Source organism: Salarias fasciatus, chromosome 6 (assembly GCF_902148845.1).
Source record: "Salarias fasciatus chromosome 6, fSalaFa1.1, whole genome shotgun sequence".
Classification (NCBI taxonomy): domain Eukaryota; kingdom Metazoa; phylum Chordata; class Actinopteri; order Blenniiformes; family Blenniidae; genus Salarias; species Salarias fasciatus.
Window position 1 is genome coordinate 20,304,514 of NC_043750.1, and position 288,358 is coordinate 20,592,871.

Below are 288,358 nucleotides of genomic sequence, written 5' to 3' on the forward strand. Positions count from 1 at the left end.
TTACTGGATTTAACCCAGCCAAAGGAGAGAAGTGGGAGGATGCAAGTGATGGTCGGCGTCTCTGCGAGTGCATGGGCATTTGATAGCGATAGGATGTGGGGTGCAATGTCCTTTTGAAGCGCATAATGCGCTTTTCTATATGAATGTGCAGATGCATAGGTGGTGACAGAAGTTGACCTGGGTGTCAGCGGTGCATTATGTCCGGTTCATTTGCTGGGCAGGACCCAGTTGGCTGTCAGCTTTACTGCCTGGCTGTGTCAGCTGACCGGTGTTCACTCTGATGGAGTGTTTTTTTTTGCCTCTGAAGCCATCCTGAGCAGAAATGCAGGCTATATAACACCCCTCAGTGACAGGTTTTCAAAAACAGGCAGGCCATGAATATGCAAGCTCCTCCACAAATAGGCAAGGAAAAAAAAAAACTGCTTGATGTGGCTGAATCTGAAAATAAGCAAATTTGCCATATTCAAGCTGCAACATTGACACTTTCAGCACATTTCTGAGAGTCTCACAGTCTCTTCAATTTTATTTCTCCAGCATGAGTTTGACCAGAGAGTTTCTTGCCTGTTTCATCACTAAATATTAAGTAATGTTTCACTTTACTGTCACAGCGTAATGAAAAGAGGAGAGGCATGTGCTCAGGGATAAAAAGAACTCATAATTGGATATTTTTGAGAAGTTATGATATTTATGCATTTTTTAATTATGTGATTTTGCACTACTAACATGTCTTGATTGATTGGGATAAGGACCTCCTCTTAGCCCCAAATGTGCTTCCACCCTCCCTTGTTTAATGCAAATTAAGCGAACATGTGCCTTTGATATTGAAATGATCTTACTGCTTTCCTACAAACACTTGAGCAGGAGAACTGGAACTGTGTTTGCATTTTCTTACTGCACGCTACATTTCCATCACAACGTCCTCATCAGAGCTCGGTACAGATGTTTAGTTTCTTTAAAAATATATGTTTTTGCATATAGTGTTGCCAATATAAAATATCTAATGGCATACAGTGTTATGGTGAAATGCAAAAAACATGTCATAATGTTCCCTCTCACATGAAACTCCTCAAATTTTTGCTTATCCGGAAAGAAGCAAAAAATGACTTTCTTTCGTTCAAAAGATATGGAGCTGAGAGAATTTGGTGGGAATAACTTTTTCTGAAAATATTTTAGCACACACGCACAATGTAACCAGCAAGATGGCACTGATAGTCTCACCCTCTTTGTGGGTGCAGGTAAGGCACTTTTTGACAATGTTCTTAATGGTTTTGTGAAGAAAACAAAAGGCAACGTGATAATTTGAATGAAAATTTGAACGAAGTTCTAAAATGTGCCACTCATGCAAAACTGTCGAGCTCAATCTTCACGATGGATCCTGAAATATAAAATGACTCTGAAATTGAGATGTGCAGAAATAATACTTTACCACAGAAAATCTTTGAATGGTAGTGCAATCACAATTTAGGCTAAATAAAGAAAAAGCAGCGGAAATTAAACTAAAAAAATAAAAAATAAAATTTGCAGCAGTAAAAAAGAAAAGCATACAAACTGTTAGTGTGTTGGAAAAATGCAAAGAAGGCCAATCATGTGCTTAAAACACCATGGCTGGAGTTGGGTGGCAGTGTGGACTGGTTATGAAGCAAAACGCTGCTGGTTCAGGTTTGTTGACAGGGCATGAAAAAATGAATACAGTGCAACTACAATTTCAACTCACACATTCAACCATTCACGCACACACACACACACTTCCAATACAACGTGCTTGACCTCCATTGGCAGAAACTTTGACTTGCGGAAGGACGCATGGACAGGGCGAGTTGCTAGATCAAACCACCAATGTTTGGACCACTAGTTTAACTGTACACCTTTATTTCATGTTCTTAAACTATCACATCAAAAAAAAAAAAAAAAAAAAAAATAGCCTTGCTTTTGCCACTGTGCACAAATTCAGTACCAGCTATTGATGATCTTACAAATGGATCACCAGACACTCAATCAGTCCGACAAATCAAATAAAAATGATCTGCCATCAAATCAAACACAGTTTTTAAGGTTGATATCCTACAGAAAAAGACCTATCATACGTTACAGTGTACATGGAGAGAAGCCACTGTGTGAATCCCTGGAGTTAAAGCCATTTTGTTTTCACACTTGGTGTCTTTTCGGGACAGTGTGCAGAGTGACCCTTGGGTTTGCTGTAAAAGGTGATAACAAGACTGTGTACCTGTGTGTGTGTGTGTGTGTGTGTGTGTGTGTGTGTGTGTGTGTGTGTGCGGCTGAATGTGGATCATAGTGTCTTTGTATTACAAGCAGCCCGCATTGGAAATGCACACAGGTCCAGTGAGAGTTCCAGCGCAACAGACAGCCCAGCTCTCCCCAAGAAATAACACACCAATTCACTAATTATGTGCTGTTGTCAAGATAAACAGTAGTATAGCTACGGCTTGTTCTCTCCACTCTTCTGTTTTCTGCTGCTTTGTGCACATATCTTGTAGATAACAGGCAAGCCGTTTGCAAACAGATTGACAGGGATATTTTCGTGCCTCCATGCCAGGTGTTTTGTAGACAGCATCTTTAGGGGGGGAAATCTCAGGAAATGAGACGTTCTATTGTGGGATGGTACTGCGAAAAAGGAGCAGGGCAGGGATCAGATTAGCCTGCAGTTGAAGTTTTTCTGGTCTCGCCGCTGCGCTCATTGAGGGGAAAGGGTGGTGATGCTATTAACTGTACAACTGTACTCCTTTCCTGTTTAGAGGAAGGGGCTGCACATTCCAGGACTGACACACACACGCACACACACACACACACACACACACACACACACACACACACACACGCTTGCACATGTATGAGCACTTATGAAAACAGTGTTCTACATGAACACAGATCCTTTAATGTGCACCACCTAAACAAACTTTATACTTAGCATACATTTTACTGCATGCACTCATACACACCCTTGATTGCACTTCACATCTAAATGCATGCACACACCTTCTTCCTTTGACACTCAATGACTCGGTCTCTCTCTCTCTCTCTCTCTCTCTCTCTCTCTCTCTCTCTCTCTCTCTCTCTCTCTCTCTCTCTCTCTCTCTCTCTCTCTCTCTCTCTCTCTCTCTCTCTCTCTCTAACTCCTTTTACTGGAAGGCCACTTTGATAGGCCCCCTCATATGGAGAGACACACCATCCCAGCTGATTCCAGGGGGAGTCCTTCAGAGGCAGCACTTCCAGTGGCTTCAGTGCATTAAAGCTTTTACCTTTTGCTTCTAAAGGCATTGGGACAAAAACAGGCCTCGCTCTTTCTCTCCACCAGGGAGTGAGAGAATGCATTGTCTTGTGAGGACACTGATTACTTAGGAATCAGTCATCAATTATTCAAACGACAGCATACCGTATTGCCTCCACCTTTTGTGACAAGACGGCCTTTCAAGGCTGGGAAGTGGAGAGACACACCCTGCCCGGTCCGCAAGAATCAATACAGGCCGAGGGAGTTTGCTTCCTCGCTTTCATTTTGGTCCGTCTCCCTCCTCATACCAGGGTGAATTTGGGGCCCTGGCATTAAACATTTGGGAAACCTTGAAGTGCCAGCTGCTGAGCAGGCCACAAGCAGGCCACCATGGAGGCCTGTGGGGTTTGGAAATGTGCCATTGGCATGTCCCTCAGTACTCCCTGCCGCCGTTTTTGTCAAATTCTGCCCATTCCCTTTGGTGTCTCGGATGTCTGTTGTCTTAACTGAGCTGATTAGCTGTAAGTGAGCCTGATGAATGTCCGCCGTTCATCCACAACACCTGGTTCTCAGGAGAGTGGAGGTTGAAGCTGCCCCAAGGATGGAAGCAGACGAAAAGGGGACTTTCTCTAAAGATGGGACCACCCAGGATTTTCATACTTGAGGTTTTCACTTTGCTTTTCTTCCTTGCCTCCACTCAACGGTGTTGCCACGTTTTCTCTGGACCAGACTCCTGGCACACCCCGCACTCCCGCTCCTTAGTCACTGTCACTAGAACACAAAGAACCCGACTCACAGACCTGCGTCCTTTTCCAGATGGTCAGCCCTCCCCTTCTGGAAGCCTTCAAAATCTTTCAATATTTTGCCATATTTTCTCCTAACTCTTGACTTCAATAATTAATTTTGAACACATATTGAAAAAACAGTAATACAACTGAAGTTGATGTTTGTTTTTTTGGTCATATATTTCTAATATGTTGGTCATCTAGAGTGAATTCTCCGGTGGTTTTGGCTGTGTCAAGGTCAAGCTGCACGCCACTGGCTGTTTACTTGTGGGCCGTTAGGTTTTTAAAGAATATGCCTGCGTGCAGCTTGTGACATGAAAGAAAACTGTGAAAGGGGGAGGAAAAGTCTTCACGGTGAGAAAAAGTATGGGAGGAGTTTGAGGGAGGGTGGTGGTGGTGGTGGTGGGGGGTTTCTGGAGGAGTTAGATAACAATGGCTGGAGTCCAAGGCTGGCTAATAGTATCTGACACACTGCAATTTTGAGGCTTATATCAACATTGTTTTTACAGCTGTAATTAAGCCACCTAATCAGAAGCACATTGGTTGGGACAGTCTGGGGCTCTGAGGGGGCAGACACACAGTGAGCTGTGTTCAACCCTGCGGCAAGGCAGCAGCCCTGCGCTGGGCTTGGGCTAGGTGGAGGCCAGCCAAGGGAACTGTGGGTGGGAGAGCATCCTGAGTGCGACGCACACACACAAACTCACAGATGCACACAAGGGCTTTGCATTGTGACTCAGGGCTGGTCTAAAGTAGCATATGTATGGATAGGGACTATATCTTTCTGCAGGTATGTACAGAATTGTTTGTGTGTGTGTGTGTTGTGGTAATATATCCATGTAGCATGTAGCAATAGTCTCTTGGTGGCATATCTGCATATCTGTGTTTATCAAGTGTGCAATTTTGCCCAAAATCTTTCTTGTGCATGCATGTGTGCTCAAGTGCATTTCCATGTTTGTTCAGTGGATGTTTTATGATGTGTGCGTGTGTGCATAAAAGGCACAGCTTGCAAATGTGAATTTGGACGAATGGGAACATGTGCCTGTGTGCGGTCACCCCAGTCCCGCCGACGTTCACCCCACCCTTGTCAGGGCCCAGTGCCTAGTCACCCAAGTCTCAAATGGCAAACAGTGCACACAAACACACACACACACACACACACACACACACACACACACACACACACACACACACACACACACACACACACAGACGAAGCAGGACGCACAACTCAGCTGGGGCCAAAGTCAACAGATGAGCTGGTCTGAACTGGCTCGCTGTGTGTTCTGATTGTAAATTGCGCTGGTGATGATTACAGAACTCCAGCACAGGATGTCGACTCTTAAAACTGTCCAGAGAAAATAATTTTCTACTATGTTCAGGAAACTTTTTTTCTTTCTCTCCTTCACACTGCCCCCCCCCCCTTTAATTTAAACATCATGGGGCTGTATGTGAGGAGGTGGAAGGAGTTGGTGTGTAAATTGGTTTAAGGCCTCCGGAGTAAAAAAAAAATAAAAAGGGAAGAGCCAGACAATGAAGCCTGTTTAGAATCACACTTTACTTTTGCACATGCAAACTCGTGCATGCCTTATAAATACCTTTTTAATTCACTGCTCTTGATGAGTCTGTGTGTGAGGACGAGACACTGAACGTTGCTTCAAAGTATCTGTGGATTAACACTATTTTCTGGTTGCTTATTCCAGTGCGGCTGTTTGAAAGTGGAGGAAAGATCAATGAAGGTTTGTGTAACGGTGCCAGAGGTTGATGGGGATAAATGATTATTGTTCTGCTCTTTACCTCCTACTCACTGTGTCATGATGTCGTCATTTTTTAAGGATACACAATAAGCGGGCCAGCCCGGCCTGCTGTTGCTGTTGTTGTTTTCTCTTTCCCCACAAAAACCACAGCTTTCTGACTCATCGCTCTCTGGCTCTGCTGTTGGACGGTCTGCACAGAGAAACAAACACGGATGGATGGATGGATGGATGGATGGATGGATGGATCTCTCTTGATGCTCCTTATCGACGGTCATTGTCGGTGCTGCTGTGGGAGCCTTTCGATATCCGAGGCTCCTCTCGGGATGTTCAAGCAGAGTTTGCTGAAAGATGCAGCCTGAAGCCAGCTGGCGGGTTTCGTCCTGCATTCTTGTACCCCTGCTGCGTCGCCCAGCTTGGTGACCATGAATGTGTTAGCAACTACTGAGTCCTCTCACCACGTCCTTGAGCCTAATTTAGATTTATGTCGTTTTTAAAGATATAACCATTCCCCTCCATTACAGATGACATTTCTGCTTCCCTGACTCATATAGTATGTACACGGGTTCATTTTTCAAACACGGAATGCTTTGAAGGGATGGGGGGGGGGGGGGGGGGGGGGGGGGGGGGGGGGGGGCGTGGCGGCAAAGCCAGAGAGAGACAGAAAGCTGGGAAGACAAGTTCGTGTGACTTGTCTGGAGTGTGCATTGCTGCTTGCCTCAAGTTTGGCAGTAGTTATACTCTCCCTCCCCTGATACTCTCCCTCTTTCTCTCCCACCTCCACAGAAATGTCTAGCTTGATTTAATCAGGAAGACAGAAGGGGAAATCAAACTGGGCGTGGAACCAAATGCCTCCACATGGGGACAGGCTCGGTCCTGTGACCTCGTTGACCTCGGGGGCAGGCAACAGGGATGGTCAGTGACTTTTTGAAAGAGTCTGTCCAATTTTTCTGCAACTTTGCCTCGTGAGTGTGACTAGAAAAAAGGGAATTGGAGTGGTTTGGATCAGAGAGGATTTGTAATGTGTCCCTCAGGTGGCAGCAACAGCACAGTCACACACAGGCTTGTTTGACTTGAAGAAGGTGTGGAGCGTATTTCCCGCCCCACCTTCCCTCCTCCTCCCTTTCCTGCTGTGTAGTTCAGATGTTAGACCCTGCATTAAATTCTTGTCGACAAGCGTCAGGTGGGAAATGAGACACGTTTGGCTTTGCTGTGCCCCCGAGCCTTTGGAAGAGAGTCACAGTCTCGCTTAAACAGGCTACACCTCGATCTTCCTTTTGTTCATCCAGTATTTTTTTTTTGTCTTCCTCTCCTCCCTTTCTGCTCTTTCTTCCCACCCTTCTTTGGCATTTCACGGCTGTTTACGTGAAATGATGGCCTCCCCTCAGCTTGCCGGCTTGTGGTTCACCGAAACAAATAAATAAATTCATGAAGAAGCTCGCGTTCATTCACAAACAGGCTGCGCACACCACACGAGCACATGACAAAATGAGAGATGGAGGGAAAATGTAAGCTGTGGGAAGGGAAAGTAAATTAAAAACAAATCATGGCTTGACTATGGAAAACAACCGGCGAACGACAGAGACGACTAACTAAACAACAGCGATTGGAGTTTTTTTTTTATTATTATTCATTTGTGTTGAACAATTATCAGAAACAATCCAAGTTTTGCAAGATCCCAACCAAAAACAGTGAAGTGACCTGATCCTTAGAGTTTCACAGCCGTAAAAAATGGCACAAGATTATTAATTTAACTTAGCAGCATGGTAAAAGGTCCGACACCTTGTCTTGCTGAGAGCTTGTTATTATAGTCTCAGTGTAACCCTGCCAGGACTGGCTCCAGCAGCGGCCCGCAGTGTGCAGTATGTATTCAAACGGCAGTCATGGGTCCTGGGGGACTTAGTGTGAACTTGTGTGTCTGCGTGTGCGTTTATGTGTGTGAATTCAGTTTTCAGGAGAGGGACTTGGATGTGAAAAGACCCAGATTTATACGTTTTGCTCTTGGAATATCCCAGAGATCTGCTCAAGGCAGCAGGGGGATTTTATAAAAGTCCTCTCCGGTTTCTCTGGTTCAGCATTTTGTCGTAGTGAGGACATTACGTGGTGACAACAGGCATTAAAATACTGCCCCCCTCCTCTTTTTTTCCCATTCACACCCGTCTGTCTCTCTTCCTCAGTCTGTCTCTTGCTTAAGTCTTTTCCAGACTGCTATTTCTTCTTTGCAGAAAAGCAGCTAGGGCCAAGTCAGAGTTAAGCTTTATGCTCATATTTATCTTCTGTTGAAAATAAAATAATTCACCTGGACCGAAATAACACTTGATGCAAACTTTCAACTGAACAATCTGGTTCACATTTCAAGATTGGACATACACACGGCTCTTTATGTAACGATTGCCATGAAATTGTTCTTCACCGGTAAAATGCTCCAACAAATAAAGACACTTTCCCTCTCAGATACTTGTACATTTTGCTACTTCTACTATTATAGCGAGGGCTTCATTTCAAAGGCTTTTTCCTTGGAGCTAAATACTTATCTTATTCTAATGGTACTCCTGAGAACAGACCGCTTATCCTGATATGAATTGAAAATTCACTAAAGGAAGCAGCCATGGCATGAAATTTGAAGCATAAAACATAAAAAGGGGTGTAATACTTGAGGGGGTGATGCAGAAATATTTACTCTTAGTTCCAAGTTTTATTAATAATATACAAATACAAGCAAGGCTTACTCATATTAGATCTTTGAGTCTGAGGAAAATGTCGTCAAAACACCAAAGCAGGCTTTCTCCTGGGCACATTTTATTATGTGACTACTGTGTGTGGTATTGCATGTGTACTCTGAGTCTGTGTGTGTGTGTGTGTGTGTGTGTGTGTGTGTGTGTGTGTGTGTGTGTGTGTGTGTGTGTGTGTGTGTGAGTCCGAGTGCTCACTGAAGACAGCTCTGACATTCAGCCAGATCAAGGCCAAATTCATGACTCCGGTTGCTGTTTCCACTGCACCATAAAGAAATCATTTAGGTCAGAGGAAATGATTAAGTGTTATTAATATTGTGCCAGGGCCCTTTTTGCGGACATGGATGTTAAAGTGAACTGGAAGACCAAAATGGCCTGTTTGGGTGGTTGACTAGATGTGAAACCGCATGAGTGTCCTTGGGACTTGCTGGTTTGTGTGTCTGCGCTCATGTGCGTGTGTGATGTGTGTGTGAATGTGTGTGTCTCCACCAGTTCTGGCAGGAACTTGGGAAACCACTGGGAGCTGTTCCAATAGTACCTAGTGTGGACTCATTTGTTGACTCAGTGATGGCTAGAGGGGCAAGTGTTGCCATCTTAACACCAGCACAGCCGAGCGAGACGCACACACACACACACACACACACACACATACTGAGAAAACAACATCAAGCAGGGCTTTTAAGAGGCTGCAGTGTGTAGCTGGAGTGCAGTTTGCCTTCTCCTCATGGTAATCCACAGTAGTTTCATACAATTTGAATGACAAACTACACTGGCAGCCAAAGGGCCAAGGGGGTGCATTTGGTTGAGAGGAGAAACTGCGACCGGCACTAAGGCTACAGCTCAGGTGTGCTGCGGAATGAAACCACATGCCTACTCTCCAGTTGCACTCCTGGACTGTGGGCCTTGAGAAAGGACTTTATTTTCCCTTACCTAAAATGGTCTGGGGTGCAAAAGAAGCTCTGATTCACACATAGCTGGCTATGTTATTTTTAATTTATTGGACAAAGCCTCAGCTGTGGAAGTCATCAGAGGGATTCTGGTGGTTCAAGCATACTCTAATGCAGCCCGGACTGTGTATTAATAGTTAAAACTCAACAGCACAATCAGAACACCAACCCAAACAACACTTAGGCCTCAGTAACAGCCAGCTCTCCGAGTCTCATGCTTTCAGTGTGTCTCTACAGTGAACAGGATGCCTAGAGGCACAGCACAGAAGATGTAAAGTTTCAGGTGTAATAAGTATTACAAAATCCAAACAAATCGAGGTGCTGCAATCACGTGGAATAGTTATCTTCATTTAACACATCGCTAATTTCCATTTGGGTATTGCAGACAGTACAAATTTATGCATGTCTAATAGTTACTAATGTTTATTTTCACCTCTTATATTTGTTTTTCCTTATTATTCATTAATGTGGACCACTGGGGAGCCTGTTTAATAGGAAGGGTGGTTATAATTTCAGCACACTGTACTAAAACACAGCGAGTTGCATCTGGTGAATGGTCAATATCCTCGATCGATGCTTCAAAATTTGGGATGCCATAGGGCTTGACAGCAATGAATTGTTTTATTTTGGGCAGGGTGAAGAATGGATGAACTGGAATTGTTATGTTGTGGGAGTTTAATCCCAATATTTATTTTCTGTACATACAAAATTTGGAGTTTGGGATACAAGGCTTTTGTTTTCTGTGAAATCACCACAGGCACGTTAAACTTTTGCTCCTAGATCCTGCAACCATTTCACATACAATTTAGAAATATACAATGTCAGCTGCATGCATAAGGGCCCTTTTTATCCTTCTGTCATTATAGTTTCTCGCAGAGTTAAGTCTATTTTTTGAGAGGGGATTGTGTATAAATAACAGTGAGCTGCTCCATATTTCCTGCATCTTTTGAGAGGACGTCGTCTCCTCAGGAAGGTAAATAGGACTGAAGTGTCCCAATGAGCCGGAAATTGAAAAAGAAGACAATTAAGCCGGCTTGTGGCTGTCAGTCAACCCACTGTTGCAAGGTGTTCTATGAAGTGAAATCAAGCAGGCGAACTAGGGGAGAGGTGGTGTAGTGAGATGGAGAGGCCAGGCAGCCAAGGGGGCTACACTAGAGTAGGCGAGTGCTAGGGATGGAAACACCATTGTACTGTTCGTTTGGAGACATTCTGTCAAAGCCGGCCCAGGCTGACACCTTGGATCACCGTTTGATAGACGGAAGAGTAGCTCTCGCTGACTAGGTCCTATTAAGGTGGATGTTTTCAAAGTTTTTGCCTGGCACTAGGGAAAAAATAGGAAGGACACAGAGGGGAAGTGGAGCCTGAGTGGAGCTGACATGCTTCAAGACCCTCTTCCCCATACGCTCAGTCGGGGGTCAAATCGCTTTCCTTCTCTTCGCCCAGTCTGGCTTGGTGTCCAACTTACTGAATGTCTAATAGAGGAAGAGAGAGAGAGAGAGCTGGAGAAGTCCACTCAGTGCTCCCCAACAACACAAACACAGTCACATATTTCAAAAAAGAAATAAAAAAAATCCTTTGGCGTCTCATACATGCACGAGCGCTCCAAATTGGAAAGTTTGCATGGATGCATGTTCATAAAGGCTCTCAATATTTCATGCGCAGACATGCATTTATAATTTTATATTGTACTGGGAGACGAGTGAGTCTTCTCCGGTAGGATTAGTGTACGTAGGTTTCCATGCAGGACCGTTTGTACCCCACTGCATTCCCCTCTCCTGGATCAATGCTCTCCTGCTGTCACAGCGCAATGAACAGGCAGAGGCAGCCAAGAGAGGCCTGCTGGACCTACAGAGGCACAAAAGCATTGAGTAGTGAAGGGGGTAGTGGGGGTGGTGGGGGTGGTGGCGGCGGCAGTGCGTGTGTGTGTGTGTGAGGCGGTGCGGCAACGCTCGAATGTGTGTGTATGCGCGCCGCTAGTCGTCGGAGGAAGGCGAAAGCAGACACACTGCACCTTGACCACCTATTATGAAGCTCTTTGCTGCGATGTCAAGTGAAAGCAAGTTAATTGGGTGAAGCTGTAGAGCATGTTAGGGCAGTGGTTGAGGGCTTGCCGGCTTGACAGTTGAGTGTCAGCGGGACCCAGTCAAGTGTGGCTGAGAGACAGAGCCCTGTCACCAGGCCCAAAGCAGGGCCGCTGGGGCTGTTAGGAAGAGAGACCAGCCCCTACACACACACACACACACACACGCACACACACACACACACACACAGCACTGACACATGCACCCAATTACATTCGCTCATCCCCTCTGGTGCACACCACCCACACTCTGTCACAAATTAAGATTATATGTGAGAATGTAAAACGACCGCTTTAACTTATAACAGTTTATTTTAGATAAGTCATACAGCATACACATACATGGATAATATTAACTGGATTTTGACCTGTGACAAAAGTCTCAAGTTAATGTTTCAGTAAAATTTCTAATAATGATAATGACAATAATAAAAAGAAAAATTTCATTTTATAGCTCGAGTTTTGGATCATCAACTTGTGCTAATTGTTCTCTTAATTTCAGATTTTTTTTTGTCAGTTAAGTTAATTATTCAAATTGTCCATTAGTTTTTAGCAAAAAAAAAAGTTGTTTTTGATTGACCAGAATGTAATTATATTATATTATATTATATTATATTATATTATATTATATTATATTATATTATATTATTCAAAGCAGTGATTTAGTAGCGGTAGATAGCAGCTCACATTTTTGCTGTATTTCCAAATCCTATTTGAATACTAACAGCCTTGTCTGTATTGAACATTATTCCCATTTTCTGTGGTTTGATTGCCTTTTTCCCTTTCAATGTATTCGCTAATTTAATGGCAATAAGGAGGGGGCTTGACAACTTATTGACTAACCTAAGCAGAACTTAACGAAAAATGCTCCAAATACTCAGCTTTAAGTCATTCCCCGGGGAGGGTTATAGAACAGCTTTGCAGATAGTGTCGAGGGTTGTGGGATGCCCATTTATCTTCCTAAAGCTCACATTCAATCTCCATCACACTGTCAGATGGAAATGAGACCCTCTCTTTTGTACCATTCTCACCCCAGAAGTGCGATGCTGTGCCCCTCTCTCAGTATGACAAAAAGATCCTAATTAGAGAGGATTGGAGGATGTGAGAGAGGAGGACGGCCGTGGCCCCAAGATCATTCTGTTTTACACCCTGTTATGTCTCTGGCTATAATATTTGTGCTCAGCAGTGTGGGAATCAAGCATGGCAGTAGATCCCCTGCTATGGGTGTCTCAACATACTCAACGATCCATAATGTAGGCCTTATGAAACTGATGGGCCAGAACACAGTCTCTATTCTGAAAGGCACAAAGCATTTGACAAGGTTGTTAGGACTTTGTCCGGCCACAGTCGCCGATTAGGCTAATTCTCTGCTTTTGTGTTTGCATTAAGTATGGAATAGATGTCCAGGACTCCGCATACAAGTTCAAGTCAACTTGCTGTCTGTTAACATGTCCCTGAATGTTTAATTCAAATGGAAAAAAAAAAATCTTTATTTTTTATTTTTTGTGTTTTTTAGCTCCACGGTTGAATTTGGTTTAAGGATGTTTGAGATATAACTGATCAAATCCAACCCTGCAGCTAGACACAAGCCCTTTGACACTCAATGAGCCATACGCCTCAGGCAGCTTTAAAATAATTATGGTAATTTAATTATCCTGCTAAGACTGTAATATTTATAAACTAATACGTTTCTCTGAGCCACACTGCTCAATTGTAAAGGTAAAAGTGATTCTAAAAAATTTTTTTCCGTGAAATCAAATAGTTGGATCAGCTTATTTTGGGAAGTCATCTAATTGGTCTTCAGCACTTACTGAGCGTTTCATATAAATGGTGATCTTTGCATTCTTAGCCTCATGAGTATCACCTAAAACCTCAGCATCCGTCTAATGCAATCACATTCACTTTTAAATCTAATTCCTCAAACATTTCTAACATTGTCCAAATGATCGCCCCCAGATTTTTTTCCGTTCACGTCTCCTTGATCCTCTACTAACAGCTTTGTAAACTGCTTAAAGGACCATTACTTCTCCTTACTTCCTCCGTAATAATGGGTTAAATGTACTGTAAGCAGTCAACTCAGGCAGTTAAGTTAAAAGGCTATAAGCAGTCAAGTATCAAATATGTTTTCATTTCTACGTCTATGTCCTATTCAACTTTTATAATCCAGCTATGAGTAGAAACACCTATAAATCAGTGCTGTCAAACATGAATTAATGTTGCTATGCAGAATGTTCAAGTACAGCTGTGGAATATGTTGATCAATACATAATATTATTTTATGGGAATGAAGCAAAGCTGTATTTAAGTGAATTGGAGCAGTATGAATATGAACATTGCTTTATTACTATGTAAAGTTAAAAACGAAAGAAAATAAATCAAATTATGAGATGAGGAAATTGACATATTGGAATCAAACTGTGACATGATGAAAACACATGCTCTTTAAATTTATGACAGAGTTGTGAGGAGAATAAAGTTTGTGTTGGCAATGGAAGTAAGAGGCAGTGAGTGGCATGAAAAATAGATGAAAAAATTAAATTATAATGTTAAAGAAATTAATGATTTTTTCTACCTTAGTACATCATGATTAATGACATTATACTGTGGTTATTCAACCCCTTTTCCATAGCAAGTTCGCTTTGTATACTAATTATTTAACGTTGCCTTAATTGCTTAAAAATTCATGCTAACACAAGAAAATAATTATACAGAAGTTGTAATATAGTAAGTGAGTATTTTTCATGTTTTTCCTCAATTTTTCATGATTTAAAAAATAAAAGCTAAGTTTTGGGTCTAATTTTTAAAAGTTCCTAACAAAGAAAAAAAAAAAAGGGGCGAAAAAATCAATAAGCCATTTTAGTCTCTATCTATCAAAGCGGATTCCTTCTTGTCTGTTTTAAAGTGGGGATGTGGCACTTTAATAGGATAGCGTGAGGCTGTTTGAAATGTATGCCAATGATTCCTGTCATTTCATGGCAGCCCGGCCATGGTTCACTGAGCGCCCACTTCTCCCCTGTCAGCTCGACTGAAGACAAGCATTTAGTTGCAAACTTTGAGCAGGTTGCGCAAACCAGAAATGATGTGACTGCTACTTCCAATCCCCATCCTTCTCTTTCATGCTGCACTGCCACTGGCGGTCAAAGAAAGGGGAGAGGAATGTGCTCTACCTCATTTAACTGAAGAACATGCTGATTTAGTAAAAAACCTTAAAGGCGGACAGACAAGATTGGAGGGGGGCGAGATGACAAGAGCGGGAGGGATGGGGAGGAGGAGGGGTGGAAGCATGAATGGTGAGTGGCCGAAGGAGTTTAGTGCGGGGGGGAAGTCAAAGGTTATCAGCTGACCTTTTGTGTTATATTTCTTGCTCCCAGGATACCTGCTTTGTTAAGTTTTTCGTCGTCTCATTAATAAAGCCTCATTATGTTTGTATATATTGTCTAGAAATCCAAGAGGACTGCTTTCATTTTGTTATGCTCTCCCACCAACACCATTTTCCACATATTTACAAAATATCCAAGCCACACATTTTATTAAAGAGTTTCTGTGTGGTAACATCGGACTGGTATGCCGGTATCAAGTCACCCTGCTAGCTAGCTGACAGTTTGGGTGTGTCAAGGCCACGGCCCTATATTTTCTGCCTTGTAGCACACCAAAGTAAAATCGCTTGTCAGGCCGAGGTGTCTGTGAGCTGACAAGATGCCCCAGTGACATTTCAGCTCGAAAGAGCAAGTGTCTTGCAACCGAGTGGTCAAATATCAGAGAATAGGTCAAGCAGGGCGGAGCTGAGTGCTATCCGGAAGGCCAGTCTCTACCAAACGCCAAACGCCCCCTTGACTTTGACAAGTGGGACTGCTGGGGGGTCAGTGAGGGTAGCGAAGGGGCGGCTGTGCGACGGAACAAAGTGATGTTCTGTTGGGCATGGCCAGACAGTGTGCACCTTATTGGCTTCAAAAGGGAAAAGACATTGACATTGATTAATCTTCTTAACCCTCTTGAACATGAAGAGAGGGGTGGGGAGCCTACAATGGAGGGGATTTGGCAGCCCCATAAGATGGGCCACTCCAGTGGTTTGTACGGAGCATGGCCCCCTGAAATGTAGTCTGACATTCATTAGAATATCTTTGACACCTATCATGGGGAAGCCAGCAAGGCTGGAGAAGGGAGAGCATCGCCTCCAGTGATCTCAGCCACCCCCCGAAATGTTTTCGGATCGGGTCATGTAAGTCAAATCATTCACGGCTAAACAATGGAAGTTTATCAACACCGGGCACAACGCTACGTGTCGGCTTTGCAAACACAGTTGGATCATTGTAGTCCGTGGAGCAAGTAAACAGGGGGTGGCGTCTTGTGAATTCTTTAGTTTCATTGGCCGTTTTTATTTAGCATTTGTGACAGTCTTTCTAAAGACGTCTGACACCAGTGCCCACTGGTTGCAGCTGAATAAAACAAAGATCTGAAAACGGTTCACGTCTGTACCTGTTACAGTATTACAGAGAGGCAACAGCCAGTCGCTTCTATTAAAAACATACAAAATCTCATGTTTTAACTTATGTCTTTGTATTTTTCTGTTTTTCTATTTTTGATGAATTTTAATAGTAACAGAAACAGAGAGGAGGAGAGAGAGAAAGAGAGAGAGAAAGAGGGAGAGAGATAGAGAGAAAGCATGTGTCAAAGTCTTGACAGCCATCAAGGCAATACGCTGGTGCTGACATAAATATTTAACACTGAGGGGCAACCTACAGCATGTCATGTCACGGCCGTGATTAGGGTGAACGGTGACCCCCTCTCATATAACATGGTTTCATGTCGGGTAGTTGCGGGGGGGTCGCGGGATGTCATGTGTCAGGGCTTCGTAGGCTCCGTATCAGAGGGTGGACGATGCTCCCTTTAACCCTCATTTCCATAAAGCCATTCCTTTGGAACAGTGTTCCCTACAGGTCTCGGCTCCCCACCTGCTTATTCTCCAGGTGGTGCAGAATCCTTGCAGAACGAGCTGTCTGAGAGCCCGCAACATCAGGCCCGTCAGAGGAGTGTGTAGGTGTGTGTGTGTGTGTGTGTGTGTGTGTCCCACTCTTCTTGACATTAGACCTCTTAAGAGCCTGATGGTCTGGCTTCAGGAGAGGAGCTGTTTATCATTCAGCCAACATCATTTGGTTGTTTCTCATCGATTGGTTCAAAAATGTTTTTCCAATGTTATGTCATTGTTTGCAGACCGTCAAGGGTGAGCCCCCTGTGAATAATTCCACCCTTAATTGGAAAGAAATCCATACATAGAACTTAACTTGCACGCAGGATCAAAGTACCTTGAAGAAACAATTACAAAGCATAGAGAGGTAATCAATGGCTGAGCCTCACCATGAAATGTCACTAGATGAAACTGATATGACGCTGCAGGATTACCATTTATTAATGGATTTTTCCCTCAGTATGAAGGATCTTAAGAGCCATTAAAGACACAAAAGTACTGAAGTGTGACACATTGTGTAAACTATCGGGAATTAGATATTAATATTCTTAACCTTTAATCACTCATTCATTGTTTCTAAATGCTCTTCATAGTTTGACAGCAGTGTGATCGAGTAAGTGCTATGAAAGCAAGTGGGAGTAAGGACCATGGTTCTTTCTGATTCCTTTCCATGCAACAGGCTACAGATGTATGTAGAATTTACTCAAGGTTTTTACTGGTGTCAGGTGTCCTTATTGTAAGAAAAACATATGCATGGTGCTGATATAATTACGTCTACCGCTGAATTTTCCAGAAGAAGATCCAGAGCCGTAGAAATCTTATGAAATAAATTTAAAAAAAAAAGAAACAGTTTCAGAGTTGACCTTAAGTGTAGACTGAGAGGTGTTGCTCCTCAGAAACTGTGTTTTGTAATTGAGCAAAAAACTATAAACAAGAAAAAGGTGTTGTGGTGTTCAAACACACACACAAAAAATGTTTTTGCCTCAAAAAGTAGGACAGAAGCACTTGACACTATATAATTTACCTTTAGCACTCGGGAGTTTACTCCTGTTCCAGTAGGCTGAGCTGATAGCTCTTCCGGTAGATGACATATTACACCAGTCCTGTGGTCGTGCCCAGGCTCCATCTCTCCAGTTCTTTGTTCAGTCACAAATCATTCTGTGGGCTCCCTTAAGTGCATCTGTGTTTGTTAAGTGCCCAGACCATAGACTGTGGTGTTAATCCAATTTGCCCTTAACATTTTTTTGAGCAGTTGCCATGTGGTTGGGTGGTTAAAGGAGGATAGTGACACACCTGGGAGAAAATGAAATAATTCTCCCAAGGTGCAGGAATGGAATGAACTTGAAGCAAACAACACTAGAGGGGATGAAGATGGTCCGTGAGTGCCGTTACCTGTCCCTGTAGTCGTTTACACTCACGCAAACACATAAGCAAGCACACTCACACACACATCGTCGCATATAGTGAGAGACAAAAGTCTCTGATTAAATTTTAATGCAAAGCCTTTTTAGGCCAGCCCTATTGTCTTTCCCATTAAAGTCTCGGGGATACTGGTATCTCTCCAGTGAACGGTGACAATAGCCCGGCCCTCATATACTTTCCTCCCCATCTCTCTTGCAGGGAGACGGAAGTGGGATGTTATTATTATTTCATGCCTCAGAAGAGTCCAGTGCTCACTTTAGGGCTTGGTCACAGCAGTGGAGCATCCTGCTCAGGGAATGCTCTGAGAGGTGCTCTGAGTGCACATACATTGTTCACTTCAGGTTGTGTGCCATTTTCTTACATGCCCCAGAGCGGAAGAGAGCATTGTTATTTCAGCCTTGTTTGGCATGGTAAGACAAGAAAAGCATTTAGTGCTCCTGAGGAGGTCAAAGGTGGCGGGCAGAGAAATGGACAACTGAACTATAAAGCCTGATCCGTGGCGCCACCACATAAAATACATTGACGTTAGGGTTCAAATTACAGCAGTGGTTTTTGCAAGTCAGTATTGCATGGGACATTACACAATAAATTAGGTTGTCATCTAAAGGAAACTTTTTTCCATTTATCCATGCATCTTCTTTTTCCATTTTGTCAAACATGATATTGTTTATTAACTTGAGCTGATCTCAGATGACAGTGGACAAAATGCCGGGGACTCCGTGAACAAGCTGCCGCTCCTTCCCAATGCTCACAGAGGGGCGACCAATCACATCCACAAATATTTACAGCAAGTTTCAGATGGTCTTTTAGTGTACCCAAATAATGAATGCAATGCTTTGCAGTTAGTACAGTTCATGTCCACGTTCACTTTTTCCACTATGGTGAAAATGCCTCAACTGGTGGAGCGGCATGTGTTAACACATTGTGTCTACTCCACTATGTTTGCTCAAGTTTTGGTGTGAATTGTATTTGTGTCAGTAGTTTTAATGCAATATAGTTTTCACTTTTAGTTGATAAAATACTGAAGGAAACACTGGACGTTCCCTCTGTTACACGGAGCCGATCTAATGAAGCTCGACAATCACAATACAGTTCACACGCTGTTTGCAGCAGCAGGTTTCGTCTTTTGATGTACAAAGGAAATGCAACTCGATATAAACAACAATTACTGAGTGATACATTTCTGGGAAAGTGTAAGATAAGATTTCTGCATTGGCCACTCAGCATTCAGTTCATGTATTTCACTGATTCAGATTCCGCGTTACAAGTTGAGTTTCGGTGCCCAAAGTTTAATTTCCAATAAAGAGGATTTTAGATATTGACAACTTTTTCACCACGATTGATCACATGAAATAGTCTCTCAGAACAACCCAAAATGAATACCATACTGGACTAGAGTGGCATGTTTAGCACAAACACGTCAAGTCTTTTTCACTTTTAAAATCCCACTCAACCTACCATGGGTGTCGTTCAGTTGTGAGGAGCAAATGGAGTACTTTGAGAAAAGCTCATGTACTTACAGGAAGAAAATGTTCCCTTTACGAAGAAAGGATTTCAGCTTTCAATCAAACCTGATTACTGATATTGCCAGTGGCTAAATATTATCAATAAGTATTCAGTCCTTCAAGACACTATGTAGCAAATAAAGGTCAATTTGTTCTGATTATTTCTGCGACCACCATATTGAAAAATACACATCTAAGAGTTCGCAGATTGGGGAAATAGGGTGCACTGGAAGTCAAAACCTGTCAAACGAATGGAAAGATGCAGAGTATTAATTTCAATGCTTGACATAGTTATATCCTTTTACATCTTCAAAGAACCCCTGGATTGTAAATGTTGCACTCGACATAGTTTTTGTTTTCTTAGCAGGAAACTCCAGTAGGAGTGCAGTGACAGCCACACTCAGTCGTTGCACTTCAGAAGCAAGAGATGATCACGCTGAGTGTTAATTTGATTTATGGTTGGTAATTGTCTATATCTTTAGTGCCTTAAATGTTGCTGTATTTCTCAGAGGAATAACAGCTGCTCTGGCTGGATGCTTTAACCTTCTCTAGAGTGGGTGTTTTCAAAGGCATTTATCTTCTGGATGATAACAGCACCAAAGCAGCTGATAAAAATTAGATTCAGCCTAAATGTGGCAAGTTTGCATTTCACTCTGTCCTTAAGACCTCTCTGACTGAAAGGATGCAGGTGATAAGGTCTAATTTCATTGGAGCTTTTGTTTTGTTTCACTCACATCTTGTCACTGCGCATACTGCTGATATAGTTTCCAAGTATTTCAAGCCTGCTTTTATACACACATGTTCAGTGGAAGCATTTGAAGTCACTTTGCAGTGAATAGAATTTCCTAAGTTTTTGTCAGAAACTGTTTCAGTGCGCTGATGAACAGGGGTAAGGAAAGCTCTTGTAAACACCGGCAGTACTACACTTTCTTGGACTATGATTATTAAATACCTAAATTGGAGAAGGGCTTTTATACAATGCCCATGCTCGAGAGCATCCGATAAAAGTTTAATGATGTTTACATCAGATTACTTGTGAGGCTGAGGAAGGCATTGAGATCGGTGGACGATCTCCCGCCCCCTTGTGATCGCTTTCCTGGAAAATGTGGATGCTATGAGGAAAAAGGCACTGTGATGTGTAAGTGATGGTGTAAAAAGGTTCTAATGTTATTTCTGTGATAGATGACAGGGCAAACAAATGAGTCCTGATTTCAATTCAGTTAATAAATGGATGCTGTTATCCTCGCTGTTACTACTGTGGTTAGTAGAGATCTTGACTTCAATTTCTTCAAAAGTGCAGACATAAGAATGTCCAATAGCATATATTTTATATTTTTGGGTTTGCAGTGTTACATACGCTTCCCCAAATATTCCAGTACCGGACTAAACAGGCATACTGGCCTCCCTCTGTAGAGACATTTTAAAGCACAGGTTGGATTTGTGTGATTCACCTCACAAACTGCTCTGATGTTTAAACTGTAAGACACACATGAAATGTATTTAAATGTGTGTACACTCATATAATAGTTGAAACATAAACATGAACTGTTCTGATGCAGAACAACTCTTCCAGATTTGTCCTGTCAGGGTATCTTATCAGGCTTCTTTTTTGTGTTTGTGTAATGTGTGTAAATGTAAACAAAGAAAAATAAATATAAACGCCACTCCTATTTCTTTTCTCCCTGGTATGGACCAAATGAATCAAACTGCTGGTTGGAAAACATCCTATAAATCATTGGCAGGAAAATGCGGGCTTCAAGTGTAAATGCAGAATTATAAATTTATGTATGTATTCCTCTGTTACAACCTTTCAGCAGCCATTGTTTCGGGAGTCGGGCTGTTAGGGTGCCTGTGCATTCTGGAGACATCTGAGGGTATAATTAATGAAAAATAGACTAGCTGTGACCTTTGAGCCAAGTGATTGACACAGATAGACAGTTACAATCTTTTAACCTTCAGAAATGTCAAGAAAAACCTAAACTCTGTGGCTTGGTCCACTGACACCTGTCCTCTCCCCGCTTTCCCGGCCTGCTCGCCGCAGTATGAGCCTCCTTATGTTTACTATCACCATATTGATTTGTTTGTGAAGAGGCTGTGGTGCCTATTAAATATTCACCGCTTGTTTTTTTTCCCTTTCACCATCACTTTATTCTAAAAAGCAATTTGTCTCCTTGACTCTTTATAAGTCATAGCAAGTTGTAGAAACATGAAGGCAAATCCTTTACAACATTAATTTTTAAATCTCTATTCTTTTGAATCTCTAAATCCCTTCAGCTCCTTTGGCAGTTAGCTCATTTTGTCTGGAGCGGCGTTTCAAATAGTAATGCGAGGAGCCCCCGCACACTTACAGTTCTGATAACTATCACTGTCTGCGCCGCCGCTCTGCACTCGGAGGCTGTTCATAGGAGGGACCATCCCGTCCACCCTTGTAAATTGATTCATGGGATCGCGGTGTGATTTCTGCACAGTGAAAAAAATATCAAAGACTGAAGATATCACAGCCAGAGTCAACTTCATCCACATTTCTGTCAAAGTTTCTCCACAGTGATTTCAGAGGGCGGCAAAACTTTTCTCTTTTTTTTTTTTTTTTTTGTTGTTGTTTTTTTTTTTTTTGTTTTGTTTCACTAGCGCAGTGTTAAAACAGTGGAAAAGTAGCTGAGGCAGATTAAAGCTCTCTCTTTTTTCATAAAAGTTTTTTTCTCCTCATTCTTAATTCCGATGTTCCCAGTAGAGTGGAGACTGACATCTTTGCTGCCGTCTCGGTGATTAGGTGTGGCTGCCGAGGCCAGCTTCCTACCCCCGTGCCTTCAGCGGGTCCTAATTTCATGTGAGTAGCTGAAAGGATGTGTTTGCGTTTATTTGCGCCTTTTATGTCGGAAAACTTCAAAGGCGCCCCTCTCCTCTTCACCTATCATCAGTGACAGATAGCTCACCCTGGGAGAAAGAGTGAATCAGTATCTTTCTTTATTTATTTGCTCTCCATGCGAAGATGAAATGCATCGCCCGCCACACTGGCTCCCCCCCCAAAAAAAATAAAGGCGCGGGGAACTGATATTAAGAGGGCTGCAGGTGAGGGGAGTCCGTTAATATGTTAATGTAATCCTCCTGTTAGGTGTCTCCAATCCCCTGAAGATAGGCAGTAATCAGTTTGTTCCTGTCTGCTGCCTTTCTGGGAGGGAAAGGCGGCACTAATCAGAAGTGGCGTAGCTCTCGCAGATGCCAGGCGGAGGGGAGGGGAGCGAGATGACACCTCATGGATTTATTACCTCCCAGTCTCCGTCTCCAGCAGGACGAATCTGCTATAAAATGGGCAAAATAAATAAAGCTAACCACCGTGTTAACCAAATACGGCAAGTCTGATTCAAGACGCGTTCACCCTGCTGGAGTACTTTTTGCCTCTGTGCCGTTTGTGTTTGTGTGCTTTGCGTCTTATTGTCGTCTCTGCTCCATTAGTTACATATTCTGCTCTTTGCATCCCAGACTAATTTTTTTTTGGAGGTAAATATACAGTAAAGCAGACATGGGCAACTGGTGGTCTTTAAATCACATTTTCCAGACATCATTATTTTATCAAGTAATGTAGGAAGATGTGACATTTTGAAGACACTTGAACCTTGCTTGGCTTATTCGAGGCTATAAAAATATCAAATATGCGCCTATAGATGGATGTTAAACTAACAGTAGTTATATTTATTGAATTGCTTTTGATCATTCTCATAAATCTTTATAATAAATGTATTCAATAAAAATATTTCTGCTTCAGTCAATTTTTGTGACCTTCACAATATTCAGTGTTGACCAACACGGCAGTGAAAGATGCAAAAGAGTTTCTATTACTGATACAAGTACCTTCAACACTCTGATAATGTTTTCTAATTATTTATGGACACTTTGTGTTCTGAGTTGATAATATTGTTACATTTAGTGTTAACTGCAAGATTATTTGGGAAACAGTTTTGTCAAATGTCCCAAAATGACAAATATTTATAATAGCTTACTAATTTGCAAAAAAAAAAAAAAAATCATTTTGTTTGTAACTGAATGTTGAATTAAAAGTAAATTCTTTGGCTTTTGTGTATACCATAATATAGAAATTACACAACAAATGGGGGGACTGCAAAACATTTGCTGCACTAAAAGTTCAGATTGGATTTGTGGAATTCCTTGGCTCGATGTAACCTCATGCTCCGTATTCAGGTTGTTAGGCCATGCCCTTAATAAGTTTTGCAATTGAGCCCCACATTAGGTCTTTGACCTTTCAGTGTAACTAAACTGGCCTTTTCACCCACAGACACTCACCTTTGACCTGTGTCACTTTCAATGCAGCGAGTGCATGTTATGAATTTAGTATTGATCACATGTTGTCTTAAAGATGTTTGGATATTGAGCTGTTTTCAGCTCGCGGTGGACGGAACGGGAGGTTAAATATCCACTCGAGTGTCTGAGGAGAGAACTTCTCTGATGCAGAATATGTTTGATATTTCATGAAAATATGTGTCTGTGGCTCATATGTGTGATCTTGTAGTTGTGTGATGTGAAATTTTATCAATAACTTCACATATTTGTCTCATTTTTAAGAAAATTAGAGTCATAGAGGATATATAGGTAGATAGGTGTAACTTTGCTTTTGAACTCATGATGTTTTTTCTTTATTGTTCTATTAAAAAAAATGATGATTCCCTTTTAGGATTTTGTGAGGTCTCGTCGTGCTTTATTTTAATTCATCTTTAAGTTTATCACGCTGTCTGCTTTATTTTTTTAATTTTTTTGTAATTCAGCAGTGAGCCACAAAGCAAGAAGGCTTTTGAACAGTATGTGTTTATACTTGTGCTTGTGCACACACACACACACACACACACACACACACACACACACACACACATACACACACACACACACACAGACAGCGTGGCGTGACAGTGCGGTAAAGGTCAGTGCGATGAGTTCAGGAATGACAGGAAACAATGAACCTTCCCGGGTCCAGTAAATTAACCCATGTCACGGGCTGCTCATTCCTACTGATCAATACTGAACACTTTGCTTTCAGAAAATGAGGGTCATCCTCCTCGGGCCCCAGCCTCCCGCGGGACGAGCAGGAACGCTGATAAAACAATCACCATAAAGAGGTTCCAGGCTCACAGCTAAGGAGTGAGTGCTGAAGGCTCCTTCAGTGTCGGCGTGTGCGCTGAGAGCCACTCGCTCCGCTTCCAGCTGCCCCCACCACCACTGCTAGCTTTTCCCTGACAGGGCCACGGTCGATAAAGTGGATTTGAGATATAAATGTTTCCCAAAGCCCTCTCCATCACTATCAAGACACCTGCAGGCTGCGGCACAGTGACACAAAGGGAGGCTCTGTTCTGCTATCTCTGTCACCCCCTCCAGAGCAGGCTTTTTAGAAAGTTAGTCCCGTAATGGTTCACACTACAACTACAGCGCGCAATCTCTGGCTTGCTTTTGGTACTTAGTTTTATCTCTCGCCAAATTTCCCAAAGTAATTTAAGAAGTAAAAAAGAAATATCCTTTGGAGCCAGAGGAGACAGATAAACTGTCTCAAAAAAAAGCTAAAAACATGTACACAACTTTCTGAGAGGCATCAGCACTTCTGTCCAGCAATACTTTCTGTTTTCCAAACAAGTGTCATGGCCTTATGAATAGACAAGTAGGCTGGACGCTTGGTCCATCCGTACATGCTCCTGTCCAAGTTGGACTCGTAGCTAAAACAAAAAGAAAAGCAGTAAACACTTAAGAAAGGACTATCCAAGGTACACACAAACTGATTTCAGATTCCCCAGTGTAACAAATAGGCATGCCTTTGGATGAGTGTGTTCAGAGTGAATGGAGAAACCCCTAAAGCTGAGAGCATGCAAAGTTGTCAGTAGTAGATCATGTGTTTGATTATTTGTTATGCCGTCATATCATGATTTTAGCACTTAATGGTGTTTAAGACCTGTGTCTTAAGACGTGTGGATAAATCTGAACTTTAGCACAAAAGAGTTGAACCTGACTCTGTCCTAGCAGTCATATTTATATGTTTAATTCATCCCACACTTGTTTTTTTTTTTTATCCCGGTGTGTATTGAAGGCTCAGTGGGACGTTAGCATAACTCTTCTTTGACTCTGTTCTTTTTCGATTCATCCACACTGTTGCTGCTCCTTTTCCATTCCTGTTCTTTTGTCTTCAACATATAAAAAGTATACCTTTATCTTTTCGTTCAGCGTAGTAGCCTGGTATATGTAGCATTTTCCCTGTGCATCCTCAGAAGTCCTACCGAAGCGCGTGGAGACTAGACAGACGCATGCACTCAGTCACTGATGCCTCCTGACCTCAGCTTGCGGTCGCCGCTGGCTGCCCAGAGCATATTAAAGGCTTAGATAAAGGGAGTTGGAAACTGGTTGGGGCTGGCCCATCGGCCCGGAGAAAGTGCTTGGAGCAGCAGATGCAGCGGCGGCTCGGGGAGCCCTTTTTCCATTAGGAGTCATTTTCAGGTCCACCCTCAGCCGGTGACAAAGTGGTCTCCGCGTCTTCATTTTCTGCTGATCCCGTGTGAGCCGGAGGGAGGGAGGGACTGTCATCAGTTACTTCTGCCGCCACCCCCTAATTGCAGCCAACTGTCGATGCGTGCATTTGGACCTTTTTCAGACCTACATTATTTATTGGGAGAAAAATATTGTATTGATTTTGGATGGCATGGTGAGGTATAAGTGATGTTGCTAAAGAGCTGACAAGACACTCTATAAACTTTTATACCAGTGTCATAGCTATACTGGACTCACATAAAATTAACACATTTGAATCCATGTAGAAGAGAGAACGACTGCATTGCAGCAAGTCACACATGCGGATCCTCTGTACTGATGCCAGGTTTCCACTTCAGTCTTTCTTGTCTCCACTGCTGGTGGCTACATCCTCTGTTCTTGACCTCTTGTTGAGGCAAAAAACAAAAATAGCTTTAACAGAAAAGAAAAAAAAAACACAATAGTAAAGGTTTGTGTGTTTACTTAGTCTCTGGTCGTTCTTCTTTTTTTTTTTTTTTTTTTTTATCCATAGCAACAAAACAGAGACATCCAAAACATTATCTGGAGAATCTTGAGATTTAGTTTTCAAGAAAAATGTTGATGAGTGTGTGATGCATTTATCAAAGCAAATGTCATTTCATTGCATTCTTTTTTTGTTAAGAATAAAAAAAACAAACACCAATTTATCTGGAATTTCGGTTATAGCAGGTGTTTTTTTTTTTTTTTAGGAGAACATTATGTTTTACAAGTTGTTTTACAACTTATCCTCTTGTTTTCTGTACCATGTTATTGTCAATCGTCAGCTAAGTGAGGGTGAAGGCAGTCTTTACAGGTCACCTGTCTGAAAGATACATTATCTATCATTTAGAAGAAATAAGCTGTCATCTGTTTTGTACATCTCTTTTGGCTTTTTGAATATTTATAGGCAGAATATGTAAAGCATGAAGGTGAATTGTTGACAGTGTTCTGTATGAGACTTGAAAAAAAGCTGTAAATTTGACCTTGTTTAAGTTTTCCATGACTCACAATTCACTGCAGGTACATATTGTGTCCAAATGACATCTACCACGTTGAGCTTGAACTTCAGCTGGGGAAAACTTTGAGGTACATGTCTCCGACACAGTTGGATTTGCTGAATTGTGTTTTTTGCATTTACTCAATTTGTAAACTTTACATGGTTTGTTAGATTCACCCACCCATGCATGCATACACTCACATACCAGAGCTGACTGCCACTGGGGGGAAATTCATGATTCCATGACTTACCTAGAGATGCTTCAATAATCAAGACAGCACATTTGACACATTCTTCTGAAAGATGAATTTAGTTTGTACCAGGAAAGTTCCCAATGAAAACATGCTGGTTTAAGATATTAACCACTCAAATTATATGTAGTTGACTGGTTTAATATCCTCCCCAAAAAACGGTAGTTTGCACTTTGTTAACCAAAAAATTGTGTATTAACGCCTCTCTGAAACCATTGGTCTCAACATGTATGTCAGCTGCTGAATGCAGCTCAAGTAAGAGGAGGTTTTTGTCCTGCAGTGCTCTTGATGTTATTTTCTATGAGTGAGCTGCAGCAGTTATTGTTACACACATGCTGATAGTCCAGTGCTTGAATTGAACGTGGTTGGGCAATGCTCCAGTAGAGTGATTATATGTCATTTGTTTCAAGCGCTGCCTTCTTGTTTCATTGTTTTCCATATCTAGATAAAAAATGCAGCCATATAGCAGTGGATTTTCCCTCTGCGCTGTTTTAAAACTCCAGTCGAGTTGAGCGCTGGGGCAGATGGGTGCTGCTGTCTGATGGCTTTGACCAGCAGCAGGTGGTTTCCTGACAATTGAGTAGTTTGTACATTGTACAGCAGCGATTAGCTTAAAGAAGCTGCGAGAGAGAAAACAAAACCGTTTATTTCTGAATTAATAGAAAACACATCCTCACTGAGTTTTTGTTTAATCTTTTTTCAAAGGGTAGATTTCACAACCACTTGTTTGAGTCAGATTGCTCTGTTTTACACATTGTGCGGTTCAGCAGCCGGCGTTCATGCTCACTGTGCTGATCTCACCACCTCATCACAGAGGTGGCTGCCATTTTTATATCCCGCGAACTTTGCACCTCACGCCGTAGATGAGCGCGAGCTTTTCTTGTTTTGCTGCGCGCTGACTCGCCGTGCCATCTAATTCCCTCCAGTTGGGTCACATTATAGAAATGTGTTGGCGATCCCTTTCCAGCGGGGTGACCTCATTACCTGTAAAGACTCCTGGTAGGTGTGTGAGCGCATTAGAGCTGTTTAGCGGCGGAGGGGCAGCGCTGCGTTTTTGGCACCGGCTGTGGGCACTCCAGGAGTCCCGGGAACAGCGCAGAGAGCCGGCGCGCTGCTCTGCATATTGAAGATCGGTCCAAGGTTCGTAATGAAACACATACATACGGGGAGTGACATGTATAATCCCGCTCTAATCTTTTCAGACATTTTAACAAGGCTGACAAGTCACATAAAATCAAAGCAACCTCACCATAAAAACACAGCATATAATAGTTAGCACAGCTTTATGAAAAAAAAAAAAAAAAGGGCAGAAATCACATTGTTACTGAAAACACAACTGTTTGCCAAACTACCACTTTCTTTTTGTTTTACAATACTTCTCAAATAAAACAAGGCTGGCTTTCACAGGCGAGGGAGCGAGAGGACTTTGTAAACCACTTTCTCCCTCCTTTTCCCTCTTTCAATAAAGACCCTGTGCCTAGCATACCTGCGATGTTTGATTCCATGTAATTGAAACAAGGCGAGAGGGGTTCCTTGCCAGCACATGGCCTCGCCATTTAAGGCAATGTTTGCGCTGCTAAAGCGGCTAATGAATCCAAGTCTTGGGAGCTGGCACACCGACTCCGCTCACCAGGGCCCGAAAGCGCCTCGGGATGCTGTCCCCTTCCCTTCCACGCAGCTGTGAAAAGTTTAAAAAGCACCGACCCCATAACATGAAACGGTGAGGGTGAATACAACTACAATTAAAAGGGGGGAAAAAAATATTACTTTGGCATCCTGAGGTCATTATCCACAGTTTATTGCCATTTGTACAGTGCTTTTATTTTGTTTTATATGAGGAGGATTGGCCTTTAATTGCCGCATTTGCTTGTTTTTCCTGCAGTGTTTTTAATTTCTGAACGCTTGTATGCGTCAGGGGGAAAAAAGCCTGTGTACCTTCAGTGACCCGGCGAGTTCCCTCAGCAGGCCGACGTGTCCCACCTCCAAACCTTTCTATGATGGACTGAGCGCAGTGTTGACGAGGAGGGCAGAGATAGAGTCCTCGCCTCCTCAGTATATTGTAATCATAATTGGTGTTAATTTCATTGGGAAGGAGCTGATTAGTCTGAAATTGTTTATTAAAGAAGACAGATACTCATATTGATAAATTCTTCTTTAGGAATTACAGAAATGGTGTGCCGAGCGCAGCAGACGTTTGAAAGTGTGAGCTGACGCGATAGAGACCGTTGGCTCAGAAATGCCAACAGTTCAGGTGCAAGAGTCAGAGCAGAATATTTTAAGTTTTATAGTTTATTTTATGTGGTTTGTAACAAATAAATTGAATTCCACACGTCGCTCTAATGTGATTATGTGCATGAGCAGCGGCGCTACAGCTTGAATAGAACTCATTCCTCCCAGCTTTTTCTGTGTTGAAACGTAATACAAGACAGGTTCCCTCCACTCAGGACCAGACCACACTCGCCCGACAGTACAACAATTACATCTGTCCCAGGAATTAAGAACACATTTGAGACCACAAGCCACAAATATGTTTCAGAGGAAATACAACTTTTCGGTGAGGCTACCTTTTTTGTGCGGCTCGCGCGATTGAGCCTTTGGAGAGAGGGTCTTAATCCACTAACCAGACCGGAGAGCACCCTAACTGGCCTAATCCAGAGGCTCTTTGGGGCTCTCTCTCAGGTACCGACTGACTGATTGTTGGAGATGGATGTTATCTGGTGTTGTGCCGTTCCGCTGGGCATTTAAACAACATTAACGCCGCCGGATGGGCAAAGAGAGAGGGAGCGCATTATGAACTATGAGTGATGGTCTCATGACAAATCAGCATGTGTCATGACAAATGTGCATTTTTAGACACTCTCCAGTTGCTTCTGTCAGCGCGGATGACAAATATAACGACAGTGTTTGTGTGCAGGGAGGATGATGCATGAATGCTAAGTGACATGCATTGACTTTCTTGTAATTTAGCATTTTCTAAAAACAATGAAATGGTTTTGCCAGATTTTACCTGACAGTTTACCTAATGGTCTTTGTTTCCAGTCATTAAAAAAAAACAACAAAAAAAACCCCCTTCCCATATGACATAGATTGTCAGTGTTGATTTATCAGCATGAAAAATGTTTAATTTGATACATTTGTTAGTAGTTTTGCCCTTCACCTAATCCTTTTCATCAGAAATTTAAAAGAGTTTAATTATACTAGTAAAAAAAAAAAATCCCCCAGGCTTCCTTTCTTCCTTCGGGGAGGCCTGCCCCACACTTTGAAGACGTAAAGCCTGTAAAAATGCTGCATCAATTACAAAAAAATACATTGATGAAGAATACTTTTGGCAGCAGAATGTCATGTTAAGATTAGCTTTCATTATTTCTGAAAACAAGATAACTTTTTCTTTTATTATTCACAACTTCTCGTTGGTAAAACATTGAATCTGGAGAAGGCCGAGTCTTTCCCGCTGATAGGACACAAAGGCACTCAGAGTTTGAACAACTCTAAGCTTTAAGGGATTATATCCAGGAAATTTCTTCCTCCAAGGTTTCAGCTCCCTGTAAAATATGTCTATATCCTGCGCTCTGAACTCATTAGGAGAGCGTGTACCCGCCGGAGTGTGCGTGCGCTCGCCGGGCTCCAGACTGGAAGCTCCACTGATGTAATTAGAAATTGGTTCACATAGCACATTATGGTGGTCGTTCCTTGGTGAACAAAGCAGCAAATACAACTTCATCTGACATTAGAATCTTAGTGATCCTACTCATATTTTTATAAAACGTTGCAGCGTTTGACTGAATTGAAACAACAATTCAGATAATAAAAAGGAACATAAATTGCTGGAGCTTAATTGAGCAAAGCAATATTGGAGCCTAATTAAATTATACCCCTCCCTTTTCATAGCTAAATGATAATCATCACAAAGATTCACATGCCCATTTGCTAATAGATACGTTGAAGTTATTAAAGTAATCTGCAGCAAAGGAAATCCATTCAGAATTGATTGTGGAATATGCTGATTGAGGCATGGTATTATTTGGAGGTTGAGTCCAGTGTGGGAGTGATCATTAAGAGATCCTCCAAATGAATGGGAATTATCCTTATTCTGGAGAGGGGGCTTACAGGAATGAGGGCTTTTCACTGAAAGAGACCTTAATTAAGAGCTCCGATGTTATTATCACAAGCGAAGGGTCTATGCAGCAGGATGATTCCTTCCTGAGTGAAGTTACCTTGATACCGTAATAGATAAGTATAGTATTTCAGCTGGTAAGAAAGTAGCCGTAACACGATTATGATGATCAACAAAGGAACTATTTCATTTTCCAACTTCAAACCTCAACCTCAATCTCTCCTTCACATTCCCTGCATGCGCTGCTTTCTGTGGCTAAAATGCCTTTCAATTTATTTGCATGCAGCATTTTGTACTGCCCTGATCTGGGTTAAAAAAAAAAAAAAAAAAATCAATGTAGATTAGCCCGGTAATATGATTATGTGCATCTGAAATTGATGTTTACTCTTAAACCAGTCAATGCCAGTTACGTATGAAGCCATGCATTCTTTCACACTAAATCACATTAATATCCAATCATGCAGAATGAGGGAGAAACTCAATTGATGACAGACTCATTTAAAATTATTTGAGCCTTTTTTCAGGTTTATTTCAGAGCTAAATAACATGCTAATGTGATTCAGGTGTTATATTTTAGGAACCTAAATTTTAACGGTTTGGACGCTTGTACTAATTGCTTCTTTTTGTGAGGAGGCATTCTAATGAAAGCGATCAAATTAGAACCAACTTGAACAGCCTTGTTCAAGTAAAGATTTAGTTTTTTATTCTCAGTTTTTTTTTTTTGTATAAATTCGGCAATGCTTAAAGATGTGCAAAATATGCTTTTCCACAGATTTTGTTTCGTAACAGGTAAAGCAATACAATCTGAAATAATCCCTTAAAAACACATTTAATAAAAAAATACATGCATATTTGAACTATGCAGTCTGATGGGCAATAACATTTTTTTTTCCTCTCAAACACTGAATACAAAAGAGCCCTTGTTATGTCTGCGTGTTGTTGGGCCGTCGTGCTGTGTGATCCAAATATCGAGAGCCGACAGAAAGTGGACGCTACTCTCTCAGACTTGTTCTGCTTTGCATTAGAGTACCAGCGCACACAGATGCCGCTTTACATTTTTTAACATCGACGCAAAATGCTCAGCAAGAAAGAAAGAAAGAGAGAAAAAAAAAAGGAGCGTGAGTGTGGGCATACGGTCAAGTCTAATAAGATCTGGTATTCTGGCCCATTTTATATCCACCTAATCACATGCTCAAACAGATTCTGTGAAACCCCATCTCCCTTTGAAGACACTCCCACCACTCATGTGATCTGATTAGTATTTTACATGAAATACCAGCCCAGGCCAATTATGAAGAGCTGACCAGAGTGTTCCAGTCATTTGATGGGGTGGAGATTCACTGAGGTGGAATCATAATTTAGGGCAGTTAAAGACATACCCCTGGATCAGTTGCTCCCCTAATGCACCATAAAAAAAAAAAGACACGGTGGCCCAATTAGTGCCTACCCGGGAGCGGTTTTCAGTCTGACCGGGGTTTGCCAGCTCCGGCAAACTGATTAGTCACCAAATCCTATATGGGAGTTTTTAAATAGTTTAATCTTGTATAATCCACCACTTTATAACTCCATCTTTCTATATTTGAGATATTATCCCTATAATGTGAAGTTCTGATGATTTACATTGAACAATATCAATTTTTTTAGTAGGTCGAGAAGTTAAAAAATCACGTTGCTCATTAAAAAAGTACATTTACTTGTTTTTCATTAGTCTAAATATTAGTACACACTCCCCTGTGAAATGACTTATCGTTGACGGCTTTCCTTTTTTAAGTGAAGGTAAGGCAGCGGAAGCCACCGCGCCCCATCAGTGTGTTCTAATTCTGCTGTGCTCTCTGTGGACGGAGATAGCGGGCCCAGAAGAGGGTGCCATAGATCAGAATCCAGGCGCGCTCTGCCTCTGCGTTCGCCTGCTTTTCCATCAGCCGAGGTGCTGTCGGCCAACACACACAGACACTCGCACGCAGATCCGATCAGCCGGGGTAGCACGTTCCTAGGTAGCTGCCTGTTCTTCTGCTGAGTTCATAGCCAGCCGTCAGCTCCTAATTCAGCGGAGGAGCGCAGTGTTAATTATCATCCAGTAAGGCTGGAGAAAAGGAAGCGAGGGGCCACAAACGGAAGAGCTACTGAGAAAATGGGAAAACTGTATTTTAGCTCTGAGGGAAGTAATTATGCTTTTATCCTCAACAATGTATTTTTTTTTTTCCTATTTTCCTCATTGTATCCTATCCGTCTCTCTATTTCTCCTCCAAACCATTGTGTGTACTCTCCCGCAGGACCTAGGTGAGGAGTTATTTCTGCATCTGGCTTGAGGTTCCACTGAGCTTTTACATAATCAAATCAATATTGCTATGATTCACCCTCTGGCAACGACTGCCTCGTGCAAGTTTCACTGGTGATGTTTGGCAGCTTATGAGATAAAAAAAAAAAAAAAAAAAGAGAAAAAAAAAAGACAGAGAGTGAGAGGAAAAAAAAACCCTTAGTTAAAAATCTCTCGGCTATTGATTTCTTGCCTTGTTGGTCCTCTACCTACCACCCGGCTTCTCATTGCCCTGTTTTTCCTCCCTCCCTCCCTTTGTTGTGTCCTCCATGTTCCGGGCGTAATTTTTTTTGTCAGGTAAATAAAGAAGTGGTCCGACAGCGAGATGGGGTTCCAGGCCAAGGAGGGGCCCAAGGTGCGGCAAGGTTTCTGCGAGGAAGCGATGCAACCTGCTGTGTGATCTGTCTTGATAAGATGACGGGCGATAGACAGGAGCAGCACTCCAAACGAAATCCTCAATAAAAGCAAATATGACAGCCAAATGTTGAAGAGGGGAGGAGGAGGGGGGGGGGACTGGGAGAAACACACCAAGCGATGTCTAAGAGACAAAGCCCTTGAAAATAGTACAGTGAGAGGAAGATCTCAGCGCGAGTGTTTCACTCGTTATTGAACTGGGTGGTTGAGAAGAGGAGCAGAATGTGAGATATGGCTGCACAGCCCCGGAATGACATGATGAAAAGAAATACAACCTGCTGTGTTCCCTATAATCAGCAGCAAACATCAGACACGGGCAAACCGATTCAGTAGAAACATGCACGAGAAGTGTGATTAAGTTTCCAACTCCAGCAGCAAACACAGGGCTTATCAAAGCCGACCTTTGAGGGGCTGAACGCAGATTCACTTTCACAGTGTAGCCGGGTGGAGCGAGCACATTCAGATATCCTCCAAGATGATAGTCGCAGTTAAAAAAAAAAAAAAAAAAAAAAAGACTATATCCTCATAAATCGTGCTCAAATATGACTTATTTAAAGGCTGGTCCCGAGCTTGAAGCTCCTCCAGCCGTTTTATCTTAATACACTCGAGCTGTCTGGACAAGTTCAGCGCAGTCCTGTTATTTGCCGCACCAGAGCATAAATCTCCCCTCTTTGTCACTTTGATCAGCCTCCCTTCCTTTCCGCAAGTGTCCACGAGGAATGCGAGAGGGCGGGGGACAGCCGGTGCAGCGGGAGCAGGGGGCGAGGTGACAGGAGGCGAGAGGAGGAGGGATAGGAGACGGTCTGCGTGAGCGAGGGAGGAGGGCATGAGGGGGGTGAGATGGGGGCGGGGTGGGGTGAGGCGGGGGGGGTGCATATAGCACATATCGCATCGCATTGATTCGGTCCATTTGGTGGACTGAACATGAACCCAATAATCAGATCTTGCTTAAGCACGCGCTTCCTCAGTAATTGACTCTCGCGTATTGATTAAGATGTTGATGTGTCCCAGTCCTGCTCCTGTGCTAATGCAACTGAGAATGAGTCTGACCCCCCCTCGGCACACTGACACCGCTACCACCAACACTGACGCACACACACACAGACGTGTATGCATGAACACACACACACACACACACACTCACACACACACACTGCCGGAACAAGGCTGTCATTGGGCTCGGTCTAATAGATAAAGCTGTCATGCCGATGCTGCAGCATCTCATCGGGCTCGCAGACCAAATTAGCCGGTCAATAATTTATGTAGAATAAGCAAAGAGAAAGACACACTGTCAGAAAAAGTGAGCACCTTTTTGGGAAATGGCAGCGACATACAAATTAATGGCGTATTTGATCGCTGCTGTTTGAAAGGTCAGGCTGTTTCTGGTCGCTGTTACTTTCATTATTTATCTCCACACGTCGGGTGACTGCGGGAAACGCTTCGGTCCGAGCAGGAGAGAAGCACCTTCTGTTTGTGCATTTTGTTTATTTATGAGACACACTGATTTGTTTGGCGTTGTGCGTTGTGACTGTGGATGCACATGTGCCGGAAAATCGATGTAATCAAACTGGTGAAAAAGAAACAGGATTACCTTGAGATTTGTTTATGAGTTCAGTCTTTCGGTGGTGTTAATGTAAAACATAGGGACGTATTTTTATGCCGGCTAGTTTAGGTTGATCTTTAGCTAAAGAATGTTTCACCGATTAAAAAAAAAAAAAAAAATACAGAGAAAAAAAAAAAAAACCTAATTTGAAACTTTCTGTTTCATTCAGTTTTTTTTTAGATTTTGAAGCTGTAACTGCATTCACATTATAAGTCACATTATCATCTCATATTTGAATGTATGTTTAACACCCTTGAAAACTTCATCCTTTTTTTGATTTTTTTAAAATTGTTTTTATTTAAGTAAAGTACCACTCTGACCCAGTTTTTGCAGTAATTTACTTATCACTTGTCAAGAACAGTCAGTGGATGATTGAATTAAAAGCATCTAGAGGCTTTTATGAGTCAAGATGCTAAAATAATTTTCCAATTTTGTTTATTTTTTAAGCCAAAAAGTCCCACTGAGTCTCTTTTTAAAGGTAGAGAGGCACACTGGTACAACTATGAAACACTTTAGAAATATTTCCTGATTTATACATCATTGGCTCAAATCTTTTTAAAATAATACCTTTTAACTTTGAATTTGTCACAAACCCTTTTTTTTCTTAGTAGTTATAAGTTATATGTGTCCTGAGAAAGTGCTTCACATTTTCCAATCATATGAAATATCAACACGTTGCTTTGCATGCATAAAAAACTTCAGATATTATTAGCTGTATTTAGATGCATATTTCAAAAAAAGCATGTGTCAGATTTCAAATTGTCTTTTGATTCTAAAACCATGATGTAATATTTTTGACTTTCAGAAGAAGTGTGTATCCTCTGTGAAGGTCTGAAATCAGTCGATATTAAAAATAACCTCTGCGTCTTCTTCAGTGTCTTGTGCTTCAAAATGTGACGGAAGCAGCTCTTCTGTGACAAATCTACTCTGCTTGACAATAAGAACTGTTTTAGTGTGAAAGTTAATCTCAACACTTTTCCTTTTTTTTTGGTTTATTGTCTATTTTTCAAGTTTTTATAACTTAAAACTACTTTCATTAGAATATTGATGAATATTTTTTTAATTTCTCTCTTGGTAGATATCGTCAGACCCGAGTGGGCTTGTGCAGACTCTTGGTGATAATGGTTAAGGGTATTAAAGTAATAAAAATTAAAATGAATTCAACCTGTGTTTATTGCACAGTGCTTATACATAATGTAGTTGGCAATCATTTCTACTAAGTTGGTCTGAGATATTGTTACTTGTTTCTGGCTGCCTGTGTTCGAGCACCATCTGAGGTCACGTAGTGTTGATAGACGAATGTTTAAAACTGTCTATTCCAGATCATCCTAAATTAGCGAAAGTTCGACTGAAATGCAATCACTGACTCCAAACTATCTTGTATAAATTTGAAATGACTGTGAAGCTGTTTGACTTCCTGCACATAAAGCTTGTTTCTCGCTAAATACTGAATATATTACCCTGACTCTGACAGAGTTTATACAGAATATTCCATTTTGATGCCTGTTTGGATTTTTACATGCCTCCCGTATGACCAGTCTGAAGAGTTGCTGAATGACAGTAGTATCTGTTTCTACTCTGTATTGTTTTGTAAGGCAGCTTAAACGATTCGTGATTTCTCTCACCTTTGGTAAACAGCACGCACACACACACACATACACACACATGCACACCCTACTCAGACTTAACTATTCAACAATGCAGGGTTACAGTGGCAAACCATATGAGCACTCTTGTTTGATATTAACCCTTATCTTGTTGGGACTGCAAGTCCCATGACAAGAAAAATGTTGCCAAGGAGCTGGTAGAAGGATCTGTGTGTTTGCGTCTTTTGAAGAGCAAAATTCAAGTGTGTGTGTGTGTGTGTGTGTGAGTGTGTGTGTGTATGTGTGTGTGTGTGGCCTTCAGGCCTCTCCTAGCCTGCTCCTGCCCCAATGGGAGGGCTGCCTGTAGCGAGGTGAACCATCACTCTGAACCACCCACCCCCTCCCTCCCCTCTCCCTCACTCCTCCATCTCTCCCAGGAGTGGACCGACACCTCTCCGCTGGCCAGAGGGAAGACCAGCGCCTCTCCTGGGCCTCTTTCTATGTCTCCAATCAGCCTGCGCTACCATTGCCCTAGGGCTGCTGCAATGTGATAATCTCTGCCTTTTGCGTTATGCATTGCCCTGATGAATTCATCTTGTGACCACCTGGCACTCGCTGTTAGGAATTCAAGTGTTGTTTTTGCAGTCGAGGCTGGGGCGAATGCTGTGAGGGACTGTTTTCTGACTGTCAGATAGACCCTCTTCTTCTGCCTCCCCCTTCTCTTCATCTCTCCTCCTCCAACATCGGCAGAATGTTTTAACCTCTTGGAAGACCTTGGCGTATCTGCTGTTGTGGTGGCAGGAGTGGGATTCTTCACCTCAGCAGGACCTGTGTGGGAAAAAGCCCTGCTTGGTATTTAAAAACGGAAGGGCTTTTTGCTGTAAGACAAATTGAAACGCAGGAGGCTAGAGAGGAATGTGGCTGTCAGAGTCAACAGCTGCTAGTTTTTTGCTGTGAATAATCACCGAGATTGACCCATGGAAGCTGAGGATTGTGTAACACACATTTCGCAAAATTAAAGGTCAATGCAAACATATGGCGAAGCTTGTGCCCCATAACTTTTGACTTCCTTCAAAGCTGCTTTTGTGACCTCAATTAAATTATGGAAATAGAAACTTGAGGCAGACAGAATCACTGTTGTGTTTCAGTGTCGGGTTTTATAATACAGGTTCAATCGAAATAATGAATTAATAGATGCATTTTTCATAAACCTTCAGCGAAAATGTGCTCCCTGATGCTAAAGAGTCCAAATTTGAATATGGTCTCACATGTACACTATGTAGTCACACTGCACTTGAAATAGCTTGTGGCTCAAAACATTAGAATTTCATATTCTCTTCTTGGTTGCTTCAGTGTGTGCATGGGAAAGAGAGAGAGAGAGAGGGGGAAACAAAGAGAGTGTGTATAAGCAAGAGAGCAATGGAGTGTCCTTGGCATCACACCAAATCTATAATTTACACTTTTACATAATTGGATGTTGCCTTTGCCTGCCTATTGATTGTGCACCCTTCTCATTGTCTCCGTGTGACAGAACAGTGCGGGTAAATATTTTAATAAATCATTTTGGTGAGAAATGCCACGGACTTGTTTCACGTTTCGGAACAAGAGACACAATTGGAGACCACCAGGTGATGGCGGAGCCCACATTTCTGTCAGTATTTCTGATTTTACATTTAATTGTATTACATTTCAGCTGAGCCACAACGCTAAACAGAGACGCACGGCTCAGCCTCAGTCCCAGAGCAGGATGGGTTCTCAAGCTCTCAAAAATGAGCTTTTTTTTTTTTGTCCACACTGGAAATAATCAAATAAGGCTTTTCTTTCTTTTTAATGCCTCGTTATGTTGTGCTATAAGTGGTTATGATAAATTGTGCTATACGTGCCAGGCACGCTTGTCTGGAAAATCTGATAAGAGAAATATTTACCTCCAGAGTTCTTCCCGTAAACCAGCAGTGATGGATGAGCAAAAGTCAGAGTGCAGCATTAATTAGCCAGACGCTGCAATTTTAAGCGCAGGAACACACAATGAAATTTCCCCTTTTTTTTTTTTTTTTTCTTTTTTTTTGGTCAAATTTTCACACAACGCTGAATGTCTGTCACCACTCAAAAGTCGGCGGCTCATGTTCTCTCTTTACAATGTAATTTATTGCTTGGTTAACAAAAGCAGCTCTTTTGTTGCTGAAAAACATTTGACATGCTGGCAGGAAAGGGAAAAAAAAAAGTTTGCGGGAGGGATTTTAAATAGGGTTGAAGTCTCTGGTTTTGTAGTCTCAGCACTAAGTCATCTAAGACTCAGACAAGTTTGATACATCTTAGGGCCAAAGTTCCCAGATGAAATATTAATCAGAGAGAGGTAGCTTGCCAGGCCGCTGTCACTCTCCTATCATCCACAGGACTCTGGACTTGTTAGCCAGGTAGCTACAGGCGAGGCCCCATGGCTGAAACTGCACAAGGAGTTGCTGAGTGGGCAGGTGTCTTTGTGTCAAACCCCTCACTTGTTTTCCTGGTCTAACTGTTTGTATTGCTCTGCCTCTGATCATGAAGGGTAACCTTAATCGTGCAGTGTGAAGCCAATCTTTGAGAGCTGTCATTAAAACGGCCCCCACGGGCATGGTAGTGCGCTAGTAATTTTGCACTCAGGGCTATTGAAGTCGCCATCTAAAGAATCACTCACTCTTTTTTTTTTTCTCTCTCTCCCCCCAACAAGCTGGCTTCAAATCTCTCCCATCCTAATCCTCCAAACAGTGTTTGATTGAACATGACAGCTCTGTAACTAAACTTGAAAGGGGGCCTCGTGATACATGCTGTTGTGGCTTTCCTTGGAAGTATCATCAGCTACTTTTCAGGAAGTTTGAACGACCAAAATCTGCTGAAAACCTTGTCGGTGGAAAAACGGTTCTCTTACTCTTGCAGAACCTGATAATCACAACAGCAAAGGGACACATTTTGTTTGCGTGTTTTTTGACTTCATTTTAAATCATTTCCACAGTTCCACTTTCTTTTCTTCCTACGTTGCTCTCTACTGCAGCAGGACTGTACGAATTCTACAAACAAGGTGAAGAAAACAAAAGTAAGGGCTTCACACCAAACCGTGATGGACTTGGGGCAATTATACATAATTGGATCTGACTGGTTCCCTTAAAGCTTGTCCACTCTCCTCCCAGTTGAGAGTGACTTGGCCGAGAGTCAGGACTGGAGTGATGCCATTGCTCCTGGCATCCAGTGAACTTTAGCTGAACACTTTTTACTCGCATGGTTTCTTCTTAACCAACCCATAGACTCGCTGTGACTCCTGCCTTAATGCCTCTGAGTTCACAGTCACAGCTGCACACCTTTGGAAATGACGGAAGAAGCATGACTTACAGAAAAAGTAGGACGTTTTCACACTATCACTGGGTTCTTTAACTCTGAGGATCAGATCACAAATTATGACAGTGATTTGGTTTATATTTACATGTGTACTGTGATCATAAATGTGTACGTGTTATCAGAAATGAACACTCTCAGTGTGCTGCTGACATCTAGTAATCACTCAGTGTTTTGTGTGTTCTCATCTCGGGTCTTCCTCCTGCTCCTCAAGGCTGCGGCGGACTAATAAGCTCGTCCTGTAATCACGTTAGCCGCCCTGTCGGCCCCAGCCAGGGGACCTAATTGGGACAGAGCCTTGGACAAAGTGAAAATTAATAACTTTTGTCAAGCTCCTGGTGCATTGTCTTATGAAGCAGTGCAGCTCAATTAGAAAGCGTGATACGATAAGGTCCGAGCAGGAGAGGAGAACTGACTCAATTAGGACGGGGACTGGACTGGTGAGCCCAGAGTCAGATGGGGAGACAGAAAGAGATTTCATCCCTAAACGCCAGGTTAATGCAGTCCAGAAATGCACCGTTAGATGCATTTAAATGACTTTCATAAGCTAAGGGAACATGGCATCATACAGATTCACTGGAGACTCCCGAGAAACGTTTTTCCATTGCCATGCCAAACAAGACGTGATGGCTTTGACTCGCTGCGATCACCCGTGTGTCTGCATGTGCATGTGTGTGGGTGTGTGCGTGTTTGGAGAGCGCTTGTGGAGCTGTCACTTAGATGGACTGTTCCCATACAAGCAGTACAAGCCCCCGAAGCATGTATCAGTGATGCGCATGAAAAGAATTGTGTGGAAGCTGTTATAGTTATAATGGATGGGCAGATGCCAAACTGGAAGACTCTTGATGTTTTCCCTTCCCGTTTTTATTTTCCCCTCCTGAAAGTGATGCACAGGCTCACATCCAGAAAATATTTCAATGAATCAGTGGCCGTGTTTGTTGGAATCGCAGGGATTTTTTTTTTTTAATTCATTTTTTTATTCACAGACATTCATCTGTATTCGTCATTAAACTTCGAAACAAATTGCACAGCTGAATCCCAATCAAACCCCATCTCGATCTCAGCATGCACGCCGCCTCACACAACTTCCCCATTTCACCCTGCACATGTGCTAATGATTCAGGCTATCTGAGGACCGACACAACACATGTAATTTAATTATCAGCTTAACTTTGTGTCAATAGTGGCTGCAAAACACAACCAGCTCAGCGGCAGCCAAGAAGCTGCAGATAGTTTTCTCTGGAGAGGAAGAACACACTTATCTTTGATTCAACATATTGTCCCTGTGTTTCCTCTCCTCCTATTACCTGCCTCCCTTGTTGCTTCCCTTTGTTCAGATACTGATCTCACCCTGTCCCAACATAGTCACACTTTACTGCCATATTACAGGGCCTGTGGGGGAAAAAACATCAAAGTGTCACAACTTAATGGCAGGTCTACATAAATTAAATGTAGCTAAAAGTAAAGGGAAGTCCTCATTTGGTCACAGCTGAACCAGATCTAAATATGTAGAAACACAACAGTGGAACTTTAGATTAATACCAGCATCCCATGGAAAAGTTTCACAGGGTAAAACGTCAAAGGGTTGAATTTCGTGACCTGAAGCAGTGGTGTCAAACATAAGGCCTGTGGGCCATAACCGGTGGGCAAGAGGCTCCAATCCACCCACCAAACCGCCAAGCAAATTTAAACCTTTTTTAAGAATACTGATTTTTGAGCACATTTATTGAAAAGACATATCTTTTTAGAAAGACGTGATTTTCAATATCCTGACAAGCACTGGTGCTGTTTAGATGAATCTGCCCATGTACATGTGTGTGTAACGGTGTGGTTGGGCCAGGCGCAACGGCAGTGCAGTACAACCTTCAGGCAAATGAACGGTAATTGTTATATCATCAACTGAATTGAATTGTGGATTGTTTCCATGTTTTTTGCGATGGTGCAAATGGCAGTGTAATAGAAAGCTGGCTGACAAAGTTATGATACTCCGCTCATTGGGGGTCGAAACAATTAGATTGTTTCCAATGGGGATATTTCTACAACATAGTTGAAGCTTCAGATATTACATCTAGAATGTTACTCCATTTCCACTAGTGTTTTCTTAGAGATCATCGAGTAATTGCAGATTCAGACAACAGCAGGATCACAGTGCACATTAATGCATATCATTTTTTTAAATGTAAGGTTTAGTCAGGCTGTAACAGTTTATGTTGTATATTTTTCTTCATTTGAGAAAGTATCACACAGAAACAGTTTATTAGTTGTGATGCACTCACTCCGGTCTTGAGCTCCATCACTGCTGCTATTTCATCTGGGTGAGTAGATAATTGCCCTTCTGCAGAAAAACAGACATTTTTCTACTGTTTTTCAAGCCCTTACACCTGACGGAAGGAACAAGTGATGGCCCTCTACGCACGAGTAAAGAAGACGGTAAATTCAACACATCCAACTTGAGCTAACTAGTATTTATACCTTGTACTCTGTGATTTGTGGCTTGAATAGAACCAGTTGGAGTTTTGCTATGTGTTGTAGATCATGCATTGAATAAACCCAAAGATTTTGTTTAATACACAAAAGAGTGTTATTTGTGCAAACAACAAAAAAAAAAAAAACTTTTTCTAAACTGTACAGAATTAAACAGCAGTTGAAATGATCCATCAGATTCTACATGGGGGGATTTGGAGATGGCGTCATTAAAGATGTTTGGTGAACGCGCGTAAACTCAGCACGTAAACTCTCCAATACCCAATCCCGGATCTTCAAACTGATCAAATAGCCAGAACACGGTCCCATAATGTGATACTGTGCACATCTCACCGTAACATGAGGTAGAAGTCTCAATCTGTACTTTCCGAGTATGGCAATTGTTGGCAATTCAATATCGGGCTACATCTGCGTGTAACCTTGTAAGCAGTCCCTCCTGCCACCACATTATTGTTTTCTCCCATCCCTGTTCCTTCTCCTGGAAGTTTCAGCTCCTTTTCACACAGGTAATGCAGACAAATGGGGCTTTAATGCTATTCACAGTCCCATCCTGCATTCCCCCGCTTTGTCATCAGTTTGCCTCTCCTTTAAATGCATTTCTCGTCCTTAAGCAGCACTTTATTGTGGCGTGTTATTTTGTTGAATTGGATTAAATGGACAGTAACTAGGAATCCATTTGAACCTGATCCTTGCTCAGGCTTCTTCGGCCAACTCCATTAACTGTCATACTTGTCCAGAAACCCTCCAGTGCAATGGCCAGGAGTGTAAGTTGATGCATCATCAATAACCATGCAGCGAGAACGGCAAAGTCTTTAAAAAGTAAAACCTTATATTTTACTTCTTTCCACTGAGGCAGCAGATCAAATCAGCAACAGTGCAGGCCCCACTCTAATATGTTTAAATACTGATAAGACGCAACTCTAGACTCCCCTGAATGGGACCACGGCACTCTCATTCTCAGTGTCTTGCAGTAAAGTGGTCTCATCTATGAAGTTATGAGTGTAGACACAGACACCAGCGCTGGCTTATCCACATTAAAGACTCCTTATTGGGGGCTTTTGAGACCCGTGCCCCCTCCCACTGCTTCATCATGAATTGCCTTCCATTCTATAAAGCGGTTTCTCTCACAGAGCTTTGAGAGGAGTGAGGCAAAAAGCTTGGGAGTGCGATTCCCTGTGGTGAACGCTCCTCTTTCGGCTTTTTCTACGGATCTCCCCCTGCTGTCTGCTGGGAGTCTCTCTTGATGTTGTCGAGTAGGAGGACACCAGTGCCCTGAGCAGCCTCACAGATTTATTGAAACTTCATGTCCTGTCCCGATAGCTCATTTGTCAGGAGACCTAATTTACACTGGCCCTTAAGACTAATTGCAAATTTGCGAAAAAATGCTGATGTCGTTGGAACTGAGGAAAGCTTCTTTGCCCCTCCCTTAGTGTCCCTTGCCATGCATTCGCTAATGTGTTTCATCTGTAGAGCATAAAATAGACTGTGTGTCTTTCCTGTGTGTGTGCGCGTGTGTGAGAAAGGGAGAGAGAAGAGTGGGTGTGTGTGTGTGAGAGAAATAACGCTCCCAGATAAACCCCTACAAGGACGACTGGCAAACAGGAAATCATGACAAAAATACAAGCAGTATTTACTCTTCATTTCAACTTCTGGGAGACCAAAGCCCTCCCGTTCTCACTATCTAGTGATCAAGGCCAGAAACAAACCCCAGGACGCCGGGCCACATGGCACCGTCGACTCCTGGCAGCCGTTAGACGCCACATGACAATTAGTCGTACAATTATCTCAGCCACTGCGTCTCTTTTTGCAGATGTGAGTTCGTCCTCTTGGGAAAGCTGAGATCAAGTAAATGATATTCATATAAAACTTGCAGGAATCTCAAGCATTGTTGTTGTATACAATTATTGCATAGCTTTTTTTATTTCTTTTTACGGATTTTCCTTGTGACTAAATTCATGTTTGACGAAACAATAATTTCAGGAGTTGACTCATCTTTAAAATAAGGAAAAACTGTCAAAATTGTGTCTGTTTTACAAAATTGGGTGTAGTAAGAGCCCCTTGAAGCCTTTATTCACAGTCCTCAACAACTATGATTTTAAATGGTGCAAGGCATTTCGGTCATGTTTTGCATCTCAAGTCTTCAGTTTCAACATCTCCCATTGAAGTTAAATTAAAGTATATCTTTCAATGTCATTGCTGAGATGAAGTGCATCATCTTTTCCAACCGGACCAGCTTATAGTGTCTCCACTGTCTTGCAGCTACTTGGAAATTACACAGAAGAAACATATTGAACTGGATTGACTGATGGTTAGCACCCTGAGCAGCAGCACCAACTGTTATTCTGCTCTGGGTTTTATCAGAATACTTGAGTCAAATTGATGCCGTGGAGTGTTTTTCTGACAGAGTCCTGTTGTCATTTTCGAAGTGAAGTTACTCTAAATTCCACTCGCTTTGCGAGAGGACTTCTGTAATTTCCCACTATGTTTAAAGGAGGTGGGACTGCTGTCTGACACCGCTATAACTCTGAACTACTGCTGGGTGATGCTGTGCATTTTCGGTATATAAAACATTTCTAGCGGTTGACCAGTCAAGCACATCCCACCGTTTACATTCCTAGCTCGTCCACAGAGATACAGACATGCCTACATGTAGACTTGAGGTACAATCATCTGCAGCACAGAAGGCCAAAGTTCTCAAATTTCTCCAACTATTGTCAGTTAATGTAAAAGTGTTTCAGACAGTAAAAATTCTGAACAGAAAAACAGCAATTAGTTCAAGAGAACTCCTGGTTTTACCATGACCATTAGATTACATTTATATAGGGTCTCCAACAATAATGTTTATGTCCTTAAGAGGGTGTGAACCATTGGGGCCAAATGGCAAATGTGTGGTTTGTTGTTAGACATGAGTGTTCTGGGCAGATGTGTGCACTGAACGTATTCCTTTTGATTTGAGGGATAATATTCAGCCACATGACTCAATCAGGACTTCTCCTCCCCTCATCAGTGCTTTGACACACTCAGCATACTTTGTGGCGTTTCTCACATGCAAGTATTTAGAAACTGGCAGATTCTTGTCTTAGAGAATGTGTTTCAGGAAATCTCCTCTGCATGTGCACACACTTTTTTTCCAAAGTGGGGCTTTGTAAAAATTTGATTTGCGGGTTTCCAGTATTTTCTCTCCATCTCTCATCTAGTCCTCACTAAGTCTTCATACTGTTCTAAAATATGTTGTGCCTGAATACAGCACATTTATGCACACACACATCAGGGGAACAACAGTCGTCTTTCCTTTGCAATTGCATGCTTTAATGAAGTAGTTCTGGCACATCATAGCAGAAACACACAAAAGCGCAGAGAGGAAAAAAACAGTTTAGGGGGATTTTGAAGGGTTGAACAATTATCTGATTACAAAAAAACATTATATGTCAAAAAGAACAACAACATGTAATTGGCTTGGTGTGTTCGAGCAGCAGAGGGCCAGATGTAGAAATGTGTGCATGCCTGTCAATGTAATGGCTCACAGCTTGACCACATAGGCCATCAGGCCTGCACCGCCAGAGCTCCAGCAGCAATAAAATCCAACGCTAGCATTTGTTAGTGCTAGACACTCCAATTTGATTGGTAAAATTCACACTGTAATGGGCTTATAAAGGATTTCTTGGGCCTAGAACAATGAGCTGGAGGGTTTGAGCGGTGCCAGGTCATGGACACCCAGTGATTCACAACATCCCCCCCTTCTGGGCATGCTTAGTTTCCTCTATATCCACCAGTTACCCTCTGCAGCTCTGTTTAAAAGCCAGTCGGGATGTTCCAAAGGTATTTAATAGTATTGGTGCTGGAGGTGGAGGGGGGGTGGGCTTCTGGACCTCCCACATTCAGGTTCAACCACAGAGCCACGGCTTTTCTGTTATGCCCCACCTCATCTCTCCCTCTCGCTCTTTTTTTTTTCTCGTCCACCATATGTGTACGTGTTAAAAAAAAAAAAAAAAAAAAAGCTCTTTAACCAGAGGCACCTTTCTCTTGCACCTTGCTTTGTGCTGAAGACAACAAAGAGGGCTAGAGATCCCACACATAGGGAACACATTTAGCCAGGCAGAAGGCCAGTGCATTGCATTCCCATGGACCTGCTCAGGGGAAAGAACTGCAGAACACATTTTACACGTAAATATTCAGAATTGGATGTGGCACATTCCTCCCTTCTTTTTCTTTGTCCTCTTCTTTCTGCTTCTCACATGTCTCATCCCCTTCACTCAAATCAGTCTTCCCTGTTTTGACTGACCACGTTGGCCACGGTGGCCAAGACAGGAGTAAAACCAAACCAGAGAGGGAGTTTGGTATTCATTTGATTTTGATCTGTATTGCATAAGAAATTCGGACTTGCGTTTTCATGCCTGTTGTTCACAAAGGACCGCCAGCTTGACGTCATTCCTCAGATATTTGTGTGTAACCAGGAGGAGAACATGTTCAGTGCTGCTTTTTGTGAAAGCACCATGTGTTTTGCATGGATTTGTTTTTGTATATTTGTGCGTATGTCTATCGAACTGTCACTTATGACATAAACCCTAAGGGCTTGTTTCATTTACTGCATGCAAATGGGCAGAGGCCTTTTGCCTCTCGAGACCATTACATCACATGTCCACTTCCTCTCTGTGATACTGATCTCTATTTGAATTTTTTTTACATCTCTAATTGGCACTATGAACGGCTCTGCCCTGTGTATACACATGTGGCACTAATAGTCTTATGCTCTGTGCCCTAAAACTTTCCTTCAACACCTGAAATTGGTGGCAAAACCTCATTTATTTTCTTGTTGGCTGTCAGTAACCAAGTAGCATTCTAGCCCGACAAAGTTGAAGCTTGAACTTCAGTGTGTACTCTGTGACTGTGTCTGTTTGTACTAGCAATTTGGTGAAGGGTTTATGTGATCTCAATCTCAGCGTTTCTTTTCTTTTTCTCCCCAGTGGCAGTGATGGTGGCATTGGTGGGATTATTGAGTGGGTGTTTGCTCCCTTAAACACTTTCTACACATGGACTCCTGCCTCTTTTGTCTTTTTATAGCCTCCTTCTGGGAGACGCCGCACTCTCCCCGAATGCAACACAAGCCAACACACCTCTCAGTTCCTCCGCCAGAGACTGTTATCCAGGGAATACTGCTATTCCTCCCCTACTTTTCTACACACACACACACACACACACACACACACACACACACACACACACACACACACGCATGCACACACACACACCTTCTCTCATCTCTCAGCACCCCTCCACCTCACCCCCACCACCAATCCTTCTTTCCTCAGCCTGAACTGGACACAGATTTTTTTTTTTTTGTTTTTGGAGCATGAGGGCGATACGTGACTCCCAGCGTGAAACCGAAGCCTTCCTTGAGTTGCAGATATGACAAGTACTTCACATCTTCCTGAATTATTACAGTCACTTTTCAGTCCATTCCATCACAGTCATTTAACTGTGGAAAAAATGCATATTGTTCTTCTCACTCTAAAATCAGTAAGACTACTTTTCTGACTTAATGTGAAAGTATGCTGACTGGTATGTGTGTAATTGCTCTAATAAATAGAATTGAACAATATGAGCTCTCCTAAAAAAAAAAAAAAAAAAAAAAAAAAAAGCAGTAAACAGTGTAAGAAACTTTAGAAGGCAAAATATTTAAATTGTTGCCGCTTTTATGATACAGATCAAACCAAATCAAATTTCACAAAAAATAAATATCTCTGTCAATTTGATACCTTTGGATAAATCTTTGATTTGATGCTATATGTGTTTGTTCTCTCACTAAATCACAGTGTGGAATTGGGAATTCATAGCGAATTTATGTATTTATGTCACAAAATAAAAGCTTGCCACACTGTGTCTCGCACAGCAAGAATATATGTGGCTTAATTCTGAATTTCTGGACATTTGGATTACTTGGCAGAGTTTGTTTTATCTGTGTGCTTTCTGGGCACTCCAGTGTACTTCCCCAAGGTGTGTCTCTGGTCACACCTGGCATTAACATGCGTTTCGGGTGATCATATCACAAGTGACGAGCTCTAAAGTCAAGTACAAACAGACATGAAAGTGCTTTCACTCAGATGTTCTGGGAATCATCTGATGACACAGGCTCTGACGTAGGAACAGTTATGTGTCTCAAATGTGTGAAAGTGGCATGGCGGGAAAATACATACATAAATGTCATCTGTGCGCACTGTGTTTTCAGATTAAAGGAATGGTATTATGTGTTTTTTAACCCTTTAGTATCAATCTACAGCACACTCAAGCAACAGCTTTGCCCAAAGTTGGATGGTGAAAGCTGCATGTGCCAAAACAACTTAAATCAAGTGTTTCTCTGCTTCAGACTGCCTCAAACGACTGGAAATGGGTCCCTGTCTCTTTAAGAATCTCCTCAGCTTAGTGACACGCCCCCCCCTCAGAGCGTCCATCTCGGTGATTTGCGGTGTATTTCCCTCGCCCCTGAGAGGGTTGGGGGAGCGCGAGCTGTGCAGGAGGAGCTGTGCAGACTACATCATAGCTGGGGCGGAGCTGTGCATTACAGGCGGAGCAGTGCAGAACCCAGCATTTCAGCCCCAGCATGGCTGCCAGAGGGAGATTCAGGAATCGCTCAAATATGTGTGAATGGTTCAGGAAACAACTCCATGTGTCTTTTTAATGAGGAAATGACACTATAGCATTATACAAAGCTCAAAAAAGTGGATTTTGCATAATACCCCTCCATTAAAGAATGTGCTTGTCTGAGTGATACAGTCTTCAGTTTGCAAAGAAACTGTGGAAAAGAACATTAAAATGCATGTCTTGGTGTCTGCAGAGACACGTTGCCTTATAGTGGCCTGGGAAGATGATTCCACCCAGCACAAGTTAGATTGACCTCAGGTGTGTGTGTGTGTGTGTGTGTGTGTGTGTGTGTGTGTGTGTGTGTGTGTGTGTGTGTGTGAAAGAGAGACAGACAGTCTCTCTCTTTGTCCTGAGATGGACTGAATAAAGTGTTTATAAAAAATGTTTAGATAATTGCAAAATTGCAGACTCATGAAGCATCGATCAACATGCAGTAATGAAAATATATAGCAATCAAAAGAACACCCCTTCCAAGCCTTTCCTCACAATGATCTTACTTGCGACATTAACCGTAGGGCCGATTAATGTCTACTGTTTAGACAACTTACTGCTGCTCATTGTCAGGTTTGCACAACCAGCCTATTCACACCCGGCTCAGGTATGCCTCCCGTCTCCGTCCTCACCACACCCACACGGCACCCCCTGCGTGGCGTCAGATATACAGGCGAGCCACTGCACTGACACGGTCGTTTGTCTTCTGACTGCCACGGCATATGGAGAGGGCTGGCACTGCACAGATGTCCACTAAGTGCTGATGAAGGGAGAGAGGAATGGGATGGGATGGGCCTAAGAGGATCTTTGTCGGTGCTGCTGGAGCCTGGTACTACCCTGCCCTGCTGGTGTTATTAACTTTACTGTACTGAGAGGGGGGGGGGGCAGTGAGGCTGTTCAATAAAGTATGTGTTTCCAAATATCCTGGAAAGCCAGTAAGCATCTGTTTACATCTGTTCTCTCTCTATCTCTCTATATCAATATGTGCATGCGTTCAGTCCAATGGGTGCTGTGTGCTTGAGTCTGTCTGCAGGAGCTCTGGTGCACTGAAGAAAAGGAGGCTGTGGATTAAAGCTGTAGGTAGAGAGAGCCTGAAAAGAATAATTTGCAGTTTAAGGCCAATAGCTTCAAAGTCATGAATCCTCATGGGTGAGCCAGCCAAGCTCTGAACCTGTCAATGGTAACTTACTCCTTGGATAGCACGCCAAAGACTTCAATAATGACATCACCCAGGCACGGGGGTAGGGGGTCGGGTAAGGGACCGGCCAGTTTTCAGGGGTGCGAGCGCGGCCCTGCAGAGCACTTTGAAGTCCCGCTTGACGAGGGCTTTGCAGCTGCCTGATACCGGCCATGTTGTTCTCTGCGCGGATTGGACATAGAAGCCACCAGGGCGGCTTATCAGATTTATTGAGGCTTAGCTGTTGACGTTCAGAGTGTGTATGTGTGATGAAGAGCGTGTGTCTGTGTGTGGAGGAGGAACTGGGTGAATAGGGAAAGGGTCATCCCTGTAACAATCCGCTCGTCCCAGTTAATTTAGACAGCACCCTGGGGTCTGACAGTGAAGAGGCAAGCCTTCACACCGCTCCTCACTGCAGTCGGACTTACTTGAGCCGAGGGAAGCACTTGTGCTGCTCCTTGTCCACCATTTTCTCTCGTCATTAATTCTGTTTTGCTTATAGTTGTGAGGTGAAATCATTTTTGACAGAGCAGTATTTATTTCCCTACATAAACCTGCTGCATTCTAAACTTTGGGGAACATGATCAAATCCTGCAGTTTAATACCACCGTCTGTCTGCATCCAATTGGTGAGTTTACCACGAACTAATAGGATGTGGATATTTTACCTTGAATCGCGGTGTTCTTGGAGAAGAAAGTGCACACCGCAGTCTTGTCTTGGTGAGATTTCCCAAGCTGAGGTTTCAGACGCACTCTTCAAAGTCCTTCTAATGAGTGGAAAAACATTTCCCCTGCACGACATTAAAGGGTGCCATTTTTTGTGCGTGTGATACCGCTGCAGTATATTTCACAAACGTTCCCTTCCAAATGTTCGCAACTCATTTTCACCTCCAGCACAAACAAACAGTGAAGTATCGCTTGTTGCAGCCAGTATCAAAGGCAGCATTTGTTAACAATAAAATTCTGGTTTGAAATGGCTCCAGCACAGATTTTTGTGCACAAACTCTGGCCAACATTTTTTATGCCACAGAAATCGAAAAAAGGAGAAAATGGTCCGGACAAAAGAAGGCCACATTTAATGAATGCAAGAGAGCTTCCAGACAAACTACATGCAGTTAAATTTTTTTAATTGCTCAGTTGCAAATTCTTTGTTCCCACCTCTTACGTCTTCTGAGTCATTTCTCAATTTTGATCACTGTTGTGTTGTTTGGAGGTCTTGGCTTGTATTAAAAGCATATCAAATTTGGGACAGGCTTCCAAGCCTCCGTAACAGATATGGAGAATCGATAAGAGCTTTAAAAGACTGTGACAGAGTGGCCTCCGCCTCTGCTCCTCACATGTCTAAAAGAGTGGCTTTGTGACAATGTGCTTGGCTCATGCTCATCAGATCCTTTCTGGGACTGATCATGTTATCCGGCGGGTCGTGTGAAAACTGGTTAACCCTTTGGTGACAATGAGAGCTCTGCAGCATTGAATGTTGGGAACATTTCACTAAATCTGAATGAATCCAGCCAGAAAGTGTTCTGAATACACAGGCGTGTTCTGTTTCTATCACAAACTATTTTGACAGCATGTTTCTGGCCTCATCAGTATCAGTTTCTCCACGGTTTCAGTCGCTTGAGCTGCTTTTCGCTCCCTTAGCATCAGTACCAATTCCATTTAGGGGTAAAAATCAAAACTCTTCCTCCAGTCAGTCCCAGGTGGTGTTTGTGCGAGAAGGAAAGAGAGGCATAGTTTGGAGACATACAGAGAGTCAGAGAGGATAAAAAATGAGCAGTGGGGTTTGTTCAGGTTCAAGATGCATTGTGTCTGTTGGCAGCTTGTTGCGCCAACATTGTTTGACGTTCTACCCCTAGTGCGTTTGTGAGCCTTTGAGGGCTTTATGGCTTGGTGTGACTCTGCTGCCAATAGGTTCCAGATGCCTCCGGTGTGGGAACTTGGGAGTAGAGTGAGAAGGGAGACAGGGAAGAAGCATAACCAGGTGTGACCCATTGCAATCTGGGATGTTCTCCATGGATATTCAGACTAACATGAGTATGCATGCATGTGCATGTGTGCTGGGTGAATGTGAGTAGGTGAATGTGTTCTCAGCGTGAAACTGGACAGACAAATACATACAGGTAGACACAATTAGGCACACAAAACGTATCCTTGTGCATTCCCCCCACCCCTCTTGTTTAACAGCGTCTTTCTCCACTCATGCAAGTAGCCCATGCACACGCACCCTCTGCCAAGGCACGGAGTCCATGCTTTGAGTCGCATTGTTCAGCACATTTGCTGCTGGCACCTCTGAGGTCCAACATATGGCAGCACTCTGAGCCTTCAGGCCTGGTGTTGGGCCTCTGAACAGAACCTGCCAGCTCCACAGTGGCCGACTAGAAGGGAAAATTGTCAGCAGAACCATTTAGGGTCCCAAACCACAAGCACTGATAAATGTCTGCACGTCTCTTTGTAATTACCTTTAATCCAGTGTCCCTTTTCCAAGAGGCCAGGCAGGAAAAGAAAGAGGACAGAAACAGCAGAAAAAAAGTAAAGGAGAGAAATAAAAACCCAAAACAAAAGATTATTTAATGTAAAGGAAGAGGTGGGTGGAGACATACATGTGTTTAGAGAATGTCCTTTATAAAAAGCATGGCTATCATGACATTGATTATATATCCATTGGAAAACAAAGTGAAAACATAATGTAGTCAGTTTATGTCTGTGATCCTGCCTCCCGGACCAAACATCACCAGAACAGTGGCTCCTTACATACATCCATTGAGCACATTTGCAGCTTAAAAAAAGTGTAAAACAATACATTAGTTCTCTGTTTGACATCTTTTAGCAATAATACTCACTAGAGATATCAAACAACACTAATGTAGAACATGTGTTAGTTTTCCAAGTAAAAGTCATTTGTTGTAGTTGATTTTTTTTTTTTAAAGAAACTAGCATTGAGTGTTTACTTATGGGCGATGGGAGTCGTTCACTATGCAATGCTCATTTTTACCTGTAAATAAAGAAATCTTCATTTAATAGATAAAACAGTAAGCAAACAAATTTTTAAATTGTTATTTCGAGCCATCGGTTGAAGTTTAAAATGTCGACAGTTTTCTTTCTAAGGAAATGTTTTCCTGTTTAAGGCTTTTTGCAGAGAAATGGTACCGACTACCGACATGGCTACCGCTGCTGCCGATAATCCCCTCTTCCTCCATCAATCATCTGCAAAATAAACACAGGCCACCCCCCACCTGTGTCTGACTTAGAGGGGCGAGGACCCGTTAACCTGCTCTCACAGGCCACCGGCTCAGGCTGCCGATTTCCCGCCTCTCTGTTTAGATTATTTTCCATGGAGGCGGGTGACTCTCCTGTGTCACTGATAAGAGCGCAGTAGGGTGGTGGCAAGAGGGTCAAGCCACAAGGGGAATAAAAACTCAGGAAAAATAGCAGAAAAAAAATACCTCCATCCCCTGGAAAAAGTAGTTTTCCCCCTTAAACTTCTTCACCATGGCACAAGGCTATTACACTGATAGAAATTCTGCTCCCTCCTCGACAGTCTGGCCCTGAGCACACGAGGGGCCAGAGTCTTAGCCACATCTCAAGCTAATTTACAAAGATCCTGAATTATTCTCTTATCTTGGGCTTTAAAGGTTGTAAGGTTGATTAACAAGGTCCTGTCCTGTTTATCAGTTTGGGGCTGGGTGTGGAAAATAGCCTGCGATAAGTGCACAGACCATTAAACATTCTATTTCCCCTAATATTTGTCGGCAACCATCTGCTTAACTGATCTCCCTTCACTTTAATTAAAAGGGATTCCCGTCTTGTTGGGGTCATTATGTGCTGGCGGACGCCAGGAGAGGGGTTTGTGATGAGTTCAGCGTTCCCTCTGTCCCTGGGTTGCCAGAGGGCTTTTTTCATCCTCCCTTCCACCCTCTTCCCAGTTAACCCCTTCCTCTCCTGCTCTTCTTTGACCGCCTTGTTATTTAGCAGCACACTAAAAAGAGCTGGTCCGTCCGGCAGTTCTCAAACACATCCAGCCGCTTGCCGTTGCAAACTTTTCTCTTCGCTATAGTGTATAGATATTCACACCATCTCCCTCAACTCAGGGGCAAGAGAATCTGGCTGTAATGGTTTGATTTGCCCAACACTAGTTGGATCGATGCGGCTGTTTACAGTTTCTCCCTCTCTCATCCCTTTTGTCTTTTTTCTAATTTAGTGTTCCCAAACCATGGACAGGGGTCTGAGTATGTCTGCTGCGCTTGCATCTTCGCCCTCCTCCCCACTCTCCATCACTGTCCATTGATGTTTTTCCCTTCTCTTTCTTTTCTCCTCGTCCTCTCTCCTTCCTTGGTTGGTCTTGGAAAAAGAGCTGCATGCCTCCACACTTCTGGAGAAGACTGATGGCTCGTCAATAGCATTAGCCAGCACTGCAGGCCTCACTGGTGTAGAACCAAATCAATAAGGCCCAGTAAAAAGTCTTATACGTGTATGCAGTCCATTTCAGCCGGTGCTCATGTTACCACAGATGAGTTTTTCTAAGAACTGAGGAGTCACCATCTATTTTATTGCCTTTAATTCCACATTTCCTCTTCAATTCACTAAAAATTATAAGTGTTCCTGCTCACAGTCATCCAATGGCTTTTAGTGTAATTACAGATCATACTCTTCGAAAAAAAGGTGAAAGAAATGTTTCTGTCCATTGTTACACTAAGTATGGATATTTAAATTTTGCAGCTCTGAGGTGACATATAAAGTCTTTTCTGCTCGTCCCTTTCAAATTCTGGTAATTTACATTCTAATTATTGTGTGCAATTACAATCAATTAGTGCTTAATAGAAATTGATTTGTGCTTTGAGAGTTGTGACTGAATGATGTGTGTATGAATACATTTTTTGGGAAGTTTGAATTAATTCCTTAAAAGCAATTAAAGCCTAGTGCCGTGCTCAGACAGTGTTGTTCTGCTTATATGTTTAAAACCATTTTTATGGGAGTTTTTCTTGTTCCAGGTTTTACTTACAGGAAAACTCTAGTAACACAGCATGTCATTGTTCGTACAGCTTGTAAAACTCCCTTTGGCCCGATGTGTGTTTTTTGTTGTGTTTTATGTAAATTGAAAAAATATAGTTTGCTCATTTTGACGTTTTCTTGTCTTCTTTACAAAAATATTCGTGTCTGGGCTTTAAATAGACCCTGGTGGTAGTTGTGTCCTTTAAAGAGCAGAGGAGGGAATCCAACTCTGACGAGCTTGTATTTCAGAGACAGTTTGTTTCCTCAGCTACAAAGCTTGCCTTTAAAATAACTGTCAGCCACGCCTTCGGGCCGTTTTGGAGCCACGATTTAAAACTCAGTGCATGCTGGTTACTGTGGAAGGAAACTGAAGCACCCGATCAAAACCCACACATGCTCAATGAGAACATGCAAACTCAATACAAAAAGGCCCCCAGCCTGGACTTGCACCGGCAACCCTCACTGTGAGGGGAAAGAGATAGCCACTACTTAACATCAGCTCTGTCTGTCCTCATTTGAGAATCCTGGGCTGAGTTACATGCTTGGAGAGAGTGGCAGCATTAAATCAGTTTTGAGTGATAAAAAGGATTTTTATTAGCTGTAACAAAAATGATTATTTGGGGGCAATGGTGCATCAGGATCAGCATCAAAGTAGAAGCTGCAGGTCCTGCATGCAGATAACGGCAGACACACAGTTAGCTTTTTTTCAGACGATTGTTACTGGCTGTAATGAAACAAAAGATGTGTCCTAAGAATTTACTATCCATCTTTTTTACTTATTTGCAAATGTAATGGTTGACATTATGTACTTCTTTTTGTCCCCCCTAGTTTGCATTGGTTTATGAATAATGCTTGAAAGGTCTAAAACACTGTTTAAATGTTTGCTTGGGTGTTTTGGAAATAGTTTTTTTTTTTAAATGCAGCATTTAAACTTTATTCTAAAAACAAAGCCAAAAAGAAATCGACTGGGACACTTTCTGCAAGCGGCTGATGGCAAATGAATTACCAGCTCTGAAAATCTGTGAGGTCAGTCGGACCTCTGACGGTCTGATGGACACCCCGCCTCGTCCGCTGCTCCACCCTTTGCTCTTCAGACACGGCGAACTTCCCCCCTGGCTTCTCACTTATTCGTTTGTCCGCATGTACTTTCCTATAGTGAAGCGCTTTGCCTCGCAAAGGTCAGCGGAGGGCCCGTGTGTTTTTCAGACCAATCAATGGTCCACTGCTGCCAGAAATACATTCCGCTATAGAGCTGGGGTCAGCATGATGGCGGATCTCGCCCACTGTCTCCCTTGTGGGAGATTGTCACCAAGGAAGTGAATGCGCGTGTTGTGTGTTTAAGATGAGTGGCCATCCTTCAGAAGTGGGGGATGTATCTGTTACTGACCCTGCATAGAATCAATACCTTCCAGAGCTATTATTCTCAGAAGAGGCGTGCATGTGTGTGTGTGTCAGTTTGGGGGCGCGCTATACTTGTAAGGTCTTCAATGCAGAGCAACGCACAGTTTTACACGTGGTTTCACGGCTGAGCTTGCAATTCGGGTCAAGATTGGGGTCACTGGTTGATTTGGACACCTTAGTTTTTAAAGTTTTACTTTTTATGTATTAAGTTAGGAAATGTACTGTGTCAATGCAAAGGCCCCATACACACAGCACGGTGTGTGTGTGTGGTGTGTGTGTTAACAATGACGGGATCAAAGAACTGGTGTGTGACAAAGAGGATTGGTGTCTAATTCAAGGTCAATAAGGCCCGTGTCACTGCTTGATTTTCACGGACGGGAGGGAGGAGGCATCATGTTCCTGCTGGTTACCAGAGCAAACATGACAACCCGGCCGTGGCTCATATCCATCTGTAATCTGACCCCAAGCTACGAGGAACGATGTCGGCACAGGTTGCTTTTGTCACGGCTTTCTGCCCGCTGTGTGCCGTTGGTGTTGCAGCTTTCACAGACAGATTAGGGTTTTTTTTAATTTATATCAAAAATTAAATAATGTGATTAAACTTCTAGCTTGTTTTAAATACATAATACACATATGTCTATTTTTCATTATTTTTGTCCTCCTCAGTTCCTTTTCAATATAATTCCGCCGCATGATCAGACAAAGGTACTTGATGTCTTTTATTTCTCTCCTTCAGTGACCATCTTACTAATATGCTAACACCAGCAGCCCCTTCTTCTCATGCCAGTACATCTTTTAATAAGTCTATTAATCTAATCGTCCACTAATTGGTCAAGATAGCCTTTTCCCTAATGATTTTTATCACAGGGTAATTAGGGCCCAGTAAAACCTGCTGAAATCACAGAGTCCCTGTAAAAAGGCGTGATTGACACTTCATCTCTACTCTTATATTTGTGCATCACACACAATGGTTCTTTTAAGCTACTTCCCTTGAAGATTTTTTTTGTTCAGTACACTGTAAGCTGGTCATTCAAAAAGCAATCCTGAATAAACTACAATGACAAAATGCCAGTGACTGATAAATCTTTAATATAAAAATTGTACAAGAATTCTGATACAAATTACAAGAGGTATTTGGACAAAATATGAATAAAATTCCATTTACATCCCAAAACCCTTATGCATTTTATGCAAAAACCATAGACAGTTATGATACAGAAACAAATACAAGAAAGGTTAAAAAGAAAGAGAAAGAAACAAACAAGAGTTGTTTTTTTTTCTTTTTTTCTTTTAAAGGATCAATTTTTTTCCTTCTGTCTGCAAATGGGGAACACCTCTTCAGGTAACGTACAGTATTCATGAGGCTTCCAAATCACCATTTTTGACACCAAAGTGACGCAAGCTCCTTTGCTGTGTTTGTTCTTTGCAGTGCGACTATGTAGCCATGCAATGCTGTCGAGCGCCAGTGCTGTGACACGGGCTTTTCATAAGACACGGACGCAAATGCATCGGATACACAATTAAAAAAAAAAAAAAGACACACAAGTGAAAATAAAAAAATCTAAATTCACCAGCTCTTCAAGCTATTTATACTTTAAGACTGTAAAATATATTTGAAAATACAATGAAAAACACTTTTTTTTTTTTGAATTTACAGCAATTTTTCTTCTCTCAGAATCATTAACATTTCACAGGTTCCAGTTCAAATGAATGAGGAGGGCTTTTTTTTTTTCTTTTTTATTAAAAGAAATTAAGACATGAGACTGAAGCATCTATAGAAACCCACTCATGCGCTTTTCTCTTCTATCTGTATATTTGTGATGTTGTCCCAACAAACATTTCACTTTTGTTCCATGGGCTACATTAACTGGACAGTTTGCATGCAGTGGCCCCCTCTAGTACTCACTCGCTCACTCACTCGCTCACTCACTCACTCACTCACTCACTCACTCACTCACTCACTCGCTCACTCACTGTGACATGAACAAAATGGACAGTGATTAACAGGTCAGGCGTCCCGGGCGTTTGCCGGTCCTTTCTCCCTCAGTGTGCTGCGTGGAGTCACAGAATAATTGATGCCTGACGCGGCTCTAATCAAATATTTAAGATCCACTCCAGTGGTCTGAGGCGCTCTGAGCGACACGGTTTCTGCCGTCCAGAAACGCGGTCACCAGACGGCAGAATGCACCTGAACCCATGTGGTTGGAGAATTAGGAGACGCAAAGATCAGACTGCGGGCTTTCTCTAGAGGAAACCGGTGGTTGTTTCTCGCAGGGGAGAGGAAAAAAAAAAAAAAAAAGGGACGGCTCGTTCACTCTGAAACAGGCAGTGAAGGAGAGGCTTGTGATGAGCTGTTGGGGTCCTCGCTCCCCTCTTCCGTGGCTCTCCCGCAACCCATTTTCAAGGCATTGTTATTTGCAACTGACGGGCACCAACCAGACCCCCCCCCCCCCCCCCCCTCCTGTAAGTAAAGCGCATGTACATGAGACAGAACGTGCTTTGCAGATGCTATTTTAGAAAAAAGCAAAGAACATAAGGAGGATGTGTGAAGATCACTTGTGATGTTTTGAGTATGCGCTGCTCTATTAATTCCAGAGTTCAAATCAATCTGTGAAGTTAATGACCTTTTAAAAAAAAAGATTTTCTTCATTTGATCACTGGCCTCTTCAGGTAAAATGTCACAAATAAAGGAATACTAGTAAAAGCTCCGAATTTCGCTTGTCTGCCTCAATTCTCGTTGGCATCATTCATTGTAGTGGAATGTTAGTAAACCTTTGTAGTGGGTGCAGCTGTAATAGTAATGCAGAGGGAGAGTTTCATTTCCTGCGGTGAGAATATTTTTCTCTGCCTCTGTCTCCTCCATCACTAGAGGTTAACAAGTCATCTAGGTCTCGTCATCCTTCTGAGTGTGTGCCACTCTCGTCTGGACGCGCCGCCGCTTTGTGCGGTTGTGTGTTGGAGAGACAGCTGACAGCAGGGTTCCCGGAGTAGCACTTTTTTATTTCTGCCAGAGCGAGGGCCTGGGGGACCGAATGAGTGAATGAGGCAGCGAGCGCCTCAGTGAAACCCACTCCTGGGAGAAGGCAGGGGTTCCTGTACTCAATTTTCCCTTCACTTGGGATAAACAGGCAATTACCCATCCCTTTTTCCTATGCCATGGCCGTCCGGTGAACTTAAGCATACACTATTAGTGTGTGTCCCTATAGGATTTGCGCTGTGGCGTGTGGAGGTGGTAAGTGAGTGGCGGGTTGAAGAAATGGGTAAGGCGGCTGTTAAATGACTACGCTCTGACAGACAAAGGGAAAAACAGAGCGAAGGGAAGAAATTCAATTGAACCGAATTGCCGGCGACCCTGAATAAGTAAAAGCTTGCGTAGAAAATGAATAGATGAATTGAGTCCAACTTAATTGAATGAGTCAAATTAAATTGTTCGGAGCACACACTCGCTTTCCCTCCTTTTTCTCCCGTCAGTGTCACAGTCCTGTCAGTAAGCTTGGCGTCTGGCAGTGTAACGAAGTGACAAGTGAGTTATTAGACAGAAGAGGCCGGGATGGCGGGACGCCTCCAGGTAACAGAGAAGCAGCACATTTTTAATGATCGTTGCTGTCATCCTTTCCTCCCTAGTCAGCCTTCCACCTCCGCAACCTTTCCATCAGAATCAGCTCCCTGTCTCGCCCTCTTTATCTTTGAGAAGAGAGGGCTAAAAAACTGCGCGTGTCACATAGAAGGACTCCTAAAAGAAGACATGAAATATTTCAGTCCGATAGGTCACGTCTGTATTGCAAAAATGGCTTTTAAGTGTGAAACTCAACACTGTTATGGATGTAAGGTGTTGTGAATACTGTACAGCACACCACATAACACTGCATATTTTCCCACTGTGAGTGTAGCACCAGTCAAGTAAGAGGAGGAATCTCCTTAGAACGTAACACATGGCATTGCGAACACGTTGACAAAACAAGTCACACTGAGGAACAATCTCAATTTTTTTGCATTTTTTTTTTACAAAAAATATTCTTATACCGGACAAAAAAAAAAAAAAGAAAAAAAGAAAAAATAACATCTCCATGAAGATACATCACCCACTAATAAATACCCCGTCCCTTGGCTACCTTGCCCAATTACTGGAAATAGTTGTACCGTATGACAGTTGTGGACATGTTTTAATAATGGCTGCAACCATTCGCTAAGAAATAGTGACTTTTTTTTTTAATAGTATAGGAACCGACACGAAACGATGGAAACCAATAGAGAAATATCACAGCAATTCTTTTTAAGACTCAAGTGCATCATGTTAATCAAATGGGGTGTGATTTTTAAGTACAATGTCACACTGAAAGAGCTTTTTTTTTTTCTTTTTTCTTTTTTTTTTTTTTAGAAGAAAACAAATTTTGGTCACAGTTGAAAGACTATTTTCATCTTTTTTTTCTCTCCTTTTCGAAACCTGTGGGACACTGATATTTCATTAGTATGCCTTTCGAGAGGACAAACACCAGCTCCTGCACCACTGACTTTGTTTGACAAAATAATTGCATGCTTTAGACAGATAAACCTCAGACTTCAATTTAGTGATTTTGACAAACATTCACAGAACTCCTTAGGCCGAGAAGGAGGAGCGAATTTATCCTTATTGACTCTTCTGTGTTTATGAATCAGCAGTTCATACTCAACATGACCTGGATTTGTTTTGAAACAAGACACTTTGGACACAGTTTCCTAATGTGTTTTTTTTTTTTTTTCTTTTAGCAATGGGAAAAGATGTCAGGTTTTGTTCAGGAAGGCCAGGTGTTTTCTCTCGTGAAACTTTCTTTGAAACTGAGCATGTGCAAAAAGAAACTGGCACAAGTATGTTGAAGGTTACTGTCACTTCTTTCGGCACCGTAGCCATCAATGACCCCAAACAACACCTAAAGTCACCATTGCAAAAAATCCTCATCATAATAATATTACACATCCCCTTGTATAGATGCAAAGTGCAAAAACTGAATTGGTATACTAAAGCTCATAAACATAATAGACAAAAAAAAAAAAAAAAAAAAAAAAATCAATAGAAATACAGAGAATGATATCAGTGTAGGAGCCCAAAAAAGCATGCCGGCAACCTCTGAATATCTAACAGGTAGATAAAACAAGTCACATGATATTCTTTTTTTCCCTAGGACTCAGTTTTAAAATGTGTCTTTGAAGCTAACATAAATGAGTCAAGCTAGTAAAGATGCTACCTCTTTCTTGCCTATAGCTGGAAGTATTGTACGGGACTGTAACATAAAACCATAAAGAGAGAGAAAAGAAGCAAACAACCATCAACACAAATCTTGTACACCAAAAGCCTCTTGGGACATTATCTACAAATGAAGCGTTCATGCTTTTGTAAGGGGTTCATTTAAAAGCTATCATTACACAAATACATACACAAAGATTTTCTTTTTCTCAATACTATCATTTCTGCAGGCAAAGTCACAAATAAGAGTTTGAATGGGTTCTTTGGAGATGGACGTCAACACAAAGTGGGGAGAATTAGAAAGGAAAAGATGAGGGGTGAGGGGGAAGTATGATAAAAAATACCGGCTGCAGTTTTGTTATAAAGCAAACTCTTCACTCGAGAGTGTCATTCTGTTCTTCCAAAGAAGGAAAAGTCAAAGGACACAATTATAAACTGCACTTAGAGTCAATTAATTTTATAAGATGGAGATAGAAATGTCCTGCGATGACTTACAGAGGACGGGAAGAGGCATACAGGCTTGTATTTGATGGTCTTTTGATGGGGAATTAGGATGAGGAATGAGGGGAGGAGCGGGCACACTGACAGGAGTCTTTCTTTAGTCTATTATTGTCGAGAAGGGCATGTTTTTATGGAGGTTGGGGTTCTGAGAATGTCGATTGCGGCTGCGCACGGAGCTGAACACCATATTGCAACCAGGGATTTTGCACTTGTGCATCTCGCGCAAGTGCACAGTCTTGTAGTGCACACGCAGGGTCCCTTTGTTGCTGTACATTTTGTGGCAGATGTTACAAAGGATCCCGCCGCTGCTGCTGTTGCTGCCCCCCGCGGATGAAAGGAGGAACGGTGAGGAGGGGTCCAACCCCTCGTCTCGTCCTTCCTTGAGTTCTCCAGTCTCGACCGGGTGCCCCCTTTCGGCCCGCTGGGAGAAGTCCTCTCCCTCGCTGTTCCCCTCTTCCTCATCCTCGTCTCCCTCCTCCTCCAGGTCGTCCAGTAGGATTCCTTCGTCGCTGCCCTCATCAGACTCGTGTGAGGAATGGACGCTGCTGCTGGATTGAACACTGGACGTAGTGCTCAGGTCCAACACCATGTAGTCGTCGGACTGGCCCCGGGAGAAGCCGTTGGTGTGGTTGTTTTTCAGGTTGAGAGAATGGTGGGGAAACTCATTGCTCATGGGGGAATGAGCAATGTAGTTCAGGCCAGCGGGCCCAAGGCCGGCGCCTCCGAAGCCAATCCCAGAAATAGGGTCCAGGCCCATGTGGTGGCCAGCGTAGATCTTGGCCAGTAACTCGGCTCGCAGGTCCTTGGGCAGTGGCAAGTGTTGGGGGTCCAGGACAATGTCGTCCAGCTCTTTGGTCAGCAGTTTGCGGTGCAGGTTGATGTTGGAGCTGTGCCTAATGTGGGAAAAGAAACATTGTTATTGATCATATTGATACAGGTGGATACAAATGTGCATCAGTTTTTTAATTACCAAAAGCAATGTCTGTGATTTTCTTTTTTCATTCATACGATGAATTTTTTTTTACATATTGTCAAGTCACCTTACTTTCATGAAGTGATACTGAGCTTAAACGGTCTTTCTCTCTCTCTCTCTCTCTCTCGCTCACGCACACACACACACACACACACACACACTCTCTCACACACAGAAATCCATCCTGTAGCTCTCTGCAGACAAAGTGCTCTAACACAGCAATGGGAGAGAGCAAGAGAGCATCCTGCTAGTGTTTACCACTGTCAGCATGTCTGCACTGCTCAGCCCTCAAATCCAATACAGTCTGACTCAATTAAATACTCCACCATATTGAATGGGAGTTTATCAATTGATTCGAGCTGTGGTAATGTGATAATCGAGGGGAACTGGATAGCATATTAGCACTAGGCCCTGACAGCATTATTGCATTCGTTCCCTATTGGAGGTGGCTTAATCGAGCACCTCAATGAACATGTCTTTATGTAGCTCTGGATTTAATTAAGATGGGCATTTTTCCCAAACACAAGGCAAACTGTATCACACAATGTGCTACAGCTGATGATAGAAACTCGGTAACAAGTGCCATGCTTAAGCCAGGATACAATTAGAGAGGATTTCAGCGAGCACACAAAGCCATGCTAAAGGATGCAAAGTGAAATGGGCTTGAAAATGTAATTCAGTGCCCTTTTGCTCCAATTTCACAGCTGCCGAGGAAGACTGAGGGGGGAAAAAAAAGGGACCCACGGCACACATGTCACAATAAAAACTGCATAACACAGAAAGGAAACGTAAGCAACCAATGACCAGCGTCAGCTTTGACATACACACGGCCTGCTCCTCACAGATCAGCTGAGCACGCAAATCAAATGAAACAAATCAAAGAAATGCAAACACTCAGTGCCTTTAATGTGAAGGGTTTCCATGCAGGGAGGGCACATGTGCGTAAAACAAAATGAAATTTTGAAAAAAAAAAAGGGAAAAGGAAAAAAAGGTCATCCTGAGCAGGACGGGCAAAAATGGAGTCACAATGGATAGTAGAGCTTACCAGCAGTGGCAGGGTTGATGCAGTCAAAAAGGGTCCCTTTCCTTTAATTATTTACTTCCCTATCCGACATTGTCCTGCAAGAGGTGAAAATACATTCATTTGAGGGACCCTTTTCTGTGAACCAAGCAACCAGGAGCCTGTCCACTCGAGCATCGTCAGCATTGTGGAAAGAGAGCATGGCAAATCGATTGGCCGTGGCTGTCACTGCATGTGTGTCTTTGCACGTGCTCATGTGTGTTTGTGTGTGTGAAAACAGAAAATATACTACTCCCATATAGTGAGACTTTGATCAAAAAGACTATATAAATCCTTTGTTCTTTTTTATCCTTTGATAGTGCAGTTGCACCCATATGGCGTTTACTTATGGATAAAATATGGGAGTCATGATTCAATGTCTGCAGCGCTGTATCTCTGTCAAATGCATGTGTGGACTCTTGGCAGAGAGACACCAGAGCACTTCCACATACTGAAGTATGCCATGAGCAGTGATCATCATTTCATAGGAGAATGGGCATAGTTTCATTGGGCACGGCGAGCGATAGGCTTGAGGTGCGATCAAGGATGAAGCCACAGATCTGCTCAGTTAAGCCTGAAGTTCAGGATGCTGTTGATGATGCTCAGGTAGGCAGGTCCTTTGCAACATGTCTCCATCTCTAACACAACACCTTCTCACTGCTAATAAGCTCTAAGTTAACCATGGCTATCTAGTAAAGTCAAACATGCTAAGTACCATGCTGTAAGTAGTCTGCAGAACGGCTACAGTTGATAGAATGCACACCACATTGTCAGAAAATGTACGCATTTAAATGACAAAACATTCACGGTTACCACTACAGCTTTTCTATTATACAGAAATGAACTGAGAATCAGGTGTAGCCACTAAAATAATAAAAAAATGAATAGCTTATGTTAAACATTGTTTTTATTGATGCTCAATACATCAGTTGAATCTGGACAGAATGCCTTATCCATTCTTTTATCAGACTTTGGGCTTTCTGCCTTACTTCCCACGACACTCCCTCTACCCTCCACCTCTATTACTCCTTTTTAGTTTGCTAACTCTTCTCCTTCCTTCCTTCCTTCCTTCCTTCCTTCCTCTCTCTACCTCCCTGCTGGCCAGTAATGTGGCTGGCAAACCAATTTGACAGTCTCATCTTCGCCCAAAAGATGGGGGAGGCCTCCGGAGAGGGGCTGTGCAGAGGAGGCGCAGTGAGTCTGCGCTTGTCCCAATCGGCGTTAATCATCTTTAGGTTCATCTGATGGCCCTTGGCCTTGTTTTGGTGCAAATATGGGCGAATACAAGTGTGTACGTCGTCTAAATGACTCATAATGCGTAAATGAGATGGAAGGCTGAGTGGTATTAAACTGACATCGCTGGTTCTTTGTCTTTCCTGCCATTCGGGGTGTGTTATGAGGTTTTGGGTATAAGTGGGAGGAAAACAGTTTTTGTAACATTTATCACTCTCTGTCACTGTTACGTCCCCTTTGCATTGTTTTAGCTTCTTCAAGATTAAAAAAATAAATGGCAAAAACCTAAACAGTTATTTAGGTTCTATGATCAAATGGATTGTTTTATAGTAAATATACATTTTTTATAAATCACAATAAATAAAACTTTTTATTTGCAAGTTATTTTTTTTAAGCTACTAATAGCTTTATAACTCAGTCGGTGGTTAAAAATGAGCGTCTATATGTTATTCATATAACAATGAAAAAAAATCCTTTTTTACTCCACAAAATGAATCATAATTAAGCTGTCAGTGATAAACCAAAGGGGTGTACTATTTCATGTCTCCAGCTTTTATTCAGCGGATATTTATAAGAGTTGAGGTTTCTTTTTTTTGGACTGAGATATTTCCTCTATGAGCAGTATGCCCTTTGTTTATAAGAGACAAACGGAGAGCTGATTGTGGAGTGGAGGAGCCGGGCCCACATGCCGTGAGGGGACTGAGGGAAAAGGATGGAGGAAGGAGGGAAGGAAAGAGACTCTCCAACATAATTAACCTTCACTCTCTCCGCTCGCAGTGGCCCATGCGGGGAACACGGGCTGCATCATGGGAATGTGGGAGAGAGAGGACACCTGCCTGCCGCTACGACACAGAAGGAGCAGGTTAAGATGTTGGGGTGAAGGTTAGAAATAAAAGTTGGATGGGCTGATAAATAGAAAATAAGTGAGGCAAGTCTTGCCACCGGTTTAAGAAAGATGATGATTAACGGGGATAATAATGGTGATGATTACTTTCCACCAGTTAATCTTCAGCACTTGTGCCAGTGCTGCTTACTCCCAACAATAAATAGGCAATCATTTACTTCCAAGGCTGGCGGGAAAAACATCTCACTGAGAAACAATGCACACATACTTTTAGCTCTGTTTTACACTCAGAAACACACATATGGCATGCATGCTCATTGGTGCAGTAAATTATGCTTTTCTCCCTGTGCACAATAACGTGCGCAGTATCCACTGTTTAATGTCTTATATTCAATCTACTGAACTAACAAGCAAAATTCAAAATCTCTAATAAGAGTGATTTTTTTTTTTTCACCTTTGCAGTACATTTACGGTGTGTCCTATTCTGTTCTGCTCTGAGTTGTTTTTCTCTTCAGATCAAATGACCTCTTCTCCGTTTTCTTCTTTACTTTGATACACGAGCTTTTGATGCTGTTGTCTGAAGTTGTGTTTACGTGTCTTTGGCTTTTCGCTCGGTCAGTGGGCTCTTGTGATATGCAGAGGACTTTCCTGTTGCTTGCTGTTGAAGTTTATAGCGGTTTAGCAGAGGAGGAAACCTGGCAGGTCTGAGTGTTTTTATGCTGCCTCACTATATAATAATCAGCTGAAAATCAGCTGCAGATAAGCACTGATTTATCTTTGTCTTATTAGAATTCAAAATGATTTTATTTCAATGCTCCCCTGATTTTTCAGCGATTATTTCTGTGAAGTTAAGTACTATTAAGTCATATGTTTTATCTATTGTGCCATAGAAAAGAGCTGGCTATTAATTTGAACTGCCAACGCTGTTGGCAAAAATAGAAGAATCAAATTAGGAGAAAGAATGCAATTTGACTTATCAGATTTACTTGTAATCAGCATTATTTGTTCAGATAAATTTGTACATGCAGTTTCTTAATCTTGTAATAGCAAATGCCCTGATGAAAACAACTAAATTATGTGCCAATTTTATTGCTACCATTACACTCAAACATACATTACACCATTAGAGGATTACCCAGGGACAGATTTGATGAGAGCGCACGGCTTGTGTATTGACTCTTCCTGAAGCCCAGGCTTTCTCTTGCTAGGCCCCGTTGTTCTCTCTTTGTTTTGTTCCCTCTTTGAACCTGCAGCTGAGTAATATGTCCCATATGCTATCAGGGAAAGTATGGAAACAATAGTGTGTTTCAGTCTCATCCACGCAAAGCAACTCTGAACACGCATGGCTTAAAAATGCATAATTCTCCTAGCAGATTGTCCTTCCTTGGAGCAAAGTTATCTCTGTCTCCCACATGCTCTGCCACTTTAATGTGTTTGAATGGCATTCATACTGCTGATGTTTCTCATCATGTGGAGTCAAACTGTCACACACACGTACACTTCCATGGAGATACGGTCTGAACTCTAAACTGCCTGTTGCCCCCCCTCCCCCCGTCTCACCGCTGGCTTTTGTAAAGACATATAGCCATATATTTGTGAAAACCAAAAGGCTTAACTGAATTAGCATCATAGCATTGATGTGGATCACTAATCCACCAATCAGACTTTAATGCTGTGTGTGCATATTTCAAAATATTTCATCCACAGAAGTAGTGTGTATTGAACTTCTCTTTCAGCTGAGTGTATTCAGCTCAGTGATTAAAGACAGCAGAAAACACTTAAGGATTTGTTTTCTGATTCAAAATCCTTGTGTCATGAGTGAAACTCACTCCTTCAATCTTACGATCACACGTCATATGTAACCTCATGCTAAGCAGCAAATTATGTTTGTCAGATTTCTAAAGGAGCCTCATATGAAAATAGTTTTTGGTTGTGTGATCCAAAGGCATTTTAAAGCATTATCAAAAGTCAGCTAGTTACATGCTCTTACTTTGAAAATACAAGGCAGTGAGGTTAGACCTTCTACACTGGCTGGAATTCTATTATCTGCTACATTCATGGTTCTCTCTCTCTTAATCATTTTGATTCATCTTCATCGCATTTATTATAATTCAGCTGAGTATAGTTTGGATAAATTTAAATCCAGAGTAAAGAACAACACCACACCTCCACCCACCTATACAGAAGACGTCTCTCCATTTGTTTAATCTTCTTAAATCACACCCTGTGTGTACAAACACCTTTCTTTGGGATCTATTCTTACTAGTGTAAAAGACTGTGTACAAATTTGGAAGCCTGTGTGTGTGTCTACATGTTGTACATTGGCCTGATCTTGCCCTGGGCTTCAGCTTCTCCTTACGCTTCGACGGAAGCAGGGCGCTAACAATGCGCCTCGGTGGCAGTACACCACACTGAGGCCTGCCGACACAGCTGTGTCGGGTGAGTAGCAGGCTTGCACTTTCACTAACTTGTCTCCTGCTCTGCTCCCCTGTTCCCCCATTACAGCCACTTCCAATACAGCCCCAGAATCACCTGCTCTATTTACAAACTGCTAATGAACAAACAGTGCGAGGAACAGATGTCACTGAAGCAAATGTAATAAAAGGCTGCGAGTAGAAAAGGAAAAGTGAGTTTTGGAAGAGGGAGGTATCAGTGGTGAAGCTGACATGATGGGAGAGGAGATTAAAACACTGAAGAATAATGCAACATTGCTACTGGGAAGAATTTGTCATGGCGGGATATGTTGCCATTTTTTTAGAAACATGAATTCACAACCAACTATTCCTGATGATATAGAAAGAACACTTTCATTCTGAATAGTGGTATAATGGTACTCAAAATGAACTCAAAAACTTCAAAAACTTTTAGTAGTCACTTGCTAGATACAATATACAGTTAAAGAGAGGTTTTTGCCAATTTGGGGCACAGGTGATATTATGTACCTCCAGCATGTGTTGTGGCATCAACCAGCTGCCACTGCTGCTCAGGCACATATATTCTGGAGGGTGAATGTGTGGAACTGATATGTGTTAACAAGCTCAGGTGAATATGGCTAGCCTCACCTCTTAATGCGCTAATAAATGCAGCGGTTTGACAAACCGCTGTCTATGTTAATGTATGCGCCTTCATCTCCCTATGACAAGGTGAAGGACTGAGGGCAGGTAAACAACACACTGCAGCTGGAGGGTTAACGGGTACGGCTTAGTGCTCTTTTAAATGTCTGCGCATGTTCCTCTTCGTGGCATCATACTTTTTGAGCTTTAACCTGACAAAGAGCAGATGCTCTTAATGTTTAATTCAATTAGCTGACAGATGTTGAGTGATAGGCTGTGACAGACTGAAAATGCTTTGGTTAAACTTCAATCCATCGAAATAAAAATAAGAACGGAAAGCATTCCGAGATACAAAACTATGTTTCAGCATGGCTTTTTGATTAGTATTCCCTGTTGTCTTCAATAATGACATTACATGAATTAGAACAGCTCCAAAAACAGAGTTAAACCTACCTGTGACTGTTACAGCTATACTAAAAAAGATTATTATACTCTATCACTAACCTGTCTCGGCTTCTCCGGGAAGGGAAAGCAGCGTTGCAGCCAGCCACAGTGCACACATGCATCTCTTTGAGGTGCACATTTTTGTAGTGCAGTTTCATGCTATAGGAGCTCTTGAAGCTCTTCTTACACACATAGCAGATCTTGGGGTCGGGACTTGAACATGGGTCTCCCTCTGGCGATTGAGAAGAAGGGAATTTGGGTGGACTTGCGCCGTATCCCATCGACGAGATGAAGCTCTCATGCAGAGCAGCCATGCTCGCAGCAGCGGCAGCAGCTGCTGCCATGCCTCCGTTATAGAGGCCATACTGGCCCATGCAGAACATGTCATAAGTAGGATCATTCAGTTCTTCCTTGATCTTGATAGCAGGCTGATGAGGGGAGGGCGAGGAATGGCCCTTTCCGTCCATTTCCTTTCTCAAATGAACCTCCTCACTCCCCTCATCATCGTGGTCCTTGTCCATTCTTCCACCCCTGTTATGCTTTTGATGTTCCTCGACGTCCATCAGTTCATCTCGATAGAACATCTTGGAGTCAGATGTTTCAGACTCATTCTCAAAGTCTCTCTCGTGATCCTGATCCTCAGAGGTGAAGCTGTCCATACAGCGCAGCTCAGCAGCTCCCCCTCGGCTATCACTACCGGTTCCTTCCCGACATTCATCTTCACTTGTCCTCATCATTCCCCGTAGCGCTAATCCGGGGCTCATCTCATCCTGGGAGGGAGACTGCTGCCCGCTGCCACCACTGTGGTTCCCAGTACCGCTGCCACCGTTGTTGCTGCTGTTACAGTTTCCATTCATTTTGACGTTGTTGTGAAGCAGGGACGACTGGTGATGGTGGTGATTATGGTGCATGTCATCATCATCCTCATCTTTGTCCTCGTACTCATCCGCTACATCAATTACTTCCTTCTCAATTTTAACTGGCATGCTCGATTTACGAGGCTTCTTTTTGGGCGTCGGGTCACTGTTGCCAGTGGTGAAGTCCTGATTGGCACTAGGTGTCGGTAAGCGGTGGGACATGGGTCCTCCCTCAGACATATGAATATTATTGTGTGAAGACACAGCTGCTGCAGCTAAGATCTGCTGTTGCTGATCCATCAGGGTGGTACTGTTTGTGGTAGTGGGCATGATGGGACTGGTGGGCAGTGACACTGGAGGGCTGACAAGGTCTGCGGGGGACAGTAGTGTTCGGTAGAATGGTGGCACTGGCTGGACTGGCTGCACTGATTTTAGGGAAGGGAACACCAGCGGACTTTGCAGGGGTGACTGAAGCATTGGGTCTACCGGCGGGGTGGTGAAGCCCAGTGGGGGCCGTCCGGGGCTGGTGAGTGTGAAGCCACCATTTTTGGTGCTTGAGATTACGGGCGTACCACTGGTTGAATTGGCACGAATTAGGTCCTTGTCACGATTGTTGCGCAGCATGGGCATGTGCAACCGTGGGTTTGGATTGGCACTGTGGCGGTTGCGGCTGCGTAGTGAGCTGAAGACCATATTGCAGCCCTCAATGGTACAGCGATGCTTAATCTTCAAGTGTACAGCATTATAGTGTATTTTAAGTGTACCTTTATCGTAAAAGGTTTTCCCACAAGAGTTGCAGCACACACGTCCCTTGCGGGAGGTGGCGCCCATGCGGCGCATGCGATGCATCTTGGAAGAAAAGGAAGGATGGCTGATAGCTTTAGAGTGCTCTTCCTTTACGAAGTGGTGGTGGACCTGGTGGTCATTCAAACTGTTGGATTGCTGATTTTGGCTTTGGGACTGAGATTGGCCCTGCTGCTGCTGCTGTTGTTGCTGCTGAAGCTGTGTCTGCTGTTGCTGCTGCTGAGCCTGCTGGGTGGAAGGGGTTGGAGAGATAGGAGATGCCCGATTATTGGCTTCTGTCTTGGGTTCAGTGTTGTTGTTCATGGTTCCCAGCGCTCCACGACTTGGGCTCTGACCTGTGCGGAAGGGCGATAGGGACACTTCCGATTCACTGGTGTCCACCTGCTCTCCTTGACTTGGCAGGCTGGGCTCCCTGAGTCGGAGAGCAGATTGCTCCATAGGCAGGCCGTTGGGGGGTAAGCCAAGCATGGGAGCGGAGACCGGGTTGATGTACTGGAAAGGCAGGAGGAAGGCTAAGCTGTTGGGGATATTCTCAAAGTGATGAATGCTGGATGGGCTGCTGTTTTCCAGATGTGTCAAGAGCCCCGGGCTGCGGGTCCTGTTGTTGCTTTCAATGAATGTCCTAATCCCGGAGTCTGTCTTGGAAGAGGGAACTGTAACTGCCTGACCTTCCTTCTCCTGTATGGCCATCAGCTCCACAATAGACTTGGTCTCTCCAAAGCGCAGGAACTGCTGCAGGGTGATGATCTCTTCTTCTCGGGACATGATGGTCCATCGGTCCAGGACCTTGCCTGCAGCATCCTAGATGCCCCAGAAGAGACAAGAGAGAAGACAAAAATATAAACCTTTATTGATTGTGCATAATCAGTGTGGTCAAAGGAGAAATGGAGCAAGGGTTAGTTTGTACGGGTGAATTTTTCTGCTCATGAAATTCAGAGACCCCTGGAGCGACATGTAACTAAAAGAGCCTTATCGAAAATCTCCCTCCTCCACTGTCCCTGCTTTTCACCAGCTCTTCAGTCATTCATGGTTTTTTTTTGTCTCAGAAAACAAGTCTTGTAAATGCAACCAATAATTACACCATGAGCAGACTTGGCAAGTCTTTCAGTTTTTAGAAAACAAATCCAGACAACAGACAAAAGACGATTAGCATGTCTCTGTGACACTGAAGATTCTAACAATGCTGATGTTGAGACTGACTTCTTAAAAATGTGAACCCTGACTTGACTCCTACTGTACAGAACAAATATCAGTAGATTTTTACAAAAACTGTGGGACTTTCTGTGATTTTTTTTTTTTCAAAGGTTGATGCTCATCGAAATGCTTGAGGAAGGTCAAAAGCTTATATAGTAAGTATAGACAAAATAAGTTTGGAAAATCAAAGAAAAAAGCAAAAAAAAAAACAAAAACAAAAAAAAAACAACAACTTATTTGTTGACGGTCCAATTTGAATTATTCTTTTCAAGAATATTAATTATTTTGTTGAGGGAATAGTGTCATAAGAGTGTAATAATGTTGTTAATTTATATATAAATACTATATAGCTTATGAGCTTTCAAAAGTCCAATACTTTTTCGCTCTAAAGAAGAGTGGTCAAATGTAATGAATAGCCATGTGAACAACAAACTGACTGTGGCATTCCAAGGAAAAAAAGAAGAAATAAATGGGCCATTTCCACATCACAAAATATATTGTTGGCACAAGCATTTCATGTTCTGTAAGATATGAGAACTCCATTGCTGAGACTTGCTCATTATTGCAAATACAAAGGTTTAGTTGTCCAGTGTCTTCTGAAGCTTTGATGTCATTAAAAAAAAAACAAAAAAAAAAACTTCACATCTATGCAAATTCTGAGAAATAACTGGACTCACTGAGATTAAGGCAATGAAGGTTTAACCAGGAACTCTCGTCTGCAACCTTCATAGCACTGAAAATAGTACAGTGCTCTTAGCAGGATCGTCACCCAACACTATTTGTTATCACTCTAGGCATCGTAGTAAACATGTTTTTGTGAACAAGGCCAGACAGCAGTCTGACAGGGTGTAAATTCTACAGTTCACATAGAATCTGTTGGGACTGTGCAAAAGTGACATCAAGGGAGTAACGCAGGCGACGACAATTAGTCACACTGAAATGGTAACATTTCTGATGTGCTCCAAGCTACTGGCATCTATAAAAGATAAATGGGAACTCTGGTGAGTAAAAAGCTGTAAAAACCAACATCACAAAGCACAAAGGGCCTGTAAGGAGAAAACAGAAGATAAATGTTTAAAGAGAGTCAGCAAAAGAAAAAGAGAGCGAGGGAGAGAGTATGGGAGAGACACAGAGGAAGAGGAGAGAAACAGAGAAAATAAAAGTGTGAGTGGTTTCATATCATGCCCTCAGAAATACTGGAGGAATAGATTCTTCTGAGAAGAAACATCAATAGTCACTGGGGTATTTGTTGTTAAATATACATTAAAAAACATTTTACACTTTCATTCTGTGTGCGCTCTGGAGTTTTAGCCTGGAGGTATGACTTTAAATTCTAGCCTGGACACTATTATTTCATACTGCACGGCCATCTGGGTATTAGTACTTCCATCTGATTTAATTGAAACAAAAAAATGAAAGCAGATTAAAAAGTGAATCTCTAAATAGTTCCACAACCAGAATATTTCTTAAGAAATTGTAGTTCTGAGAAGTGCAGCTTCTTTTATTTTTTCTAGTAACAAAAAAGATCAAATTGTGTTACGCATTAAGTTGGTCTGCAAACACAACTGTGAGAAAAAGTATGAAAGACTAAATACAATTTAGTTTCTTTGTTGCAATGAATATAGCTTTATTTTTCACAAGCAGTTCAGAGAAAATGACTGCTCTTCTTTTAAGGATTATTATCATTATTATTATTGCTGTGTTTTTTTTTTTTCACTTAAAATGTCTTTACATTAGTTTTCCATCTGTCTCACACCTTTGTCCAGTCTATGATTAAAATTAAAATAAGATTCATCCACCCATTTTTAACTGCTTGATCCAGGAGAAAACACCCTTAAAAAGAGGCGGTCTTTGGAAGTGAAGTCACCAATGGTCTGGATTTCTCTTTGGAGTTTGAGACAGCCACATAATGGCAGAAAGATGCAGTTACCCAACCCCGTCTCAATTGCTGAGTAATACAGAGGTTGGAAGCCTTTATATGCTCTTCCAGTCCAGACCTGTGTCTTCACCTCAACACTCACGAAGTCAAACAAAAGCCAAAACACAATGACACAAGCCCAACTGCAACCCATTAGTGTTAGCAAAGGCCAGTCAGCTGTCAGGGTAGGTCAGCAGTTCTGCCGTGCAACGGGCCCTGTCTGAGAGGGGCTATCGCAGCGCTCGGCCGTGACTGGTCAATTTGACTTTTGAAGGCCAATAATCAAGAAGATTGGGTTGGGGTGGTGCTTGGAGCAAAGAGTCCAAACAAAATCAAGCAGGAAACGAATCAGTTTTGAAAATGATATGAAAGATTGAAGCTGGCAGATGTTTGTGCTTTTTTTTTCTTCTCTCAAATCCAGGCAGCATGTAAAGCAGCGTTTTGTGACTAGAACACCGTTCATATCAGCAATATTCTCACAATGGTCTTCTTTTTGTCAGTTGATGCGGTTTCAAATCACAACATTTGTTTTGTACCAACAGCACCCAACAAAATTAATAAACTATCAACAATAAGAAAAATATGTTGTGGTTTAAAATGAGTGTCTGAGGGGTGTTGAAACACATTTGCAGCCCCAGTAGTCCTTACTACAGTAAGTCTAACAACTCCACTCTCCTGCATTAGCCTTGTGATGCTGTGAGAGAAACAAATATGCCATTAGAAGCACTTTTACAAGTAGGCACTCATCTTCCAATTAGCTTAATGTGGCCCTCTTCCCCCTATATTTTCCAGGCGTGCCCCACCTCTTCTTGTACACTCCCTCCAGTAAAATCTCATTAATCCATCCCTCCCCCATCTCCCCTAGTGCTATGACATATTAGTCTGTCATTATGCATCCCAGAGTCCTTTAAACAATGCAACTAAACCTCTGTTTGCCAGGTTAATGACTATTAGCCAATAATTACAGCAGAGAGACGATGGGGTACCCACTTTATCTGGTGGACAGCTTCTGCTGTTAGTTTATTTTATCTGCCTGCCTTCATGTCTCTCAGAATTAATCTAGCAATGGCTGTATTTATTCATCGCTTTGCTGGTGCAACGCATTCTTAATTCATTGCTGTCTGATACGGCGGTGCTCGATGCTGTGCAGTGAGTGTGTAGCTGGGTATCCTCCTTGCAGATTGCTGACGAGGAGGATGAGCAAATGATGGCCTTGTCATGGGCCTTGGTACCACTGTCAGTTAAAACAAATCAGGCAATTACGCAATTAGCAGGTTATGTGCTGGGCTGTATTAAAAGCCAGGGAGTGCAGCGTTGTTAGACCGCACCGTGTGCATTAGGGATTAGCAGCTTAACATGTATATGCTTTCCACTAATCATCACCTATCATGCTCAATGGCTGAGCCTGCTTGGCATGCAAAAGTGAGAGATGCCAGGCAAAACACAGAGAGAAGAATGCACAAATATGCAGTATTGACTTTCGCTGGTTTACAGTAACTCAGATGGGAGATCTCTCACTCTTTGACCCAGCATTGTGTTGTCTGTGCCTGATGATGGTCACCTGGATCTTTATGAGCGCACTGGCAAGTCCGCTGATCACACGACAGTTCACATGTAATGAGGTGGATCTGTTCTCACAATGGCAAGGCGAACCATGGGAACCACATTGATTCACCAATCACCTTGCGGTGAATGCGATCTCCACTAAGCCTCGAGGGAATCCCCATTGATCTCCAGTCCTGCTTTCAGATCTAGTTCCTTAAAAAAAAAAAAAACTGCTCTATTCTTGTGTTCGCCACTTCAAGGGAGGTTAAGCAGAAGTTCCCTGTGATCTGAGAAGGTCCTGAACCTTGATGCTTCCTTTTCCATATTCTGTTTCTCTCCACACCCTACATTGGGCTTTATGAATAATGCAGAAGATCTAGTGGCGAGTGGTGCCATGGGGGATGGGTTCACGCAAAGCCCACTGCCTGGAGCCATCACATCAGAGGCCAAGAGCTCCCAAGACACAGGCTGCTCTCCCATTGGCTCCCTAGTGGCAGGTCAGAGGTCATGTGTGAACAACCAGCTCTACTTCCTCTTGTGATGGGCCACAGGGAAATCAGTAGCTACGTACATATGTGGGTGGAGGACATATGTAAGAATAGCCGTTGAAATTTGCACTCTGTGATCTTGGTAAACTGTTCTTTTATGCTCTGTACATCAGAACAATTTCTTTTCGATGTGTGTGCCTGAGTGTGTTTACTGGAAACTGTGATATATAGTGATAAGTGATAAATCCTTAGGAAGCAGCCTTCAAACCAGAAAATTAAAATATGCAAAAAACAAAGAAACAAACAAACAAAAAAAAAAGAAACAGACATTATATATACCTGAGATGATGGGGGAAAAAGTCTCACTGAATACCATCAAGGTACACAGACATAAAATCCTGTTTCCCATATCACGTCATGGCCTTTAAACTGATGTGGAAATACAGCTGATTCAATAAAGTCCACACAGCACCCTCTGCACAACTCATATTCCTGATTACAACTTGGAACAAATCCATTTAAGCTTGATTCCAGCTTTATCATTTAATTAACGGCCATGCAAAAGGGCATTGGCTTGGTCAATATTATGCTCATCACTGCGAGGGAGGACTGTTTGCCGGGCTCTGGTGTGAGTAAATGTGAGCGGGCCACAGGGCTTTTTTTCACTGTACCAGACACACACTGACCAACCAACAGGCCACAAGACACCCTGTCTTCACCTCTCAACCTGATTTAACTCATGGCTTTGGTTAAAAATTCATGACTGTGTGTTAGTTGTTGCTAAGGGCACACTAATCGACTGGAGTGAGATTTATAGCGCAGTTGCAGACGGCAGGGATGGGGAAGGAGGTCAGAGGGGCTACTAGTGGAGATTTTACCACAGACTGGTGAGTCACAACCTGGCACATACCAATTTCCAGGTGGCCGTTAATAAACAGTTTCCATTTCTTTCCCTCCTGACTTGTCATGTTTCATTATCTATTTTTGAAAACAAATCCGTCGTCAGAAGTCTCAGGGCTCTGATTTGGTCTCAACTTTACTGACGTCCGCCACAATCTACACCGCTTTGTCTGAAAGTCGTTCCTTCAGCGTCTTTAAAAAGTGGAAAGGACAGTCCTTTGGCCATAGCCCAGCGGAGGTGCAGATGGGGCAGCACATGGAAGCCATTTCAGGCCCCGGTGCGCCGCAGAGCAGAGTCGGCTGTTCCCAGAGTTCAGAACCTCTTGAAGAACCGCCTCAAAGCACTTACATGTAAGCAGCACTTGGGCCAGGCCTGATGTATTGATTCCCTGTCTCTTTGCACCGAGCGCACAATAACACAAGAACGTCGGCTTGCCTCACCCAACTGTGCTAAGGAACCGTGGCAGTGGTCAATGTGTAAAACTCAGCAGACCCAGCACTAAGCTGGAGGGGATGCCTCGGAGAAGAGGGGTGCAGCAATAGGAGCGGCGAGGGAATGCCTGATGGTTCACATTAATTGAGGATGATTCGTGTGATCTCCTGGGTCTGGATACGGCAGCCAGGTCTGTCGTGGGCCTGGGAGACAGATGTGGGGGCCTCTGTGCTCCCTCCAGGGCCAATGGAGAGCAGTGAGGCGGCTGAGAAATGGTCTGTCTGTCCTGTGTGTGTGTGTGTGAGTGTGTGTGTGAGTGTGTGTGTGTGTGTGTGTGTGTGTGCGTAGGTAGAGATGCTTTTCTCTCCCTTCTATATCACATCTCCTTTGTCTTGATTATGATTTTGGCATGAGGCCGGAGCAGAAAGGGTGCATTAACATATGCTCACAATTTGCTCTTTGGCTACATGGTTATAAGGTTTTACTGTGTCTATATGTCTCAGTCCTTTCTGTGCCTTTTCAGTGTAATACCAGTGATCACCTTATAACACAAAGCTTGCCATGGGTGGCAAAGTGCAATCCCAAGGGACTAACTGTGGTTACAATAAAATTAATGAAACATAGAAGAGCCTCAGGTCATAAAATGTCTCATTCCTGAATATAAGGTCTTTATAGATCGTGATGGTTACATCGCAAAGCACACAAATGTTCTTCCCACATTTTTCCTGTGTACTAAGTCAAAACACAGCACTCCATTTTTTTCCCCCCAAGGCTTGAAGACTTTTTAAGGCTTAAAAAAAGAAAACATAGCATTGCTCTCTACACAGCCAAAATGATCCCCACATTACTTTCATGTCACTGTGTAAAAGGAAATAGATGTGAATGGATAATGGATTGCAGGGTAGGTAAACCTCCTAAGTCATTTTGTGTTGGTGGAGCTGGGAACAGATAGAGGTGTCTGTAACATGCAGACACACTGCATTAGAAGAGCTTTTCAGCTTTCTCTCTCTGCCTTTGCTGTGGAGCACGCAGGAGGAAAGAGAATAAGCTAATGGACTCTTTATTTAATGTGATCAGAGTCATTATTGACATGCTGCCAGGAAGATGCAAGACCATTAACTCGAGCCTCTCTCTCTCTGGTACCTTCCCTCCGCCCCGCTCCTTTCCCCGGCAGTATTTCACTGCCAGACTGAAACGGATTCGAAGGAAGGGCCACTAGGGGGTCTGGGTGCCCCAGAGGGATCTGTGTCTGTCATGTTAACTGGGAATCTATGACACACACTGTTTAGGATTGGCCAAAAAAACTATTGCCCAGGCCTCTGCAATTACAATTCGCTCAGTATGACAATGGATTTCAGAGAGTGGTGAACAAATGCTTGAAATGTTTACAGAGAGGCTTTTGGGGATTTAGTCAGTGTGTGCACAACCAGGTTTTTGTGGTTTAAATGATCCATTATTTATCTTTTTACATGCTTTCACTTGCTGTTTTTTCACAAACACTTTGTAAAGTGTTATGAAAAATAAAGTGTACAATTTATCTTCAGCAGGACTCTTAATAAATAATATTGTGGCGCTCCTGGGGGACACTTATCTTAAATTTGTGTCTGCTTTTTGGGGCAACAATTTGCAACTCTAAACACATTTGTCTGTTACAAGACTCAGACTAATAGTTTTTAATGAAGATCTTTTTAAATTTAAGTGGGATGGTTTTTTTTTTTTTTCTCAGCAGGTTGGATCAAAATATTGAAAGTTTTCCAGTGAGCAACACAAGAAGCGTGGATACGACTGAAGCCCAATGCCGGGGCTTGTTATGAAAGACACGCAAACTCTTGTGCTCGGAAAATCGCGGTTATCAGAGTGAAATAGTGTACCGAGTAGCTAAAATGGTCCCCACTTGCAAAGGGTGCAGTCTCCGTCTTTTAAAACTCCCTCGCTGGAATTGGTGCCTGGCACGTAAGTTGGCTCATTCATCTTGGATGCGGATGGTGCCTGTGTGGCTGCAGCGTAATTTACACTCTCCCAACCTATGTGCCAGAACACATCTATCCCTGTGGCCCAGAGGCTCACAACGCCAGTGGCCCAGAGGATGTTTCTTGTGTGTGTGGTGTGTGTGTGTGTCTGTGTGTGTGTATGTCTGTACATCTGCGTACTAGTGTGTATCTGCGCTGATGTGGGTACAACAGGAAGTGGTGCTCAGGTCTCTCGGGGCATGGTTCCAGGTCCCTGGGCCTGTCTACTGTCATAAGTTCCAGAGTGGTGATTACTTACTGCAAAAATAAACACCATTACCATCTGGTGCTGCCTTTTTTGTGCTGTAACTTATACACTGAGAAAAGCTGTAGACCATCAAAACACACAGAACGAAGAACAATAACCTAGAAAAAAAACATCACACAGATACACTGTAAAATATCAATACACCTTTTTGTATTCCTGTACATGTTTGGGACTCATGCGATGCAACTCTCCAATAGATATCGCTCATTTTTCAGGCTCAGGATGAATTGAAACGGCTTAGACATCACGTCTGTGGCGGATAGTAAAGAACAAAAGGTTTATGGGGATGCGTGGTGGGAAAGGCGAGATGATAGGGGTCATTCAAGACTGTTGAGGCCTTGCAGAACCGGCAGATGTTTGATCCATTCACGGCACATCTGGTCCATAACACACTCAATCCATTTCACTTGACTTCTTTTTAGACTTTCACTGTTCCTCATGGTCCACTAAACTCTGCCTTTTCCCTCGCAGCACACAAGTACTCACTCTCCATCATTCCTACTGGCTGCTTTCACTTCTGTTTCTTTACATGTGATTTGTACCATCACAATTACAACCTGTATCCTCGATCATAGGTGTAGCTGTGAGGATAAAAGTCCCTTCTTCCTGATGGATTATGAGCTGCGATTCCCAGTGAAAAGCTTCAAACTTGTAGTAGAAGTGAAGGAAATGAAAGCTGTCGTTCTTATTGTAGTGGACCCTTGGGGGGTCATACAGAGCTTAACAGCTTCATTGTTTTTTTATTGTTTGAAGCGGAGGTGGGCGTGTGCGGCCTGTGGCCGTGAGTTGTGGAGTGCAACGTGACGAGAGGACTGTCAACTCCCTGTAACTCTCCATGCAACTTCCTTTAATAAATGTCAACTCTGTGACCCAGGCAGCAAATCCCTGGCAGGCTGGGTGGCCGTGTCAGCGGGCCGGCCCGCCACACAATGTCTGGGCTTGGCCCTCATGACACGGGGAAGTGAAGCGAGCTGCCAGTCTGTTTGTTCAGAGAGGGGTACGCAGGGCCACCTGGAGGCTCAGGTCCAGGATCACCAGACAGAAGAAAACCCCCCTCTGTTTGTGTGTGTGTGTGTGTGTAGATCAATCAGATGTGGGGACAGGTTGCACACGTGCTCGCACAAAGTGAGAATCTGTCACGAAAGAGGATATGACGACGCCTCAGAAAGTGAAATCTGTGTCTGAACGCAGGTGCAAATTGAATGTGTGTAGCTCTACACTGTTACTACTGTGGACTTCTTCTAATTTGAGTCTGAGTGTAATGCAATCTTCCCGTGTTTGGGTCTGCCCGGGTCTCGCAGTGCTGTGCAGCGCAAAGCTATTGATCCCTTTAGCCTTGTGGTCTGCAGGGTTCCTGTCAGTAAACGCAATGAGCCGGAGTACCTTCCATTCCCCCCTCCCCCTCTGCCTCGTGCAGCACTACAAGCTAAACAGCCATCACAGAAACTCAATATGGGCAGACTGTGCCCCGGTCGTGCGCTAGCAGCGGTGTCCTACAACGTCCCGTGGGGCTTAATCTAAGTCGATTTAGTGTCAGTGTAGCATCTCACCTCGCAGAACTGTGCCAGTCTAATATGTCGCGCTAATATGTCTCTCCATAAGAATTACAAGGCTGTGAGAGAAACCCAGATGCAATAAGTATGGATTAGCTAATGTCCATGTTCTGTCTGCATCTTGCTGGGATGAGCCAACAGTGGTAATAGCCTCTAACTGGGTGTCTGACTGGAGCTCGGAGGTGAGACGGGGCCATACAGGCCTCTGCGGTTTCTGAGGAGCTCTGGGAAATAAACTTTCTTTCTACTGCAGAATAAAGAGAAAAGGGGTGAGAGAGGTAACATTGAGAAAATGATTAGTGAAGAATGAGAGAAATGGAAAGGGCACGTTGGGCTGTTAATGCTTTTTTTTTTTTTTTTTCTGACTATTGATCAACCTGGAGGGCTTTAGGTGTTTGGGTTAGAGGTCTTTGAGCCCTTACCTTGCGCGCCGTGTCTGTGTGTGTGTGTGTTAATGTGCATAGCCATTGATTCATATGCTACTTGTATAGTTGCCCTGTGTGTAGGCCAAAGCGCCTGACAGGGGAAGAGTGGGATGGGAGCACAACTTGGAAAGAGAAGCAAACAAAAAGGTGGTAGAAAAGGTGAGAGCATGGTCAAACGGGGGCGTAATTAGGAGCCACGTTACCACTAAACTCTATATATTGATCAGGGGTAATTCACGCACACCATATCTTCCCCTCAGCCAGTGTGCCTAGGTGCTTTAATTATTGATGTTGTATAAAACTCTACAACGTTACTACCATATATCCACTTATATGTTGCTGCTTGGCTGATTCCAAAACACTATTAAGGATTTTTTTGAGTAAAGTCATATTGAAAACATATGGTTGATTGATAGTTAATGACCGAGAATAGAGGGAAGTCTCCCATCCAATTTATTGCAATGGATGTGCTGGTATTTGATATATATAAAAAAAAATGTTTTGACAAAGTAAGAAAATGAAGTGGATGAGAGCCCAAGAAAGTGATAAAAAAAACTTGTTTTGGAATCTATAACTTATATCAATATATTAAAAATTTACACTACAAACTGGAATTTTACAGCTGAAATGACTAAAATGTGGACCACCGATCTCAGGAGGAAACCTGAGCTGTGTGGATAAGCTTGGCAGCCCTCCCTCCATGAAAAGTGGAGTACGGTAATATGACACAATTATTTTGCCGACAAATAAATACACAATGCACATTTACTGCATGTACATGTTTCATAGGATGTCTCCTTTAAAATTGGTACCAACATTAAAACAGAGGTTTTCTGCAAAGATATATGTCATTCAGTGTTTTTAATCAAAAGAATCTCCGAAATGATATCAATAACTTTTATTTATTTCCAATATAAATTGCTTGAGAAAATTATTTTAAAAAAAAGTCTGAAATTTCAATGCACTATACTAAGCTTTTTTTTTTTTTGTCTTTGACAAAGATTTGACTAAAATGCAGAACTTTTTTTGTCTAGACCAAACAAAAATGGGAAGAAACTAACAAAATGTATTAAAAAAAACGAACGAGACCAATTTGAAGCAGGACTAAGACTGAGAGTACAGCACAATAAAGCTAACGAGATTAACACTAGTTTTTATTTTTTTGAAAAACCTACACACACACACACACACACACACACACACACACACACACACAAACACACACACACACACATACACACACACACAAAAGCCATATTTGCCATTGGCTATCCCTGCAGGCAGATGTGGAGTGTGTGCCAACTGCCTGCTGAGTGAGTAGGCAAGTGTGCCCCAAACGCAGTGCTGGACACTACGCTGAGGTGCTTTGATGTGTGTGCGAGTGTGTGTGTGTGTGTGTGTGTGTGTGTGTGTGTGTGTGTGTGTGTGTGTGTGTGTGTGTGTGTAGGGGGAGGTCAGTGAAACAGCAGAGGGACTGTGTAATCCTCTGACATGCCTGTGGAAAAATACAAGGATCCCTCTGACACTCTGAACTACAAGCTCAGAGGACCAGTTAGTGTGTCCACAGGTTCATGTGTGTAGGATTCACTGCAGGCTGTGCGGAGACGCAGACACACAAAAAAAAAAACCACGCACAGCGGACACACTTGTCTCATACTGAACCGCATTTACACGCAATAGAGAAATAGACAAAGACGCGTCGCGGTGTTTCGGAGTCGGTCTCACTCGTGAGGCTCCTGGCTTGGTGACACTAATACTTTGAAGGCAATGTCACGGTCGAGCCATGTAAGGGGCACTCCTCAAATAAAATGGTAAGCTGTATTGCTCCAGGCCATGCTCATGCAGACACACGCTTGCATGCACACACACACACACACACACACACACACACACACACACACACACACACACACACACACACGCACGCACGCACACACACACACACACACACGCACGCGCACGCACAGAAAGCAGTGCATTAACACAACCAGTCCGGTTTTGCCCCCTGGAATGCAGGAGGACAGTTGCAGAGTTTTGGCTCTGTATTGTCTATACTTTACATAATTACGTCTTACATTTCCTTTACTCAGATGGAATGTCGAAGCCCAAAGAGTAACCGGGTCTGGAAACCAGGTCTGTTGGTCATTAGAGTTTGGCTAAGAGACCTGCTGCCACTTGTGATTGAGGGAGCAATACGTGTAATGTGTGTGGGTAAATGCCCTCATTTCTGCAGCATGAGTCCACAAGACAAAGAAGAACAGGGCAAATAAAGGGACATTAAGCCTCTGAATTAGCCACAGGTTTAATGTGGGCTCTGTGAAACAATAAGCAACAAAACAATAGGAGACATTTCATCTTCTTATTGTCTAATCGCCCATCTGACTGCCAGTGCATTTCCCCTCTTAACCCTTGAGATACTCGCTAATGGCCTTCACAATGGAATTATTTACTACCCATGGCAGGGGGGCAAATGGGTCAAATTGTGTGTGTGTGTGTGTGTGTGTGTGTGTGTGTGTGTGTGTGTGTGTGTGTGTGTGTGTGTGTGTGTGTGCGTGCGCCCCTGGTAGTCAAGAGTGAATGAAAAGGAATGATGGAATCATTGAAGCAGGCAGTGACTGAGAGGAGAAGGAAAAGGGCGACTTACGGAGGAGCCCTGAGTGCTGCTTGCTAAAGTGAAAAATCATGCCACGGTGCAGAGGGGCCCGGTTGTGTCCACTGGGAGAAGTGACTACATCTATGCTGGCACTCAAGTGCTCTTAAATACTCTCCCTTTTGCTCTCGATCCACCTCACTCCATATCCTTCTATCTATACCCCCACCGCCTCGCTCTCTCTCCCCTCAGATGTCCCTCGGTCCAGTCCAGGTACAAATGGCTATTTGCTGTACAACTCCCGTCACATGTTTGTGTCGGCCCGCGCTTGTCCTTGACAACATGTAAAACAAAAGAAGAAAAAGCTCCGTTCCTTTGTTCACAAATGGCTTTGAAGAACACAAAAGCCTCCTGAATGTAGATGTCAAAGTGCTATTAGAGATGTAGGCTGTGAAAGAGGCCACACTGCCTCTCTGTCAATAGGATTTAATTTACCGAGGAGAGGGGAACAGTGTGTGTGTGTGTGTGTGTGTGTGTGTGTGTGTCTGTGTGTCTGTGATTCAGTTTAATATCTATCGTCCACTGTTAAAAAGTCAATAAAGTCTGACTAACCCTCATAACAGACCGGACTTTATTAAGAAATTGTTTTATTTATATATTATTTTCAAGTTTGGTTTTGAACACCTCATCAAGGATTATTATTGAACTACATATATTAGAGCAATAGCGATTGTATTAAGTGACTGACAAGGGGAAAATTATCGGTTCACAGTTTCATATACTGCTCATCCCTAATTATGTCATGTTGAGACAAAATGCTCGCTCCTTGATTTAGACGCGCTAAATCAAGGAGCGAGCGCTGCGGAGATGAAGGCTGTCTGTGCAAAAGGAGTCAACGGCGCTGCTAACCATCACCTGCTGGGGTTAACCCTGCAGTTGCCAACACTTTCAGAAACGGAGATGAAACACAATAGCAGACGAGCCTTTCAATCTTACACCTACAGTTACAGCAGCCTTTCTGTCAGCTGTGCAAATTTGTGTGTGTGTGTGTGTGTGTGTGTGTGTACAGGAGTGTATGCACCGTAGACATATTTCCCCCTCTAATTAGCACAAGGGAGGCCTGGGGGCAATCAGACTTGAGGTTAATGAGAGGGGGGGAGAGGGAACGGAAGAGACGAGGCTGGGGTGGCAAGTAATGCGCAGCGCGCTGTCCTGGCGCTCCAGTGTTATTCACCCTTCTTATCATGCTGTCACCCCGAAGGGGCATCATCCCCTCATGGCACCCACATTGATGTTCGAGCCCGTGACATTTCATGCGTGTGCGCACGAGAGCGGCTGTGAGAGGGCTCATGTCTTGGCACCCCGGTGATCCTTCCACCCGCTCTTGTCTCACATTATCTCTTCCTCCGCGTCTCCCTCTGTCTGGAAGGCCCAGATGTGACAGCATGTTTCCCATAGCAAAACAGGGCTGCCACAGTGGTCTTGGCATCTGTCTGTTCTCAATTGGTGTGCAGCAGCGCTAGTGGGAGAAAAAATAAAACACAATCTACCAGATGTCACTGGTGAACACTGCCCGAGCTCCGGCTCACTTGGGGAGGCGGGGTCGCTACCACGACAAGACGGATTCACTTCCAAGGGTGATGAGTTCTGAAGTTAAGAAATGTAAATAATATCAAGTTATTAAAAGCATCCACTCCATTTCTTTGTCAATTTGTGGCATTGTTGGCCGACTACATATCTGTGGTTCAGCATGAACTCCCAACATATGTTTCCCACATGAACTTCCAATAATGGCGTATTGTTTGCTGTCACAGCACAGCTCAATTTGTATTCTTCTGGGTGGTTGCATATTTTATGCAGTGCTGTTCTCTGCATTTGTGTACTGTTACTTAATTGAAACTATGTCTTCATAAAATAATCAGCTTGAATGTTAATTTAATATTTTTGAAGTGTATATTTTGTCAGAGCAAGTGATATAGCCTATGATTCAATTGAGTGCCATAACCTCAGGATCAACTTTACACTCAAAACAATTTATTTTCTTTTTCCGTTTTTTTTTTTTTTTTTTTAATTGTAAAAAGATTTCTTGTTAAAGCATTTTATGAATGGCTACACAATAATTTTAGTTAGTGTTACCGGGTCATTGTCATCTTTGTGTCTATCTCTTTCAGCATCACACAATCCTGTGTGTGTGTGTGTGTGTGTGTGTGTGTGTGTGTGTGTGTGTGTGTGTGTGTGTGTGTGTGTGTGTGTGTGTGTGTCTCATGTCGCTGTCACTCTAAAACGATGTGATGTGGAGGAGAGACACAGAAACCAGGATGCTGCATTATTAATTACAAGTCCCGCCATTAGAGACATTTATACAGTAGAGTGACTCGATCAAACTGCAGGACAGGATACATGCTCTGGAGCTGCACTCAGGTTTACAGATTGAAGACACACACACACACACACACATACACACTCACAGAGATAAACTCTACAAACTCCATATCATTTCTCATGACCCAGACATTTTTAGTTTCACTCATGATCCGTCATATATTACATATCATCATTTCGCTCTCCTATCATTACTAAAACAAAGAGTCACTTTCGGCCAGGCAAAATACTGCTTTAGTTGAGGAATAGAAGAACTGGCTTCGGATTCACATTTTTTTCTGTCTGTCACTCTGTCATGTCATGCAGGGAATACAAGTAATTTTCTTCCATGTCTGTGCACAGAGCTACCTCTCCCCCTCTTTTGTCTCCAGCCTTGTTTTTGTATCCCTCACCCGTTAGCGAAAGTGCTCGGGGCACGCACAGATGTAAAAAGTAACAGCTCCGCGAAGAGAAGAAAAGACGAGCGGAAAAAGATAGAAGATGAGAGAAAGGGAAACAGACGGGTAACGCTGCTCACAAGCATCACTTGTCAATTTACAGCCGCTGCTCCCTGAACCGCACTATATAAATTTCCAGTGTGACATCCGTTTCTACTGCTTCCAAGCCGACTCGGGCTTCGTCCCACCAGATCTCCTCCCCAGACACATACTTGGAAACCTTAAGTACAGACATTGTGCCAGATGTAGCCTGCCTTTACTTTTATTTATTATTTTTTTCAGGTTTTGAAATGTTGACTTTTTTTCTGTATTGGAATCACTATGGGGGAATGAGAATTGATGGGGCAATGTCTCAGAGGAGCGCTTCTTCAGTGTATTTGATGTGGCTGCTACCATGCACACATATCACATATATGCACGCACATTTGCTCACATCTATGCACACAGACAAGATTTTATGACAGTAAATCATGGGTGTGATATGTGTGTGCGTGTGTGTGTGTGTGTGTGTGTGTGTGTGTGTGTGTGGGTTGTGCATGAAGAGAGGGGCCAAAGAGCACCAAGGGATGGTGTGTTTCCAACAGATCGAGAGATGGAGAAAGGTAGGACAGAGAGAAAGAGAGAGAGAGAGAGAGAGAGAGAGGAACTTGGCACTGCTCATCTTTGAGTGATGGCAGTTCTTCAGGGTTGAGAGATGGACTCGCTTTAATCTCTCTATTCTTCGACATGAAGATGGTAGAGAAAGGCGGAGAGAAGAGTGGCTAAGGGGACCAAAGCAGAAACCTGTGCTGGGTCTTGTGCCACATTGATTTTTACTTTATATCGCTTTTATTTTAAGGCAGACAATAACACTCGCCTACCTACTGACACACGATGCATAAAAGAAAAAAAAAATGGATATGACTGTAGTCTTGACAAGTTTCAACTGATCACATAAAAACTTTATTCCTCTGTGGAACACTGACATGACATGTGACGGGTGTGTTTCACCATTTGCAATTTTATCTTCAAATGTTGCCCTCATCAAAATAGCTTTGTTTCCCTTTTTTTAAAGTCTGTCAGTCACATGAAACAAGGTGTACTCCTTGTAGCCAAGAAAGGAATTCGTTAAAAAACAGTCTTGGAGAAGAGGTGCCTGCGCTAATACAAGCTCACGTTCTTGGTGTAACACCTGTTTCGACTTAAAAATGTACAGGCCAGTAGCGAGATTAGCAAAACATGCCCATAAAGGGAGAAGGTGGCTCGGCTGACGCTCTGATAACAACAGGAAAAAAGTGACCCTGAGCTGTATTTATTTCAAAGAGCTGAAGCAACTGATGTGGTCATAATGCCGAGGAATTCACTCCGCAGCTACATGAGTGCAAACGTCTGTCGCTTAGCCAGAGAAAAGTGCCTGAAACTGTCTATTTTTAACATTTTAAACCATGCTTTGTTACAAAGAAATGCTGACTTTGTGTCAAAAGCAGGCCTGTAAAATGCCTGTGATTCAATCATCAAAAGCCAAGTTGAGTCATAGAAGCCGTTTCTGGCAAACTTTTACAGGAGTGTATCCAGTAAATAGTTGATGAGATTTCACCTCATTCCACAGACAAATTGCATGTAAGTCCTGGAACATTAAAGATCAGACTATGGGAGTTTTAGCGACATGTTCAGTGTTGAAACCTGGCAGTCTGTGAGAACAGTGGAATCGGGAGCGATGCCTCTCCTGAGGGACACTATAGGTTCACAGCTCACACTACTAAGGAGACTTGATCTAGAACTGATCCCGGGAAGTCTACTGCAGTAATTAGGTTTTGTTAGCTTGGCAAAAAGTAGGAAAACGCTTTGTACTGTGTCACCTCAACAGGCTGGATTTCTGTCAGGGATCAGGAGGGAGGCAGCACACCCCATACCTAAGTACCCTCGCTGCTTGACAAAGGTGTGATTCGGGGCTTAATGTGCAGCACTTGCTGTTGACAAACCCATTGTCAAATTGTCAAGGCCTTTTTGCACATTGTTCAGGGACTTGCTGTGATTACATTGTCAGATCACATAGTCTGTATCGCTGTGACGGCTGGTGGCGAAGATCTTGACAGGAAGCCAGAGAGGAGTCCGACACCTCATGCTGCTGGCGTCTCCCTCTGTCAGGAGCGCAGCAGCTAGAGCTGAAGGCTGGGAAGCGCTGGTGGCGGCGGCACGCAGAACAAAACTGCCTCTCAAGGAGACTTGCAACTGGCACCACATAAACACAACCAAGACAGCAAACACAGGCACGCGACTGTGGTCTCTCACTAATGGCTGTGTACCTCTTGGGGCCTTGCTCTCTTATCTTTGTTTATGTGGAGGGCAGATCATCATGTACGACTGTGTGTGAGTTCCTGTGCACGCACGCAGCAAGGTTCCCTTAACCGTGCCCGTGGAAGTAAAAATGATAGTGTGTGCTTGTGTGTACCAGGGAGGCGATAAGGCTGTGCCTGGCACCAAAGCGCTAGTTGGCGCTGAGCCTCAGATCTGGAAGATTATGAGAGTAATACTTAAAGTTGTTGTGTGTGAGATTTCAGGCACACACACACACACACACACACACACAGTGAAAACCAGAGGTTAGATGAAGACAGAACAGAGAGGCGCATGCAGCGCAAGCTAACCAATGCATGTGTCTGCCTACGCCTGTGTGTGTGTGTGTGTGTGTGTGTGTGTGTGTGTGTGTGTGTGTGTGTGTGCGTGCGTGCGTGCGTGCGTGTGTGTGTCTTTTTGTTTGTGTACTAACTGAGGTCAGTCACCTGTAGCAGTCTATTGATCCTCGCTCTTCAGAAGGCTCTGCTGTCTTTGTTGATTATCACCTTTGCTTTCAAACACACACACACACACACACACATACCGCCAAGTAAGAGTTGTGGGAGGCAATAACTTGGATCAGCATCTTTTCTAACCAAATCTTGGACGAGAGCGGTCTCAGAAATGTCACTGGCAGGCTGAGCAGCGAGTGCTGGGAACTGATGTCTCATCCATCCAGTGTGAAAGCATAATTTCTGGTGTCCCTCTAAGATTTCCTGTCTGTGCCCGGGGTACTTAGCTGAGAGGGAGCGGCGTGCCAGTGACAGCACAGCTCACTCGGTGGTCCCAGCACTCAGCCACTTACCCATTTAATAAGACAGTCTTGAAGAGGACGGAGCCAAGCATACGCATGGTGCTGGTGGAGATTTTTTATTTTTTTCCTCACTTTTACAAGTGCTGTTTTGTAGGCGGCCCAAGGGCTGGCATTCACTGTGTGTGTGTGTGTGTGTGTGTGTGTGTGTGTGTGCGCGTGTCCCTCTGTTAGGTATCCATTTATTATCCATTTATTACTACTATTAGTCCCCCTTTCTCTCCCTCACTCTCCTTCACCTCAGTGAAATTCTAATAAACAATCAGGGTAGCGCCATGCTGAGATGCTTTGTAATGGGCTCCTAATTAGCCACTCCAAACACAGAGAGCGGCTGCTTCACGCCTCGTTTTCTGCACTCATCTGCGCAAAACTGGATGAATTGATTCCATTTGCTTGCCACTTAATGCACTGATTGTTTATTGGCATGGCTGGGAATAAAAACAAACAAACAAGAGCTGCCTTTAAGGTTGCAATGCATGCTAATGCTAATCAGCATTAAAAACAGACTGACTTATGAAAGAACTTGACTTTGAAGTTTCTTGGGTTCTTCACAGTGAAGTGAGCAGCCCTGCTCTCACCCTGCCGTCCCCCCCCCCCCCCCCCCCCCCCCCCCCCCCTCCTCATCCACAGCTCCTCAACCCCTCTGTCCACCGCTCCGCTCCTGTCTGAGGTGAAGTGAAGCCAGACCAATTGGTAGGGGAAGAGGCAGTGTCTTTCTTTAGACCAGAAGTGGGTGGGTGGTTGGGGGGGAGGAGGCGGGGGACGACAATGAGGATGTGTGGAGGGAGGTGGGCAGTCATCACCTCCTCCTCACACCTGCATGACAGGTCATCCTGCTTAATAAAGGCACTGAAGCACAACACGTCAGAGAGAGAGAGAGAGAGAGAGAGAGAGAGAGAGAGGGAGAGAAACACTAGAGGCAAAAGGGATGATGCTCTATGAGAAGCTACTGAACTGGTGAGGTGCTGACCTACCTAAAAACTGCCAAACATTTTCTTTTTAAAACAAGAAACAGCTTAACTTTAAGAAGTTTTTAAATACGTTCCAGTGCATTATTTACTATTCTGTGGGACACATCTACAGGTGTCCTGTCCTGGATCATGATCAACTGCTCCTTCACTTGGTGGAGGTGCAGTTCAGGCTGAGTCCGGTGACACCGAAGAGTCCCGTCGAAAGACAGGAAGTCAAACTCATGAAAAGCGAGATGGTGACGGACACGGTGCAAAGCACAGCCACAGTAGGCACCAGTGTGTGTAGCTGCCCAACGCGTGTGTGTGTTTGTGCGTGCGTTTGTATGCGTGAGGGGGTATGTGTGTGAGGTCCTTCTGTGTGTGTGTGTGTGTGTGTGTGTGTGTGTGTGTGTGTGTGTGTGTGTGTCACACTCCTCTCCCTCTGCACAGACTGCCTAGCTCATTTCCTCCACAGGCTGCCTCCCTGCTACTTTATGAGTGAGAGCTTCTACAGCTCTCACCTCAGGACACACTTCGGCGTCTAAATGTTTCCATTTGTGGGGGAAGTGACACACATTCACTCACACTGCAGGGAATCTACCCATAACTAACCTTCTTGCATACAAGCAGCAGTGAAATTAAGTTGATTGGCTTAAAATCTTGCTCTTTTATGTGTGGAGGAGTCTGTGCAACACTGTGCAGGTACTTGCAAACATTTTGGATTCTCAATTAGTTCTCAGCCTGTATAATAGCGGTTATTATATTTGGTTAATAATTATTATTAAAATCATCAGTATGAAGCGGAGTAGCGGTTAAGAAGACTGTACATAGTATCTCCTCATGTTTATGGTCTTCATTATATTTCTGCTTATTACATGATATCTTTCCCGGTTTGAACTCTGCACATATTTTCTTGGCACAGACGGCACTGACCTCAGAGTGTGTTTCCAGTCCCCCGTCGCTGCTTATACTACACTGGTAATTTCCACAGCGCTGCTACACAATTCAGTGTGACAATCAATGCAGGACTAGAATCTCTCGTACGGATCGATATGGTGGAATGCTGCAAGACAAACCAGTGCTACATGAGATCAACACCTTCCCACACCGTCATTAGTGTCGCTGACCTTGAAGTAAAATTCAATTTCCCTCTGCAACAACAACCCACCCCCGGCCCCCTGAAAAGCTACTTCAGAATTCAGAAGCCATTTCCTCCTTCCAGCACAGGCGAGACAGGATATTATAACTTATGAAAAGGATATATGGAGCGAGGGATGCTGACAGAAAGAGAGGGATTCTGTTTGAGGAGGTAATTATAACATGGGTTGCTTTGAAAAGTAAAGAGGACAGAGCCTGACTGAGGTAAATAAAATTCCTGATAGCAGGCTGGCAGATCCCCAGTTTCAATTAGGGTATAGGGATGACTATGGAAGCCTCGCCTGGGGAGATCCAGCTGCACCAGGGCGGCAGCAAGGACCTGCTGTGGGAAGTTTCTGGAGGCGCCGTCACTTTCTCCTTTTCTAAAAAGAGAAAGGCAAATGCGCAGTGAGAGAACCAGAGATCCCATTACACTGATCAGTGTATCACAGCATGTGCGGATGGGGGAGAAACGGGATGTTCACAGGGGATGAGCACAAAGATGGCTCCCCATTAATACAGGCAGAATATTCCTTTTAATTCTAATCATGACATGTCAGTGGAACTTAGAGGGGAGAAGAAAAGCACTGGTGGCCCTTTTCCTCTTCTTACATTTGAATACATAGCAGGGTGGACCAAGGAAGCTACTCAACTCTCAGACAGGATAGGAACAGAGGGGAGAGTGTGTGTTGGGGCCTTGTGGGTGTCAGGGGAAGCGATGCAGCTAGGGAATCAAACCAGCATCTCAGATAAAGCTGTAGGATTGGCTACGAGGCTTTGAAGTCAGTCCCATCATGGGGATTTGAGAGGGAAATGGGTAATAAGGTGGCTGTGTGTGTGTGTGTGTGTGTGTGTGTGTGTGTGTGTGTGTGTGTGTGTGTGTGTGTTCTTGTATTTCTATCCTTGTCGGGGCCAAATGTCCCCACAAGGATAGCAAAACGTGGAACGACGTGCCTTGTGGGGACCTTTTTCTGGTCCTAAGTAGGAGAAACAGTGTTTTCTTGACCATGTTGTTGTTACTGAAAAAAGTAAAAGTGCAAAAACATTTCTTTAGGGTTAGGCTTTGTTGTGGTGTGGGTTAGGGTTAGGGTAAGGGTCAGGGTTAGGGGCTAGACATGAATGGGAGTCAATGGACGGTCCCCACAAGGATAGAAATACAAGACTGAGCGTGTGTGTGTGTGTGTGTGTGTGTGTGTGTGTGTGTGTAGTTTAATAAAAGCCGTTCCTGACCTCCCAAGGGCGCCCCAGGACCTGACCATGTATGTTAAACATATAATTTTCACTTCCAATGTTTGCCCTGCACAGCATGTTAACTCCCCAATCAGATTTTATAAAAAATGATCCCCCCAACACACACACACACACACACACACACACACACACACACACACACACACACACACACACACACACACACACACACACACACACACCTGTCCCTCCCATATGCTTAAGCATGGAATATTCATGACTGTTTCAAATTTGACCGTACACTGGGTCACCCCTCTTCAGTTTAAATAATGTTCTAAAATATACATGTGGCCACCAAGCATGTAATTGATGCATTTAAGGGATTTCAAAATGTGGTGTAATTACTTAAATATCTCTTGAGAAGAAGCTGCTGTGTGTATGAGATCTTTATCATATCCTGCGAGACAGTATCCGTGATTTTAGACCTCGCCATGTGATCATGCTCCTGCAGCTCTGCTCTGCATGTAATAATCACCAAGTCAAAAATCTGGTTAAATCCACAAGACCGTGCATTTTATGGCAGAGGGCCGAATGTTGCACTTTTCTGCTATTATAAAATTGTGTGTGTGTGTGTGTGTGTGTGTGTGTGTGTGTGTGTGTGTGTGTGTGTGTGTGTGTGTGTGTGTGAGAGAGAGAGAGAGAGAGAGAGAGAGAGAGAGAGAGAGTGAGAGAGCGAGACAGATTATTAAAAAAAAAGATCATGCCAAATTAATTCATAATAATTTGTCACTAACATAATCAGAAATATGTTTAATTCACACCCTCCTTATGTTATCAGCATCGTTTCTATTAAGACGGTCGGCTGGAAAAAGATCACCAGATTTTATGCCTACTGCTTTTGTCTCTTCTGCCATTAAATAGTTATTGTATAATATTAGATTAGCTTTATTAATATATTTTTAAAAAATTAAAAAATACCATCCACTCCATCTAAAAAGTAAATGGGGAAAAAAAACAACAAATTTCTTCATGCTGCCTGACACAAAAAATAATTGATATTTCTTTTCTTTTCATCTTCACCCTTCACTTGATATCACACAACTCTGATCTCAGTCAAGCAAAGACGAGAAAAATAGCTTCACAGTAATATTCATCACTGTTATCTTTTTTTTTTATTTTCTCAGTTCTGAACTTGCGCTGCAGCTTGTGAGGCCTTGTTGAATCTATGGTAAAATTCGGACTGCCTTCCAAATCCAATATAAGAGGAATTATTTCACAAATTCCTGCATACAATGTAACCTGCTCATAACCTTGCTTCTCCAGCTTGAATTCATTTGAGGCTCGGGTTCAGGATTGGAGAGCGAGGGACGGAGGATTTGGCATGGCCAGGACTAGTGTGAGGAGCTGACTGCGAGCTCTGCAAGCTGTGAGAAAAGGGACAGCGAGGAGGGGGCAGACATTACGTGGTCAAAAAACATGATTTTTTTTTTTGGATGATAGTGATAGATAGATCGCACTAGATTTAATATTTGCTGTGAGCAAGTTGGCGTTTTCATATATATATAAAAATGTTTGTGTTATCAAATGCTGGGGTTTTAATGCCTCGCTGATCATACTCAGTGATAATGCTCCTGTGCCTTTCTCTGACTGATCCTCTTATCTGAAATCACATCCTTTTATCTCCAGCTTACCAAGCTGAGCGATTGAGAATAAGAAAGGAAAAGACACCCTTAAGAGCGCTAGGGCGGACGAGTGTGAGCATGAGTGTGCGCATTTGTGCGCGTTCATGCGAGGGGGGTGGGGGTGGGGGTGGGGTGGGGGGGGGGGGGGGGGGGGGGGGGGGGGGGTTAAAAATCACCTTGATTCAGTGCTCCGGCCGTCTTTGATGTGTTTGGAGACCAGCACGGACAGCGCAGAGCCAATCGTAAGCCTTCCAGCAAAAAAAAAATCGAGCCTGACCTCCCCACCAAATCATAACCATATGAACATAAGAATTTCAACCTTAGGAGAATGCTTTCTCTCCCGTCCATCTCCCAGGGTGAGGCATTAAGTAGTGATAACAGAAAACAGGTTCAGAGAGAAGGAGAGGCACAGGGGAGGTGATGGAGGGTGGAGAGGAGGACAGGAGGACAGGAGGAAAATAGGGGTTACAAGTGTGCCGTATGGAGGAGATTGGAGAAGGGGATTGTGTCCAAAAAATGTTGTTGCGCGGAGCCTGATTTCCTAAAATGGAAGTTTCTCAGGCGCGGATCAAGAGATATGGTGACCTTCACAGTTGACAGAGTGAGAGACAGAAAACGGAGAAGGGGGAGTGCAGCCGGGAAAAAAGGTAGGGGGGGAAAAAATACTAAGACAGAAATTTTGAAATGTGACTCTAACTCAATAAATACCTTTCTAAAACCACGATGGATAAGCCGAGTGGTGCCTTCTCTACGGCCTCGGGACCCACCTGCAACTGGAAATGGTTTCCTGTCTTACACAAACACTGTTGCGCCCTAATCCGTGTAATTACATCCTATATTCCACATGTGTAAGTACACATGTACAACATTACAGTCACAAGTTTTTACCAGGAAAATAACAGCACGGCCCCCCTGCAGCCCTCAAACACTCTCTGTTCAACTCCGCCCACATCCCATGTTCATGCTCACGGGGGAAACAATACATTTACAGGTACGTACGTAAATAACAAAAAAAAAAAAAAAAAAACTCAGCAGAATGTTTTACTGTATTATTAACTTTAAACACATCCTCATGCAAAGCCATCTGCCACTGAAACAAAGCCTCATGTTGCAGGGCCTTCGGGCTAGATGAGTGTGATTTTTGTGGCTGTGTGTGAGTCTGATAGTTTGAATAAGCATTCCTCCGAGTGTGTGTGCAATTAGGGTTAGAGCTGTTTGTGTGTGTGTGTACAGTATGTGTGTGTATGTGTGTGTGTGTGTGCGTGTGTGTGGTTGCGTGGCGGTGGTGGGGGTTGTTAGCGGTTCCATCTGGGTCTCCTGGAAGCCGTGTGGAGTCAGGAAAACCACATCTCATAAAAGCGGAGGCAGCCCAATGTTCTACAAGGACAGAACATTACTGAGAATGTCGCTCAGGAAAACCCTGGGCTTCAGCCCACATGTTGGCTGCAAAGCCCGTCTCTCTCTCTCTCCCTCTCTCTCTCTCACTCTCTCTTTCCACTCATTCTGTCTCTCTTTCTCCACTTACTTTTTACTTGGTAAGGGATAAGAGAGAGGAAGGCAAAATAGACAGAGAGGAGTGTGGGAGACAGAGGCTGAGGCAGAGAGAAGCCAGCACTGATAGCAATTCCATCTGTCGGTATCGAACAGAGGAGCGAGCAGTGACAGGCTCCGGGATGGGCCGAGGGGGGCATCTGGTGCACATTGGCCGTGGCTCTGTCTGGAAGAAAACCATGGGAGAGAGGGAGAGGGAGAGGGGGAGGAAAGGATGGGCTGAAGAGGGGGAGACGGTGAAAGTACTGCCAAAATGAAGGGCAAGGAATTCTGGCGATGAATAAACGTGTCTGTGTTGTGCACATATTGTCTTGGATTGAACTTGAAGTCAGGGGAATATGGGAGAAAGAGCAGAGAAACAAAGCAGCGTGAAGGCTAACAGCAAGACATTACACACACACGCGCGCACACACACACACGTAAATTCAAGTCATCACCATCGGGTGAAAACCTCTAACTTTTAATTTTTATGATTCCTGAGACATTTTAAAAAGCGGACACTCCTGGTTGTCAACAGAAAGATGTCAGTTTTTGCTACTTGCTGTATTGTTTTATCTCTATGTGTTCATGGTTATTGACGTCATATAACATCTCTGTCCTTTAGAAATCAATTTCAAGGCAGGGAACTTTATCGTGTTAATTTATTTAGTTTAAAATGTGAGAAAGTTTTTAATCACTTATGTGTCACACGTTTTTGATCACATAAGTTTCTTTAGTGAATTTTAAAAATAAGGTAAGTGAAAGCCTATTTTTTAATATAACGTCATTTTGATTGAGAAATGTGTTCACAGTACAATAAAGGTTTGTATGCTCTTTTGCCCTCATACGATTGTAAGCAGGAAAACGCTGAGGCAGCGCTGATATTTCTGATATGAATGAAGCATACGCAAGTGATCCCGACTATTCTTGTACATCAATGTATAGTTGGCTGTATGGAAGATATGTAGGTGTTTGGCTGGCTCACTGTGCCCACTGATCACACCGGATGAATCTCTGTGAAACTGTAATCGTACAGGTCTCCACCTGAGAGTAGAAAGCACAACATCCACACACAGACACAAACACACACACACACACACACTCTCCCTCACATGGCTGAGAGACGACAGCCGGCTTGTGAGCTGTGTAATTTACACTTGAGTCACATAAATGGCGATGAAGAGAAGGCACAGCAGTCATGACTTCAACTTGAGCCACAGAGTGACATAAAAGTGTCACAGACTGAAAGAAAGTGTATCAATCAAAACTACTAAACACCTCATGTGAGTCTATAATTGTTTTCCTGTCTTTTCTTTTTCGGTGCTGCATTGAGGTATCAGAGAATCTGACCGGCACACTCACACACAGGATTAAAGTATTGCCTCTGAATAAATCTCTACTGGGCTGCATTGTCATATACAGAAACAAAAAAAGAGAACAGCTAAGGAGGAAAACAAAGAACTCCAGATGTGTGTAAATACGCACTGCTGGATAATTATCCCGATTTATAATGTATCTCATTAAAATAGAAATTAACATCATTACTCCTGTGGCCTCAACGTTTTTGTTCAAAACCTAAGTCAGTACAAGCAGGCATTTGAAAGCCTGACTGCTAGGATTATGATAAAGTAATTTATCATCAAATAATGTCCCCTGACATCAGTATAGAAAAGACAACTTATTATCTATCATCTGCAATACTGTTCTCCTCACTTTATCTCTCATTTAGCGCGGCGTAGCGGTGGGGAACGCACCGCTGACATAAAGTGTTGCCCGGAGGCTCGGGTAAGATGATTGAATTTCATAGCTACTTACAGGCTAATAGGGCCGTACAATGACTACTTACTGTCCTTAAGTGACTGGCTGCCTCTCTGTGGCCGCGGCCCCTTTGAAGCCCTTCTGAGGAGATCTAGAGGATTTAGCCAGTAGCGTGACATGAGGCTGAGCAGTTGAGAAACGGTGCTCCCACCAGCTGACGATTAGAACCAGCTGATAAAAACACAGCGGAGGCTACGGCGATGGGAACCGCCGGCCTCAGGTGGCTACTCAACGCAAGGTTTTCTCACAATGCAATTCAGGAACTTCGTTCAGTTTGGTCAGGAAAAAGCTTGAAAGTAAATAGTAGTTTCATTTATTTTCTTTTTTTCTTTTTTTTTATGGAAGGCAGATAATTTTAGTATTTACCAAACAAGAAGGATTTGTGGTTTCTTCTTTTCAACAAGGATGTTTTCCTTTTTCTCTCTGTTTCATATTATTTAAAATGAAAAAAACAAAACAACAAATCCTAATTTTTATGAGCAATGTGCAGAAGTGAAAATTATTTTAATAAAAAAACAATGTTTCCTATTGCGTGTTTACTTTTTATCACATTATATTATATTAGAATATTATATTATAAATGAGTATTAACAAATTTCTCTTGTTGATAAATTAGTTTAAATAAATGAGCATTCACACTGAGTGAACTTATTATAGCAGTCACGTCGTTTGTATTTTGTCAGTGAGCTTGTGTGTGCTCTTTTCTTTTGCAGAAAGTAACAAAGCTTTACTCACAGAAGCCATTTCCACGTACAGAACGCCCTCCCCTCACCATGCTGTTCCACTTAAACTCTTGGATGAAGAAACCATACATGCATACAGATAAATGCACACACGCGTGCGCACACACACACACGCTGTATGTATATGTATAAACTACATATATAGCAAACCACATGCACATGTTCTCTTGCTCTTAACTAATTCATTCAGGAACACTTTGGTTTGGGTTTCAACACCAAAACCTCGGTACCTTTGATTGAGAAATGTGTCTGACTGCAATTATCTGGGAGGAGGGAGGGGAGGAGGGACAGACGGATGGATGGATAGAGAGGAAATGTGCTGCAGTGGTTTTTATAGTTTGCTGGCATGACATTTTTCTCCTATTTTTTAATTCCTTTCCTTTTTCCAGCAGGGGCATAGTGTTGACAGGGCAGGAAAAGGGGCCATGCTGAAGTAGAAGTAGCAGCAGGGAAAATGTGAAGAAAATGGATGCGCGATGGGACTGAATTGGCCTAAATTGTCGCTGCTGTGCTTTTGATCGATACCTCTCAAAATAACTGCCATGTCAGAGAAATTTGTGGATTCACTCGGTGAGAAAGTGATGGTAGTGATCACTATGGATGTAACCCTCACTTTCCAAAATCACCGAAACCCCCGGAGAAATTACAGAAAGGATGTGTTTTGGAGCAGGTCTGTACGTCTGAAGTGTAAAGTAAAGGCAGCGTGCACGCCCGTCACTGACCTGCAGTATGTAGCCCCTGACGTAGTCTCGGAGGGTCCAGCCCAGACCGTGCAGGATGTGCAGCACCTCCTCCTGCTTGAGCACGGAGAAGAGGCGGTCCAGGAGGATCTTGAGCCGGACGGGGACGGCCTGGGTGCCGTAGAGCATGAGGCTGCTGATGTCAAACACCACGTTGGACTGGACGATCTCCACCTGCGTCGGGTGGTAGAGGTGCTGGGTGCTGAGCTTGTCCAGGGCTGCGCGGGCGGCCGGGTGGCATTTGGAGAGAGAGGAGAAAATAATGCGCACACGCACAGAAACACAGATGGGCGGACGGTTAATGACTGTCGAGTTTCTCTCTCGTCTCTGTTCTCTCCTAGCCGGCTGCTGCACAGTCAGCACGAGGTGAAGATAACACATCTATCAGATCAAAGCAGTGGCATTAATACCGTCATCCTCCATTCTTCCTATTTAATCTAATCTCTTGCTCTTTCACATTTAGACTCCCTTTGCTTATTAATTTTTATTTCCCTGCTCAGTCTTTGCTTTAATCCTAATCTGCATTTCACCGGTCCGTCTGGAGACTGGACTGTCTTATTCCACATGTTCTGAGCTTTTTTTTTTTTCTTTTCTTGTCTGGAAACATGCGACGTTACTGCCAAAAATCGGAGGATTCCAGAAAAAAATGTAATTACTCTCTGCAGCTCCAGAAACTGAATTTGTGAGGAACGGCTGGTTTGTTATTATTCCCACTGTTCGAACCCCGGTCACCTCTGCCTCCCCTCTGGCGGTCTGGGTGACACCTGGTCAGCTCTCTCTCTCTCTCTCTCTCTCTCTCTCTCTGTGTTCCAGTCTCTCTATCCTCCCTCACCTCACCCCCCCTCCCTCGTATTTCCCCGCCTGTCTGGGTGACACCTGGTTGGGTCTCTCTCTGATCCTGGGACGGCTTTTTCCTGCTGACGGGGCCTTTGCCTGACAACACAGTGCAGCCAGACACGAACATAATAAAAAATGAAGAACTACTTGTCAGAGTCGCTGCCAATGCCGACATGAAATGAAAAGTGGGGGAGAGGAGAGATGGGTGCCTGACAGTTCAGAGGGAGAGATTAAAAAATAGTCAATGGGGTCCTGTGCGAGCCGCTGAAGGGCCCGTGGCTCGCTCTTGTGCGGACGCTAGCCAAACAGGTGTTTTCTTTTATCTTTTTTTTCCCCCCTCATCGTTCTCTTTGTACTTTTTTTTGTGCCTCCTCTCCCTTTTGCTTATACCCACGTGAAAAACTCACAAGGTGTGGCCCTTCGCTTCTGTAGCTCTCTTGTATGGTGTTTCTCCCCCCCCCCCCCCCCCCCCCCCACACTTCTTTTTTTTATTTTTGATCTAGGGTGCAAGAACACACCTTTGAAAGTAACAAAAAACACAGAAGCAAACAAGCACAGAAAAGTTACTTCTGTGCAGAATTAGTGGAAACATTTTAGTACATTCACAACCACAGGGGTGGTCAGTTTTCCTGCATTAATAATAAAAAAAAAAAAATATTATCAAAAATTTGTAGAGCACTGAGATATAAAGATTCATGCTACTGGCATCTATGATAATTTTTGATACAGAAAGGACAGAAATGTAGGTCAGGACCTCCTTTTAATCCACAGCAGGAGCTGGCAGTTTAGGACGGTTAGAAACTATGTTTTATATTTATTTATGCCATACCTAGAGACACTATATCTACATACAGCAGAACTTCTCCAAAAAATAAACTATTAAGTTTCTTACCGTGAGCTACCCAGCCATGTTTGCACTGGTCACATGTTCGTAGGTGAATCTTCCCTGGCTGGAAACACTCACATGTGCAGTTCACCAGTGTGCAGCGAATGGCCTATCGGAAGACAAGAAGGAAGAAGAAATTCACATTAAGTCCCTGAAAATCATTAAAATTTATAGCAAATGTTTGCAAAACTGTTTTTTTCTGGCTCGAAGGTGAATACAGTACAAAACTAATCAACAGCTGATTCAAAAGTTATGTGCACTATTTTCCCTAACATCTGTTTGATTGTCATAACTAAATCTGCTCATCCCTGTAATAAAACATTGCTGGCTTTGTGCGAGCTAGAAAAGGACTATCCTTCCTGAAAACGCTGAAATCTAACTTGTTTTGACTGAGGCTCCATTACTCAACACTGGAGCTGCACTTAGTCTGACCCCGGAAAGCTTTTAGTAGTGAGAGGTTAAGTGTCCAGACTTGACGAGGGCAACTCAGTACAACACAATGCGTCGTCCTTCATAAGGAGCTATTCAAAAAAAAAACCAAAACCAAAAAAAAAAAATCCTCACAAATGTTCGGTTACAATTTACAAGATTCATTTTATTACTTGAGACTTTTCTTGTTCTTGGGACTATAAAAAGGCTGTCCTGTATAGAGAAAGTGTGGTTTACACAGAAATCTGCCCAAATGAATACAGCTTCATCATCCAAATGAGTGCAGCAGCTGCAAGCTGTAAATTTCACACTGACATCGAGAAACAGAAGACAGTGCGAAAGGAATGAAAAGAGGAGTAAAAAGACAAAAAAGAAAATTGAAACATGAATCTTAATCAGCGGTGGCAGCGCTCTGTTTATCGGACAATTGCTACATCATCAAGATGAATCGATGAGTAAAGATAGTAACGCTTCTGCAACCTGAAATGCCTGCTGGGAATCTGCAGCTGTAGGATGACTAATGCAAACCTTTCATATGGAAAAAAGGGAACAGTTTTACTCCTAAGACCTACACATTACAATTTAATGAAATATGTATTTTCTGAACATGAACATGAAATCTGAGAATGTCATCTGTCATGTACAAGGTAATAAACAGCAATTGCACACGAAGAGAAGAATGTCTAATACATTTTGTACATATGGGTGCCACAAAAAATTTACAGGATGTTGTAATTCTTCAACTTGTACAGAAAAAAAAAAAAATCTGCAATCAATAAAATTACAAGAAAAACTATTTCAAGAATGCCGAAGGCAGGAAACGGGGCGTAGTGTGCAAGAGTGCTGCGAGGAGCAGCCTATTTATTTTGACAGGAAAATCCGAATGATCGAGTTGTGAGGAAACTTTCAGATCAGAACATGAAGGCACTGTGAGTTGGGATCCATATGGATGTTTATCAGAGACAAGAGAGGAAGACGATGACAAAGTAGCCGCTTGTTCTCACTCCAAAGCACTACTTATCTGCCACTTTATGAATTTATAGTCTTTACCACATGTGCTATCTTCCACTGTCTCAGAGTTTTTCTTATACGGCGGCGTTGTGACAATGATGTGACACAGACGTGCCCATGAAGGGTCGTAGGTTGGAGTCCATGTCTGTGCCAACAGCCGGGTATTTCACAATATCTGAGACAATCGGCGCTTGGAGATAGAGCAAGATGAGCAGCACAGATTGGCCTTTGCATCACACACAGAGTGGTGGGTAATGCACGAGCTGTAATAACCAAATATCCCTGTGCACAAACTGAACCCAAACACACACTGATTTTTAAAAGGAGAAAATAGCTTGCACCTAGTCTGTGGATTACACCAATATCCTGCAACTCAAGATATAAAACTTACCTCAGTCATAATCTACTGAGGGGCCATAAAATCTATCGGAATCCCCCCTTGCTCACCCTTCAGTGTCGTAAACCAGATTAGTTACTGGAAGTGTCAAAGTGAACACGGGCTAATCCAAGATTAAACACAAAATTACACCACTTCTAACCATGTCACCTCGCAGTTTGACACCGAACGAGACAGGAGACAGAGATTATTTGACTTTACACCATTTTTAAGCTCTTCAGGTGCGGGCACGGCAATCCTCGCTGTGTGTGAGGATTACATGCCATGTGTCAGCTGGAGCGCGTATAAGGCATGCACTGAGCTGACGCTCTAATCCAGAGCAACGTGAAATAAATGAGTTCAGCGCTGACGCTTGGCTTGAGGACACACAACAAAGCAGATGTGGTTGTCCCTAAACGTGCAGGGGTGACAACCAGTTTCAGATCTCTGAGCTTTTAGACTCTGGAATTTAGTGACAATTTGAAATGAAGCGAATCGGGAGGAATCCTTCAATGAGAAAATATCATTCAGACAAACTGTTTTTTTTAAATTATTGTTTTTCAAATGTTCCGAAAATCTTACTTTGAATTTAGCATGAACATGATATGTATTTAGTTAATAACACAGCATTTTAAAAGATCTTAGATGAAAAAGAAAATCTTAAAAATGCAATTACGAAAGAGCCTTATGCCAGTTAATTTAACAAATGAATTTATTTAAGTGAACATGACACCTGACTGAAACATTGTCCTTGACTCTAAAACATAAAATAACTTTCTTAGAATTACAATCATTTGAACATATAAGAGAAAAAAACAGAAATAGATAGAAACAGTAGCAGTTTTGATAATTAAAATATTCAAATAATATTCTAAAATAAATGTTGATTGTAGTTAAAAAAAATCTGAAAAGATCCTGTTCAGACAATTGTGCAATATTCTGCAATTGTAACAGTTAAATTTTGGATAAAACATTATATTTTTAGTCCCGTAACAGCAGAAATATGAGAGAAGTAATACATTGTTGTTGCTACTGTCATCCTGTTTTGTCCGTTTCCTGATCTTTCGTGTCATCATTATTCAGAGCAATTTCTCAGTTCATTGCCGATCTGATTTATGTGCCACATAAAACTTTTGAAATAAATCTGTAACTCTTCTTGCATCGAGATTTCACCGAGTCTAATTTAGAGTAGCTGAATCTAGCACGGGGATGTCACACAACGCAGGGCTTTCCTAATTACCTCGCTATGCGGCAGCGCTAACAGCAGAAGATGGAAATAAACAAATGGAAATATCAAATGCACCTCTGCTGTTTACGAGCTGGGGTCTGACAGCTGACAAGATAGTTAAGGGGCGTCTAATATGGCAATTAGAGCGTGCCACTGTCTGCAGGGCTGCTGCTGTGACAAGGCGCCCTCTAATCACTGACTTATTACGCTGGCTAGCAGCACCTCTCATATCTGGCCCATTAAGCAGACAACAGCATTAAGAAGCATTAAAGCAGCAAAGCCCCCACAACTGAGGAGGCCCTGACAGGAGAAAAGGATAAGGGAGGGGACGAACTGTGCCTGTTATTTCTCGGCGTTAATTCGTGCATTGTTTCACGTTCGAGGAGGAACGGGTTGGACAAGAGCAGCTTAGGAAATCTTAGTGATGTCAAAGTTGATCATACAGGAGATGAAAGATTAGTCTGAAAAGAGGAAAATGGATGCGCCAGAGACGGCCATCAAACTCGGGAAGATCACAGATTGGAGTTTGTCGGTTTGTGTGGTGTGTCATCGGAAACAAGAAAGACAGAATCATCAAGCCTTCTCATGATTCCCACATACTCAGAACTTCGTGGCCAGCATGGATCTGGCTTGCATTTGGCCGTGGTTTTAAACTGCGTCTGGCCTGGGCTGGGTCAGGGACAAGCTTGGGCCCTGATCCCACTGCTACACTCGCACATATTTGTCACAGCAGGCCGGGGGAGGAGGCTGTGTTATCTGAGGCCCGGCCAGATACACAACATTAGTCACTGCGCTAACGTCTCGCCAGGGTTTCCTCTTTGGCTCAAATCTAAAGAGGACGATGGTGAGCAAAAGGACAGAAGAGCGTGCGTGCGCGTGTGTGTGTGTGTGGTGTGTGTGCGCATGGCCAAGTGTGTGTGTGTGTGTGAGAGACCCGGTAAATCACTGGAAAACTGAGCAGCTCGGAAGCGAAGTGGAGAAAATCCCACAATGCCGTGGCAATTAGACCCAGACAACGGCTGACCCGCTCTCACAGCTGCCGTGCTCGCTACTATGGTCAACAACTTAACCTAGCTGCGTTCAGAAAGCATCGCTTTCTGCCCTTATCTAGCTCAAGTGTGTGTGTCTCACTGCTGGGCTTTGTTTAGCTGGAGGCTTGATGTTTCATGGATGTTTTCCTTGGCTCGCAGTCCCTGTCCCAGCCCAATTGTATAAACACTGACAGTCAGCAATGGCCAGCATCAGACTGGGGAGGACTCTCAATTAAAAGACTGTTAGCGGGACAGATGGACCGAGGAACTGCAGGAAAGAGGAGCCGTGCAACAAGATGGCTTCATTTTGGACCTCTGCACTCAGGTCCAAGATCATTTTAAGCAGTCTGCAAAAGGCATAGCCGAAAGATCAGATACGTGTAAGCCAGTCCAGCTCCAAGCCAAGCAGCTCATGCAGAGGTCAACAGGGACACTGTTTTGGCCTTTACAGGACCTGTGAAACTATAGAACCAATTGGGATACTAAACTAATATCCTGTACTACTGTATTACTACCCTGTCATTATTTTAAGGTTGACATTGTAACTGTATGCCACCAACAACACCGCTTGCCTCTGGTTCAGCCTCTCCGTATCCTCACCAGACGACGTACAATAGAGCCAGCCCAGACAGCTGCTGGATGCTTAGTGGGTATTGTTCCTTCTACTTTAATTGAAACCTTTACCATGTTGAACACACAGCCACAGACCACATCTCTTGTTTTGGTGAATTAAGCAAAGCCGAGATTTAAATGAAAACCCCGTGCGTACGTCCGCATCTGTGTGCATGTGTATGAGTCTCTGCAGCAGCAGCAGCTTCGGATTTAAATTTGTCTCTGCTTAGGGTCACTGTAAAACACTGGGAGCATCTTGTCCTCTCTTCCACCCACAAGATATTATCTCATCCATGAGTTAGCTGCTGAAATGCTGTCAATTTCCTGCCAGAAATGTGCAGCCAACGTGTGCAGGAAAAAAAGACACAGCAGCTTTGCGTGTCATAAAAAAGGCCAGGACTCCGTCAGATAGATCAGGACTTCACAGTGTCCATATTGGAAACAGGTGACAAATAAAACACGCACAATAAAGAAAGTCTTTGTAGTCGAACGCAGCATGCCGCAAAATACAGGCGAGCAAATGCCTCATGCCAAGGCTAATCTTTGCTTGTTTGATTTTATACATTGGATCTGACTTGAAACGGGCTGCACTGGCCCAACAAAGTGGTACAAAATAAACAACAATTAATCACTTGCGCACCGACTTGGGTTTCAAGCACTGTACTGGGGAGAACTGTAATCCACAGAGCAGAGGCTGTTTTCCTTCTGAAATCCCCACGGCGTGAAGCCCATCCTCCACGTCAGTTTTGGTTTGGAGCTGCGGCGGCTCGCAGTCACAGAGGCAGAGGTCCCTGTCCTTTGTGCAGCTGTGCGTCTGGGCTTTGACACGGGGCAGAGCGACCAGAGCTATGCTAATGGGAACCAAATGGGGCGTGAGTCCCTGGTGGATTACAGAAGGAGAAGAGAAGCATGTGTTTTCATGTATTCATGTGGAGACGTTGGACCCCACTCTTCTCTTCCTCTCTATTTATTTTTTTTTAAACTTCTTTTCTTTAAGTCAAACAAATGGAAGTGGCCAGGTCTGTTGTTCGCACGCACTCTCAATTATTGTATTTGTGACTTACATAGTTAAAGATCTATTGTCAAACAAATTGGCATATCTCAATCCAAAATAATGTACAGGTAATACAGATAAGATCTTAGAGTGTGTTAAACTACTTAATTTGAAGTAAAAAAAAAAAGTAAAATACAATGTGGAAGTAATAAAGATAAACATTTAACAAAGACTGGTGAACAATGACTCACATCTGAACTTCATTGTTCTATGAGCATACTGTGTGTGTGTGTGTGTGTGTGTGTGTGTGTGTGTGTGTCTGTTTGTGTGAAAATGCGAGCCATAACTTTCAGATGTTTGGCAGTGCCTCTGAGCACTGCTGCACTTTGCTTTCACCTGTTCTTACTGCGGCAGAATCCGTCTTGCTGTAGCAGCTTTAGAGCTGCAAGCCCAAAATTTGAAAGGATCACAATGTGGTTAGGCTTTCAAACATCCAACGGGATAGACGTGATAGATGTAGTGGAGGAAATAACAGAGTTTGAAAGTATTAAGATGTATTAAGGTTGTGAGATAAAGTGACAAATTGGCGTGGATCACGGTGTTTACGGTTTCCAGTTGCTTGCATCATCTGTCAAATCAAACCCTGTCCTCATTGTTTTGCGAATACATTTTTTAAATGTGGTACTGCTGTGTGCTCGTGTTGAAATTACAACCATGCTGTCATTGAGAAGAATCATTAGGCAGGAATTTAAAAGTTTATAACTGAAACAGCCTAAACAAGTTGTGAGTGACGACATCTGCCATCCAGTGTTGTTCCAGATGATTCTACATTCCTTCACATATATAACATCCATGTGAATTCTCCATTACCAGGCACGCACCGCGTCGGAAACATGTCTTTTTCCAGTCTTCCTACTTATGCTGTCTGAATTGACAAAGGAACAGAAAAATAAATCTCCTCATGATGAGCACCGCCCCAAACTTCTCAAATCCGATCAGCGACGAAACGTGGCCTGACTCGCTCGCATGACAAATAGCCGTGCATGCACTTCTGGTTCAGTCATGCTTGTTTATGAAGTGGACAGATAAAGGACCCAGCTGGCTTTGATATTGTGAAACAGAGAGGAAGAGGGAGCATAATGTATCAATACTGCGCCAGAAACACAATCCTGTGATCTTACTATCATATGCCATGCTCTCAGTCAGAGCTACCCATATGGATGGAAAGATGTACCACGCCGTTAACACTGGACTATACTGTCAGTTCAAATACCGAGGCATCAAGGGAGCAGCAGTTTCTCCCTTTTTTGTGTGTGCAGACAGCGGTCCATGCAGAGGCCCCCCAGTCCAGGCCCCTGGCCCCTCTCAGCTCTCCTCAAAGCATTTCCCCAGCCAGAGATCAAACCATCTGCCCAGTGACAGACCTCTGGGTCCACAGACACAAGGCCAGGTTCAAAGAGGGGTGCAAGGGGAGGCAGGGAGCGATAGAGGGAGAATGAGAGAGAGGGAGAGGAAACGAATAGGAAAGTTGGCAAAAAGGTAGAGATGTGGGATGGCAAGGGAGAGGGGGTGGAGGGGGGGGTTTGTAGGGGGTCAGACAAGCTGGTGTATCGGAAAGGTGGGGAAGAGTTGTTGCAGGAGACAGAGTAGGCAGTGGAAAGCTAATAAGATAAGTTGAAATAATGCTTTATAAAGATGCAGTTTATTTCCAAAAAGGACAGTGTTTTTAGTTTTAATGCACATATTATGATGCCTGGTAAGGCTGTTTTGAAGCCGCTGATTCAGCGAAAATGTTGAAACAAAAAGGACATTTTATGGAAAAAAAAAAAAAAGGTTTACTATTTCAGGATAAAAATGAAAGCTGAAAAGCCACATCCCAATCTAATAGGACTCCTGTTGTTCTGTCCCCCACTTCCCTATCACCGGCCATTGTGTGGGCAGGAACGGAAAGAAAATAAAGATGCCTTTGTCATCAATATATACTAGATCTGCTCTGACCTTCACCCTATCAGAGTGAGCAACCTGCCGCAGATAAGGACAACTCCCGCTCAGATCTGACACCTGCACCCGCTGATTGCCCTCACCAAAATCCAAATATCCCGGGGACAGCCCGCACGGCTGCATCTCACTTCATTTCTGAAGACTTGTGAGAGCGACGCGACCACACAAGTTTGATGAGAGAGGGATTAAAAAAAAAAAAGAGGAAATGAAGAGCAGGGTTAAAAACAAGGGAAAAAACCATGAGGAATGGTAGAGGAGGTCTGGTTGGATGAAGGGGAGAGGCAGTGACGAGCATCGTCTGCTCTTTACATCCCCCCATCGACACCCCAACACAAACAGAAAGTATTAGTCAGAACCCAGACATATTGCTGACCCCTCTCTGCGAGGGGACTTCTCCATGGTGATCGTTGATTGGTGTGGGCGACTGAACACACACACACACACACACACACACACACACACACACAGAGCGGGCTTGACAGCAGCATGACGACAGGATGCCACAGTCTTGCAGAGAATCCCCCCAAATTGACACTGAGTCATCACACTCGTCTAATGAGTGAGATTCCTCTAACTTTTGAACACACTCACACACGAGCGCCCACACACTCTCCCCCGCTTTTTGTCTCATGCAAGCATTTATAATCTCACACACGCGCACAAACACACAAGCGCATGCAGTGAAATCCCCTTCTCACACTCGCTCCCAGCCAGAGAAAACTTGGAAGAGCTCCTAGATTGAATCGTGCCAATAACCCTTTATTTTCTTTGACCATCTTATAACATAAAAAAAGTACAAGCCGATTGTGAGTAAGTAATCGGGAGATTATGCATATGATTTTTTTTATACACCCAAACTTAATGCTAACATGAACAGACTGGCTAGATTTCAAGACACACGACTCTGCAATACCATTTGTTTCTTTTCTCAGAGTTTGTCAGCAACTGTGGGTTACTTGTAAACACCTGGTTCTGCACACTCAGCTGCTGCAGAACTACCAAAATACACACACAAACATATACAGCCAGAAATGATGCCTATTTATTTGTCACATTATCACCAAAAGTGGGAGAAAATGAGTGTTAAAAAAGATAAAAGTTGCTTCTTTTTACCTCAGCCAGCATAGCGGGAAGACTATTCCTGATTCAGTTTCGTAGTTCCCGCTTTCATTAAAACACTCCGAGAAAAAACGGACCCTTCCATGGGTATTAGCAGTCTCAAATGACACAGAGGAACGGGACACAGGACAGAGATACAGAGAGAGCGGGGGGAAGGAAGGGAGGATTGAACCAATAGCTCTATTACTGCAGTGACAAGTGTGTCACTCCCAAAGCCACACAGCCAGGGAGGGAAGTGAGGAGTGTCTGTACAAGTGTGTGTGAGAGAGTGTGTGCGCTCGGTGGGACAGGGAGTATGGGAGGGAGACGACGGCAGACCAAAGGAAAGTCCATCTGTGTGCTTTATCAGTCTGACAAAGTTCAGAGATAGAGGGGCTGAAGTGGAGGCGAGACGCTGTTCCTGCGTCACGGGTCACACAGACGACAGCGAGCCGCTCAAACAGGTGGAAGCAGGGAAGAAGAAAAAAGAAAAGGGGAAAGGAAAAAACTCATAATTGAACCGGGAGAGCGCGGTGCCAAGCCTTGGTGATTGCCATTCAACGATCGACCTGACCAAATTGCAAATTCCCTCTCAGGACCCTCTCAGTCCGCTTCATTCGGCTAAAGCCGGGATCCTTATTCCCGCAATTATAAAGCGATCGACTAATTCGACATATGTTAGCGTGTCTTCCAGCCCTTGAGTGCTGGTGTGCCATTGAGTCATTAACTTTGACAAATTGTGACAGACTTTTTTATTGCCACCCAATCATGAGAAACAAGACTGTGGCAGAGCAGTTAATGAGTGGCATGTTCCTCCTCTTCCTCCCTCCCCTCCACCAGCAGCATCAACTCTCCCTCCCTCAGATTCCAGCAACCCCCCCCCCATTCCTCCATATTTATAATTTTACCACATCCTAACAATAACACGGCCGGTACGCTGCACAAAACACGCGGGTCCCGGCCTAATGAATCTCATGCCTTTACCGCGCTGAAATGGCCAGTAAGTATTACCAGCTGCGACACTCTCCCCCTCCGTCTCGCTGTCTCTCGCTCTCTCTCTCTCTCTCTCTCTCTCTCCACTTGGCAGTGGCACTGAGCTTGGGAGTGCAGGGGTGATGAGGGAGAGGGGGCGCGCAGACACATCTGAGTGCAGCTGGACCAGGGAGAGGTGTGGGGGGCGAGGAAGAGGAGGAGGAGGAGGAGGAGGAGACGTGTGGAGGGGTAGATAGACCGCAAGTCTCCGTGTTTCCAGCTGCCTTTCTCAGGGGCTCAGTTTTCTCTCCCTCCTCTTGGTTTTTTCGCAAGGCCCTTCTGGTCCCAGCTTACTAGAAAAATCACAAACACACAGACACCCAGACACACACATGCATACCCTTATCCACCCTCCTCTTCATCCCTCACATTCGGCCATCTTTGTTTGGACAGGGCTCAGGAGTTCCAGAAAAGCTCTCTCAGATGTGCTGAAGTAAGGGAAAAACAAAACAAACTCTCTCTCTTGCTCTCTCTCTCTCTCTCTCTCTCTCTCTCTCACACACACACACACACACACACACACACTCAAAATTTATGTGAATGCACAAACACAAACAAGCACTTTACACCCGCACATGATACTGTGCCACGGGAGACTCACACCCCCTCGCTCACATACATGAACAATTTCACATGTGAGAGGAGCTGAAATGCCCGCTTCAACCGGAGAACAAATTTGCAGAGAGAGAGAGTAAAAAAAAAAAAAAAAAAAAAGGGATACATTTTTCTTGGTGGAGGTAGGCAGTCGACCATTGAAGGCACGCATTCTTTTACGCTCTGTGTGTGTGCGTGTGTCTCCGCGAGTGATCCAGGATCACAGCACCGGGGCAGGGCTGGAGCATACCTCGACATGTGTTACCTCTTTGTAATATTGACTTTGTTATAGCAATACGAGTGGGAGAATGGAGCCAAGAGCCGGGGCCTTGCAGAAGTGGGGCCCTCCCAAGTCCGCTAGAAAACAAATATGTGAACGAGTGTGAAAATAAAAAACACAGCACCCACAATCGCGATCTATATTGAAATGGATTCAAATAAACTATAAAATGTCCCTGGGTCCCACTTTTGACCTTCGTATTTTCGCTCTCTAAATTAAGAATATTATTTGCCTAATTCGTTTTATGCAGCCTACAAAGTCGTGGGATTTGGCAGCTGAAAGAGAGTCTTGGCCTGTGTTTCTGTCTGGAATAACTGCAAAACCTTATTGTCTATAGTTTTGACTTACTGTGTAATTCAATTAAAACATGAGACTCCATTCTTTGCTCATTTGAACAGCCTGCCAAGAATTAAAAAAATGAGTCTTTTATTATTTGCTAACTGAATAATTAATAATCTATGCAACAATTTGTGCAAGGGAAAATATTTGATTAAAAGATAAATTTGGAAATGAGAGAAAAAAAGGCACGAATCCTCAAATTTTAGATCAGATTACTAAGAAAAACAAGATACTGGATAAACATGTATGTTTTATTTGATTGCTTTGCAGGAATAAAAGATTGATTATCATTTTCTTGTTCCTACAAGTGTGAATCCCATCTTGTCTCTTTCCCCAGTGATGACTTTGCTTATACATTTGAATAATGAAGGCAAGTCATTTGAATATTCCCTCTGTATTAAAAAAAAAAAAAAAAAAAAAAAATGGATGTTTTTACACGATGCAGCAATATTAGCCATGTTAATTGGGCTCTTTGGACTTTCCCAATAGAAAGGCTAAATTAATTACTTATGTCGACAAAATGTCAAACACGCCGATCTAATAACTACAACTGTTTCCAACACTGTTGTTTTTACTGTGTCTCTCTCTCTCTCTTTTTTTTTTTTTTTTTTTTTTTTTGGTCTTTGTGTGATTGAGAATGAAATTAGGAAAACACTTGGTGTGTCCAGCAGCCTGAGTGAGGGCTAATGAACGAGATGGGAACAAAATGCTTTGACATCCTCTCCATGTTTCACGGGTGGCTCTTGAGAGTCCTTCTCCAATATTCATCCCCTCTTCTCATACTAATCAGCCACCGCGGTATTTGACTGTTTGTGCTTGCAAAGTGACTCGAGTGAGTGAGTGCGTGTGTGTATGTGTGTGTGTGTGTACTGTATCAACACACACACATAGACATTTTTTTTTTTTTCACAAACACGCCGGTCTGCGATCCTCTTTGTAATGAAACTTGCAGGAGAAAGGCAACTTATTTGCAGGACATTGTGAGCGTGTTTGTGAAACATGTGATATGTTCATTAATGTGTACCCAGTACCGAGGGGGGCTTTGAAGTTCAAGGTTTTTCTTTTTTTTTTCTTTTTTTTTTTTTTTTTAGCTTTTGGCTGTTTTTCAGTCCCGAAGAAAAACGTTATCAGCGCATTTTGCACAAGTACGAATAAACATTAGACTTTGGAGGGAAAAAAAAGGCGATAGGGAGAAATTAATAGTCGCAGAGAGCGTCAGATGATCTGATGGGGTGTATATGTGTGCATGCCCGTATATTAACACACACGCGCACGCACACACACACACGTGCAAGAGTGCAGCGAGCAAGTGCAAGAGCTAACAGGGAGGCCTGCTGATGCCATGTTTCAGACGACCCCTTGAAGTGGAAATGAGCTTCCTCAGTCTTATAACGAGTCCGATCTCACAAAGTCAGCAAACTCTGCCGCCCCTCCGAAGAAATGCAGACGCCCTCCCCGCCCAGCCCTGTGGTCAGCACGCAGGATGAATTCACCATCAGACCTCAGAATATGGAAACTCCTCCATCTCACTTCCCCAGACTGTTTGCAATGCACAGAGAGCGGGATGGAAGCTTCTTCAGGTGGCTTTTGTCCAGACTCACGCAGCTCCCTGGGTCTACTCGGTACCGCCAGGAAGGACAGCAAATCCACTGCATTGTTCACACAATTCAGGTCAGAAATATGCTGACTTTTTTTGGGGGTTTTCAGTATATTTTTTAAAAACACATCAAGCACAATCATATCTGCTTATTCTACACAGTTACATTTTCTTCATCTGCAACGTATTGAAAAACTGTTTCTTAGACTAAAATTTGGCTTCTTGCAGTCTCAAGGAAACTCCATTAATTTAATGATTTCCTTCCATTTACATTTCAGAAGCAAACAGTAGTAAACGTTTGTGAGTGATTATTCAGTTAAACACATGCAGACAAAGATGAATTTTGTGTTGATTGCCTAATTAATTAATCAGCTGTCTGTGAACAGTCCTGCAGTCAGTCCCTCAGCCTCAGTCATTTATTGTTTGAAGGAGCTGAATCTGGTGAGTTCAGGTTTAAGACATTTGTTTCTCATTTCAATTTAGCGCAATGCGATTGTTTATATTTCATTTTCTATCATGATAAATTACCCTTTAGTTTAATTTTTGCACACATCTGCATGGGCACATTTTGTAATTTTCATTTGCCACTATGATGCTGTGCGTACGCATGCACCCGGTGTAGTATGCATGCATGCATGCTGCTGTTTGAACCTGTGCGGGCACCTGAGGGTGCATCCCCAGTGGTCCTCGGAGCAGGGAGCGACAGCTGTACAGTGATGCTGTAGCGATAGGCATCATCGGCTTGCTAGAGACTAATTGGTCCACAGCGCTCCTCTGAGTGGCCTCGCTAATTAATTAGAAAGGCAGTGGAGCTGAAATTTTTAATCAGGACACCAGGCTCTCCAGCAAGCAGGAAAAAAGACACATCACCCCATCATTCCATGAAATCCACCTGACAGTGATCTCCCATGTTGTCATATGAAGTGTGTTGTGTGTTAAGGTATTCGCATGATCTGACCAGGGAATATAAAATACATTTATTACGGGGCTTGTTAAAAATCATTTTAATTCTAGGAGTTTCTGAAATGATATCGTCCTCATACAGTATGCATGACATGTGTTTGTTTGGGACCCAGGAGAATGGTGTGGAGGTGGTCTTTTCCTCTGTGTGTTTGTGAAACATGTGTACATATGATTTCTGCTGTTAATTCATATGAACTGTGTGTTTTATTTATGAGGAGCAAGATGTAGATGATATTCTGGCATGCTGTGACAAGGAAAGCTGCTGCTGCTGATCAAACAAAAAAAATAACTGCATGTGTTTGGATGTGCTTTAGCATATGTCGTAATCTTTATAGTTTCCACAAACATAAGGATCACGTTTAAAAAAAGGTCCTTCCAAATCCTTAAAAAAAAGATAGTCTTGATTCCAATCTGTCTTTATATAATTGAATGCAATCATTCAAATCAGAAAAAAAAATCTCAAGCTTATTAATAGAAATATACTCATATTGTATTGCACCTTGAAATTGAAAAAGGTGAATAAAGTTCATTTTAGAAAGTTGTTTTACACCTCTCAAATTGTGCTATTTTGTCCCAAGACTGCATGAAACACACCAACGTGGATCGCAGTGAAAGGCTAAAGTCCTGGAGGAATCAATCAGAGACCAAAACACTTTGAGCATGAAAGAAAGTTATGCCAACAGCCACTTTATGCAATAAATGAGGTTAAATGCATGTTTATGAATGGATATCACTGACTGAGTCACAGTCAGAGAGAAATCACTGTCTGTGGACAGTGAACGGGAAATTATCGAAAACCAGAAATTACTGTAGTTGAGATAATGGGCCAGTACTTCAAAAAAGCCTTCAGATTTAAACAATAGTTTCTGAAATGCTCGCGCACTTACCGTCCCATCATGTGGCGACATTAGCTTCTAATCTTTGCGACCGCCTTGAATGTGCTCAGCATTATTCAACCAGCCTGTCTTATCAGCCTCTCGCTTTGGCCAAAATAAACACACACCGCCTTTTTATTGCTTTGTTTTCACAGGTCATTAGGGGAAGGAGAGAAGACGCATTGATTAGTTTTCCAGACCACTGGATTATTGTTGTGTTATGACTATCATCATTAAGTTTCATTAAGGCTGTGGTTGTTCTTGTTTCTAGAAAATGAAGACGTTGCAGGAAAGCTGAGGAGGTTGGGAGAGCAGACGGCACGCTGTGTTAATCCAGAAGTTAAGGCAAGTCACACCAACAAACAACGCAAAACCCACTGCACTTCTTCCTCAGATAAGACTAAACTCTGACCCACTTTTCACTTGTGAATTTGTCCTGAAAAGAATCACTCGATTTCTGTCCGTCATATTTTTCGAGCCACTCTAAAACACTGAACTGCTCTGCTACATTCCACGTTTATTCGACGCACATAAAAGAAAACTTAATGAAGCATCGGTCCCTGGCCACGTTCCTGCAGCCAGCTTTGCTCTTGAGTTACACATATGCTCCCAAAGCGAGGGGGAAACTGCCTCTGTCGCTAGGCTAATTAGCATGTGTTAGATAGTTAGTAGAGGGCGGCCCTGTGTGATGTGTACTGAAGTGAAGTAAAACGGCAGGGCAAGGACTGTACTAATGGCCCACTTCCTCCCCACAGGGACCCTCCCTGCCGCTCTGCACGTGCTGACATCAGTGCAGCCACGGGGCACTCGCAAGGCCTCCGCTGCGCCGGGGGCAGGGCCGGGCGCACAGGAAGACGCCTGTCTTGGCTGGCATCGTTTTCACGCAGCACTGAGCTCCCTCGGCGTGACGCTTCGCGCCGTAACAGCAGGTGACAGTGACACTCGCCGGCGCACGCGCGCACATATATAGCGGGGGGAAAGCGGCGAAGGGAGATCCGCGCGCAGACTAACAGATTTATCAGGCAGTGAAACAGCCCAGACAGCTGAGGCTGCGGCTGGAGCTAGAGCTGCCTGGCATCGCAGGATGCATTATTTACAGGAGGGGAAGGGGCATTAGCGAGCTCTTTGGCACTTAGTTAGCAGGCGTAAGTGGTGAGCGCCATCAGCAAGCGAGCGTATCTCTGTCAGTGTGAGTAAACAAACAGTGGGGACACGGTGTGGCGGAGCAAACGGCGTGCCACCAGACACAAACATGCACAGACACATGCAAGCTCGTCAGGGAGCCAAGGGAGGGTGGCATCCATATTTATAGGGCCTTTCCAGCATTTGTCCCCAGGCCAAATGCTGTGACTACACTCAGCTAATGTCAGAACAGCACTTAGCCAGGCATTTCCAGTATATCACGGGCAAGCAGGGAATACGTGGGATAAATACAAGACAAGGGCACCAAAAAAAGAAAAAGAAAAAAAATCTCAAAGAAACAGAGAAACACAAGAATAGAACAAAAAAGACATGAGATGATATGTGATTCACTTCTGTGCCGAAATGATTATATCCTGAAATCATGCAACAAACTGCCATACTATTTTTTTCTATTATTCACTGTTTTGCTTGAGTTGATCTAGAATAAAATCTGGAGCCTATTTTTATGAATGTGAAAATTGTTCTGGACTGATCTTAAAATATTTCTGCCTGGATAATTAGTTGTAACATCAGTTGGATTTTAGGTTTTGCAGAAATGCTCAGTTGCACTGTTAGTGGCAGAAGTGCAAGACTACAGAGAGAACACACAAATGAAAAAGTGCCAGATTTGAAAAGAGTTCATGGAGCTCCACAAAGTGAAGAAAACACATCATGCCGTCAAAATGTAAAACCCTAATACTCCTCTATCTCGTCATACACATGAGACGCCAGTAAGTATTGACCGGGTTTTCCCTGTTGGATCTATGCGGACTGAAATGCTCTGGTTGTTTGTCGTCCAGCTATTCAGGAATACAGAGTCTCGTCTGCCTCACTTCGGTCGCCTGTCCCCAAGTTCATTAGGTGTCGGGGAGAGCATTTCACATATAATTTGAAGATCTATTAAGTTTGTGTGTGTGTTTGTGTGTGTGTGTGTGTGTGTGTGTGTTTATTCTTCAAAAGCATAGAGTTGTACTTCTCAGAAATTGTGTTCCTGGGGCACAGGGAGGTGAATATCGACGGAGAGAGACAGAGAAAGTGAAGAGGACAGATGAAACAGATTCATTAAGTTCATGCATGCATGTGAGTGTGTGTGTATGTGTGAGCGTGCGTGCGTGTGTGTATGTGTGTGTGTGTGTGTGTGTGTGTGTGTCTTGGCACTTTGAAGGAAAGTATATGTTGTTAATTTTGATCAAAGACTCTTTATTTCTTTGAATGAGTAAAGATAATACCACTAAAGCCCTCGGATTTGACTCAGTGAGATAATGAAAGTGTGTGTAATTAGCAATTAGATTTGACCAAATTAAGGCTGACTAACAGAGGGAGAAATCAGCATCAAGGCTACTAAACAGCATACAGCCAAAGGTGTGCTTAATCTGTTTTTGCTGCAAGACATTTTGAAATAAGAGGATTGAGAGCACAAGGATAGAGACTGTGGCATGTTCTTATCTTCAAACGGAACAATAACTAGTAATTCAGCTTTTTTTTTTTAGTCCAATGACACTCATCTAATTATTTTTTCACCGTATTCATTTTACTTTTTATATATCTGACTGATGTCCACCGCTAACAGAGCCGTGGTCACAGGCTGAGTGGACGAGCGTTCGTTCCCAGGCTTGGCAGTTGAGGTGAGAGAGGGAGAGCCACTTAAACCCCACCGCGCACACATTATTAGCATTACCATATCTGGGCCTAACTGCAGCTAAGGGGAATAATGTGTGTCATGAGAGTGTAAAATTAGAACCAAAACCAACACTGCTCCTTAAATCCACTTCCCAAGTCCCCACTTCCTTACTTATAGCCAAGCTTACAATGTCAAACACTAATAAGCCAGCTAATTCAATTAGGACTCCACTTCTCTCAGATTCGCTAAAAAGGAGACTCTGTGAACAGATTCCCTTGCAACTCTACGCCCAACTCTTCATCATGAAGAAGTGGCCTTTATTCATAAGCCTCAGTGTACAAGAGAGGAAACTTGCCTCTGAGCTTGTTAGCAAAATGCCCTGATCTGAGGAGAGAGATGTGTGACTAAAGCCGGGTCTCTTAAGTGTCTGTCACCCTGATCTAACCCAGAGAGAGCTCTTTGTAGGCTGACTTCTCTCCGTCTGTCTGTGCACGCCGCGCTCCGCAGTGGCTGGGGATGAGCCCCGCTGTGTAGCTGCAGGTGACAGGGAGCCCTTTTTGTTGTCAAATCCTGACGGAGCTTCCACATGAAAAACATTTCACCCGAGCAGCTGCCTTATTTCTCTTCCTTCCTCTCCGTCTCTCTCTGTAGATCTCAAAGTGCAGCAGCGATACTGAGACAAGAAGGAGTCAATCTTTTTTTCTTCTTTCCTCCTGCGCTTTTTTTTTTTCTCTCTTTGCGACTCTTCCCTTCTGCCTGGCTCTCTTCCTATCGCTGCACCGCTTCGTTCTTTTTTGACCAGCTTTTTCTTGTCTCTGGTCTTCTAACCCACCATCAGCTCCCGTCCTCCTTCCCTCCCTCCCTTCCCCCGGTTTATAGATCTGAGTTGAGTCTCTGGAGGAAAATACAAGTCAAGCCATTGTCATTTCAAACTGCGTGATAACCAGACACCAGGCTGCCCACTGACAACTCAGGGGAACCGGCCGTGGCTTTGACTGTTAGCGCTCTCTCTCTCTCTCTTATCCCTCCTATTCCTACTTTTATTCTCTCTTTCCTGCCTTTCTTTTTTCTTCCTCTCAAGCTCACCTCCTCTCCCTCTCTCTTTCCTCTCCTCTCCTCCTTCCTCCTCCACCCCCGCGCCCCCCCGCAGGAGATTCGGTAGCGCGTTGTTGTTTGTTGCTTGATGCTGCTGTGTCTTGCATCTGCTCCTCTCTTCTCTCCTCTCGGTGCCGTGGGGGGCCGGGGGGAATAGTTGTCTTAGTGTGTGTACCAAGGTCAGTGCTCTCCACATGACAGTTCTCTGCCTCTTGACAAGGCGGGAAATCAATACTTTCGGACTTGTGGCGCTGCCCTCGGTGTAACAACAACGCTGGCCAGCACAGCGCGCAGCTCCGGCACCTGACACATCCCCAGCCACCCCCCCAGGCCCCCGCCAGGGAGCCCCTTTCACTCCTACTCTGACCCCTTCAAATTTCACCAAGCCTCTCAGTTTCACTTTGGTACACCTTTCCCCTCTACACTTTTTCTCTTCATCGCCCACAACCTACTGAATATCCGATTCCCTGCTCGTCTTTTTTTTTTTTTTCGTTTTGTTTTTTACATTATGCAATGTGTGTTTCTGTAATATGTCAGGATGCACTGAGTCTCTCATATCTGCTGCTACAAGTGTCTCAGAGAGAAAAGCATTTGTCTGTGTCGAGAGTGCGATCCATGCGGAGATCAGACAGTTATCAGAGACGACCACAAACAACTCAGTAAATGAGAGACACGCTAATTACAGAGGAGCAGAGGATACATACACATACAAAGCGGAGCCATGGGCGACATTTTTAATACGGCACTAAAGCCTAACATGCCTCCTTATGCTTTTTCTCTGTCAGATAGACGCTCGGAGATTTAGCGAAAGCACTGGCAGTGCGCCCCACACCGATTGTTAAGCTTGCCTCTTGGCCTGCCTCTAATGATGAGGGAGAGAGTGTGCAAGGCCAATTACAGCTCCCGTCTTTCAGCACTCAAACAGAGTAAAACTCCTGCTCTCAGCCCCTGTTGAGAGGAGTCACAATCAGCTGGAGCCCCCTTCAAGTCCCTCTGAAGGGCACGTGGAGAGACGCACACTTGGGGCACTGTCTTTTGTGCAACTTGGACATCCATCAACGGGACCGTCTCCCTCCATCCCCGGGGCCTGCTTCCCGGGTTTAGCTGGAGTAAGGAAAAAACGCATCAAATAAAACAGCCACTTTAATGAATTAGATATTGAGCTGTTCATTAAAAAATTAGTTCCCCTGGAGTCAGCAGGGGATCCGCAGTACCACGGTGGAATCTGTGCACGAAGGCACCTGCTTTAGAAAAGTCTTAAAACAAAAGGATATCAAGACTTTTCTCAATTCAGTAATAAGGTGACTTTTTGTACCAGTCTAACAAATTACTGGTAGAGGTTTTTTTTTCTGCTTGTAACATTTGGGAGAAATTTATGATGGGATTCTTTGCAGATAAAAACAAAAAAGGCTTGATGGCTGCTCAGCTTCGTCTGAAACTGAAAAAATCTCTGGCAGGAGAGAAATTACACATCTGTGCAGGCAGATACCTGTTTTTATTGGCTGAGAGTTCAGGTAGTGCTTAAAACCTTCGCAGCAGCCTCTCCCTGCGCTGCTGACTACAAGTGTTTCTTTCTGGACTTAAAAGACAAGAAGCACACTCTCGCTCTCAAAGCCCAAGTTCATTGCTTCAAGATAAAGAAAAATAAAGAGCCAGTCACATTCAAATATTCAGTAATCAGCTTAACAAATGGCACTGATAAAGGTGAAATCAACAGCTCAATGTTTTCCTTTAGTGGTTTTATCTCCACCAGGCCGCCATCGGCCCTGCCCTCGTTTGATGGAGAGATTTAAAGGATGCTGTCCTCTCCCTCTCCGCCCTCCTCCTCCTCCTCCACCTCCTCTTCTGCTTCTCCCCAGATGAATGTGATCCAAACAGCCACATCTCCCTACTGTTTTTTCAAAGTGACAGCCTTTCTCATGAATTAAAAGAGGAACCCATTGATTTTCCCATTGCTTAAATTTGCAACTTAATCCCCCAGATATGTCTAGAATGTACTGCTCTGTCAATAAACGGCACCGCCACCGACTAAAGGCAGCCCGCATACTCACAAGAGAGAGGAGGAAGAAAAGGACGACAAAACAAAGGAGAGGAAGAGCAAGCAACGTTAGTGGTGAGCACAGCGGTTTCTGGCTCGGGGTTCAATTTTGACATTGTGCCTCCAGAAAGTGTATGCCGACTATTAACACTGACTCAGATGTATTACCACAAACATAACACATCATCTAACGGAGCCACCAGGAGAATAAGAATGAGGAATAACGCTGCCATCTTGCAGCTACTTGAGTCCATTTTTGCCAAAAAGGCTAACGCAGCACATCGTTAGGTTTAAAAGGCTAGTAAACCAATCAACATTGCACATCTGTATAGTGTAACCAGCCGTCCAGCATGGCCACGGGGTGATCAAATATCATTATATAACTAAAAAGCCAACATAGTGGAAAGAACTTGAACACGACCGAGATGGAAAAAGCACACTTGTCCCCTCTGAGCGAGGCGGCTTGAGGAAGTAAGGGGATATCGCAACCTCTCCTCAGGAGCAAACAAGGCCGAGAGCTCATGTCCTAATTCACAATAAGCACCATAATGTTCTCATACGACTCCTAATGTAGTCTATAAATCTGTGGTACTCTGCTCTACATCAGTGTAATGCTTGGTATTAATAGCCTGATTTGTCCGGCGAGCGCAGCGCGGCCTATAGGACGAGCGCTGCTTTTCATCTCCGCGCAAACAAGATGAAAAAACTTGAGTCATTATTGAGAAATGTGAGAAACATGGAATTCTAGGAAGGCATTGACAATTTTCTGAGGAATAACTGGACACTATATACAGTGTAACACAGGGTGACCCTTACAGATTTCGCCCTCCTACACTCCGTCTCTGGTTGTAAACCCTATCCCATAAGCCTCTGGGGTGGTATGGCTGCGTGCCAGTTTGCTCTGCTGTTGTTGGCAATGGATTTCCTTTGTGGCCTCTGTACTCGTGTAGGCCATAACATGATACACACAAAGACCAACAAGCATGCACACTACTGCACACACGTGCGCTGCATATGCTGGCCACAATGCATGCACATCAACACACATAATTATGCACAAAATCACTATTCTCACCGCTCATCCAGGGAGACCTGTACCTCATAGGAAACAAGGAAGGGGAAAAAAAGAGTATCCTTGACGGGGTTCATCTGTTTCCAGTTTGGTGCAGATGCTCAGGTTTTATTGCAGCAGTCTAGTATTTCATGGCAGATTTAGCCAGTGGTTTGGTTCTACCCTCTCTGCAGCCCTAATGATGGCACATCTCTTGTAAATTGTGGCACACCAATAATCAACAAGACTTGGGTGCCTGATCCCACAAACTTTATGTTCAGCTCAGGCACTTAACAATAGAAGTGTATTGTTTTTGAAACATTTCATGCAATGTATTCACTGTTATAACGCACATACAGTGGGGAACATGAAGTTAATGTACAGGTAGTGCCCGGACTAGATAATTGACCTGTTTTCTGCTCCGGCTGTTTTAGTGAGCTTGCTGCTAAAGCTGGAACATTTATTTTTCTTCTCATATAGTGCGAGCTTCTAATGCTTTTCATCCCTCATGTCAACATATCGGGTCTCCATTTAAGTAGGATACGCAGTTTTCAGCAGCATGCGTCATCGCGTCCAGAGAGCTCTGAATGTAAACTTCAATCACTGTTGAGTTCTTGTTATTTTAAGAAATTGTGCACACCGAAATGTGTCGTTCATATTTAAAGTTAGACTTTGTCTGCTTTTGCTTAGTTATTGTGAATGTAAAACTTGTGACTTTCTGCTCACTCTCATGTTTGTTTGCCAGGTCTTGTCACTGGTTTATGTACAAATGTTCTATTTTGACATATAACTGTAAATGTAATACTTGCGCTGTTGATTTTGATAAGTGCAAGCCGTACAGTTCAACCTCAGAAGAAACAACTGAAATTTGAGCCCTCTAAATGACCTGGGCGCCTGTATTTATTTTCACTTATTGATGTAGAATTGTTTAAAAGAAAAGTGAAGAAAGAGTGAGTATTTGTCTGCTTTGTCCAAAAAAGCTTCAACTTTTAATATCAGGCAGTTCTTCACTATTATTGTAGCTTTTTGACAGTACTGGGAAGCTCTTCTGAGGACTCTTGTCTGTAGCGGGACCGTCGTACTATGGAAAACCTGAGGACCACAGTAATGTTCGGTAGATGGGTGTGAAGCTTATTTCTGTGCTGTATCTTTCTTGAAGTCTCTAAATCCTATAAACAGTGTAGGAGTTATGGTTAAGACAAGCAGCCATTCCCGTCAGTGGTGACAGGATAAGAATATATGGAGGAATAATTATTTGATCAGGGAATCCCTCTTAGTTTAAATTTACATTTCTTCTTAAGAAACACAGCTGTATAGAAAATCCTCATATGTCTCCGTGCTTAATGTATGCACTTACTACATGCTGTCAGCTCCCGTGCATGCACACATTTATTTTCTCTCGCTGTGTGTCAATGCCAGCGGCGCACATGGGCAATGAGTCTCCGTCTCGAGACACAAGTGTAGCGTTGAGCGTCTCTTAACTGGCTCGTTTAGTCCTGATGGCTTAAATGATTTCATCACTATTAATGACAGGGACCGCCGCTCCCCGCGACGTGTTGCCAGATGCTCGGGGACCGCCGAGCTTCCCACTCACTTCCTCCAACACCCAGCAGCCCTTTCTCATCCCTCCTTCTGTGCAGTCTAATGATTGTCCTCTACATGCCCCCTACTACCTATTCTTCCTTTTTTTCCACATCCACCCTGCCCTCCTATGGATACTAAAACATGATGTCGAGGTGCACTGTTGGCACACCTTCTCTCTGTCCAGGGCCAGAGTCCGGCGAGGCCGTAGCGCTGAAAAGGAAGTCATCCAATGAGTTTGTAATCATCGTGCTAAAAGGTTCAGTGGAGGGAGGATTTCTCACATCGCACTCTCTCGCGATCTTTTTTCTCTTTCTCTGGGATATTGGGCAAGCCAACAAATCAGCGATCAGCCCAGGTCCCGAGTTGCCTCAGAGGTCAGGGGTCAGAAAGAGAAGGTCAGCTGGCACCAGATCAGTCGGCCCTCCGAGGTCTTTCCTCCAAATGGAATCAAAGGCACTTGAACGACTTTGAGCCGCAGCTCCGCTGAGCCCCTGCTGTCATCAGCTCCCTCATATAATTGCCGAGGTAATTTTGAGACAGATGTACACCTTTGTCTTGATTCATTGACGTGATTTTCATTCATTTGGATAATGAAAGAACTAAGTGCCATTTGGTCTTTCTTTTTCTCCTTTTCCCTGCTTCTCCTGTCTGGTTAAGTTGCTCGGAACCACCTAAGTAATGACATTTTAATTTTTTGTGCGAATGCTTCCTTCCAGTTAACCAGTGAACTTGGTAATGATTACATACATGAACTTCGCACAATTTGCAATAAACTAGCCCTCTTTAAAACAGAAAGAAAAAAGAAAATCCTGTGCCCTGATTTGAGAACAAATCCTCAAAGCGTACAGTTTGTGAACTGGAGCCTGCGACAGTAAAATTAGAAATCACGAGCTCAACATGTGGTTTCACTATGTAAAATCGAGGTTCGGTTTCCACTTCACATATTGCCTTTGGATTTAATTCAGTAACTGATTGCTAATTTTAAGAACTGCCAAATGTCACAAACTGATTTTTGTCTCACACAGAGTTCAGTCTATAGATAAGCGAAGCTTTATTTTCTCTCACATTACAAAAGAAAGAACATTAGCATCAATAAAGCAATAGTCCTACTTACAGTGTGTTACTTTGGGTGGTCAAATTATACAGCCTTGCTTTCTTTGATGTAAAAAAAAGCAGAAAACTGCATGTGAGTGCTACCCTGGATCTTGGATATACCCGTGTGTGTGTGTGTGTTTGTGTGTGTGTGTGTGTGTGTGTGTGTGTGTGTGTGTGTGTGTGTGTGTGTGTGTGTGCCCATGTTTGTGTGTGCGTACGCAGTTATAATTTCCCAGAGCCTAAACCTTCATTGATTCTGTTTCTCCTGTCTTCCCAAGAAACAGGGAGAGGATTATGCCTCTAAAACGAGCTTTCTCATTGTAGATATTAGGTCATTAATTTCACAGGCTTACATATGAAAATATTGACTCTTCCCAGACACCTCACTATATCCTCCGTCGTAGCGACAGCCTTGCATAAATACTTTTTTTTAAAGTGTGAAGCATTGACACGCTATTGATTTATTGTTTTGAGGACTGCATAACTAAGTACGTGCATTGGAGTGGAATTTAATTACTAAACCTCTTAATTGATTGGCATGAGAAAATAACTGAGTATGTAAAACCAGAGCTTGTGTGGTTGGAATCGGAAGTTATTCTTTAAAAAAAAAAAAAAAAACAGGCACGCACACAGTCACACACACAAATTAGATTTAATTTGAGCATGACTCCACTTATTTCCCTTTTGAGTTTTAGTTCTTTCAACAGGATCTGTGGCTGCTCCCCATATGCGTTCCGTGGAAATAAATGATGTGTCTCAATAAAATGCAGCAGTGACTGGATGACACAGTTGTACTTTGAAGCTTCGTTGGCTTGTCATTCCCAGAAAATGATCTCTGATTCACTGCTTAGATAGGAGACCTTTAAGTAGCTACGCCTGTTTATGCATGTGAATTAAAGTGATGCGGCTCAAACGAGGGAAATATGAAGAGGCAAAAAGTCCCTGGATAAGAAGACACATTTTTCCGGGGGGGGGGGGGGGGTGGGTGCAGCATGTTGTCCCCACATAGCGGACAAGGGATGGGCCGGCTTCAGGGGAACAAAAGACTGAGAAAAAAGGGAGAAGGGAGAGAGTGAGAGTGCAAAGGTTGTCACAGAGTAGTCGCGGCACAGGACGAGGGGGAAGGGGAGCGGGGAGTCTGTTCCAGTCTTTCACATCTGTTATTCGTTTGTACTGGGCTGGGAAGAAAATAGCAGGAAGCATTCTGGTGGTGGCGGAAGATGAAAAGACAAGATTGAATAAAAAAACATGTGTCGCACATGCACTGTGGCTGATTGGATGTGTCCCATGGATTATCCCCGTGAGGCGTTGCCAGCTTTGGGGGGAAAAAAAAAAAAAAAAAAGAAAGAAAGAAAAGGAAAACCCACACAGTGGCTGTGTACACATGAGCAAGGTGAATAAGAAGATTCCCTCCATTCATAAAGAGGCTTGGCATTCACTACTCTGTCTACACAGCATCGTGGCCAAGTCAGATCTCCGCCTGTGGCCTTGACGCGCTGGTGTCTAACCAAACCTCCCAGTTTTGTTTTCCCCATTATTGCACTTACCGCTGCTCCAGCTCTCGTTACACTTCCGACATCGGCTCACATCTGGGCTCCCGCGCTTCGACATGCTTTACCCGAAAAGCCGGAGCTCGTATCATTTGTCAGACTAAGTGGCACGGTTTTTGCTTTGTTCATTACGGACACACCAGGTGTGTACAACAGATGCAAAAAATAGAAACAGATGCAACAGTCATCGAAAACGCGACATGACAATGCCGAGTGGCGGCCATTAAAAGCTCGTCACTCGCCCACACGGTGGGACCTCCCATCGCTAACGAGCTGAAATGTGGCGGGACACAGACAGGTAGGAGTAATGCCTTTACAATTATGCAAAGCGTGCGCGCGCGCACTTCAACACACTCGCATGCATTTGGGCGTGTGCGCACGGTGGTGCGTGTGCACGTGCGACATGCCACTTAGGGCCCATCCCACAGCTCATTAACAGTAATAAGTGACTGCCGCCACTTCTTTTTTGTCAGTGGGGATGCAAGCCAATCAATAGGGTCATTTCACATCATAACGGCTTACCAGAGCACATTATGGCACTTGTTCATGGCTGGGAATGGCTGCTATTAGTGGCATAGCCAGATTAGATAAGGGCTAGGTGGGTGAAGGTTGGGAGGGAGGGGGCAGATGGAGAGAGAATTAAAGAGGAGGGAAGAGGGAGGAGGATCAATATATGGACAGTTATGGAGATAACATAACAATAGGGTGTCTGGGAAAGATAGCATTTTACAGACTCTTGGTTTTTTTTTCTTTGTGGGAGTGAGATAAAAAAAAAAAGACGACGTAGAAGGTGTGCGTTTGTTGAATCCCCAAGTGTGTATGGACAGTTGTCTATGAATGAGTCCATTGAGTGTGTGACTGTGTGTACAAATTTAAGGATGTTTTGAGTAAGAGTTTGAATTACTGTGTGTGTGTATGTGTGTGTGTGTGTGTGTCAGGGGGCCGTGGAGGTGTGTTTGTGCGTGCTTTACCTTGGCATATGCATGCGCAATCCTGTTTAATTACAGATCAGGTTTAGAGGCAGAGGCAAACAGTGCTATAATTACAGGAAACACCTCCTTTAATATTTTATGGAAATCTACCCTGTGTGTGTGCACGGGCTGTGAGTTGCACATATTTATTCAGTGTGTGAGAAGAAGGGAAGAACAGAATTAAGGAAGAGTGCAGGAGAGAGATGCGTATAGGAAGGCTCCTGCTGAATGGCTTCTGATTCTTGCCTTTCCTTTCCTCCCTCTTTTACTCTTCAGTCTCTCATTTCACATTTGTGTTTCCAAATGACTACGCTAAACGCCCCTTTTTCCCCACTTTTGAACCGCTCGCCTCTCAAATATTTATACTCCCTTTTACAGGGCCAAGAGACAGAGGGGTGAAGAAATAGGGAAGAGACTTAGTTCTATCTATTAAACATGAGCAACATCTCAAATGCATAAAGAGGGGTGATGAACACACTTGCTGAGGGAAGGCAAGGTGTAAGCCCCGACTTAATGCTTAATGACATACCATAAGGCGAGTTTACTTCTGATTTTCTTTTTTTTTTTTTTAACAACAGGGGAAAACAATTTTTTACTTTTTAAAGAAAGAACCAATACTCATCAGATGCGAATGATGAAATACAAAAAAGGTAATACAGACGTTGTTTGCTTTTTGCAGACTGTTTCATTTGTGCTGCATTTGTTTAAAAGTTCAACCCCTCCAGTATATCAGAGGAATATCATCCGAACAACAGCTGGAAGTTTGCGTCGCTGCCACAAAAAAGGAAAAAAAAACCCCAAAAAAAAACCCAAAACAAAACCATGTCATCTAATTGAGTGGATTGTGATTTATATTCAGGGATTTGTTTTGTTCTTTTCTGTTGTCGTTCTTTGGTGGGAGGCCGGGCAGAGGCCAAGCCGAACACATGTTCTCTCCCCTCGCCTGCAGTGACACAAATGTATTCAAACTCAGACTTAAAAACACACAATGGCAATGCGCTCGCACTCCAACGCTAAGCCAATGCCCCCTGACTGCGTCTGACACACAGGGGGCCTGCGAGCGGGCTTTCGCTGGTAGCATGCGTTACTATTCTTTGATATGCACCATCATTAAAAATGAATGGTGAGCAATCATTACAGGCATCGGAATTAATCTAATTAGGCTAGGGCACGAGGCCTCTCTGGTATGGGGGATGGGGGGGGGGGGGGGGGGGGGGGGGGGGCATTCAGCAAACAGAGTCACCCAGCCGCAAACACAGTGTAAGCAGAGAGGTCTAGGATGCTACAGGGGCTGCGATGGTGGGGGCATAATCCGCCTTGACTTATTAATACGCGCAAACAAGATTTAGCTCCTCAAAGCAAACAAATGAAGCAAGTGCTAAGAGGAATCGAGGGTGGAGAGGGGAGGGAGCAACAGAGAGCGAGCGAGAGAGAGAGTGAGAGAGGAGGAGAGAGAGTGAGATAAATTATTTAAGAATGTGTGGACTGTATTGAGAGCTACTGCTACCAGTGTTAAAAAAATGGGCCTGGATTCAGAAGAATGTTTGCTTCGTGGTTTCACCTTCACAAACACCAGGCTCTTCTTCAGCAGAGATACGCTGAGGAAATCTTGCTGTATGTTCTTTTTTTTGTCCTTATTCTTCTGACGTTCCAGCAGATCACAACACAGCTTGTAATCTGCTGACTTGTAATCTCTGCACAAACACCACCGACATACAAATGCATATTGCTTTCTCACTTAAATAGATCACCATAAGGGTCACTGTGGACAGACATGAGTCCTTTATTGACTCTAGAGTCAATAAAGTGCTCAGGCCACAACCTTTCTTGACCCTTGTCATGTGTAATGACTCCTGCAAGGGTGTATGGGTAATTTACACCATAGGTTAGGAAGTAAGAAGCAGCTTTTTGTTTTTTAACCTGTAGGGTAGAAAATGCTAAGACATGGGCTCAGCCTAGCAGAGGCAGGTCACAGCTCCATGATTAAACATAAACACGACTACTTGTGTAGCTCCTGGCATCTCCTGCTGGCCCGTTTGTTTGCTTTAGAAACTTTTTTAAAGGGCGTACGGACCAAAAATAGCACCAGAAAGGGTGTTATGTGTTACGTTGATGTGAAACTCTGCTGGTGAGTAAGTTACATATGATACATAAAGTTGGGTAGAAAGGATTTTCATTACTCTGCACTATTTTCAAAAAAAGAATGAAACGCTATTCTTATCATGACCTTACTAAATAAAACTATTGAAGGTTGTAAGATGATAGCTTTTGGGTTTCCTCTGGTTGTTTTGAAGGTGGGATACAGTGAGAGTCTGAGGACTGGCATGCTCAGACTCAGCGCAGCGGCACGCTCTTCCCTCTTAGTGGGCTCGCCGGCCATTCTTTCATCCCCAGCTTCTCTAATGCTAGCAGACGGTCATTACCATCTCTTTCATAGTGGAGGTCCCAGCTGTGTTCAGGGGTCTAATACCCATCAGCCTCTGTCCCAGCCTGCCCTTCCTTCCCCTCCCTCTATCCCTCCGTCAGTCCGCCTGAGCGCAGTCTGCAGGAGCATCTGAATAAAACCCACAGGAGAGTGGAGGAGAGGGAGAGCAGAGAGAGAGAGCTAATACCAAATCTCAAATGACCGAACCAAACCAAAGTCTATCAGAAGCCAGCTCAGCAAACACAAATGCCATACTGATGGGGGGAAAGGGGGGGGGGGGGGGGTGCAAGGCAGGACGGGAATGCGGTGAGGACGGAAAACCGAGGCACCGTTTATAATTTGGAGGATAAGTGAACCGAGCTACAGGAAACATTTATCTACAAAATATAAGAACATCTTCATCCATATATTTAAAATCTGATCACGACTTGCTCACAGGCGCAAGTGCTGGCCAGAATTGTAAGTAGTTATTGTGCGATTTTTTTTTTTTTTTTTGGAAAAAAAATCTGTAAATATTTCTCTTGTCTTTAGGGCTTGAATATGGAAACGCAAAGTTTACTTGCTCGCAATAAAATTTATTTCAAACCTGTCGACCTATAAAATGCCACAAAGCTTAAATGTAAATTACATGTTTGCATTAAAAATGCAGTCTCTACAATGTTTTAAGATTTAGCTCCAGTGTTAATAGTCGCTGGCCACAGTCACCACCACATTTCTCTCCTACACTCACACAACAAGGGGGAAAAAAAAACATCTGTAGATCTGTTTGTTTGAATAGATGGTATCACAGGGTATGTTTTTTTTCCCAAATGAAAGCTCTTTTTTCTTTGGTTGTTGTCGTTATTTGTGTGCACACACACACAGTCGCACAAATGGAAAGTGAATTAACAGAACCGCCGGTGAACTGTAACCGGAGGTGCCATGCAAAAAGACACGAGCCAGAGAAAAGCCGAGAGACAATTTCAGCAGCACCTCACTCGCACGAAGGACATAATAGCGCTGAAAGCAAAACGACTCAATGAAACAGGAAAAGTGTATTTCTTGGAATCCACTTACACTCAAATTACAGTGACATTCTTGGCAGAGCCTGCCTGCAAGCACAGGGGTAACACAATGTACTGTAGCAAAAAAGAACATTTGGGACACTTATCAGGGCTACGACACACAAGACCGAACTATTAGCATGCAAAAGGAAAAGACAGGAACAAGTTAAATCAACCAAAAGAAAAGAAAAAAAAAAAGCGGGACCGGTTTTCTTGGCAGCCTAACAGTCCAACTTCTTGTGATTTTTTTTCCTCTTTTTTTTTTTCTTCCTCTCCCTCCTGCCCTTCGTCACCAGGTTAAGTTACAGACATGAGGTGAAGGAATGAGGGAGGCAGCGTGGTAACACACTGTACCATGAGGAGTGAGACGCCGGCCCTCCCTGACATGGCGTTCACCGAGCCCGTGGCCCCTCCCTGGCCTCCACACACACGCACATGCAGGGTGTTTGGAGAGCATATGTACTCTGTACATATACGCACCAATAAGATTGTGTTCCCTTGACTGTAGATACACACACTTATTTCCTAATTGCCCCTCAGGGATAAATAAAGTTTTGTTTTTTCTTTTCTGATTTTTCATTCCGACACACACGTATAGACACAATCGCACACACACTCTTTTTGCTTGACTTCCTTCCTGGCTCCCTCCCTCGGAGGCTCTGCATGTGTCCTGTCATATCTCCTTCAGCCCATAATTGTCCCAACTTATGGTGTTTCTTCCTGCAAGCCACAGTTTAGGGGAAGTGAAATCCTTCTAAGTGACTGTCACAATGTATCAGCCTCAGGCGAGGGGCGCACGCCTGCTTGCTCCTCACCCTCTCCCTCCCCGCCTCCTCCCTCTCTTCAGTCCCCCGGCTGCCTCCCTCCATCCCCGCTCACTATCCCTCACTTTAAGTGTTTTTCTTGCTGAGTTACTCCACTTGTGCTTTCACTCGGTCGCTCTCGGTCACTCTGTCTCTTTCTCTCTCCTGTTCTAATGCGGCCACCATCTCGGCACACTCCATATCCTTCCCTCTTTTACCCTCCGTTTTTTTTTTTTTTCCCTTTTCTTTTGTTCCCACCTTGAGTTTAACCTGAATGGAGAACCGTAGTCACAACATTACGCTGTCACCGGGCCCCCTGCCCGTGACCTGCTCTCCGCACAATCCCTGCTCCCCCAGACTGCATCAAGTGGAGGAGACAAAAGGTTGAGTCCGCTTCCCGTTTCCTTTCAAAAGACGGTCACTCCTTGACACACTTTCGCACACAAAAACATGCGATGCGGAGAGGAGCTCGGGGTGACAAAGGTCCCGACCCCGGCATGTCACAGCCCGGTGATGCATGTGTCACGTCTTCTCTGCCTCTGACCTTGTTGCTCATTCTTCTGTCACCCGACAGACACACTCGCACCCGCTCCCTCCTCTTGCACCTCGCAGACAAAAATGATAAGACATGCATCCAGCTTCAAGTCTTTCCAAGGCCGCAGTAAAAGATTGGTGACCTCAGCCGAGCAATTTCTTCTGTAATACATAAGTAATTCATAAGTTAATAAATAGATTTAACAATTTCAGATGACATCCTAAAAATGCCAATTTTGCTTATAAAACTGTACACTCTCAAAATAAACCAACTATTTTTTGTTCTTAAGTCCAAAAATGATGACATTTTCCTTATGCTTGAGAATAATTATGAAGTAGGTGAATCTATGTAGTTTTAATATAAACATAATATAAACGACTGAAAAGCAGCAATTAAAATGACGAAGATTAAAAGTCATCTTATTGTCGCATGAGGGGTTAAATAAATACAGTAAAACAAAAATGTAAAAAAAAAAAACATAGGTGGTTTTAACTTGCAAAAAATCATGTGTTTATTGTGCGTGTGTTTTTCCTCTGAGATGTTTTCCTATTAGCCCTGTCAGAACCGGAGTCAGCGCGCTATTGAGCATTTCTATTAGAACTGTGGACGGATCCGTCGCTCATCAACATTTCATCGGCCAATCACGTGCAGCGAGGGGAGGGACCTGGGAGGCCCGGTGGAGACGGACACTCGGCAGGGGAGGAGAGGGGAAGGCGGGTGGTCACTCACTCATCACTTGGATGAAGTCCGGCTCTCCGTGTTTGCATGTATGTGTCTGTGTGTGAGTGTGCGAGTGTGTGCACCCAGAAGGTCAGTCGCTGGTCACCAGATGTTAACTGTTTGGGCTGCACCAAAAAAGGTGGACAGTCTCTACAAGTCCACCCCCCCCCCCCCCCCCCCCCTCGCTCTTCTTTCTTTCTTTCTTCCTCCCTGACGTGCATTGACACACACAACAAACTCTGAGAGTGACGTGTGATAATGGAGCAGGCACTAACAAATCTGCACCTCTTGACTCAGACTCATACAATATGGTGCTAGACGCTCAGCGGACAGAGGGACCAGTGACCCTGACTGTACACCGCTCACTTTCCAGAGGCACTCATTTGTTGTTAAACGACATTTACACCAGTGGAATTCACTGTGGTTAGCTGGTAGATGTATAAGCCATTGCCCCGCGCCACAGGAGTTGGTCGAGTTTTAAATACAGTGAGCTGTTCAGAACCTTGTCACTGTGTGTGGCCTTACAATGTGCAGGCTACTGCTGCTCTGGATATTAGCTCTTCTGTATGTCTGGCTATTAAATACCGATCCCCAGCCACACACACACACCACACACACACACAGACACACACATACATACCACTTCACTTCTAGTCTCAAAGTCAGGGACGTAACAGTTTTGGCTGGTTAATAATGTGTGGGCCACAAGAAGGAGAGAAAAACCAACTGTTCCTTAAAGTGAAACCTTCCAGCTGGATACAGCCGAGAAGGAAAGCAGGAAAAAAAAAGAGGACAACCGAGAAGAGCAAACCTGGACCAATATTGACTGAGTGTATTGTGGAAGAGGATGTGTGAGGACCACTTGGCATCGTTTGTGCAGAGGGCTTTTTGGCTTGTTACAAAAAAAAAAAGAAGAAAGAAACGAAAGGAATAATCAGCGATAGAGCACGAAACAACAACGAAGAGGAAAAAAGAAAAAAGCCAAGGAAGTTAAGACGACTAAATTGTAAAATTCAGGGAAAAAAAGGAAAGAAAGTAGAGAAGGGCCAGCAGCTGGACTGCTCCTGCTAATTCAGCACTTTAACAAATCAATGCCACTTGAGGAGTACAATCTGCACCCTGAGCTCAGCTAGACGCATCAGTGAGACTGTAGGCGTGTTTGTGTGTGTGTGTGTGTGTGTGTGTGTGTGTGTGTGTGTGTGTGTGTGTGTGTGTGTGTGTGTGTGTGTGTGTGTGTGTTTGAGAGCCTGGAGGGTTGATGATGTTGGTGTGGGGTCGTCCACAGCAGTTCACATTAAGGTCCAGTAATGTGTTAATTTATAACTCTATCACCCTGGACGCCTGCATTATCCATCTGTGTCACACGCTAGGCCTACTATATCTATCATCCAGAGGGGAAAAACGGCCAGTCCGTAGAGATTAAGCCACTGGTCGCACAATTTCTCCTCTTTTTTTTTCCCTTCTTTCTTTTCCCTTTAGCCTTATCTATCGCATCTTTCCACACTCGTCTCTCTTTGTCCTCAGCTCCCTGGGTCAGGGTGATCAATTAGGCCTTGACAGACTTCTCGGTCCTGTCTGACCACTGGAGCTCCTGAGACCCTGCCGACATCAATGTCTACCCAAAGACAGAGCACTTACACTTGGCTTTAACGCCCTCCCTCCTCCCCCGGCCCAGGAGGCTTGTACGGTGGCTGTTTGGATATCAGTGATCAGAGGCTGAATTACACTTCAGAGTAACCCTCGTGAACTCCAAACATGTTATCACTTACAGGAGATTGACAAAACAGATTGTAATAATAAATGTGAGTGTGGCTGTGGGTGAGCTGAGAGCGCAAAAATTGGCTCCGTTTGAAAAGACCCTTGACGCATGTAAGTCATTGACACATAACCCAGCCCGTCATAACACCGGCGGAGCTGTGATTTTACAGGTTTCCACCGCTAACTCTGGACAATAATGTTGATATTTCCATAAAATATTATGTAGCAGGAAAGTACAGTTTTTCCCTGGTTGAGGCAATATATTACAGTTGTCAAAACATGCAAACAACATACTGTATTTCTTGAGCAAACACAGCAGTGGTGTGCGTGTGTGTGCGTGTGTGTGTGAGTGTGTGTGTATGTATGTAAGTGTTGGTAGGTTTGTGTTTGTGCAGGTGGCTCACGCTCCCTTTGTCAGAAGCAGCAGGCACTAATAACACACAGGGGTAAATGATCAATACTCACCCTCTCTATTCAATTTCACAACATCACCGCTATCACCAACAATACACACACACACACACACACTCACACACACACAAAGAGGCACACCAATGCACACATTCATGTAAATGCACCAACTTGAATGTAAAACAAAGAGCCTTTCACTAACAGATGTAGCCAGAGGGCTGGCTAAAACAGGAGAATTGGCTTTGTTGTGAATCCTGAGCAAAGCATTAATATTTATTTTCTAAGAAATACTCCCCTCTATCCTGGGAGCGAGGTAGTGAACATGAGATACGGCGGCTAAAGGAACCTCGGTGGGGTGGGGTGGTGGTGGTGGTGGGGGGGGGTGATAGGAAAGAGAAGCTGGCAATTCCACCTTTAAAGTGTGCAACAGTCACGAGAGGAGAAAGGGAATCTGCCCATTAAGACTAAGTGGATGTCTATTAGATCATGGAGGTAAGGAGGTGGGCATTTACCATCAGTCCGACTCAGAAACAACCTTGTCTGCCCCCGGTCTATGCCAACAGCCGTGCTTACAGTGCATAAGCCACCATGCTGAGATCTTTTAAAGTTTCTCATAAAGTTTTTTTTTTTTTCTTTCCCTAAACAAACCGCCTCCTAAACTTTTCTAAAATGTACTCACTCTGTATTTAAAACTATTTACTCTACGGATGTCTGCCAGGGACGTCACCTCTGTGAAATGAAGGCAATTAAAGGACTATCAAAGCCACCACCCAGTCCTATGAGATCAAACCAACCCCTCTGCCCTCTTTCTACTTCTTCCTCTCTCTCTCTCTCTGTCCCTTTCACGCCCCCCCACTCCGCCTTCTTCTTCCCCAGTGTAAAAACCCCCATTCTTATCACGGCGGTACAGTTAATCCTCTCTCTCTCCTCCTCCTTCCATCGCAGGGTCCCTCAGGGGGTACGTGAAAGGCTAAAAGGAGGGAGCACATTTGCCACTTGCCTGCGACACATAATACGCAGCAGGCAATCAACTTTGGCTTGACATGTATTTGCTCATCTCTGGGACACACACACACACACGCGCGCACACACAAACACCTACTTCCCCCTTTCTGCTGCTGGGAAATTGAGGGGTGGGGTGTCGGGTGTGGGGGTGGGGCGGGGGCTAAATTAACACTTGACATTCAATACGGTCAGGTCCTTAATTGGCCGGGGCCTTCCTGAGAAGGCAATTTTCTATTCCCCAAACTGCCCCCGCACTGCGCCATGTGCCAGTGTCATCTGTGTATGTATGTCTCTCTATGTGTGTGTGTGTGTGTGTGTGTGTGTGTGTGTGTGTGTGTACAGGAGCAGGAGAAACTATCTGTGTGTAAGTATGTGCCAGAAAAAAACTAAGCATATGCGTGTGTGTGTGTGTGTGTGTGTGTGTGTGTGTGTGTGTGTGTGTGTGTGTGTGTGTGTGTGTGTGTGCGTGTGTGTGTTGAAGCCCAGGGCCCTGTCCTGAGAGAGGCCCTCTGGTCCCTTCCCTCTCTCTAATGAGGCTGGATGAATTAGCGCTACGTGACATGATTTGAACAGCGGTGGCCCCCCTCTCATCACCACCACCCCTCCCCACCTCCCTTGTCTTTGTCCTTCTCCCCCTCCTCATCTCCTGCTCTCCCTCCCTCTTTTTTTTTTTTTTTTTCCCCCCTCCTCAAAGCAGTGACAGGCATCTGGTGGCCGAAAAAATGCCAGGAGCAACCCCGCGGCTCTCGCCTTTATGCATGCTGCTGGTGCTGTGAACCGTTCGCGCACACACACAAACACACACATACACACCTATGTAATCCACACAAAATGAAACACTTTCGTCTTCCTCCCGTTCCTCTTCCACTCACTCACGCACATGCAGACTCGGTTGCACTTCCCCACGGATTCAGTTACAGTTGATGTTATTACAGCTTTCAACCTGAGAGGTATTAGGCTTCCTTTAACAGATCTGACAGCATTTACAACACAGGCAAGTCGACGCCTCTAATCGCCTGTGTGACTTCAGCCTATTACCAATTGATCTCGAAGCGAGCCTCCTCACCTTCTGACTGATGCACAAGCCGTCGTCTCCTTTTTCTCTTCTTTGTCATAATGCGCTGTCCTTCTTTGCTCTCACATCCCGTACACTTAAACCGCTCTTATTTCGCTCCTGATCAACAAATCTCACAACTCCCCGCTCAAAACATTTATATTATTCATGTAATTGATGTATGTAAGTTTGCCCATTGATCAGATGGAAAGAATCACCTTTGCCCTCCGGAGGCCTCAACGAGCAACAAGCAAGATGCCAAAAAATTCATGACTCTGATGGTCCTGCAAGAAAATCGAGTTAAATCTCGGAGATAAATCCTCTATTGCCACCCTTTACAAATCTGAACTGATCAACAACCTGTGAAGTAATGGCCTGGATAAAGGAAACAAAAGCTGCAGATTTTTTTTGTGTGTTTAGAGGAAACATATCAAATGGATTAAAAGCCATGAAATATTAAATGCCAGTCAGAGTCACACACATCAAGAAGCAGACAAAGCTCCAACAAAGCACTTATCGCTGAGTGTGTTTCCCGACAAAGGAAGAGGTAGCTCAGGCCATTTACAGAGAAAACATCAGCGCAGAGAGAGCATGTGTGCCTGTGAGCATACGAGTCAACAACACAAATACATCTCCCACTTTTAACACACACAAAAACCTGCCTTTTTGTTCTTTGTTTTTTTTTTTTTTTTTGCTACAAGAATTCTCACTTTATCCTGTTGTTGAGAACTGGAGCCGTCACTTCAGATGCACCGTGAATGTCGCGAGGGGTCAGCAGCGTGTGGCATCGGGGGCCACGAACGACGGCCTCCCATCATCACACCCCCCGGGGTGGACGCTGCCGGTGGAGGGGCAGACCGATCGACGTCCATCACAGCAGGATAATTAGATCATTTGTGACTTAATTGACATTATAGATTGTTTGAAAAAGAAGTGCAGTGCTGCTCAATATGGGATGCAGACAAGGTGTGTGAGTGAGTGAGTGAGTGAGGGTGAAGGGTTACTTCTAAATGAACTGGTTAAGCTTAGTGACAACACGCAATGCTTTCCACACTCCACACACACACACACAGATGCACAGTGGTGTTTCACCGCACTGCGTACTTACAACACACACACACACACTTCTGAAAACAAAAGCCACCCAGAGTCTCAGCTTGCCAGAAAAACACGAGCTGTGGGATGCCAAGGCAGCTGCATTTAACAGTGGCCATTAAATGTTATTAATCCAACAGCGCAAACATCTTTACAAAGTCAGCAGAGAGCACAAACAAACGCTTACACATGTTGCGTTAACACTTTGCTCACAACAAAAAGTAGCTAATGGGTTGAGACTCGGGTTTAAAGGTTTTCTTCCAGAGGGTTAAAGTGACACTTTTTTTTTTTTTTTTGGGGGGGGGGGATTTCCACAACCTGCATCATGTAGAGAAGACAAAAGACTGTGCAAAAAAGTATCTGTGCCTGTTGAACTGAATATCTCCGAGCGTGTGTGCGTGTGTGTGTGTACATTGGCTACAAGCCTACCACAGCCCGTACCACTAACCTCCCTTCTCCAGAACCTCCCTAAAAACCTCCCTGGGCCTCTAGCAATCAAATCTCCATGGTAAGCTGGAGACAGAACAGAACAGAGTGAGGAGATAGAGGCAGAATAAAACATGGGAGTGAAAGAGAAGTGAAACAAAAAAATACTGGGTGAAAGCCTTCTTCTCCTCCTCCTCCTCCTCACACAGAGTTCAATGTATGCATTAAGAGGAGAAACATATTTATTTCTCACTCGAGTGCACACAAGTTCTCTTCACCTCACATGTGATCTGCAGACGTGAAATCTGTGTTACCTGTTGGAAGGCCATTTTCTTTGAACAACTTTGGTAATTTGCCAGCACATCTGAAACACACACACACACACGCACACACACACACGGACACACACCCACTCACGCAGCAGTACATGTCGGATTAGCCAGAGAAGCAGACAGAGTCAACTGCAAGCCCCGAACAAAATTACCATCATTATCCATAACCATAAATAAGCCTGATGATGATGATGGTTTTAACAATAATAATAGCAATTCACTCTGAGTGCTTTTTCAAATAACAGTGACAGCATTAGCCACATCGCCAACAGGAAAATGAAAGGCTCGGTGCCTTGAGAGCTCTTCTTCGTTGCCACTGCTGATGGGGCAAATTGGCAGGCAGAGCAAGCAGACAGGGGTCCTTAAAGACGGATGTAAAAATAGTAGGCTGTCGATTTGCCCGCCGCGCTGGCCCGGCTCCAAGGAAAACAAAATAACAGGAGTTGAGGAATAACAGGAAAAGGGAGAAGCTATGGTGAAAGTATGCCCGAGTTCCTGTCACTTAGCACAGGTCACACCTAGTGTCACCTTCCTCTGAGCGGAGCGGGGAAAGAACAGCAATCGCACAACAATGTCTCTGCCATATGGTCCCGTCTGAAAACACCGCGGCCGAATCCGAATCATTTTCCTCAGAAACTCTCTGTCTTGTTCCAGTTAAGTCGGTTAAGTGTGATGATCCGCCCCGCTGGCGGCCCGGGTCACCAAACCCGAGCCCAGCCCCTCCCCGCACTTAACACCCTGCTGACCCCTGGCACTGCCACTTCACACACACACACACACACACACACACACGGACCTTGGTGACAGCTGCTGCATTCCTGCCGTGTCAGTGTGTGTATGGGTACGTGTGTGTGTGTGTGTGTGTGTGTGTGGGTGTGTGTGTGCGGTGTGCTGCCCTGGCTCCATGCTTAGGTCCCCCTCATTAACCAGTGGCGGGGTGGTGACATCCTGAGCGACTGGACCTTCAAACACACACTTCCTCTTCACACCGGCCACTTCTCCCCAGCGCAGGAAACTGCCTCAAAGACAAATAACTAACAGCCGCGTTTAAAAAAAAAAAAAAAAAAAACCCAAAGAACAAAATATTTCGAGAAAACAGGAGCTTTTTACTGACATCAGCGAAAAAAATTCAGCAGGTATAAAAAAATGGAAAACTGACATATTTTATCAAAATAATCTGTGAAAAAGAAAAGAGCTTAAAAACAGCATTAGTATTAGTGTTTTAAATTGTGTCTTTTGGTGTTCTATTGTGATACACTGCGAACGCAGTGCCGTCAGTAAGAATCTCATCTCATGCCACATAACTTCAGTTCACATATTCAATTGCCACCCTGATTTATTTAAAGCAAACCAAACCCACGTAAATCTTTTGGTCACACAACACAGCGGCCTGAACCACCACATGAATCTCCTCGATGTTACATGTCGACATTTTCTATTCAGATTACCGCTATTTTATTGATTATTTTGTCAAAAAGCGACTGGCAATAAATAAAGAGCAAGAGAAGGAAATAAATACTGTATTGCTTTCCGTTTACATGCACATGCCCACACAGGAGTAAAAGAGGTCCCTGGGAAAGACTCAGCACCAGTAGATTTCAGCACTCAGCCCTCTGATAAGAGAAGAGCAGATGGCTCTGCATTTCTATCCTTACTACACACACACACACACACACACACATATAGAGAAAAGGCTCAGTGCCCTGCCATACGATAAACAGTCTCTTTTCGACTTCCGTGGAAGCGTCTTGACACCGCTCTGGATTCTGCGCATTAATCGGACATTCGCCATGGCGGTGAGGCGTCCGTCTCCTCAGGACAAACAGGAAACAGCTGACATGGAGCCCGTGAGTGATGCTCACATGATGCTTATTGATCGCTGTTTGCCCCGGGTCTCACACACAGAGTCAGGGTCAGTGCTAACCCATAACGCTGCTCCTGCAGGGCATTATTACACAGCCACAGAGGTCTGTCCAAGACCCGATACACACATGATCAGGATGCAGTTTTTTTCTTTCTTTTTTTTTGGGGGGGGGGGCAAGATCACACATAGACTATAGAAATAAAATATTAAATTCAAATTTATTTCAAAGCTGGTGGTGATTCTGATTCTGATTTCTTTCAACGGCCTGACAAAAGCAGAGAAAATAATGGGATTAAATCCACGACTATTGATTTTATCTACTTAAGCATCTTTAGCGCATGAGCAGAAAAAAATACAAATATTTGTTAACAAGCATAACAGTGCAATAAATGACAATAACATCTTTTTAGATTTCGAGAAGCTGACACGAAAATGGTTTTGGCGCAATTATTGAAAGAAGTATTAAAAAATAAAAAGCCAGAAACAAGTTGAAAGTAAAAATGTTGTGGACGTCATATCTCCCTGGTTGCTGCTTGTGTAAATATAGTGGGGACCACAGCATGAATGGGACCTTGTGCATCCTCCCACTTCGTCAAACTCGATGGGCTCTTAATAGAGCACACATACACTAAATATACAAGTAGCTGCAGCTCCCTTCCCACTCAGTCTTACTCTCACATTTCTCTCGTGCAGAAATAATGCTGCCTTCAGGAAACACGCATCCTCCCGGTTTCATACACACAAGGACTCAAAGAGATGATGCCCGCTGTCTGGGTGCCACTGCGGCCTTCCTCGGCGCAGCCTGTGTTATCTGGACTTTCTTTAAAGGCCCGCGGCACCACAATAAACATACTGGGCAGGAAAAAAAAGGCAAACTACAACTTTACAGCTGTGAAGTAAGCTTCAACCTTTTTCAATCAAGCGCCAGACCAAACAGCGATGGAGAGACACACCCAGTCACTTCCCCTTATTGAAGAAACATTGTGCTCCTTCTCTCACTTGGGCTTGTGTCTTGTTTTAAGAGGTAATCCTGTAAACACTCTGAACACGTGCAACACCCAGAGTGGTCCTCCGCTGCACCGCCCGAATCTCAAGAGCCTCTTTTACGAAGACAGTAGCTCCATAAAGTGATCAGACGTAACATGTGAGGACGAGTGGTGAAGGCTGCGCTTTCTGTACGAGAGACAGCCGAACAACGGAGACAGAGCAGACGAGGCGAAGGCGGGAGAACAGGACTGAAAAGCATGTGAGACGGAGGAGGAGAAGAAGAAGAGGAAGAAGAAGAAGAAGAAGAAGAAGAAGAACGACGTAGAAGTAGAAAAAGAAAAAGTAGTAATGGGGGAAGTGGTGCGTGTCTTTTCTGCAAATCTCCTCTTTCACCTCTGCTCTCCTCCAGCTCTCCAGCCAGGGCCAGCCAAGAGACACTTCACCTCGCACCCGCACACACATGGAGCCAGATCCAACACACACACACACACACACCGAGAGAGAGGACACACGCTCGCTCGCTCGCGCTCTCCCTCACTCACACACACACACACACACATTCACAAACTTGCACAACTGGCATATGAATGTTTAGCCACCCACTCAGAAAAAATAAATGGCAAAAGCACACACACGCACACACGCGTGCACATACACACACGCAGACTCCAGTGTCAGAACACACACTTACACACACTTGACACCAGATACATGTACGTATAGACATCCATATGTTCTGTGTGCAACGACCCATCAAAGACAGACATGGAAATAATAACAGTCGAGTGTAACCGCACGCACACACACACGCACGCAGTCAGACACGCACATACATTCACTGACTGTGGATAATTCCACACACATGCATCAAATCACTGCCTTCCAGTCCCACACAACAGTAAGAAGCACTGCATGTGCAGCACATGTGCAACATGTAACACGCCTGTACCCCACTGTGTAAAACAACATTTACACACACACACACACACACACAGACACACACACACACACACACACACACACACTCTCGACCACTAGTCTATCAGTCTGTTAATAGGCAGATGAACGTATGTGGTGATCTGGACTGAAGAGGGTAATATCTTGCCCCATTTCTCCTCTCTCACCAAACAGAGCAGAGCGTGTTATTCCACAAATACGTCTGTCATCACGATGTCCTAAGTGTTCACACTTTCACTGGTTTAACACACAGAGACAGGACCGAGCAGGTTGCACAGTGCAGTAACCAAACATATGGAACGAAGCAAAAAAATTCAGCCGACATAAAATATCGATTGGAAGCAGAAAGTTCAATATGACACCAGAGAACAAAAGGAATAGGAAAGATGGAACGGGACTATTTGAAGAAGAGCTTTTACGTTTTATAAAACACATTTTTAATTTGAAGAAATTCTGATATAAAATGACACATTGAGATAAATTTCTTTGAGTAGTATCGAATTGTAGGACTGTGTTTAATACCGTACTCTGAATAACGTTGGACAGATTTAACATTTTGTTTAGAATAAATGAATTAAAATGCTTCACTAATAATTTGATTTTTTTTTTTTTTTTTTTGCCTTTCAATTTCTTTTTTTTTAAACTAAAAATTTTAAATGTAGAGTGCCTGTGGGTGAGGGTTTGATTCCAAAAGTTACAGAATCAAACAATTTAAAATGTGAAAGATGCAACAAATGACGTCTGTGTGGCTGACGATCTGAGAATTCATCCCGTTTTAGTTTGCACAGATCTGTACGTTTCTAATCGCCACTGATCCTCCTGCAGGCTCCTGGTGTTGGTGTGAGATGAAGCAGGCAGTAACGCCACTGTACCTCTTCCAGGTCTCGGCCCATAGTCGACCTGTCGCACTTCAAAGGAAGACGCGTTACAGCACCCTTGCAAAAAGAAAAGGAAGAGGCTATTTTAGAGATAGTTTTAGATTGAAAACATACCACTGCTCTCCCCGACTTTTTTTCCCCTCTCTCACTCTCTGATCTTGGGTGGCAGCATCAGATCCTCAGGTGGAGGTGAAGGCACATCTTTTTTTATGATGGTTTCTAATCCCTCAGTTTTTCCCACGTACCTCCGACTTGAAGCGGTGAAGACAATAAAAAAAAAGGGAAGAAAAAAAAAAAGAGACGCGGCCTCCGGCTGCTGTATTGTGCAGGAAACATCCCTGATGAGCCAATTAGGCTCGTAGTATCACTTAACTCCGGAGTTTTTAACTTACGAGGGTCGATATTCGCAGCCACGCATGTAGCAGCGGGTCAATTAAGGCTCTAAATATGATCACTCCGTAATGCCTGGGAAATAATTCAACTCTCAACTAATCTTTGTTTTTTTTTTCTTCCATAAAACCCATAATGAAACTTCCCTCTTGCAGTTTTTTTTAATGTGCACCGATGTAAGAGCATTTGGCAGTTCAGAAAATATTCCGTATTTATAAAATCCATCGCATTGATTTAATTCAAACTGCATGCTGTTTATTGCCCTTTGCTGCTGACACTTTTCTGTGTTGTGGAAGGCGATCATCTCCTGCTGTGTGTCATGCAAAAATAAAACCTGTCTTCAAAAATTCAGGCCTTCTCACGAAAGGTGATAATTCTCCTCCTCCGGGAGGGCGACCCTCTCCACTGGGCTTCACTTCGTTTATTTGGAGAAACACGCAACAATGAAATACGATTACATGTAGATAAATGATCAATATGCAATACTAACACTCATAAGTTAATAAAACATGAGAGGAATTATTTAATTCCCCTTTTTTTTCCAGCTCTTTCCCCAATTTGTAACAGCATCGCCTGTGGCCAAATATTTTAAAAGAAAATGTTTCTGAGCATTGAAAACATGAGGCCAAAGTAAATACGAAAAATAAATTAATTATATAATTGCGACTAAAATATAAAATGTATAAAAACGGTTTCAATACACTAATGTAAAAACTACAGTCAATTGTTTTTTTAGTGCTTTTGTTTTTATTCCCTCACTGTAGGAGGAATGTGCTGCTTTATATTTTCTTATTGTGTTACAAAAGAGAGAGTAAACAAAAGAAAAAAAAATAAACATCCCACCTGATGAGTTAGAATTTGATTACTTTTTTAAAATGATCCAGCAGTGGTGTTTGCGCACGGAGACGGCCAGACCCCTGCTGTGACCCGCGGCTGATTTGTGTAAATTTTCTTATGGAAGTATGAAAGCATCTGCATCCATTTCAAAGTGATATCTTATATTTCTGAACTCTTGCCTCGTGTGTGATTTACAAATCGTCAGATGTTTTCTCTCAGCGATGCCCTGCACCTTACCACAGCCGCATCTTTTTTTTTTTTTTCTGCGCGCACTGCGCACGCTTCTTTTGCGTCTCTATCGATCAGCCGGAGACATAATTTGGCCTAACAACCATAAAACATCGCATCTCTCGTGTCACCTTGTTGATCTTTATGGGAGATAGGGGAGATTTTTGAAACACAAGCCCACAACGCATTTCTCTCCAACACCCCAGGGTGCGCCAGCCTCGGCAAACACAAAGTCATTATCGGTTAGATTCCAATAAGGCGAGTCTGTCAAGGAACAGGCTTCCTTCGGAGAATTTATGTCATGCCTACTAAACATGGGAAGATATCTTCTAAGTGGTGCGAGGAAGGATAAATAACATCGAGTCCCACAGCTGATTATATTGAAACAACGGTGCGCATTTGTAAAAAGGATTGGGGGGAAGCATACGTGGGGTCTCAGCAGATGTTAGGCGCAGGGGCCCATCCACCTGCATCCACCTTTTCATCAGTACCTCCCCTGCTGCCTTTCTTTATAGACAAATAAGTTAAAAATAGAAATATGTCGCAGATGTGAAGTTGAAAGATCACCAATCCCAGTTATGAAATTTATTTTTTTGTTAAAATAAGGTCCAGTGAAAATCCCCCCCAAAAAATTGATTTCATTTTAGAATTATTAAAAAGAATATGAAATCTATTTGTGCGTGTCTGGAGGAAAAAAAAAGTGTTTTCCCAAAAGTTAGCGGTGTGTTTTCATCGGTCTTCACCCACACGATGAGACCTCAGGGGGTTGAGAGCACATCCAGCACGCGCTGTGAGCACCGTCCAGGTGACAGAGTGAGTTTCGGAGCCGCGGAGACGCTGTTGCGCAAGAGCCGCTGTGGCCCTGAGCGCGTAACAGCGCGTGCATGGTACGGAGAGCCCCCAGGTCCCGCGAAGATTAACTGCAACCTAACGACCACCCTCTATCTCCACTGTCTCCCCCTCACACACGCACGCTCGGGCACGCACGCACGCACGCACGTAAACACACGCACAAAAGTCAACTCCCCTCCCCTCTTTCTTCTCCATACCTCCTATTTATCCGGGACGAAAAAAAAAAAAGAAGAAGAAGAAAAAAAGGAAAAGAAAATTTTAATCCCTTATAAAAAATAACTATTTTTGCTGTAATTTGGAGAAAAGCGGCAGATCAAGAGAGAACAGCCGCGATAATAGGCGAGAAACGTCGGGAGGAAATGTGGACTTTCCTCAGCCGCTCCGTTATCAACGTGACTTTTCCAGGCGCGTCTGCTGCCTTCATTCACGGCTCCTCTGCTCTCCTGCAAGCCGCACAAGAGGCTTCCTGCTCCGGCCACATGAAGTCAATTAGCCGGTCCCAGAGGGGCGCCCCTTCCCGAGTCTTTATCGGCACTGAGGTTACCAAAACACGGCTATTGCTGGCTTTTTAACTCCACACCGCTCACACACCGATTACACAGACCTGGACGTGCGTGTAACAAAATGCGGACAATGGCTCAGGCATCAAATGATGAAATAAATTAATTACATGTTATTTTGTCTGTACAGCTTTAAAAATGTGTGTGTTGGAAATCCAAAAATAGTCTGTTTTCCAGTTGCTGTGGGCACAACCAAATGTGTAGTTCATCGAGTTACACTATAAAGAAACAGTCAGACACAGAAGTTGCACATGAATGAAAATACTTTCAAGATGTTGGTGAAATGGAAACAGGAAAAAAATATTAATTCTGGTGTATATCACAAGGAGGAAAAAGTTGCAAAAAAGGCTAGTGAATTAAAGGATCCTTAATTTGAAATGTCCATCACAAAACACTGCCATCAGTCACCTCTACACCACATATGATACACACACCTACGAACAAACACACACAGATACTCTCTGAGACCAACACAACAGTGCCAAACACGTCAACGCACGCCAATAGAAGGAAAATAAAAAGTTTTGCCAGACTGAGAGGAAATGTGAAAGGAGTGATGGAGCGGGGAGTCGGAGGCGGGGATGGGGAGGATGAGCGGCTGAGGCTGAGGGGACATACCTGCTGGGACATTCTGTAGAGGAGGTTGCTGTCAGTGCTCTGCTGCTGCCATGTCCCCATGAAGCCCGGCTGCTCAGCACTAGGCGGTCTGGTGCTGAACTGCATGGAGCTTTCGCCTGCTCCCTCAACGCCGCTGCTAACGATGCTAATGCCACCCAGACCACTGCTGCTGCTGCTGCTGCTGCTGTGGTTACTGGAGGTGATGCTCTCGCAAATGCCAGCCGTGCTGGGGGGTCCGTGAGCCTGGGCTGGAGGTGGCCTGGGCGGCTCTGGGTCTCTGCTGGGCTCTGGTGGGACTGTGTCACACTCGCTGCCTCTCACATCCAACTCTGCCTCCCTGGACTTAGACAGAGAGAGGGAGAGACAGAGAGGGAGGGCAGGAGGGATGTGGGAGTGTGAAGGAGGAGAGAAGAAAAAGAAGTCAGCAAAGGTGGGTTCTTCTGGGGTCGTGTTGCCTTTTTTTTTCCTCCGTTTTGATTGGGTTTTATTCATCAAGGAGGATAACAGGCAAGACACCAGCTGAAGGAGAAGATGTGTCTGTGTGTGAGGATTCTTGGCAGCTGTGGTGGCAGAAGAGTGTGTGTGGAGTTAATTCTCATGAACAGAGAGAAAAGGAGGGCTCGTGGTGAATTTCCTGGGGGCCCTGGTCTCGGACAGAAGCGGATGAGCGCGGCACTGGAGGTGAGGAGGAGGACGGGGGAGACGGATGGAGGTGGGAGAGGGTGAGGGCGATGAGAAGGTGGGCGAGAGTTAAGTAAAAGAAACAAAATAAGGGGGTGGGGGTTGTTGGAATCAGTGAGGGGAGCATGTTGTTGCCCATGGCCTCAGTTTTTTTGCTGTAATCCATCTGTCAGTCACTTTGCACTTGGACATGAACTCAACCCCAAATACACTCACATGCAAACACACACACACACACACACACACACAGTGAACACATGTTTACAGGCACACATGCATGCAAACATCCCCACACATGCAGTCCTGCAATATTCAAAAGTTCATTAGACAACTCCACTTATGCACGCATGGAATAGAAATTCAAGTTAAGTTTGTGTTGAAAAATTGCTTCATTGAATTTCCAAAGAAATTATTTTAAGATATTAAAAAAAAGTACAGTACACAGATAAAACGTGAAATTGTTTAAATAAATAAATAAATATTTCAAAAAGTCATGTTTAAAAAAAAATATTAAAAAACAAAACAAAAACAAAGAGCTGAGCCAATAGTATGGATGATTGTCTCTTACCATCAATTCTGTGCCTGTCCCAGCAAAGTGAAGATGAGGTGTGGGAGTGAGCCACCAGCTATCCGGCTCTCTCTGCCTCCCGCTCCTCTCTCTCTCCCTCTCTCTCTCTCTCTCTCTCTCTCTCTCTCTCTCTCTCTCTCTCTCTCTCTCTCCCTCTTCCTCTCTCCCTCCCTCTCTCTCTCTCTCTTTCAGACTGTCCCTCTCTCAACGTCTTTCCGCCGCCTGTCCTCTCTCTCTCTCTCTCTCTCTCTCTCTCTCTCTCTCTCTCTCTCTCTCTCTCTCTCTCCGTACTTCGCCGCCGCAGCCACGGAGGAACTAAAAGCGGAGCTTCTGAGCGTGTTTGCGCGCAGGAGCATGTGAGAGCGAGCGAGTGAGAGACGGTGGCTCGCCGAGGGTCTGTCTGTGCGCGCGAGGAGGAGGAGGAGGAGGAGGAGGAGGAGAGAGCAGAAAGTGTGTGTGAGAGTGTGTGAGCGCCGGCCCGGTGCAGGCTCAACTGAGTCAACTGTGCCGCTCCACTCTGAGATGCTCAATGACATCGCGCTGCACACACACACACACACACACACACACACACACACACACACACACACACACACACACACGTGCACACGCACGCACGCACACAAGCACAGAGAGAGACACACACTCCTCCTCTGATCGGGGCGGTGGGGGCAGAGCAGGAGGGGGTGAGGAGGGAGGGGGGCGTCTGTCCCCCTGTCTTATTACCATTTGCGCTGTGAGCGGCCGGCACGTCTCAGAGCAACTTACTTCTCCTGTGGGACGGTCCTACACACACACACACACACACACACACACACACACACACACACACACACACACACACACACACACACACACACACACACACACTGCGCGCAAGAACAGCTCAGTTTCAGTTTCTACATTTATTTCTGTGTTACAACAGAAACTGTTCACCTTTGCATCCTTTGTTTTTTTGAAAATATTTTTTTTTCACTGATATCTTTCTAAATTGTTGCATACTTATTTTAAACAAAAAAAAAAAACAAACACAACCAAAACACATACATGACATTTTCATATCCTTAAAAAACTCTGCTTCCTTTGTTTGATTTTTTTCTTCCACTCTAATGAAAGACTAATGGAACGCGGAGCAGTCTGCCACCAGCACACACACGAACACACACCGAGCTCCTCCACCACCACCCCTCCTCCTCCTCCTCCTCCTCCTCCTGCTCCTCCTCCTCCACCTCAGCGGAGGCTCTCAGATTTTAATTAAGAAAAAAATGAGGAAGAGGTTCCATTTTAGCCAAATTGGTCCCCACAGCAGCAAAGGTAAGGGAATAAAATGAGGGATGGAGGAGTAAAGGGAGGCAGACATGAGGAAGAAAGACACACAGGAGGATTAAATAAAAAAAAAAAGAGGATGGAGATCTATGCTTCCTCTGACACACAGCATAGGACACTTCTCAAACAATGAAGACACCCCCCCATTCCCGCCCCGCTGCCCCCTTCTTCCTTATCCTCCTTTCCTTTTTCTCTTTACTTTGAAATCTCCCATCTTGTCTTCTCCACCCCGTCTTTACGCCCCTCTATCATTAGTGAAATGACAGAGCAGGTGCCTCGGTCCACGGCGAGCGGGAGATGTCACAGTGATCTTTCCATCGCGGAGACACAAAAGAGGAAGGGACAGAGCGGAAGAGGGAGAACTTCTCTCCTCAGCCGCACCAAATGGCTCCTGATGTATAAAGTCACTTCAAATTTTGTGGTCAATTGCTGCAGACAGCTGCTGCTTGCTGTCTGTTAAAAGCCTTTTGTACCATGTACTAATGGCAGTACACCGTTAACCTTTGCTGAGATTATCGCGGTGGTTACAGTCATGTACAGGGGATTTCTGTGAGCACTGAGGAGAGTGTGCAGCCTTTCCACTTTCACAATTGTGTGAGTGTGTCTTTTGTCTCAAGCAAAATGTACATCCTTCCTTCACTTTTGTCCACATCTTCATCCCAAGCTGTAGTCTCATGATTTTTTTTCTGTTTTTTTTTTTGCCACTTCCACATTTCTTTCCCTCCCTCTGTCCTTCTTGTACCACCCCCCCCCCCCCCCCCCCCCCCCCTTTCTATTCTTGTCTTCATTCATCTTTTGCGCAGACCGTGGTGGCCTTTGCCTTGTCGGTAGCCACCAGCGGCATTGTCGTAAAGAGGCGTAATGTGTCACCTCTTGTCCGCACGCCGCCAGCTCTGCTCTTAACAACTTATTGAAAAGGTAATGCTCGAGGCTTAGGCTAATTATATTAAGTGACAATTTAGCCGCCAAGGTTTCTTTTTGCTTCCCAGGTTTTTTTTTCTCGTCTTCCTCTCTGTTCCTCTCTCTCTTTCTCTCTCTCTCTCCCTCCTTTCCTCTGTAAATGTGCTTGTCTGTGGGTTTTTCAAGTGGCACTCAGTGTTTCAAGTCAAGCTGGTGGCTCAGCTTCTGACCTGGCTGGTTAATGGCTGTTATTTGTGGGAGGGAGGAGTGGACTCTGCCAATAGTGCTCACTCTTCCTTCACATCCCCCCCCCCCTTTTTTTTTTCCTTTCCCCCCCCACTTTACCACTGCTGATGGTAATGGCCATGATGACAGCAGAAACAAAAATGAGACGTACACGTAAAATTAATAAATTTGGAGTAGAAATGGGGAGGGAACAGGAAATAGATGAAAATTCTGTAGAAAGTGGGAAAGGCTTGATATATATATATATATAAAAAAGAAGGGTAGTGGAGATCCTCAGGCTCCTTTATTAAAACTATTATTGTGCAGGACTTGAGAATTCCCCCTGGGGCAGGGGTCCATGTCGAAGCCCATATAATTAACTAGAGGCTCAGCTACGGATCAATTACCAGACAAGCAAGTGATAGCCGAATCAATGGAAGATCATCAGGCTCGTTATCAGTGTTGCAACTCATTAGAGGAAAAGTGAAGTAGAGAAAGAGGCAGAGTTAAAAAAAAAAAAAAAGGGTGTGCGGGTGGGGGGTGGGGGTGAAGATGAAGCATGAGGGTGGTCGGGGGTGAGGCGGTAGGAGAGGGCAGGGCTGGTGGCATTGTGTTTGCCCAGAGGCCGATCAGTGCATGTGTGTGTGTGTGTGTGTGTGTGTGTGGTACACCGGGGTGTGATGTGTTGTGTTCCTCCTCAGCTGCCACGGAGCAGTGACAGGAGGAGCCCCGTGTGAGGAGAGCAGCCCGCTCTGCAGCTACACTCACTGAGGCTTGTACGGATCAATACGAGTGTGTGCGCGAGGTTAAAGCTCTGCCATAGCATCCCCGTCCCCCGGCGACTCACACCCTCAGTCAGGGGTACAATTTTACAATCCGAGCAGTCAGAAAGGGTTTTGTCAAGAATGAAGCATTACAGAACAAAACTAACATTTCCAAAGGGGAATATGAGAAACACAAACACACTTCACATCAAAACGAAAAGAGAAAAAAAAAAGATTTCAGTTTGTACGTTTTAAGCAAATTACTAAATACACAAGCAATTTCCGTCATAGTCAATTAGTCACTGCTGAATAATGTAACCAATTGAATTTGTGGGATGCATTTTGCCAAATTCTGAAGAAAGAATCACTGAGATTTGGAAAATATGCAAATAAAATACTTCACAAAACCTTCACCATCATTAAAAAAACTGGCGACTCTTCCTATTTTGAGAATTATGAAATGAGGAATTTATGATTTTCATTTTTAAAGGCTTCTTTTAAATATCTCTTCTTTGTATTCTCCTTTTAGAATAAGCCTAATCATTGATCATGAATCAAGCACCTGGGGTGCGTGTCAGGTAAAGGAGAGCAAAGAGTGCATACAGAGAAAACAGTAAGATTTGAAACGTTCTTACACTTTCTGTCCTTCAGCAATAACCAACGCGGCACCCTCCATCACCGCATTATTATCCCCATCAAAGCTCTCAGCGCCGTCTGTTTGTTTCCCAAACACCGACAGCTAATGGGTCAAATAGCCCCCGAAATTGGGTGCGACAGCTCCGAGTTGTTAGAACTGTCTCAAGAGAACAAATTCCTCTTTCCATACTCTCGAATCTCGAGAAGCAAAGTACCTTGCTTTTTTCATTTTCTGTGCAAAGTGAGAAAACCTGTTCAAGCAAACAACAGCGAGCACGAAACAGACGCAGAGGTCATCAAACAGTCATAATTATGATGCCTCGCTGCCGTGCTATTTTTCTATGTAACGCGTGTGTGTGTGTGTGTGTGTGTGTGTGTGTGTGTGTGTGTGTGTGTGTGTGTGTGATGGTTGTGGGGGGGGGGCTTAATGTCTCATAGGGTGAAATCACCACAGAGCAAAAATCCAAGTCAAATTGTATACACTAAAAAGAGGTCAAATGGAAAGACAGAAGCAGAGGGCAGGGAGAGGCAAGTGGAACATCATAATTTGTGCAGTGATGGTGATTATGTGCTGCTGAAGCAAATGATCCAAACCAGTTGAAAAAGGTTGATGAGCGTCTGTTCGCCGGGTTGGATGCTGGTAAAACACTAGGTCCTTTCAGGTTGTCACATGAAAACAACATCCAGAGTTCATCCCGTCAGCTGTTCAGTCATCACAAACTTTTCTTTTGCTTTCCAGATGGAAAGCTGGAAAGCTTCTCTCTCTCTTCACAGTCAACATAATTTAACATAAACAAACCAAATTAATTATGATCAAAGTTCAAAACGCTTCAGAAGTGGCATTTCCCAAAAATTTCAGAGCGCCCTTTGTGCGCTCGGTCGGTGACATAAGCTTGAGCACATGGCCGAGGGCTGGTACTGTCGGTGACCTGATTTATGGCGATAGTGTGTACGCATGTGACAAGCAAGCGGCGTGTCGATCAGATGGCACAGGGATAGAACTGTCACTGTTCTGCTACCACTACAGGACCACAAGACATCATATGACACCAATAGGAACAGCCCTCCGCTTGTGAGAGCAGGAGAGGGGAAGACGGAGAGGAAGGCAGACGAGGGCATCGAAAGGTCTGAGAGAATTGAGAAGGAGCCACATGATCGCCTGTGTCACTGATCACTGCAATCTGGGCTCCACTAATAAGTGCACCTTTGTGGGGGGAAAAGGAAGAAAAAAAAAATGTACAAGGAAAGGGAGCCAGCATCAGTGTTGAGTTATTTACAGTTTTCGCTTGTATTTGTGGTAATATAGAGAGCCAAAAGGTTAATTGCTGAAAGCATAATCCACTAATGCCGATTTGGCAGACCACGACCTAATGACACATGTTATGCATAAAAGCCCTCCACATGCTAGTTCTGCTTCTGCAGGAGAGGAGGACTCCACTCATAAGGTCAGCAGACAGAACTATGCTTTATCAGAACCAACGCACACGTGCGCACATGTGCGTGCTCACATGCGCGCACGCACACACGCGTACTCACACTACACACCTTTGGCGGACTTACTGCACTCACCAAACTCTACACTGTAACCTGTCGGCCTCCTGCTTCACCCCAAGACATACATCCATTTAATGTATTTAACACCTGTTCCAGTAGATTTCACATCAACACAGCAGGTAAGGCATCTTGATCTGTGTGTCAAGTCAAAACAGGGTGAAAATTCAACTTGTTTTCTGTTGATTTCTTTTTTTTTTTTTGTTCAGCAAATTGACATCAGCCCACACAGATACTGCAAAAATAAAAAGAAAGAAATAGGCTGAAAATTACAGTTTGTAATAGGGAAACACAAATAAAAGTCCTTCAAGATGTTAAGTCTGTTCATTTACCTGAAATGTGTGACTGTCCACCTACATCTCACTGTCATAAATGATTGTTGTAATATTAGTTTGTAATGCTATAAAAATAATTTGTAAAGCTATAAAACAGTAAAGATCAAACTATAAAGCTATATGAGTCAGTTCCTTCACCGCGGCCGATTAGAGGACCCCGTGAAAATTACCACACAACGATAAAGGGGAAATTTGCGATCTTGTTTGCATACAGTATATATGTAGGTTTTTGGCCATGTGAGGAAACTGGGGAAAATGCACACATGCACGGGGCCTTATTTCACAGGACATCCAGTACATAAGAACAATCAGTCATGTTGTGTAAAAATCAACGAAGATTAAACATCACTGCACTCGTCAGGTTGGGGTGACGGGAGACATGAGTCTGAAAAACATCTTGAAGAACAAATACAGGGATGACTGAAAAGTTAACTTGCTCTTCTCTGAATTGCGAAATATCAAACCTATTTAGGAGAGTAACATTGCGGTGGTTGTGGTATTAATCAAGCAAACAAGTGAAGAGAAGGTACAAGTAAAGGAGAAACAATGAAGAAGAGTTGTATGAATTTCTCAAACTGGGGTAGCTTGAGGGTAGTTTTCCCCTGCAGATCGGGGCACCCTGAGCCGATCCCTCTCCGTTCGCTCCCAATTCTTTCCTCGTCTTTACTCCACATTCATCTGCGCTCACACTTGGATAATTCTCCTCTAATCATCTCTTGCTCTTTTCCTCCTCCACCCTCATTTACTTCCCACATGTCTCCCTCCCGTCCAGCCTCTCCTCACCTCATCAGACAGGCCTCCGCCTCGCCCCTCCGCTGCCTCCATCCCCTCAGTCCTGTCCTCTCTCACTGACCCGTGCTCCCCCCCAGTCACAGGGCGTCGTGTCTCTACCTGCCAGGCTCCCTGACAGCCCCACGTCCCCCCCTCCTCAGCCCCAGAGAGGAGACCGCCTGCCCATCCGGAACGCTGCCGTGGCAACCCTGCCAGCGCCCCCATTGTGCAGCCCGCCGCCGCCGCCACCCCCCCCCCCCCTCCACCGCCCCCCCACCCACCCCCCTCCACCCGATCTCCTCCGAACCCAGTGCTGAGAGTTTGACAAAGTCCTGCTCTGCAGCGTCTTCCTCTCCTCTCGCTGCCATGCTAACTTTTTTTTTTTAAATCTCCACATCTCTCATTAATCTGTTTTTACCCTTCCTTGCTCTCCGTCTCATAACCCAAAGATTTTTTTTTTTTTTTTTTTTCCCCTCTGACCAGACTAATATGTCTTCACCTCTTTTAACTCTGTGCTCCCTTCTTTGACACTCACTGAAACACATTGTGCTTTCCATCAGGCCCAGATAAAAGAGAGTTTAATGTCAGGTCTCGTTTCAGCGACCTTCATAACTGTTGGCTCAAGGGTTGCAGTTTGTTGTGGTGAGAGGAAATACTGACAGGAAATACAGCATCAGAAAACAAACAAACCAACAGGGTCTGAAATAAAATTAAGTGTTTTGATAAAAAGTAAAGATTAGTATCCAAATGCGCAGCAGATATATTCCTTCAAAATAAATAGTACAAGCCCCTGTAGGTATTTGAATCGGCCCTAATCTCAGATAACCGTCGCCACATCTGCATGACCACAAAGTCAATGTGCGATAAGTGAGACAATTTAGGCAAATACAGCATCATGACAACAAATCTGAAATCAGTGGATATCAGTAAGATAAGTGTATTTTGTTCATCCTCAGAGGTTTGTTTTCTGCTCTTGAATGAGTGAATTCTTTGTGATTTAAAGTCTAGGAAAATATGACGTGATGCCACATACTGTATACATCCATATCTTTATATTCTAAATATTTTATTGATGATTCAGAAAACTTTAGAAATCTTCACTGTGGAGAAAAAAAAGGTTAATCAGCCGTGAAGTAATGACTTCCCTCCTGTGTCTGTAAAATAGTTGACGTCGTCAAAAACAATTTTCTTTTTAGTTTTCCGAAAGTGCGAAAAAATAGAACAAAAACTGAGATCTGACCTTTGTTTAATAGCGTAAAATAGCAGGTTTACAGTAATGTCGTTATTAGCAGTGTCACACACATGTTTATTTAGGGGCCCCACAGCCCTGTTGGCTCTCACTTGGGCTGAATCAGAAATATAATAGAGTTAAAACTTCAAATGGCTATATTTAGTGGTATTTTTTTAAAATACATTATGACAACCACAGCTTTCTCTTGAAAAAAAATGAAATCCTCTTTTCTGCAGCTGTTCTCTTCAAACTGATGTTAATAAAAGTCTATTGCTTTTCTGGCCAATTATTTTCTGCAGCCTTCAGCATGCATGTTTTCATAAACTCTCACTGCAAGGACTTCATCCTGATGTCATTTCATTTGCAAAAAACGAAGCATTTTGCTGCTGTGAATGATCAGTTCCAGGTCCCGGTGTTGCATTATGTCTGAAAGTCTTACACAAACAGTTTGATCTACTGTGATCAAATTAGAAGTAGTTGATCCCTGTATTGAAACCTTCCAGTTTTTTTTTTTCTCCTTTGTTAATTTTGTGGGCTTTGCAGTGTTATCCCACAGGCCAGATCAGACCCTCTTGCAGGAATGTTTGAGAGGTTTAGACAACAATTTGAAAAATCAAACTGAATGGGGATGTACCCGTGTAAAGTTTTTGTCTGGGTATGCCTTTGTGTCTGAACTTGTTTGCAGAAAAGTCATCAGTCACCAGCTGTGCATCTGTTCAGCGCTGACGGAGTGAAGTAATGGGAATCACTCATTATCCCAGTTAACCTTTGTGAGTAACAGGGAAGTCCACGGCTGCTTTCGATTAAAAAAAAAAGACGACCAACAGAAAAGATTTAATGACCTCACAAAAGCTGCGATGTGGTCCAGAGAGGCTGTGTACCATCTGAAAACTCACCGAAAACAAATGCAGGGCTGAGCGGGAGGTGGGAACAAAAAAAACATGTGGGTTACATTAGCCTGGAGAGACTTTATTTATGGCACACACACATGACAAGGAACATAACCGCTAACACCACGACAAACACACAAACACTTGTGATTCTCCTCGCCAAAAATAACTCTCAAATAAACGTCACACAAATCATCCTGTGGTAGTGAAACCATTCAGAAAACAAGCAACAACTTTCGGTTTGGGACTTCACTTGCGAAGTTGGAGATTTTCAGTCAGGGAAAAGAAGCAAACGTCTGGGTTTTTACGCTTCTTGTTTCATCTCTGTGCATAATGAGAATAGAAAAGAAGAAAAGACAGCTATATATGTTTTGTTTTTAAGAATCGGCATCATGTCTGCTGCAACCAAACGTTCGACACATTAAAAAGTCATTTGTGTTCCCAGTCAACGTATGTGGAGGGTTCTGAAGTGTAATACCCACTGCTGCCCTCCCTCCCTCGAAACCTCCGGTAATTGAATACTATCCCACAGCCTGCGCAAAAATCAGCTTAGTGAACGCAGAAGGGGGACAAAAAGTATGAAGAAATGATTATTATTCCACCATCAGGTTTCAATTACAATGAAAAGAGGGGGTTAAGTGAACATCAAGTCATATTAAAGTATATAGGAGGCCACTGGCATTGGACGACTTTGTTGAAAGCTCTCAAGTATTAACACACATTCTTACACGTGGCCAAGTTACATTATTTGATTATTACAACCATAGCCACAGCTTTGGCACGCCAGCTCTTTAAGTTTCTCTCTCTCTCTCTCTCTCTCTCTCTCTCTCTCTCTCTCTCTCTCTCTCTCTCTCTCTCTCTCTCTCTCTCGCTCGCTCAGCCACAGTGAAACGGGTACTGATTAGTCTGAAAACATCGATGAGGCGGAGAGAGGGAAAAGATGTCATGTCTACATCTGGCATGCACAAAGGTCCAAAACACAGCTGTATGTGGTGTGCGTGTTTGTGTGTTACATCTTGCTTGTGTTAAACTCTCCGTCAAACAAGAGACCAGAAAGGACAGATTTAATGACAGAACGGACGCGAGTCTCTGTGTTGTGAAGCTGTAAAAATTGGAAGTGTACACATTTACTCTGACGTGCAAAAACAAGTGGCGGCTCTTCACTCTCTCATCATCACACTCAAATCACTCTGATGATTCCCGCCTCTTTCGCTGAGCTTGTGTTCGCTGCGCTGTCTGCCTCTCTTCCTCCAGCAGTCAGTCTCGCTCACTTTGTCCTCACACACCACCTCCGCCAGACTCTGTCACCTGTCTCTGCACGTTCAATCACTCCCAGAGAGGCGGAGGAATGGCCTCCACATTCCCAGAGGCAAGACATAAAGGGCTGTGAATGGATGGATGCGTGGCGAAGGGGACGAAACCAACGACTAAATTATTAAGTGACACTTTGCTTCGAGAGACACACACACACACACACACACACACACACACACACACACACACACACACACACACACACGCTGAGAGACAGAGAGAGAGAACACACACTCATAAGGCAGGAGAGTAAACGCATTAGAACAGTTAGCCCCCTGAATGCACCCGACAACTCGAGTACATGCTAACTCGCGTCAAAATCATCAAACCGGGCCCGGGGCTCTTAAAATTTTTACGCTACCCCTCGAAGCGACGTCGTGGAGCCTGGGAGGCTTTCTGAGAGTGAGTGGCCCTGTCATCGCAGCCATCGCTGCCAATAAATAAGTAAATATGGGAGTGGAGCAGCTAAGCGGCACGGCCACAGAGTTGACAGTACCTATTCACTGCGGGTTCGTGCCCCCGCGAGAACATCAGCAAATAGGTCTTCACACCTGTGCATGTCCGTGTATGTGTGTGTGTGTGTGTGTGTGTATGTGTGTGTGTGTGTGTGTGTCCTCTGACAAGCTCCAGGGGGGCCTTGGTCTTGCCACCAGCTCCTCAGCTAGAATGTGCCAAAGTGGGGCTTCATTCACTTAAGTCCCACCTGGCCTTGATTTCCTGTGGACAAGGCTGCAGCACACTGGGAGAGCTCAGTTTAATTTGGTACATAAGGAGACAGGATGATGTGCCATTTGGCCACCATGGACCCCAATTCTGCATTAAGGCTAACAGGAAGAGGAACACTAACCCTCAGTTTTTTGTTTATGGGGTTGTTACAATATTACAAAATCAGAATATCTGGTTTAATTTCTAAGAGTTTTATAGCCAAAGAATGTTTAATGCTGTCAACAATGGTCATAAAGGACATAGGTCGTAAATATTAAATGATTAAAAAAGTATTTCTTCCTCAAATGTCATTCAGTGTTGCAGGAGCTGACATTGAACTACGCAGAAAGAAACTGTGGGATTCTTCCAAAAAATCTCATCTCAACAAAAGCTACTCATTACAGAGGGAAATCGGGACGTTGTTGTCACGAGTTGAATCGTCTCAAAAATCTTAGACACGAAAATGAAAAAATTAAATTTCATTCCTTTCCAAATTCAAATCTCTGAGCTTGGAAAGTCTGAATAATACCCAACAAAAATGAAAGGAATAAAGTTTTTTTTTTTTTTTTTTTTTTTTAAGTTTTTGTATTAATGTTTCAGTTCAGTTTTTTAATTGACTGTGAAGATTTGGCATGATGGACGACAGAAATGTAAGGGTTACAAAAGTCAAGACAGACAGAACTTGTTCCGAGAGATTTGCCTCAAATGTTGTGAGTTACTTTTCATTTAAATAACATTCTTACAAAAGCATTAAAACCCTCACTTACAAGATCTTTTTGAGGTATATTCATCTTGTCACAGTCATGCTTTGGCTTAAATCTTATTCAAAGCATTTGATTTGTCTGAATTTCACAAATTTCTGTTTTCAGCGAACCGTTCATCATGATTTCTTATCAAAAATGAAAGGGTCACCTGCCGCGGCATCCTCCCTAAAGCTCTTTGCCCCCCTGCTGAAGGCCCACCCTGCATCTCCACCACTGGCTGAGATGACACAGTGCAGGACACCGAAAACAATCTGCTGCTAAATATCTAACCAAAGTGTAAAAGTCATACTTAAGCAACAGTAAACCGTGTTGGTGGGCTCGTAAGTGTACAGTGGATGGATGTGTGTGAGTGTGTGTGTGTGTGTGTGTGTGTGTGTGTGTGTGTGTGTGTGTGTGTGTGTGTGTGTGTGTGTGTGTGTGTGTGTGTGCGTGCACATGTGGGTACGCTCATTGTAAAGCCAGCTAATTGCAGTTGAGACTCCTTTAATTAACACAAAGAGAGGTCTCCTGGGTGTGTATGGGCACTGCGAGTGTGTCACGAGTTTATATCTAGCCAACCTGTGGGACACAACAGCCTAATCAGAGCCTTTTAAGTTCTGCCATGCTTACACTGGAGGATTAGCTGAAGACACACTTTAGTCGTGGAAATGAGACAGCCGAGGATCTCCTTGGTCTGGCTGACAAAACAAGCAAAGAATTAAAAAAATAAAATACCCCAAATATGCCTCGAATACAAACACTCTGAACTGAGTGTGCGGCGATGCTGACGATAAGAGGCGCCGCATGGTGAGCCTGCGATGCCTTTATTTAGCTTGGGCGCTCTTCTCGGCTGTAAACAAAATGGTTGCCCAGCTGTTGTTTGTGGATTGACGGTTTGTGTGTACGGCGAAGTCCGCCACGAGAGACATGACACAAGATACGCCTCGATCTTCCTGTTTTCCCATTGTCCACCCACTCCCATCTTTATTCGCTCACTTGACTGCTCTTGTCTTTTCAAAAATAACATTCGCTCTGTTTTTTTTTTTTTTTTTTTTTTCATTCCTGCCAATTTGGACAGGAGCCCTGGTCAAAGACAGATTACACTAAGTCGCATATCAACCCTAATCAATCTTCAGCCCCTGGAAGGCATCACTCTCCCAATGAATAATTACAGCAATCCAGTTATGAGCTGCCAGTGCCAAAAAGTTGCCACCGCCATCTTTTAGGATGCTGGAACCACTGGCTGATTAACCAATGAACTTGTAAGGGAGGAAGTTTTTTTCACGGGTGTGTGTGGCGCTTTCGGAGAGGAGTCCGGAGAAAAAAAACACAATACGAACACATCAGTCATCACAAGTGCTCCTGTTTTTTTTTTTTCCTTTGAGATTTAATAAAGTAATTTTAACTACATTAAATCCAAAAGGCACCTTGGGTACACAGAGGTTGGAGAGCCGATATGCGGAGAGAATGAGAATGATCATTTGTGTGTGTTTTGATCCAGGATTTCATCTGGCAGGGCTGCTGTAGTCAAACTAAGGCCAAACGTAATTTGGCTCCCATACATCTTTACTATAGCGCTGTCTCGCAGCGTAGAAAATGTGCAACACCACCCTCAGCTGCTAGCACACACACACACTCACACACACACGGCAGAAGATAAAGATGATTAAAGGAAAGAAAGGGATGTGGTGTGAGGAAGGGAAAGATAAAAAGTACGTAGAGAGAGGCAGAAGTGGGAGAATGAATGATGAATGAACGAATCAGCGTGTTGGTGGGGGCGCTGCTATCAGCGGGGAGGGGATGCTCCAGTCGTACACTGTCAGTCAGTCATTCAGCCCATGATATGTGATGTATGAAAGAGTGTGTGTGTCAGACAAGATGAGAATCTTTCATCAGGAGGCATGTTGAGTGGAAAACACTGAGAGGAAATTGACACGAAGCTGCTTTTGCGAGGGAAGCCACTGCGTTGTACATGAGAGGAAGCAGGGAAGACTGGAAGGAGGAAAAGAAAAAAATGGGAGGTGGGTGGGGGGGGGGGGGGGGGGAGTGTGTAACTGCAGGGCAGCTGTATTGAGCGGAGGAGGGTGTCATTTAGAAAGTGGCTGGCTCAGCAATGGCCATTAGTAGTGCTGTGACACAGTGGACCGTCAAGCAAACAGACAGACAGCAGGAAGAAGCTGTGTGTGGACGTGAGTCTGCAGACAAGCAGAGGAAAACAAACAGGTTAAATATTAACTCGGGCTGCAAACAGCGAGCAGAACAATTATCAGCTAATGTGTCAGTCATCCTGAGATGGTGGTGAACTGAAAATATCAATGCAATATTAGTTTTATGGTAACAGTTTTGATGGTAAAAAATTTATATTTCAAATAACATTCAAGCCTAAATTCATTAACCACTGGATTTTGACACCCATATTGTAATATAGAATAAAAATCAAATGGCACTTGGTTCATGCACTTGTAGCTGATTCTAATGTATTTCCTAATGCTCGGCCCCCAATCTGATCAAAGCTAAATTAAATTTTCAATAAAAACTTTCAACCTTTAGCAAGAATAAGATGATGAACATTTGTAGGATGATGCTAATATTTATACTATTTAAAGTAATCAGATACTTTAAGTACAGGAAAGCTTCTTATGGCGTGATGGTGAAAGACTAGACACTTAATACTGGAATAATACCGCCATCCCCAAAACCACAAACTACCCTGCAGCCCACCACAAATAACTATGACTTTAAACAAGACGGAAGGAAGGAGCGCAAAAGACAAGCGAGAAAGGGAAAGGAAGGGAGAGGGAGAGATTGAAAAATTCCTCACAGAGTAGAAGTTGCAGTAAAGGCAAAACTCAGAGTATGGGTGTTGGCAGGAGCAGGACACCGACACGGGATGAAAAGTGAGAAAACAACTGCAATTTTGTGAGAAATCACAGGTATTGCTTCAAGAAAAAAGGTAATGGAGATCATGTCAGAGAAAGTCAGGCCTCGAGTAGTAAGGATCCTATTGGACGAGCGGCCTCTAGTAAGGATCGGTGACAGACTGTCCTCCATCACGTTGCACGTGTCTGTGACTTTCTCATCCTTCAAATTCTTGCCTTTGCCATTTTTATTCATATTTTGTTCAACAATGTCATAAAGTAGTGAAACACTGCAATCATCTCCTTATTTATTGGAATGAAAGACAATCTGAGCTCCGACTTCACTTTCCCACCGGTCGGTCCAGCTGCCCGCTGCCAGAAAGCATTTTGCTGGGGACAGTGCGGTCCTATTGGAGCGACAGGAATTCACAAACAGAGGGGGCAAACCAAGGTTACTGAGACGGAGGGCCCAGGCACGCTCCCAAACGAGGCAGGCGGCGACGCAGCCAGCGCAATCTGGGGTCCTTCTGCTGACTAGCCACACAAGGACTCATGGGAAGGGAATGTAAGGCCTTGTGACGGGCCAAGTTTGGAGGAGTGAGGAGTGAGAGACAAACTGTTTGAAGAGGACGGGGTTAACATATGAGAATGCTGGATGTGCGTGTGTGCGTGTGCGTGTGTGTGTGTGTGTGTGTGTGTGTGCGTGTGTTTAAAAACCTTGACAAGTAAACTCTGGCTGCCGTCACTCGTCACTTCTTTGTGTTGGAAAAGAGCGTCTTGCCACACCCCATGGTCCTCCTTCCCAGGCCAAGTCCTCTCCCATTCCAATGAAGAGACATTAAGGGAAGAATAATCACTCTGGACGTAAGCTGCCAATTTAGTCTGAACTTATTTGTTTCATTTAGAGTCAGGTTGGAGGAATATAGACATGGCAAATACCATCTTCTCAGTTCCTACACACAGAGGAGGAGAGACCGCTGGCGGGACCGACAGTATTTCTCCATTGAGCTTCACTTTCCTGTAACTGGAGATGGGGGCGACAACGGTTTGCCAAACCCTGACAACTGCAATCCTGTCACTGCTGGCTGCCAGTTTATCTGTGGCTTCTTTTTTCTTTTTCAGTGGATCCTCTACCCCTAATTCAATTTCTCCTGGTGGTTCAAGCATTAAATTTTGAATTAGGGCCTTCTGAAAAAAAACCAAGCTTACCTTGACAAAGAGTCACACGCAAAAGGGGATTAATATTGAGAGCGATGGCCACCGTAGTTGCTCGACTCCACCCAAACCACATGATGCAGGGACCCCCCAAAAAGTCGTGTCCTGCATGGCTCTGGCTGCGCATACTAACTAGAACGGCAATCAACTACTGATGGCCTCTACATTGACAAAACATGTACATGTAAGTACACACACAGACACACACACACACACTGGGTTTAGGCTAATTAGTGTCGGTATTTTCAGGGCTTGTTTGCACAAATTGGAAATGTGTGATTTGAATTAAAATATGGTGGGGGTTTGTTCCCATTAAGAAAATATAAAGGGCTTTCACCTTGCCCCTTTGTTGGGGCTCATATGAAAGTAATTTAGTCCGATCGGAGTACAAGGCACAGAGAAGGAAGAAAAAGGTACAGAAAGAGAAAGGTAGTATGAAAAAAAATAAAAAGACAGAATGAAGGAGAGACAGAAAGAAAAAGAAAAGTGGGGAGGGAGATACATTCCGCTTGGCCCAGAGTGAGAGGCGCTGTGGGTGTCTGAGGGCCCTCGCTGCCAGTAATTGCTTCCATATAGGACTCGTCCATGGTCACACACTCATGCACGCATATACGTTTACACACGTGCAAGTTTTGCACTGTAAAAGCAGATGTTCGACTGTAAAAATCTCCCATTTAGAATTAGGAAAACAATCATTTACGATTTGTAGCCGTGTTTTCACACTGTCAATTTATTTAACCATTGAACTCATTTTTTTTGGAAGTTTCTAGTAATGAGCTCTGAGCAGCAGCACTATGGCTCCAGGCTGAGGTGATCAAGCACGTTAACCAGCTACCTGTCTGACCGTAACCGATAAAAAAGTATGTTATTCCTCAGTAGAAAGCACACTAACATGATCTGAATCTGAGATAGAAGTAAACCTGACAAAAAAAAACCAAACAAAGAAGAGCGATTGGTGAAGTGTTTTCCTGACTATTGGTCACAATGGAACACAGTTCGCATCTTAACGAAAAAAGGATTTATGAAGAGAAGAAGGAATATTTAGCAGAAGTTGTCACTGTGTACAAATTAAATTTATTTACATCTCATGTCACAAATGAATTTACAACTCGATCAAACTGTAGGGTCACGAGGTGCTGGAGCCAATCCCAACTGACTGTGGGCAAAAGAAGGCAAATAGAGAGAGGTTGGTCTAAGTAAAGTCGGCTGAAAACCCACACGCACACACACACACACACACACACACAGACACACACACACACACACACACACACACACACACACAAAACAAACATGCAATCTACACACAGAAAGCCCACTAATCCAGGCTCAAACCGGGGATATTCTCGCTGTGACACAAGAGTGCTAACACCACAATGTCAAATTTGATCCAAGTCTGTGCAACTTAATTTGCAGTATCGTATAATCAGTGTTATGCAAGTTCTAAAAACAATATTTGATTGCAGCTACAGCTTAATTCCTTTAAAATGAATGGAGTTCTTCATTTTTCATTCATTCATTCTTCTCTACCGAGTCACTCAGTTCAGTGCTGAAGGGAAATTAAGCTCATTCTGGCATCAGGTCACATCCTGGAGGGACTGTCAGTCCATCATGAGGCTAACACAGAGAGACTGGTGTGTTTTTGGACTGTGAGAGGAAACCAGGGAAAACACACAAGCAAGCACAAGAAGAACATGCAAAATGTCTGTTTCCGTGTTCGCCCTGTGACAGACTGGTGTCCCAGGTGTCACCTGCCCTCGCCTTTTATTGGCTGCAGCGACACACAACCCTGCGCAGAATGGATAGATGGCAGTCAGTTTTTATATTAAGCTTCGAAATAGCAGTATTTGGTTGGAGGTTCTTTATGTGCAATGTTATTTTGCATCAGTTTTATCTGCCTCTCTATATTATACCATAAGGCGTCTTATTAAAGGAACAGTTGAAATGAACTGTCATCCAGACAACACCAGACAGGCCTTATAAGAGGAACCTAATCTGATTCAATGCTGCAAACTTGTCCTGGGTTGTGCGGATATGGCCCAAAGTTGATGCTTCTTACAGTTGTATTACTTTTATGTTTCTGCCAGGAGGACAGGGCTGGTTCAGGATAACTAAAGTAAACAGGAGATTAATGACAGAGTAACTGTTAAGGCGATAACCTCAACTGATGCTACTGCTAACAGTCGGTCCATTAACAGATTCGAGAAAGAGACACTCTGCAGCACTACAGATGTTTCCATGTGTCACACACGTTTTGCAAAACAACACTCTAATCTAACTTCATCATATCAATCATTTATTATTTGTGCTTTTTTTTTTCACATTACTTTACACTGTCTTTCCCAATGCAGAAACACACTATGGTGCACGCTATTGTGAAAAGACTTGGAGCTTTGATGGTTTTTTTCTGTGAAATAAATTCAAAGTGATGACATGACCTCCATCTTTCCCAGTTTCACCCAGCCTTCACAATCCACTGCCAGCCTGAAATTTATTACTTTGTTGAGGAATCTTTCCAACATCTGTCTCTCCGGTGCTCATCTGTCCGACTTTGTGTTAACAGCAGCTGTTGCTAGGCAACAGTTCATGCCACCAGGTGTAAATTAATATGTCTTGTGGTTGTATAAAATGTTCTATTGTGATAATCAAAATAATCAGTCAGACAAATTGCATTAGAGCAGTGTGGGATCTGGTCCAGTGCAGTCAGGAGTGGTTGGAGCAGTTGTGTCAAAGCAAGAACTCCCGAGTTTGATCTCAGGATTTCCTGTGTGGAGTTTGCACATTCCTCCTGCACATGCATGTGTTTTTGTTTTTTTGTTTGTTTGTTTTTTATTAAGTAGTCTGCCTTCATTCCTCTGCTTGTTAGGTTAATTGGTGACTCAAAATTACCTGTGGGTATTCGTCTGTATGATGAATTATTCTCTTTTTTCTGTTATACGTTTAATCCATATGATGTGATTTCCAGATTGTACCCCCCCCCCCCTTCTCGGGTTGTCAGTTGGAGCAGGCTCCAGCCCTCGCGACAATAACTCGGACAAGGCTTATAGGTGATAAAAGAGAGTGATTTATGGTGTGTGACCTCAGCTCTGATGAGTCGACGTTTTCTGAACAGACCTGAGCTTTGTTGCGTCTAAGTAATTAATAAGAGTTATAGTAGACGTTCTTAGCTGATTCTAATACATTTCACTGGCCGAAAGCAATTCACTGCTGTCATTACAGATCTCTGTTTTCTCATTTCCTGCCCTTTTGTGTCATGATGTGCGTATATTTCAGTACACGAGCAGCGTAGGCTTCATTTTGATGTGTCTTCTGATTCCTTCACTGTGGAGGTCTTTCACCATAGAGTATTATTTTCAGTCTTTCTTAGTGACACATACACTCCCACAGAAACATACACACTCATGATTAATAGGTGCAGGTCTGAAAAGGGCAAAAATAGTCATCCTCTACTCAGCTGGCAATAGAAAATGTACAGTATTAGACACACAAAACCACGCGTGACTGTCGGGCATGGCCCCTCGTGTCAACAAGAAAGTAAAAAAAGAAGCACACTTTTTTTTTTATTCCTTCGTATGTACTCTAAATCGACACAATAGAAAAGTGAGCACAGTATTCAGCCAGGAGGGCAGAGGATAAAAGAAGAGGGAAATAAAATGTAGGCCTGTAAAAGTCGGATTTCGACGGAGGGAGCAGGTATGAAGAGAAGGAGGTGTTTCGAATTTAGGTAATTCAAAAAGGAAATCGGCTTCACTATTTAAACCAGTTACAGCCACTTTACCAGGTGCAAATGTCCATAGCAGCTCAGGGCCTTGAACTTGGACAGCGAAGGAGCCAGCTACATAAAAATGAATCCTAACTTTACTGGGTTCTACTGGAGTTTAAATAGCAGATGGACTGCGAGTGTTTCGGGCTTAGAGCGTTAATGTGAGTGAGACCACTTGAGGACGTTAACGTGGCATGTTGAACAGGTGTGGGCGAAGTGTTCACGCACTAAAAATGAACGAAGTCAGAGTCAGAAGTGCAAACACATATTCGGGAACACACACACACACACACACACACACACACAGCCGCACACACACACCAACCCGTATATCCCAGGTTCCCACCTGAGCTGTAACTTTAAATGATCGTGAGGCCATACAACCGAATCAACTGAACCCACAAATCAAAGACCCGAATAGCGAGTTGACGATGTCTTTTGTGTGTATGTGTGTGTGTGTGTGTGTGTGTGTGTGTGTGTGTGTGTGTGTGTGTGTTTGTGTGTGTAAATTACAAAGGGCAGAATAGTCCTCACCTGACTCAACCCAATCTTCAGGGAAGCTCTGACGTGGCTGATACTTTGTTTTTTTCACCGTGGGGAGCTTTAAACATTTGCAGGAGATTTGATATTTGATTGAAACAACTTCTCCTTCATGACATCGCTCTGCCACCACACTCAACTTGTAAACTCTCGCCTTATTGAAGATGGCCTGCAGGGAAAACTAGTGCAGATTGGTAAGCACAGTGTGGGTACGTGTGTGTGTGTGTGTGTTTGTCCTGCAGGAGTGGCTGTCACTGTATCAGTTGCCACAGCAGATAAGGCTGCCACCGCAGTGGTGCCGGTAATGATGCTGGGACCACTGAGACAAGTGCAGGGGAGTTGTCTCAGCTGCTTCTGGCTGATCACATCCTATCGCGCACTCTTTACAGAAATATCCTCTCACACAAAAAAAGAAAAACTGCGTATACTGACAAAAGTGGCAGCTTTTCATTTTTTCTATTCATTGCTGTGGTTGTTGGTTTCTTTTCATCGCATGGCTTTTCCATCGCTCTTAAACTATGTACAGTGTGAAAGAATGCCTGACTTGAAAAGCTATTCTGCAATCAGAAACTGTGCTTGAGGTCTTATATCAGAAGTATTTGAAAATCCGTTTTTTTTTTTCTTCTGAAACTATAGTAAAGATTGTCAGTTTAAGTCTCATCTGACTTTACTTTAACTCATGATGGATCGATGATTGATGCTTGTTATCTTTTTCGCTAATTCCTTGAAATGACAAAAACAACCATTTCCTAGATCATGTTTTGAGAGCATTGGCACGGCCTGTGAAAACATATATAATGTATATGGAATCTCCTGCTTGGTTCTTAATGGTCTGAATGGTAAAAGTAACAATAATACTGTCAGGTTGAGTTAGGCTCGGACGCTGCATAGTGGTTTAGGCATTTGCATGTTCTCCCTGTGTGTGAGTTTTCTCTGGGATTTTCACCTTTTTTTCCCCTCAGTCATATTGCAGTGAATCTGTGTTTTCAATCACTTCCTGTAGGTGTGAATTGGAGTGTGTGTCTCCCTGTGGCTGCTGACCTGTGCAGACTTTGGCAGCTGACATGGGCACCAGCATCACGTGACTCTAACTGTAAGCTCTGACCTTAAATTTATTTATTGTGAATTACAAAAGTGTACTAAAGTTCCTGGCCCCTCTTTGTCTTAGTTTTGAAAGCACAGTATATTTGATTATGTTAAATTATAATATTTTTCTGTCTGAAAAGTGTGGAGAATCAATTTAAACCAGGAACATTGGCCAAGATTTATTTCTGTCGGCTGGATAAATACTTATTTATGCTGTAGATTTATTTGAAGCATCTATGAGACAATGACATTAATCAGATAGAGGAATGAGGCAAATGTAGGTCTTATCAGGACAGAGGTTAAAAACGACACATCTTCAGAACAAACCTCAAGCCTTCATGTCTGGAACAAAGAATCTGGCAAAAGACAGTATTACTAGATTTCTAACCAGCTCCACCTCCCACACACAGAGTCCTGTGAGCCTTACGACCAAGGTGTCTGATTCTTTTTTGATTATGTGGAAAAATGCAGAGCAAGGGGACTGCCTATTGAGAGAAAATACGGAGACCACACCGACTTTATGGACAACAATCTTTCCTTTTCTCAACTATTAAAACATACAGCAGGCATCAAATGTCAGCTTTTTTTCCCTCTGATAGCTGTTATTTAGGTGCCCTAGTTGGATGGACTTCAGTGCTTGGCAGTCACGAGCAGCTCTAAGGAAAGCTAATGAAAAATCATGTTCAAAACCCACACATGTATAAAGTGCGCTTTTATTTGAGCTGTTTATAGCTTAGCGTGAAAGCGAAATGAGGAAAAGATTAAATGAGATGTGAGGACTTCTTAAGTCTACAAGAATAAGTTATGTATTTCAACAGTGGTATATACTCAAAAAAAAAACATATTTTTTGTTAAAGTAAGAGTCACAGAGAGGATGTGGGAAGAGGTTAGTAAAATCCAATAACGGCAGCCTACACTGTCCTGTGCCTAACCCTGAAACCGCTGGTGTTTCTGCATGTAGTGTTAGAGAGGTTTGTGGTACAAAACGGGTTGTGATCCAGCAGGAAGAAGGCCTGAAAGGACATCAGAACACACTCAATCTAAACAGCATTTCCTACATCGGGCTGTTGCTACATGACGCACAGCCAAAACCACACAGTGTCTATACACACGCTGTGTGTGTGCGCACCGTGAGGCTGTGAAGATGGCTGGGTCAATCTCAATCAAGGGGAGAATGACAGGAAAACAAGCACAAGCTTGGCTAAACAAATGCGGTGTACGGGTTCGCGGAGGAGAGACAGAACCCAAACAAACTATAAGATTGATATAGATGAAGATTAGTACAGGACGGAGGGGTAAAGAGGGGGGCTGCTAATGTGTGTGACATACCCAGACTCGCACACAAATGAAAGTTTTTCTTCAGGACATGTGCTACATTGTCCTCGCTGGAAGCCGCCAACAAAGCCTAAACAGTGAGATTAGCAGAATACAACACTGACGCTTTGGTCTGTGTCTGCATGCGGGAGAGAGGAGGCACTGTAAATTGTTTACAGGGGAATTTTGGGTTACTACTCAGCGTATGTGTGTACATGCGTGTGTTTACCCTGCAACGTTGTGGCTTTTGTGATGGGTCAACTGTTTTCTGACTGAGACAAAATCAACAAAGATACAGTGCCATGTGTCCACAGAAAATATACACATAAAATCACACAGTGCTTACAGTTGTGGAGTCGGCCACTGACTCTGAAGTACACACAGAAATATATCAAACAGTGTTCACACCAGAAAGAGTCCTTCAGCATGTGCAGTGGAAAAATGCCTTTCATTGAGGTTTTCTTTCACAAGGTCAGAAAAAGTGAAACTGAGGTCCATTGTTACTCAAAGCGAACATATAATATCTCCCTTACTATTACTGTTTAAATCACATTTGCTTAGTAATAAAGCTATGGAATGCTACACAAAATGTCAAGATGTGGAGCAAACATAAAGATACCATTATGCTTATTAGCTGCACATGATTCATCAACAGCCTATCGAGACAAACAGGTTGGCAAACACCAAATACAAGACCAATGTTATGTCAGATCACTTGCATTTAATTTAGTTTTCAATGGATCTTTAAATTTGCTGTTTTGAAAGGAAACTGAAAGCCGTTGCCTCACAGCAAGAGTACTCCTGGTTTGAACTTCCATAACAGAAGAGTCTTTCTGTGTGGAGTTTTCATGTTATACCTGTGCCTTCATGAGGTTTCTTCAGGCACTATGATTGGCTTTCATTTACAAATTACTTATGAAACATAGCAACTGTAAGAACTGACTTTCTAGTCACACAAAGTCAGTAGGAGTCAGGCCTTAACATGACAATATCTACTTTTATGCCACTTTTTTTCTCTGTGTGTGTGTGTGTGTGTGTGTGTGTGTGTGTTGGGATACATTTTACATACAGTTTTCTGCATGAGAGCATTTTCAGGTTGTGAAAGAAGAGAGAAAAAAAAGCTGCTGTGTGGAACGGAAGTGGAATCATAGGGAGTCGACTGAGGAAAAGCTTTTGTTTCAACTTGGCAAAAAATTACCCCGAGTGTCCCTTTGTGAATGAAATAAGACAAGCAGCTACATGCTAAAACAATTAGCCTCTCCTGCACATGCTGAGGAACAGCTTGTGCTGCAGTCGGAAGGTAAACAAGGAGGGAGGGATGAAGAATACGGTACAAATATATTTGTGTGTGTGTGTGTGTGTGTGTGTGTGTGTGTGTGTGTGTGTGTGTGTGTGTGACAAAGTGCCTCCCTCAGAGAGAGAGGCTCTGATTGTACAGACAGAGTGGCTGTGTGTGATAATGGTTTCCATTAACCTGGGCTGGGTTGGAGGACCTGTGAGACTCTCTATTCATCCCTCTCTCTTCCTTTCTCTCACTCACTCCCTCTGTCGCGCACACGCACGCACACACACACACAAACGCACATCATACAAGCCCAAGGACCCTCGCAGTGACACAGGCTACGAGAAAAGTATGGTATTCCATTGTGTGGGGATGGGCGAAAGCGTCAGAACTTTATCAAGAAACCTGAAGAGTGTCCAAAACATTTAGCTTATCCAAACCATTAGATGCACTTGTGTGTTATCTGAAAGATACACATGAGAAACGTGGCCCTTCACACACTGAGAGCCTCTAACTTGTGTTTCTGCATCAATAAAGCTTGCAGCCAAGAGAGTAGAGGAAAGGGCTAAAGAAATGTGGTACAGGGCAGGAAGGAGACTGAGGCAGGTAAAAAAAAAAAGAAAAAGAAAAAAAAACCCTGCCTCTTTTCAGAATCCCATCTTTACCTGGACCCCGACTATTAGAGCAACACGTGCAGAGCACAATGCTCCTCGGAGATGCTTTGACTAGAACTACTATGTGGACATGCACAGTGGTGGCTCCAGCAAAAGCATGTCATGTAGCAGTGAATAGGAACAGGGGAGGCAGCGCAGCAATTATTGCAGAGAAGCCATTAAGGGCCAGGGGTGGCTTCTTTAGACTATCACAGCAGCTGACTAATGGACAACCCTGTTTCCTTGCTCGCTCGCATCCTAGATTTATCTCTTGCATCTCGCTTGAAAAAAATCAAGAGTATTGAATATAGTGAGCAGAGATTTGCACAAAGGTTTTATTCCTTTAATAAATGTATTTGCACATGTCATATATGTGATATATGAGAATCCGTGCACGCAACTTTTCTTTGTCTGATGCAAATTTCTCTCCAGTTCAAAGGCTCCCCAAAGCCACCATTTTTATTCTTGGATCCATCAGTGCAGGACTCTTGGGACACACGGTATTATCGAAAAAAGCATATTCACACCGAATGAAGTTACCAGGTCAGCCTCGCAAGACACTGTCAAGGCTGATCCCACAATGTATATTACAGACTTTGTTCTTCTGATAATCATTTGTATTTAATAAGTAATCAGAAAAAGATTGAAGTTCATACTTGATATATTTTATGTATTTTCTACTGAGCCTGTCGAATGGTGAAAAGGCCTTCACAAATACTTTCTGCTTTGCTTTTGCAACTTACAGTCACTGTCAGAGGAACCATCTTCACCAATGTTCCCAGATTGTGATGAAATATACTTTTTTGTTGTAACTCTGACAATAGAGTCAACTGTGATGTATATTCATTTAATGTGGATGAGGTTTTTGTTTTTGTTCCAGTTATTTGACATCACTGTCCCTTAAACAGAACCAGTGCATATTTTAGTAGTCGAATTATTTCATAAATCAAGGCGTCTGCATACCTGACCTCCATAAATCAATTGTGAGACTCTTGTTTTTTGTAAATCAAGAGCTGAGAGCAAAGATAGAAGTGCATGGTGGCTCCTTTTTTCCCCCAAGTGACCATTAACGTTGCACTTAAAAGCATTTGGCATGTGTCTACGTCTAAATATAACCATGCATAACCATTCACCGTCAGTAACTTCGAAGGCAGATCCACTTCTGTTGCCATGAGGAATGAGTCGTCAGGTGGTTTAAATATGCTGGACGTGTTGGGAGGAAGACAGAGAAGCGAGCAGCTCTTCGACTTGCTAATTTGGTGAGTTTGGATGATGTGAAGGGATGAGGAAGGTGGCTTTCAGGAGGTTCAAGTGAAAGAACTGTGAGCATGTGAAGCTTTCAATAATGAAGTCATAGCAATCACAGATAACATTTAATATATAACATTTTAGTTGTGTGACTCTAGCACGGCAGTCATCATTTTTGGGGCATGAATAGATGAATTTGACTCATCGGGTGAAGTTTGATTTGCTGCTGAAGCCAAAAAAAAAAAATATCTATATGAGTGAACCTCTCTCTAAACTTCTGGAGAAGCAGCTGCAGCTGCAGAAAAAAAAAAATGACACCACATGGCACCAGTGTAAGGTGGAACCTCTTTCACCCAAACAGGGATGTTGCCGTTAAAAGACGACTGGAAAGACAAAACCAAGTGTCATGCTAGACTGTGTATGAAAGAGCAGACTGCTTTTATTTTGAGAAGAGAACTTTATTTGGGAACAAACACAGGAAGACACTGGTATTGAGCCAACCGACTGCAGGTTCGGCCTCTCAGTCACTCAGATATTCGTCTTGCTGGAGCGCTGGGGTCAAGCGACAAGCGTTTGCTCGTTGTATTTATGACAGAGAAAGTTGAGTTCACTACATCTATTTGTTATTGAATCACATCGCATTGAATTTTATGTACGTGGCATTGAGCACAAACACAACTCCATGCACAAATACACACTTTATGAATGGTGTGTGTTGAAATCACCCGGTGTGTATTTGCATTACATTGCCACGGGTGACTCTGCTATTTGCCCAGGGCACTGCTGCTGGCACGATGCAACATCACAGACATAAATAAAGCAGAAGGGAGATGAAAAGAGAAAGGCAGAGGAAGAAAAAGGCGAAAGAGACACGATGCTCTGAATTAAACATGCTCTGATTGTGAGAGGAGATGAGCACACATATGGCCTGTGTGGCAACATGCAGGTACCTGTTAGCCATGCTTAACATAGCATGAGAGTTCACAGTAGACAGCTTGGGGGCACTCTCACTTACACATTTATTGGGAGATCAGAAAAAAGGAAGGAAGCTTACCTTGTTATTGAAAGTCATCAGCAGGACCACATAAAAAAAAGAAAGGAAATGAGTTAGTCTTTTGCTCATTTAAGTTATTTTATAACAAACTAATTTAGTCAAATACAACATTTGTCTGTTTCAGGACTCAAATATGATCTCTCCACTCCCCCACTATAGTCTGCGTTCAAGCAGACTCCCTCCATAAAGGTAGCGAAGGGTTAACCTGGAGGTACATATTTGGGAGACAACCTCGCTTCAGATGAGCTGTGCGGCTGCTCTTGTGGTGGTAATGGGAAAATTGCGCTGAGAGGAAGGACACACACAATTAGAATCTGGCGAGTCGCTTGGTGGTGGGTGGCAGGAGGGCGGGGAGGGAGATACGGCTGGAGTGAAGGAGAGGGAGAGGGGGACAAGGAGGGAGGGCCCACCGGACAAGAAGTGATTTAGTTGAAAGCCGGCTTTTTGTGCTCTGGGTAAATGCCGCTTGCTGTCTGGTTGGCTGGCTGGGGCCCGTCCTCGCCCGCCTCGGTGACAGCAGCCCAGATGTCAATCAAATTAGTGCCCATTTACAGCTGATTTGCCCGTGTCATTCGCAATATCCCCCTTCTGCCTCTGATGCGGTGGCACAGAGAGGAGGAAGTGATAGAGGATGAGAAAAGGGGGACGGCAGACGATGGAAGGAGAGTCACTTTATTGCAGTCTTTCTCCGTGAATGTCATCTGCCCACTTATCGTGCATTCCAGTGGGACGGAGCGAAGGAGGCGAGGAAGAAGAGAGGAGATCCTTCATTCGGTGGAGTGGCTCACTAGCACATGCAAATAGGGCAGCAGCGTCAGGGGAGAGGCTGGCGCGGGTTTTAATGGAGTTGGGGCAAACTCATTTTACAGCAGAGAGCCACAGAAGAGGAGGATAATAATATCACTGTGTGTGTGTGTGTGTGTGTGTGTGTGTGTGTGTGTGTGTGTGTGTGTGTCTGTGTGTGTGCGTGTGTGTGTGTGTCTGTGTGTATGTGTGTGTGTGTGTGTGTGTGTGTGTGTGTGTGTGTGTGTGTCTGTGTCTGTGTGTACGTGTGTGTGTGTGTGTGCGCGCGCACGTGCATGCTTGTGAACAGGATCGTGTTTATACAAATACACAAAAGAAAATGTCCCCTGCAATCTGACGTAGATGAAGGAATGCTAATTCAAAGGCATCAAGAGGCCTTAAAAGAATCCTTAAAATATTTCTGTTTCTCTTCAGATCCAATTGTGCTGCCTAGTGGTGCTGTTTAGAAAACCTGGCAGACTGCGCAGAGATACCAAACATAGACAAAAAGAAAAAAAAGAAAAAAAAGAAAAAGTGCAAGAGAAAAAAAAAGAGTGAAAAGGGGGAGGGGAGAAAGGGTGTCCTGATTGATGCTGTTTGATTCAATTTCCAGCATGTGGAGACATTTCAGGGCCCCGGGGACTTGTGTGTCTTCACAGGAGCAAAGGAGGGAAAGCTGGTGATAGGCTGGGCAAGTGGAAGAGAGGATGGGGGAAGTGTGGGGCGGGGGGGGGGGGGGGGGGGGGGGGGGGGGGGGGGGGGGGGGGGGGGGGTACACTAATTTAAAGTGTGCCTTTCAACAATGAAGGGCGCTGATGTTCAACTTATACCCTAAATCTCTGCTAAAAGACACACCTAATTGGCTGGAAACAGAGCTGAGAAGTAGGAAGGTAGAACTTTCTCTTCAAACATTTGTTGCAAACACACACACACACACACACCCTGAAAGAAAGGCGTTGGAGTCTGAAGTGCACAGAAACAGGAGTGTTTTTTTATCATCTGTCAGCTGCTTTGATTGATCTCACCTTTTCACTGATCTCGCTGGTAAAGGCTGATTGGTGAGAAATTTTTACCCTGGGTGACATTTACATGGGGTAATATTTTCTAAATGGTCTGATGATGAAGATGACTGATAAGCTCATCTGAAGTATGTAACATTGTGCACGCTCCCTGCTTTTTGACACGCATGCACTATATATGGAAATTAAATGAAAGTGCATCATATCACGCACCGCTATGGCAGTCATTAATGTAACATGGCCACCGCTTGATGAGAGGAGGGATACAAGTGTCATCCAGGTGCCATTCAGATGTCAAATCCCGGTGAGAGTCAAGAAAAATGTATATGGAGGCTTTCTTATTGGCTCGGAGGCAGGCAGCCACACTCATACAAACACCCACACAGCCGGAGGGAGGGCGGAGGGCCGGGCCTGTCACTGCGTCGTCAATGACTCCTTCCATTTAATGCCGGTCCTGTCACAACAAGACAGGAGCAGAATGAAGTGGATCACCTACAGGCACCACACCTTATCTGGTCTCTCCCTCCCTCTCGCTCACACACACACACACACACACACACACACACACACACACACACGCAAGGAAGTGACATTGTACAGTTTACATAAAACGTGTGTGAATTTTTGTCACTGAACCTGAGTAGGTCCCATATTTCAATAAGTTAAGACGTTAGAAAGTTTGAGAGTCCATAAGGAGCAAGGAAAGGTAGAAATGCAGACCGAAGGGGAGGTAATCACTGTCTGGATGTGGGTAAATTACCTGAGTTGATTTCAGTCCAATCTGTCTCTTAATCTCTTGAGGGGAGGAGACATGCATGTGTGTGGGGGTGACTTTTCCTAGCGTTCGCTGCCTCCCTGCCCTATTCCCTGTGGGTATACATACAGCCACAGACACACTCACACACTTAAAGTAATACAAGGCGTTGTGCATTTGCAGCCAGCACAGAAAGAAAAGCACACACACACATTCTTCCTTTGCAAATGACTTCATGCATGGCCTCCGCTTCTCCCCTCCATCATCAACCCCAAATTTCCTTAATGCATTATTAGGAAGGCATGAATTAGCACCCATGTGCTTTTAGTTTGTGCATTTGATTGCTGCTTCGCCAGAGCAATGGCTGCACCACGCTTTCACTTACGGGCAAGGAGAGGAAGAGAAAAAGAAAGGAGGGAGACAGAAAGAAGGGGAGAGGGAAGGAGGGGGAGAAAGAAAGAAGGAAAGAAGAGATAAAGTCAAGAGGAAAAGAAGAAAGTTAATGTCAGGATGTGCCCCATAATGACTAGTATAAGCTCTAGTGGGAGCTTCCTCTCTCACTAGTTCCAGAGAGGGTAGCTTGATTGGGGATAATTGGCTAGCCTTCACTAGCGGTTAGCATCCAGGCGTGGAGACAGGGGAGGGCACGGGGGAGGGCACGGGGGCTTGGCACACACAGACACACACACACACACACACACACACACACACACACACACACACACACACACACACACTTGCAAATAGAAATTCACTAGCACAGACACACAAGACAGACCATGGGACCAGCACGTCAGGCGGGGTCGAGTAAGAAAAGACAATGTCCAGAAATTAGTCAAAGTGCTACCGGCTCAACTGCAACTTCCAGTCTGTTTGCATATATCAATTTCACCGTTCAAGAGTGAATGTATGATATCCCATTCTGTTCATATCACTGCGTTTCTCTTTCACAGAAAACTATTTAAAATCCCGGCTTCAGTGTGTTAAGAGTGTGTAAACCATGCTCCCATGCTTTACACACACTGATCACATTAGAGGAGGATTCCTGCTTGCTCCTGCAAAGCACAGCAAACATTTAATAGTTGTGCAAAGTTGCATTTCTCTGATGGCCTCCTCAAGCTTCTATTAATCACAGTCTAAAAGCAAAGCTATAGGCGGCTGAGATGGGAAGGAGCGCTCGTAAAACAACACACACTCCCTGTAGCTACACACAGACACACACGCTTTTCCTTTCAAAGAGATAAGTTTGGAGAGCGACCCACTCCCCCAGTCTTGTGTTGTGCCAACAGCAGTTCCATTAGAGCTTTTGTGCCCTGCAGCTCTGGTGACTGTACAAGCCACATGTTGACAGCAGCCTGCCGGTGACTCAAACAACACAGCGGTCTCCATTCAAAGGCGAGAAAGAAGCACTTTCTACCAGAGGAGGCAAAACACTCGAGCTGCAAGGGGGGTCACACAAACCTGAGACTAAAACCGTCCGTCCTCTTTCCTACAGGTATATGCCTCTGCCCATACGCTCACATTGTAATCCCATGTGAACCAGACCCGGTCTTTTTCTGGCTTTAAATAAGTTTGGGTTGCTAAGTCTGAAATGCATTACAGATGTTTAATACTTCCTTGGTGTCAAAATGTGAGCAAATAAAGAAAATGCAACACCAGGCGTCCATATCTACAGACACATTCAACATGTAGGATTTTTTTAAAGACCAATTTGGACAACTTATGCCCAAAGGTAGCCAACACAGGTTTTGCAACTGTCTTGTTGCATTATATGATTCTGATAAAATAATGCTTCTTTTTAATGAGATCCGACTGAGGCTGTCTTTTTAACAGCCAGTTAAAACATAATTCATTTCTATTAATTCCAATAAAGATAAGTTCAGCTGATTGGCATTTCATTGGAATATGTAATCTCATGTCTACCCTACATTAGATTCTACAAAATCATCATCAACTAAGTGTGAAAACAGGAAATATCATGCTCGCTAGATATTAAACCAGGATAAAGGGATATACAGGCTATCTCTGATCCCTGCAACTCTGGACTGGATAAAGCGGTATGATGATAGATTGATGTACAGATGATTTCTTTGGTTGGTATTGTCTTCGCCAGTATGCAAGAAGTTACTGAAATTGCAATGTGATAATAATATTAATAAACTGAACTGAGGGCATTCAGCCTTTCCTTCTGTCTACCAGCAGTCCTTGCACTGCGGGGTCGATCACTGAGGAGCGGATGAATGATGCCACACACCAGTGTGCCAGTTTATTGGCTTTCTGACACCACTTAAAAAAAATTTCACTGATCTACTCATAATGTAACTTTTTGAACAATTTCAAACATATACAAACTATCTAGCAGACAGTATAACAGAAAGCTGCTATAAAAGAGAAACATTGTATTGTCTGAAGTGTCATCTTTGTCAGGTTGCGTGTCAGAGAGGCTCTGTAATATATTAGACATGGCCCTGTCTTGTGTCCCTCCCATGCTGCAGCCCGCGGGCCGGCTGTAACAGTCACTGCACACCACCACATTGTCTCCTGTAGTAACGCACATCCCTCATGCTGTAATCACAAGTTCACAAAGAGCTTCCTCTGACCTGACCGATACGCGGGCACGCAGACGCACGCATACACAGAGTGCAAGTGTTAATGAGTTAACGAGAGTTGGCAGATACATCCAAGAGCTTCGGTGGAGGTGGACAGAATGTTGGGCCGGAGAGGAGCGGGGACTTCAGGAGGCCTGTTTTGAATGGCAGGAAATCCCTGAGATGTTTTCTGTACTCATTGCCATAACCTGAGGACTGCTAAGGTGATGAAAGGAAACGGTGTTTGGGACACACTAAAAAAATAGCGCGCACACACTTTCTTTTCTTTCTTCGGTGCTTCTGTTTTGCTTTCATCGCACACACATGAATGTACCTAAACACGTCTCACACAAACTTTCTTTCTGCAGCCAGATGTCCTGGGAGAGGGAGGCCAACATGCCATTTCACTTAAAACAGACAACACACACACACACACACACACACACACACACACACACACACACACACACACACACACACACACACACACACACACACACACACACACACACACACACACAGTGGGCAGGGGAGTGTCCCTGTGCAGGAATGCAGAGGAATGATAAGTTGTGGAGGTGTCAGAGGAGAGACCCATGCTGTTACAGGCAGACACCTAAAAAACACTCCACCCTGCTCCCAACTCTTCACTGGTTTATTCTGAATATTGTGTGTGGGGGTTTATTTTTTACCCTTTAATATCAGTACTTTTGTCCCTTTATCATTTCAACATTCTGATCTCTGATCCCTTTTCCATTGTCTCTGTCACCTAAAACCATTTTTTTTTCAGATTGAACTGCCCTGTAAAGATCACTTCCCTTTCTCAAGTATTTTACTTCACAGTACAAATTCCTTGACTCTGTTTGATGTCAAAAACTGGAGGGATGTATTGAATATCTTGTGCTCGGAATAAATTTCACTTTGAATATCTTGGTATCCGACACTGGTTTGGGTGCAGCCTTTCTGTGTGAAGTTTGCATGTTTTTCCTGGGCATGTGTGGATTTTGTTTTGGGACTTCCTCCCCAGACCCTGACACATTTATATTGAGATAAGTGGTGACTCTAAATTGGTTAAAGGTGTTAAAGTGCCTCTTTGTGCGAGCCCCGTGATGAGAAAAGCAGGTGTATCAGTCCATCAGTCCATACATCTTCTGTCCTGCTAAGGCCGCATATTGTTGTGGTGGCAGTTTAGACTGCAGGGAAGCCCAGACATCTCTGTCCCCTTCAACTTCCTTCAGCTGTTCTGGGGGAACCCAAGTCGCTACCAGAGGGAAATCCCTCGGGACCTCCTCCCTGTTAGATGTGCCTACTGAACCTCTGATGGGAACCTCTAATCAGATGTCCAGGCAGGCTGAACTCTTCATTCTATCAGATATACAGTATGTGCAGCTATATCAAATAGATGGATTAGTGGGGGTAAATGTTTTCTTGTATTTTCATATTTAAACTTACAGCTGACTGATTACAGCGCTAGCCCCTATTAGTTTTTTACACCAATTGAGTGTTCAACAAAGAATCCTTCTTTGATTTTAAACATTATGAAACCAAATACAAGCGAAGCAACTCTTGTTAATTCATAATGCTTTAGCAAAATGAACACATTAAATCTATACATAGGTGTTTTTTCTATTTTCCATTTAACTTTTAGCCATTACGTATGCAGTATACCATCTGTTGTTATAACTGTGCTTTGAATTTCTAAGCACTGCTATGACTTTCCTACAGTAAGTCAGTAAACTGCCCTAGTAACCCTAACAGAGACATACGTAAAGACAGATATGCAATTTTTCTCTTTATTGCATCTAAATGGTGTTTGTAATATACTGTAGGTTTGGAATTATTTTAACAATGGCCTACTCTTTGAGTGATCAGAAGTTAAAAGATGTTTTCAACCACTGAATTCTCTGAACAGTGAGTATCACTCTTGATGCTCCCCCATCCAAGGTTGGCTCCCATCCCTGTTTGTAAATATTATTTTTCATGTATTGACACGATTGCCTCAACCAAAACACTGACTCTGTCTTTCTGTCTCGCCACATTTACTCCTTCACACAATGGCCAGGTCACGGTGACATCCTGGCTCTGGTTTTGCCTTTGCTACAACACATGAACACACTGGAAAGAAAAAGCACTAAACTCTGAATAACTGTGGGGTTTGAGTGGTTTAGTGACTTAATAGGAGCAGTCCTGTATCAGTAGCATATAAATGTCCACAGAGGTATCCACAACTGTGTCTAAAGAAAAGAATGTAACTACTTCTATCTTCAGCTTCATGGGGAACAGTAATTACTGATCCCCATTCAGGCCATTAACAGTTTATCAGCCCACGCAGGCTGCTGCCTTCTGCACAGTTTGAAACCAAGACGTTTTGGGGGATGGCTTACAGTGGCGCTGGATTATTCTGTGGAAGGCAATTAAGGGCACTAGAGCTCAAAAAGTGTTTGAAAGACTTTTGCATACTTTTTGAATGTTTTGTCACATTAACAACAATCTACAGCGCAGTGTAACATATCTACCAAGACTAGTAGAAACAGTTTATCTGAGAAGATAGGTCAATGCTTTTTCAGTGCAATGACAACAAAAGTGTCAATACTGCCGTCCAAGTTATATTTGTGTTATTTTGTCATGGCTTTAGGAGTCGTGAAGCCATGCTCCACTAAAGACTGACTGCACACAAAACGATGATTGAAGCTTTTACATATATTTGTCAGTAAATCTGCGGCCCAAAATTGATTGAAAATAAGATATCCTTTTTTTATTTCTTAATTTTTTTTTATGCATATGCATATAGAAATAAATCATGTTGGATGAAGAATGCAGCTGGCAGCGGCATAGAGGGTGACTCAAGCCAATAAAGGCTATTGAATGAAAGCAGATGTTAAAACTTTCCCTTGCAATTAAGATCTGGCTAAGTGCTGAGAAGTCCTGTGAAGATTAAGGAAACTGCACTGTTTGTTACCAGGCTGCTATGAAATCACCTGGCGTTTGAAGACTTGCAGCTAATGACAGTGAGGGGAAATATAACTTTGTGTGTGTGTGTGTGTGTGTGTGTGTGTGTGTGTGTGTGTGTGTGTGTGTGTGTGTGTGTGTGTGTGTGCACTAGGAGGGGGGAAAAAAATCTTTGACGTAAAATGTGCGTGTGTAAATTTAAATGCATGCTCTGTACTCAGAGTGTATCAGGTCTTGGGAGGCCGAAGGGATTGATTGTTAGCATTAGCGTCAGTGACTGAGGCGTGATCTGTTGAGACCTGTATCCCTGGAAGACCGAGCTCTTTCCTGGCTGGCCTGCCGTCTCGCCCCACCCTGCTGCAGCCTGTGAGTCTGAGCACGCATTTGGTGGCAGGAAAGAGAAGGTTCAGGATGGGATGGTGGCTTGGAAAGTCTTTCCTTTCTCTTTTAACTGTGTAAAGAATTTCAAAAGGAAGCAGCGATCAGAAGGGACAGCCTCAAAGGAGCTTAAACACATGCAGAGACATTAATGGACAGACACCCGCCAGTTGTAGTAAATTCCATCAAGCCAGATGATGGTTTTAGCCCATTTTTACACACATAGACACACAATGAAAGGGTACAGCTGTTTTTATGGGCTGTCAACAAAACTCTGAGCATCTAATAACAGTGCTGGGGCCAAGCGGTGGCTGAAGCATCCCTTTTAGCCCATCACAACTTAAGTGGCTGGAAGAAGAGTTAAGGCAGCGACGGCGAGACAAGTGGACGTGGGGTAATTGTCCGAACCAGGTGGAGTGGTTTTCCAAATGGGGGCAAGGGAGACACGGGTGAACAAGCAGCCGGATGGATGGACAGGTTTATCGTCACGAGGACAGGTGCTCCTTTTCATCGCTACGGTCACCTCTTCAGAGTCGTCAGGGGGGATCAGTGCAGCCCCATTGAACACGTCACGAGGAAATGAGTGGGCTGCCCCTGACAACTGTCAACACCGGCAGAGGGATGGAGTGACAGGAGGAGAAAGCTCCCGGAGTCGGCTAGGAAACAAAGTGGGGACGGGTGGAAGCGGAGGCAGTGGAGGGCACAGACACTGAGGAGAATACTTCTGCTGCAACCTTTAGGCAGCCCCAACTTCCAGACCTGAAAACAGAAAAGGCCAAAGCCAAGCGGTCCCACAGTGACTGTAAAAATAATAACACAGTCTAATTTGTTTTTTGATGTTAATTTTTCTGTGGACAGGGCAGGAGCGTCCCTGACCAAACTGTGGCCCTAAAAGTTAAACAAGAGCTATTTTTTGCACAACTAAATGCGGTCTAAAAGAGTGACTTTAAACCAATGCTCTTTCTTTTATATTATATCATCCCACCCGGGGTTGCGGGATGCTGATGCCAACCCCTATTGATAAAGGAAAAAGGCAATTATCAACTTCAAATTCATGTTTTGTGAAATGTGGGGGACAAGCAAAGCACCATGGGAAAAAAATCCATGCACAGGGAGAACATGCAAATTCTGCACGGATGTGCACTGATGCCTTAAAAATACAAAGTGGCGCAGCATTTGTTAAAAAGAGCAAATTACTTTTAAAATACTAGATATCATTGTCAAATGTACAATCCACAGAAACTACACTGAATGAAACAACTCCAATGCAGTTTCCTGTGTAAACAGTGTAGAACCTCCACATCTTTAATGTTTCTCTGTGTTGTTTCCTGAAAAGCATAGGGGATTTTCTGTGTGTGTGTGAGTTAATCAAGTCTCCCCATGAGTGACTGGGTTTTCTCTGGGTATTCCAACAGGTCAACTCTATATGACAATACAAAGGCAGATTATTATTCTTGTGACCTGCTCAGGGCGTAGAAGATGAATGGATGGAAGTATAATTTTTGAAATGCTTGAGAATGTTCAAGAGCAAACATGCTATTGGAAAGGTTTGAACTGCATTCAATTATTTCCTCAACAATATTTTTTTTGCATGTGGTGCATTCAAAGTGTCAATATACATAGTTCTGTAGAATTATTAGTCAGATGTTGACTGTGAGTAGTCATTAACCCCCCCTCTCTTCTTAAAAACTCATATGATTTTCCTTTTAGTGTGAGCACTTCCCAGGCAACAGCTTAGGGTCTCACAAACTGCTTATGCAGAGACATTTTAAAGAGTTTAAAACTCTAGGGAAGGAGGGTCCTGCACAGGGCCATCCTCATAACTTGAGGCTTCTGGGTGTGGTGGGCACAGAAAAGCGATCATCAAAGGAAAAATTGAATCAATTTTTTAGCAGCAGCCTTGAAATCTCTGATAGATGCTTCTCTACTGTCTCGATCATAACTGTGCAATTACACACGTACGCACACACTGCTTCCTATGTCCGTCCATAAATCACGACGCTCACAAGACAAAGAATGTGACACAGAGAGCAGGCAGGGAGGAGTGGTGCAGGGAAGTCTTGTGAACCGGGGCTGATCACTGCCGGAGTGCCTGAGGAGGAGTGGGTGGGGTGGAGGTGGCAGGGGTAGATTGACACTGTGGATAAGACCGACAAGGATGAAATACCGCCCTGTCCTCATCTCTAACAAACATACGTACAGATTGTGCAGTGCAGGCACCCATCTGAGCCCCGTGCCCTTGCCTTTTTGTTTTTTGTTTTTTTTTTTTTTGCACTCCCTCCCTATTCACCTCCCTCTTGAGGGGGCGCTGGGGAACATTCCTGGGCTCCAGCTCCTCCACTCTGGGCATTAATCCCCTACAGCTGTGCCCCTTACTCCCTGATTCCTCTGCCTCCCCTATTCCATCTCACTCCCCCAGTTCTTTCTTACCCCAGCTGGCCCTTCTGCACGTTTTATCCATTTTTCAACCAGCAGCTCACAAGTGACACATCAAGCCGGCCAATACTCCACATCCAGCGGTGCACAGCCACAGTTACACACACTGAAACACAGGCGCTAATATGTACACGTGAAACCACTGCACTGCATGCAACGTGTTATATGCTGCTTAGGTCTGTTGGAGTCCCAGGTAGATACAAAACCAAGTGTGACATGCACACACAAGCACACGGCTGCAAATGTATACAGAAAAGCCCCTGTGGCTGTGCCCTGAAGCCTTTTTTGTGAGACTTGGTTGAGGGCCTGAGGCCCCAGCATCACACAGCAGGACCTCTGGATGGCCCAATATGACTTCTCTCGCTTCCTCAGAGACACACTCCTGCTCCTCCTTCTATATTTAATACCGTGACACAAGGGAAACAGGGGGAATAGTGAAGGGAGGGGGGGTCTGTGAGACACATGAATTATGAAAGAAATGGGAGATAGAGATATACAGCACTATAAATATATGCAGGCAGGTCTTTGTCAATAAACACAAATTCTAAAAGTAAAAGAATTATCAGTGTTTTCATATCCATTGAGATCTGAAAGTTTTTTTTTTTATATTTTTTCTCTGTAAGTAAATCAGAGGTTTGGGATATATGATAAAACTTTGATTCAAACAAGAATGAATGTAGCTAATTTTCACTGCATTCACTGATTTAAATTGAATAAAACTCACCTTAAACTGCCTTCTTTTCGTCTTCTTTTTGAACAACTTATCATCGTTTTGAAAGCAGTCATGACCCTATGGAGTCTTCATAAGAGGGGATCATCCAGCTATAACTCTATAGCTTTATCTGTCATTCAGTGTTACAATGAAGATCTGTGACTGTCGAATGTAAGCTTTTTAATCTTCACGGCGATGTGTGTCTCACTACGAGACGGCAATGAAAAGGTTTGCAGGAAGCGACCAGACTGAATGAAGGGTTTTTGTGGTATGGTTTTTAAGTATTTTCCCATCACCACCACCATCACCACTTGCTCTGTGACAGACAGCAGCGGAGTTAATAAGCCATGTCTCAGGAGGAGCTGCTGTGTGTGTGTGTGTGTGTGTGTGTGTGTGTGTGTGTGTGTGTGTGTGTGTGTGTGTGTGTGTGTGTGTGTGTGTGTGTGTGTGTGTGTGTGTGTGTGTGTGTGTGTCAGGATGCTGGGGCTCACAGTAACACATGAGTAAATTAAAACACACTTTAATAAAGTGACCAGAGGCAAGGCCTGTGGGCCACCTCCTTCAATACACACACACTCACACACACACACACACACACACACACACACACACACACACACACACACACACACACACACACACAGAAAGATGGACACACTCCTATGGGACAGGATGGAGAGGTATCCTGGAGAAAGGAATGTGGACAGACGGGGGACAGCAGCAAAAACAGTCAACTGGAGAGAAAAGTACAGAGGGAGAGGGGTAAGATGAGGGGGGGGAGAGGTCAGAAGCAGCAGGCTTATAGTGTTTCAGGCTCCTGAGCTCAGGCCAGGTGTCTCCCAACCAAATAAACCACTTCACTACATGGCTGTACCTCCCACTGGCTTCTGAAAGGATCTTCAACACACCGCTTCAACTTCAGACCTTATCCTCTCCAGAGATCATTCAACAAGGAACAACGAGATTATCAAACAGATTGGTGAATATAAAAGAGAAATGAATACAACATTCCACATGTTTGAAAATTGCTGCCTGCATAGATAAGCAAAACACAAACATCTGCTTTGTAACATCACAGCTACACAGTGCCGCTCAACCTTCGTCAGTTTATAAGGCCCAGCAGAGTGAACATACATTTCCAGAAGGGACTGCCTGATCAAAGTTGCAAAATTCATCGATCAAATGACACAGATCCTTGCCTATCCTCTAAAGTGATGTCTTTAAATTGAAAGTCAGTGTAATTCAGTCAGGTGGATGGATACTCTCTTAAGATATTCCGGCACTGTGATCCTGAAATACGACAATATTACTGAAAAGGTAAATGGACTTCACTTACATAGAGCATTTTACTGCCTGAACAGCCTTAATACGCTTTCACAGGATCAGTCACATTCGGCCATTACACACAAATCATTCACACACTCACACACACGTGGTGACAGCTGCCATGCAAGGAGCTCACACACCAGTGGATGCAACTTGGGGATCAGTGTCTTGCCCAAGGGCACTTGGACATACGGACTGGTCAAGATGGGGAAAAAAACCCTACAAACTCCTCAATCGCTCTTCTTACAGCATCACAGCCCCTAAATTGAGTTATTGCCATCATGTTGCTACTGGATACAAGTTTTGTGTAAACTTGAAACTTGAAGACTGCACTGTATCCTCTCAGTCTTATTTAAAAGTAAAACCTATGAGATAAGAGACTTTCACAACACTAGAACTGATGGTAACCGGTCATATTCCCTCAAACTGTCAAACAAGTACACAACCTATAGCACTCATTGTAGTTGTGAGTGAATCTCTGTGTTGCTTTGTGTGTTCTGGAGGGAAGAGAAAGAAGGAACAGTGGGAGGTACTGTGTAGGCCTCAGTGAGTTGTGACTGACATGTTAGTTGTGGTGGAAGTCATGATTGGAACAATGACAGTAAACTATCTCTTTAAGTGTGCAAATGATCTGTGACACTGATGTAAGACAGGAACAGTCTGTGTTCTTGTGGTTGACTATTGTCTGCCCCTTAATAATCTAATTTCTGGTGTATGAACAAAATACCTCCCACACACTGATCCCGTCCGTGCTCCAGTTCATTCAAATGGGCCGTTTCCCATGTGGACGGACACACTCACACACACACAGGCATGCACAGGGCTGTGGCCAAGCGGTGGGGACTTCCACTGTCGTTACTGCCAAGAGCTCCTCACTTCTTCCAAGGACGACTTCAGATAGAAGCGTCTTGCACGCACGCACACACACACACACACACACACCCACACACACACACACACACACACACACACACACACACACGCATACGCACAAAGGCACAGAAATGTAGAGAGAGCCAGCAAACACGCCGCCACCTCTATTAAACCCCTCCAGCCAGTAAATCACATTCTGCTGATCTGACGGAAATAAATGTCGCCAGGCGGGGATACAAGGCGACTCATCTCCCGTGTAGTTTTCATCTATTCAGATGAAGTGTGTTTTAATTTAAGCTGCTTTGCATTTGACTGTGGGGCGTCACAGCATGCGATGAGTAATCGCCTTTGATAACAGCACCTCGCTTGGCTATTGCTGGAGGCAGATACTCTATCTATCTATCTATCTATCTATCTATCTATCTATCTATCTATCTATCTATCTATCTATCTAAGATTGAGTTGGTTTGAACTTGAGCTGGTTTCATCATTACTTTGGCTCATGTTTCTAAAATCATGTCTTATTTCAATGGGATTCAGGTCAATAAAAGCTTTGGTATATTAGAAATCGGTGACTATTGGTTTGCTAAAGCACTGTGACTGGTTTGTTTCATTGACAGTGTTTACCGCCGTAATTGTGTTGGTTGGTTGAAAAGTGTCTGAACTGCTTTCAAGAAAGAAAACAGATTAATTTTACCATAATTAGCTGAGGCTACCACTCCTGTCTGTCAAGATAAGATGTTTGTACATTTACAGAAAACCTTTTTTTTTTTTACTTTGTAACCTCTAAAAAGCCGTCCATCCATCAATCCATCCATCGTTTATGGCCATTTTATCTTGATTTGTGTTGATTTTTTTATATTTTTTTATAAAACCCAATTCTGACTTCATATCCAATAGTCATCGTATTGTGCAAATTGACATGATGGACTTGAGATATGGTCAAAACATGATTCTGTAACTGTCAGTCCAACAGTTCTTCGGAGTAAAACGAAGTACCTCCTTCACACACAATTGATACTCCCATTCTCACGTGAAGTCGTCTCAGTCTTCCCGAAGAGTGCGTTGAGCTGTAAGCATTCACATTTCAGTTCATGGCCCTGAATGACTCTCCAACATCCAACAACAACCCTTTTTTTAAAACATTTCTAAAGTTTTATCTGTAATCAGAAAAGAAACTCATTGTGTTAGGAGTTATGGTCAGTTTCCTTTGTTTTTCCAGTGTGCAAACTCCATGTCATTTCATCATTGATTCATAAAAATCCAAGACCTGCCATGAGCCGCTAAACTATAGCTGGACAACCAATATTTTGGGGTTTGTTTCGGGTCTGCCAACAAATTCTATGATGACCGCTAAAGAATGGGACTTGATTTTTCAGTCAAAAAAAATACTTCTAATTCAGCATCTTTTCCCTTTAGCACACAGGTCCAGAAAAAGCAGTTCTCAGTATAATACTAGGAGCGGTAAGGTCACCGGCGTCAGGCCTCTGTCTCTCTGCAGGAGAGGGGGCCCTGAGGTGGGCCACATGCTAGAGGAGCTCGGTCTCTGGAGCTGCGGAGGTTGACACAGAGTCCCCACCCTGAGTCCAACGGGTGTTTGTGAACAGTGGGCCTGTTTTGGAAGAGAGTGTCTACACCACAGCTGTTGAACAGTTCAAGGCGGAGAGTCCTTCTGGGCAGGGGGACTGGGCGGTAATGAAAATTCCCCAGGAGAGAAGCGAGGGGAATTCTCCTCTGTTATTTGTTATGGGAAAAAGGAGAAGACAGGGACAGGAGGGGAGAGCAGCAGCGATGTCAGAGGAGGGGAAGGAGTCACAGGACACGAGTCAGCGTGAGGGTGTGTATGTGAAACTGTGTGTGTGTCTGTTCAGGTACTCCAGTGATCCCTCCCAACATAAATTAAACAGAGAAAGAAGAGAATGAGGTGGAAGGAGACAAACAGCGTAAGACAAAGACAATACCGTGTGTCAGCAGCTGTTTCATCTCACAGGGATCATTTAAAATGGCAGTGGGAGTGACAATGGAACATGCATCCTCCCCAAAGACACACACATGCACACACGCACACACACACACACACACACACACACACACACACACACACGGCTTTCAACTTTAAGTTTATTTTCCTAAGAATGGAGATATGAACAAGCCATACTCTTGTTCCAGCTGTACTGGTTCCAGTGTTTTGTCCCCATCTTCTGCTACTCTTGTGCGGGCATGTGCGTGTCTGTTACGTGCACGCATGCACACGCGGGACTAAGCTTCTGTTTATAATGAAAGGGTTCCCTACTGTGTATATATTCAATTGGGACTTGGCAACACACGTCAGCGTCATTCCTTCAGAGTCCAAACACCCTCGCTGGCCGCTTTGCTTTAAACACACACAGACCACAGATAAAACTGCAGATACATGCATGCACACAAACACACACACACACACAGCATCTCTGCCTGAGAGCCACTGCAATTCTCCAAAATTGAGGTGCAAAAAAGGGTCCACTCCTTCCTCAATGGCACGGCGAGTGAGCTCCAAAGGTTACTTATCAGCCCAATGTGTTTCTACTTTTCTAATCTGCATCATTTATTATGGGCAAAACCAAGAATAGGGAACACAGCCATGGTCAATATTTTGTCTTGGCGCAGTGAGTATGACTGAAAAGAACCCCGGTGTCCTGAATACACATGTATGCATACTCATACAATAGCAGCCACATGCTCACACATTCACTTTCCTCCAGCAAATCCCCCCCCAGATCCCCTCACCAGAAAAATCGTATGTCTCTCTAAGAAAAATATAGCTGCTATGGGAAAAGAGCTAGAACAGAATCATTTTTACTCAACATATAATATAATGATGTGGGCCATAACAGAAACTTACGAGAGTCGATAAAGAAAATGTTGCGGTGCAAATTAGACCGAGTCATTCGTCTTTTTTTTTTTTTTCCCCGACCACATGTGTGTTTACACACACGCACGCATGCGCGCACGCACGCACGCACATGCGCGCGCACACAAAATTCAGCAGGAATTAAAGACACTGGGGACCTGGAGAGATGCCCGTGAGCATCTTGGAGGCCCAAATAACAGAGCGCACACACACACACACACACAACCACAAGCATCTACACATACATAGAGGTGACGAGAGGAGATGTAAAGGAGGCTGTTTAAGCGTAAAAGGTGGCTACATTAGAAACTCAATATTTCAATTGTGTTCATTTACTTTTTTTTTTTTGCGAATACCTAAAACTTTTTTTCACATCTGTATATACACAGTAAGTTTTTCACGTCTGATTTTCCACACATGTGCATGTGTGTCTTTCTTGCGGCTTGTGTGTATAAGATAGGTCTGTTTAAGGGGCCTGAGGTCTCTGAAGGATTAATGGTGGCAGGCCAGGCAGGGTAATCAGGACAGCGGATAAGTCCTGGTCATCCAGGCGTTGAGCTGAATAAACATGAGTGTGCCTGGTGCTATCTCCTACACACACACACACACACACACACACACACACACACACACACACACACACACACACACAAATAATCGTACACATGCACACGCAAACTGAATTTAGAAAGAGCCCGTCTTGTTCCAGAGGATGGTGTCAATGAGGAGGCCACATCACATGTGTGCGCATACACACACACACACACACACACACACACACACGCAATAAATATTCCCCCTTATTTTCTTTGAAAGTGCTCCCTCAGGTCATTGAGTATAGCATGTTTCTGTGTGCCATTAGGCCTCTGATAAGTCTTCACCATACATAGACAGAAGAGGAGAACACAGACTAGACCAGGGGAAAAAAAAAATCATTATGTGTCCCTCTCCAAGTTAAATCTTGTCTAAATGTCACATGTGCTTCAAATTACACAATCTCATCCGTTTCCCTGTGTGTGGCAGATGGGTGCGCAGTCTCAGCCTTGCTCCCTTTCTTTAATAAAATCCTTATAAAATTTCTCCCATTCACTATTAATTTTGCACAGTGCTGTTTGACCCTAGCCTGCGAGCTTCAAGTTGTGTTTCTGACTGAGTGCATGTATTGTTTACACACCGAATGAAGCTTCATTTAAGTGTTTTCCCTAAAAACACTCTGATCACATTAGGCCATGTAATCAAGAGAATTCCTCGGGTTCATAATAGAAAGTAAATGACTGTTTTTACCACAGGCAACATAACATAAAATAACTTCGTGCACACGTTCTACGGTTGAAAAACAAGCTGGGGACTATCTGAGAATGGCTGTGCTTGTTGTGGCCATGCGCCAAGGGTAGGTATGCAGCCCAATGGACACCATCTGCATGAACACATTTTGTAAAAGCTAGCATTTCAGGAGCGTGCCTGTGTGTGCCTATGTGTGCATGTGAGTGTGCGCGCGCGTGTGTGTGTGTGGGTGGTTGGGGTGGGGGTGGGGGGGTATGTATGTGTACATGTGCAGAGTCGGAAACCAGGAGCAAATGCTTCACGCCAAATCGGGGGGGACGAGGTGGGAGAGCAGGACATTCCTGCGAGATGACAAGCCATCACAGTCACACACCAGCACAGGAATGTTGGGAAAACAGACAGGGTGGGCGGGTGGACGAGGCTGGGATGCTGGGTGGGAGGATGAGTTTGCAAAAGGGGGGAAGCGGGAGTAAGACACCGAATGAAGAAAAGGTGTCACTTCATTAGACCAGTAGTCAGGGGTTTCCAAAAAAGAGCGGAGGAGCTGCTGTAATTAGTTTGCGCTCGCTGAAAAGGAAGAAAAGAGAACCACCACAGAGATAGAGACACAGACTAGAGAAGAAGGAGGGAGAGAGAGAGAGAGAGAGAGGGAGAGCAGTGGGTGAGAGAGGCCTGACTTTTGCCCCATCCTCATCACTGCATCCCCCACTCCCCTCGCCAGCCCACCCCTGCCGGTGGTTAACTCCAATTTTTGTCATGCAACTGAAAAACCACTGGAGGGGTGAAAGAGAAAGAGAAAATGGATGAAAACAAATCTCAGTGTGTGCTTGTCTCCGTGTGTGCTGCAACCGGGTGTGCGAGTTAGAGGTGGGCTCCCATAAGAGCGACAAAGCACCCTGAAATGAGCATCAGGAATGCGTCTGGTGGCAGCGCAGGAACATCGAGAGCCAGCAAAGAGTGAGAGGGAGAAAGAGTGTGAACACTAGTGGATATGCGCTCCAGATGTGTCGGCCTGTCACGCTGCAAGTAAACACCCTCGCTGATGGACAGCTCGGGACTGGATGGCCTCACCGTCTTCCCCCTAGGGAGAGCGCTGGAGAAGGAAAGAGCGGAGTGGAGGGAGAGCGAGCGAAAAAGGGGGGAAGAAGCCTGAGATGAGGAGGAGGAGGAGGAGGAGGAGTTGGGGGAAGCGGTGGGTGAAGGAGGTGAGGAGAGGGTTCGGTGCAGAGGGACCCCAGCCAAAAGCAAGTCACCCTGAGGACCTGTGTAGCCTGGCAGGCTGGATGTGGAACGAGACATGAGAGAGGGAGAGAGGAAACGAGAGTATGGAGAAAGAGAAAAAAAATGGGGGGGGGGGGGGGGGAATGGGAGAAAAAAGTACATGGGTGAAGGAGAGAACACGAGGGAGGGATATCGAGGGAGGACTGGGCCTGATTGTTCCCCTCCTGTCCCTCCTCCATGTGGCCTCCAAGGGGGCTCCTGCAGCCTCAGCGAATTTCCGTCTGGCACAGACCTGTGAGCTCCTGGGAGCAAACTGAAATATGAACTGCAAGGAGGGAGGACGGGCAGAGGGACAGAGGGAGCAGGGAGGAAAGGCAAGGAAAGGAAACAGACAGGAGGGACAGGCAGGGATCTGTGGTGGTCCATCCTAAACTCCGATGTCTTCACATGACTCCACATAATCTCTACCAGTGATTTTAAAGGGTGGGCTCTGCTACCCTTCCAGTGCTTAAACTTATTAACAATACATCTTCTCTGGAAATGTATGCGTTTTTGCTCCATCATGCTGGATTAGGCAGGATGGGTTGTTCCTTAGAAAATGAACACAAATACAGTAATTTATTCATGTCTATGTTTCAATCTGTAATATTCTACTCTGTTGTGTCCATATTCATTCCATCATCTTAGTTAACAAAACATCTGGAGATACAACACAGTCCATACAACAAATACGTTAATATTCCTCCGAGTGAGTGTACTTCCTCTCACATTTATATAAAACCTCTGCTGTATTATTTTAACTGTTATTTTAGCCACACTGGACAGAAGTGCTGCAGTGGATTATATGAGAGACAGAAAAGACACATGACAGGGTGAGGAGTGTGACATTAAGGGTCAAAGTAATGGAGAAGATTTTGAATAGAATAGAATAGAATAGAATAGAATAGAATAGAATAGAATAGAATAGAATAGAATCGCATTTTAGTTGTTTCAGAAACAATTTGTTCTTACACTTTTTCTCTGCCTAGTTTCAATACAAGGTCTGAACGTTTCTTGTCTTGTTGATAATTTCTGACTTATTCATAATGTCACTGAGAGCTACACTTCTAAATTTGACAGTTTCCTCAGCAGTGAAAAATGATAAGACCCTCGCCTGTAATCATACACTGCAAATGTGATGTGGCACACATCTAATACACCTTCGCCGAGGTGTTCCAAAACCACATTAGTCGATCTGCTAAATGTGGGGGGCTCGTATGGAGCAGATACATTTGAGTCCCGTCAAGAGCAATGGAGCTGCTATCAGAAAGCACCACTGATGACACTACTGCATTAAGCAGCTGTCCACTCCCATGATCATTAGTGCGATATGGATGCAGTGGAGCAGTGAACAGGATGCTGGGATTGCAACAAAGACAGCTCTCCAGAGAGAGGAGGAAGGCAGATGAGTCTAAACAACATCAAGTCACCACAACCCTCAGAGACTGGGTCAGAACTTTTACACACACAAAACAAACATACAGATTCAATTCTCCCAGCACGTTCCTCTGATAATCAAATCTTGTTTCACTCAGCTCCTGCGGATTCCAGACTGGATGACTAGAATGGAGTATCATGGGAAAGAGGCCCTTTGGTAAAGTTAGTTTTTAAATGGGGAAATAACAAATTTTTATGTTGTACGAGAGCTTCTTAACCACCCCGTTGGGTTAAAGACCTCACTGGCTTTATGAATGTGTTTTAGTGGTGGAGCAAAATGGCAACATCCTCACAATCCTAATCCCAACAATGTATCCTTTTATTTACCTTTTCCCCACACAGCAAAAATTACAATATCATTTCTATTTCAATTAAGCCTTTTAGTCATTAGGAGATAGAATTATTCCTGCCACAGTCTAATCAAACCCTTCAAACTAAAGTTGCGAGGCTGAAGATGATTAGGAATTTGGTGACACAAACCAAAATTTCAACAGTGCAAAGAGTTTTTGCATTTACCGTATACATTTCTTCAATTAAATTAGCACACGATAAGATTACTTATACAAACATGTTTTAGTTGAAAAGGTGCATTCAATATGCAGAAGTGAACTGTAATGTAAAAAAAAGCCTTCCTCTAATCTGGAAAGAAATAAGAATGTATTCTACACATGTTTTTTTTCTCCTTATAAGAAAAAAATAAATTATGAAAATGGTTCATTGTACTAAATGACAAAACTGTAGACTAAAAAAAAATTAATAAATCAAAATAACTTTGCAAATTCTAAACAAGTTATCGCTCAGTCAAAGCCATTAAATTCCACCGTCTACAAAGTTTGCACAGTAAATCATATAACAACCCTGTGGCATCAGTTCCACTCCCTTATTTGCACCTCCCTCTGCAGGAAAGGTACTGTAGAATAAAAAGGAGGAGGAGTTGTTGATGTCTGCCTCTCTAATAGTTTTGCTGATCTAAGAAGCTCTGCGTGATCCTCGTGCTGTCGATAGAGAGAGTTACCTTATCGTGGTCAGTCACATCATCCTGAACTTCCTGACACGGCTGGACTCTGTGAGTCTGATGCAAGAGCAAACAACCAAAGTCTGAAGTGTTGCTGTTTCTTCTTCTCGTCTTCTGAAATTTCGAGAACAAAAAGCTGGATTTTGCTTACTGATCATACTTTGCTGTGATAAGATATGCTAATGTTACCTTGCTGGTTAGCAAGGTTAGCCGAGGCAGCCCTCAGGACCAGACCCGCTTGGAAACCGCGACCATGAAACCTGAATTCCACGAAGCCTCAGAAAACACACGCTTCCATGAAAATAACTGCATGGGAGATTAAGAAAGAAATTCCATCTACCAAAAGTGTTTAAAGTTTGAATGAATGTGTTGGCCTTTAGCATTTATCAAATTGTAACTCAGAGATGTAACCTTGCTCTTTGAATATTCCCAGTTTTAAGTCAATGAGCTGAAATAGTACTTAGATAAAGCGTCTAATTAGCTTTATTATAAGTTTTAAGTAAGGGATTAACAGATAAAAATCAGAGGTTGGAGAAGATTACACCAGAGAGAGTTGCCGTTCCATTTTCATCTTTTTACTGAATTGGCTGCCACAAGCAATGAGCTTTGTGACTCCGAGCTATAATCTGAGAGGAGCAGAGCAAGAAGATGTCCGTGCTTATTAATCCAAACACTGCCCATATCTGGCTTGTTTAATTTCCAGAAACATATGGTCGTTAATATTTTGGAGCTGTATGTGCCACTGTCAGTGAGGGGGGCCTCCTGTGTTTTCCCACTGTAAAAAGCAAAGTCACACTGGGGGTAATTATTTGTGACGTGGAGACAGACACGGCCTTCTACCACACACATACTTAAATACACACCCCGACATTTATGCACGGCCATGTGGTCCCCTGGTGCACGAGTGTATGGCTCCCACTATGTGTGTGTTTGTGTGTGTTTACTGAGCTATGGATGGGTTCCACCTCAGAGCCATGGGTTGAGTGAATATTCTTAGCACGATGGGACAGTCCACAACACAGTGCATCCCTGAAGACCCCTGCCCTGCCTGCCTGTACCCTCTGATTTGGACAGAGGGCAATCAAGCAGACCCAGTAAACAATACACAGCCAGGCCCTGGAAAACCACAATAGCTCCTCAATGTATTCCGCTCAGATCACTAGGGACACCAGTGTTTCTCCAATCACCGTGGAGTCGGAGAGGGGCGGTATGGAGGGACTATTAAAACGATCAAGGATGCTGTTTAATGGCGAGTGGAAGATAGGCAGCGGGAGATGACATGCCATACAGAGCTTTCATCGGACTTCTTAGGGAACAGCCATTAGAGTGACGGCCCGCGGGAAAGATATATATATTGTGTGTGAGTATGTGTACTGTGCATTTATTTATAGCACGGAGGAGCCTGACACTCAAACTTGGAATATGCACAAACAACTAGTGAAACTTAGTTTGTCTGTGACGAAGGATGTGAGAAAATTGTGTGACAGCTTCAAACAATGTGATATGGTAATTAGTTAACACTGAACATGTAAAATCTCCAGTCTCAGTGGAAGCAAATTTCCTGCCAATACAGATAATAAGGATTATATAGTCATAGGTTATCAATAAAGACCAAATCTTGCCAAAACTGGCAATAACCTAAAGTGGACTGTTTTACTCTTCCAAGTGAAAATAATCATTTAGATCCTTGAAAGTTCAAAGTGTATTTGTTGGAGTTTCATTTGTGACTATATTATACATGTTAGTTTTTTTTTCATAAATACTATGTAATTTATTAAACATGAAGGTGATAAGCAAAAACCCTTTCAGATATTGAAATGAGTATTGTATTAAGAATTTTAAATTCCTGGACATGTGCAAATGCAAACACATGAAGGGAGTTAATACACATTTATTTATAACAGAAGACGTTCTAGTCAAAGTTACCCTAAATGTTTTAAACAGCATTTGTGTGTTGCAGTGTAATTAAACTGCTTTAGTAAGGACAACTCCGCTTAACACTGATTTACCTTCTTAGAAATATTGACATTTTGACAAAGCTGTTATCTATTAACTTCTGATCTGTCTGAAAAAAACATGGTTATTTCCTGAACCATCACAGTACGGAAATAGATATCCTAAATGAGATCTACAATATGGAAATAATTACCATTTCTCTCCTTTTTCATAAAAAATATTTCTATTGACAGCTAGACTAAATTGGTCAGATGTGTGAAACACTCCAGGCAGGACTTAGTGGAAACTGTACAAAACTCTTTGCTCCAAAACTCTGATGGTAGCCTTGTATCGTTCATTTACACACTTTACCTCTCCATTAGGGAAGTGATTAAAACAACAGGTTCATGTTACGGTCTGAGCAACTGCTCAAAAGTTAACCGGCATGATGAAGGCACTGAGGTTTACTACTTGTTTTCCGGTCATTTTCCTGGAGTGGCTGATATTGAGTATATATTGAAAACTGGTCATTGTTCCTTCGCCTTATGAGACGTCCCACTGTTCTCTCGTGTTTTGGACCTTTTATGTTTCTGGAGTTTAGTTCGTGTTTTGGACTTCGTTTAGGATCACCCTCAGGAAACTTTTCCCCTTGGTTCTTTAATAAAGTCTTTGAGATAATTTACTCTTATTAGCCTGCTTCTGGGTTCTGCCTTGATTTGTGAAACTAAGCGTTGATAAAGCTCCCTCACTTCACCTGCTGAAGTGCTTTTGACCTCTGACCTTAGGCTCACAATGATTGAAACTGTGGTGACATGAACACATGAACCGACTCTTGTGCAAGTGCTTGTGTCATCATTGTATCAATATCAGTGCTCATGTAGTAGATTTTGATCAACAGGCCTACTTTATTTATTCATAAATGAAAGAGTAAATTCAGAAGGCATTTCACCATCCTGGTTTTTACTTCAAGTCGAATTAAGAGAATAAGTTGCAGTCTACATTCTTTTTCTACTGAGCTGGTAAGACCAGCCGTCGTAAAGACTCAACATATTCTAGAGTGTCATCTTCGGACAGAAGTCGAGGAAAGAGGGTTCCTCTCACATTACCTGCTGCTACATTGGCAAATGATTAGACTGCTGAAAGCATCTCATTATCAGTATTTATGAGGGAGTGCACCAGCCAGAGTAATGACAGCTTTACACCAAAGTGGCACTCTCCCTCTTTTCCTTTTTTCCTCAGACACAATTTATTTACCTTCACCCAAGGAAGATTTAGACCCTAATACTTAAAATGTTAGCACATGATTCGTTCCCTTTATAAGTCCTTAGTTCATCAAGGTTTTAAGAGTTGGAGCAGTTTAGCCACACCTCATTCCAGAGCCAGAGCGTTTCATGCCTCTGAGCCGTACACTGCAGGCATTATGTTTTGGGATTATCAGTGTATCCCACTTGTATAACGCAATAACCCAGAGTTGCTTGTTTGACTTTGTTTACAGCACACAGAGCATCATTTCAACACAGCTGTTGGTTCTTTTTTACCACACAATGGAAAACACAATGTAGTTTCTGTTGAGTAGTAGCAATGCATGTATTTCGCAATCAAGGCAAAGTTCAATGCTTTTAATGTCAATCTGTTTGATTTATGACTACAGTCTTGTTTTTTTTTTTAATTGTAACTTAATATCTCTTTAGATGACCAGACAGCTGAGAGGTATAACCTTTTGGGGGGAATTTTGAGAAGAGGAGAAAATTAAAATATCTGAAACGGTCTGCAGGTTTTACAGAAGATGCACAATTTCTGCATACCTGCACTGAAACCCATTTGCTGTGGGCATGGGATAACAAACTCTTCATGATCAGCCAGTGTGTGAACTTCTTTGTCAAAGGCTTGTGTTGCAAGATAGCAAAGTTGAAGATCTGATTTTGGTCACAGATACATACTATCTCTGCACTAATAATTTTTTCATCTGTAGACCAGCCCCAGAGACTGAGGAGATTTCTTATTAGTTTGGATCCTGTTGCCTTGGGCGGGAGAAAGCGATGAGATATTTGACCAAACGCAGAAACCCAATAAGGGGCCATCGATTACGAGGGATGAACACCATATTGGGCACACAGGTAGCTAAAAACAAATTAAAAAGCTGCAACAAAGAAATAGAGAGAATCAAAACTGGGGCTCCTTAAATGTCTTTGAGGGTGGAGAGCAAACAGGCAGCCTCAAGACGAAGTCACAACAGTAAACTTCTGAGGGTCACAACAGAACAGAGACAAACACACTTTTATTGAATGTGCTCTAGATTCCAATTAGTCTATATTTGATGATCTGAAAGACTTCAAAGCATTGACACATCTTCTGATAAGATAGTTTTGGGCGGAGTGTGCATCTTTTTCCTGTGCTCGCAAGGGTTTTCTTGACATACCCCGGCTTCCTCCCACAGTTCAACGATTGGTATGCGATTTTATGTTTTTCCATGTTAACTGTGTGACCTATCAAGGGTGTACCCTGCCTTTCACCCACTGCCAGTCAGGAGAGGAGCCAACCTCCCACGATCCAAAGTTCAATAAACTCGGAGAGAAAAAAAAAAGATGGATTATTTGTAACTACACTCTTCATTAAATACACTTGCATTTCTTTGGTAGTCCATAGCTCTGCCATGATTTTTTTTTCTCCTTACAAAGCTCATGGTCATCACGTTTCTAAAGGAAATTCAAGTAAATCTTAACCAGTGTTCCTTATTTGGTTGTATTTTGTAGTTGGAATGAACTGCCTTATTCATATATATATATATATATATATATATATATATATATATATATATATATATATATATATATATATATATATATATATATATATATATATTTATTATTATTATTTTTATTTTATTTTTTTTAATATTTGAGGTACCTGTCATTATACATTATCCAATTAAACAACATGACAAGCCTGAACTAAGCCTGCCGATGTCTGATGAACTATGCATTCTTAATAAAGCTCATATTTACATAGAAGAATTCATGTGTAGGCTCTTGCAATAGATCACATTAAAAAGTTCAAGTGTCGATCAAAATCGCAAAGGAAAGATTCTCACATAGATGACGTGAAACTGAAACCCAAACTTAATATATGATTTAAACTGTAAAATCATCAAAAAGATCAAATGAATAAAATTTTATCAGCAGAGACAGCAATTGTTCGATTAAGTCAGAATTTTTAAGTTTACAGTTCTGTACGCTTGTACTACTCGATTGATTGATTAAGAAAAAAATGACCTGAGTAACTTAATATTAGCGTTTTTGGGCAGTTCTGCAGTGCTGTGTAAACCCTGTTAAAGTTGAAACATCTATCAGCAACCATGAATCTTAACCACAGCAGTTCCCAAAATGTTTAGCTCACCTCTAAAAAAAAAAAAAAAAAAAAGCCCAGTAGCTGGATATGATGATGTCTACATAGGAATAGGTCACATTGATCAATAGAGTGTGTGTAAAAACTTTAAATTGTAGACGAGTAACATTTCACAGCTACTTCTCTTAGTGGCAAGGTCGCTCTTTGAATATTGTCTATATTTAACTTTGACAAGCGGGAATGAGTATGTTTGTGTTGTAAATACTAAGTGTGCTGGGGCTGTAATATGAATTGGCTGCAACTGGATACATGTGACTAGGGGGCAAATGGTTCTAATGGTAGTCTTAATGCTGGCCTTGAATAATGAGGCCTTTGTCTAATAAAACTGGAAAGCATCCAAATACCTATAGGGACCTCAGCTAGTTAGAGCAATAACAGTCTATCAAAAGAGAAAGCAAAGTGATTACTTAGAAGGTAATAAATACAAGAGCCATGCTGGGGAGTGACTGCAGCCGCACGTGAGAGCAAGAAAGACAGAGACAGGGACAAAGACAGAGAGACAACGAGTGAAAAAAAGACCTTAATGTGTGAACGTATTTTTATGCATCACAAAAGCTTTGAAATAAAAGAATACAAAGAAAATCCTGCAGAAGGTACAATCAGCACTACTTAACCTGGGAAATCCTTTGAGAACTACAAATGCAAGATTGACCTGTTTCTGAGAAAATGAAAAGGAAAAAAAAAATACAAATGAATTCTATATCAGGACCTTGATTACAGTATATGTAACATGTGTAAAAATTAATGAAGACTTACAAATAAAACTTCTTCACATGGGTTTCTTTTTCTCTGAGATACTTTGAAAACTACTTCACACCTCACTTTGTAATTGCTTTGCGAAACGGTTTGAAATTCAGTAGAAATGTGCTATAAGAAAGGACCACCAAACAAAGGACACCATCAAAGCCTCTGTATTCATTTCTCCTGCAGCCAAGGGCAAACACTTCACATGATAAGGAACATGGAGTTCTGAGGAAATATTGTCCCCTATTGAAAATGACAAAATAGTGTTCAACCATGAATGTCAAGATTGTTTTGAATTTTGAAGAACAGTTTGGAATCCAATCAGGAGAGCTTTGGTTTCTTAAAAAGGCCAGAGCAAATTACAAACTCATTTTTTTCCCCCCACTTTGAAGTAATAGCACATACAGTCACATGAAGACACATGCAAACCAAAGAAAAGGAGGTCTGTCTAACTGACTCCCGGCACATTTAAAATGGTGAAGTAATGCTGACCAGGAGGAAGAGCTTCAGGGCCAGAGCGGTGGACACAATAACAGCACCATCAATTACTGCCCTCGGAGGGAGATTGGAAGAGAGTCCAATCAAAGAATTAGAGAGATGTGGAGCAGACAGGTGGATCGACAGCCTCAAGGCAAAGGCAGAGGAGGTGTGTGGATGACACGGAGAAACCAAGAAAGACTGTCTGCCGGTTGGGGCTCTAACCAAGTAACAGACGAGGATTGAAGAATAATAAAGAGTAGTCCTGCCGAGCAAGCGGTACCCTATGAAGAGGAAGAGAAAGGAGGAACAGCAGAAGAGGGATGACAATATTAACAGATGAGTTTCGTTGTTTTACTCTCTTTCCAGGGAAGGAAATGTTGGGCTTAGATTACAGTTAATTAGAACGGGTTGTGGTGGTTATGGTGAAGTGTGAAGGGGCGATGGAAGAATAGTCACACATTGGTGTGTGAGTGTGTGTATGTTAATTTTAAGGTGTGTGCATCTGTACACATAAACATTATGAGAACTTTTCATACTCGAGGAATCAGAAACTAGTTTAAGATAAAAGGTTGAAGTCTGGCTCCTGGTAGTTACATCTGAGTTTGGCGTATGTCTGCAGGAAATCAGTACTAGCCAATGGGATGTCCCCTGATAGTGTGTGTGTGTGCATGTATGCGTGCGCGTGTCTATTCAATGTTCAATGGCAGGTGAGCGATTCATTTCTCCCCACCCGAGTGACCAATGCCTTTCAACTGCAGGCCCTGATCCATTCCAGCTGATGTATTACTGGAGGAGCGTCACTGTCCACTGCTGACTGGGCTGGACTGACCTGGACGCAGCTTTACTGAGCTTTACTGAGCCGCGCTCGGCTTTCCTCTCTGTTACACTGCGCAGCCTTTAGAAACACATCCAGAAGCATTTCTGGGCTATGTAGAGAAAATTCATGTGTTATGATTTTGAAGGAACCATATCCTTTGTGCATTTCGCAGAGTTTTGGTTCGGTACTTGTCATGTTTGATCAAGGCCTACGTGCCCGAGAGACTTTCAGAAAAATCAAGGGACCAGTTGGCTCCTTCTTCCTCTTCCATGTCAAAATATTTGTACACAACTAATTACACTGACAGAAATATAAACTGAAGAGAAGACTCTATTACAACAATAGGTAATGGTTGTCAAATGAGCGACTGACGCTAAATTTCATCCATTGTTGCTGCTTCAAATTGATGCCACCAGACATTTCAAAAGGTGCACTATTTAAATGGTCTTCTAATTCAATACATTCTCTACATTCTTGGTGAGTTCTATGATGTCATTTTGAATAAAAAGGACAGTGAATCCCCAGAACTCTATTTTCCTGCACAATTGAAGTATTTGCCCTTGATCACGACACAAAGGCTCAAAAAAGGCTGGACTGTGTTCTTTGTTTCGGCACAAAAACACTTTGATTATGTGTGAGGAAAGTCATGACGTGTTAAAGTACACATTCTACTAGATGAGTTATTTTCACAATGGTTACAATAAAGAATCCACAGTTGAAGTTGCAGCACAGTCATAACGAAAATCTGATCATCCAAATGACCAGCAGTCTACCACATTAAAAGACAAAAAGTCCAGCCTTTCAAAACAGTATCCTCCATTCTTAGATTATGTGACTCTATATTACACAAATCATTATCAGATGACAACAGGTTTTTGCACCTTTAATCTAGTTTTATGTGTTTGATCATTTGGTGAAACTAATGGAGGTGAGTTAAATGCTCAGTAAGTCACTAAACCATGAATGTAAGTTGTCTAAACCATTTCTTTTACTGGTATGGCAAGATTACACCTTTGATAGTTCACAGTCTCATAACAAACACAGAAAGATTTGCACCCGAGATCAGTTCTAGAGTCAAGTTTTATCTGCAATGCATGTATTTAGACTGTCAGAGGAAACTACAATGCTCAGACACGTGGGATCATCCTCCAGAAACGCCAAGATTCTTTGCTAATTTTTACAAACAAACAAAAGAGATTGATTTCTAGTAGTGCCGTCCGTTTTAATCTCATTAATCGAGATTAATTCATGGAGGCCTGTCAACAATTATTCTTTTAAAATTGCAATTAATCACATGATAGGGTTAGGGTTAAAAATTGGCTCAAAGAAAAGAAAGAGGAGAGAAAACTTATTTTACTGTCATTGGGACTCCTGTGGATATCTATGTTTTAGACCAAAAGAGAAACTCAAACTGGCCTTCCCTTGAACTTTAAAATGTTGGATGGTTCAAATTCCACATTTGTAAGTAATTTCTGATGTGAAACTGCTGATGAATATTAGTAAAGGGTTACTTCACTCCTCTTCAGTCTGGGCAAGACAAGGCCTCAGGCAATGCAAAGATGTGCACAAAGTTTCAAAGTAAAATCAGTTTGCGTAATCTGTGCAAACATACCCAGCCAAACATTTGTTCTGGTTCTCTCCAGGATTTGTCACCATTTTGGTCTGAAATTTTAAAAACAGCAAAGCTTATGATATCACCATCACTCCTGAACCTCGGCTCTCCCTGTTAGGAACCCCCCCGCCAACGGTTCTCCTGCAGAGCCACGCAGGTCGTTCTTGCCTCTTCCACCTCGACAGCCAGGCGGCTCCTTCTCCTGAACTGGAAACAGCCTCGCCGTCCTTCACACAGCAGAGGGGTGAACTGTTACTGTCCTTTCGACTTGAAAAACTCAGATTCTCCCTCCATGGTGCCCTGAACACTACCTAAAAGACATGGAGACATTTGTTACACCATGTTGAGTCTATTCCTGCCTGATTGTGATACCTGAGTGCTTCGTCCCATCTTTTTTAAATTTACATTTTTCTTTCATTTTTTCCTTTTCTTTTTAATTTGTGTTGTGTGATGGGGGGGGGTTTAAAAAAGAGAGAAAATGGAAACAAGTGTAACTTTTAATGGCAATGTATAAAGAATTAAAAAGAGCAAAGAACAGAGAGTGTGAGACAGGCAGAGAGACAGGAGAGGAAAAAGGGGGGGACTGGAGAGGGCACTGCTCTGTCCTTCCTTTGGGACCAGGGTGCCCCTCCTGCCTGCCCGTTAAAAACAGAATTCCTCCACAAACAGGCTGTGTTTTCAGCCTGAGTCCTCCAGGCCACGGCGCAAGACGAGTGTCCTCTCCTTCTCCCCCTCTGTGTCCCTCCTCACTGCTGAGACCTGCCTCCTATCAACATGTGGCACATGTCCTTGACAAGTCAAGAGGACCCTTCACAATAGGAGCCGGGTAGCAGTGTCAACCACGCACCCCATGTTCCTCCCTCCTCCCGGTATTCTCCCTCACCCTGCCTCCCCTGTTCCTCTCTTCCTCTCTTAATATTGAGTTGCCGGGGTAAACGGGGGCCAGAGGAATCTAATAACTGTGACAGTGGGGCTTTTTTGGCATTGTTCCTGAAGCTGTGCAGACACACACAGGGCTGTCTGCTGGCTCTAATGAAAGGTTAAATGAATAGGACAAAGTGACAGGAGGTACAATAAAGAAACAAGAAGGAGGAGAGAATGTATGTGCAAGCATGTGTCCACATCTCTGTGTGTGAGTGTCTCGAGGCTGGCCTCCCCGAGCAAGGAACAACAAGGACAGCCCCTTCACAGCGCCGCAATATTCAAAACAGATTGGTCTGCGACACTGTGTGTACTCTAATATGTAGCTGAGCCATATCCGTGTGTATACGGGCCTGTCTCTCTCCCACTAGGACACAGATGCTGAAGAGAAATTCCAGCATGGGGTTCTTTGATAAATGTTAAGGTCACTGGCGGAGGGGGGAGGCTGGATGCGGGGAAGAGGGCGGGCAAACGGGCACGACGGGGGAAGAGGCAGAGGGAGTGACGGGGGGGGGGGGGGGGGGGACGCATGTCTCGTCTTGTGCCTCTCCCTGCCTGTGCCTTGGTGGAATGCAGAGTCACATGAAAGAGGCCCTCTTTCTCTCTCCCGCTCTCTGAGACTCGTCTCTTGTGTCCGTCTCAAAAGCGCCACTGTCCCCCTCCTGACACACTACCTGTCAGCAGATTTCCCCTCAACTCCAAAAACACCCACAGCCACAAACACATGCAAAAACACACACACACACACACACACACACACTCTCACACACAGTCGTGTACACGAAGGCCCGTCCTTACAGATGTGCCCTTCACACATAATTTATGAGTCTTAAATTTCCCTAAACAGGAAATGTGAACTAAGACACAAACAAACACTTCAAAATCCCATCATCATGAGACGACCTAATTACTATGATTATCACCACAAATGGCACCTTTGTCATCAGCAATCACATGGTGGAACTTCTAAGACGTCATCATCGTGTTGCTTTGCATGGTATAATTCAAAAGCCCAATATTTGGAGATTTTGATACAGATGAGATGCCATTATGAGATTAAATATTCAAATCTCAATATAACGGCACCAGATCGAAGTTTTGTCCTTTCATCAGGTGTCTCAGTCAACTAATGAGGAAGGCAATGCAGACTATAAGAAGTACGTTTTCAATGTTTAGTGTAGTTCATAAGAAGCACAATACCTTAACATATCTCATTTAATAAAACAAATCTGAATATGAATTGTGCACAAAGAAAAAAAGGGCAGATTCATAAATCTGACGTGTTAACTTCATCACATCTGTTGATGGATTTTGGGATTGTAAATTCCATTTGTTTTTGTCTAACAGTTCATTACGATGTCAACAGGTTCTCAAAAATATAAAATCACTCGTAAAATGTATTTATTTTCCTTGTACTTTTCACGTGGAATCAGCCTGTCTCTGTCTTCCACAATCATTACGAATCCCAATTAAATAAATGAGTTTCATGACACCGCGCTCAAGGTTTAGTTAGGTTTGGCTTCACACGGCTTGGTTAGGGTTATGGAAAGATCCTGGAGTTAAAAGAAACATTGCTTCAAAAACATCTTGGTTTTGATTAAAACTGCTATTTCGTTTAGGTTAGGGGTCACGGATACAATAATAACCACACTGCGGCTGAGAGGACAGTGTCTTTTAATACATGCACACATTCCTCTGGGTACATGAATGCATGAAGACATTCACAATGAACTTGAACGCATACACAGCGTGCGGGCATCCTTCACTGACTTTTATTCAAAATTAAAGGCATAATTCATGCAAGTATGAGGTGTCCAAACACTGCATTGAGACCGGAAAATAGCGGCAAGATTATACATTCAGCACACAAGGTTATAAGTGTGCCTGTAACATTATCGATACATTCAGGAGAGACTCGTTGTCAGGGAAAGAAAAAAAATAACCCACCCAAAGTGAAGGTGGACAAGGTGACTACTGCCTCTTCTTGACCCAGTGTGTATGGCTTTAAAAGTCAGTTTTTACACACTGGCTTTAAAAGCAGACAAAGGCTAAACGCGTTCATTATGACTCGTGCAACTTCAAAACCAACAAAGATGTGAAGTAAAAAGGTCACTGCTGTATTGATAATATTTCAATTGAATTTGATGAGGACTGTTGTTTTGCTAGTCAGACTTCTATAAATCGAAACTGTTTGATAAGTTCTGCTCTCTTTCATGAACATGTATGCAATATTAATAGAAAAAAAAAACAAAGGAAAATTGTATGCAGCATGTCTGTCTTTGTCAAACATTCAGACAAAAGATTTCACACTTTAAGAGTTGGGATAAACTTTGACGTGCAGATAAAACAAAAATCCTAAAGTCAACAAAATTTAACAGTGGCAATGATAACAAGACATAGGCAAAATAAATTAGTGAACCATGCGTTTTCTGTGATTGTTATCTGAAGCCACTGACATTAAATGTATAACTAAACAATTAATAGACTGGAAAGTGAAAAGAAATCTGCCAAAAACTGTGAATTATGGTTTGGAAAATTGGACCCAGTAACATCAACTATAAGCAATTTGTCTGGGATAAAATAAAAATAACACAGTGCGAGCCTTGTTCTATGGACACATCCAGTCTGCTAATGGATGCTATAAGCGTGCCAAATTACTCCTGTGAAGTAGCATAATGAAATTTTCATGTAATGGTTTTGCCATTCAGGAAAGACTGGCCAATACTTCCTGGTACTGACTGTATAAATAGCAGTGGTGTCCGGCGTGTCAGAAACGGAGTGAGACACATGGTAACAAGCTTTCTGGGTTCCACGTGCGCTCGATGAACTGAGCCGCAAAGTAACTAAATGTATCCTTTGTTTTCTCTTTTTCACATAGGAGTCACTTTGTAATGGAGCATACGGCTCATATAAAGTGAAAAATTAGATAATTTGTGATAAATACAAACATTTATGAATACGATGGTAATATCTTCATGGTTTGGGATTTGTACTACAGTGCTCTTTCACTTGTCGGACCCAATTTTAACCAGATGCAACTGAGTTAGAGCATTTCCGAAAGAGAGCAGTTGTTGACATTTTCACTTATTTTCCCTTGATTTCTGTATCATGTCAACAATGTGTCTGATTTTTTATGAATAAGGTATAATGTATTTCTGAAAGGATTAAAAAAAAGATCAACTTCCAAGATTATTGTGGCTTTAATGTATACATGAATACGTAGAAACACTGACCATGAATGCTGGATAAATGGAAACATATAAATTATTGCAGCTCAGTAAGTTGATATATAGATGAAATTGCAATGACAGTGATTTGCAGTACGTATGTCATGCAGCCCTTCCTTTCATCTGGGGATCAGGCAAAAACCAAACAGGGCCAGTGATGATAAATTCAAGGAGAAAAAAATGTTTGAATGGATAATGGCACATGTATCAGTGTCAGCATATACTGGCTGAAGGACCGCTCACATCAAGTGCTTCTCTTCAAGGAACTCTAAAGATTCTTGTGTCCATTGTTGCCTGCTGTCCCAGGAGTTTCAAGCGAATCAGACTGACAACTTATTGAAAAGTAATAAACGTTAATTCACTAGACTTCCAATAAGATGGGATGAAAAAGACCAACATCATCCAACGTCACCATAAAAGCAACGAGCAATTTTGTTCTTTTCTAATCTCGCTTTATTGCAGAAAATAGCATGTTTAACACTGGAAAGAAGTTGAACTCTTTTAACCTTGGAGACTCAAAGCACCAAAAAGCTTCAGTCCACCATTTCGTCAAATCACAGTAGTGATAAATGAAGAAAAACGGCAGCTGAGTTTTATAAAAATGGCAGGTGAAACGTCATATAGCAAGTACTCATCTAATCAGATATGTTCAGCACCACCGACACACCCCACATTTCTAATTCTTATGAACTTTTTAGGTGGTTAAAAAAAATCGAAATTATTCTTGAAAGGTACCTTAAGGAATTTGCACGTTTTATGTGAAACAGCGCCCCCTGCAGGCCTTGGGCGTAATGCAGCTTAGTGAAAAACTCGTCCCTGTGGCTCGCGTGCACGGAAGAGGGGAACTCCGTCTTCGCTCGTTTAGTAGCGCTCAAGTAAGATTTAAGTTTCTTTTACCTGCTGGAGTCTGTGTGGAGCTGTGGCAGTGCTAGAAGCCAGTCTTTTCTTACTTTCTGGAAGATCCTGCTCAGTTGTTGCTCACTAAGCATCTGGCGGAGTAATGGCGGACAAAATGAAACCTAACCAGCCGGAGCGCGCATTACGTCATTCCTTTCAAATTCTCCCCCAAAAAATTCTGGTGCCGGACCGGCACTGCAACTTTCAAGTGACAATTTAGCGCTGTTAGAGGTACTTGTAATGAATATGTCAGGGCACATTGTACACATCATTAAAAATGTGTAACATATTTATGGTGGAAAATAAGTATTTTTAAGGTTGTAAAACTCCTTAATGCACCTTTAAAGACACAAATAAGTTCCATGTATAGCTCCAAAATTGAGAGGAAAACCAAACTGCAAAAGCACAGAGCAAAGTCACCCTGAGATCCAGAGATGGCGTTGGATTAGAGGAGAGCCAAAAGTCAAAAATGTAAACAATCAACAGCCGAACAAAGACGGCACAGAGACATACCTCCTCTCAGTGACACATGACTGAGGAAGTTAATCTGTAACACTTGGAAACGCTGTTGTAGAGACTTTTACGAGCATAATTTTGATGAAATGATCCTAAAAGTGTATCGAGAAGCCTGAAGAGGAAACTGTCTGGAGTTAGTCGGGGAGATGACTTTGGTAATTAGTTGGTCAGTGTGTGAATTGATAGAACTGGGGATTGAGAATGAGATGAATCATTTCAAAAAGTGTCCAGGTAGGAATAACATTGTCAGGAGCAGTTAGGAGCAGCGAACTAGACACTCAGAGCAATAATTCCAAAGTCAACATGCTGCGTCTCAGTCCTCAGGAATTTTTTATGAGCCACCACTTATCTTGTCATATCAGATTTCTTCCACCAGCTTTTTAGGAGGGAAGAGAAAGGACACCTTTAGGGCAAATTATTCTCTTTTAATCAAATCACTCTGTATGGCCTGAGGAGATCTTTCAATTTCATTTGAATCAGAGGGGCACTGGCCACTAATGCACACAAACACAAATAATTAATTAAAAAAACAGCTATACAAAGAAAAACCCATGAATTTGAGAACTCAGTTAAAAAAATAAAAAATAAAAAAATAACAGCAGCAGTTTGGTGTCTTTTCATCTAAATGCAAGAAATGGGACTCAACAGGAAAATAAAAAATACAAGAAGAATCTAAGGAACAAAGTGGTGTCTGGAGTTTCCATCACAAGTGAAATCCCAGATTTTCTCACTCCCAGTTCATGGAACAGAATCGAACAACTTTATTCAGGAGTGCAGTCGGTGCAGGAGGGAGCTATAAAATATAAATTATACCACATAACCCTATACCTCCCAGCTGAGCCATTTGGTTACAACTATACTCCTGTTCGTTACACAGGTCCAGCGTCTCTGGTATTTCTATAGCGTCGACATGAATTATATTCTAACCCTGCAGAAGAACGTATGGATTACAAGTGAAATGTAATTTCCCCGACCAATTGGACAGTTGCCACACAATGACACTGAAGTGTTTATTTTACACAGTTGCTGGTAATTACTTCTGGACAGAATCAATTAAGGCCACCCCAAATTACAGCTGAAAACCTAAGAATCATGACCGTGTCTTGGAAGACAAGAAAAATGCATTAGCGGTGTGTTTCTAAAGGCAGAGTTGTACAAAATGCGTTCTATCACAAACGAAGACAGAGGCACAGTGTATGTGGCTTCTGCAGACACTCTGTGTGTTCATGTTTTTCACCAAAGGTTCCTGAATCCCTCCTTGAGGACTGTGAAAGTGGATTAACATATGAAATGAAGCCTTTGGGGGGGAAAAGGCCAGAAAAATCGAGTGCATGTAAGTACAAGTATCAGCTTACAGTTCAAACACAGCTCGTAGCACGGAGGCCGATTTTAATCTGATTAACTCGCTATTTCCACGTCTGATCTACCCTCTCACCAGAGACAATAGTATTATTTAGCAGATTAAAACTCTTTGAGATATCAATCTGTGTGATGGTACAAGACTAAACACATCTTAAATGCTCCTGTCATAATAGCTGTTAACCCTACTCACAGCCCTCTGCTGTTTGTGAGGCTTTTTTTTTAGTTAAAAAAATCACATGAACGCAGACCAAATTTCATAATGTTTTCATGAGCGTAAGTGTGCAAGGATTTAGTTTCTCACTCTGTGTGCGGAGGTACAAAAATGTAATTATGTCTCTCATTTGTATATTGTTTTAAATCAAGTGTGTCTCACACTGTGCTCTTTATTAAATTAGAAGGCCGGCGATCCAATTTGTTTTAACATTTCACTGCGGCTCTGTTTAGTGGCTGAAGCCCGCAGCTTGGGTTACCCTACCTTGTTCAAAGATTTTCATCTTGAGCCACCTCTAGGTATATCGCCCCGCTCCCCCACTGTAAATATTACCTTTTCGTCACAGCCAAGACACACTATCAGTCATTCAAGAGAATATTAGGGTGAGGACAAATGGAGATGGGCTGGATAATATCAAATCAGCAATGACTCACAACAGAGTGGAAAAAAAAAAGTTTGTTTTATCTCGAGTGTCCAGCGATACGGAAAGCGGTAAAAGAAAAAGTGCTTCTTCACCTTTCCTAAATATCTTTACCTGTTAGAATGAGTATATTTCTTTAATCTGAAATAAATGGTGCAGTTAGTTTTCCCTTCCTGCTTTGCACTTACCCATATTTCCTTTCACCTGTGCTACGCTGAGGTTAAGTGCTTTACTTTTTGAGCGCAGCCTCATTACTAAAATTGCACCGAAAATCGGTCCGAACATGAAGGTCAAGCAGTGATCATGTTCCAAAATGAATCGAATAAAATGCTGAAATAAGCCACTGCACAAACAAGCAACGCAGGACAGCAGGAAACTCCGAAATGTCTGTCATCAATAGAGTCTTTATGCATGCGTTCGAATGGAGATGCGGGGAGTGAGAACATCGGGCAGAAACCGAGAGAAACCGAGAGGATGGAGCAGGAAGGCAAGAGTGGGGAAGATTTCTGGATGTGAGCAGTAATCAGAGGAAGCCAGCAGGGGGGACAGGGAGGGTTGGTGGGGTCAGAGCGGAGCACAACTAAGCAGCCTTTCTCTTCATTAGCGGTCTCTCTAAGGGGGGCGTCACAGGCCTACCTGTCCAGCAGATTATTGAACCGGCTAACCAGTGGCTCCCACCCTACACACACACTCCCTCTGACACACTCTCCCCTCTCTGATTCTCACAGACCCAGAGGAATCACGACCTAGCAGCAGCCTCACTGACAACTTTAACTTTTTCCTTAACCTCACGTTGCTGCACTATGCGCCGGCGCAGGGCGTCTATTCCCAGCATAACAAGAACATTTACCGCAACATTTTCTGGAGATTTTATTTTTGGAGGCTTTCACAAAATATTTCATATGTTCGTCTGTTTTCACTCTTCAAGCCATGGTCTTTTATATACTGCTAATACTTTTTTTAATGCATCATATATTATCGTTTGGTTTTAAAAAAAAGCGTATGCATTCCATGATAATCATCCATCACAAAGTTTAAATATGTGCAAATGATGTGGCGAAGAAAATCTGAATAGCATAGATCCTTGACTGACCTGGGAGAGAGAGAAAGAGAGAGCGAGAGAGAGAGAGAGAGGGAGAGAGAGAGAGGGCAGCAGAGAGATAAAAGTAATGAAATGACACTCCAGGAATGTAAATTGGCATTCTTCACTGCAGTAGCTCCACCAGCTCATGAAGCATCTCTGACACCCAGTCAGACCAGGCCAAAATACAGTGTTAGACATTAATCTCACACACACACAACTTGCTGAGGGAAGTGTAAGTGTACTTTTGTGGTACTTTTAAGTGGGCATATTCGTCTCTCTCCCTCTCTCTCTCTCTCTCTCTCTCTCTCTCTCTCTCTCTCTCTCTCTCTCCCTCCTGAAGTGTGTCCACACAGGCATGTCTTACACTGTTATGAAATACCTCTGTGCTGTTTTGCTGGAGTTTCACTGTCACAGGTTTGTCGTGAGCTCCTTATTTAAGCTTCCTTCAGGAGGTGAAACGTGGAATAGTTTTACATGAAAAAGTTAAATGACAGGGAACACTGCGAGATTATAGTTTTGTGAAATTTTACAAAGTAATTTAAATTAATTAGAGGATTTGTTTGCATCCCAACACAGGAAAAAAAAACATTTTTTAGATTAGCACATAAAAATTAAAACAAGAGAGAGGAAGACATTTTTTAGAAGATTAATAGAATATTGCTGAAAATGTGAATAAACACTTATGAAGAAAAGTGAAAAGGGATTTTAAAAGAGAAGTTTTTGGGTTTGGCGTTAGTTCAGATTTGTTCAAACTTTATAAATCATTATGGGAAAGATCAATCGAAGAAATTAGGAATTCCTGTATACAGAAATGGACAGAAAGAGAACCCAGCACACACACCAAGTTAACTAAAGAAAAAAGATCCACAATACAACCATGCTAAAACAGGCTATAGGGATCTGGGGTAAAATAAGTACTTAGAAATTGCAAATTGTAATAAAATGCATATTTGTGCAAATACCAGCTTTAAATGAGATATGCTCATATTCAGTTTGCATAAAAACTCTTCATCAGCTCCATGTATATGTGATGAAAGAAATGCACTTAACTGCATTAGCTATATGTGGGGAAATTTCTACAGGTGGCAAAAATTTAAAAAAAACTTCATATTTGTGCAGGAACAATTTGTTTGTCAGACTTCAGATAAAAGTTTTAATCTGTTAAGAGATGGAGCATGAAAAATATTTCAAATGAAAACCTACATTTTATAATACATCATACCCTGCTGTGTGGACTCAGAGTGTCACTGAGTGGAGTTTGTGTTTGTGAGGTTTGTTTTTACCACAAATGCCACTTTTATAAGTACTGGGTTTGAAAATGCAAAGCAAAGGGCAAAAAAGCAAGAAAATATCAGAAAAAGGGAGCAATGTATTTCTTTTCTAAACTGTACAGAAAATAAGGGCTTCAATCTGCTTGGTACAACACAACTTCATTAATTTTTCATCTTGCCTGACAAGTTTGCATGAGATAAGTTCGCCGTGCAGAAGTTGAGGGAAAGTTTCCACGTGCGCGCTTCTATTCAGCGGGTTGTTTCGCGTGAAAAAACGTTCTTAAGCACAGAAAGTAATATCATATTTACCATTGCTGCATGTTGTATCTGACAGACCCCGGGGCTCCTGGCACTTTTCAAACTTGTCGTCCTCAAAAAAGTCTGATTTCGCCCTCAAGTGGGGAACTTTCTCCTCTTCAGTCCCGCGCGCTGTGCGTGGCTGCTCGCGATCTCTTTCGTCTTCACAAACTTGGCATCGATTTATTTTTTTTTTCTAATCTAATTTTTTTTGACAGTTCGATATGTAGCTGTTAACAATTAAACGCGTTCACTCTCTTTTCATCCTTGAACAGTCAGTGTGTCCCGGCTGCTCCGCGGAGGAGGGAGGGAAAAAAAAAAAAAGACGCGCACAGTTGGAGACGCGTCGGTCTCACGGAGAGACACGCGCGACCGCGACACGCTGTCCGACCTCTTCTTTACGTAAAGTGTGGAAATCAAGCAAGCAAGAAAAAAAATGGCTGAGATCACTGACAACCAGAAGCTGGGCTGTTACTGCCTGTCCCGGCTTGAGGGAGAGAGAGGAAAAAAAAAAAAACGCGTCTTCGCAGACTTCCCCGGTGGTTTCCTCGTGCAGAGTCAGCACGGTGCGCCGCGCGGAGCTGCGGATGGTCCGGGCTGGAGGGAAGGGAAGGTGGCTGCAGCTGCTGCTGCTGCTGCCGCCGCTGCTGATGTGTTGTTGTGTCGGGTGAATTTTTTTTTTTTTTTTTTTTTTTTTTTACACGACTGTAACCCAAGAGACCGCGGTGTCCAGAGAGGTTCTGTACCCGAGAGACGATTTACGAGCTGGTGTCAGCATGAAGAGTCACATCTTCCTGCAACCAAAGAAAAAAAAAAAAAAAAAAAGAATGTGTCAGGAAAGCTTTAGCCCCGAGATAGGAAATCGGCGAAGAGATGCGCACTACAGCTTGAGGAAATACTTGGAAAAACGACGTGAAGTCGGTGACTTTTTTTTAGCAGCACTGTGAACAGTTTTATTATGAGAATTAAAAATCAAGGATTTTCAACATGTTTACAGGAAAAAAGTAAAGAAATGTGGCTGATGTAAGAAATAATAAAAAACAGAAGCCTGTTAATTTTTAAATAATGATGATTTGAGTGTTTAGTGATATCCTTTTTACTCAAGAAAAGAGTTACTTTTTAATTTTTTCAAACTGTTTTGCATCCATGATTATACATGCATGCCTCTGTGCGCGTGCAGGCGTGTTTTAGACACTAGTTGGAAATAGTTTTCTGGTTTCAGTCCACTCTGCAGGGATGTGACACTGACTTCCTAAGTTGTCCCTCAGATGCCTCAGAAGTGGACACGCTCATTAAAGTTTCATTGTGCGCTTGTTTTTATGAGGATTTGCTCAGCATTTGACTGAGACATCTCAAGAGTGAAGAGTTTAAGTTTGTGTGTGTGTGTGTGTGTGTGTGTGTGTGTGTGTGTGTGTGTGTGTCTGGAGAGAGGAGGGAGGCAGAAAGAGAAACACTGTGTGTTCCTCCTAGTGGCTCGCTTCAGCCTGGCTCCTCCGCTGGGGTGAGAGAGGCAGCAGAGTCCCAGGGCAGTCATTTCTATCAAGTCAAGCGTCTGGAAGCCCCACTTGCATGTTTGGTCAAGGGGTAAATAATAGATCAGGGATTAGGTTTGTGTAGAATTCATTCCAGGGTAACAAGCTACTGAGGTCCCAGGATATGCATATTCATTCCTTGGCCAAGGCCGTGGGAGAGCGAGGACCATATGCCTGTTTGTCAGAGGGCTTAGATTGCTAATTAAATGAGATATTACATACTTATGTGAGCAACAAAACAAAAAGCCTTTAAAGGATTGTCCATAAAAAAAAAAAATATTAAAAAAAAAACGTGTTTGAATCTATTCTGCCTGGACTTCAAGTGCTTTGATGTTGCTTTAATTTGACTCATAAACTGTATCTCAATTCATTAAAGATCGACACCAGGAGCTGAAGATGAGTAATATGACTTGCTGCATACTGTACATCAAAGCATAGCATGACCTTTTTTCTTTGTTGTTGCCACACTGCCAAACTATGGGCTGATAAATCTATGTTATGACAAACACAGGGTGAGATAGTATAGCTATGATGGTGGGTGTGTGAATAGCCGTGATGTATTTTCAGCTCCTGGTCATGCTTTAGCTGATCACTGTTGTGAATAATTGTGCATCTGGTTTTCTTGGTGGGCTGCATTGCATGATTGTGATCCTTAATATTGCAGTGATTACAGCTCATGTACCTCTTATGTCTTTTCTCACTATATTTGGGAATTTGCAGCATTTGGGTCAGATGGACCATTTCCAGGGTGCAACTTATAATACAAGACCAGAAGGAGAGAATTCTTCCTGGGGTCGTTTTTGCATTAAGTCAAACAGTTAAGCTTGATGTGTGATAAAGTGTGTGTACAGTCAAAGTGGGATCAAGATTAAATTTTTGATTTTCAGTTACAATTTCTTTAGTTTCCATGTTGACTTTGAGCTGCATTTTTTGGTAGCTCACGTCATATGACTGGGTGGCAGATTTTATCCAAGCTGCAATACAGATGGGGAGATTTTTATCTGTTCAGTTTAACAATCATGAGCAAGTATTATTTTTTTCTGAGCACTCAATCCTGAGCACTGAACCCAACCAACCCCACACTTTGTATGTAAACTATCCAATATCTCCATATGATAACTGGTTTGTCAAGAAAAAAAAACAAGAAATAATTTCACTGTACACAATCCATCCAAAAAGTAACGTGTTCAGTATTGAAATGCACAAAAATGCATAAAACACATTATAGTGGCCTCCTATGATCTTGAAGTCATACAGTTTAGTTTGTAGGTTGACACATTTGATTTTTGATATCCAGAGCACAACTGTGGGTAATTACTTTTGAGTTTTGGCAAAGAAACTAGTTTATCTCACAGATGATTAGTAAAAGAAATGAGACTTTTCAACTTTCAAATTATGTAAATTAATTATTTAAGCAGAAACTAAAAGTCAATCAATAAAAACAATTGAATGATGTGTCTTTATTGTATGTGTTGGACAATGAGTAAAAGGAAAATGCATGACAGACCAGGAAAGAACATCGTGTGTTTCAAGTTCTGTTACAACATAATGACAGGCTGCACTGTGACGTTGTGTTTATCACTCTCACTTCACAGCAGAAATATCTGAGATTTGAGTCCAGTCTTGGCATATTTCTGTATGGCATTTTGATTTTCTATGCATGGGTGACTTGAAAGACATGAAATGTGCATGAAATGTATTTTCATGCACGTATATGAAATAAGATGGATCTCTCCAACTTGATTTCTTCATCCCTTCACACACTACCACCTCTGTGACTAAGCATGCTTTTCTCCTCAATATAATAACATCCATATCCCGTATTCTGCATTGTAATTTTGGCTTGCTGGGCTTAGTCAACATATATCATATATCATTGAGAAAACTTTCTCAATCAACACTCTTAGAGACGATGAGTAAACCTGATTTGCCAAGGCAAAATCCTGCGACTTCTCGAAGATGGTCCAACGACTCACTTCTGGTTCACAACCTACCAGTTGATAATAACTGGTATAGAGTACAGATGGATAAATAGTACTGAGTCCTTTATTTCACATGCTTTTAACAGACTACATTTCTTCTCAAAAATGTAACTTTATTTTATTTTGTTTAATTTACTTACACATAAGGACACATGCACACACAGACACAGACACACATACACAGAGTCTACTGTACAAGTAGTGGTAAAAGGCAGTTTGATAGGGAAGGCGAGTACATGTTTATTTGTCGTGGTGACAGGATCCCACTGTTCACTAATTACCCAGCGGGACCACTGATAATGAGCTATTGAACCTGCTGCTGAAGTGTTCCACCTCCTGGGATGGTCATCAGCTGCTGCATTGCATTCGTGGATCCATCAAATCCACAGAGGAGCTCCTGTTCATTAAGTCCCAGTCACCACCAAAGCATAGAAGGGTCCAGAAAGGTCATTTCAACCATCGTCAAGAACCTTGAAGACTTCTCAAAAGACCGTGTCTTTGCTGTAAATCTTCTTCCTCAGTCAGGAGGCAGTTAATGGCTAGAATAGTGTTATTTTCGTGATTATCTGAACTCTGGCATTTCTGGTCGTGGCTGACTGTCGCTGTTTCATTGTGTTCTTGCTTTGGTCTGTAAAAGAAGTTGAGACAAATTTGTCTACACACAAAAGATCACATGATTTTCTCTCAGGCATCACAATCTTGATACTGTATTCGCTACTCGATATCTATCCACCCTTGTTCTTAGAATCTAGAGAGTTTTAGGCTAAAACAGATTATACCCATTTCAGACTTAAGTGAATTAACAAAATAATTACATGATTTTAGTAAGCAACACTAAAGAACTTGGTGACGATAAGATGGTTCTCAGTTTCTCAGTTTGATTCCTCCTATCTCACAAGTGAAGCAGCAAAAATATTGAATATAAAACAAATACTTTTCTCATCTAAAAGCTGTTTTTATATAGCCGAACAACATTTACTCAGAGCGATCAATGTCCCATGTCCTTGGTCTCTTCTCTCATACTCAAGGGAAATATGAACTTAAATACAACCTCACCACCTTAATTTACCCTTTCACCAGGAAAAGGACAAGCTCTCTGGTAGGAGCCCGAGGGAAATAGTCTGACTCCTTGTTCCCACACATCCGGAGGGGGCTAGCCAGGGCTGGGGTGGCACACTTGTTGGTTGAGCTGTTAGTGAGTGAGTGTGGCTCTGCACTCCATGGTACTATGGACACACACACACACACACACACACACAGAGCAGCTTCTAAGAGGTGTGTCTATGGATCAATTCCTTCTTTATGAGGCCTCCTGTCTGCTGAGGATAGGACTGGAAGGTCATCAGATGGGAGTCAAACAGAAGTCTGCGTCATCTCGCTGAGGCTGGGGGTTAAAACACGAACACGAGGCCATGAGCTAACAGCATGTGGACAGTTGTGAAAAGGAAGGCTTACGGGGAGTTGTTCGATATCACATGCAAATAGGAATGCACATAATGGTGAATATATCAGTGTTGGGATTATGGTGAGAGTAAGTTTTGAGTTCCAGCGATCCAAATTAAATGGCACGATCTGAGGGCTGAAAGAGGGAACAGAAACGGTGATCAATGGTTTCTCTGTCCCGGGGTTTTGTGAGGCAGTCCCAGGTCTCACAGGATTCAGCATGAGGACGGCTCATGCTTGAGGTCAAAAGTGTCTGATAGTTCTCCCACAGACTCCACTGAGACAAATGTTATTTCTCTTCAGGGCATCACTGGAATAGAAATGTGTACAGACAAGGACTTAAAAAGCCATCAATAAACATGAATTCATTGAGCAATTTTAAAGATTTGTGATGGCCATTTTCAATTTCAAAAGGCACACAGTGAGATTGCAGTTTATTTATTATGTAACCTTATCCAGCACAAAGCTCAGCAAACAGTTAGATCAGCCAGGCTACAAGGTGACTGTCTTCAAAGCCTGACTGTAAACTCACTCATGTTGGAGCCTGTCTCATTTCCATCCAGTGGGAGTGATGTTTTACTAAACACTGTACAGGTCTGACATCCCACCTGGCATTTGTAAAATCAATGTTCCTTCAAAGCTGGGGACTTGTGGCTCTTTAGTATCTATTGTCATCTCATGCGGTTCTCAGGTTCTTTCCTCCCTCAGCATCAAAGCTACGACACATTAATGCAGACAATATCCCCACTTACCTGAGGCGGCAGGCGGAGACCGTGCTTTCACAATCCTCCATGGAGTGTCATGTTTTTCCCCGGGATGTGCCTCTCTTCCTTCCTCTGTCAGCGCTGGCACACCAGAGCTTGTCATTTGGTTCTTGAATTTTTCATGCAGGTGCATTTGCATGATCACAATCCTGTGTCACTTCTTCCCCCTAGTAGATTAAATGCTGCCAGGCACTTGAACTTCTCGGTGGCTCCACTGAGGTAGAACAGAAGTGAGACAAGCATGCTTATTGGGATTGTCAGTGCAAGAGCCGTCTTGTTTCAAAGGGTGGCACTTCACAGTTGGGCAATTAGACACAAGAGGCCTGCAGAGACATCTTAAAACAAAAGTCAGTTCACATTTACTACTGTACATTTGTTGAGTCAAATTGTGTGGCACTAAGAAAAGAAGTGTTGCAGTCAATTGAAACAACTTGTGTTTTTTATATGGCTTGTTTAGATGTATCCTTATGTATTTACACTACAATGCACTGCATTAATCTTGTAATAATTAATTAACTGACTCATTATTCTTGTTCTTAAACCTGATTCTGCTTTAATGATGTTTTCTTTTTTTATTTTGCTTGTGATTTAACTCTGAGAAATATTCCTGGTGTAGGAATCTAAATCCTAATTTTCCCCATAAGGAAGCTGGTCCCGACCACACAACCTTTAATCAGTTCAGTTTAGTTCAAAAACAGCATTTCATTTGTGAAAAGTGGTCCATTTTTATCTGAGCAGTGTGACTAATCACTTGACCATATCTGTACAAACACGCCAAAGACCTTAACAAAGATCATATACACACTGCTTTTGAGCTTTGAATAAGAGCTTTGAATGTGTGTCAGTGATCTCTGTTAAATCAATATGAATATCTCTTTTCAGTCACAAACCCATAAATCTCACTATTTCCTAGATATGGACTAATGAATGAGAGATTAATGGCTCTATTTCATTCAAGCTTCATTTGCATCACACTGCACACAGTGTCCAATGTAATCCAATGTATTATCTAAACGTTATTCATTAAGGATGCCCAGTGGTAGTATTGTAGTATTGCAGATTGTACATTAGAAATTGTTGATTTGAGTGGATGAGAAAGACTGCATACTGTGCAGTCATGTTCCCATTCCAAACAATTGTGTCTTCTTAATGTATTGAAGAACAGGGATAATACCGTTATCCCTGAAAAGCCATCTGTTGAATGATGGGAATTAATTGGTTTAATTTCAGTTACTAAACTGTAAGTGGAAGCGTTACATCAACTAACTCAAAAGGATTTATGAGTATGAATTTTTGATTTCAGCGACACCTTTTTAACATTTGCATAATATTCTAAAGGTGGAAATCTAAAGACCCTGTCACTGCTTCCTATTTTTCACAACAAGATGACACAAAATGCAAGAAAATTGACAATTTTCACATAGAATAATAGTCTTAAAGAGACCAAAACTCAGAAACAGAGGTGGAAGTGAGTAAATCAAAGAAGTAACCTGCTTTGATATGAATGCAGGAAGCTTGGTTGTCATTTATCTTTCATGTAGGTTTCAAATACTTGATCTGGATTAATCTGTCATTAATGGGACCAACAACATTTAAAAGACGGGCAGAGCGGCTGCTTCAGAAGACGAGAGTCTCTTAACATGGTGAAACATGCCTGCAAAAAGCAACTGTAGGTGTCTGGGGCCAAATTATACTTATGTGAGATGAAAGAGGGCATAGTGAGAGGATGATCGCTTTAAGATATCAGCTTTCTCAAGAGAAGAATTTTGCTAATTGATCTCATTTTGCCACATGAGCTGCTCCTTACTTCACCTGTTTCAATATTTCTCATGAGAAAAACTGTAAATGAAATTTTGGGGGGTTTTGTCTGGTACAATCCAAACGGTGAGGGGACCAGAGGATTCGGACCGAAAACCCTGTTGCAGATGCATGATGGTCATTTTTCCTCATGATGAGAGGGAGACAGCAGCTTATGCAGAAACCATGTGTCAGTTTAGCAGCCCGAACAAGAAACAGGGGGCAGGCAGATGTTGCATATTATGTACCAGTCTACTGCCTCTAAAATTGTTCTGCAAATGAGGATCTTAATGAGAGGCAGTGTTTGTGGGTCAAGGAACAGCCTAATCATGCTAAGTCAATTGCATTTTTTTCTCTGTGTCTGTGTGTGTGTTTGTGTGTGTGTGTGAAGCAGTGAGCAGATGAACCAACATTTGTCTGACTGCAGAGGGGTGCCAGTCATCATCCTTCTTCATTTCCCTCCCTTACCCTGTGCTCCAAAATCTGGCTGGACACTTAAGTACATTAGCCACACAATATGGACTTGTCTTGTCTCACCAACAAAGCAGATGTCAAACACGTGTTCTTGTTCATGTTTCCCTGCACTCCTCTCGCTTGCATTCGGTTCTCAAAACTGGGATACAGTCAGGTCGGCACCACTCCAAGTCGGCCCCGGCCAACTCGGCACCTCCCTGGGATACAGTCAACTCGGCATCAAGCCAAGTCGGCATCAAGCCAAGTCGGCATCTCGTCAAGTCGGCCTCGCGGGCGGGGGGGGCTCTCGAGTGGCCGAGTTGGTCGGTGCGGACTTGACTGTAAGCTGCTTACCAACTCGGCCAAAAGCGTCTTTCTTTTTTTTTTTAAATCACGATGGTGGATAATGTACCTGGGAGCTTCATGTTTGACGTCCGAGTAGCTTAGCTACAAGCGCGCAGCGCTTAGCGGCTGTCTGGTCATGTGACCGGTCCCAAGGCATTCTGGGAATCGTAGTGCAGCGATGCCGGCTGCGCTGGGACGATTTGCAGTTTTTTTCGTGCCGGCAGCTTCTCCTCACGTAGCAGGCAGGGGACTGGAGGACAAACTGTGTGGTTATGGTGACTGACAGGTTAGAGGTGGAGAATGGACCTGGAGCTTCATGGTTGACGTCCTGCTTGAACCGAGTAGCTTAGCTACGAGCGCACAGCGCGAGCGGCTGTCTGGTCATGTGACCAGATCATGTGACCGGCATGTGATCCGCGAACGCCGCATGATCAAACCAGTCGCCTGCATTATAATTTTATTGTAATGTTCTCCACCCCCGAAGTTTGGTCAGCCAGTACAATTAATTCATTTTTACCCAATCAGTGGAAACCTAGGAAGACCGAAGCTGCATGACGAACTCGATCATACTTGCTGTATTGCATCCCAACCACAACATAATACCTGTATTGCATTATGCTTATGCTGATTTGTTCATTTCTGATCAACATTGTTAGTTTATCAGTCATTATTCTTTTCTTTAACAAACATTGCCATTTGCAAAAGCATGTATTTTGTTGTAAATGTTGTTTGCCCGCCATCTAGTGTGCGTCAACAGTAATAGCAACTGGGACTGTAATATCAAACGATTACCAGTCGTACATGTTAAGCTGTTCATGTGGTTTCTTGGCGTTCATAAGCTCATAAACGTAGCCCTCCGGTAAAATATTATATACATTTCATTTCACTGAAATGACGGTCGTCATGTATACATTTAAATCACGTGTCAAACTCCAGTCCTCAGGAGCGGTGACCCTACATGTTTTAGATCTAATTGTAAATCTAATTGTACTGACTGACCAAACTTCGGGGGTGGAGAACATTACAATAAAATTATAATGCAGGCGACTGGTTTGATCATGCGGTGTTCGCGGATCACATGCCGGTCACATGATCTGGTCACATGACCAGACAGCCGCTCGCGCTGTGCGCTCGTAGCTAAGCTACTCGGTTCAAACAGGACGTCAACCATGAAGCTCCAGGTCCATTCTCCACCTCTAACCTGTCAGTCACCATAACCACACAGTTTGTCCTCCAGTCCCCTGCCTGCTACGTGAGGAGAAGCGGCGCTACCGGCACGAAAAAAACTGCAAATCGTCGCGGCGCAGCCGGCATCGCTGCACTACGATTCCCAGAATGCCTTGGGACCGGTCACATGACCAGACAGCCGCTAAGCGCTGCGCGCTTGTAGCTAAGCTACTCGGACGTCAAACATGAAGCTCCCAGGTACATTATCCACCATCGTGATTAAAAAAAAAAGAGAGACGCTTTTGGCCGAGTTGGTAAGCAGCTTACAGTCAAGTCCGCACCGACCAACTCGGCCACTCGAGAGCCCCCCCGCCCGCGAGGCCGACTTGGCGAGATGCCGACTTGGCTTGATGCCGACTTGGCTTGATGCCGAGTTGACTGTATCCCGGGGCGGTGCCGAGTTGGCCGGGGCCGACTTGGAGTGGTGCCGACCTGACTGTAAACCCTCAAAACTTCCACCGCGCAGTCACGATTCATTGCACATAAAGTCTTTGACCTTAGATCTGATCGTTAAAAACTTAACAGGCAAATATCAGCAGAGGCAAAGTGTCTATAAAAAGAAAAAAACAATGTTTAGAACATAAACTGTCAAATAAAGATTGAAATCATGATCGCTGTCATTTCTCTTTACAGTCATGAGAGTCGCTGTTGAGCTTTGATATTACAGCAAGGATTTATAGCCTTGTAAAACAGTGCTTACAGTCACAGGGGAACCTTCATCCTATGTAATACTGTGGAGTATGTGTGTGTGTGTGTGTGTGTGTGTGTGTGTGTGTGTGTGTGTGTGTGTGTGTGTGTGTGAGACTTTTTCACAGTTTTATAAATGGCATAATGTTAAAGTTTTACAATATCTTCCTTTTGATACAAGCAAATCTTACGTAATTGTATGAGAAGAACTTTTCTTCAAAAATAATACGTTCTTGGAAACAAACACTAGAAACTTCAAGCATTGTGTGGTTCTAGTTTTTTCATTTCTCTTTATTTTTGTATTTGTCCCACAATATAATTTTTATTTCATTTTTCAATTGACAGTGTTGTTTTGCTAAAATGAGCCTAGATATTTCATAGTGACACAAATGAAATCATTCAAAACATTATTGTTTACATACAGAGAGGTTTACAAGGTTGTGAATTCTGAAGATGATTTTGGCGCTCATTTTCAGGCTTCTACTGTTTAACAATATGTTCATGTTCAAGATCTTTAAATTTATTCTACATTTACTTTTTATGGTTGCACAGTGGTGTAGTGGCAGACTTGCCTCATAATGAGGCAAGATGATCCCGGTTAATTCAGGGTTGAGGCTGTAGGCCCTCTGAAAGTGACTATAAAATGCCCTAAAGTGTGATTGTGAGTGTATGTGACTGTCTTCTGTATTTACTATGTGAACTTTAAGTCTTGACTATATGTCATTGCTAACTGTCAGATACTTTGAAGGAGGTTTTTTTTTTTTTTTTTTTTAAATATCTTCTGCCTTTTCAGGTGTTAGTCATAGAACATTCTGGGAAGGAGAAGAAGAATTGATCTCACTGTGTATTGAGATTTGATCTTCAAAAGACTGTTGCGAATCAAAGACAATATTGCAGTACTGTACAAGAGACCGCTTATTGAATTGCTGCGCTTTAATTGTTTGATTTGATTTTAAAAAATCCAAAATTCACCCATCAGAATGACACTGACCACAAATAATGAAACCAGACTTCGAAAAGGGTATTTACTGATGGTGCGGCTGCCACAGAGATCTGATCATCACTGAGTCTGTTTGAGGCAACATAAGGAAAACAAAAGAAACTTCAATGTTACAGAGACAATAGGATTTTTCTTTAAGACACTTGACTCCCAAGTTTGATAGAAAAATGTGAGGAAAAACTGATTGTTTCTTACAGGGTGAATACTGTCCTTTTTTATGTTTTTCAGTATATATTTGTTAATGATAAATAAAGACTATTCATATTCATTGATTGAAAATCTGAAAGCTACAAGCATCAAAACCAGGAAAAAAAAAATGCTGGAATTTGTCATTAATTCCCAAATAATTAACGAGTAATTGGGTCATCGGAAAAGCCAAAGAAATCATCCATATCCAAGGCATCAAATAATTAGAGATTCTTTCATATATTCGTATATATAGTTATTTATAATTTAGCACTTGACCCATGGTGGTCTGGACACGGCAGTCGCTGCAGGGTTGGTCTTGATCTTAGCTTATAGTCAGCTAAAATGCGCCTCTGATCAGAGCCTAGTGGGAGACATGTACTGATTCATCAAGTCACAACCAGGGCAATTCAGGAAGGTTTTCTTTCAATGTGGGTACAGCAGAAGCAGTCTTTTACCGCCTCACTAATGGAACTTTTTTTCTTGAAACTCAATCACATTGCGTGCATCCATCCATCTTCTAGGTGATCTGTCCTTTGCAGGGTCGCAGGGTGTTGGAGCCAACAATTAACTATGTCCGAGGGCAGGGTTCACCCATCATGAGGCAATCACAGAGACATACAACCACACACTCACATTCACACCTCGGTGCAATTTAAGGTCATCAGTTAACCTCACATGTATGTTTTTGGAAAGTGGGAGGAAACTGAAGTACTTGGAGAAAACCCACACATGGAGAATATGCAAACCTGTACAAGCACCATAAGTTCCAGTGTCACTGTTTCACTCATGCCTCTCTGAATATCAAAAGGTGTGAGGGCGCTAACCATACGCAACAAAAACAAAAGTTTGAAAAAAATATTTTAGACTTTGTGATATGATCCCATGATGGCATGAGTAATCAATAAGTGTCACCTAATCTTTTTCAACAAAACATTTCAGGAATGACAAGCCATATGAATAAGTAATAAAACACGTGTCAGTAGAAAAAATTAAAAGCAATGAAATAGGTTATGACTTGATAAGTGTGCAATTGAGAAATTGAGAAAAAAGTGACACATATTATTACTTTCGACTCTGTGTCTTTAGCTACTCTAAGTTTGTGATCTGTAGTGGAGCCAGAGTGGGGGCAAGGGGGCGGTCGCCCCAGGGCCCATAAAGTCATAGGGCCCCGTTTCATGTGATGTGTTCACATTTACTGGTAAATAAATTATTATAATAAAATGTGCAGTGTGTGCGAGAAGGTATATGTATATGATTGTGGGCTCCAATTTGATTCTTACATTACGACTGTCCATGAATGCATCAGAGCTGTAAGCCAGCGCTGATTGGCTGTGCGGCATGAACCAGTTTTTTCTTTTGCACTTGATCTGAACTCTTTGGAGGGAAGTTAAACAGTATGCTAAACACTATGCTAGCCGCTAGCGGTACTACCCAAAACCTAACATCGGAGCCATTGGTGAGTCAGTGAAACCTTCAAAAATATTATCTTCATCAGAATGCTGTGGTCTTAAACACCTGCCTATTTGAATGTGCCTTGTGTTGCTCTCAACTACAAGAGACCGCCGAGTCAATTTTTTTCCTAATATACGTGAATTCCAAAAGATATAGATAGCTGTGTCTATATCTATCTGAATAGATTGTGTAATTTTAGACCAGCTGTGTTCATTTTTATATTTGAGCTGTATCAAAGATGGTACAGATTCAGCTCTGGAGTTTTTAATCTGAATTTTCAGCACCATGGACAGCGGACGCTCGGAGATTGACGCCTGTCAATCTGCATTTGTGTGTGCGTGCGTATGTGTATTTGTTCTTCAGAACAAGTTTGTGAACTGGTTTGTGACTTTATTCTGCTTTCTGAGGCATATAGGTTTGCTTGGCTCAATAAAAGTGAGCATTAGTGTGTTGTTTGATGGTAGCATGAGGTATTGTTTGAATGGTAAAATTACTATCATAAGGGCCTGTAGAGAATGCTCCGCCCCCTCTGCACTGAGACCCACGCTCCGCCTCTGTCTGTGATCCTACAGTGTGTACCACCTGGAAACATCCTGAAACCTCTAAGTTCCCCCATCATCACCAACTTCAACATCCAGCTGAGGCTTACTACATTATCTACTGTATATAAATATAAAAAAGGAAGACATTTACTCTTAATTTGAGGGATATTTATTGCAACCCACTATACAAAGTAGAATTTTAACAGGCAATTCATTTATTTATTTGTAAGGAATACAAGTCAAAACTGTAAGAAAGACTGATTTTTTTTTTTCATTGATAGAGTCCTGAGTGTGCAGTTTATTCAAAAATATTTTTCTTATCCAGGTGACCTATAGTCAAACTTTCAAAATGGTTTTTTGCAGCAGATATATGAAAAAGAAAGAGAATATCAACATTCACTGCAAATGAAGAGATATTTTGAACACTGTTGAGCTTTAAAGGCAATGAAAATAATTAGTTTTGCATTAAAATTTGATTTTAAGATTTTAATTTGTCTTCAATACACCCACATTCAATTCAGTAATTTAAACTTGTTTTGATGAAATGCTCATTAACATTTTTAACAGTATTTAGACTGAGTATTGAATAGGTGGAATAACCCAGTTCCCAGCTTTGTCCTGCTGCTGTGTATCTCAATTTATGTCCCATAACAGTGGGAGATGAAGTATGATTTAAAAAAAAAATGTATTATTTTTTTTCTTGTTGAATGTGCTTATTGAAAGCACTACTTCAATTTTTGAAAGACAATTTCGCTGCCGTATGGAGGCACAAAGTGTCGTGAAATGACGCGACGTGCGTGACGTCAGGAGGCAGAGGACCAGAAACGGAAACAGCGGGCTTGTTTGAAAGAAGGAAGCCGTCTCCGTGGTTACGGAGAGCTCAGAAAGTTTGTTAGAATCTCAAAAGGCTCATCTATCAGTCGTTTATGGGCGCATCTATTGATATTGAAGGCATACGGTATCGTGAAGTTGCTCGGAGCTCCGACTTCCCGCTGGAGGCGATCAGCAGCACGTAAATGGAGAAGTGACAGTATAGCTGGAAATGGTTAGCATTAGCTCCACGATTACAGCCCTCTTTACACATTCATGTGACGCTTGTTGATCGCTGTCAACTGAGCGAGTTATCCAAACAGGTAAGCAACAATCTCTCCCAATCTGGAAATGTTTGCGCACGATAAATGCAGTGATAAACAAAACGTGATTTCCTAAACCAACGCCCTGCATCCTTTTTCAGGAAATCACAGTTCTGTATCGCATGGACGATTCATGTGATTGAATTGTGCTTTTGCTCCCCGCAGCATTATTTTCAGTAGCCTGGATTATTGTAACGGCGTGTTTACAAAAACACCCACACAAAGAGTTTGGAGCTTCAATCTCGACACTGGCTGCATGTCTATCAAAACACTGACTTCAAAATCTTACTACTGCTCGATACAGCTTTAAATGGTCTTGTGCCTAAATATATTTCAGATCTATGTTTGACTATGAAACCTCCAGACCCCTGAACCCCTGAGGTCCTCATGAAGAGGTTTACAGAATTTTCCCAAAGACAAACAAGATGAACCAGCTTCCTTGCTCTTCACCTGTGGACACACTCGCCTCATTTGATTCAGGCCTGAAAACATTATTTGCTAAGGCTTTCCATTAAACAATAGATTTGACTGTTTTTACTACCTTTATCTCAATAAATCTTTTGCTTTATTTATTGTCCTCTATGTTTTGATGTTTTTTTCCGTAATCTTAATCACTTAAGATTAAGATTGTTAATCACCTTGTTTTAATATATTTATTTGTAAAGCACTGTTGAATGCCTTGTGTCTGAATGGTACTATATACCGTCTTTTGCTTTGCTTATGTCCTTCGTTAGACTGAAAATGTGCTCCAGAGACGACTCTCAGATCCAGGTTCTGGAGGAGGAGGTGAAGAATTTGTCTGATGAGTTACTGCAATGCCAGGTATGCACAGATTAGTGCTCTACTTCAGCTTCTATTTTGAGCATACACATTTCAATTTTCTTGTCTTTGCTGACATAATAGTGTGTGAAGTGATAAATAAAATATTTCTGTCTGATTTATCAGGTATTTCCCAATTGTTTTTTTTTTTTATTTTTTTTTTTTTATTTACAGCTACTGACTCCAGCTCAGTTACTGTTACAACTTTAATCATTGTGAAGGCCACAAAAAAAAAAAAACTTTCACAGTTGCTGATTTTACAAGAGCATCCAATTTGATGTCTATTTACTTCATCAATGTGTATGCAGGTGATATATTTAGCTAAAAAAAAAAGAGCTATGCACAGGTTTTACGTAATTTCAATTGATGAGTTCAAATGTGCTAAAAATGACCATCATCCTAAAAACCTGTGAAATTACAGGCTGCAGAGTGAAGGGACGGAGCCTGAGCTGCCCATATCTTCTTCAGCAGTTACATAGAATTTGATACTAAGGTCTGCGCTGGTCTCGAAGCCAATAATGAGAGAAACAAAAGTAGTTACAGCCAGCTGCTTTAAAGCCTAATAACATTCAATTTATTTACTGTAGTGAAACTTATCAAATGTTGTGATGGTCGGGCATAAAACATGTAATGTAATTTTTGTAGCTGTTAACTCAAACCTCGACTGAAAATCATTCCTGTTAATGTGAAAAAAAAAACTGATCATACATTTTCTGCAGCTTTGTGGAAAGTTTTTTCCCCTCTTTTCTCTGTTTATCAATTCTTTCTAACATTCTGAAAACTATCAGATTCAAAGGTTTTTGTAATTTTGATGACTAAAAATGCTTTTTATTTTTTGTTGAACAAATCTAAATGAAATCTCCAAAGAAGAAGAAAAACACATATTAGTAGTTTAAATACCTGGAATGTAGTGGCTCAGCAGAGGCAGTTACCATGTCTGCACAAACAAATAATTCTCTTTGCTGAAATAAATGCACACCATGCTCCTGAGCAGATGTGAAGGCATTTCATTTTCACTTTGTGAGTCAGTGACTGAGAAAGTCCTTGCATGCTCACCACCAGGTGGTGTCTAATAACATGAGTGAATTGATCCCAGCATTTCTCACTTTGCATATCCACATTACCTTGCTGCACAGGTAGGCAGACAGCTGTGAAGTCAAGCAAATGAAGTGTTACTTTTCAGTTTTTATTAGACTATAGATACCACCTAACACACTGGGCAGCAGCATTTGTTGTGGTGCTGTAACCACATGTGTGCCTGCTGCTTTTTTGTTGTGTAAAAACTATGGGTTGACTTTTTAAGTTCACTTTCTGGAGTTTGTTCACCCAGACAACTTTGTTGTAGCAGAAATGCATCTCTACATACATACCATGTTATTGCACTGTCATTCAATAACCTCTAATCTCTCTCATGCATTTGTTACTAATTGACATGCACAGATTATAAATAAGGGTCAACTGAAGCTGGTTACAGGTAATTAGACATCACTGGAGCACTTATGAAAGAATTGGTGATTTGGTGAAGAAGATGATAGTTCTTTTGTTTCATGCCTTCTCTGTTGTTGTTTTTTTTTCACTTCATTTAGCTTTGTTTCACACAGTCATTGCATAGATCCACTGTTTCTGTGTGTAGCTTCAACTTATTTATCAGAATGCTTTAATATTCCCAGGGAGAAATTATTTGTTCTAACAAATCGAGCTCTGGAGCTCTGTGCAAAATTGGATTAACTAATGAATAGTAATGAATATGAAAACATTTACTTCCTTGTTAGGATTAACAGCTTTGAATGAGTGTGTCACGCTCAGATTGAGTCATTATAAAGACTGATGGCTGCAGGCAAGACTGACTTCCTGTGGTGCTCCGTGGTGTGCTTCGGAGGTGCTTCCTGAGAAAGTCATATAGATTATTTAAGCTGCTTCTTTGTTGTAGCGTGAAATTCATGCAACGTCCTGTTACCTGAAACTGCTGCCAGAGATTTGACTTTCACCACCAAAAACATCACTGGCCTATCCAAACAGCCTGCTGAGTTGTTAGTATCTGAACCTATCAGTCTGCGTTCCACAGCCAACTTCAGCCAACTCAGTTTGAAAGGTACAAAAACAATGAAACGTGTCTCAATCATGTTCTTTTTTTTACAGCACTAGTGAGTAGACCATTGCCCTACAGACATGTAAAATGTGATAGAGGGAATGTTAAACTCTAACATCAACGTTTAAATCTATCCTTTAGTTTGATTGCACAATGTTGCTGAGTGCTTTTATTTTTCTCGTATGCTTTCTTCGCTTCATACTCACAGGCTCTGTTGAGCTGACATTGAAACCCCTCCTTGGTGGTCTTCAGTTGAGTGGAACATCAGCCATTCTGTATGTCTAATAAGGACTTTAAGTTGTGCAGTGTACAATTTAAATACTGTCATTTGAATACTACTGATGTCTAAAGTCTCTGGCACGATCTACTTCAGGACAGCCATTAACTATAAAGAGTCTCATCTGTCAGCCAGCAAATGTTCCTGCTAGAGCAGACTAATTTTACTAATATGTGCTGAACTCCAGTGGCTCTCTCTGGTATGTTTAGCCCATGGTGTTTCAGTGTCTAGATTCAAAATGAATAATTCAGCCATCATCAAACACACATTCAATGCATCTTTAAGTACACATATACGGCAGAGGAGAGCTCTTGATGAGGGTCCTGACTGAACATTTGTCTATGAAACAGTTAATGGCAGCCAAAGGCCAGACAGAGCGCGAGCACATATTTCAAGTATAACACGCTGCCTAATTTAATCGTTAGCTGCATTCCAGGGTTGATTTGGTGAGCTCTCTGTGCCTCGATCATCTGCCCCCTCCCCGTTTCTTATGTATACACGCACAGACACCAGCCATCAACCGTATATAGAGACCGGAACGTACAGTCCTTCCACTTTATATGTTCAGCTCATGGTCTTATCAAGGTCTGCTTCTGCCATTTGAATTAATAATTGATTAGACACTTTTGAAAAGGGGGTTAAAATTCATGTACTAATTGGAGACCAGTAGATTCCAGTGGGAGCGATGACTTTTATCTTATGATGATGTGAACATAATTTATCAGATAATTTTATATTAGGTCGATTTGGTATAATTCTGTCTTTTAATGTCAGAAAATGTAGTTTTTAGATGTCCCTCATTAAATGTAATGTAGCTTAAAAATGTTTGAAAAACCAGCGAGACAATTTGAATTGGAAATGTGTCAGGGGCTGCCCGAGTTTTTCTGCTTGAAGATGACTCTTTCTGTCATCAGTTTTGAGTTTCTTTGGGGCTAGTTACTTTGGAGCTGCAGTGAAAAACATATCTGGAAAGCAATTGATTAATAAAGAAAATGCAAGCCTGACTGCTGTGTTTTGATTTGGATCCCAGCACTCCCCAGTCATAAATAGTGCATAATGACAAGTGTCAATGCTGGCTCCCCTTGAGTCGAAGGTCACATCCCAGCGATGGAGATTACAGCTGAGAGAGGTTCTTGATTAGAGAGGTCTGACCAGATAAAAAAAAAATTATTTTGAACAAGATTTTTGAATTATTGATTGCTACCCCGACTGTCGTATGCTAATGCCACCGAGCATCCAATTAATTTTTTTTTTTTGTTTTTTTGTTATTTTTTTACTAAGAAGAGTGTGATGTGTTGCAGATTTTCCTTTTTAAGGATTTATGTAAATAAAGTTCATCACCAAGGATATCGAAAGTTATTCACCATTAGGTCCATCTCCATTAAGGATATGAGCCGCTGATTTGCTGAATCCTTTATTTTCGCAGGCGGACAAGGAGTTTGTGTGGTCCCTGTGGAAACGCCTGCAAGTGGCAAATCCAGACCTGACCCAGGCTGTCAGTTTGGTTGTTGAGCGGTGAGTAGATTCGCCTTACACATTGCTACCTGAGAATCTCAGCAGCTGAACAACCCTTTATCTCACAAGTGAGGGGAAATATGTGTGAAAGTCGTTCGACGGGTGTTTAAAGCACCTTGGCATTTCTACTGGGGTTATGACGGAATCTGGTGCAGATGCTGATTTAAGCCCTTTTATCCCCGGTCTCCAAGTTCAAACAGTCGAAACCTTTTTAATGAAAACACTCCTCCGCTGCTGCTCACATGCTGGACAGTTGAAACAGTCCTGCCAAATACTTGTCTTTATCGGATAAATAGTGAGCTTGAATATGACCTCTTTTGCGGGGTCTCTAAGCTACACGAAAATTGTGGCATGGGAACCTTGAGAAGAGACAGATTCTTGCTCTTTTTCCTGATGATGCATATTTTGGATAAATGCACCGTGTTCACCTCATTTGGAGCAAAGCGTGACTTTAAATAGTCTTTGAATAACCGGTCTGTTTGTTTTTCTTCCTCCAGCAACTGAAACTTAAAGCTTTATTATAATGTTTTCCAGCGTCCCTATTGAGGATAGCTAAGATTCATATATTTTTCATTGCTGCTGCATATCACCCACTCTTTGAGTGTTGCCAGTTGTTAGTCGGGCTCTAATAGAGGTAAAGTACAGTGCAGGAGCACGCAGAGAGTTCCTCAGCACCTCAGCTTCTCATTCCTGCTCTACACCCTCTTCAGTTCCTTATAGCCCCCTTAGGAAACCCATCAAAGTATGTTGGTCTGCGGAGACTGTTGGGGGAACATGCACCCAGAGAGTGTATGTGTATTGTATCACCTGATGCGCAGGAGGATATTGACATGGTAATTGTGTCGACTCCAGTCAAGCGCTGGCGCCCACTGGGAGCCGCCATTCATTCCTCCCTCCCTCTCTTGTGTGGGTCTTGTAGAGTGATTGGTTGGTTGCTCAGGACATGGTGAACACAGCCCAATATACGCGCAGATGCAGCTCGGCCTGCCTGCGTTGCCGCCCCTCCGGGGACTCCGGATACTTATTTCAGGGTCTGCCAGGGGAGCGGGCTGATCAGAAGAGGCAGGGATGCGATAGAGAGGGTCTCGGAGATAGGAGGAGTAGAGGGAACGAGTGATGAGCGCAGGGAGTGGGCCGGTCTCTGGCGATCTAAAGTAGTTGAAACAAAAAGGTCCCAAACTGAAGCCTTGTTTTTGTCTTGCGAAAAATTCATTATGATAAAAGAAGTGGCAGTGGGACTGAAAGACGTTTCAGGGTTTGTTGTTGAAGTATCTTAATACTGTAGTCTTTTGGAGTGAATAAGTAAACAAACATGTTTTTCTTTTCCTTAAAGTTAACGAGAAAGTTAGGGGTGTAAAGGCACTTTATAAAAGGTTAAGCTCAGTAGATTTGATTGTGACATAATGAAAGCGATTGCATAAGTGAGATTATTTAATGTTCAGTTTTCTATTCAATGTGAACCTAATTAAAATAAATAATTTCATGCTTTCTTTCAGTGAGAAGGAGAAAGCGGAGATTAAGTACAGGAAAGTGTTGGAGATCCTTCAGTCCAAAGATTACAAAATCCAGGAGCTGGACCAGGTATGGTACCTCACAGCTGAACATGGACCGTCATTATCTCTGATACGGAATGTTTTAGACACATTCATGCGACTGTGGAGACAAGTTAAACTTGCCCCTCACAACGCTGAATAAAACAGAATCTGTGTGTTTGTGACTGCGTCCACTCGGCCTGTTTTCTCTCACCTTCATTTCTGCGTCTTCCCTTGAGTGATAGATATCTCCTGATGGTGTGATGGCTGATGATAATGACATCACTAATGTAATTTACTCCAAATCATCATCCCCACTCTGAAGCATCTGTCAGTCTCCCTCATTACCGTCCCTCATCCAGACTCGTGCTCGCTCTTAATGAGACTGCATGTAATGGAGTCATCAGCTTACCAGTGCTTTTTGACATTGCACTCTTAAGCAGTGATAACAGCAGCATCTCTCGTAGGATCACAACACGTGTGTTTATGTCAAGCTTTGTTTCTGAGACAGTCCGCACAGTTCTCTGTTCTCTGCGAAGATGCAAAAGCAGATGAACAGAATATCCCTTAAGCACAGAAACTCCCAAGTCTTGTTGCACAGCCGTGTTCATGACTGTGGCCTTCTTGTTGTGGATTTGCCAGGAATGTTTCTCCCAGTGTTTAAGCTCAGGATTTAAAGGTCAGACATGATTTTATATACAAATTACAGCTGCTGCGCCGTGTACAAGGAGAACAAACTGACTGAAAAGAAAAGCTGTTGCATAGACAATGGGGGTTTTGAATAAAGAAAAATTAGACATGTAATATTACATAAGTCAAATAGGACCTTCTTGAAATAACGCTCAAAGTTATAATTAGAAAAGAAATGCATTCATTGTAATAATACGATGAGGGTTGAAAAATATTTGTTTTCTCAATGGCAGCTGTTAATACTGTGTGGTAGATGGAAAAATGTCTCCAACTATTAATGTTAATAAATCTTAAGCCATTGTTTCATATGTTGGCTGTAGCAGCTGTACACTGTTGAATTTTCCAAAACTATAAGTAAGATTTATTCAAGAAGTATTCAAAACTTTAAAAAAATTGACTGAAATTGATTTTATGTCACCTCACAAAACTTATTCATAGCTACATAAGAACAGGACTGTTTTCAAGTCTGTTTGGCAAACCCACAGAATAGATCAACTCAGTATTATCTCAAGAGAAATATGTTGCTGTTTGAAATTTTCCTTCAGCTTCTCAGATGCTGGCAGGGCACATCACCCACCATGCACTGCTTCCAGATGAACTTATCTTAACATCAGGGTCTAAATAGCAAAGTTCACTTACATGTTTCTGATTCGAAAAAAAAAAAAAAAAACTTTATGGGCTGGAGTTGATAGCATTGAATGCTCTGTGATTTAATGTATTGATGAAAGCTGAGTTTTGATATTTCAACAAATAAAGAAGATGATCAGGTGCTTGGAGGATTTGTGACAGTGCTGGACAGACTGTCTGGAAACTGTATTTCATCAGATAAAAGCCGTTCTTCTTTGGGAACATTCAGGCCTCATTAAATGTCGATATTGTAACATAGGGTTTAAGAATTCAGCGACTCCTAAAGAAACAATGGTATAATATCTGAAATCAATCATAAGCACTATGATCTCGTTAAAAGTTACAAAGCCAGCACAGTCATGAATGACTTTTCATTTATGCAGACTTGGCTGTCTACTGATTTCATTTGATATTGTAGGATCATTTGTTTTTAGTTGTACCACTCTTTGAGTTTGGGTGAGCTGCCAGAAGTAAGTCTATGATGAAAGCTTCCTCAAAATTGTGACTAAAGCAAAAAAAAAAACCTGTAACCTGTAGTTCCAAAATGATCTTTCTTCTGTGAACACTCTGCTGTAGATTATTTACAAGATTAATAGGAGGATATACGTGGTATACAATACATAATGCATGACATGGATAACTTTTAGAGAATAGGAGAGGTGACCTCAGCTAAATGCTTCAAAATGAAAAGCCACAAGGTGACACAAATGCATTAAAAACTACCCTTGGTTTTAGAAGCATAACCAGTTACCCTGTATACACATCAGATTTGGGCCTATGAGAAGACCGCAGTATGTTAAATCGATTAATTTGAGAAGTTCTAAAGTGGCTGCAACAGAAAGCACTCATTCTGTTGTACATCTTGAAAAGAGATGTGTAGGCTTTTTGAACAGCTCATTAATAGCTCTGGGCTCTGCGCTGTGTCATCCGGCCCTCTGACAGTCATCATCTCATCTACAGGCTTCAGCCATGCCCACATAGTGATTAATTGGTTTTTCCTCTTTTTTGGAGATGTGATGGTCTGCTGATTCCACACAGTATCTCACTTTTTTCTTAATGTATCAGCTCTCCCACTTTGATGATGTTTTTTTTCCCCCCCTTTATCTTCTATTTTTCTTCCACCTCATTCTCTCTCCACTTTTGTAACATAATTAGCTTTCATTTTTGAACTGTACTGGGAATTTTTAAATGCTAATCTTTCTGTCCTAGACCTCTAACTTGGCAGACACCCCCCTTTTTTTTTTCTTCCTCTATCAATTGAGTGCTGCTGAGGTTCAAAATATTCTTGCCTATCTCATTATCAACATTTGAATTCTTTTTTTTTTTTTTTTTTTTTTTTTTTGCACTCTAGTATAAATCTCTATTAAAGCCTCTCCATTCTTAGCACAGAAAGCTAGAAGTACCAAGGAACGCTAAATCCACTCTCTGGATATATCTGAGCGATTTCCCTCAACGTGGCAATTAATTGCATCCCAGAGCACAGTGGTATTTGATAGTAGGGTGTACCCACAGAAGGCTGTGGATTTCCAGCCAATGCCAAACCCCAGCTGATGCAGTCTGAAGAAGCCAGCCTTTTCCTACCAAGGCCACAATGCTGCCCAGAAAAATAAAAAAGAAGAAGAGAACATGTACCAATATTTAAATTGACGAGCTTTATCTGCTTCAGTTGTAACATGTTTGATAATGTTTATTTATCATATAATCAGTTAACAAACAAAAATCTTTGTTCTTGAATTGTAATGAAATTTGTTTGGGGGGAAAAAATGAGGAGTTTGCATGTTCTTCCTGTGTACGTGTGGGTTTTCTCCATTGTTTCTCCTGCTTTATACTCCGTTTTTCTTTTCTTTTTTTTTCTTAAATCTCTGTCACAGAAAGTGACGGGGCAGCAGCAGGAGATTAACAGCTTGGTACAGGGGAGGACGACAGTGGAAGAGGAGAGCTCTTTAATGAAGAAAGAGCTGACGGCGCTGCGTGGACAACTGGTCAAGAAGAGTCAGGAACTTCAGGTCGGTGGAACAGATTTTCCGTGGCAGCCCCTTGCCTCAGCTCTGAGAAGTCTCTTTTCTGTGTGGCACCGAACACGACAACTCCCCCATGGCTATTGCCTCAGGCATTTGAATCATTTAGGAGAGAAAGAGGATTGTTCAGCCCTCTTAAACACAATCTCAGTGTCTTGGCATCTTTTTCTCTTGTTTTCACCCTTTACTCTGTCTCACCCTTTCTTGCTTTTAGCTTTCTTTCTGGCTTCTAACAACAGAGAATACTTAACAGCTGGAAAGTCTGTGTGTGAGAGAGACAGAAGAAGGGAAGCAAAGGGAAAGGAGGTTGCTCACTTGCGGATAAATACTTAATGCCCTCTTCAGTGGGGGAAAGTGAAATTTGTGCATGCGATGGTGTGGCTTTCTCTCTAATTATGGTTAGATGGGACCTGGCTATGATTAATTGATAAAGGAATGGTCCTTACACAGTCTTGGTGGGGTCTCATGGCGAGAAATCGTGGGGGACAGCATCAAAGGAGACCTGGGTTGAGTCTAATGGGTTTTGTAGCGAGCACCATTCTCATTAGGAGTCTGTCATTAAAGCTGACAGACTGGCCCTTGTACCTGCATGAGTCCAGCTCTTGCAGCACGGCTCGGCCCACACCGGCCAACATCTGGCCGTGTGGGTCCTGTCATACGGCACAGGTGACCTTGGCCAATCAGCGATCCATGCAGGGGGCTCCCGCAGAAAAGTCAGTTCACTGTTTACATATTCATTTCAGGCTCAACCCCATGGGTTACTTCTCTTTTTGTACCTCCCCAGCTTTCTTTCTTTCTTTCTTTCTTTTTTTCTTTTCATTTTCTCAGTTTGAATAGCACTTTTTCTATTCTCTCTCTTTTGTCAATGTTGTTTATTTGGCCCTATTGACCCCCTGTTCTCCCCCTTATACACACACACTCACACGCACACACACGCACGCCTCTTTATCCAGGAAATGAAGACAGAGTGTAGGAAGAAAGAGGAGGAGGAGCGGCAGGTGGTGCAGGCTCTAGAGGAGGAGAAAGAGGGATTAACTTCCCGCTGCGCCGCCCTGCAAGCTGACCTGGAGGAGAAACACAGGCAGGCCAACAGCCAACGAGACCATAGGGATGCTGCCCAGGCCAGATTAAAGGTATGAACATGGGGACAAGTACACACACACACGCACGCGCGCGTGCACACACACATACACACACACTCCTTGAACTCTCTGATCCCTCACTTGCTCTCCTCCTCATCTCGTGAATATAAAAAAGATCTTTGTAGCAAAGCAGCGGAATAAATATGCAGGGAAGAAGGACGGAGAATTATGATTTAACATGGGGGAGACAGATTTTTTTGGTTTGGGGTAAAAACATTGAATTGATTTGACCGAAACCCTCAAAGTTGCAAAGAATGTTGTGGCTCAAGAGTTTGTAGCTGCTGTTATTTATTTATTTATTTATTTTTTTATTTCATTAAATGCAAGAAGGTTATCAGTCATCATTTGAGATTAATGCATCACTCATCAGGAGTAATATTGTAGCTTCTAAATGTTGAGTAATTCATATCACATTCTGAATCCTTGAAGGCTTTGATAATTCAATAAACAGCCTTTTTGCTTTTTTATTTCCTCTCTTTTTTGTAACACTTTCTGCCAAGACATGAATTTTGATGCATGAGAGTTGCAGAAAAACCTCACATTTTCTCCTTTCTTACAGACTAATCTTTATGAAACTCACTGGTACCAGAATCAAATCTAGTCAGACACAAAGTCTTGAATAAGTCAGAGCTGCCAAGTAAAAACCCTCGGACAGGATGAAGCACAGCGACTCGTCTGTGCACATCCATCACAGTCCAGGACACTCCACCTGATTGTAAGGATAGGTAATGTGGGAATTTCAGGTAATAGGTCATCGCAATTGTTTTGACAAAGTAAAGATTTGACCAGAAATGTGTCATTTGTCTGTATTTAGATAAAGTTAATCTCTTGAAAAGTTTAATACATTTTGTTAAGCCAATACATAGCTTTAAGCCTTACACAGATGTAAGGTTTTTGTTTGTCCTTGATGTGAAAACATACAATTACCCAGCTATATGTGCTATTAAAGTTTTGATTTTTGTAATCATTCCTTTGGAGAGTCTTTCTCGTTTTGCGTGTGATGCGTTCACAGCAAGGACATCCATTCCCAAGCTCCAGAATTGCACGGGCTGTTGAGAAGTCATAAAATCTTCTGAGCCTCAGCCAAAGCTAATATTCACAATCTGGTTAAAATGTGTTTAAAATGAATTTCCCTGAAGCATTTGCTCCAGAAACAGAATTGAACTCAATATGAATAAGTTAATAAATTACATATTAGTAGATTAAAAAAATGCACATATTTGCACATATTTAAAAAGCATCATTGTGCTTCTGTCAATTGATCAGCTGGAATGTTCAAGAGTCTAAAGTCACAGAACGCGATGCTTATAGCTGTGTTCTGTTGAAGTCTGTTTCCCACTCAGATGCATGATGTAGTTTAAAGACACTGGGTGCCAAATGGCCCAATAGGAAACCAACTTCAAGAAAAAAAAAAGATTTTGTAAAGGTCAGATATAGAAATGCATAAAATTTTTATATAGTATGAATCAGATTTTGTAGCTAAACTTATTTTAATTATTCCAAACTCATTTATAAGATTTAATATTAAACATTTCCATTAAGCTTATTGTAATTTATTTCTAATGGCCCAACTTTGGTACAATCATTATAAATGTAAGGACATGCCTCCATTTCAATTGCAGATTTTTCCTAAAATATATTTTAAGTTATTGTTGTTCTTCACCACCAGCATCTGGAGGAGGAGCTGCACAAGGCGTGGCAGGAAATATCTGCGTTGAAGAACCACAACACTGACTTATCAGCCCAGCTCTCTTCCAAAGAAAAGGAGGCAGCAGCAAACGAAGAGCGACTCAGTCAACTTTGGTGAGCCCTTCAATATTAGGCCGTGTTTTCAGTTTTGCACTTCGATCAGGTCACATTTACAGACAGATTTTAATAAGTTAGATGAACCTGGGACTTGTTGGCATCGACGGACAGTACGTGAACGACTCACTTTACACCTCACTTTAAATAGGTTACGAGAGGAGTTAGTATATTGCACTCTTTGCTGCGAGGCTTGGGGGTGACACAGATTTCTTCCACTCTAGCTCACGTAAAGCCACTTGATAAGCCCTGCATAGTGGATGTGCTTTAAAAGAAGGAGGAAAGGGAAACCGGGAAGGCTTTGGCTAAGCTTTAGTCGATATGATAAAAACTGTGAGAACTGTAGGAGCCTTAGTGGTAATCTCAACCTTTTTTAACTACTTTTCTGTTTTAATGCCAGAGGCACTCTGACATGTCAGTCACACAAGGGCTATAGACTCTTCCTGAGGTTTTAGCTCAGCGATTAAGGATGTCCTTTTAAGTAAGAGGAGTGGAGTGGTAATTCCATGGGAGGACAATAACAAATGTCAGAAATGGAATTGTTGCCATGTTAATAGAATAGGAGGGGAAGAAAAGCATGGACGTCCTTTATTTGCTACAGTTTACATGCAGTTGTGTCAATAATGATACTCTTGTTCTTTAAACTTTGTATTAGTCTTCTAATTCAAGTTGAATATATGATAGATCATTGAGTGGGACAGATGCCAATAGGTAACAGAGGAGTTGAAAGTTCAGGTAAGGCTCTGATCCTTTAATGGTAGATGAGTCCCTGCAGATTTAAGCAGCAATGTTTAAGATAAAGAAAAAGAATGCTGTACCAGGAACAGCTATGATATTGTGCAGAACCCTCAACCTCTAGTGTATTATGCAGAGGATCCAAGTTTAATGCAGGAATAAATCAGACCACTGCTCCCGACAGTGTCAGCTTGAGTTTTTTTTTCATCAAATGTAGTCTAGCTCTATGATAAGTTTGCATTGTCTTTAACAATGAGACACATTGATGTGTTTTTATTTAAAAAAAAAAAAAGTCATACGGACATGTTTCTTGTGTGTAGCCGGGATTTTGCCGAAATGCAGACTCTGTACAGAGAGAGCACAGACCAGGCAGCAGCTCAGAGCCACCTGATCAAGCAACTGGAAGGACTCAACCTGGACACCCAGAGGGTCATGAGGAACCAAGAAGAGGCACATACTGCCGACACTACGTCCTATCAGCAGGTACTGGATTGTACAAATGAACATGCCAAAATGTACTCGTCGCCTATCACTGTGTCTTCATCAAGCCCATGTCCTGCTGTGGGTATTTTTATTCCAAACTAGATGTAGCCTGCAGTGAATCCACACGGCCAGAACAGCACTTTGCTGACTGTGTCTTGTTATGGATGGTCTCTCAATGCACCACACCTGATGACTGTACCGTAGTGCCATGCACAGCAGTTCACAGGAGAACATAGTTATGAGTCAGTTTGACGCAGTTACTTTTTGAATGTTTATTCCATCACTGGAAGTAAGACAGATCATGTATGTTGTATTTCTCCATTTGATACAGTTGCTGATTTACCCATTCTCCTCTTATCTACTCATATATGATGACAGCTTTACAAGGAGCTGAGTCAGTGCTACCAAGCTCTCATGTCTGGCGAGGCCAAACTCCGCCAGAGTTACCACGAACTCACCGACCAGTTCGCCCAGAAAAACCAACACATCTTGGAACTCCAGGCACAACTACAGCAACAGCAGGACCAGATACATCTTCAACAGCAGCAGCAGCAGCAACAGTGTCAGCTGACTGCCCTCTACTCCTCTCCAAGCAGGCAAACCAACTTGAAGGTAAGTTTTTTTTATTATTTACCATTCACCTGTCATTCTGAAAGTATCTTATGTGCACAAACACTCTGAGCTTACTGCGTTCTTCAGTAAATTTGCATTTGTGTGGGTAAAACAACACAAGTAAGTTGATGTTTTCCTTAATAATGCACCGATTTGTCTCTTTTCATAACACCTCATATTGTGATCCGTCTGTCAATCACTTCTCTGGGGTTAGTGTCTAATTGTCCTAAGGTATAGAGGCGACTGTGTGTAGGTGGATTAGCAGCCATGTTAGTAACTGACAAGCTCCAGCATGGCCTGTGGTGGTGGTCTTTAACTCTGAATCATTCTTTTGATATTGCTCTACTTCACCCTTGATCTCTCCATCTCTCTTAGCACCGGTGTCTTTTATGTCAGCTATCTGATCTTCTCCCGCTCTCTGTCCAACGCACACATGCACTCTGACTTACTTTATCAATCTTCTCTGCCTCCTCCCACCCAAGTAACTGGAAGTCCTTTTAACGCACTGCGGTCAGATGGTGAAGACAGACAGAGGTGGAGAGAGGAGATGTAATTGGAGCCCAGCAATATTCTTGAAGATGATGTTTGAGTTACAGTTTTACATCTGTCAGTCAGCGGGAGTTGGTCTTTGGTTCAGAATCTTTGAACTGTCACCTCAAGGCAGTAGAGGCTTTTACCGACTCCTAATGATATGGAGATAGTTGTCGGACCACACATTCAGTTATGAACAGTAACTTGTATTTATATCTGAGCCACCTAACCCTGTTCAATTCACACTGCAGGGCTCAGCTTTAGGCATTTTAATCTTTAGAGCCGTATTCTTTTCACTTTAACTTCAACCGCCTTGTCTTTAGGAGCCAATCGGCGCTGTATAGCAGATGCATCAGAATATATTCCTGCAGCAGGTGAGATGCGGCTATGCCTGTAATTCTTTAATTTGATTGGTTGATATTTCGCTGCCACGAGACCGTGGAAGTTGAACGATATCAGCTCAAATGTTAAGTGAGTTACAATCACACCGTCTCACTTAACCCCGTTAATTTAACCGGTGGTAAAGTATAAATGGATCATTTAGCCAGTAATTAAATACAGTGCTGCAGTGTTCCCCCTGTAATTAATACTACATTTAGTGAAGATGCAGTCAGTGCAGTGTGAGTGTCGGTGCTGGGCTCTATGCATGTATACGAGTGTGAAAATGAGTACATGTGTGCTCCCTTATACTGAAAGTCTTTGCGTCTTATCTTTGCCACCCAGGTCAAAGTGGGAAAAATCTAATCACGCATCTCCGTGGTTGAGAAATAATTATGAAAATCTTACGAGCATAACCTAAGCTAAGAATAAATAATAACTTTTGCTTGCTGAACACATGTAGCTGCTGTCTGGCTGATTTGTTTCTTTAACTTTCTTACCTACTGACATCAAAGTAAACACATCAGGTACCCCAAGGTATAGCACTCAGTCAGGAGGGCTTTCTGTTTCCCTCTCTCTAATTTCGCTGGCAGGTTGTGCGTATACGTGTGTGTGTGTGTGTGTGTGTGTGTGTGTACGCCTGCGCCTGCCTCGGCTTCGTGTTTGACTAAAGGTGCGTGTATTCGAGCACATAATCGCAAATTCTGTAACAACTTCCTCCCGAACACCTGTTAAATTCAAATGCTCGGGTTGTTAAGGCAGATTTGATTTTAATTTTAAATATTTTGGTGGAAGTTACCATTGGAGGTGATCAAAGTGCTGATCGCAACAGGAGCACGGGGGAGAGACGCAGCGCTCATTTGAATACGGACCAGAGCGACGGCTTTGAACACCCCTCCCGCAGTGGTTTTTGGTGGGGGTGGGCGCAGCAGAGGAGGGTGGGTGAGAGAAATAACACCCATTGTGTGTTGTACTTCCACGCTGCGCACCGAGATTGACTGTCTGTTCTTTCCCGTCTTATTCCAAGTTAACTCTTTACGGGAAGCTGAACAGAAACTACGAAACCTCGAGTCTTTGGTGTATCTGAGCTGTCGTCTGTTGCTGTCACTGTAGATTTTTTTCTTTTTTTATTAAGTATTAAATCAGTTAATATTAGAATTCTGTTTTTAGTTGCATCCATTTTAACTCAGTCATGTTCTGTGTTGTTACTGATTCTAGAATTATAAAATTACAAAACTGGCTTTCAAATGTTTGTTTATAAAACATTTTCCATTCTACCCTAAAAATAAAAAAGGAAAAAAAAAAAAATTATATCGGCTGAAACCTTTTTCTTTTTAAAGAAGCTATTTGTTGGTCATCATCGTTTCAGTTTTTCCTGTTTTACTGTACTGGTACCATATTTTTAGTTTTTCTGTATTTGTGTGTCTTTGCATCCTGGAGACAGCAGTGTTTCCATCGGGTCAGGTTAGGAGTGGCCCGATGCCTCGATATTCTGCTGTAGGGTCTGGCTGCAAATCACACACCTGGATGACCCCCACCAAGACCGACATGCAGTCTGAACAAAGTGCCAGGTTGGGGAGGTTTGAATTGCCAGGCTTGGTGGTCACCAACACGAAGCAGAAGCAGGGAAGATTGCTCATTAGTGGACCAATAAAAAAAAACAAAAAAAAAACAATAACACAAAAAAACCCACACAAAAACTAACTAACCAGCATGAACATTTAATCATTTGCAACTATCTCCCTAGCAGCATCATTGCGCTCGCTGTTATTAAGCGATTGGCTGCTGTCAAAGCTGAGCGGTGATTAAAGACCAACATTACAATCCATAGTAGACCTCAGGCTTTCTGGAACCATCACCACTCTGAATGAGTGGTAAGCTGTTAATTGTGTGGGCAGTAATTCAAAACACTGCTTATTCTCTCATCAACATTGGAAAAAAAGAAGTTAAGCAATGCACGTTCACTCCAGAAAAGTTTCATTTAAATATCATCGAAAGAAGGATATGTGTCTGTTGAAACTTTGATATTTTGTTGATAGTTTTTGTTTTTTTTCTGATTGCTTCTGTGTTTGTCTCACTTTCATGTCATATCTTAGTTTTATGGTTTTAAAAAGTGTTGTATTGACATTATTAGCAGTCTTTCCTTCACTGGCCTGACTGCTCCTTTCTTTTTTCTCTTTTTGAATAAAGTGAAAGAATTTCCTCATTTTGCACCCCCCTCAGCTTGCTGACAAAGTTTGAAACACCTGTCTCTGCCCTGGTAGTTATCCCAGCCAATCTAAAAAAGCTACATAATTAAAACACTCGTTACACACACGCGCATGGATAAATACAGTGATCATTTTGTAATGGGTCACCTTTAGCTTTGGTGAAACATTCTTTTGATCATCGACATTAATTGCAAAAATTGCATGAAAAATAAGAAACTGGCTCCAAGGATATAAAGAGTTAAATGGAACAGTGTGAAGTAGTGGATGTAAATACTGAAATGTGTTTTTGGAGACATTTCTGTAATGTTTAGAACTTACATTTCTTGCCGTTTAGTGGTGTCACCGTAAAGAAACAATTCTGACTTTGCAAGAAAACTGTCCATTCCCTTAACAGCCAGGATACTTCAGGTTGAACTCTGATTTATTAAAAGAAAAAAGTTACTTGAACACATATTTTTCTTAAGATCAAAATTTAACAACCACTTATTTAGTGTTTTCTGTGTGTCAACGGTAAACAGTATTGTCAGCGTTAGTTTGGGTATAAGAGTGAGCCTGGACCCGGGCCGTGTCCGGGGCCAGAGACATACTAATGACAGAGATGCCAGTGGTGAGCTTCACAAGCTCAGCCGCTCTCATTAGATGAGAACCTCTGTGCAGCGCAGCTCGCCTCATTAATGAAGCACAGCCATGTGCCGCTGAAGAGACGCACACTCACTTGCTCAAGTGCGCACTCCCGGGTCAAACAGACTGTGTGGGAAGACTCTCAGATGTGTGCGCGCACGCAGAAAACATGCATGCACCTACATCCTACTCACTGTGCGCTGTCCTTCTGTAAAGTCCCTTTCCGCCGCGCTACCAGTTAGCACGCACGCTCATACATAAATGCACACACACATTCTTTGAAGGATCACCTCCTTGAATACAAAGTGCACCTGGCCTGGTGGGGAGCATGGACCATGTAGCCTTCACTTCGCAGGCCCATCGAATCACTTTCACATATGCTGTCGCTCCACAGATGAGATGTGTGCGATTGTAAATGCATGAGAAAGCATTTGTGTATGCATGCAGTTACGCCTGTGTGTGTGTGTGTGTGTGGCAGGCGTGTGTGTGGCAGACGCCCCTCCTGATTATAGCTACTCCATAATTAACAGTGATCAGATTTGTTTTGTGGCATAAATGGTGCATGTGTAGAACATTAGGCCTGGCAAGTCTCATTTCAAATTCAGCTCAAGGGCTCGGCAGCAGACGGGTCACGAGCTTCAGGGAGCACAATCACAAGCCCCGCTCCATATGGTCCTGCCTGCCGCATCCTCACCAGCGAGGGCCGCCAGTGCCAGACAAGTTCCCCCAAGAACCTAATCTTGTTCAGTAATTACCAAGACCGGCTTTTTTCTCCTTTTTTTCTCTCTCTCTTCCTTTTCCCTCAGCCTCCTCCCAATCCCTTGCTCTTTTTTTTTTTTTTTTTACCACCACACCTGCATGCGCTCTTTTTTTGCTTTCCATTTCAAACTCTGCCTGTTCATTAGCTTCACCAAGCTGCTCTGTTATGTTTCTATGTTTATTTGTTTAAATGTCTTTTTATATATATATAAAATACGCATTCGGAGGGGGGTTGACTCGAGGAAGAACTCAGGTTTGGGACAAGAGAGCGAGAGAGACGAAGCAAGTGAAAAAAAGTCAGACACTCCCACACCAGTTAATTTCTAAATTGCTTTATATGGCTGATGCCGAAAAATGAACTCCATCCTCCTGCCTGCCTGGAAATTATAAATAATTGTAACAGATGCGCCAATATGGCCGGCCTCCAATAAACGAGGCCCCAGATAATTTGACCAACCCCCTTTGACAGGCCAATTTAATAAAACATGAACAAAATCTTCCTCACTAATAATTTATCATCCCCTCTCCTCCCCTTTGGTTAAAGTTGATTACCCTGGCAGTTAACAAGGTCACGCCCAGATGCCAGGTTTCTGATAATGCAATCAGGACTTGTTGGAAAAAAGGTGATGACATCCTGTGCGGATTTTCTTCACGACCTGGCCTCCCCGCGCCGCGGAGTTGTGAAGGCCTTTGTTTGTCAAAAGGCTTTGACTTGATGTGTCGAGTTGGAGTGTTGTTGATAACAAGAAGCGAGACTCTGTTGTTACTGTTTCACACCATTTTATTTCGGATTTAAGTAAAGACAGATGTGATACGCAGGTGAGAGAGTGAAGAGGCGTGTGGGTGTATTATTATTAATGTCAATATAAAGGGCACGGACTTAGCCCTGACAAACTTTGTGTAGCAGTTCAATATAACAGTTTCGAAGCCCGCAATAGTACTTTGAGTACTGTGTGCTTGTGGGTATTTTAGCAAATACACACTCACACAATTATGATGGACTGTATGAACTGTTCATCGCACTAGCGGCAAAAATTGAGGATTAAAGTTTAAGCGATATGGATATAAAATTGATGCTTGCGTTGTTTTATTCAAGCAAAATTCATGTAAGTTCATCAATATGTAGGTGAATATATGTCTCTTCTCTAAGGTGGTATTTTGTTAAAGTCCTCGGATATACTTATCTTTGTCTTTATTTTCGCCAAGAGGCAACTTGTTTTGCTTCCAACAGCGAAAACCACAGCCACAAGTACACAACAAGAAAAATGAGAATCACTAACATAAAGAAAAGTCAAACCTGTTAGCAGTTTAAAAGTACAACAGCAGTGTATTAAAGTAGTTCTTGAGCCTGTCAGTTTTCCATTTTCCCAACATCAGCCTAAACTCATCAGTAAGATGAGTGACTGAATCAACAAGGTGGGCATCAGCTTTTTTTCAAGAAAGTCACCTTATCAAGGTCATCAGTCTGTTTATTGTTACACTTGGAATAATACACTTAAAGGAGTCATATTATGCAGAATTCACTTTAAAAAGGTGTCTTTACAGTCATATTACCCCCCAGAGCCTCTGTATGATCCCCCAGAAGTGAAGAATTCAGTCACCTCCATCAATTGCGCACTCCACTTTTAAGGAAATATACACTCAAACACGCGATTCTGAAATCTTCCTCTTGTCGACGTCAACAAGAGGAACCCCCCCCCCAGGAGGATCCAGCCTTTGGGGGGCCCCCCAGATAGGTGGTTATAGTAGTATGTGCTGCCGTAGCCTCATTAAGACGTTCAAATTTGAAAGCTGTCTTTTTCCTCCTTGTCTCGCTACACCACATTTTTGAAAATGAAACTGAAACTTAAGCTGAAACGTTTGAGGGGACGTGCCTCTGACAAAGGTTAGATATTAAGGTGCATGTTAGGGAATCAATATTTCTGTTTAATGTGATTTCAATGTTGTGATAATTAACAATGATAGTGATGCACAGCTTTTACCTTATTGGAATAAAAGATAAATGATATTTATAACATTTCTGCATTTATTTGCTGAAAATTGGTTAAATGTCTTGACATCTCACGCCGGTGTTTGACCACAATTTGTTTTGAAGTCTTTTGTCTTATTGTCGAAATAATTCTGTTCTCACATGGCACAGTTATTCACTCTGTTTAAAGTTGAAAATTCCTACTCACAAGTGCTCCGGTTTGGAACATGCGGTTAGTGAAGATGTGCAACGTAGCTAGTTTTCAGGCCTGCGCTTAACAAACATCACAGCTGTCAGCAAACCATGTTCTCCACGCTGTAAGCCTGTCTCTCACTTTTCACAGACACACAGACAGATGTATGGTCTCTCTTCTCTAACAGGCAGCGGTGTCAGAGCAAGCTGATGCAGCGGCTCAGAGATCTCCCCCCATCAGTGACCAGGCTTCCACTGCGGGTTCAGATCCCAGACCAGAGGACAAGAATGCCCATCCCAGATCTAGCCGGACGGTCAGAAGGCAGCAGGTGGGTCACCACACATGGTAATCATGTCAAAGGCAGCACGTGGGTTGCCAGCCTACATCACTACGCTTGTGTGATACCACTTTGTTCAGATTAGATCAAAGCCACAGACACGAGGGATAGAAAGAAAACGGTCTGTTGAGAATCATGTGATTTATCAGACGAAGCTTCGGCCAACCTTTGTCTTGAACTCTCCAGCGTGCACACACACACACACACACACACACACACACACACACACACACACACGCCCCTCCTACTGTGACCAGGCCGGCGTGTGCTGCTGGTTTCACGCATGCCTTGGGCTCAGGCACTGGCTAATTTACTGCTTCAGCAGTACATTAAGAACAAGAAAGAAGCTTTTGATCTTCTCAGTATTCCACTCATAAGTTTGGCAGGACATGTTTCTTGATGGTCTCACCGACTGGAAAGCTGGCCTGAGGACACTCTGTTTGATTTATACCACTGTCCTCATTATATCTCAAATCGAAGTTCTTCTATTCTTGAAGTTTATACTGGTGATATAATTACATTTTGCAAAAATAAGTAAATAGTATTGACATCATTTGATGAGCACCGGTTTTCTTGAGCTTCAGATGTAGTTGCCCTAGGACACAAATCAAAAACCCTGACATAATCCGTTTGTTGTTACGCACTTTCAATTTATTATTAGCAATATGCCAATTTTCATTTGTCTGTTGATACCTCAAATCAGTATTAATACAATACAATTTTGATACGGTACTGAAAAAAATATAAACAGGAGTTCTGTTTTTCTTTTTGAATGAAGCCTTGCTTAAGTTTGGATTTGTACAAGAAGCAGATCAGCAGCTGACATTATTTATTCGTCATGTAACACAGAGTCATACTCCTTTCAGTTCTTCACCCTCCTTTTCCAAAATGGCTTTCATCAAACTTATATCAGCTTCATAAATTGTATTCAAACAACATGAGCACTTTCATCAGTTTTCATTATTACTCAATATATAAATGTAATACAAATCCAAAGAACCTGTAATGCTTTTACATTTCATTACACTCTAATTTAACAGTAGTAGCACATTACAAGGTCAAAAGCTGCTGAAATGAGCCTTATGCTTTACCCACTGGTAACACTCAGGACACAATTTGCAGCTTTCAGTGAGCGTCCAAAGAGAAATGTGATTATTGGCTGAGGCAACAAGTATTCTGTACTAATACATAAGTCACAGTTTGCCAAACGCAGGATGAGAATTGTGAAAATCGCTGTCCATTTTTGAGGTGACAGCTTCTCTTTCACTGAAAAATAAACCTTGTGAGAAAAACATAAATAGTGTTTTAGTCCCTTTATTCAGTTTATGTGCTTATTTTCATTCATATGCAGTTTCTATAGTTTGCGGAGATATTTCATTTACTCCACAACATTGAGTTTACCCATAGCTTCCTGGTCTGTGGTTACTTACATTAATCATTTGTGCAGCTTTGCCTCTGAGGCTCTCTGAAGCCCCGCCATTTGTGTTGTGCATTTGCTTTGTGCTTCTACTCGCACCAAAATGTGTATCCATCGGCGCATGTGTCTGTATCCATCTGTGCGTCAGAACCTGAGGAAGTTAAGCTCTTAGAGCGCCAGGCGCTCACGTGACATGCTGCGATCATAAAGGAGCCCATTGATGAAAGTGACCCCTCTCTGGGAGATGGAGACGTGAAGGGAGCAGGGTGGCAGTCAAAGAAAAGTTTCTTCTTTACTCCACTCACCCTTCAGAAAATGAGAATCTCACTCCAGCTTCCAAGCAAGCCGTGTTTAGATAAAGACCTTTCTTCTCATTCTTCTCTTGCTGTAATGCCCTCTGCCCCCCCGCATTGCACTCGCATGTTTGCAGAGCCATTAGAGGATGCTACGCACAGGTCAGGCCGTGGCCACCAACCAGCTGCTGAGCTGAGGTGTACAGTAGGGACATCTTTCCCTGGCTTGTGCTCTCTGCTTTTCATCTTTCAAGTCTTGTGGAGCATTACCACCGATCTTACAGCGTAGAGAGCTTCTGACAAAGAGAAGCTGTTGTGGCCCGTATGTAAAAGGCATCTAGCTGGACCAGAGGGGACGTCTGCACCACAGCCCTTTGTCATCATTGCCATGTCAGTTCTCTTTGTTTTTGTTAAGATGAATCACACAGCATGGCTGTCACCTGCAGGAATACAATCATTTTTGTCCATTTGAGCTATTATAAAATACAGTGTGCCTCCTACAAAAAATGCATTTTCGCAATTTCTGACTTCAACCTCAGGAAGCCCTACTTTATAATTGGTCATCTTTACTTTTAAGTTTCGGGCTTGGAGTTGGTCTGGTTTCCCCTTTTGGCCTCTGCATTTCCCCCATGTACGCGCAGACTAAGCCAGTTGGCCTGCCACTCATCAGGAATATGCAGATCGATCTGTTAATTAGTTGCATAGAGTCATTAAGGCTAAGTTAGAACACATGGTTGGCAAAACCTGGTGCACCAGTTCACTGGAGTCAACGATTGCCCCAGGGCCCGTTCCATGGAGCACATTAACGCATAAATGATATTGTCACAGTCTGTTTTTTTGTTGTTGTTAGTATACTTGCTGTAGGAGTCCATTTAAACTTATCAGTGTTTGAATGGATTTTCCCGGTTGTACGCCACCTTTGCTTTTCAAAAGGGAGACCCACACACAGGAGATTTCTCAGGAACATTGCTGAGAAACCAGAATGCAACGCTCGTTTGCATTTCAGTTTACCATCTCAGAGCAACATTTGACCGTCACTCACGTAATGACCTGTCCAACAGTTTCTTACTCTCTAGCAAGGTATTAAATAATTCAGTATAATGACACCTTGCAGAGCCGCGCAGTGCTGTGGTGCTCGGAGCTCTTGCATCACAGTGAGAAGTTCAGGTTTGAGGGACTTTCTGGGCAGAGTTTGTTTATTCTCCGTGTGCGTGCGAGGCTTTCCTCCTGCATTCAAAAAAGAAAGCATGCATTTGAGGCTAATTGGGGATTGTACATGTCTAATTGGTTTGAATGTGAATTTTTGACTGTCTGTCTTTACGTGTTAGCCCGGGGACGTACAGGTGACTTGTTAAAGGAATGGGCTCTAGCCCCATGGGACCCTATTAGATAAAGCGGTTGATGTCTATATGATTGTGATTAAAACAGATTTTATACTCTTTCTTGTAAACTTGTAACAACAGGTGTCGCCAAATCAAGGGTTTAAGGTCTCAATTGATTTACTACAACCATTAAAACATAAGTTTTAGAGGTTGTTATGTTTTTGACTGACGATGTTTAACCGCTTCACTCCATCATTACGCCACACTTCCTCATTTACTCGTCATTCACTCATGCTCAAGGACTGTTGTGCATTTAAGTCGCATTGCATATTTTAGCCTGCCATCTGGTCAGCCCTGCCTGGCACCACAGGAGGCCTCCTATCTTCCCATATTCATATTCCACCAGCATATTGTTCCCACTGCTTTTCTACGGTGCGGCCCCAGCGCTTCCCCATTTCTTTATTTATTTCTTAAGAAGAGACTGGCTAGCGAACTGCACCCCCTCCTAATCGGCAGCTCCTCCAGTTGTCCTATCAAGTGTAACCTGGAGGCCCCTGGTAGAGCAATTAGAGCGGCCTCCCTGCCCACCTCTTGTAATGAAGCCCAGCACATTCTGGAATCTATAGCCCCTTTAGTCTCCCCTAATGGGACATCATTATTGTCAAAGAAACAATGTAAATGGAAATGAACATACTCATTAGCCAGTCGCAGGGAGAAACCTTTGCTGCTCTCAGCTTGCAACTCCTGCTTTCAAACACACACACACACACACACACACACACACACACACACACACACACTCACACACACGTGAACCTCCTCCCTTCAGCTTCTGCAGGCTGCTGCTCCAGCTTGCTTTATTCCTCTGGCAGTATGTTTGTTTGTGTGTGCATATATGTCTACCAAGGAAGACTATGTTTATGTTTTACTCCAGGTGAGAGGGGAATGGAATGAACATAGACAATTCCATTATTGGCATTCATTCAGTGTTTCTACAGCTGTTAATTGCTGCATGGGTGTTTTTTTTTTTTCCCCTGTCTGTATAAGTGAAATATTCTCAAGTTTTCACCCCAGTGCTTCTTTGCTTATGTCTCCCAGAGTGCACCTGTGCAGCGGTCCAGGTCTCTGTCCCCTGCCAGCAGTGTTGGGCTCGGAAGCGGGGAGAGAAAAAAGGTAGATCAGAGGATTCAAGACCTTGAGGAGCTGCTGCAGTTGAAGGTAATTACTGGCTAATGTATACAAATACGCATAATATTTCTATCTGGTCTCTCTCGACCATTAAACATGGGTTCGCAATTCCAGGGCTGCCCTCCAGTTGTTCCGATCACATTTTTGCAATGGAAGATTTGTGGCATCTGTTGATGGCTTTACCTCCTCTTAAGCACTGCTGTTATGTGGCGCCGCGAGGCTCCGTCTGAGGACCCATTTTCTCCTCTTTTTATTTACTTCTTTGGGCTTTTGCAACCAGGTATTTTCATCCGTTGCTACACAGGCAACACACAGCTGTATTTGTCCAGCAAATCCTCTAAAATCAAGTTGTTATCCCGACGTGAATGTCAAACTGCAGTTTGCAGCGACTAAATGGTTGTAAACAGAAATGATTATCAAAAATTCAGATCGGCCTTCTAGCCAGGTTGTGTATACACTTGACTGCTCAGTTAGGCATGTAGTCCTAATTGTCACAGATCTTTTAGGTTATTCTCGAGTCCCAAATTGATTCCAGTGTCTCCACTGAAGGATCACACTTTAGGATCATCTTGTTGAGAATATGCTCCGTCACACAGATGAGCTCCATGTCTCATAATGATTGTGCTTGATTTTAAACACATGATGAGCACGCTGTAGATTTGTCCTATCAGGCCCTTAGTCAGATTTCCACCCTGTTCTTTTTATTTTTTATGAAAAAAAGGTTGTCAGATTTATAACAATCCAAAAAAGTAGTACTAAGTGCTGTAACCAGCGTTGTAATTATTTTAACTTGTTTTTCAGCTGAATTGTATCTACAATTAGATAAAAGTCAGAAAGACTTTTTTTTTTTTTTTTTTTTAGGAGTTCAACAAGTGCATGGTGTTTGAACGACAACAAGCAATCATGGATAATAATCAGGATCTTAATCTTTGCCAAAGCTGACTTTTTATTTGCGGACTTTAGTTCGGGTTCAGTTTATGGAAGAAATAGCAAGTTGTCAAGAGAAAATAGGCTTTTTTTTTTAATAATAATAATCTGTATTTATTCTTGATTTAATATTTTAAATCCATTCACTAGCAAGAGAGCAGCGACAAGGTATTGGCTCCTTCACATTCTGCACTTGCTCAGAGCAGATTTTCTCCTCCCAGGGCACAATATTACTCCCTTGAGCAAATCCTATGAAAGACCATGTTTTTTTTTTTGTTTTGTTTTGTTTTAATTCCATGTTGTGAGGCTCTCCTACAGGGGGAAACCACAAGACAGAAACAGCTGCTGATGCAAAATGAGTGAAAGTTTAAGTCACAAACAAACAAATCAGTTGCTCAAAAGTGTAGAATTGTAGTTTGCATTTTCAGTTCACTAACAACAATGACAACAGACGGGAAAGCAATTGAAAATGCAGTTACACTATTTAAAAATAATCTCCTCAGTGTCAATCAAGCTCATTTCGGAGCTCTCCTCATTCTATAAAACTCTGAGCTTTTTTATTGTGATCATGAGTTACTGTGTCTTTATCAGCCTGGCATGACACCGATCGCAGCAAGTTCTGCTCAACATCACACCCCTCATGTTTTCCAAGGTGTCTCGCTGTGTTTACTCAGAGCTCACGGTAGCATCCGATAAAGCATTTGCCAGTGTTTATCAATGAAAGCGTAAATGTGATAATAATGTGTTAAATTGTACAGCCCTGAAAATAATGCAACTCTCACAATAAAGCTGTTATATTGCCTTTAATTTGTCATCTTTAAAAGTTTTATTAATCTATGATTTAGCTTTGTATTATTTCTTTTTTCCACAAAAAAAAAATCTTCATCTTAATTACTTTTTTTTGTCTTTCCACCACCGAGTAACAGTGATAATGCAACTCTTCACAATGCAAGACGACATTGCCAGCTGAATAAAAGCCTTTATTGGTATTGAGCGGTATTCATCTGATGTTGTGTTCCGCTGAGGAGGGCTAATGGAGCCGCTTGTTGCTGCGGCCGCTATCTTATGATTGCTGCTATCAGCTGCTGTGTTGTAAAGAGGTCCGCCGCTCTGTAACAGTCACGGTTTCCGAAGGGTTCAATTGCACTGCTGCTGCCGCCACTGCCTTCTCCATGACCTTCTCTCACCGTGTCTTTCACACTCACTCATGCACGTATGTGCGCGCACACAGAGTTTGCGTAGGTAGTGAAGCAGCAGGAGAGGAGTCGCTCCGGTGAAAATGGATGCAGCAGGGTTTTTTTTAAACGAATCAGCTTTATTGGTCTTTTAACCTTCACGTGCTCCGTGACGTTCTTCTCAAAATATTTTTTTTACTCCCATGTTTTTCTGTCTCTCAGATTGACAGGAGAGAAGAAAAAATACTGACTCCCCCTTCACCTGTAACTTTTGTTTGCTGTCGGGGCACAAAGATGGGCTTTTTCAGTTTTGTTTAAAACCAACAGTGTAATTTCCTCTTTTTATCTTTCGCGTTTTCCCCTCAAGCAGCCCTCCGTAGTGCCAATCTTTATCCTTTCCATCTTTGCGGCTGACCAGTGCGTGAGTGATTATGCAAAGGTCATCTTCCTTTGAACACAATCCCAGGAACACATTAGGCATCATTTCCTTGTCAGATCTGAAGTGTCTGAATTACATCACTGGCAGACACCTAGACAGTAATGCTCACCATAGATTCAGACAACACGCATGACTGTCTAAGTTAATGGTGCCATTTACTTGTCTGCTGGTGGAGGGGCATTTAGCAAAGGTATGCAGAGAAGAAAATGTGACCACGGTAATTAGGGCATTAGTTCAGAGAACAATTTGTTTCTTTTGTCCTTTGCTTGATTCTACCAGTAGGGAACATGCCCTTTATCAGCTGCACATGTCTTTACCTTCTGCATTTCAGCGTTGCAGTGCTTCACCCTGTCCAATCCATTGTTTTATAGTTGATCCCATCTACTTCTTTCCAATAGAATGCCTTTCAAAATGGGTACAGCAGCCATAGCATTGACATGTTGACCTTAGCAGCAAACAGCAGACAAACAAACAATTCTCTCCATAATGACCTCCGTTTTTCTTCTGCACACTTTCAAGCAAAAAGTAGCTGTTGCTGTGTAATTATTTTTCAGCTTGAAAACGTCCACAGACGTGTATGCTAGCTGGGTAAGGGGGTGTATTGATCTGTGGGCAAGGGTCTGTGGCCTGATGACCAGAACTGGGCCGCCCAGGGGAAGCTCTATAAGGAGCCTGGGAAGCCATGATGTGGCTAATGCCCTGCCACTTGCTCCATCTCACCTCCTCCACCCCACTATCAGTCAGCCACAACACTTCTGAGTCTTCCCTCAGCTCCTAGTTCCACCCGTTAACACCGCACCGGTCTGGCCCCTTTCATTAAAACCTTGTTTTTGAGAGGTCGGGGGGTTGCTTGAAGGGATCGAGGATGCCTTGCAGATGTCCTCTGTGAATAGTCCGCACTGGGGAAAATCCATACTTGTCACATTGGCAGTGTGGATGTTCACGTACGCGCGCGCGCGTGTGTGTGTGTGTGTGCACATCAGTTGTGTGGCCGGTGCATGTTTGTGTGTGCTCTCTGTTCTCTTTGTCCTTGTTAATAATAACAGGGCTGAGGGCTCACATTTCCCTCTCTGCAGGGTAGCCGTGTCATATCAGCAGTAAACAAGCTCCTTCCCTTCAGAAAGCGCTCGACAACTCTCCCTAGCCCTGGCCACTCAAGCAGAAACCTGTCCTGCACTCTTCCTTTCACTTTTCCTTTTGCCTTGCTCTCTCTCCTCTTAATTTATCTGTTCTCCGTCTCTCCCTCTCCTCTACTTTCATGAGCTGACTTTCTCTCTTCCCTTACTCTCTTTCCACCTCTGTTTGTCCTGCCTGTTGAAAGTGTTTTCTCCATCGCCCTCGCTGTTAAGGTCAATGTGATGGAAAGGAGGGGCACCCCTGACAAGAAAAATCTATACGTTGCCTTCTCTTACTCCTACTTTAAAGCAGGAGCCCAATCTCGCTGTGTTTTAATAGCTGTCAACAAGAGCGTCAGCAGCAAACCCACCACTGCAACCTCCGCTTCACTCCACGTGTTGGTCATCAGACGGGAGCTCCAGTCAGTGGGTTTCCTCGCTGGTTGAAAAGTGGTTATTCGTGCAACTGATACTGACTTTCCATGTAAATGACATGAGGAGAGGAAAAAATAATAATGAAGTTTTTCTCCTTTGAAAAGCAGTTAATTTACTAAAACCTGTTGAATGCTGTTTCTTTCCAGGTGGAGGAGAATGACGAGCTGAGAAAGGCTCACAATAAACGCCGTGAGCGGCTGTGCTTGATTCAGTCCAACTACAAGACGGTCAGGGAACAGCTGAAGGAGTTGGAGAAGTCCACTGGCTTGTGAGTAAACAATTTTTACAGTATCTTTCACTTGTTGTCACATATACATCAGGAGATTTAGAGTGAATGGATGTTGTTCTGTAACCGTGTGTTTAGGCTCTGTTGGTTTACACTTAGTGTATGCACAAGGTTTGCACTAAGTAACTTTTGCAACTTAGAGTTCAAGCAGGCAGTGCAAGTGAGAGACATTTCAAAGCACAAAACTGAACTTGCCTTATGTTAAAAGCCCATGTGAAACACTACAGCCCCCTGAAACTTCTCACAAATAGTATTATGGCCCCATTGCTCACCACATGTTGTCTTACAAGACCTGAGTGCTGGATTTGGGGAAGTGGGAGAAATTCCTCCCTTTGCCTTTGAAAAGCTCAGAGGTTTTAAGCCCGACAATTTGGGCCGTTTTGTGCCAAGTGTATGTGCGCTTCTGCGTCTCCTCTCCCCCAGCGTTCATTAAGATGTGAGAGCCAGAGGCTGGAGGTGTCGGGTCCTGGGGGTGCAAGGTGTTTGAGAAGGCCTGTGGAGGGAGGATGGAAGAAGAGGGAGGGAAAGAAAGCCATTTACTGCCCCGACCTGTTATCTTCACCAGAAACCTCGGGATTTTTTTTTTTTTTTTTCGCACAAAGTGGAAAATGTGCTGGAAAATGTCATTAACATCCTGTTCTCTCGGTTGTCTCTCGCAGTCTTTTCCCACTTTTCTGTTTCTTCTTCCCACCAATGTCATCGAGGCCTTTTAAAGTGTAACTAAAGGTGCATATGTTTGGTGGCCATGCGGGAGCAGAGTGTTGACCCCGTCAGCTGTTTTCTCTCCGGGTTAATTAAAGAAAACAGCAGTGCAATGTGAGCCCGTGTGAAAGTGGAATGAGTGAGAGAGCACGCTCAGCCCTGGGCTCGACTCGGCTCATGTTAGCTCAGCGCGGCTCAGCAGCATGTGTCTGAGACAGTGGGAACAAAGACAGAGATGTAGCGAGAGAACTTCAACACCAGTTGTGCTGCTGTTATACATTTTAGCGGGCTATCAAAAAAAAAAAAAATGTTGTGTCTGGCAAAATGGTGCAGGTTTATGAAGTTCGACATACGAACCTTGATTATCTAAGATGAGATGTGTGTTCCTTCAATTAATAAACAGGGTCCGGGTCCAAATAGGAGGGAGAGTTTGCGCCACTGTCTGTTTGTGTTTCGTGATTAATTTGACGTGAAATTGATGCAACAGGCAACGTTGCCCTTTTCAGTAAGCGCCCTTCATGGCACCAGCCAGTCACTCACTCTTATGATCCTGGCATTCATTTGGCATTAAGCCACATCCTCAAATAGCTGTTAAACCCACTGGGGTAATGCCAGCCCGAACGAGAGACAATAGAAAATTACTTAAATACTCCCATTAGTGTTTGAAAATCAGGACCCTAACAAGTCAGTGGGGATAGTCGTCAAGTCTCATTGCATTTCAAGCTTGTTACGGACCTCCCATTAGCTTCCATGCTGTGCTGTTGCTTTTTTTTTGGAAAAAGGCAGGGGTTTGCTTTGTTCCTTCTTTGTCTGCAGGGTCAAAAGATAAAGATATGTCTGTCCTGACCTGCTTAACACATACCTGCACATATACCAGTATCTCTGCTTACTATGTATGCATATGCATATAGAATTCTATATACCTGTATGATTTTATATTGATCTTCTTTCAAGCTGCTTGTTGTTTTACAGCTGCTAAAAGATGTCAACACTGTGTGTGTTAACCAGTCGTTCCCAATATAGAACTACCAGCCAATCACAAAGCAATCAAAGGGTCCATTGACTCATCAGTATGCAGGCAGCGTGCAGCTGGCCAGTCCCAGTGAAACCACCCTGCCATTCACCATTACTGTACCACCATATTTTCCCAAAATGGCATGAAGGAGATGGGGAAAAAGCCAACTTCTTATTTATATTAGAGGAGGGAAAAAGTTTTTTAATCAGACTGGGGATGATGGGGTGAGCAAATAAAATTAAAGGTTATTAAAGCATCCGTACTCTGATCAAAGTTGCGCCCATAAACAGATTCCCCCTGATTCAGAGCAATTAGCCGCAGCAGCGTGGAAAAGTTCTCTCTATTTCCTCCTGCTTAATAATGGAAACAAGGATACCATAGGGGAGGATGCACTGAGGCCTGAAGAAGATAGCTCTCTCATGGCTCCATGTTCAACAGCTTTTAGGCCCACTGTAAACAAATTAAAATGTATAAAGCTTTACCATGACTTAATAAAGCTTCATACACCTTTACTAAGGAGCGCAGCTGATAAACTGCAAACCTGAAAAATCACACTGAGAGAATTAAAACCTCGCTGTGGGGTGAAAAGGCCATCTTCTTTTCCAGCTCCAGCCACCGCTAATATAGTTTATATGCTGTATTTACTGTGTGCAGCGGGATGAAGATATCAGTCTCTGTGACTGTACAGTGCAGTGAGATTATCTATTAAAAAGCTGTATACTCTGGGATTCTAGCACAAGTTCAAAGATAGTACACATACACACACACACACACACTTACCATGAAGTACAAGGGCTTCAAATTGCTCACCGGGGCATTACCAGTATTAAATGAAAACATTTGCTATTCCTCAGTAGCCTCTAACTCCCAGGCACCCGGGTTTAACTAGTATTAGCGTAGCTTGGCAGCATCTATGTAGCCAATAATGACCACAGAAAAGGAGCCCTCCGCCACAGCAGTGACCCTCAATCCATTTCCACACTTCCACCACATTGATTGAGTGTGTGTGTGTGTGTGTGTGTGTGTGTGTGTGTGCGTGTGTGCGTGTGTGCGTGTGTGCGTGTGTGTGACAAAAAAATGGCATTCTCTTTTCATCTGCTACTTTTTCAGTCTGTGGATTTCTCACTAAAACCTGTTTTAGTTTGCAAATGAAAGGCTAATTGGAATTGAATGTGTTGGACTAACGCTGATTGATGAGCTGGATGTGTGCAGGGATGCAGTTGGATGGTGTGTGTGTGTGTGTCTGTGTCTGTGTGTGTGTGAGAAAGTGATTTGAAGGGGAAGTTTAATGGAGGTGGCAGCCACTGCGCACAAAGTGTCATTAAGTATTCATAAGTGAGGTGTAGACGTTTGAATGACCTCGTTTGCAAGTGTGTTTTTGCCATTATTTACATTTGCATGGCACACTGGGAATGCTCCACTGCCCTGCCACACGGGCAGTGCCCAGGGCTTTAACAAACATGCATACGTGTGTACATGATTTGCCACTGAAATGTCAAACTCAAGGCTGCTCATTTGAATACTGCTAAAGATGGCTGAATAACAAAAACAGAGTGAGAATAAGGGGCCTTTTTGCCCCATGTGAATTTGCCAGAGGCTGCAAGGTGATGTACAGTACGAACCATTTTCCCTTGTTAGTATGTTTGCTTTCCATGCATACGTGCCAAGTGTAGCAGTTTTTTTTTTTTTTCATTTCATATGCCCACATTTTGCTTGCCTCTACATGTGCACTTTCATATGCTTATATTTTGTGTGTGTGTGTGTGTGTGTGTGTGTGTGTTTGTCCAGGCCCGGTGGGAAGATAAAGCGTGCGGCACCGTGGCAGCTCCAACAAGAGAACAGCGATGCTGTGTGGAATGAGCTGACTTACCTGAAAAAGCTCAACAGGAAACTCTCCATTGAGAAGTAAGTCGCTTTCAGAAAATGAACCAGCTCCACTCACTCACACTGGTTTACAACTGTTTCACACACTCTGACTGTCCCTTCTTGTGTTTGACTGTTTAGCATGTCTTGCCCAACTTCACAGCGTCCTCCTGGCAAAGTCCGCATCATTTTGGGCCAGCAGGGGCAGAAACAGGATCATTAGACTTTTCTCATTTGTAAAATTGGATGCCCAAAGATCCACACTGAAATATGCAGGTAGTGAAAGCAGAGTAGACTCTCAAGCTGAGTCGTGAAACAGAGGCTTTTCTAATGGAACGCTTTGGCCAAACTGTGGCTCTTTTGCAAGTGATGCCAAATAAACTAATGGCTGGTGGAAAGAGGTGCCAGTGGCAGAGCTGATGTCTTTGCTAGTTTGAAATTAATGCAATAATAGTTTTTTTTTGTTGTTGTTGATGATGCTCTTCAACTAGCTGCACATCTGTGCATCTCCAGTGGCTATCAGGAATCATTAAATTCATTATTTGCAGTTTTCTTGACTTCAGAGAGGTTAGCTGTCATGCGGACTTCAGTCTTCAACAGTCCTTTTTAGCTTTTCCACTGGTTGGTTCGTCCTCTTTTATAGTATCAATGTACCAAGGTGTCTGCACACATAACCTCTACGGTGATAGAGAGGTCAAATTATGGTTTCATTTAATGTAATGCTGCATCAAAATGCCAAGGGTTGATGATAATGAGAGTATTGAAGCAACTCTAAACTACATGAATTTGAACTTATTCAGTGGTAAATTAGCAAAAGTGATCTCCGACCACCTGAATTCATGAGTGTTCCCTTCAGCTAAGGCAGTCCCTTAAGTGTCAACACAGTATTTACAAAAATGTCAAGTGACAATCAATAGTTGTTGCTTTAGTATTGACAGTAACAATGTGACCTCGGTACAAGTTGTCTTTTTTGTCCTACAGATTTCTTCCTTCATTACTTTATCTTGTCTTTCTGGTCGCCTTTGCTCCTGAATTTGTCTTCAGTCTGTCTCTGGATGTTGTACAGCCCATTGTTGTGTTTGATGTGGAGAAGCCCCTGTAACCGTACCACTAACTCTGACCCTGATGCTACACAAAGCTTGGCCTAAAGCCACAGTCTACCTCGCTCTCCCTAGCCTTCACCTCTCTTCACCTCTTCCCTTCTCCATCATATGCTTCTATACCCTCCTCTTCCCCTCTTCCTGCTTGTCTTCCCAGTTGCCTCCCCCCGGCCCTCTGTGATGCTGCAGTAGGTTGAGGCCAGAATTCTGGTACTTGCCTTCCCTCCGCTGCTTTCCCCTCTGCTCACCCCCCTGCCCTGTCCTCCTAATCCCAGCTGAGCTCATTATGATATAGCCCGGCTGCCTCTCTCCAAGCCTGAACTGTCCGAGCTAATTACAGGCCAGCAGCCTCGGCGCCGCCGATGCTGCCTGTTAAGGGATGTCCGTCTGCCTGGCCGCGACTAAAACTGAGCAGAGCCGAGCGCCGGATGGTTCAGGGGCGGGGCATAAGGGGCTGAACAGACCACAGCAAACGCATAGGGTCCTCGGAACTGACCTGCGAAGAAAACCACAAGGGATGCCGGCGCGGCTGGAGTCTTTCTTAGCTTTGTAACTTCCCTGTCCTTTGGGCTTGGTGCTGATCCCCTTCATGTGCCCCTGATTAGCTCCACCTTAGTTCCACCTTTCCTTGCCTTGGGACACTTTGTTACCCGGGTGGCTGCTGCGGAGTAAACTTTGCTGCGATTTTCTTGTTGTTGTGTTCTAGGGGTGAAAAAAAAAAAACATCCTCCACATCTTCACATACTCTCAGATCAACCTGTTATTACTGTAATCCCATTTCATTTTTACCTGTTTTGGGCTTTGCCAGCAATAAACTAATATGGTTCACGGGACCATAAACGACCTCAGTCCAGCCAAACAGCTTTACTCCCTTTCATAACAACTGCGGAATTCTGCTCGCTGGCAGCAGAGATCACAAAAGTGGGTCTAGCCTGGTTGAACAAGGCACGAGTTTTTGGAAGCAAACAGGAGCTGCTGGGAAACACTTGGGGCGAGCAGTTAAGCTTGTTGTTCCATTGACCGTACTGTAATGATAGTGCTTGTGAAGGTTATGTTAGATAAGTGTTAGCAACGGTCCACTAATGGCTAATTAACTCATGGCAGTTGAAGATTTTAGGGCCAAATAAAGGCCCCATATAAAGCTTTAATAACTATTGTCGGGGATTAGAGCAGACTGTCTGCTCCAACTCCATTTGTCTCTCATTTGCTTTCCTCATTGTCATGATATCATTTACAGATGGTTCCTTTCACCTTCTCCGAAGACTGCACTTGTAAAACACTATCTTGAGGCACAAAATGACCATTTCCCACAATGAATATTGCTGTTTTAACTCCTGCTCAGTGGGTCCCCACAGTGTCAAGAGCAGGTTATCAAACACAGCTCACCCCCTGGATCTTTGCACTTGGACGAGAGGTTTGAAGGGAAGGTGAAACAGATCTATGTTTGTGCTCTTTTATCTGATTCACAGGCTCCCTGTAACAATGGAAGGACATATAAAGCTGCAAATGTAGTTCACTGGCAGTTTTTTTTTTACATTACATTTTAGAACAAGCACATAAAACAACACAATGTTTGTTTGGTTTTTGAATGGGATTGAACGAGTTCAGGAACGATCGATCAAAAGTGTGTGAACACCAGAACATCACACCAAAATGTAAATTGATCCATCTTTGTGGTTATCATTCCACTTTTCTACAATCTTTACAACATTTCCTTATCATTTGTGTTTCTAGCAAAATATGTGCCCAGCAACTATCAAACAAACATGTATCCACGACATTAAACACTCCCTTGAGATTTAGCGGAAGGAAAAAAAAAAAAAACATGTTTTAAACAAACTGTAGAGAACAGCCGATGTGTGTTGAAGTTGTAAATCACTGTGAGCCATTTACACAACTTCTCACTGTGTCCAAGTTTTACTCTGGTGTAAATATTACCAAGCTGTTTTGTCTGCTTAACATGTCTGTGTATTCCTGCTGATTTCTGGACCGGCCTAATGTTGTGTCATAAAATCTTAAGTTATAAAATATTTGATGAAAAATTGAAAAACAAGCTGTCAAGAGAAGTATAAGGGTGAGCTCACATCTGGCAGGTTTAGTCTGATTGAAGGAGATTTGGTCCAATTGGTTTGTGTGTGCAGTTTAGTTGTGCAAAATGCCTCCCGAGGATTGTGGGAATCGAACAAGCAGAGCAAAATCTTTCGAGAAACTAGTCCCTATCTGTTTCCAGACCAACTCTGGTGCAGTTCCAAATATGATGAAACATAGACTTCCTGAACACAGTCTGGGATGGAGCGTGAGATTACAAAGACCAGAGCCCCAAACTCTGTGATAGTCTTATTTTTTTGTGTGATGTTGGAAATATATTATTTTGACATTAATATTACATATATACATCGTCTTAAATTTCTCAACATATTTTGTTGCTTAAAAAAAATCTTTTTCAGAGTTCTCAAGAGAATAGCAAAGCTACAAAATATACGAGCTATTCAAATAATTACATTCTGAACTGACCAAATCTGGCAAAATCAGTCTAAACTCCATCCATCTTCTATACCACCTAATCCTGTGCAGTCAGAACAGGCAGGATAAGCGAAAATTAAAAAAAAGAAAAATCAGACCATTTTATCTGCCTCATTATGCATCTGTCTGCAGCCCTCCATGTCCGCATTTGTTAATTGTTGTTAAAGGTCTTTTGGTAAAAAGAGGCAGGAATTATTTAGGCTTCATAAACAAAATAAACACATGCAGTGCACCCTCAGACTTGCGATGCTTTACTCGGACGACATCAAAGCATAAATTAACTAGCGATTACTGGGGGAAAAAAGCCTTTGAGATCATTTGCGCTGCTCCTCTGTGGAGAGTGACCGTTATGGACGTAAACCTCCCCAATAAGCGACGTTGACTCTAATTAAGTATAATAAAGTTTACCCTGGTGTTCCTCATATTCCTCTTATTTCTCATCGTTTTATCTTGATTTGCTAAAAGGTATTAGGAATAATGAGAGTCTTTTGCCCCCCGGACCAGGGCTTAGTTGGAGGAGGGACACATTTGTGTACACACACCAAATGTTTTATGCATGTTGCTAAATCAGACAACTAAGGTTTTCCCTTCATTAATTATTTGGGAAAATCAGTTATTATGTTAAAAAAATATCTTTACATTTATCTGATAATTATGCTGAGCTTCAGTGTGCCGTTAAGCTGGTCCCACGAGCAGCCAAAATTAGAACTCACACATAAATTCACTTTATTCAAATCGTAGAAAACTCTGTATCCCTTTCTGGTTTAAGTTGGCTTTTTTCTGTATCCCATATATAACAAGTAGTACCGCATTATTATGACACAGTTTTTATTTCATGTCTGGACACCTTGCAGTTTCAACAAGCCTTTTAAATAGTCGATATAACGAACAACCCGTGGTTTACTCACCGGTGGTCATGACACGAGTCCCCATTTGCCTCATATTGTTGGCCCCTGGCTGTAAAACCTAACTCACTTTCTCTGTTACTGTTGCGTTCCCCCACAGCTAAAATGCATCATTGAGGAATGCGAACGCCACCAGTGACCATTTCTGCTGAGTGGCTTATCTAACCCAACTCCCTCCATGTGCGGAGAGCTTTTTAGTCCGAGTTGAATCAAGGGGGAACCCCCTCACATGCCCTGGAAAAAAAAGAAAAAAAAAAAAAAGATCCTTTCCCTGGTGATAACAATGCCAGTGGTGTTTTCACTTTCTCACCCTATTCCCTTCCCTCACTGCTTTTCTGTGCCGAGCACGGAACAAGCAGCGGGCTGGCATTGTGAAAGCACAATGGCCGTTGATGATGTTGTGCTGTTACACCCTTGTGGATGAAGGCTGGCAGTTTGCGCTCTGAGCTGTGCTAGCTGCTGCACAGGTAGAGACAAGATCAAATGACACAGAGTGGATAGCTCAAGGCTGAAGTTCTAGCACTGCATGAGAGCGAAAATGTTTTTTAAAACAGGGCCAAAAGAGCGGCGTGAGACACAGCCTTACATTGTAGACCGCATCATTACCAAACATAACGCCTGTCTGTTGCCTTTAGTTTAGTTTCTGTCCAGAAACTTTCTTTTGCTTTTATGCCTGCTGAGTGTTATTCTACCTCAGGTGAGGCGGTAAGTTGAGAGGGAATTGAAAATTGTACGGCTAGCTTCATCTGATTTATCAACCAGATAAAAAAAAAAAAAAAAAAAGTTGAAGCACTCTGTAGGAGGTATGGCTGTAGAGAACCTCTTCTCCACTGTGATATGTGGGGTGTGACAGGAAAAGATGGTTTCATTTCAGATAAATTGCAGGTTGCTGGAGGTAGTTTGACATAGGAAAAATGCAGGTCTAAAACACATCTCCTTGAGGTTGAAACATACCTTACTGTTGCCGTAGTCGGGCTGTATTTGTAAACATCTCTCTAAATTGTCGGAGCTGCTGCTGTCCCAATGTCAGGACCCCAATAAGATATAAAGTCTCAGCATCTGGGAGAGTGATGTGTTGAGTGAAGCTGTCGAAAAGGCCACTGTATTGGTAAAAAGAGAGAATGAGATATACTACAAACAGCGATAAAGACTAAGAGAAGAGTACAACCAAGGGTTTTATAATGAGTTTTAATTTTGGACAAAACTATGTTCCCTTTAATGTGCTGTTGATCACATGAGCAACTTCCATGTCAACTCATACAGTTTCCTGTATTCATTGTGTTAATTATTTTTAGCACAGTATGTTGGTGAATTTAAAAACAAAATGCTAAATTGGTTTTAATTGCTCTTGCATTCCTTCAAGGTCTAATAAAAGCTTATCTTTTGCATTTGGGGGCACGCACAGCAGCACCTCTGTGGGAATGACTAAGGATGCAGCAGTTTTACATCTCCTCAATGTCCACAATGAAACAGAAGGCCCCTGGCCGGTGAACTCCATTTGAAATTCAATATCTTCTTCATCTGAGGGGGGAAAAAAAAAAACGCTCGTGCCTGAACAAAACGGAATGTTTTGCATGTGAACTTTGGTTTAGCATCGATACCATCAGCATCTGAAAGGGAACAGAGGAGAAACATGAGATTGAAGCCGCTCCTTTCACATGTTACATATCTCAGCTCGCTCGTCCCATTAACAGCCCGGACACAAATGGCAGCGCCGGCACCTCATCGACTTGAGTTCATTTATGGAGAAAAATCTATAGAGGTGGGACACATATCCATCTGCTCCCCCGCCCCCCCCTCGGGCACTGTCATTTGCGTACTTATTTAAGCTGCGTTCAGCCATTACACCATGCCTCTATTAGACTGTGACTGCTAAACTGCTAATTACTTTCCTTCTTTGGGCGAACATGATAACTTTTCTCCAAGCAGTTTTCCCAATCAGAACGTTTTGATTGGTGGGACAAACTTAGACTGTTAGATGCAGGGAGCCAGTTTCAGTTAATTGCTATCATAGTTGTCGTAGTTTACAAAGGCCAGAGACGCACCTTTACTCCTCAGTACTCCATCATGAAACATGCACGGTGTACTCAACACACGGCTTCAGGAGTCAGTCAGAAGAAAATCCTGTCTTTGTGATGAGGTTAACTGAGGAAAAAAAAAAAATGCCACTACAGTACTAGGTGCTTGTTTCGAGTGTTCTCTTTGACTTTGCGGAGCAAAGGGGAGGGAAATTAGGTGTGTGTTTCAGGTGTGGTTGTCTCAGTGGGCTTGCGAGTAATCTCGGTAGACTTCAGTTGGGGTCCTAATAATAACTTGAAAGTGCAAAGTCTAGAGCATGGCTCCACATAATTAGCCTTTAGCAGGAATCAAGTTAATTGCGGAGAGGTAATTGGGCACGCTTTACAGTCTGTTTGTCTGTTATGATACACACACACACACACACACACACACACACACACACACAGAGTGCTTTACCACCTTAGCGTTTCATGTTGCTTGTCACTTTGATTTTCAGATGAATTAAAAAGCATTTTAATCACTTGATTTCTTGACCATGTCAGGAAGAAAAGTCGGAGCATAACGGTCCAGTTAAAATGCTCAACTCAACTTTATTTGTAAAGCACTTTAAAAACAACCACAGCTGAACCAGATTGGTAAATCTGGGACCAAACACATTCAGTGCTGGGGGGGGGAACTTTAAAACATTCATTGTGTTCCCGACTTTAATGTCATCAGGATATTGCAGCGGAGGTGTCGATGAGAAGGCAGTTAAAATGTGTGATAAAGAGTTTCTACAGGAATGAATTTTCAGTGTGTGTGTTGATTCTGCTCAATATGCAATGCTCATTATAGTGATTCAGTTTTTTTTTTCTTATTGTTACTGTCGTACATATAAAAAAAAAAAAGAAAAAGATTTCATGGAACAGCAATGTCGAAAGTTCACCATTTGTCTGCTTGCAGAGCGGGACTGGAAGAAGAGCTGGACATGCTGCGGGTCCAGGCTGCAATGGACCGTGCCACAGTGAAGGAACTTCACTTGTACCTTTCCAAGGACCACCAAGGTGAAAATGGTTGATAGTGTTTCTGGAGTGGCGTTGCTCAAATTCAACTAGGATGAAAATGTTTAAATCCCAAATACTTTTTGGTCTTCAGCATTTTTCACTCAGTAGCATTACTGTACTGCAGCCAAGAGAGCCGGCCTCAAAGAACAAAGGGAAAATAGAGGATTCCCACTGAAATAGATACGACAACTCAATTAACAGTTAATCAATTGTTTGGCAGATCAAGTGATGTCCAAATTGTCTGAATATATTGTTGCCAACGTTAAAAAGCACATTGCTTTTAATCTGCTACCTTGTCAGATGCTGAACACTGCAACCGATGGCTTTAATTAACCAGTTCAATAACAGATGTGTTCCCGATCACTTTAATTTTCTTCACTACCGATGATGGAGTCTGGTGGAGATGCAAGCTTGTGATTTAAAGGACTGCACTAATTAAAATACTTGGTCCTCTCCTGTTGACAGTCTGGTCAGGAACACTCAAAAGTCAGCTTGATGGAAATAGTTTTACATCAGACAAGTGATCATGCATTCTGTGTGTGACACAAGAGCTCTTAATTTTGAATCTATATATGAAAACCGATCTGCTTATTATCATGACCACTCACCAGTGAAAAGTGAATAATGAGTCATGCTGATTTTCTCTTTCTAACACAATTGTTAATGTTTGGGTTGTATTTGGATATAATTAGCCTTTTTTTCCCCCCAGATTTGAGTGAGCTTGACAACAACCAAATTATTATGTTGGCCGGTGGGTCATAGTTGGCCTGCGCCTGTGAGGTGTTGTTCTGCACCGGTCAGTGTCTATCAAAACAGTCCAAGAAAGAAAAAGCTGGGAAGTGATGACAGAGTCATGGGCAGCCAGTGGTTATTGATGCACATGGTGAGAGAAGGCTTCCACATTTACAACAATCCAAAACACTTTCAGCAGAAAGCAAAAAATCCAGTATAGATCAAAATAGAATCACAAATTATCATTCATGAGGTTTCAAAAGCAGGACCCTGTGAAATCTTTTTTTGTTGTTGAAATACAGCCACGACCACAAACAAATGCAACATGGCTTTTCTATTTAAACAGCTGACACAGTTAGCAGACTCATTCTTAACCTTTGTGAAACTGCTGGCTTACCAGTCTTTTTGTTTTATCCCCATGTGTTTAGAAGGCAGGAGACAGCATGCCGCTGTTCATTCAGTTAGATTTGGCCATGGCAGATTCCCTTCTGCTTAAAAGGTTTCACACTGTCGTGAAACGTGAAAGACTTCTTAGATTTGAAATGTCAATGAGATAGTTGCCTAGGTGTTGCAATTCCATCTCTGTTTTCGACATTGTGAAAATAACAAGTCCCCACAAATGGGCACATTACACCCAGGTGGTGGTAGTTTAATGACTGTTTTGTACCTTCATTTGTGTGGGTGTGCATGTTAAATTGTGATATTGAGGCAACTTGCCATAAAAATCGCTGTGCTATACAAGAAAAACACAGACTGAAATTAAACTTCCAGTTCTAATTCTGAGATTTAACAGTGTGCTAAGATTTTACTAATAAATATTTTTTCTTTATTAATCTAGAGATGTAGGTTATATTGAGAATTAGTTTTAGAGTATTTGTGTTTTGTGCTAATATTTAGTCTACTTAAATGTGGACCAAACTGTCAAACATGTAGTGAAAGGGAAATAAAGTCAACAATAGTGTTAAAATGGAAAAGAATGGCCAGAGCATTTACTCCCTCTGAACCTCTGTGACCTGATCAAAAGAGCAGAGGGCTGAAGCGCTCACACCAGGATCACACTAACGAAAAGCAGCAGATGAAAGGAACGGGGCCTTTGTGCTGCATCCTGTGAGGAGATACGGGAGGGACGTTAATGTATGCTGTAGTGCCAGAACCTCCTTCAACGGCGGGTGACTAGGGAGTCACCATGTCTTCTTATCAAGGTATTGCTGAGGTGCCAACTCCCATGCCACCGGTGCCGGAGTCAGATAATTGTCTCCCAACCTGGTTATGTACCCAGCGAACACAGCAGCCCTCCTGTCCTATTTGGTGCTCTGTCTGATTGAATGTGACATGTTGGGAAGACAAAAGGGCAGGCTAATTCAAAGTAACAAACTTCCGTAGGCAAAGCGTCAATGCAAAGCAAGGCGGCGGCAGCAGCTCCTTACAACAGAACCCTCTCTCTTTCTACTTTCTACTTCTATGGCCTCTTTTTCCAACTCACTCTCCAGAAGATCAACTGACCTGAAGAGTCAAGGTTCTGAATATTTCATGTTGCCAGCCTCATTGTACAAATTATTGTGGTCGTGCTGTCATTAAAGGTTAACGGGGGAGAATGAAGGGCAGAAAGTTTGATATAGTTTTGTGTTGCCTTTGCATTTGGCTTAGCAGGAGAGATACTTCTACTCCAGCTCGTGGGTACTGTTGATGTAAAGCGTGGTGTGTGGACTTTTTAGATTGATTCCGGCATAAATATGTGTGTATTAAATCCCTGAGTATTTGGAGCCTTGCATGGATTCTGTTGTAATAAGAGAGTCATAATCATGTGTTTGCGAAGGCCACTGTTAAAGTTCTGGGAATAAAGCAGCATGTTTGTCAGTGGAGATTAGACGTCCTTTGGGAAAAGACAATGAACTACAAAGCAGTGCAGCCTGGGGCTATGTGTTCACGAGAGATTCAAGCACTTCTCTTCGTTTGTTTAAGATCTCCTGAGAGGGGTTGCACATAGTATCTATCAGCTTGTGCTTTTGAACATTGTTTTCCTACTTCCTTATGGACTGCTAAACAGAACACCTTTCTGTTAATCAGAGATTTCTTCTCAGGCTATTTGATAAGAGTGGGAATTTCCAGTCAGTATGAAAACAGCGTTAGTGAGTCTGTGTTACCTCTGATGTGATTGACAAAAGAAGACAAAAAAGGAACTGGCCCTAAGGAAGGAAATTAGACTGTACTAATGCTAATTGATTTCAAGTACCCTTTTTAATATCACTCTATTGATAGAGCAGCCCGGATTTGACACGTTTCACAATAACAAGCTTTGTTCCTCTCTGCAGAATGGCTGCACAAAATTGTAGAGGAGCACCGGGTCAAAAGCAGCACTCCGAAAAAGCCTTCCCTCTCTTCAAGCCAAGTGGAACAGTCATTTAAAAAGGTACAGCACTATGACATTTCTAAGTGTTCTTTGTCATTGCCAATAAAAGAAACCCGGCAGAGCCAACTATGGCAGGAAGTCTCTTAGAAAATTTACCTGTTTTTTTTTTTCTTTCGCTGATAATTTGAAGGCGTTAGATTTGTTCATTTAGTAATTCTCAAGTCAAATGTCAGCAATAAATATGAGCATTTTTCTAAGTGTTAAAGGTACTGAGAAATTGCTAGAAATAATACATACATTCTGAAATATTTTTTTGAGGTATAGTTTACTTTTTGTGTTGAAGTTGCCTGTATAGTGGCACTTATTTTACATGTGCCATTAAAACCCTGCTTGTGTGCGATTATATCAGCAGCGGGGATCTCCTTCTAATTTCGTTTGAAAGGTACCAGGCTTCACCAGCCGGCAGGGTGAGAACCAAATAAAAGGGAAAGATTGCCTGGAGGCAGAAACCCAGCAGGCATCCACTGTTCTCTTAAACAGTCTCAACCAAAGATCTGACAAATAGACTAAAGTGCTCCTGGTTGCTGTCTAGTTAAAGGTGATTGGGGTAAGAGGGTGTCAGCCACATGTCCATAACCTTGCCTAGTTGGAAAAAGAAGGTTTTTTTTTTTTTTTTTTTTCTTTGCTCCCTTACTGCCACCACCCTCCCTCCATCTATTCAAAGAAAATAAACTGTAATTATTCATTAGGGAGAATGTCAGCAGAGCAGGAGCTCTCTGTGAGCATATTATGACACACAGCCGCAGTCAAGAACTGGCCTGTCTCTTAAAATTTTTTGTAAAGAAAATTAATTCAGTTTTTCGTGCTTGTTTTTTTGCAAACAGGCGGTATGGGGAGCAATATGTTCAGGAAGTCTGAGTATTTATGGTAGAAACTGCCAGTATGCAGGGGGGAAAGAAACTATTTTGTACCACTGAGGCCCTGTATTGGATTCTTTCAGATTGAGCAGCTGGAGCGGAGGATGATGTCCCTGGAGGAGCAGACAGTGAGGCTCAGGGAAGAGAAAGAGCAGCTACTCGAGGCCAATGAAGACTTGGCCCACAACTGCCGCAAACTGCAAACCTCTGTGGATCGTCTGCGAACCCAAGAAGCTGTCCGGGAAGAGGAAGCCCATGCCCAGGCCACGGCCCGGGAGGCCAAGCACCGCGATGAGATTGTGCTCCTAGAAGCCCGGCTATCCGAGTCTCGGAAAGAGACTACCAAGCTTCATCATCAGTTGATGAAGCTGAGACAGGACCTGGGGATTCTCAGGGCGGCGAGGGACTTCTATAGGAATCGTTCTGCAGGACAGGCTGGAGCAGGTTCCGTGGCTAACAACATTGGCAGCAAGGTCAAATTCAAAACAACCCGGCGCAGAGGTCTGCTGCGGCACCGCAGCCACCAAACAATCAGCCCCGATCAAGCCATCAGCTGGCGAGGCCGCAGCCCCAGTCCCACTAAGGACGAGTGGGAGGACATGAGCGTCGATAGGTAATGATACACATGCATACTCACAGACGCGCCTATTCTCCCTGCCTCCTTCTCATTATTTTTAGGTAGTTGGCGCAGAGACGGCGGGTTGGCTGGATTGTGGGGGGGGTACGTAGCATCGAGGGGACAGCGTGCATATGCAAAGCGTAAGCAAATGGGTGATTGAATTTCATTGTCTGTCTATTTGGTATTCAGGAGCCAAAAGAAGAATGTGAGCAAGAATGATAGGGAGAAAGAAAGAGGAGGGGGAAACTACTGTCAGATCCTTTGAAATATCCTGGGACGCCTTGCTTGGAGCTTATTGACTGAAATTTGCATGCAAAATTAGCCACCTCTCTACACAAAGTTGAACCGATGCCAGAAAAGCCCAGGGATAAGGGGGCCGCCAAAGCCTTGATACCTTCTAGTGATGCCATTTTCATGCACTAGTCACGCTACCCCGAAATTGACAGTTTGGCAGTTTGATTTAATTTACCGGTTCTTTGCATATTTACTAACCCCCCCTGACAGCAGTAAGGATCCCACTGCTAGAACTCACACACACACCCCCCGCCCTCAATACACACACACACACACAGCCATATATGCTTGGAAGCCCACCCCACCTTGCGTCTAGTTATGTCGGTTATCTTGTGGCATGTCAATTCACAAATGCCTGTGAGCGCTGCTCTTATTTCCTCCAGCCACCCCTGAACCCCCTCCCAACACACACGTACACTTCCCTTCCATCCCACGCTCCTCTCCTCTCTGCTCGCCTTAATTTAGTTAGATAAATTTTGAATGACCCCACTCGGATCAGTACCAGATGTCTACAAGCTGTTTAACACCCTTTAAATTAAGAACCATCGACAGTAATTATTTCATGTATGCTTTATGCAAAAAAGCCACTGAGCCGACATCTATTGAGTGATGTTTGGAATGATTTGATTTCAAATGCTCACTGATATTTATCTCCCTTCTCGTTCTCTACCTGTAACTCTCTCTCTCTCTCTCTCTCTTTCTCTATCCGCACTCTCTATAGCTCAGTCCCGCTAATACACTATCTCTTCACCAACTAATTCATCAGACTGTAATCCACCCTAGATTTATCCACATGAGGCCATTTAACAGGGACTGGGTGCAGCGATGCCCTGCTTTCCTAATGCCTCTCCATGTGGCTAATAAGCAGCAGTCTAATAAACGCTTCACCTGAGAGAAGGATCTAAGTGGATTTGTGAAGAAGAGATCTAAACTGAGATGTTGTCTTATTTAAGGCACCTGCCAACTGATTTGCTACTGTAAAGCCCTCTGTGTCTCTTATCTTCCTCGGGTCCTCCTCGCAAATATGTCTGGTAGATGATCTCAGAAATACAGTGTTTCCCGCCTTAGGAGCTCTGGCCTAAATATTGCCAAAATAAAGACGTCAGGCTCGTTAAGGATGCTGACAAGTTTTTTTTTTTCATTTTTTTTTTTTTACTCCTCCTTTTATTTTTCTCACTGCCTCTGGGTTCCTCTCTTAAGTTTTGAGATGCTGGAGCATTTTGGCCATATCAGCAGTTTTTGTGGTGAAGACAGAATGAGAGCAGGTGGGCAAGAAAAATATAGCATTGTGGATATTGTTGGAGATTGTGGTTCCGCTACAACGAGTGAAAATTATGTTCCTCTATGTTTCATAAGGTATTATGTGGTTAGCGACAGAATTTGGTGACTTTAAATGAAGGCAGAAATCAAGTTTTTAGACAGAAATTGCATTCATTTGCCAATGCAATTCTTTCAGCTGCAGTTTATTGATTGTGGTGCGGTTGTGGGTAGCATTTGACCATAATTCCTTTTACATCTTCAATAGGTTTACAACAAGCTGTGCAGTGGTGCAGTGGTTAGCACGCTCTCCTCACAGATGGTGTCTTTTCAGTTCGAGTCTGGCCTTTTTTGCCATCATGTGTTCTCTCTCTGCATGCCTGTTGTCTACAAGTACTTTGGTTTCCTTTCACAGTTCATAGCTCAGTGTTAATTGGTGACTCTAAATTGCCAGTAGGTGTGTATGTGTTGGTCGTCTCTCCCTCTGTTGATCTGTCCAGAGTGTACCTTGCTTTTTTTCTTAATAAACTGGGATTAAATACAACCCGCTGTGACCATAAGCAGAATAGACAATAGTAATAGGATGAATAGACAATGAAAGACACTTTCTACACACATCAAACCTTTTGCTGTCCCTTTATGACACGTCATAGTCTTGATTTCAATGAGTTCATGAGCCATCTTTATGTCACCCGTGTTACTTTGTCCCAGTGTGTGAAGACACACTCTTTATGAACATTATGGGAACACTTCACAGGCATCGCCACAGCATGCAAACTGTGATTATCTGTGAACGACTGCAGCTTCTGTTGTTCAGTAATAGTCTCCCATTTAATGCTGACAGGTGTGATCATGGGTTCTTACTGACTTCAGTTTTCTGTGTGACATATATTCTGGAAATATTCTGATTAATTTACAGACTAATTTAATTTGCTTTGATCAGATGAAACTCATAGTTGTTCAGTTTTCTCACCTGACTGAAATAAGTTTTTCATTGAATTTAAGTAACCTTTGTCTTGATGGCGGTGATTAGTAATCCGCAGCAGGTCCCTGTGCCCCCTCAGACCACTTTTAACCCTAACTAGCCCCCAGCCCTGTCATGTTCCAGTTAGAACCTCTCTCTCTGTGGTCTTTACCTCTGCGGCTTCTCCTCGGCCCCACCTTAATAAACCCGCCAGCGTAAATGTCACTGGCTTCCACCTTCACGTCAAAGGTCACTGTCAATAAACCTGTGTATGTGCGCAAGTGTGTGTGTGTGTGTGTGTGTGTGTGTGTTTGAGGAAGCCCTTACCGTGCGTCCATCAGATGCAACTTTGCTTGGCTCCGCTCAGCCGTGCCTCTCACACATGTCTGTCACACACCGAGGGCTAATGAAGGCCACAGCCGCTCTCATACATGTTGATGCATTCACCAACAGCACCAGACACTGCAGCTTTTCACTTAATTTACACCCACATTTACACTTCCAACTCAGAAATTGGATGGGACATTGATTTTCTGTTGAAAGGAGGGGGGCAAAATGCACATATTTTTGCTTGATGTCAACTAAATCAAGCATAAAAGGTAAATTGGATTTTTGTCCAAGGGTGGTACTTTCAGAACCAGGGCTGTGGGTTCAACTTTTAGCCTGTAATAAACTTTCCTTTTCTCCACAGTGACAGTGGTGAGGAGTACTCAGACAGTCTCAACAGTGGGCCTGCACGGAACGCGCCCAACACGCAGCAGATGAAAAGGAAGGTTGGTTTCACATCTTTAATAATGTTCAGATAGCAGCATAAGGGTGTGAGAAAAATATATCTCTTGTTTCCATTATTTTAATACTCCAGAAATTCACATGTTCTTTGTATGTTAATGTTTTATACTTGTCTAATTATTGCTTTGCTTATTTTCATCTGATTTAATCTAATAAATATCAAAATATACATAAAAAGCTATTTTTAGCTACTTATCATACTAATGATAAACTATCATTTGGTTGTCACAACCTGTGTAAGTGCCCTGAATCCAGAGAAAATTTTAAGTCATCTTTGTATGTGAGGTATTTTATAAGGTCACAATATGATTCATGACATATTATTCTCTTCTTCGAAATGTAAGATTATTTCATGCTACAGAAATAATACAAGGGATTAATATATGTTTAATTTAAACAACATCAAGAAATGTCTGTGTTCTATCTTATTCATACCCAAAATACCTAATAATATCAGCACCTGGTGGCTTTCAGCAATAATTTAAGGAATTTACACTTGGCTAAATTGCTCTCCTACTTTATATGTAATCTCAGTAGTTCACTAGAAAATAGAAAAATAAATTAATATTGTGGCGCACATTTTTAAAATAATCGACTGTGTTGTGTAGTTTTAGTTGTACATGGTTGTACATACATTTGTTTATATATGTATTTATTTATTTATGATTGTACACCAGTTGTTCAGATTTCCTGGAATTGCTCAAGTAAAAAAAAAGAAAGATGTATAACTTGTTTTTATACTTTATGCTTGTTTTTAAAAGCCAATCCCTCACCTTGATGGTGTCTTTAAAGATCTATGCCAGAATGAATGAGTATTAATCTAACAACATTAAATACTCTGTAGCTGCTGCTCCAGTGAAACTGTGATGTCTGTAGTTATCTGTTGCCTTGTTTAGTCCTCGTTACATTTTGCATCTTTTAAGTGACCCCTCTCTTTATACCTCAGTTCACAAAGCCTGTGTGGCTGCTACCTTATTTTCCATTTCCCCTTCACACCATGAAATCAATAGGCCTGGACCCTTGCTCTTGTCCGCATCAAACCACTTCACAGCAGGACATGGCAGCTCAAAACCCCAGAGAGAAATGTCCGTCAAGAGGAGAGATGAAAACCGAAAAGAGGGGAAACCTTTAAATATGTTCTCTCTTCTTGCTCTTTTTTCTTACAGAGGGAGGGCAGCAACGTAACACGTAGGGAAGAAGAGAAGGTTGTTGTTGTGTGTGTGTGTAACCTGGGAGCTGTCAGGACCCTGATCTCAGATCCCCTCTTTAGTTCCCCCTTATGAGAGCCGCTAAATGTGCCCGTCAACTCCTTCCGGGTTTATCACTGTGACAGCCCGGCCCTTCACAACATGGCATGTCGCAAACCAAAGGGTTCCCCCTCCCCTCCGCTCTTGATACATGTGATCAAACCTGGCACTGATCAGATCCCATCTATTTCCTATACAAAGGATATTAGCAAAAGAGAAGAGGGGGAGAGGCTCTTCTTTGATGTCACTACAAACGATGGTGAAGTTGGGAGGCGTCGCGTACACATTTATGCGTGCAAAATGACTACAAGCACACATGCGCCGACTTGTCGTACTGTAGGAGTGATCATGGTTTCCAGACAGTGATTGAACAAAGGCAGAATTTGCAAGCGTGTGTCAGAAGCAATCTTCATGCTGAGAGGTGTTTGAGTTGAAGTCGGCTGAACACGCTCAGGTGAATTATTAAAGCGCAAGGTGATTTGTCTTGTGGCGTTAAACTGAGTGCACTCTGTGATCACGGTGTCATTATGAGCCACATCTCAGGAAGCACAACATGTCAACTGTTGTGTTAAATTAAACAGCTGCTTTTCATCATTCTTCTTGACTCTTTTTCTTCTTCTTCTCCTCCTTTTTTTGTCTTTTAGGCCTACAGGTCTTCGCTAATCTTGAGGAGAGAGGCATCAATGGAAAAATCTAACAGAAAAAAACCTGGATTTCTGACTCGAGGTAACAAAATTTTTCCCACTTTACACCCAGGCAAAACTACAGAAGTCTAATCAACCGTTAGATGAAGCATAAAGAACGTTTGGTGCATTTACATGCAGTTGATCGGAAACAAATACTTGAGAAGTTAACAAGCATTGTTTTTGACTCGCTACTCGACACTCTTCAATTGGTTATAAATGGAAAATCATTCAGGTTGTTAAATATATCGCACCTTTCACTTGGGCATACACAAAGACACTCCCAGCAGTAGTTTCTATATGGGGGTTTTGAGATATTCTGCACTCTTGTCAACTCTGCTGCTGCTGCATGTACTTCCTCCTGTTAGGCGATGAACAGCATGAGCCCTGGGAGCGAGGGACAGGGGGAGAGAGGAGGAGGTGGAAGAAAAGGCGGATGCTGATGAAGGCCCAGCGCTGCTCCACCTTTTCTCTGCAGCAGCGCATCGAGTCTCTACAGCGTCACGTCGACATCCTGCAAAGTGCCAAGAAAGACGCAATGCTTTCAGCCAGAGAGCTGCGAAGGGCCAATGAGAAGATCGCAGCACAGCTCAGCTCCCTCAACGAGAAACTCCTCAGCAACAAGCAGGTCACACAGGTAACCCACGAGAACGGGGGAGATCAGCAAAGTGGGGATTCACTCACAACTGGTGGGAAGTTTTCTCTTTTTTCTGGCTTTGTGTTTTTTTTTTTTTTGTGGTTCTTTTGTGTTTTCTCGGGGCTTTAAGTGCATGCCCTTGTCGTGCTTATTAAGTGTGGCTGACAGGCCTACACTCATCTGTGGAGGTCAGCCCCCTCGGAGCAGACGAAAGGAGGAAAAAACTCTCGTTCTTTCTCTCTCCTCTGGTTGTTGCTTTCCCCTGCTGAATGTTTCAGCGAGTCAGTTCTGTACAACGATCTCTGTCACCAGCAGGAACATTTCTACAAATATGTGCATCCCTGTTAACAAACACACACACAAGGTGACGGTCTCTCACAGAGCCTAGTGCCACTCATCCATTGAGTTATTTAGTACCTGCCTCCAGGTAGGAAGCTCCTAGACTTGCATCGAGCATAAATAAAACACCAAGCACTTTGGTCCCTAAACAGTATCTTTCCTGTCAGGGCTCTCTTGTACACATCAACATATGTACTCACACCAAAACCTTGACAGATACAGTCGTTAATCTGACAGGCAGGAGACTTCTTTTGGTGAACCCACACATAGTAGCCGCCTGAAAAGGCCCACTGGATGCCTGATTAGGTGTTTGTGTCTGTATATTGACTGTGTGAAATAGCACAGATATTGTATATTGGACTTGTATATACAGGTCAGAGTGCAGCCCTCATACTGTTGCTACCTAGGAAGTGGCCCTTGTGCATCCACCTGGGCATCTGATTGCTGAAACCCAACGAGACCTTAGACTCAGACACAGCAGTAAAAGCACACGTGTACCCACACACACACACACTCACAGTGCAGTGTGTGAATGAGTGGACAGAGAGGGAATTGTTGTCTTCCTGTTTGTTTCCTCTTTCCTCCTGCAGTATTAATGCCACTCCACCAGAGAAAGTTGGAGCTGACTGACTGGCCAAAGCCAGGTCTTGTTGCCCTCTCTGGAAAGGGCAAGAGGTGATGGACTTTGGGCTTGTTCCAGACGGTCCTGGCCAACTCTCTAACTCAAACTCTCAGCTTGTAATTGGCTTAGGACAGCCTCCACAGGGGCCATCATGTGAGAAGTAGCATGGCAGTTTCACAGAAAGTTGTTTGTGTTGCTCTGTCTCCTGATCCTTGAGCCATTATGTCCTTCCCTTGTTACTTCCTTCCCTGCTTCCTTTCATTATTAAGTCATAGTTTCTTCACCCTTCCATTCCTACTTACTTTCTCACTTCTTTTTCTATCTTAAGATGTAAATATCTACTTAACTATGTGTGACAGCCTTTAAAATATTATTGCATTCCTCAGTCTTTTAACATTTGACAGAATTAAGACTGCAGTGAGATACTCTGATCCACTTTCTTATGCTTCACTCTGTTATTTGTGCCTGAGAGTGAATGTGAGTGACTGTACCTCACAACTTAGCAACATTTTATTGACTCAGTCAGTAGCATGACAGTGTCTTTAGTGGCACACATTTTTCAATTCTTTTTTGCTTCTTAATCTTCACGTGCACATGATGTTTTAAATCCCCAGAAAACTGTTTTATGTCCTTGTTCATGTGACTTTGTTCATTCATGTTTTTTGTCATTTGGATTTTTTGTCTTTTGCATTTTCTATAGTTTGTATTACTGGAAAAAAAGATGCCCAAAGGTTCTCATATGTGGGATAGATTTTAGGAAACTGGAGTAATACATCAAGGTGGCTTAAGAAGCTTAAAATCTCAGGTGGCGGGTGAAGCCTACATTTATATTCCGAAGCAAGTGTAGCTTTTGGTGAGAAATGCTCATCAAACATGTCATACAAGCAATAGATAATTTTGCTGATCGGATTATCTCCCTCACTGTGTCGTAAATTTCACCTTCAGTTCACACTAAACTGTGACATTAACCGACTGAACTTCTCCTTTTATCGCTTTATGTCTGGAGTGTCCTGTCCTCCCCTAACATGTGGGGGGCCTGGATTATTTCAGGATTAACCATGCATAAATGACAGAGATGCCAAAGACAGGCACTATTACTGTTTATAATGATTTGATGATGTAGTTTTATTTAAATAGCTGAATTTTTAAAAAAAAAGTATACAAATACAATAGTGTTAAAACATCGCAATATGTTTTATATAGATTCATCAGTTTCTAGTGACCTTGGAGTGTAGGTCTTTGTATCCATTTTAGTGTTTCTGTGTTAGAGCAGCCAAGATTTTCTTATTTGTCACACAGCTTATAGGTTTTGCCACAATCAGTGACTCACCCACTCAGATGAGAGAGGTGTCCTTCCCCCCGTCTAATGGAGCTACCAGTATATCAGTCGGTATGTTCGTGTCGTCTCTCACTATGACTGAAAATGGCTTGTGAAATCAAAGCCTGTCTTCCAGGAAGTGTCATCAATGCCGCTCTTAATTCATGCAACACTGAGGCCATAGCTCCACATTTCAGTCCCCCCCCCTCTTACTCCTGCCGTCTCTGGGGATTTGGCGTGTGTGTCTTCAACAGAGCATACGAAACCTAAAACAAGAGGGATTCTATTAAAAGGTGTCAGTCAGCAACCAGATATCAATAACCTCTGTGTATGCGGAGCAGAGGACAAACCCCCGGGAATCTGTGGTTTCATTTGGGTGTGTGACTCTGTGTGTGTGTCTGTGTGTGTGTGTTTTTGCACTACTACACTGTGTGTGTATCCTCATGTATCACGTCTCCTGTTTTTGCCACTAAACGTCCTACATATTTGATACGATACCACGTCAGCTAATTTAAACAGTGTAGAACCTAAATCATCGAAGAATGATGTTGGTTTATATTTTAATAATATAAGAAAATAACTGTTTGATATCTTAACCTCGCACTTTGCTCGGCGCTGTTTATCTCAGATGTTTAGAATCATTGATACTCTGTACACAGAACATGAACAGTTAGTGCCATCATCATTCATCAATCTAACACCAACCACTTACCAAATGGTGAACTCCCTCTGTCCCAGAGTGTTCTCAGATTCTCCTGGATGGCTTTATTATGCATGCCAATCACACTGAGAATTAGGCCCCATTGACCAGGCAACAGCATCATCTGTCTCCTAATTAGCATAAAAAAGGAGTTTTATCACAGACGAGATATTAAAGCAGAGCCCACAGCTCTCCTGTGGATAACACATACAGTATTTCAGACATATTGTGTTTACTTTGCTCGGCGTTTATCATATTTATGTAATAAGGGTTTAAAGTATAGACTCGCGTAAGTCAGAGGACCTCTACTTTCTTATTACAGTAATGCGTAAAGGCAGGAAATGCTGGGTTTTCAGTTCGACTCAAACTTTAAGTGTTTGTTCATTCATATAGCAGCAAGTCATGCTTTCAGCTAACTTTGACAAACACGTATGTTTTCTTGGTTCAATAACTGTAAACAAAACTTCAGTTTTCAGTTGCAGTATCATCATCACCAGTCGCCTAGTTCACCATTTCTCTCTGTCGGTCAATCTGCAGAAGCTGACCTCTGACCTGCTTGGCGTGGAGCAACAGAAAAGGGTTTTGGAGATGGAGCTGGAGCAGTGGAAACAGATCACCGTCCCCCTTCAAACTGCTCCACCACCACCACCACCACCAGTAAATACAGAGTGCGCCTGCCGGGGCAGAACTATTCCCGCCCCAGCTAACCCTGCCTGCCCGGCCCTGGAGGCTGAAGTCAAACAACTTCAAGCCAAGCTGAAGGTTAGCAGTCAGAGTTAATGAGCTGCCCTCTTGCTTTATCATATGCTGTATGTCTTATGAGATAAATCTCTTAATATGATGATGATATTGAAGACTGTGTTCATTTCCAATTTTGTGCACTCTGAAGCTTGAGTGGATAAATAAGGAAACTTTCAAGAGCATTGATGCTGTTTTACTCGGAAGATGTTTCCCAACAAAACTGCCTTCATTTTTGTGTGAACGGTGCTGCATCAAAAATTCTGTGGACATTCCAAAGAAAATGGTTTGTTGTACAATATGATCTTATCGAACTTGAATGTATCTGTATTTATGTTTTTGTAATTTAAAAAAAAAAACATCCTACTGGATATTTTCAGTATTTTCGAGTCACTTTCATTTCATTGCTTTGAGCAACTTGCAGTCCTTGAGGACTTAAGAAATTCAGTCAAGGTTTAACTTTCAAATCAT

At 42.9% G+C, this 288,358-nt stretch overlaps 2 protein-coding genes and 1 long non-coding RNA gene across 6 annotated transcripts in view; 2 read left to right on the forward strand and 1 right to left on the reverse strand.

The window, feature by feature from the left end:
* Nucleotides 1-58,561: 58,561 nt before the first annotated feature.
* On the reverse strand, nucleotides 58,562-218,259 carry bnc2 (basonuclin zinc finger protein 2). 4 transcript variants are annotated; one of them, XM_030094529.1, is made up of 8 exons: nucleotides 150,724-150,865; nucleotides 149,475-149,816; nucleotides 145,984-146,046; nucleotides 103,056-103,158; nucleotides 101,309-101,544; nucleotides 70,666-73,067; nucleotides 65,017-65,090; nucleotides 63,756-63,891 (listed from the first exon to the last, which is right to left on the reverse strand). In XM_030094529.1, the coding sequence occupies exons 1-7, from the start codon at nucleotides 150,724-150,726 to the stop codon at nucleotides 65,060-65,062; spliced, it is 3,180 nt and encodes a 1,059-aa protein (XP_029950389.1). In that variant the 5' UTR covers nucleotides 150,727-150,865; the 3' UTR covers nucleotides 63,756-63,891; nucleotides 65,017-65,059. The 4 variants fall into 4 exon arrangements, with proteins under 4 accessions (XP_029950387.1, XP_029950386.1, XP_029950388.1 ...); XM_030094527.1 differs by lacking the exons at nucleotides 65,017-65,090; nucleotides 150,724-150,865 and adding an exon at nucleotides 218,041-218,259 and having other exon boundaries at nucleotides 58,562-63,891; XM_030094526.1 differs by lacking the exon at nucleotides 65,017-65,090 and having other exon boundaries at nucleotides 58,562-63,891.
* LOC115390614 (uncharacterized) lies at nucleotides 80,480-81,121 on the forward strand. The gene is made up of 2 exons (XR_003931695.1): nucleotides 80,480-80,848; nucleotides 80,898-81,121. It is a non-coding gene; the product is annotated as an uncharacterized LOC115390614 (long non-coding RNA).
* Nucleotides 218,260-232,328: 14,069 nt separating the features above from the next.
* Nucleotides 232,329-288,358, forward strand: part of cntln (centlein, centrosomal protein) — a 79,737-nt gene continuing 23,707 nt past the window's right edge. The window contains exons 1-20 of the mRNA XM_030095133.1: nucleotides 232,329-232,574; nucleotides 233,309-233,396; nucleotides 237,186-237,274; nucleotides 238,771-238,855; nucleotides 241,995-242,129; nucleotides 243,095-243,274; nucleotides 244,953-245,086; nucleotides 246,142-246,304; nucleotides 246,683-246,916; nucleotides 253,765-253,905; nucleotides 258,045-258,164; nucleotides 262,372-262,493; nucleotides 266,017-266,133; nucleotides 273,581-273,681; nucleotides 276,726-276,823; nucleotides 277,764-278,293; nucleotides 281,506-281,587; nucleotides 283,495-283,576; nucleotides 283,902-284,170; nucleotides 287,687-287,911. Of these exons, the coding sequence (XP_029950993.1) occupies nucleotides 233,316-233,396; nucleotides 237,186-237,274; nucleotides 238,771-238,855; nucleotides 241,995-242,129; nucleotides 243,095-243,274; nucleotides 244,953-245,086; nucleotides 246,142-246,304; nucleotides 246,683-246,916; nucleotides 253,765-253,905; nucleotides 258,045-258,164; nucleotides 262,372-262,493; nucleotides 266,017-266,133; nucleotides 273,581-273,681; nucleotides 276,726-276,823; nucleotides 277,764-278,293; nucleotides 281,506-281,587; nucleotides 283,495-283,576; nucleotides 283,902-284,170; nucleotides 287,687-287,911 (2,988 nt within the window). The 5' untranslated portion in view covers nucleotides 232,329-232,574; nucleotides 233,309-233,315. The remainder of the gene's footprint in view (nucleotides 232,575-233,308; nucleotides 233,397-237,185; nucleotides 237,275-238,770; nucleotides 238,856-241,994; nucleotides 242,130-243,094; nucleotides 243,275-244,952; nucleotides 245,087-246,141; nucleotides 246,305-246,682; nucleotides 246,917-253,764; nucleotides 253,906-258,044; nucleotides 258,165-262,371; nucleotides 262,494-266,016; nucleotides 266,134-273,580; nucleotides 273,682-276,725; nucleotides 276,824-277,763; nucleotides 278,294-281,505; nucleotides 281,588-283,494; nucleotides 283,577-283,901; nucleotides 284,171-287,686; nucleotides 287,912-288,358) is intronic.

What these genes read in the sequence shown, in the direction of transcription:
- bnc2 (XM_030094527.1), bottom strand. An exon ending in TGGGCCGAGACCTGGAAGAG is followed by an intron (nt 103,159 to 145,983) that starts GTACAGTGGCGT and finishes GTCTTCCGATAG; the next exon opens with GCCATTCGCTGCACACTGGT. An exon ending in TCAGGGGCTACATACTGCAG is followed by an intron (nt 73,068 to 101,308) that starts GTCAGTGACGGG and finishes TGGGGCATCTAG; the next exon opens with GATGCTGCAGGCAAGGTCCT.